This window comes from Falco rusticolus, chromosome 3 (assembly GCF_015220075.1).
Source record: "Falco rusticolus isolate bFalRus1 chromosome 3, bFalRus1.pri, whole genome shotgun sequence".
Lineage (NCBI taxonomy): Eukaryota > Metazoa > Chordata > Aves > Falconiformes > Falconidae > Falco > Falco rusticolus.
Genome location: NC_051189.1, coordinates 42,696,991 through 42,985,348, shown reverse-complemented (window position 1 = coordinate 42,985,348; position 288,358 = coordinate 42,696,991). Strand labels below are relative to the sequence as shown.

General features: G+C 39.0%; 3 protein-coding genes across 11 annotated transcripts; 1 reads left to right on the top strand and 2 right to left on the bottom strand.

The window, feature by feature from the left end:
• Positions 1 to 143,057: 143,057 nt before the first annotated feature.
• On the bottom strand, positions 143,058 to 176,789 carry ARMC1 (armadillo repeat containing 1). Of its 5 annotated transcripts, none has more exons than XM_037379524.1 (8): positions 176,079 to 176,246; positions 173,634 to 173,837; positions 169,979 to 170,044; positions 169,423 to 169,514; positions 149,538 to 149,727; positions 146,042 to 146,158; positions 145,884 to 145,958; positions 143,058 to 145,323 (listed from the first exon to the last, which is right to left on the bottom strand). In XM_037379524.1, the coding sequence occupies exons 2-8, from the start codon at positions 173,823 to 173,825 to the stop codon at positions 145,132 to 145,134; spliced, it is 924 nt and encodes a 307-aa protein (XP_037235421.1). In that variant the 5' UTR covers positions 173,826 to 173,837; positions 176,079 to 176,246; the 3' UTR covers positions 143,058 to 145,131. The 5 variants fall into 5 exon arrangements, with proteins under 5 accessions (XP_037235421.1, XP_037235424.1, XP_037235422.1 ...); XM_037379527.1 differs by lacking the exon at positions 176,079 to 176,246 and adding an exon at positions 176,634 to 176,789 and having other exon boundaries at positions 145,006 to 145,323; positions 173,634 to 173,834; XM_037379525.1 differs by having other exon boundaries at positions 145,006 to 145,323; positions 173,634 to 173,834.
• A 593-nt stretch (positions 176,790 to 177,382) lies between these two features.
• Positions 177,383 to 201,834, top strand: MTFR1 (mitochondrial fission regulator 1). Of its 3 annotated transcripts, XM_037378646.1 has the most exons (9): positions 177,554 to 177,647; positions 183,934 to 184,076; positions 186,681 to 186,787; positions 187,502 to 187,600; positions 189,499 to 189,537; positions 193,063 to 193,181; positions 195,878 to 196,119; positions 197,910 to 198,162; positions 198,344 to 199,683. In XM_037378646.1, the coding sequence occupies exons 5-9, from the start codon at positions 189,523 to 189,525 to the stop codon at positions 198,630 to 198,632; spliced, it is 918 nt and encodes a 305-aa protein (XP_037234543.1). In that variant the 5' UTR covers positions 177,554 to 177,647; positions 183,934 to 184,076; positions 186,681 to 186,787; positions 187,502 to 187,600; positions 189,499 to 189,522; the 3' UTR covers positions 198,633 to 199,683. The 3 variants fall into 3 exon arrangements, with proteins under 3 accessions (XP_037234542.1, XP_037234543.1, XP_037234541.1); XM_037378645.1 differs by lacking the exons at positions 177,554 to 177,647; positions 186,681 to 186,787; positions 189,499 to 189,537 and adding exons at positions 177,383 to 177,507; positions 200,091 to 201,834 and having other exon boundaries at positions 198,344 to 198,506; XM_037378644.1 differs by lacking the exons at positions 186,681 to 186,787; positions 189,499 to 189,537 and having other exon boundaries at positions 177,555 to 177,647.
• A 1,836-nt stretch (positions 201,835 to 203,670) lies between these two features.
• PDE7A (phosphodiesterase 7A) lies at positions 203,671 to 281,282 on the bottom strand. Of its 3 annotated transcripts, XM_037378641.1 has the most exons (13): positions 281,032 to 281,282; positions 241,289 to 241,349; positions 233,596 to 233,679; positions 219,796 to 219,947; positions 218,057 to 218,120; positions 215,631 to 215,726; positions 212,425 to 212,525; positions 210,481 to 210,612; positions 210,062 to 210,153; positions 209,211 to 209,355; positions 208,254 to 208,350; positions 207,158 to 207,238; positions 203,671 to 205,792 (listed from the first exon to the last, which is right to left on the bottom strand). In XM_037378641.1, exons 1-13 carry the CDS (start codon positions 281,167 to 281,169, stop codon positions 205,581 to 205,583), a joined length of 1,455 nt encoding a protein of 484 aa, XP_037234538.1. In that variant the 5' UTR covers positions 281,170 to 281,282; the 3' UTR covers positions 203,671 to 205,580. The 3 variants fall into 3 exon arrangements, with proteins under 3 accessions (XP_037234538.1, XP_037234540.1, XP_037234539.1); XM_037378643.1 differs by lacking the exon at positions 215,631 to 215,726; XM_037378642.1 differs by lacking the exon at positions 233,596 to 233,679.
• Positions 281,283 to 288,358: the final 7,076 nt, after the last annotated feature.

The following is a 288,358-nucleotide window of genomic DNA, read 5'->3' as shown; positions in this document are numbered from 1 at the left end:
ACAGAGGTCAAAGCAAAAGGCAGGTAGTTGCCTTTTGTCTCTCACTCAGCAAGTTCCCTGGGCACAGTAGCCCACCTAAAAAATTTTTACAAGCCAAAACCTTCTTATTGACTACTTAATCAAGCCTCAAGGGTTGGGAGGCAGTGGGGTCAAACAGTGGCTTTCATTCCTTATTTCCCTCCCTCTTATTTGTTCTTCTGCTGAAAAGCCATGTGAGGCAAAGCCAGCGTCCATTGTGTAGGCGAGAGGCAATCACTCACTTCCCTGCTGGCAGTACAGCAGTGCACATTACAGCAACCAGTCATGTGCAGATTATTACCACACATATGCATTATTATTTTTTTTTCTTTTCTTTTTTTTTTTTTTACACCGGAGTCCACATGGCACATCAAAATGGTAGAGCACTGCCTGAACAGTACCCAGTTCAATTTTTGAAAAATGCAGGCTTTGCTTTTAATACATCCAAATATGGGACCCATTTTGTTCATATAGATTTTTTTCTGTCTTTCTCTCTGTCTTTGAATCAGACTAACAGGAACGGTACCCAAGATAGACTGACTACTTTACCATGATGGTGGGCACACTGGCCTCTGCTCAAAAATGCTTCTTAGTTGTTTTCAAAAGGCCATTGTTGATATTGCCCATCTGTCCTACTGGAAGGTACAGCTGTAGTACAACAGCACCCCAACTACAGGGACTGAACCTAGCAGTGCTGGATTAATGAACATAAGCCTTCTACTGTTTGAGCAAATAGACAGTGCCCAGAGCTTCAGATCCTGTAGCTGACCCAGAAGCATTGATACATGGTGAAGACAGACTCAGGGAAGGAAGGATAACACTGGTCTTCCCATGGGTCACAATGCAACAGAGGCTACATAGGGACCTTGGTGGCATGAGTGAAAGCAGTTATCACTTCCCCGATTTGCAGCAAAGTCACACCAAGCCTCAGGTATCATATGGATTTGGGGATGAGAGAGCTTACCACTGTGTGTTCATTGGACCAAACCTCCTGGTGTTGGGAATCTGGTTTCCCTTCTGCACCTATTGAAGGAGGAGTCTCTCTGTGTCCTAGCAGAGAGCAAAAGCCCTGTTTTTGTTTCACTAAATTAGACCCCTGTACACACAGCCATGTTTTCTGCAGATAGATGTAAACAGAAGATCATTGAAAAAGTGGCAAAAAGGCAGCTTTGGTAGCATCTGCACTTCTGATAGCCCATTCAGAGAGACAAAAGCTTAGGATGATATTCAGTCTGCTGTTAAGACAGGAGATTGCATAGTAGTGGGTTGCTTACTAGTCTCATTTTCCCTACAGAACAGCCAGGTGTCCATCCTTGTTCTTTTAAATCTGAGAGCAGGTTTTGCTAACCCTCCCCATGAGGTCCTGTTAACCTACCTGCTGATTATATTGCCTTTGCAGTTTTTCTACCATTCCTACTCCAGACCCAGAAGATCATCTGGAATGATTGATCAAAGGCCCCAGATGGGGCTGTCACATGAAACCCTGTTCTCCCTCTTTCTGCTTAACCTTCACATGAGCTTGATTTTAAAAAGTCTAAATAGATGAGGGACCAGAAAGTTAACATCTCTGCAATAACAGTCATAATTAGCTGTATGAATATGCTCCTGTCTTGTTTGTAATAACCTTGCTGTTGCATTTCTGCAGTGAGTAAAAAATGTGTATTTCTTATCTATGACCTCTCTGAAACTGCCTCAGCCTTAATTTGGAGCATGCCATTTATCTGAAATTAGTTGTTTAGCCACCATTCTAGAGTTCTTATCCAGCAACCAGATGCCAGCTTTAGTAAATGCTTCAGGATCATAGGCCTGGACTCCATTTTCTGCAACAACACCCCACATAACATTTTGATTTGATTTTCCAATAAAATATTACATAACCAGATTTACAATCTAAGAACTAGTTAAATTCTTTGAAAATCAGTTAGCTGCTCTGAACAGGTCAGTTGGTCAGTTTTCTGCCCATTTAGAAGCATGTATCTACAGAGAGATACCAACTGTATCTTTTGATCATCATCTATCATGCGGCTCTTGTATGTTTCAGATTAAATTATCGTAACACGCTCTAAAGAAGACTATACACTGAAACAATCACAGAAACTGGAGCTAAGGCAGAACTGTTGCTTGCTCTTCACCAGCAGAGCTTTAGCACTGTGCCACGGCCAGCACATCCTGACCGTGGACTTGATGGTTTTGACTTCACAGCACTAAAAGATTTAAAGCATACGTCCTGGAGAGGTCTTTCCATGGCATACCTCTTGCCGTGAACAGCAGGGATTTACTTATTTATCTGTAATCTATTCTTAATTTTGAGTTTCTTTCTTGCATGGTGTTGACATAGAAGAATCTCCTCACCTTCCCATCCTGGTTTTTGACAAGATGTTGCTTGTAACATGCAGAGAGTGTTGTAATGCAAAAAGAATTGATTTGTTTTATGCTGAATTGCCACCTTTAGGGTTTCTCTTGAGTCTGTGCAGTAGGGATGCTTACATCAAATAGAAAGCTCCCCTTTTTTTTAATCTACGTAAATACTGAATCTTCAAAATATTATAAAAATACCATGAGTGACAAAAAGGCATAAAACCACCTGATGATGTTATCTTCATCAAAAATCTTGCTATCCTGTCTGCAAAATCAACAATAACCAAGGTATGCAATCTAGCTAATCTCACCAACTCCTTCTACCCTGGATAAAAATGTAAGTACAATAATGTTGATTTTGTGCTTCTAACCCGTCAAATTTTGTCGTAAACGAGTAATCTGATGTAAAAAATCATTGAACAGATACGCAGGATTTTTAACAATGGAGAAAATTATGAGCTCCACCACCCTGTCTTCTCTGATTTTTTTATTACTGCTATGCATCATTTGGATACACCCCCTGTCCCCCATGACAGCACACTCTTAACAAACATTAGTTTGGAGTAAATGTGAGATTTTCAATTGTAAGTGCTGGAAAGGAATGTAGGAGATATTTCATCACCGGTTTCATTTCATAAGCCTCTTCTGAAATGTCCTTGCTCTCCTTTATTCCCTCTTATATTTCATAACAGTACTGGAGGCTATAGTAAAAAGATTTCTTATCATTTTCCAATCATTTTTCAGTTTTGCTCAGATTGGTTCCAGTTCTTTCATGTTAACGAGATTACAGATTTTAACAGTGATTGTGACAGTGTTAGCAGCCTGTAATCTGTCAAATCCCTCAGAAGCCTGTTTTAGCTAAGATTCCTTATATAATTGTCTGGTTTACTTATTTACTTAGTTAATTATATGAATTTAGTGCCTTATTGTAACATCTCAAGAGAGAAAGCTTGCAATCAAAATATTTTTGATTATCAATGTAAATTTTAAGATCTTTGAGGTAGCCAAGCATAAAGTTATAAATCCCTTCTGAGGTAGCCAGACATGCAGGTAACTATGCTGCTGCCATTAGTGTTATAAGATGACAGTCCTTCTTTTTCTTTTTTGGAGTTGGGGTTTCCCCACAGACAACCCACAACAGGGGGCTTGGTGAGGGTCATTTTCAACTCAGCATGTATGAAGTCTGTGGAAATTTCTGCATGGGTTTCTAGATTGATATAAATGATCTGTAGCTGGAACCTCAAAGTAACATGTTCACACCCGAGTGATAGTCTCACCACTTACACTAAATGTTTTATTGTCTGCCAAGTGACTCTTTATTATTTATTTATATTAGACTACCTACCTGCACAGATAATGAAAAATGGGTGCCTGCCATAGACAGCTCACAGCCTGGCTTTCTGAAGAGACAAAACAAATGATGGAAAGAGACAAATAGTGTGGGTAAGTGAGGAAATGAAAAATAAAAATGTTTCACGATGTAAAAAATAGACTCCTCTCCCTCTGCTTAGTCATTGTCAACTGGCATTCTTCTGCTGACACTGTATTAAAAACTAATTGTAAAGATGAAATTACATGAGCATAGCATGGCAGATTTCTGGATTTAGACAGAAGCTTTTCTTCAAGCATAACAAGTGCTGATAAGAAGAGGGTAATGATGTTCTTTATTGAAATCTCTGAATTTTTTGAGGCAATATCAGCACTTTCAACTCTGGACACTGTGATTAGCCTTTCAACCCCCAATGTGCGAATTCCTTCTGATAGCTTCCAGTTAAAACCAAGGTGCTCCTGTAACCATTAATATGATCATTCTACAAATCAGTTAAGGTCAAAGCTAATTCCTTTAATTATTCCTTCATAACATTCTAGTCCAGTTTTGGTTTGCAAAAGGAACAATCAATGTGAAACGCATCAAATACAGATTTGAATACCTCATATTGCATGGGGCTGGCTTGGGCTAATTTGTGTCTATCAATCTTGCTTGCACATTATGAGTCTTCCCTCTGTCTTTTTCTCCCAACTTTGTCACTGGAAGGATATGAGAAGACTGCCATTCCCATGGGAAGATCCTTTAAAGTCAGTGCAGTGCCCGTGGATGCAGCAAGCTGCCTTAAATACCACCAATTGCAGAAGTGCTGCAGGACTGAAAAACTCTGTGCTGTTAAAAATCCCTGCTTGCTTAGTTTTTATGTTTGTGAAGGGAGTGGCACAATGGTACCCTCTGCTCATTGATCTGCAGATGTTATAAACATGCAAATTAATCATCAGTAATGTTACATGCAAACCTACATTTCACTTGGTAGCAACTAAACCAAAAAAAAGTCATTCACCAAACATGTTAAAAAGGTCTGACAAAGTCTGTAAATGAACATATGAGAGAGGTCATAGCTATCACAGCCAATACCAAGATCTCACTTCAGAACAGTGCATTGTCCTGCTAAAACACCAGGAAGGAAAAAAAAAACCAACCAACAAATCTTTAAATCCTTGCCTTTTGGGGATCTTTTTAACTAGTTTTTGTAAGACCTCAGGAAATTAGTATCAGTGGGTTGGTAGAATGAAAACTAAAATGTACAGCAATGACTGCAAGGCATAGAAAGTACACTGCAGAATTATTTGGAAGGAAAAGAATGTGCTGGTGTCATAATGCTTAAATTAGTCATTTTACAATAGCTTTTTAGTATCCTTTCCCTACCCACATTCTCTGGTCATTGCTTTACATATGAGTACTGGTATTAAGATAACACCTAAAGGAAACTAGTTATAATTAAAGTCTTTTTTGTCTATGAATTTTTTACTCATTTCATCAGAGAGTAGGGATAATGCAATGCAATTAGAAGACCATGGAGCCCCCAAAGAGGGAAAAGACATTTCAAATAATTTGTAAATAAACAAACAACTTTTGCTGTTTGCAGTATCAGCATACAGCATTTCATGTGCTGAACAAATCTAGAAAACATCAATTATTTTGAGGAAAACCCTTAGAAAAGAAGGGTGAAGTCTGTCGAATACATTTTCAACATAAACCATTCATCCATTTCTATTTAGGATTTATTTCTTAGCACCCTGGTTTAGAAGGCTACAAGCCAATACTTGGTTGTAGTCCAACTACATCCCACATCCCCCAGGCAGATGATTTTACATTATAATAAATTAATATATTTTAAAACAAAAGCCACACATGAACCCAGAAAAACCTCTGCCAAACAAGGTGCCCTTATTCCTCGGGCAGCATTTGGAGCCTGAGGCAGAAAGGTACAGGGAACACAATTTTTAAGGAATGTGCTTAAATTCAGGATTTTCTGGATTATCAGGACCTGGCACAGCCCCAAATATTTGAAAGCTGTTTCCTCGTAAAAATGGGCTCCACAGTACTGACAGCGGGAACAAAGCCTCATCTCCAGCCTGAATAACGCAGTGTCCATCTGGACCGCGGCCACGGCAGTGAGTGACGGGGGTGAGCTGGGGAGTGGGCCCAGCCTACAGGTCCCCACTTCAGTGAGCCGGTGGTAGCGCACCTCGGCAGAAGAGGCTCTGCTCGGGCCAGCCAATCTGCCTCTCTGCAGTTGTATGGGCTGCATACCATAACGCCACAAGCTGCCACGCTGTTGCCTGTGCTGCTCTTCCATGGCAGCGCATGCCTGAGCCCTGCCATGCCTCTGCTCTGCAGTTTTACCCTGACCGCGGAGGGGGAGCAGCGGGTTTGTCCTAGAAAAGGACAAAAAAATCCTCGGACCCGTTGGACCGTTTGTTACCAGCTGTAAAGACTGAAAGGAAGGAGGTAAATGCAAATTCACAGAAGCAGTTCTGTGGATTCGATAAAAGGACATTCTATTTCTACTCTGTCTTAAGACAGGCACAGTGTCTAAATTCTTAACCTGCAGGTGAATGTGACATTTCCTGATCCAACGGTGCACTGGCGACTCGCACGTATCTGCCATACAGTCACAGTGTTGCTTTCAGCGAGCACTGTTAGACTCATCGTACGTGCAATAATTGGCTTTTGTTTGAGCTACTTGGACCAGAAAAAAAAAACCAAAAACCCACAACTTCTCCTGCGCTGACCCTGGGCGCCAGCCATATTGAAGAATGAAGGGTTGTTGGCCTGCGGTGCCAACATACTCCACCTTCACGGGGAGGCCGTGCCCCTCACGCTCCAGCAATGCCAGACGGCGCTTGGATGAGGCGGGCTGGGTCTGGCAGGTGGTGGCACAGGAGGTAGTAAGTGAGAGCAGCACAGCATAACTAGCTGTAGCGTTGCAGTAGAATAATATCCTTGTGTCCTCAAAACTGTAGGAGTGTTTTTGACTTTGACTGGTTCCAATACCTAACAAATATGAGATCATGGCTTCTGGCATATAAAGGGCAACTTCATAGCCATGCTGGTAAGACTGACAGTGGTGGGAGGAGGTATCACTCACCCTATCCCAACTGGTAGTCCATTGACTTCAAACCAGCATCAACACCTCCTCTGTACATTGCCCCAAAGCGCTTTATATTCACTGGTCTACATCCGTGCAAGCCAGCAGCTCCCACAAAGGGATCCCTCATGTGGCAAATCCCCCTTTCTTTTAAACTTGGAAAAGCAGTGCGGTATGCTGTGACCTAGGTTGGATTCGCTTGCTGCTTTAACTCTTTGCAGTAAATAACTCCTTGTTCTCAAAATGTGCTCCTCCGAAGGCATACATATCTGGGGAAGCAAACAAGCAAAAATATAAATGTGAGAGCAGAGGCAGACAAGCTTACAAGTGCTGGGTCCAAACACAGCTAGTCAACTTCACTCTGCAATAAAAGTCTATGAATAATTGATTTCACTGGCTGAAATGAAGATTGGTTTTTGAAAAGCTGGGTTTGGTACCAAAAATAGTAATACTCTGGACTGAAAAACATCACAGTGAAACATTTTACCAAAATCATCCTCCAAAATGTGTACAAAAGCCCTATTTTCCAATTATGAGTATTGCAGCACCTAAGTTGTTGGGGTTTTTTGGGGGTTTTTTTTTGTTTGGTTTTTTTTTTTTTATGCCAGCAAATTCTTGTCTCTGCCAGCTAGTTTAAGGGAAAGCAAGTCTAAAACAGGGGTTTGCACTCTGGAGGATTTGTCTTTCCCATCAGTAACTGTGGCTGTGACTTACAGGTGAGAGTGCCAGAAGGTAGAATTAAGCAAATGGCTCTAAACTTCAGTGACACATATTGTTCTGTTGGATACACGCCCAAAAACAAAGGAGATTGAAAGTGTGTGCATGTGTGTGCATACGTGTGTGTGAAAAACAAACACAAATCCATATAGTCATGCTGATGTTTACATTCTGTCTGGGAGACCAATGGAAAATAGGGATTATTTGAATTCACTGCAGTTATAGGGACAAAGTAGTCATGAACTGTGTTTTATGAATTTTCCAGACCAACTTGGCCTTTCACTTAGCTAAGTGTTTGGCCAACACAGTTGTGAGATGATGAGGTACAAGCAACATGGTCAAAAACATACAGGTACAGGAACAGCACAATGAATGAGACATCCTATTTACATCAGGTAGCAGGGAAGGGCATCAGCCGATGAGGATTTTGAGGCACTTCTATGCACTCTAGCTGAAAAAAATCAGGGAACTAAAAGGTTTTCATTCTGTAATTTTGCCTCTAGAGCAAAATTATAAAAAGACATTGATTGAAAAAGCTAACCTCTGGTTGTTCTTGGTCCAAAGAATTTTCCCAGCAACAGAGTCTGGTCAAGGCAGAAGAACCACAAGTATGCCAATGGATGGTCAGCTGGGAGTTTGCCACAAAACCGATACATCACCCAGAGGAGCTTGATCTGTTAAGGTTTTATTTTGTCCTTAAAAATGCTTGCAAAACAGAGACTGGCTGCTGTTTTCATGGTTATACTGCTGATTGGTTCTGTTTCCACTTGCAAGGCTCCACTGTTATTAGCCATATTGATATATGCCTTTGAGTTTAGGTAAGCAGCTGCATGATTCTCTCCTCTCACTGTTAGTACTGGAACATTCAACAGGAAAACTTGAGGAATTGTTTTGCACTTTGAGGAAACAATAAAGGGAAGAGAAGAAGGGTAAAGTAAGTCACAGGTAAAACCAGTGAGACCCATCCATTTTAGAGAATAAGCCAAATGTGAATAGAGCAGAAAAAAAAAAAAAAGGTTAAAGCCTGCAGAAGTTAGAAAGCTAGTGTGCAGCTCTAGGCACAGGTTTCTGCATTTCTTGGACTTTACGCTTCTCCCTGTTGAATCCTTCTGCTGTTAAGTGTCATACATTATTATCAACTTCTGTGTTACCATGGAGAAAAAGAGAGACAAGGAGAGAACAAATGCCAAAAAGACAATGGTAGAGAACAATTTATTTCAGAAATAAAATCCAGTGCATTTAGAGACATCTACCTTTGAAAGTACAATGGAATCACTCAAAAAAAGGTCTTTTCTTTTAATGGAAAGTTGGCACTGAAGACTATTTTGGAAGTAATACCATGGCAGAAAGGGACTTCTGAATAAATTCCTTGTAGCTATGGAGTTACGTAATTGTGGTTTTGGTCAAACTGTGCTTCTGTTCAGGGGAAAGATGCTAAAAAGGCATACAATGGTTCTCTGGGCTTTTTGTCTTTAAGAACTCTCAACTGGCATTTTTTTTCAATTCCTCAGTAAGAAGACACTGGGTATTTGTTGTTATTTTTAAATGTAATTTCTGCAAATGTAGCCTTAGATATGAAAAAACAAGTTACATTGTTTCTGGTTTGAGTATCGCCACAAACAGCAAAAGGCCTCAAAGGCCTTCATTTACATCTGTGCAGTGCCACAAAATTCAGACAAACCAGAATGCAAGATACAAGCAAAAATCCAGTTTGCACTGATACCTGTGCTAATACTTCAGTGAGTATGAAAAGAAGAGGACTCAAAATACACTCTTCTTTTTGCTAAAATACATATGATTCTGATTCAAAGTAGGCAAAGGTTTGAAAAACAAGAAAGTTTTTATCTAGAATGAAATCAAGTGTTATGGTACAGTGAGATTACCAGGTCAGAAGTTTCTTCACTTCCCATGGCAATCATGTCTTGTCTTATCAGCATATTTACAAATCATAGAATCTCAGAATCATTTAGATTGGACAAGACCCTTAAGATCATTGAATCCAACTGTTATGCTAACACTGCCCAGTCCACCACTAAGCCATGTTCCTAAGTGACACATCCACGTGTCTTTTAAATACTTCCAGGAACTCCAGGTGACTCAACCACTTCCCTGGGCAGCCTGTTCCAATGCTTGACAACCCTTTCAGTGAAAAAATTTCTCCTAATATCCAATCTAAACCTCCCCTGGAACAACTTGAGGCCATTTGCTCTTGTCCTATCGCTTGTTACTTGGGAAAAGAGATGGACACCCACCCTGCTACAACTCCATTTCTAGCTGTAGAGAGCAGTAAGGTCCCCCCTGAACCTTCTTTCTCCAGGCTAAACACCCCCAGTTCCCTCAGCTGCTCCAGCCCCTCCACCAGCTTCGCTGCCCATCTCTGGACACGCTCCAGCCCCTCAATGTCCCTCCTGCAGTGAGGGGCCCAAACCTGAACACGGCATTCGAGGGGCGGCCTCACCAGTGCCCAGTGCAGGGGGACGGTCACTGCCCTGGTCCTGCTGGCCACACTGTTTCTGATATAAATGTTGGCAAGTACTTGTATTTGCCACAAATTCTGCACCAATAGCTTTTCTATTTAAAATATTGCATTTGGTATAATAACTATTTTATTGGGAAATAAGTACTGTACATTTGACTACAGAATTTTGCTGAGGTTGGGCTCGAGGAGTGTACATTGATTATCATGCCACACATTGGAGCTAATAGATCTGGTCTGGTATTTGTTGAAGCACTACATTCATCGGGCGATGAAGCCCCGCAATAAAGAGAAACTAATGGAAGCAATTAGGAAAGAACACCTGTCGGTGGAAGACTGCAACCTCTACATTGACCATAGCCAGAAATTGCTCCCAATTGTTATTCACAACAATGGAAGGCCTGTGGACTGTGAATACAGGCAATGATGGACTGCAATAAAATTTGCAAATGAGTTTTCACATTGTCCAATAAAATTCTATGACTTTGTCAATCTGTGTTGACACAGAACAACACATGGCTAAACAATAAAATTATATAAGAAAGGTGCTAATTGCTATTGTTGGTGAAAAGTATCTTCGCACTTCTGAAGGACCTAGGTCCAAATTGTCCATTGGTCACAAATGGACTTGAGTCTTTTGCTTTTACCCTAATCTCTGGTGGAAGTTTAGCCTTATTAGGCAGCTAAGGTCAGCTGGTGTTCTCCCTTCCACACCCAGGAACAAAATAACAAAGTTATTTGTAAGTCAGCCACAGCAGCAAAGCCGTAAGGAGAATGTCTTTCTGCACTGCATGGCTTTAGCCAACAGCTGACACAGAACTGTGGATTTTACTAGCAATATGTTTAACTTTTTTCTTGAATTGTAAACATAAACTGCCCACAAAAGGAGTAACTTTTGACTTTAAGAACTAGGGGGACTGTTAGAAAGAGATACTCAGGTAAAAGCATTTTTAGGCTTTTTTCCAGTTCTCAGCTAGACAATAAATATTTGACATGCAATTTAATTATTCAGCTTTCCCAGTGAAAATAGGGAAAGGGAGGGGAGGAGATGCAGCAACAGTATTAGACAAGGAGAGAAGAAAAAGAGATGCTAAGAGAAGTCTGTTTGCAGTGACGTCCACAGATTCAGCAGGCTGTTACGCACGTGAACCATAAAAGACCTCTCAGTATTAGATCTTTGTGTCCTTCAGATGACCATGGTATTGACAAGGGAGGGACTGGTAGGACTAGCACAAGATCTCCAGTAGAAACCTGAGAAGTCAATCAAATGTTGCTTTTGAAAAGGTTATCACCAAAATTTCACAGAAAAATATTCCTCCTAGTTTATAAATGCATGACTTTTTAAAATTATTACTCAGTAAAATGTGTATATTGCATTTATTCTGAAGAGGACAGGCAATTCATTTTCCCTTAAATATACTTCCCACCCCACCGCTGTAATGTAAATGAGACTACTTCATGCCTGCAAAAAAGCCCAACCACAATATGAAGGTTTAATCAATAGACTTAATTTAATTCACAATGATGAGCTGACTCTCTTCAGGGCCTAATTTTCTCTTCTCTAAAGAAAGCAGAACCCAATTTTTTGTTGGTGCAACCATTTACAAACAATAAGACACACATTTATATATAGAAATTGATTAATTAGAAGTCCATTAAAGAAATATAAATTATAAGAGCAATTAAAATTAAAGCAGCACTGGTTTTGCCTGAGTAGAATCTTGCACCCATAAATTCAATATGCTTTTTAGAAGCAGATAGTTACTACTAAATTTCATTCTCTCTCCTCTTTTCTTCATCTTATCTTTTTTATTATTATTTTTTTTTTATTTTGCAGGAACCAGGTACAGAAGAGATTTCTGCAGATGTGCTCACAGTCTGACATTCCACAGGCTTTACAATTGAGCAGACTACTTCTGAGACTAACTTTCACTCAAGATGTAAGAAGCATCAGAAAGAGGTATCAAGACAGTTGTCTTTTAATTATTTATTCAAAACCTAACGGTGATTTGTAGCAGAAACATGCTCCTTACTCTCAGTTCCAACCAGTTCAACCTATGCATGAAAGCTTGTATCTGTCTGATAGTTAGACAGTTTTCAAACATAGAAATACGTTTTATCATCTGAAATTGTGTGTTCAATTCCCACTCTCGTTGAACAGAAAAATAAATGGTTCCTTGAAATGAAAGTTTTCAATGATGAAGAGTTCAAACAACAGATTTACTGTAGGTTCTGTGGCATGAATAAAGAAATATGTAGGGATTTTGTAAGTGACTGTTTTCTCTGCATTAGTCTTTTCTTGTAGTGAACTATGAAAGTGAGAAGTAATTGAAGGGAAATGAACATGTTCACCTCCTTCTCCAAATGTGGAAATTCATCATGTGTTTTGCAAGATGAGTCAAGTGCACCAACAGTTGGGGATGAGTCAGCACCGCACCCATCCAATAGAGGAAGCCAGCCTTGCACAGCCCGGAGAACAGATCTTAGTGCACAGAGACAGCACAAGGGCAACAGACACAAGGTGCAACAAGAGGAATTGCAATGAGATAGCAGGAAACAAATATTCACTGTTTGGGAAGTCGGACACTGGAAGCAGTTACCCAGAGAAACTGTGGAACCTTTTCCCTTGGAGATACTCAGACTTGTCCAGACAAGCTACTTGATGCAAATAGCCTTGTGTTGATAGGGGTTTGGACCAGATAGATGGCCTTTTGAGTTAATTTCCTTCCTAAATTGCTCTGTGCCTTTTTATGCACCTACAGAGCCACCTTGTAAGTTGCTGGAAACAGGAAAGCCTTACCCTTTCACTTCAATGACGTTTCTTGAAAAAAATCAGTAGCATCACCTCTTCCTTGAGTTACTGTGGAACAAATGAAAATGGTGTTTATAATGGAACCATCTGCCTATAACCTGTGGTCATGTCCACAAAGTTTATTGTAGCTAGGAGGAAGATGAAGATGAAGCCAAGTTACTTATTGCTAACATGTGAAATAAAAAGGGGACTGAATACAAAGCAAGAAAAACATACAAACCCCTCCCCTCTTTTCCAGAGAGGAAGATCTACCATACTCCGGACACACAGCCTCATAATAAGACCACAATGAGAACACGTAAGTCATGATGAACACCTCTGGGATTCATTTTTTTATGAGATTGGTGCCTGATCGCAGATAATGGCATACCAAATGGGCTGCTTTTACGTTTGGGTTTTGTTGTTTGGGTTTTTTTCTTTTTCTATTTTCCTTTAGGGAAATTCTACTCATCAGCAAACAAATATGCAAAATAGTTGGACTGATAGAAGATAGCATGGGTGCTCTCTCTTTCTTTTGCCAATAAGCATTTAACAAAATTTTAACACTTCAATATACCTTCAAAATGCAACAGAATTATTTATGTTATAGGCAGAGGTTTTTTACCTAAGGCCGTTGATACTAATTGTTCCTCCTGGGACTGTTTCCAGCATAAGCCTTATTCTGAAACATGCTTGCCGAGCATGGATGGGGCTATTCACCTGGAGGTTGATGAATGTCCTGTAAGAACTTTGATTTGGATCTTCCTTGCTTTAAGCTAAGTTACAGCTGAACAAAAATTGATACCTTCTTTTTAGGTGCGCAGTCTGGCAGCCTTATTCACATTGAATAGTTCTTTGCTCTCAGAGTAATCTCCTCCAATGTGGCAACTTAGTTTGCTCTGCAGAAGCTGATCTGCACAGCACAAGGTGCAAGGTTAGAGCTGAGGTGGGACAGCTGGCAGGGAAGTGTGGCACAGTACAGCACTCTAAGAAATCATTTAGAGTAAAATTATTCGTGATTTGCTACATATACAGAGGTCTTCCTGTATAAAAACTTCTGTACTTATACATTCTGTATAAGAATGGCCTCACCTGGTACTCCAGAAAACAGCTAAAGCACTAAGATTTGATTTTCATCATGTTTGTCTTAGTATTTAGAAGCATATGTATTTAGCATGCTAACTGATACAGAAGTTACATTTAAACTCTTCAGTATTCAGACAAAAGTTATCAAACTTTTTTATAATTTTCTGCTAATGAAAGGGAGTGGATCAGATACAAGAAGAGACAGAAAGATGGGAAGAGGCAATATGCAGAAAATCTTAGCAAAAAGTATTTCTTAAATAGGGAAAGAGTAATTAAGCTGCGAGCCCAAAGGAATAAAGAGATCTGGTAATGTCACAGCAAAGCAGCATCAGAGATGTACACTAGGAATCAAAATCGAAGATTGTTTGGATGTTCAGTATAAAATAATGTATTCTTATGAAAGTAACAAAACTATAGTATGTGCCTGAGTATCTTGAGTTCAATATACAAATTCATACTGCAGTACCTCTTTCCATTTAAATGTCATTAGTTCCTACACCGCATTTCTGAATTTATCCTTTATGCATAAATTATCCAAGAATAATCTGAGAAGACCTTACAACGCTGATACATCCAACTAAGTTCCCAATCAGAAAGCATTTACCAGGAGCTGGATTAATCTCATCTGAGCATTATCCACATCTAAGCAGTCACTCTAGTAATTGGAGAGAATCCAGCTTTTCCAGGGTATGTTTCATCTGGTTTCTAGGACAAGAACTTTAGAATGAGATGAACCCCACTAAAATATGACTTATCCAATCTGCTTCTGTTAGGATAAGAGAATTCCCCTCCTGGAGTCATCTAGCTCTCCTCAACAACTTCAGAGGAAGTCTACACAGTTATTTGAGATGAAATGCCTGACTTTCAGGTGATTGAAGTGTCTGCATATGTTAGTAAACATCCACCAGATACTATTGCAAGAAAATTGTTGTCCTAGCAGCTGTAGCAAATCCGAGTTCTATTTCTGGAGCAAAACTCAGTATAACCTTCATACGGGGTTATTAGCATAATAAATATGTTACTTCTGAGCAAAGTAACATAAAGAGGGAAATAATTTAAATTTTGCCAGGAATCATATCCAGGTTTCAGTCCCCTAATGCGTGGAGACCTCTCCAAAACATCTCCTGTCCCAGTTGCCACCTACTGCAATGACTGGCAGGCAGCAATGGCTCCATATGGGCTTTTCATTCCTTATTGTCATTTCTGGCATATGTCACGTTAATTTTTGGCCCACCAGAAAGGTGTGGCTGTGATGGTGTACAGCAGTAGGGCAGGAAGAGATCACTTTCGTGCATGTTGAAAAGGCCCCTCATTCTGGTCACAGTCACACTGGGCATCTGTGATTGAGCAGGCTTTGTCAAAAGCCTTGGATTGACTTGCTCTGGTGTCCTATTCACTGCCTTAAAAACATAAAAGGAAATTATCAGCAGCAGCAGTTCTATTATATTCTGTATTCATCCCCATAATAGCCTGATATAAAGTTATCCAGGTTTTGAAAATTGCTCAAAAGACTTAAATTTTCTTTTGTTTAATTTAGCTGACATATTTAGTTTGACTAAGAATAACTTTTAGCATTTAGTAGAATAAAATTTACTTTTATGGAGCATGGGAAAAATTGATCCCAGGCATTGACAAACAAAGGAATGTATAGAAAATAACCATGCACACAGCAAATTCTCAGTCTGCAGTTGGCCTAGTAATAGTGAACTACCGCTGAGAAGTCAAGGTCATTTCCAGTGTGTTAATCTCAAAGCATCAGGACAGGATCATGCTTTTAGTCTGGTAAGTATAGAAAATGCACATAGTTGTGTGGGTAATTAAAACACTGGATGCCCCACTGGTCATTCCTAACTCAGTTATCAGCAAGACTCTCACTAATCATAAGTCAGGGATGAGTCTGTGCATGTGCTGTACATGTGGCTTTCTGCATATGTCTGCACATCATTTCACAGGAAACTATTTCACACTACACCAGCTTGGTGAGTAGCTGTTGTTCACACCCACCAAGAAATAAGTACATGTGAGAATAATACCTTTACAACTTTGAAATGTCCTTAGACAGACTTTTAATCTCCAGGCCATCATCCTGCTGTGAACTCTCCTCCTGACTTTTCACACTTACAGAGAACGGGAGTCAAGCAACACACCATAAGGAAATATGAAAAGACAGAAAAATTCTGGGAGGTGCAAAATTAAGTGTAAATAAAAATATGTCATCTTTTAAAAATATGTGGCTGTTTCACCCTCTATTTAAGCATAAGCAAGCATATACTGATATAAATTGGATTAGTAAATTAGATTGCAATGCTCAAAATGCAAGGTGATACTGATGCATTCTAACAATAGTCTTCAGTTCCATCTCCTTGGTGTCTGCTCCATATGTCATGGCTGGCACAAAAACACCAGTAGTTAAAACACCTGTGTTTTCACAGATTTCCTAGTACGTTAAGTTTAACCTCTGAAGGCCTTTTCATTCAGTCTGCTACTATTATTTGTATATTGAATGAAATATAGATCTCACTTTGCAAGGAAATAGTACAACAAAGTCCTTGACCTCAGGATCTTTCAGCTGAAGGCCTTGATATGTTGCTAGTATAAACCTTGATATCAAAACCAATTGATCATTTTCAGAGAAAAAATGAAAAGGAGAAAAACAAAGGCAATGCCTACTTACATGCATCCTTTTAAAGAGGGAAGATACAAAAAAGGAAGGGCAGATTATGCTGAGCAGGAAAGTTAGTATTTAATGAAAACAGACCATAACACTTGCAAATCTTGTGTCTTGATTTATCTTTTTCTGGTTTTGTTGTTTGCTTGGTGAGAAAACGGTCTACTGGTCCATGATATGGAGAAATGGTCACTGGCAGGTGAAAAGCAACAGTGTGAATTAAGGATGGATTTGAAAGAAGAGGGGCCTGATGGCTGACATAGAGGAGGCAGAAGGTTATTTCAAGGACATGGAAAGGCTCACAAAAAGGATGATGGGAGAAGTGCATGGATAGAGAAACGAAAGCACATTACTAATAGTAAACCAGGAATAGGAAGAGAGGGCAGAATCCAGCAATTCGGACATGAAGAATTCTAGTCTTGTAGAAGACAAGGATTTCAAACTAAAAGGAAGAAACCTGAAGTCATCATCAGTATTTTATGGCCTTCAGGAAACTGGGAAAAAGGGAAGGGAGATGGGGAACAGAATATTGTGTACATCAATCAAAAGTGACCAAGAGGAGAAAAAAATGGAGGCAAAGGAAGTCTTTCAGTGAGAATATTACTGAAAAGATTTAGGTAGCTAAAAAAACAGATGTAATTTCAAGGAAATAATTTGTGGGAGGTGGGTGGGTGTACATGATCGTGTCAAATTAGCTTAAAACCCAAATTTCTCTCTGTGAAGGCAGTGGTTTACAAACCTTCCTTTCTCATTCTTCTGGAAAGGAGTGTTCTTTATTCCTCAGTTTGCTACAAAGGAGCTAATCCTTGATCCTAAGACCCTTGATCCTTAATATCACTGGGATTCACAACACCTGAGGAATAACTTCATTCCCTTTAACAAGTTCACATCAGTTTTCAATCTCCATGTTTCACTTCTTTGAGTTTACTTACACGAGACAGCAGAGGGTTGAAAATACGATGACTGACCAAGGTCAGCCAGGTAGAATTTTGTTTTTCTGGGCACTACTAAATGTCCCAAATTATTCAAATTCCTCATTTCCTTTTCTTCTAAAACTGCATCATAACACAAGCTGCATCCTGAGCAAGCATGTCTCCCTAGATGTAGCAGATGTATATTACTTTCTAAACGACTCAGTTTACCCCACCTTCTGTCTTGAATGGATCTCTCCTTCCTTGTCACTGTTGTCAGTTGAATTCTCCTTGTCTGGATACCAAAGGAAGTGAACAGAACAACTCTCACACAGTGCACAGATGGGGCAGCCTATCCAGCTTAATTTTAAGGAGTCAAAATGGCAGTTGCTCTCACTGGACTTTAGATATTTGCAAAGAATGCCACCTTGTAGGACAGTTTTGGTTTACTTTAAACAATTCACACAAATTTCACTCTACAGTTGCCTGCAACAAAATGTCACCTCCCCATAAAGAATGATTAAGACAGGCAACACTGAACTTCACAAACAGGCTGTCTGACAATCTTGCTCCGTCAATACATGCTAGAGAATCATCATCCAAACAAACCAGACAAGCTGTCTCTTTTGACATCTGCTCCTGTTTCGGTACATGAATTATCCTCTTGGGTTATCCCATTTTCAGATGCTTCAGTATGGATGCCATCTCATAATTTACCTATTCCAACAATTTATCCATCTTTTCAACTGTGTGCATAAGAAAAGGAATAAATAGCATAGAAAGAATGACCGTAGAAATATCACTGACATTTTCTGGGATGAAAAGTATGTAAAATAGGAGCACAGAGGGATATGGGTTGACATGGAATTCTTACAAATTCCATTTTTGCCCCTAATAAAAAGTTTTAAGCAATCAGTACTAATAGTTTGTGAATATGCGAATCTGTAACATTATCCTGTTTATCCTAACTGCACTAACTAGTAATGAAAAGCCTCCCTCCTATTGGCATCTTTCTTTAAATAGTAAGGATTCTGATCTAGGAAAGCATCTCTCTATCCCTTTGAACAGTTCCACAGAATGGAATTTCAACCTCTTGGTGGCTTTTAGGTTCTACTGTATTATAAATAGTAATAATTGCCTTCTGTCACATCCTACTCCAATGCTAGCACTTTTGCCTGCTTTCTGAGCCTTTTAAAGGGCCATTCAGGTATTTTGTGTGCATCTGAGTACCACGATACACTTACGTTGTCTCTTAAGGAAAGCAAGCCATTTCTTCTTCACAACCATCATCATATAACAACTGGGGAAGTACTGTGATTCACATAAGCTGGGTTATTACACAAAGAGAAAGTCTTAAATGTCTTTATTAAAGTGATTGATAGACTTTCACCATGAAACAAAAACACAGAGCTGGATAAGCAGAGAATCTGATATTTGCAGAGAGCTCAGCCAAATCAATCATAATAAGATTGAGAGGAACAGAAAGATTCCACATAAAACTACACAGGCAACACTTTTGCATATTAAGAAGTAACATTTCATGGAAGAAGAGTAATAGTTTTTCTTAGGGCATGATTTGTCTCAGAAGAATGGCGAATCTGTGCATGATACAGGTGAAAAACTTTAGAGATTCCTTTCAATTATCATTTAAAAAATGCACAAAATACAAAGCAGCAGAAGTTTCTCCCTTATCTGAAAAATCCAAGATCATTGGTCCAAAGCGGGGTGGGTTCTGCAGGGCTATTTAACTCAATGGGCATTAGCTGCTTTCTGTATTCACAAAGTACCAAACCTAAGCCAATGGAGCAGAAAAGGCACCTGAAGGAGCCAGACCAGGTCTGGAGGTTACAATATATTTATTGACAGGGTCCAAAATTAAAAGCTTGTATTTTTAGCACAACACAACATGCCTCACAAAAGGCACTGACGTGTCAGTTATCCATAGTAACTGGATGACACAGCAAGCAGGGCCATTAATAAAAAGTACATTTAGACCAGTATCTAAAAGGTCCTTGACTGTTTTACAAATATTTCTGAATATGAACAGAGAAACAAAGGTAGTGGACTAGTGAGTTTCCATTTCAGCATACATTAACATTTTGCAAGGGGAAAATGTCACATATGTACAATTGCAAGCAGCAGTCCTCATTAGTAGCCTTGCCAGAAGAGTGACCCAACTGGAAAAATTTTAGAATTTTATTAAGGGTGCTTCTCATTATGCAGCAAAAATTTTTCTCTCTGCATTTAATGACATTTGGTCAGCTGATTGATAAGGTGCTGTCATTTTTCACTAAAATATCCACTCTATTTTCTTATTCTGTGGGGCATTAAATTTTGGGAAACACTGAGAGCTGCAAAAATTCTCCTTTGTGCTTTTCAAGAGGCAAACTTTGTCTTCTTTCTTATTATCCTTGAAGTAGCTCTGCGGGAGCTAGGGTACCAGCCCCACAAATGTTTTTGGCCAAACACTCTAAAATGAAATGAAGCTTCCATAGTTGGATTGAGAATGAAGAGTTCAGGAGATACTTTGCAAAGCAAATCCAATGAGAACCAATATTGGTCTATTTTTCTGTCAGGTATCCTTACAATGAAATAAAATCTATGTAGCAAAACTGCTTTCGTTTACAAACCAACTCGAATTATGACTCTTACAATCATCACAGACTTGGTGGTGAAAATGAAGTTACTACAAACATTTCTGCTTTAGTAGCTGTAAATTCCAGCAAATGTAATTAACTCAGCAGCAAAAATTTCAACTGCCCGCAAGGCGCTATGGAGAAGCAAGAACAGAAAATATATCCAATGCAGTCACTGAAACTAAGCCCCTGTGATGAAGCTTTTTGATTTATGGCAACATACTGCTTAGGATATTTTTCCTCTGATTGGAACAATCAAAGAATTTCTATACTAAAAATTCAATAATACTGTCAGATTCTAAATGTAACCAATGACCAGTTTGCTGGTGGTCTTTATTCCCTAAGAATTTATACAAATAAGATAAGATGTGATTGATTTGGCAGGTGATATAGCCAAACACTAAAGCTAAATAAATAATTGTGTAAAATACTGTCTGTTTCCCAGAAAACAAATAAATGTTTATAAACTTTATTTTCCTATTTCTAACCTTTTCCCTCCATCTCAACACATGTCAGCTTCAAAAACCTAAGATGTACCACTGCCTAGAGCTCATCTTCCAACCACTGAGAAGAGGAAAGAGAGCACTGAGCCTGGGAAGTGGAAGTGGAGAGAGCTGGCAGACAATACGGTCTCACCTGACTTCCCAAAACCCAATAATCTCCACAGCACATGAATGAAAGATTCAGCAGGCCTTGGCTGCAGAATGCAGGAAAGAAAAGGCCCTGAAGAAGGTCCTCTAGAAGTGACCAAAATTTTCTAGAAAGAGGGATTATTTAGTAATGTGGTAGGAAATGTTCCTAAGAGTAATAAAGGTTCAAGTTCACACAAACCAACATATGTTTGGAGGAATGGACCAAAGTCACAAGTGAACCTGGCTTAGTCCAAAATCAAGGATGTGAGTTCAGGTCCATCTGTATGAGTTGGTATTACCATAAGTTTTGCTGTAGTTACCAAGACATGCAATCCCTGCAAAAGTCTCAACTGGACTGTTACTGAGGAGTGCCATGATCTTCTTTATCAGTAGGAAAGGGTGACAGGGTTTCTGAGACACAGTAGCAATATAGATTATCATCTTAATTTTTAATATTATGACCCTCTCCATTTAAAATTAAATTGTTAAAATATGAAGTGGTGCATTGATTTCCCCCCCCCCCCCCCCAAAAAAAAAACAAACCAAAAACCACAAATTACTTTGTCTAATTTCTTGATTTTTTTCCCACTTTGTAGATGGGGAGATTGGGCCAAACAGAGCAATATAGCAGAGATATCACTTGTATAGAATCAAATTTCTAAAGCAAGTCACCCCTAGGCAGCAAAAGACAAGTACCAGAGGAGCAAGGGCTGGTGTAGCTGTTATACAGGATTTCTGCTTTCCTGACAGAGAATTTCCTACCCAAACCCACAGGTATGGGCCATCATGTTCCAGATAACTTCCAATATAGACCTCAGATATGTGTTTAATGGGTTCCTATAGACTCAGCCGTGCTACTGTGTAAGATAATGTCTGACTATTCTTTAACATCCACTATTTATATTGATAGCCCCTGTTGCATTCTTTTAATTACTAAGAGATCTGTATTCTTGCAGTTGCAGACCAAGACCAACTCATGGAATTAGCCTGGAACAAACCCTACAGATAAAATGCCCCTTTTATTTCATTTTTTCTCCTTCTCTACAAGGCAGATAATCAGCTGAGTATTCTTTATACTCCTTTATTATTATTTTTCCCGTGCAAGGACATAATTCCATCCAACACTAAACACGCCTTACAGCGTGAAATAGGATCACTGCCAGAGCTACATGAGATTCAGAGTTAGAATGGAAGTACTGAAGCCAAACATTTGATTTTAGCTGCCTGTGTTTTTGAAGGAGGGTGACATTATCAGGATGAGGATTCACATTAGTGAGAGACAATTTCATTAGACGTAGATAGTGCATTATTCTAGCACTGAGCAAGACTGCAACAAGGATTCCATTCTGCCCTCACAGGGAGGAATACAAATAATATGAGCTCAGATGGAGTTGTACTGGTGCACAAACTGGTATAAGATCAGAATGGAGCCAGACTTTCATCAATATCTGTGTTTTTACACCACTGAGTACAACTGTTTCTACGGGTTGTAGAAACGTATGTAGCACATAACCTGCAAATGTTCTAGTACAGAGGAGCCCATTATTTTCTGGTGTTACTTGCCTACGACCATTCCCAAAACTTCTTGACTGCCTTCCTGGTTCTGAGTACATCTAGAGGTCTTTATGTAGCACTCATTCAACCACATTTTTGAAAAGGTTATGAAAGTCAACAAGAGTTTTCCTTTTTTCTTGTAAGCCAAGGCATAGATTCTTCGACTGCTATGTGGGTTGAGAGTTTTTACCATGCAGCTATAAATGATGCAGAGCAGTCAGTTTGCATCAAAACTAGCAAATTAATTCTCTTCCACTGATAATTTTACAAATTACATCAGTCTCTTTCCAGGAGGCACTGTATATTTCCTTATTTCCAGTTGATGGTCTCTTGAAGCCAGTGTATGTGCAGTAGCTCTGGAGCATGTTCTGAACTGAATGTTTGCCCATGATTCCAGTAGCAATCTCTCACAAAACAGATTTCCTTTCTTAGACATTACAATCATGTGTAGTTGTTCTTAACTTTTTATTCGATGACAGTATTTAAAATTGAAAAACCAAAAGGTCGGGTTCAGTTGTTCATGTATCTCCAAAAAGGAAATGGGGATTATGAACAAATATATGAGCAGAGATATATATAGGCATGTATATTCTGACTTTAATCTTCTTTGAACAATACAGCCAAATATGATGCTGCTGTCCTTAGTGTAACTCAAAATCCAGCCTACAACTTACGATAAATTTTATATATTTATTTAATTGCTACTTCCCTTTTGTATCACTGAATACCTCTTTAAATTTTCATTCCCCCCAAGATAAATCTTATTTTAAAGAACTTTGTAGTCAGTCTTTACATAAAATGAAGATTTACTTATCTAGATAGGAAATTACCATTTTAACACCTTTTAATATCTTAGTATTTTTTACCTATTAAACTGCAGATTTGATATATTTACAATTTTCATTTTGATACTAACAATATGAACCGAGGAAGATGTTATTACAATGAAAAAGGGTACAGACCAATAAAAGTTGTCATTCCTTACACCAAAACTCTGCCTTAGGAATGTTTATTATCATATTCTACTGCATGTGATATGTAACATTATAATGGAAGTGTGTTGGTACTAGAGGATTAGAGTACTGTACACGGCTCTAGCAAACAAAATGAATAATTGAAATCCAGTGCTTTTATGCTTCACTGAAAAAAAACAATATTTCATGGCACATAAAGTTATTCAGCTTATTTGCATTAAGGTTGAATGATCACCACTGACCAAAACATAAGCAGTGATGGTACCTTGATGTAAGTGGCAAAGAACATTCATAAATATTCTTAGGAAGCAAGATGTACCTGCATTTAATCAGTACTTATTAAAATTTTATTCCCTATAGTTATTCAACAGGATCTGTGGTATAAAAACATAATTACAAAAATCAGATTTGAGCTCATTTGACAACAGAAGGGTTTTATGGTGACCTATCTCCAAATGTTCCTATTTGTAATTAAATGCAGCGATCAGCAGTAAGGATTTTGAAGCTGTTTTAGTAGTTCCGCTATTCTGCTTAACATGTGGCACCCGTAATAATTAAAATGATACTAACACATGCACAATTTTATGGCCCTTATGGTGCAACCCATTATGCCAAATAAGGGCCTCTGTTTTCACAGCATACTGCACATGGTCTCATTACACCCACTTTTCTTTTCCTGTCTTCACACTAACAACTGTTAAAGTGAATCAACACACGAAACGTACTATAACAGCTTAGTGTTTATGATATGTGTGCTGTTAGTCAGTGAACAGGAAAATCTAAACATTTACTGTTTATGTAAAGAATAGCGTTAGTGTTAGCGAATTGCTTGGGTCTGCTTACTTTATTATCTAGATCACAAACGTAATGATGGGTGTCAATGGCACCTATATCTTCCCTTTGCTTTGCTCTCCTGTGTAGATGACTATAAGAATTAGAGGAACTTTACATTTGCAGTTCTTGAAATGTCTGCTGCTAAGTAGTTTTCCTTTTCTTAAAGTGGGAGAAAAATATTTCTATCATAAACTCCCACCATAAAAAAATATGTCCATAAATTTTCTCCTCCACTTCAACATACTGTGCTTGGACCAGTTTGGTTATCCAAGGTGTTAGAAAGTTAAACAATTTTCCTGTGGCACCTCAGGAAATTCTACAAGAAACTGGGAATTCTAGATTAGTGCTTTTTTATAATGAATAATTTTGCTATTACACAGCTACTCAAAGACCTCCTACACTCATTTTACAGTCATCAGTTCGGAATGGCTTTCACTCTCTTGGTCTGGGATCCATTCCAAGAGAAGTCCCATAGGTGGGACACCAATGGATTGGACTAAATCTTTCCTCTGCATTTCATATTATAGCTTTGTGTGAACATTAGTTGAAAGTTCATATAAAGAGTAACAACCTGTCCTTTCATTTCCCCCCCTTTTCCCCTGTGGACTGCCACTTAATCCTAACAGTTTCAGGAATTTGCTGTGTTATCAGTGTTAAAGGGGAAACTAAAGCCCCTGAATGCGAATGGCAGAACAACTCCATTGATTTCGAAGTCATAAAGTGAAAATCATCACAAAATTACAGTGGGTGGGCTCCAGATATGATGAAAATGGAGAAATCAACCAGAAAACACTGAAGTGTGTAATATATAGGGCCCACATACACATAAAAGTGCAGCTTTTAAAAAGTACATCTGGAACCATGAGATTTCAAACAGTAGCAGCAGCACCATAATGCAGAAAAACTGAGTAAAAGCCAGAGCTGGGCTACTTTCAGCATGTCTTCATGCCCACTGGGAGTGACACTGCACAGAAAACTTGCAGTTTTTCTCCCTGAAGATTCAGGAGGAGGACACAATGGGGGGAGATGTGAGGGAGAGGACCAAGGCAAAGAATGATGGTATCTGTAATGTAAGAACTTCTCCTTGGCCTATTCTGAAACAACCTTGTTAAAAATACCCCAACAAAACAAAACAAAACAAAAAAAGCAACAAAAAAAGGACACCCAAATCACTGATATTAAAAAACACTAGGAAAAAAAAGCACCTGATAATTACCTTCTGTCTGAACTTCAGGAAAGTTGAGTTCCACGATCTCTTTTTCTTTGATTAAAATGAATGTTTGTGATCAGCATTACTATTTACTACCCCATGATCAAAAACAAATAACCCACTTTGTTTGTTTCTTACTGCAAATGAATTAAATTAGACGCCATTAGGAGCACTAGCTGTTTATATCCTTGTTTCAGCAGTGGTAGTATTTGAAGTTTCCTGCGGTAAGTTCATTACTCGTATTTTGTCCAGAATTAGTGAAGCGTGCTGAAAATTGCTAATGACAGATGTTTCTCCACTCTGTCACACTTCTTGTATCATTTGATTTGGAAAGCAACATACGGTGTTCTGCTCTATCAGTATGTCACAGACTGTCTGTAAACAGCTGGTCATAACTCAGTTCAGTGAAAACCATTACTTTCCAATGAAGTGCTGGACACCCTCCAAATTGCATTTTGGCATGGCCTGAGCTGCATAATGCACAAAGTTCTTCTGTTCTGAGGTTACCTAAGGAAGGATTTTTCTCCCCCTTCCACTTGTTTATTGTGTTCCAGGAAACAGAATATCTTTCAAAATGGTTAGATAAGGGATGAACAGCGCAGGAAATAAAAATGTTTTTTCTTCTCTCAGGAACCCATAAAAGCTGTGACTGGTGCTGTGTGTGCTAAAAGAAAAAAAATGCAACCCTACCTCACCATTTCTGTTTGTGCCTCAGGTTGAATGGGGTGTATTATCGGGGTCAGGGCACACAAGATGATGACAGATTGAAATGTCTCCTATCAAATAGTTGTGGCATTCTAACATTGCTATGACTATGGGGCTATTCCACAGCTTCTAATCACAATGAATCCTATTAAAAACATCTCCCTGCGGTTTATGCGTTGGTCAGATGCAAAGAAATCCATTTCACTTATGCATGTGAGAAGTGCAAAACACGGCAGATTTAATGCCACACACTAGGATATATGTTACAATTTGCTGTTTCTTTCTAACAAAACCACCGCCTTGGTTGTTTTAAGATTATATGTTATGTTATTAGCATATATTTAACTGAATATGTATCATACATTTCATGAATACCAGTATTCGTTTCTGTGACAAAGAAAGTCTGGAATAGATATGTTATTTATAATGTAAATACAAAGCATTTAGACAGCATGTTTTAATAACTGTATTTAACTGACAATCATTACCACTTGGGTTATATTTAAATGAAATCTTCACATAGCTGCTCTTGGTTTAGAGCATGACAGCAGGAAATGGCATCACAGCTACCTGTAATCCCTAGAGATTCTGCAATGCCTGTATATTACCAAGTGAAGAGCATCTTTCCAACTGCTATAAAAGGATGATTTTGACATTTAAATTTAGGACAATAAAACAAATATTTGCAATCAAGAATCATGAAACTCAAAGATCCCAGTGGAAAGAGATAGAGATAGATGTCAAGATATCCAACTATTCCTGCAGCCTATACCAAGGTTAGCATCAGAAAAGACTGGGAAAAAGCCAGCATTACCAAATAAAGTTGGAATTTCTAACATTTGATAAATAACATTCTGGCCTATCATCAGATACTATCAAAAGTTATACTTGAAGAGGAACCCACTGATAAAAAATGAGGTCTCACACAGAGAAATAATTTTTTCAGAGTTCTAAGCTGCTGAGAAAAAAATTGCATCTCGGTGTCTCTTTATTTCTTTGAAATGCATCAATCTGTAGGAATAATAAGCCCATTACATGACATTACATAAATTTTGAAAAATATTTTTTTTTTACATGTTGAACACTGATGAACAGATGGCTTTAGTGAGATACGGTCTTACAGAAAGTGTTCAGCTGAGTTTTGCTGAAGAGGATGCTGCTTCTTTTTTTGGTGCAGGACTTTTACTGGTTTTGGAGTATAAGCCCACTTAGAGTATCTGAAGGAATCTAAATTGAGAAAAAATAAAATCATGAAAGTCTCTAGCCCATTTTTATACCAGTACTACGTTACTTCTGCAGAGAATCCACATGAAATATTTCACAGGCCAGTATCAAAATAAGGCCCCTGCCCTTAAGAATTTATTATCTCAACAAAACAGGTAGCACAAGAAGAAAAGAGTCATATATCAACAACACAAAAAACAGAGCAGTTGAATTTTGCCATGTGTTAACACAATGATTTTGCATAAGCTACCAGCATCTGTTGATTTAAAGAAAAAGTTTTCTAGTTACTATTTAATTGGACTCAGTAAGTAGACAGGGAAATTTACATGGTCAAAATTTAAAATAAAAGAAGTCCTTTTTACTTGTCAATAAATGGGTACCTGTTGTTCATCATTACACATGCTGTCTATAACAGGATTATTCACTCCTACAGTTTTTACCTTATCAGAAAATGTCAGAGGTTTTTCATTTGGCTTGGTATCCCATCCCACACAATAGGTCAGACATATCCTTTAGCTTATGTTATAAGTTATAAGGTATAACTTATGTTATATAATGAAATCTAATTAAGTAACTTCACTTTCTTTTACAGCTATTTTCCTGTTAATTTTGTGACTGTGCCCTCTGGCCCAAGCAAACTGCTGTAACATTCGTAATCCAAAACCGTTGTAATTTGTGTTCATCTCTTCCATCAAAAATAATTAGTCATATAGTTTTCTGATGTTTTCAACAAACCTGAGTTTTGGACAAAATATTTAATTATTTTTTTCTTAACAGCAATGAGATTCTTTCACCATAGAAGTTCAGTTGTATCAAGAAAAAGGCTCAACATTCACAAAATATAAGAGGAGAAGGTGCTACAAACTCTTTCTTATGCTCAGCCCCCCATGCACACCAGTCAGAAGCACAAATTCATTCGGAAGTAAGAAGTAACACCCAGTCATAGGACTCTGACTTACTTGTGCAAATGAAATCGAAACTGAGCACGAGCACCCAACTGAAGGTCTGTCATTGCTTTACCAAACCATCCCCTAGTCTGTCCACTTAACTCCTTGGATTTCTGGAATTCTCGTACTTATTTAACCCTCTTGGAACAATCATGTTCTCCAAGGGTACTGAAGAGATATCGTTCAATGACAGAAATGCAAAAGAACCTGATAACTCAGCTGTCAAACTGTTGCCTGAGATCTCAGCAGCTCTCTCTTGCACACTACCTCCTAGCTTGACTAAAATAACCTCCAATGCTACAGTATCACTGAGTCTCCATAAGTTTTGATCTAACTAGGCTGAACACATTTAGGTAGCCAGTACTATACATTACTGGGCTGAGTTTCAAGTTCTTTGTTCACCATATGGAGGCAATCATAACAAGACACAAAAGCATGCAGAGTAAGGGGGGGGATGTCTCATATCTCCAATAAAATTTTGCCAAAGTGTGTCAATCTCAGCACAAGTTGCAAAGACACATAAAAAGGAAACATATTCATGAGTGCACCATAACAAGGCAAAGCTCGGATGATGTTGATACCAAAACAGAGGTCTTTGTTGGGTCTGTTGATCAAAGCAAGATTCTAAAACAGATTGGCTTTGTGAAAATGGAAATAACCAGTCAAAGTAAATTTCAAAATAGATACTGGAGCTAAACACATTATCATCATTCTAAGCACATGCAAAATTAAGATTGACCTCCCAGTGCTAAAAGCAAAACCTAAGTTTTCCTCATAAAATAATCACAAAAAGTAGACAGGGCGTAGAACGTATGAACTCATACTGGCACAAGATATCTGTTGAAAGATATAAGATGAAGGGAAGTGGTATAACTGTCTACAAAACAGTGTTCAAAAGCTATTCTTAAAGAATCTGATGAGGCAGTTAGCAATCTGCAAGGCTCTAAGAATATAATGTATCACAGTTGCAGAGATTTCAGTGTGCCATCAAAATGCTTGCTCTGTTAGTACTAGGAGATAGAGTCTGAACTTCAGTGAATGATAAAGTGAGAAGTTACTGGGCACATTCACACATCAATTGGCTGGGGTAGTAGTAATGTTGCCATAACAAAGCCAACAGTTAAAGATTGTCAAAATCTATAAGATTCCAACATGATTATCAAATATTATCATTAGCCAATAATGACAGCTGATACAGAGTAGACCCTGACACTCAAAAATATTGTGACTTCCAAATGCAAGCCATAAGTAGTACATGCTGAGGAAAAATCACCAAACTGAGCAACTTTCCGTACCTTCCTGACAGCTGCCTACATTGATGACTTATTTGCAGATGTGTACCAGTATTGAAGGTCACAATCTTGCAGGGGTGGATTAAGTCCTAATATTTATTGCCTTAATTTCTTGGGTTTCATGTTGTAAGCAAGCATTCATAACCCAGAATACAACAACCACATAATCTCCAATGTCCCTTGCTCCAAAAATGTAGCTAAAATTTTAACAACTCAGTAAGGGGATGCTTGCAATGTTTTCATACAGAAAAGAAATTTTTGCATTTGTCATGTCTTTGGAAATTTTGATTGTCCAAGGCAGTCAAATATTTGATCCAATGTTGTGATTCAAAACAACTTTTTGAATGCTGGACATTTGCCATTCAGCACTGTAATATGTACCAAACTGGAAAAAAAATATCTTAAAGAGGAGACACACAAAACAAAAAGTCCAAGAGCAATCAAAAAAATGACATATGTATATTAGCTCATATTTATGGAGCATGTCTAACTATGAAAGTTGAAGAAGATCTTGACCTAACCTTGCATCTATACCGGGAGAACAAACCACATGTGACAGATTCTACTCATATTATTTAATGCTCTAGGGAAAAACTCAGGTACTGTGGCACTGTGTGTGCTAAAGAACCTGAACAGACTAGAGCAGCTTTGAAAGACATTCTAATTGCTTCTATCATAATCTATAATCATAGTGGTTTTTTAAGCAGTAGAGCTCCAGCATATCTTAATCACCTTGTGAATGTGGGCATTACCAAAAAAAAACAGACAATGAACAGTACACAGTAGGCATCTGTTGCTTTACTACAGTAGAAATGTATATCCTTCTTGCACACCTTCCCCCCAGCATTTTGATGTGGGACATTATGAGGAGGTCAGATGCATGAAATTCTCAGGTAGGATTTTCTCCTGTCATTATGGTGCCTGAAACATGCAGTACTTTCCTTGTTATGAAATACCAGTGCATTTTTCCATAAATTACTTGTACATTTCATTTAAAACTGTCAAATGGTACTTGGCTGAAGAAAGGAACAGTAACTCCTTTGACAGTAACCCCTACTCAGCGCATCAGGTTTTCTCCCTTTATACCCTACATTTTTAAAGAGTAATGAAAAAATTCAATATCACTTGTGGAGGAAAACATGATGAAAATATCTGTCAAAAAAATTTTATTTTTGCCCACAAACTGAATGAGTTCTATTATTCCTCCTTACAGAGTACTGTTTCAAGGGCGACCGCATTAGACTGTTTCGTTCCCTCCTTAATTACTGTTGCATATAGTTATAAATAGCAGACAGAAGGTAAGCGGAAAATGACAAAACAAGTTTATTCTAAAGTCTAACATAAACCACTACAGGCTAAATATGTACAGGGAATTACACAAACAAGTGTTGAACTATATACACATGTTATAACAGAAGGAAAGACATTTCATGTATGCAAGGAAAATCTTCCCAAAATAACTTCAGCAAAAATGCTACTTTTCTTCATCTATACCGATGATCTAAGAGGCCTCAGCAGAAGCTTTCTCTGCAGACTAACATCTTCCTGAAGGTAGTCTTTTGGTGGCTTCCCAGGCTTTACAGGGTTTGCAGCAAACTTCTCTTCTAATCTACCATCTCACTATCTACTCACATTGTAGTAGCCCTATGGTACCCAGATACCAGTACCCAACTAAGGCTGTCTCGTCTGTAGTTATGTGGGCAATATATATGTTTGCCAAGCTGCACTGGATCCTGACTCAGAGCAACCCGTGGCACTAGCTGGTCTCTTCAGGTACCTTTCAGGCCCATGTTTCAATTATTCAATTGTCCCTTGTAGAATATTATAATTCCACTTCAGTGAGTCACAGCAATCAACCAACTTCTTGGGTTGGATTCCTGATACAAAATAAATGTTACAAGACTTGGACTATCAGATATGATGATGCATTGACTCTGCCATCCTCAGTTTCCATAGAGATGCCACATGGATGTCTCCTCAGGTTCGTTGGTCCCCAGCTAGAGCAGCATTCACATTGCAGAAAGAAAACTGTATTAAAACTGTGCCTTGTCTACACATGTAAAGCAAAGTTGGTAGGATCATTTAATATTTGCTTTCTTTTGTTCAGGAGTGGAAGATTTCACAGAGTTTTGCCTATAGTTCAAAATACTTAAAACCAATAAATAATCATAAAGTAGCAGTACTAAGGTACACCACTCAAAAGCTATCCAGGAAACCCATTGACTCATTTTACATGAATTATTAAGCTTGGGAAATGTCACCTGTAAGGCACAAAATAAAATTACAGAAGGTTGCTTGAACAAGAATCAGTTAGTGATTCTTTAGGCTTAGACAGCCTTTGCAACGATATATCTGGTTTCATTTCCTACATTTGAACCCTCTTTCCAGATGTGATTCTGCTAGATGATTGGAATAGGACCCAGGTCTAGATTAGACACATATGATACCTTGACAAAGTTTTCAGAAAAAGGACTCCAAAAGAGTTTCAGAAAAGAGCAGAGCATTTTGCAATGAGCAAGTTTGGAATATATTAATTTAAGGAAAGTTTATTTTTATAAACTGTCAGGCTTGGAGCTAGAGCTAGCTTATGCCTTAAAGCATGAGAGTTTTATCTCTCAAAAAAAGTGCTTACATGCTTTATATAACTATGATTGTTCGTATCTATAAACATGAATCATCTAAAATATTAAATTCTTACACTTACTAATATCCTGCACTTTCATAACACCCTGCACATAGATCAACTCTGAGTGATGCAGAGAAGTCCCTTATGCCACATTTAAATGCACCACATTTCAGATGTGTTGAATACCTCTTTTGCGATTATGAAGAATGGAAAATGTGAATGTTTGGTTCACCTTCTCTTAACCACTCATGACTTATGGCTATCAAACATTTTTGCTTCCATTCACCTTCCCTGAACAAACCCAGGCATCTCTTCTCTTGTCAGATAGAAGTTTGACATACATCTAATAATTTTCCTCATTTATCCCCAAACCTTATATTTTTCTCTTAGATCTTTTTTATATAAGGTTTATCCACTACCTTTGTCATAAGGTGCATCAAGTGATATATATTTGTGTGTGGTTTTACATTGTTTCCCCTTTTTTTCTATTACAGTTATTTACATGTGCCACCACTTTCGTTTGTTATAATAGTATATCAATATCACACATGAAAGAGATTTTTTCATTAATCTGTTACAATTTGAGTCTGGATATGCAAATTATAATTCTTATTATTCTTTACCATATATATGACTTCACATTTATCAACACTCAGTTCTATTAGTTTAAAATCGGTGTTTTTCATAACTCTTCTCAGATTAATCTATACTTGATTATTTGTCTATACCTCATTAATCAAAATATCATCACACTACTTACAAACCATGACACTCTCCAAATCTTGTCACAAGACTGAAAGTAGATCTGACTTAGGCATGGGATGAAGCCTAAGGGAAAAAATCAATTCATACAATAAACCCCAGCATATTAATGCCTGCCCTTGATGGTGCCACAGCTTGCCAAACAGCTTTAATTCTGACATTCAGAATTCTACTTTGCAATGTTAATAAAATCCTTTTAATCCAGGAAGATATTTTTGAATGATTCCAAGCAACTCCCCCAAAATATCTGAAGCAAATGCTACGATGTTCCTTCAAACTGGCTTCCAAATGGATCCTAAGAAGTGTTGCAGTCTCCACACCCATGTACAGACCTCCAGCTCACCAGCTGATGACGGACATGAGAACAATAAAATCTTCTCTCAAGTGCACAAACACAGGGATAGCACACTAACAGGGGACCAGGCACTTCCCTCACTAGTGCCACAGATTTTTGCTTATGGCACAAACATGGTGACAGTCAAGAACTTCACTCCAAACACGATAAGGAAACTCTAATGCAAGCTGCCTCGTTCAGTATTTTTTTAAAAATATTGATTCACCATTTGTCAACCATTAGCTGCAAATAAATATGCTCCGAAGTAGCTTTTAAAAAAATTTGGAATTTATTTTCAGAACAATAACTATTCATGGTGAAAGCAGTTATATTGTTTAATGTACATGTATTGTCTTTATTTTTATTTTATTCTCCAATACTATGTTAAAACACCTTTCCTATTTACTAGCTGGTGACTTTACTCACATCTGTGCCAGACTGCTTTTGGGTGGATATCAAAATTCAATTAATAATGCAGAAAATTAACATTGCAGATTTACAGTAGTTAAATTTCTTTCAAATATACTGGATAAAAATATCAACACTGAATTCATTTCAAAATGACTGATTTATTATAAAAAGGCTTGATTATCTGTAGTTAGAAAGTCCTTCAAGACAAGAGAAGTAACTGTTCTTAGACACTGACACCTATTTTTTAGATCATATAAAAAAGTGGTAAAACATAATATTTCCTAAAATTACTTTTATTACATTTTCAGCTCCCAAACAGCTTTTTAGCTTCCATTCAATTATTTCAGTATTGCAAAAAAACCCCTGACTGTGCTGAAGCTGAGTTAGTACAGTCTCCAAAGAAAGGTACAGCTCTCCAAACTGGGCAATTTTTTCCCCCTTTTTTTCAGACACTGAACAAATAATTTCTCCTGGTTTAGCAATCTGACTTACTTCAGAGATGTGCTGTTTAAGGTTTACTCATCGTAAGTTATTTAAATAGATTATTGGAAGTTATGTCTAAACATATGCTGTCATAGTTTCAAGTTTAATTTTTATTATGTTTACATTTACAAGGAGAAATGTATGCAAAAGACAGTCAAATTGAAGTAAAACATATATCTTAAATAAATGATTAATTTCTTCTGCTTCATAGTCAGCAGTTATGACACAGACTTGCAATCATTAGTGCATGCACCGTGATGTATGGAGAGATCTGTACCAAGACACATTTTGTAGAATGGCCTCAGTTGTATATCACCTTCCCTAATGAAAATCTAGACACTAGAAATATTCCAGTTAACACACTTAGATTAAGAGGATAATCTAGTTTACAGATCAGCTCAATTAGCTCTGTAAAAGATTAGTTATTTGTCTGGGTTTCAGTCTAAGTTCAAAGAAAATTATTAAAAACAAAGCCATCTTGCCAGTTTATTAAGAGGTCCTGGAAACTATTGCTTGAGAAATAGTTACTAATACTGCCAACTCCTAAATTTAATGATTTTATGATGTTTCGGTTCCAGGACAGAGTAGATACTTTTTCCCAAACTTGAGCATAATACGGACTTCTTAGAGATTCACTTGGATGTACAAAAGCACTCAGAAAGCAAATACCAAGACTGGAAAAGAAACTAGGACAGAAACACTGAAAAAATATCATTCACTTCAACAGTAGGTGATTTGTCCTCATTTTTTCTCTTCCAAGCCCACAATATTAAGAAGAAACAACAGAAATCAAATGTGTCCTAAGAAAGGCAATTTAAATGACAAGTAGTGAGGTGTGGCTTTTTGGAATGAAAAATTATTTATTATTTGCAATGAAGAATTGCCACATTATAAAAGTGCTATATAGAGAGTCCCCAGAACTAAAGAGTCAGATTTAGGGAGAAAAAAAAGCTTAATCTAGAAAAGTTTTTGCTACAGTTGCTCAGTACAAGGTATCCCATTGTACAGCATAGATGATTTAGCATATAAAACCATGGCCAAAGGAGAGTTGCAAAGCTGAGACATGAGCACTTCCTTCACTGCAATGGCAAGGATCAGGCGTCACCTTTTGGGCCAAGCATGTCAAAAGCAAATCACAGTCACTATCTCATGAGGCTTCTTAGTAATTGCTTAAAATAGAAATTCTAGCCACTAACAAAATGCCATGGGAGTGTAAGGCAGAGTGGTTTTGGAGACACCAAGGAATATGGTTGTAAGAAAACAAGATTTTGCTTTTCTGCTTCTTCCAAAGGTGGTTCTTCAGCAGGTGCAAAGTTCACCTCGGTACAATGCAGTGGTATTGATTTGGTGCCTAGAATCACAAGGGAAGTGCAAATGATTCTGCGGCCCAAAACCTGCCTGATGCGAAATGGGAGGGGAGAGGTTAGCAAATCAATGCAATTTATTCCCCTTTAAGAATTGCAATGGGCTGAATTTGAAATAGAAACATATCTTTCCCAACCAAATGGCCTATTAACATATCTCTTAGCAAATAACTGTCAATATCTGGCAAATAATTGGTCTACTGACCCATTATGGCAGTGAATGCTCAGCTTGTACAATCAAATACCTTTTCTGTTTGGGAATGCAGGAAAATCAGGGTGGCTTGAACAGTTTCATTCCCTCAGGTGAGATCAAAGGCAAGAAGCCCTCCCCACCATTCTTTACCACAGTACTTCCCTGCCTGGCCAAGAACCGGGTGGTGCTAACCTTACCCAGGTAAAACAAAGTGCACTTTTCTCCAAGCGTCTTGCGCTCCAGCACCCGGAGGACACATTCCACATGTTCCTGCAGGAGCTCCTGCAGCCTGGGCTGTATAACACAGAGCACACCAATGTGGAGACAGGATGCTCAGGGCTGGGTGCCTGCTCTAGCAGACCCAAACTGGCCAGCCAGAGGCCAGCCCTGTCTGGGTATGGCCTAGCTGTGTCTTTGGCGGGGATTAAGGGACTTGGTACAGAACTGCACAGACATAACCGAGCTGTTCCCCCTTGTGCACGTGGTGCCAGCGCAGGCATTTCTCTACCTTCCTGGGCTGCCCAGCCTGGCATGTTTGCTGAGGCAAAATAGGTGTACTGTAGTGTGCTGTGGTGTCATTATCCAGAAAATGATGGTGCCACTTCAGAAGCAGGGTTGATGTAGAGAAAAAAGTGGTCACTGATGTGGTCACTGGAAGGAGAGACACTCAAGGGATGCTGAATAACATTAAGCAGGAGAGACAGCAAAAGCCTAACTTTTCCTGCCCTGAAAACAAATTAGCATCATTTCTAGTGCCCCATGGAATTGTTTTCTCATGCCTTGAAATCAACATATGGCCCAGAGAGATGCTGTGCTCCCATGGTGCACATGGAGTCAAGGAGAGCCTTGGATGCTCAGCGACACTTAGCACCCAGCTCAGTGCAGTTCACATGTTGAGGTCCTGGCAAGCTGAGAAAAATCTTGAGAGAAAGCTGTGATCCCAGAATAACAAAAGCAGCATCTTCTAGGACATTTCTATACTATGGAAAAGGGAATGGCACAGATACCCCTCACCCTGCAACAAGGAAACCAGTATGACACAGAGGAGCCTATGTCCAAGAGAAATTTAATTATATTTATGCAGCTCTGCACCCAAACCATGAAGCCCTGCCTCCCAGCATGACCAGATGGCTGAGAGTAGTCTGCAACCACCAAAGCCTTTACACACACTTGTTTTAATCATGCTGATGAGATAAGTTCTCCTCAGATTTTAAAGAGCTTCAAATTTGTCTATATTTCCTGTATCTGCCACTTGTCTTTTCACAAGACTATTCCCCCATGCCCTCCAAAGGCTAAATCCCTTAAAATATGCAGATGGATTGAACTGATTCTCTGATTTTTTATTTTCAAGGAGACTGCAATCCCAGGTCACCCTGTAGCCACGGATATTCTAGGTTACTGGTGAGCACAGTTTTATGTGATAATGAAGATACCTCTGTTTGTCCAGAGACGCTCTCAAATAATGGAAATCAACACAGATCCTCATTCAATAAAATAGAAATTGTCACCATTTTGCTGTGCTTCCGCCAGAGCAACATATGGTAGCACAGCTGACAAATATAATCTTTTCCTTTTTTTTTTTTTCCATTTCACATGCACATTTCATTTTGCAGAATACTAAGACTTTACATAAATTGTCTGTTAACCCCTTGCAGTCACAGCATTTGCGGCTTGGGCTGCCTTGAGCTCTTGAATACTTGAAAGCTGGAGATAAAATGCAGTCAACAGTCAGGGAATGGTTTATGCCTTCAGCATATAGCCTACTTGCACCTTTCAGAAGGAAAATCTGCTCTTTTTTACCTTCTCCCCTATCCAATGTTTCTTTTTAAGTAGAAACAGTCTACTGTAGCTATATGAAAGCTTACTGATAAATTGATAATTATTTGCTGCTTCTTTAGGTGTTTTGCAGTGCCACAAGCAAAGTTACATATACCCAAGGACTATACACTTATGTAATTTACACTGCCTGTACCAATTTGATTGTATAAAACTGAGCTGTGTCCACTTTGCAATGCCAGTCTAAGATATTTTGTTTGTTAACCATTATGTCCACACCCTGATCAGCTTCTCCCCATTCTAGGCAGATGGTGCCTGGTGCAATAACTTTCTTGGTGCTTTGTGGCCTTTTCTGCAGTGGGATGCCTGCAAGGAATCCTGCATCTAGAGGAATCTCATGAGCTTTCCTGACTCTTTACCAGAGCTGATTGGTTTTATTCACACCAATTTTCAGCCCTTGTCCAGACATCCAGGTGATAAATTATGAAAGCTCCGCTCATGATTCTCATGGATACAAGCAAGATTCACTTGAGTTCAACAAGGAGAGGGAGGTGTCTGCTTTTTCATAGGGATTTTGGAACCCAGTAATAATACTCAGGGCAGGGGAGGGTATACAGAGGAGGTACTTGGTTGTGTCAATTAGCCTTAGCTAATTTACTCCCACTGAATCACTCTCTGGAGCATCCTTCCTCTCTCTGTTGAACATATAGACAACCCAGAGAAACTAGTCCCTAATTTCTGTATTGTACAAGGAAACTAAAGTTGAGCAAAATGAATGCCATCTGACAAGGATGGCTCCATTCAGAAACAGCAATTGTATATGGGGCACGACTTAAAGGACTCTGAAACAGGCCAGCGTGACCGTAAAGCAGAGAAGCTCACTGTAAGGTGAAGCTGCTTGTCCCAAGGAGGATTATTTACAAACAATAAAGCTTCTCATTTGTTTGGTTTAAAATCACATTGGTCCCAGTGGCAATTGGCTTTCTTGATGTATCTTTGCATACATACCCAATTCAATGTCTTGACACAGATAAGGCATAAATCATAGATCTGACCACTTCTTAAATACATTTGCCTCCAATTTGTGAGCAGAAAAGAAAAACCTGCTTTTCACAAATGTCATTTGCTTCCTGACAGTTTGCAAAAGCATACTCCAACAGTTGCTTTTAAAGACTGAGAGCACCTGCACAAGCTAAAAGGGAAGAGTGGGGGTTGAATCACAAACTTCTGACACACATGCTAAATATTCCACAATTAAAGGCTAACACCACACACCTCAAGGCTGTTAATCTGAAGTGCAACAAAGAAATATGAAGGGAAGTCTATATAGGCTAAACCCACGAGTTAAATAAGACTTAACCACTTGTCCAAATTAAGTCAATTTTACAGATTTTCCTCAAATGTTCAGTATTAGCAAGCAGCAGCAGCAGCACATAAAACTAGGTGAAGACTTTTGGGCTGACTCAGTGTGTACGTTCTTATGAAGTGTTGATACTTTGGAATACCTGAAAACCTGAGTTCTCTGTTCACTGCTTGGGTTTTCAGCTGACTGGAGGTAAGTTTTGCCTGGAGTAGGAAGGTCTCTGTCACAGTATAACAACAGCCTCACTAATGGCAATCAACATCAAAATATTAGACAATATCTGAAGGGGCTGATTTTAAGGGGGAAAAAATTGTTGCCAAAGCCTTTGATTTTCACTTGAATGAGTGTCTTGGAGCTTGCCATTTTGTTAGCTGACACATCTTGAGCATTTGCTTACTTTTCATGTTGTTCATTTCACAGACTGATACTTTCATATTATATCTAAACAAATTATCAGATCCCATCTCCATGAAAAACTTTATCATATTTTATTACATACTGTAAACAAAACCTTTGGGGGAAAGAGGCACATTATGTCTTTTACAAATCACTGCATTTTTCCAGATGTACGGTATGTTAGAAAACTGACACAAAAGATGTGAATTGAGTTAACGAGCCCTGCTATATTTCCACCAAAATGGGTTGTTGGTTCATTTGAATAACTTTGACCTTTTCTGTTTATTGCCTTTCTAAAAAAAAAACCAAAAAACAACCAAACAACAAAACCCATCCCAAAAAAACCAAAAAAATCCATAGCCAATCATTATGATGACTACAAGTCTACTCAGGAACCTTGACAGCTGAATCACCATCTCACATCAAGAGATTTAGCCTTGGGCATCTGACTGAGCTGACACACATTGGTTGGTCCTTTTTACACATTAAATGTCTTTACAGTTTTCATATTTCTTCTGTTTTTACACTTTCCAGCTCTGCTTTGTTGTAGAGGGGGAAGCTAAGATACATACTGCACAATGAACACCATTAACACCTTGCAATTCTTGGTTGTTTTTAAGATAAAACTGGACACAAGGAGGATGCTTAGATTAAAAAAAAAAAAACACCACAAAACACCTACATGTACCATATATTTGAGCAAGAATTGAATGAAAATAGCAAACTGATAAAAGCCTAGGATTACAAAATTCACCAGAGAGTTTCCTTTTTAGTCACACTGTGGGAAGGAAAAATGAGAGATAGGGAAGAAGGAAAAGCTCAAAGGACATTATGTTCCCTCATACTTTGCATTCCCAGGCTTTTGTCGCCTGGTGCTCTAGAAGAACATTATTTTTTTTCTAATGAGATGGGAAAAATACCTTTGGGACACACAGAAATATTCACACGCGGGCCTGATTCAGCAACCTGACTCACTTCACATGGGAATAGTCCCAACTGGTTTCATCTTCTAGTTATGACTTCAGTGATAGCCACTTTAGCTGGTTTACTCATGCAAACAAACATTATTCCAAGTGAGCAGAGACTGTAGACTGGAAATGTTCCCCCCTAAGCTATGGCCAAATGGAAGAGAAAATGGAGGGAGGCTGAAATGTGAGCACTGAAAGGTATTTTTCAAGGCAAAGCTCAAGGGGATTTTTGAATATAGTCAGAAATCTATTTAGAAGTCTCTTTGCATTTTAAAATCTCTGGAAGGAAAATGTAACTTTTTTTTTTAAAGTCTATCTCCTTGCCAAGATTTGTAAATCAGGAATAAGAAAAAAGAAAACATAGCAGACAGAAATGAATGAAAATCCTAATGCACCAGCTTGGTCAGTCCACGTTTCCTGACTGTAATTCTTCCCGTCCACAGCTATGTTTTTTGCAGTCAAAGCCAGAGACTACAAGCTGCAAAATGCATTGTGTTTTTTATTAACTGAATTAATTAACAAATATAAATATCAGGCATAAGGCTGGTAAATCTGTTTACCTGTGTTTATTAATTTAGACAGCAGGCAAACTACGTTCTACTTCTTGAGAGTTAATATTTTGCATTCAACTAATATGGCATGGTGCATCTTGGACTCTATTTAGTACTGAGTATGTGTGAGCCAGGCAATATATATGGACTTATTACTTTTGCTCCCACACATGGACATGTCTCACAGGAGCAGGAGGCAGAAGGCCAATTTAGATATTTCAGACTCTCAGTGTGCCATGAACTTTCCAAGCCAGGGCTGAGATCACAGGAAAATTGCTTCAGGGTGCATCTCATGAAGTCAGTGGGCTTTGTCCAAGGAACTGCTGGCTTTTCTTCTGAGCACAGGGAGAGGCAATCTGAGGAGCAGAGCTCCTATGTCTTTCTACAACTTTTTAACCAGTGGTGGTATCTTAAGTTTTCCTTAAAATGAAGAGGAGGCAAATACATGCTACTGATCTTTCCATTATCACTGGAAAAAAGCATTACAGAACTGAAAATGGAAGAGAGGAGGCAAAGAGCAAAACTATACACATAAACATTATCGCTGCATGAACGTGACAGCCTGGGATAAATGGATTCAGTCTTCCATGCTTTTCTTGTAAAATGTTGCTGATTGCTTCAAGATTGAGATCCAAAAAGTCAGAAATAGTTTTTATTTCAGAGGACAACCTGTGTTGATTTGCCCCTTCCCACTGGAAAAAAACCCAACCAATGGGGATGAGAAAGGGAAAATTTGTGAGGCTGCACCAGAGAAGTATTAGGGCTTGAGTAAAAAGTAGCAACACATCTATGCTGGAGCAGGAGGGAGAGCAGTACCTCCACCTACTCTCTCAAAATCCTGATGAGTCACATTGGTTTAAAGCCGGCAAATTTCCTCAAATTTTCTGCAAATAAAAATGGAAAACTTGGTATAAGAAAGTTTTGGATCCATATACCCTCATTTTCAGAAGTATCTTCAATTATCATTGCTGAGTACTTTGCAGATTCCTAACTCTGTGTGTCAGGGCACTGATCTCAGTGGTCTATAACACTAACTGTGACTGAATAAAAGGGTTCAGAGAGCTGGTTTGCGGTATACAACTCAAATGAGGATTTATTACATCTCTCTATATTACCATCCCATTAGCATGTTCATTGCATGCCCAGTGTCTCCCACCCATTAGCTCAAAGGACTTCACAGATCAATGTTCAACGTAATCCACCAGATGAACAAATCCTAAACAGAGCTCCTCAAAATTTTCTGACTCTTAGTATTTCAATCACACTTTTTAAAGTATTTGACATATCTGTTTTCAGTGAAAGATGTGGGTAGTAAATAAACCAAACCCTCACAAATTTTCAGAACCAAAGTTCAGCCTGTTCCAGTTTTAACTGTTCCTCTTAGATGAACAGAAAATACTTCCCTAATATAGCACTTCTCAAAACCAACAGTATATTTTGCTTGACAGCATGATCACAAAATTACAAGACATTCAGTCCAGAGCAGAGAGAAACTGTCTTATTTTTCTAGTAAATACTACTGCTATTTTCCAACTTGGTATGATTGCCAGAGAGAGCTTAGGCAAAATAAATATATATAGTGCAAAATAAGCCATACAGACAGCAGGGGAGAATTTTTCAGACACCACTGGAACCTTATTAAAATATTTAAAGTGAGAAGGCCCAAATTATCAGCCAAATCCAACTAAAGGAAATATGTGAGAATTTATCAACAGCTGTGATTGTATGTAATAACTTTCATCTGTTTCATGTATATCCAGGTTGTGCTTCTCCCCATTTATCACTACTGCAATACTAAAAAGTCAGTCAGTGCCCACGGGTGAAAGCTCTGCAAGCACAGCCACTGCCTCTTTTCTGCCTCAGCCTCAGCAGGAGAATCTTCCCTGCCTGGCACTGCAGGGACCACCACCAAGGGTAATTGAATTTCCATGCCTATTCAGCCCTGGGTCTGTGCACTGACACTGCCAGATGCCAGCTCCGCTTTGCCTCTGCAGAGTGCTCGCCACTGCAGCATCGAGGGCTGCTACCAAGGGACGACGGGGTGGCTCTCCTGCAGGTAACATATCGAGGAATAAGTGGCTTAACCAAGGTAACCAACACATTGCAGAAAAGCTCTTTGCTAGACATCACATGAACAATCATTGGCCACTATCGACTTCAGCCCAGATTAAGCCTAAAGGCTGCATTTGAGGGACTATGCATTTATTTTAGTTTCTATGAGCCATTTACTCCTTTCTGTCCCTGTGCACACGCATACTCTGTTAGATTTTCTTTTCTATTTTCGTTAACCTGCCAAAGTTAATCTAGAAATCTGAAAGAGCACCGTCATCAGGACAGTCGAGTGATTCACACTCGACACTGATGTTTAAAGTTTAGCCTGGCAAATGCATACTGTAGCTGCTAAGGAAAAACATTCAGTGCAGATTAAAAGGGACGTCTTTCTTGCCCCTTATCATTGTGGCTAAATATCCCCTTTTTGTAAAACAGTTGAGCTGTTAAGTTCTATGCTAAGGCACGTACACACTTTGGAAAGGTAATTTGAAAGCGAGTTGAGCCATGACAAATAGGGACAGCTGGCCTAATTGAATCATTTGATCTAAGACAGCTCAACTTGGTTATCCTCACTGCAGCCCACATTGATATTAGCGAGTGAATCATTAGCCATGAAATCATGTCGACTTTCCCGATGCAGCGTTCTTGACATGACAGGGAACGCAGTCTGCCTTTCATTACAGCACCAATGAGTTCTTCAGTCTGTCATGAAGGGAGAAAAAAAAAAAAGGAAAGAAAAGAAAAAAGAAATAAAAAAAGTGCCTTGAAAACTTTTAAGCTCAGCAACAGAGAGTAATTTGCTCCTACGTACATCGCAGAGCAGCTGAAGACCCTTGTGGTAGGTCTGGGTTTACCTGTTCGCCTCCGAGGAGAGCTGGCTGCCCCAGCCTTGCCCAGCCTCCCTGGTCCGCACAGCCTGCCAGGGGGGCAACAGGTCACCAGTTAGTACTGATTTCCCTAGTTCCTAGAACTTATTTCCTTTTCTTGTATTTGTGCGGATGAGATGGTCTGCAGTGTCGTATGCATTTGTACAGGCTGTTTCTAGGAGTAACTTCTTATAACTCTTTTGTATATTAATTAATAGCAGGCTAGAGCTGCATCTTTGGCATTTGGACCACAGTTTTTGGCTGTTCTAAATGTTAACTGGACTGCTCCTAATCTAACTCACGTTTCATCCATCCTAGCACAAAAATAATCACCAGAGTTATTTCCCAAATATCTCCAAGGTATTTAGGAAGAGATATCACTCTTTAAAGTCCTTCCTTGATTTGCAAACTAATGGGCTCATCCAGCTGCCATTGAATGGAATGGAAATTTTCTGTGGGAACGGAGCCAAAGCCAGATCCCAGGCTCTCTTTTAACAGGCATAGGTGGACAAAATTACCTGATGGTTTAGATCAGATTATTGGTGGCAGGACCAGACAAATATAATTTGGGCAAAACTAGGAGCCTGATGAAATTTGGATAATGTCCAATTAAGGAAGAGCGACAGAAGCAGATTTTTTTTCTTTTTTTATTTTTTGTTTTGGCAAGTCAGAGAGACATGCCAGTACTGGATGGGGACAAGATTCAGACTTTGGAAAAGAGAACTACTATATTTTTATCTTGCCAATAGTGGTCTAAATAGTATCTCTAATATATCAAGGAAACCAGAAGAAAAAAGAAATAAGCACAGGGGCAGGGGTATTTATAAATCAAACCCAAGTGATCCTAAAGACAAAGCTAAACAAATTGCAAGCCTGACAAAATACCAGAAAGTCTGATAATGGCCCCAAATTTTTTTTTTCTCTGTGGGAAGTTGTTTAATATAGGGGTTTCTTCCACTTAAAATATGAGAGATAGATAGGTGCAAAGATTTCATTTAAAAATCTGTTTCCCTGTAACAAGTAGCTATCAGTTTGGTAAGCAGGGCTCTTTCCATCCAAATGTGGAGCTACATTCTATGTCATGAAGGTTGGGAAGTGATCATTATTTACCAGAAGGGGAAAACCTTGCCAGCTTGCCTTCTGGAGAGATGGAAATATAGCAGTAGCAAATGGGTAGGAGCTAATCAACACAGAAATTAGACTTACGGAAGGGGCACAGACTTTTTTCAAAGAAATAAAATAGTGAGAAATTTTCAAGTCATTGACACCAATGTTTTTTCTCAATTTTTGCGTTTAAAGAAATCTTTTATTAGGATGGGTACTTAGGTTCAGGGCAGAATTTCTGTTGGTACAAATCACCCAATGCTTAACAAATTCATCTGATTGAGTTAGCGTCCTAACTGCTTGGTTATAATGCAGTAGTAATCCTTAATTGAGCTGTTTTGTGTGAATAACTATATAAATCATAGAGAAGGCAGCTATTTGTCTATTCTGGTGATTAGACAATCGCCTGGGATGTGGGAAACCTGTATTCAGGCCTCCCCTGTGCCTGATAAACCATGTTTACACTTGAAATACTGCTAGTATATCCCTGTGGTGTTTCAGAGTGTGTGGAGGGACGGGCGCGTTGGCCTGGGAAGCGTTCCCAGTGCTGGACCTGAATTCATAAGCCCTGTGCCATGCTGCACTGCAGCCGGCAATCCCGGACTGTGCTCGGCAAATCTCAAGCCAGCTCGGTCCAAGCAGGAATGCCAGAGCTCAGGTATTTCCATGCTGTGTGCTGCTGCCTGCGTAAAAGCAAGATGAGCTATATGGAAAGCCACTTCCAAGAGCTGTGTGTCTTAAAAGCCTTCAGAAATGGAGCTACCGCATTTCCCGTACGTAAACCATCCCATGCTTATCTATTCCTCTCATTAGAAAGATTTATTCACTCCACAGCATGAATCTCAGCTGTGTAACAGCCTGAAGACTGTTGCTATATTTCCCCTCAGTCTTTCAAATCAAGATGAAGACATCCCTTATTTTCCCAGCTACTTGGCAAAGACAGGCCTGAGGTAAGTTTGTAACTGTAAGTAATGTATTTTTTAAATAGTTTGTTGTTCTGAGGTAGACAAAAAACAGCACATACCAGCTAAGTTTGGGAAAGGGATTACTGCTTCACCTTTTGCAAGTCAGGGCTCTAGTGAGATACACTTGCCAGTTTTCTGCCATTGCTCATACTTTCTACCAGCTGATTAGTTGATGTGGTATATTTGCCAGGGTATTAGTTTGTCTGCAAGAAAGGCACAATGATTATATGTAGGTCAGCCCAAATGTGTGTCAATGAAACTTTAATAACATCATTGTCTTGTATTCAGTATATGTCAACATGCCACATAAAAGCTGGTTCTGAAAGATTTTATTAGTTCTGAAGTTTTTCATTAGCAGTGTATACGTGCATGTCTGTAAAATATGTCAGATTCTCACATTTCCTAGGGAGAGGAAAATAAATATATTTCAGAAATTCCTAGAACGGTCTCAGATGTCTTCTTTAAAACATCAGGAAAGTGACAGTCGCTCTCCTGAGCTCTCCCAGAGCAACCTATGCACAAGCCTTTTACATTTGGAAAGTAGATTTCCTGCCTCTCTGAAACACAGAGCAAGACTATTTTTTCACTTTGGACTGTTCAGATAGTAGTAGGCCTAAAATCCATCAAAAAACCCCATGACTATTTCCCACTCTGAGCTGCAGTACAGTTTTTCAGTGCACAAACTGCAAGGAAAAACATTTCTCTGGCAACCCTTTCAGACTGACTGCTGAAGGAACTGGAATTTGGGTTAGTAAATGGTGAATGAGATGCCTAGCCTGCATGGATCATGTCACTGTCATCCACATAAAAGCTTTTGTGGGTGCATGAACACACATGCGCACCTTTGTAACACAGACATTTGTGCCAACTCCAAGCATTCCAGCCTCAGTCATAAGACAGGCTAAAAATTACTAAATTTTATGTATATCTCAATATTTATTCGACTATGTTAAGGAAAAGTGCTGAACCTTCAGGTGAATGAAATGAGCTAATTGCCATTGACCTTTTTGCAGATGTTGTCTTTGGAGAGCAACTCCATAAATCCAGCTCAGACAGCTAAGCTCCTGTTGATTTTTCATGAGTATGGAAGTGGAAAATAGACAAGGATAGAGTAGGTTATTCCCTTCATGCATAATTTGCACAACTTTACTGTTGTATTTCATTGTTGTGTTTCATATTTCTAATGCTTGATAAGATTCAATTTTTTTCTTGTTTTCCACCTAAAAAAATCTTGAAAATAGCAGGCATTAGTTTTCTGCCCCTTTCCGTCCTGCTTTTGTACCAACTTTCTGATCTTTTTAAAAGCTAATCAGAGTGTCTCAACAAATACAATTTTCATAATGTTTCTTAAAAAAATATATACAGCTTCACTTCCTTGATACTAACAATCAGACATAAAACTCAGTCAATTTTAGGGATCTTCTTTAAAAACCTTTCAGAATTACAGAGATAACATTGGCCCTGATTTCTTCATCTGTCCAATTTCCTCTAACCTAAAGATGCAAGGTTTATCTAGTACTTAAGAAAAGTGAATGTTCGCTGTCTTGGAAGAGTCTGATTTAGTAGCTTGTTTCAGTGCGAACCACAGTAATGTAATGCTTTTATTCACTGATGAATTTGAGCAGTACAGCGTTAATCACTCTCACTACCGTATGTCATCTGAATAATCAACAAACCCCAATGATACATGTTCCTAGATTCTGTAGAGTGCCATTTATCACCAGCGCAGAGCCTGTTTATTCTTGACATGTCTTATTTGTGCAGAATAAGCAGGGAATTTACTGCATAAATAATTCTAGGTGGGTATCATTTAAATCAAAATACAAGGGGTTTGAACCTATTCAGAACCACATATGTCTGAAAGATGTAGAAAAGGTGGGAAAGTAGAACTTCAGCAGTAGTCATAAGAATACATTTAATTTATTTATAACTTTCAAGAATGGGCTCGTGAACTCTTTAGGATGGATCCTACTGCTCATGTCATCAGATTTCTTATGTTGACAGACTCAGGAAAGTAATTCAGGGAAGTCTGTTCACACAACCAGCCTCAGTTTTATGGGGTTCTTTTGTGATGTCATTCGCATATCATTATCTGAATATATAAAGATGCTTTTATCCTTTGCAGTTTTGAGTTGGTGGCAGGCCAGTAAAACAGGTGCCAAATGACAGGATGGGGACTAAGGTGCCAGTGATGCTGCTCCCTACTTCTCACACTGCCTGATGCACGAGGCTGAAGATGCAGATGTACAGTCCCTGAGCCTGGGACCGCTCCACCCTCCAACACAGACCACAGCAGACGCAGGATCTCACATGCTGTATGTATGTTGTTTCTTAATCTCCTACTGGAGTTAGGTTCCAGACAGCACTTGCAGAAGCAGTGAAAATCCAGTTCCAAGCTTCTGCCTCCTAAGGACTTAAAATTGCATTTTGAGAAGAAATAATCCAAGTGGTAACAGTATCTGTCTGAATACTGAAAAACAGAAAGAAAGGGTTATGAAGCTTTGGCAAAATGGCACAAATCAGGTAAATTTAGCCAGTTTCACATACAAGACCGAAACCAACCTGTCTGGCAACAGGGAGTATTTAACATGCAAAGGTAACCCATAAGGCACAAAATGGCAAAAGATGGCCAAATATTGAAATAACACATCTGCATCACCAAAACATCTCATAAGTGATCTGACTCAGGCACTGCTATGTATGAGACAAATTAGATATTCGGTAATCCCTCAGGGACAGTCTAGCAGCTGTAACTCTCACGCTTCTATACGTCAAGTGTTTTCTGAGGTGAAAGCTTATTCAAAATCTCAGCCTTACTATGTCTGAATCATGCTGTAAACCTAATGAGGTTACTTGCAGTTACTGAAAAGGGAGAACTAAGGGAACATGGCCAACCTATGAAAGGACAGCATGGTACTTCATAGTTTGACTGGAAAAGTCCTTCAAATGGTCTTGAAGACATCTTTCTACAAGCTCCGCAGCCCAGCCTGGGACAAAGTAGTTCATCCTGCCACAGATAAACAACTTTATTTAGAAATTTGAGGGCTATTAAACAAGGTGAATTTCCCCAATGAATCAGCACAAATTTATTAATCCAGGTGTTACTCTAATTGTGATTCATTGGGGATAAGAACTCTGTTCAATGGTCCTCAAACTTACACTTCCATTTAGTGCTGTGCTGCAAACAGAACTGGGAGCTGCAAGCTGGCTTAAAATCCTACATATTTCCTTATATATTGCCGTTATTTGTATTTAACTGTGTTAGCAATTCTGGTTTTATTTTTCTAGTTATAAAGATATTGTTCACAGTCAGGTTTGCCCCTCTAGTCTGTTGTACCTGCAGTACTAACAATTTTCCAATCCTAAACCAACACTTAGAAGGAGGAAAATCACTACCCTATCACAAAACAGGACTGGGACACACCTCAGTCAGTTAGTGCAGACTTTACTGTCACAGACAGACACTTTACAAACTAATCCCACTTAAAAAACATGTTTTCTTTTTCTTCCATTGCAGTGGAAGACTGTTTAAAAACCTCACCCCTGCTCTAAGTATCTTGCCTAAGTTTCCAGCTACATGTTTTGCTATGCTGTTGACCCATTAGTATCTTTATCTTTACCCTTTTAACAGTCTTTTTTTCCCCCTTACACTTCTCTGCCATACCAAAGGAGATAGATCAAGTGGTCACTTCTATCAAAACCTTGAAATGCTTTAGTAATGAACCTGCACAGACACAGCCCACAGACACCATACAGTAGGACCAGAGATCACAGAACATGGTTGCTCAGTGTGACATTGCTGCATATCTGTGTGGTGCCAAAATGACTCAAAGTCTTATTTTCCACATCCCTGAAGTCATGCATGTATAAGCAGCAATGATGTTCAAGGAAAAAGTGGATGGATCTATCCCTGCATATGCATACAGAGATTGAAATGGGATTAAAAATAGCAGGGCACATGATGTGCATGGCAATTCTGCTCCATTGGCATCACCTGTAAAGTGCTGCACATAGCTACAGAACCATGGAAATGTCAAGCTGTCACCCAGCAGGACACAAGCATTTACCTAATGGGTTGCAGGTATCTGTCTACTGAATAAACACATACAGTCATGATAGCAGCCTTCCTGTTGCCCGCCATCCATTTACTCCCTAAGCACTGTGTATCTATGGGTTTAATTTTGTTTGCTGAAAACATTAAACAGGGAAACATCTGTATCTGGAACAAGTATAAGGTAAAGAGAGACAAAGCTTTAACACTAGTGTGTTAAGGATAAGGGACCATCTAATCTTTTAAACTGCTTCTCACTCTACTCGAATCTGTTCAGCATAGCTGTAACTTGCTGCTGGGCGTTGAGACTACACTTGCAGATGTAGAGGTTTTGGCTTTCCAGTCGCATTTCCCCTGGCTTGGCTGTTTATTTCGGTATTATATCTGTCACTCTCAATGATTCCTCCATATTGCTTAAATGAGCTGTGTAGGAAATTTATTCAGTGTAGAGATATACCTACAAAGGTTCAACTCTACAAACAAGGCAAGGAAAGGTAGTGCTCTCTGGTGAAATAACCACATGACACTACAAGGAAGACATTCCCATACTGATGCACTGAACTCAATGTGCAGTAAGGGACTTCCAGCTCTCTGCAGTTTCAAGCAGGTTAACATTTTCAGAAGTTAGTTTCCTTTGTGTTTGCTTTAAAGTTGCTATCCCTTGAATACATAACAAATACAATGCGAATATAGTGATCTCTATTATTTCATTCCTGCAAACTTCCCCAAAGATATCACCCCTCACCTTATCTCTTCAATTTACAAGAAAAAAAATGTTTGGCATGAATTATCAGATTAAGAGTTGCAGACTTTTAAAATTTATTATAAATAATATTTAATGGAATTCATTTTGGTACCATAAAAAAAGTAAAAACCATGCAACTGTTTCTTTCCTTTAACAACACCCAAGATCACAAATCATTAGGATTCTCTTGAATACAGTGGGGCTTCACATCTTTTCAGAAGCCAAAGTCTAATCCATTATATTTTGCTGTGGTGACTGTAGAGTGACTGGAAGTGTTCAAAGCATCCAGGCTAGTATGAGAAACAAAACTTTCATGAAAACTGTCCACAGCCTTCCACAAACAAACACAGAAGTGGAGCCAGGCACCCACTGCTAGCTCTGAACTTTGTCCAGCTGTAGGATGCCTGCCCATCCGTTCCAGCCATGTATGGATGAAACAAGAAAAGGGAAGGTTGGGAAAAAATTGGAAAGGAAGCTGCAAGGTGTCACAGGAGATTTGTGTTTGCACAGACACTGGTAACTGCTCGCCCAAAGTGCCTCTGTGGTGGCTACTGCTGGCCCTCAGCTGGCCACATCCCCTCTTTGCCAGGAGATTGGTGGCCTCAGGCTCCAGCTGATAACAACTTACTCTGCATCATCTCTTATGGTTAGCCAAAAGCCAGGCCAGGTCAGAAGGCCTCTCTTACCTCTTGGAAGAGTTTGGATTTTTGGAAGGACTTAGCAGCACCAGTCCAGATTTGTGAAATCCAAAGCACTGTACAGAAGTCCAGTTCACAGTCTTAGCCTCACTGAGTCCACCAGATAATAGTAGCAGTAGTAGTAATAATAATGATGACAACAGCAACGATAATAATAATAATAATAATAATAATAATAATAATAATAATAATAATAATAATAATAATAATAATAATAATTCATCTTGTAGTTTGATACCTGGTTCCCCAAAGCCTAGAAAGTGGAAGATGTTTTCAGAGCAGCTTCCATATTCATATGTAAGCCAGAGGGCCTCAATCAAGGAAGAGAGAAATGGGGAAAGTCTCTGACAACTGAAAGTAAAATGAGATATATGATTTATTTATACTGTAAGGTTACCTTTTTCATTAATTTGCTTTCATGTAAATCCCTATTACAGATTTTTTTTAAAATTGGCAATTTCTGCAGTTTGTATTTTTTTTTTGTACCTGCTAAGTAAATTTATAGGACTTACTTTGAGACTTTTAATTGAATCCTTTTATGAAGTTCCGAAAGAGTTTTTGAGGCTGGAACAGCCCACAAAGGGAGTCAGTCATATGTACATAGCATACTGCAAGTTTGTGTGTAAGTGGAAGTCTAAATGAAATTTCTTTATACAATATTAACTAGTAAAGAAATTCATTCAGCTGCTTCCACTTTCCATCACAAAAAAATGCTCCCAAAACCTTAGAGGCAAAAAATGTCACCTGCTTATGCCATTCTTTTAAAGTGTAACTATTAGAAATTAAGGAAAAACCCCTACTTTTCCTGGTCACATTCCCTGTAATCTTCTGAATCACATGTGAGTGAAAGCATTCACTTTCATTTTGAACACAAGCCAAAAGCTGTAGCTAGACTCTAGTCACACATTCCTGCAAAATTTTAGAAATCTTTCCCTTTTCTCAGTCACATAGTTCATGCCTTTAGAAAGTCACACTAGTTCAGCAACACTTCAGGTCAGTACTAAGGATTAATGTGAGATCAACAGCAGAATGGAAAAACCTCCTTTCCCATTGGCTTAAAGAAAAAAAAAAGAAAGTGGAAGAAACTGTTTTGAACATTTTTCACCACAGCTAAGGTGAAAGGTTTGATGCCACCATGATTGCTACATTACTAATGATTCACCATAACAGACAATTTTTTTGTTGTGCTACTTCAAGCTAAAAAACTTTTCATTTCCTAATCAAACTTACTATCACTGCAGGATCTGAACATCAATAACGCTATTCAAATCTCAGCCAAATGAGGTTTTACATCCTAAAACTTGAGAGCTTCATTAAATGTTAATTTAATGTGTTTGGGGGGAGGGGGCAGATTAATTTTAGATTAATTTGCATATAGGTATTTTTGCAGCTCAAGCAGTATCTTTCCCTTCTGTCAGTTCCATCATCTGATGGACGGTGGAAAGAAGAAAATGTATAGAGAAGATGTACAGTGATAAAATAAGTTGAGGAAGATTTAATTACAGACTATTATTACATATTTTGCCCTGGCAAGCATGAGAAGGTAGGAGAGTAACATAAATTTGCTAATGATTGGAGTGATAGAAGATACTGGAACATCTTAGATAAGTAAAGTGGGTAGTTTGAAAAGGCAGAGAAAGGTACCTGACTATTATTAATGCTACTGTGCTTGCTGCTAAAGTTTAAAAATAGTTTGACAACATAGTATGCTTTATGTACATCAAATGAATTGAAGATTTCTACTAGCATAGTTAAAAATACATAAGAAATTTCAGAAAGTGGGTTTATGGGTGCCTGAGGAAAATCACCACAGATGAGTATGGGAATTCTGAACTGTTGTGAAAATTGCTAGCACTTGCAAAATACTAGCTGAAAGAAAACAGAAAAATATTCTTGCTGCTCCCAGCATAATCGTTTATTTATTAGGGATATGCCATTTTTGTTTAGAACCTTTTCATATGTTTCCAATAGAGTATGTCTATAGGGAGAAGTTAGAATGAAGCAAGTTAGGGCTAAATATATAATATAGCAAGGTTCAGATCCAGAATCTTACTAATTATTTGTTTTGGGGGCCTGTAAATCTGATGTCCATACTGTGGTTTGGATTTCCATTGGTAGCGGTAAAAATTCAAACTCAGTTATTGGGAGGTTATTTCTGCATCACATGCCTCTTTGCATGTTCGTACAATGCAACCTATTGTATTTTCACTAGGTATTTAATAGCGGGTCTTCTAGCACTCACTAGCCATTTCATGTCCCTACAACAGATAAATAGACACGTTACTGTTATATGTCACAGAAGATACCTAACCGGCAAAGAACTATAAATTTAATGCTACGCTATGCCCATTGCAGATGGCAAGGATGACCACCACTCTCTCCTGAGCCTCCAGCACCGTCTAGGTGTGACTGTGATCCTCCGTGCTTGGGTGTCACCATTCAGTTCTTCTCCATCATCATCAGACCAAGGCGTGAAGGAGAGCAGCAGTGGTAGTCCAGAGAGCCACATCATCACTTCCCTGTCAGGATACTTCTAGTATGGTCCCTAGGGCATGGAAAGGAGCTCTCTCAAGAAGAGGCAGACAATATGATTTGCCCCCTAAGAAGAAGAGCCAACCATGTGTGATAAGGCCAATGGCTTCAATCACTGACTGCCAAGAAAAACATTGTTTTGATTGGGGGCCACGAGAGAAGCATAAAGCAAAAATCATTAAATAGCTAGAGCGGGGCGGTAGCTACTACAAAACAATCTGCTAAAAATGGCAATTCACAATAAATCATTCTTATCATTGTACCCTAAATGCTATCTCATCATAGCTCACAAAATAAAACATTGTCAATCTGAGTAATATTAAAACAAACACTGAAATCATACCACAATATTGACAAAATGTAAGATAATCAACAAACTATTAGAATGGGCCTGTTGACTCAAGCAAATGGAATGTAGTAGAACAGCTGTTCACTTTATCCTGCCCATAAAGGAAAACCTTGGTGACTCACTGAGGGCTTTATGAATTAAGGGCTTCTTTTTTCCTCTTCCTGGTATACATAGAATTCTTCAGGCCTGTCTCAAGTGTCCAGCTTGCACCTATCTTAAGTCTGCTTGCCATAGTGAGCACTTTTAAGCACTCACCACCTTCAACAAGGAACTAAGAAACCCACAAATTATTTTCAAAATTGTTAACAGTGAATTAAGTGATTTAGCTTCTACCAATGGGTAGGAAAGAACCTAAGAGCTTTTGGGAGCCTTTTCAGCTTCTGCATCAAAATGTAAAGAAGCCCAATGGGAGCAGAAATGAGACTTTGTTGACTGATGCCAGAAAATATTCTTATTTGAGTTTTCAGGAAGATAGTATGGTAATAAGTGTGACTTAGGGGAAGCTACAGCCCAAAGAGTCAATTCTTGATCATTGCAATAATCTCAATCATAATTTTTCCCTGTACAGGAACTTAAAATAATAGAGACATTGTAGAGCAAAACAGATGCTTAGGGGCATTTCCTAGGGACTATAGACTTTCTGGATTTTTTTAACATTGAGTCACAGCATGGTTCAAAGAAATTTATTTCCCCAAGGACCTACACTTTCTAGAAAAAGAATAATGCTGTTTTTATCATTGGTTTCACTACTAAAATGTCATTTAGTATGCTGTGTGCGAAAGCACTCAAATAATCTCTAAGACATTGCATAGCAAAATAGAATATATCTAAATTGCTCCATCATTGCAATTATAAAAAACTACTCAAGGTTGGAAAGTTAAACTAGAGGAATACATTTGCATAAGCATGACAGCATTCATTTTTGATGGCTGGTACAGAGTAGCACAGTGATCAAGACCAGAAAAACACAAGGACCTAGCCCTACCTTCTGAGACCACTGCTTTGAGATGTAGCCCAGCAACTCTCATGAGGAGCTGTGAAGTTGAACCTAACATTTTAAATATTAAGGGGTTTGGGAGAAAGTAAGAGACAGAAAAAAGAAAAAAACTTCATAAACGGAGAAAATTCTGCCAGTATAGGAGGGACCCAAAAAATCCTGGGGGATTGGGTGGGGGGACAGGACACCCAAACAAAAATTAAAAGCAAAATATTTTTGTAAATTCTTTTTATAACATACATAAGATTTTTAAATGCCACTGTTCAACATGTGCCCACAGTGCGCTGACGTCTGTTAGCTCACACACTAAGCTGGTGTAAAATTCAGGTGGGACTCTTCATCGGTTGGGAGCAGCCGGCTAAGTTATGGAAGATCTTCAGAGCTACACCTCTCCGGCCACGGCCGGGATCTCTCTGCTGCCATGAGCAGCTCAGACTTGCTAGTCTGAGCCAACAAAACCTATTTCTCTAGAAAACAGAAGGTCATTTCCAACAGGTAATTTTCAAGAGCTGGGGAGGCCGAGCAGGGGTCCCCCACCGCCATCACCAAAGCCGAAGCTGGGTGGGCGGTTGGCACACAGCCAGCAGCTGGCCAGGAGCATCCGCCTGGCAGTTGCTAAGAGACAGCACATGCCAATGTGGCTTGAGCAGGAGCCAGCCTGAACGGCGGGGATGCGGGAGGGAATGGCTCACACCCAGAATACCGACTCCTGGTGTCTTCTTCCTGAGCTCCCACCGGCTCCTCAACGTGGTGGGAGTTGGTTTTGGTTGGGGAGGCCTCTGCGTGAGTGGCAGTGGCTTCGCCAGTTCTCCCTGATCCTGCTTTGTACCGTTTATTGGTAATAGCAATGTGTTAATTGTAGGAGACTCGCTTGCAGACTGTGAATCCAGCAGGAAGGAACACATCGCGGTACAAAACATTTCCCTCGCACTAACATGTGCCCACCCACCTATTTTGCTCCCGTTTGAATTACTTTCCATTTGTCTCTACCTCAATATTGCCGCTCATCCTTTGTGTTCACTGAGGAACCAGAGCTGTTCTGACAGCTGAATGGGTCTTCCAGATGAAAGCATCACTTTCAGCTCCCCACAAGCTCTCCGATGCAAGAGCACTGGGAAACGGTCAGGCAGCTCTGAAAATCTTCATGAAACTCAAGAACTCCTTGAAGTTTAGTTTCAAGGATGGTCCCCAAAGACAAACCAGAAATATTTTATTTCAGAAGTCTCAGGCATGCCAACATGAAGAAGTCCACTTCTCCACTCTGTTCAGCATCCACACAAGCCACAATCACAGAATAAGCATTAACATCCTTCTCTTACAAAGACCTTTCCAGCTGCTGCAGCTAGAGGTTTTAGCCAAGAGTGTTTCTAAATATTTAAATTCAGAGTCAGATTTCTGCCCTGGGCTGGAAGACAAGAGTCTTCCTTCATGAAATATGGTTTCATGAGCAGTGAAGCCCCATTTAGAAGCAGTGATGGCCTGTACAAGGCTGATGAAAAACAGGATTAAAAAGTAGGGTAAAAGCAGAATTAAAGTGTGACACAAAACCAATATTTTTTTCCCTTGAATGGTTGCTCTGTTTTCTGAGCACACTCTTTCTACTCAGAGGCTACCAGCAGTACTGCCTCTGCAGCATGAGTCACACACACCCCACTATGCAGAGACCCAGCCAGGTCTTAGAAGTTAGAGAGGAAAGAAAGGTCTCCTCCTATCTTGGATTCAACAAAAGCACAGCAAAATTTCACATCTTCCCACTTTCCATAGAGAACAATATTAGCAGTCACCTGCATTGCTCACTGAGGAAACTAAGTTTCAGCAGTCAGAACTCAGATGCGATTGCCCTCTAAATGTTGACCTTTATTGTTGCCAATATACTGAATTTCTTGCTTTCATCTTTTGTCAGGTCTCTTCTACACAGTACTGGAATCACCCCAGAAGAATACAGGTGAGACTTTATAGTAGTGGTCATGTTCAATTACATCAGTCTGTCTGTCAAAAGTCAGCAAACGAAATCTCTAAGCATTCAACTTCCTACCTAAACTAATAAAAACAAATATGTGCATAGTGCCTTCTGCAAAATACCTATTTGGAAGACAAATTTTAACAGTGGAAAAGGAGATAAATAAAGTGAAAAAAGAATTTTAAAATTGCTGCCTACTATTCAATACATAGTTTACTGCTGATCAAAATAACATCTTTAGGATATTTCCCCATCATTATTTAATTTTCTGCAACAACTATTTTCTTCTAAGATGTAATGTGCCCTAATGAGGCACACAAAACTTAACATACAGAGTCTTAAACCAAAACTAATGGACATTCCATTAACAACCTCTGTTAATATATCTATATAATCACACATCATTCATATGAGACTACCCAAAATAAGGCTTCCTAGGAAGCTAATCTTTCACTCACATACCTAATAAGTTTTTAGATTGTTTAAAAGCCTGCAAGATGTAAGTTGTAAGAGCTTTAACAGGCATTTTTGCCAGTTGAAAAAAATACCTTTTGAGGGTGGCATACTATCTCATATAATCAAATCTTAAAAGTGTAAACTAGATGTCCAGACCTGCAATCGTTTATCATAGCAGTCCCGCTGAGATAAATGAAACATTATAGTGGCAACGAGACAACAGAATGGGCTGTCCATAACCTATGAATTCTTGCCCTGAAAATACATTATTTTCCAACTTTACCCAGACATAATCCTTAATTCATCCTTGGTTTGGCAACTTCCTCCAGTGAGGAGAGTTACAGACAAAATGACAGTGCAATAAGGACACAATGGCAGTCTTATTTCTGAATTCACTGTTTTTTGTCAGTTTTTGTTACAATATTAAAATTAGTTAAATATGGGGGTAGTTTTCCTATGAAGCAGACAGGCTATTGATGCTGTGTGACATGGGTGACTGGGGGAGATTTTGCATGTCACAATATATTTGTGCTTTGACTGTTCTACCTATGGATAGATCTGTTTTTAAAAGCTTCAGTTTATACTATGTTCCTGCAGGCCATTTCTTTGAGTTGATGAAGCAAATAATGGTTTTTTGTTTTGTTTTAACACAGCTTTTAAGGGGTTGTCAGAGAAAGGCTGATGAGGGGTTAAGAATTTCTTTTTGAAGTTGTACAGAATTACCAACTAATGAGTTGATTTCTTTGATGGGTCTTTTATAGTTGGCTGCAGCTGGACAAGAATCAACCACAAAGGGATCTTGATTTTGTTCATCGTTAATTCCAACTCAACAGATGAAGTCTGGCTATCATTCTCACCTTCACAGTTTGCCTTTGTATTATGTGAAGCTCATGTACTCAATTAACAATCTGATTAGCAAGTTCTTGCGTTCTTCAAGTAGCTTTCTTCATTACTGCCAACATATCAGGTTCTTCATGCAGGATTATAAAACTACAATGCTTTTTTGGCAATGACATAATTTATAATGCTAGTATTTGAGACACTGAAGGACACAAGCCAGCACAGGAAGTTAGCAATGAACTTCAGAAAGATATTAAGAATCACAAAGATATGGAGAGAGTTATTTCATTAGAAGCTACAGTGGAATTAACCCCTTTTTCCTCCTTTGTATAGAAGCTGGGTGTAATGAGGAGGTTTTCAGTTTTGCCACTTTTGTTCAAATTACCAAAATCTTACAGAATTAAAACAGAATAAGAAAGGTCTGGTTTAGCAAAAGGCCCAGGTGTTCTGGACTGGTGCAAGTTTAAATCCTGCTGCAGACTGGAAACTGGTATTGACAGCTGCTTCACAACAAATAGATGCCACAAACTTCTTGGTTCCTTTGCTCCAGTCTGAAGCCTGGAGCCAGTGTTCCAGGAAGTCAGACCACACGAGGACAATGCAGCAATGGTTGAACTTGACATGGTTTAGAGTTTTGCTTCAGATTTACTTGTTTTTTTAAAAAAATAAAAGTAGATACCAGAATATCAAATAACGTATGGTTGGTGATTGAAAATGATATCAGACTTGTGCCTGAAGAAGGTACGCTTGGTTTTAGTCAGATTTAACATGCATGAAAATATCCTGTTTCGTTTTATAACTGTATCTCACCCTAGACAAAAGCAGAAGCTAATACACAAAAGATGATTACGTTTTTAAACAAGTTAACCTATTACAAACACACAAACAACAACAAAAAAAGAGACAGACAAAAGCATGGGGGTGAAATCCATTGCATTTACAACTTTATAATGATGTTAGTGTGTATTTTTTCTATATTGTATCTAGCAGGTACAAACTGAACCATTCCATCTTTTTCCCCAGTTATCTGAAGGGGAAAGTTTTGTGTCCACTTAAGCCTCTAAATATTCAGAAGCTCCTCTTTATTAGATCACTTCTATAAAACAATACAGAAGCACAAAGCTTTACCCTATTCCCTTTGTAACGCCACACCATGTTCCCAAAACACATTATGAGACACCCCTGCCACCATAGTGTCTCAAAGTTTAAATTCACAAAATTTTGAATTCAGCACGGTGAAAGCAGTCTCTTCCCTCACACCGTCCTGTGGAATAGGCCATTGAGATATGACGCTAGACTGGACCCTGCATGCTTCAGAGGATGCTGTATTCCTTGGAGAAACATGAAATGACAAGTCTTTCTAGAAATATAAAGGTGAAAAGAAATCACAGTTTTTCAAGGAAACACTAGCACTTTTATTACTGCTTCTAAAGGTTTATATAATGCTTTACACTTGAATAGCACTCTACTCAGTGATCCCAAAATCCTTTTTAGTAGTGTATTTCACTTTGTGACAGCCCAACGAGATAGGCAAATAACACCATCTCCTTTATATAAATTGGTCAGTGAGTCTGAGAAAGTTAAGCACCTAATTCAAAGCCCATTAAGGCAAATGAAAAGGCTCCCAGCAGGCTTTTGGTTAGTTGCTAATGAGACGTCTCAGGTCATACAAAAAATTTGTGACAAAGAGCAGAACTCAAGTGTCCTTATTTCAATTCATGTGTCTTAGGTAGACATCGTCCCCCTTCCATATAAAAAAGATTTTTCAAAGGGCACATTTGTGCCTGTCATCCTCATAGAGGAGTGTCAAACCTGTAAGGTGATATTACGTGGATTAAAGAAATAGCTACACAGCAGAAGGTCCCAGGTGGGCACAGAGAGGGCTCGCAGTGAACAGCTATCTGAATCACGGTTCCAGGAAATTAAGGCTATATTTCAGACCAAAGTGACCCAAGTGTGTGCTGACCATTTTTGTAAGTACAGGAAATCTTCACCAACTGAAGCATGGAGAAATAAGAGGAGGAATAACAGGAGAAATAATAACCTGATGGGAGGGGGCAAAGAAGAAGTGGCCAGACACTTGTGAGAGATTTCTAGCGAGAAGGCAAGAGGTGATGAACACAAACTGAAGTGCAATAAATTCTGTTTAAACACAAGAAAAAACCTTTTTTACTGTAAGGGTGGTCAAATAGTGGCACAGGTTGCCATAGAGGCTCTGGAATCTCCATCCTTGGAGATATTCAAAACCCAGCTGGACACAGTGCTGAACAACTTGCTCTGGCTGACACTTGTGCAGGGTGGTTGGACTAGATGGCCTCAATAACTATTCTTATGCTCGAAGAATTCAGTGGTACATAAGACAGAAGCCTCCTGGCCTGCTCAGAAAAGCCTTGCAATCAGTTTACAACCACAAGTATTTATAAAGAAGGCGCTTCCTCCTCTGCTGACCTCTGAGGTCCCCATCCACCTCGTGTTGCCCCTCCAGGTCTCATACTACCACCCCTGACACTGCAGTGACTGCTGGGGAGCAGGGAGCATGCAGAGGTGCTGCAGTGCTGTAGTTTAGAGATGCTGTAGTTTACAGATCCACCATACCCACAGTGAAGAATGTATTGCTCATATCCAGCTACAGTGAAATAACTCTTTACTCAACCATTTTTCATAACATTCAAAATGGACAGCTCTTTTTGAAGTAATCATTTAAGAGGCAGGTAAGGAAATGGGGGGGGGGGGGGCAGGGGGGGCAGGGGATGGGAACGTGATGCACCTCTTATATTTAATATGTAAAATACACTTTAACTGGAAATGTTTGTCTTTCTCTTTACAAATTCTGAAAGACCTGCTCTTTGATGGATTTTATCTTCCTGCATATATTACTTCTCAGGTTGCATATTTCAGAAAAACTTTCCTAGTAGCATGCATTCCTTTTACTGTTAAACTTTAAAGCCCTTTCTAAGCCCTCCCAGGGGACCTAGGCAGACTCAGACTTTCTTTTCAAAACTTGTCTAATTCTTTCTGTTTGAGTGGCACCATCAGCTCACTCCTTTGGGGTTACAAATGTCTTTCATGAAACTGGGGAGCTTCTGTAGTGGAAAAGCAGTTATTGGTCACTATAACGACTCCTGAATTTTATATCACCCTGTACATTATGAAGTATATCTGACACACATACACACATGGATTAATTTCCTACTTCTCTATTAATCTTTTGTACCAAACACAAGGGCTACTGGCTTTCTGAGATACACAAAAGGGCTTGAGATACTTGACCTGATCAGAGGACAGCAACAGTAATAGCAGTTCTGGGATTTCATGCTGTGTGTCTATGCCCCTCTTGTGAAGCTTAAGTCCTTTTGTTAGATGTATCCTTATCCTTTACTTCCTGAATCAAACATTTGTTCAGTAGAAGCAGAACCTCTCTTTTTCTGCAGTATCTAATCAAAGTTTAATTTCATCAGCGTATAGCTTGACAAAAGCGGTCTTTATCTATGAATGAGCATATCCAACATAATATTGGGAAAAAAACCCACATCGATGCTGTATTTTATTTATGGAGAGACTTATGAAGATATACGTGTAAAGAATAAACTCCTCAGAAAAGAACTAACTCTCCTGGCACTGTGTCTCTTCAGCTATTAGATATATTCTTAAGCTAAGGAGAAATAACTTTACTAAGAATATAAGTAATTTATATACTTACATCTATTTAAAGTTAACTAAATCCAAACTACAAAAGCCAGCTTTTTGAAAGTCATGCCATCACCCCTCATACACATTTTAGTCACCACAATCCCATACTGAGTGCAAAAGGTAGAGTTAAGCAACACATTTCCCTGAAATGGCAATGAAGTGCAGCCAAAATAGAGATAATTATTTTAATTAATGGTAATGATTTTAACGGTTGAACATTTTAACTAATTAATTATGATTGATTGCTTGTTACTAATCAGGAATGTGATTCAAAGTTCTAATTGAAAACCTGAGAGCAATGGGCACTAAAATATGATATACTTCTGCTGAGAGAACAGACATTTATTTTTGATATGAAACACTTCGAACTAAAATTCATTTTGACATTTAAGATGGCCAGAAAATAACATACATCTCCTTCACAGGAAGCTTTTCACCCACAGACACAGGAATCTGAAAATATCCAGATAACTAACTTGAAAGAAAACGGGGTGCTCTTTTTGGTGTTGTTTAAAATCTGCTTAACACTCCTGTGCTACGTTCCCTGTCAACATGGTGTCATGCTGTCATACTTTAGTACACGGGGGAGAAGCTAACTGCACACTATTTATTCAGGAAATGAACTCACTGAAGTAGCGTTATAGATCTGAAGCTGTTCTAAGGATCTCAGCGAGGCATTTATTGATTTAAATAGCCCCACGATCTTTTCCTGTGGATACAAATCTCTCACCATCAAGCTACTCCTGGCATCTGCAACCGTGGGCTGAGGAGCACACTGGTAGACCAGTAATTTTCCTACCAGCAAATCTCCCATTGTATCTGTACACCTGGAGGCACAGGTGGTGCTGTGATGGGGTGCTGTTCTCTGGAGCCATAGGGATGCACCCTGAGGACCGGGGTCTATGGCCTGCACCCACCAGTGGCCAGGACTCTGGGGCAGCTGTAGGGTTTACCAACCACCGTCTGTCCCATCGCTGCTAACCAGAAGGATGGGCTGCTCCTGGAACAGCTGCTGGACCACTGCACATGGCAGCAGGGTATATTGAGGAAAACTAGCCCTGGTGCCAGGCTTCCCCAACCTTGCCAGGGGTGGCTGGGCAGCTGCGGCATGGCCAAGCCATCCGTACTGCAGGCTGGGCACCACTGCAAGGGTGGTTGCAGGAGGACGGAGAGCCCTCCATCTAAATGTCTAGACTGCAAGGAGAGGAAATTAAGTGCCACAGGAGACAGTTTGGCATTGTCCTTTCATTGGGGGTAAAGGTAGGTGACCTCTAAAAGGGGCAGCCTTTTAGAGGCTGAAGAGACACAGCTTATACACTTAACCTGGCCTCATTTTCTCTTTCCCTTCTCCCAGCTTTGCATCAGACCTAGACATCCCGTGGCAGGGGGGCAAGTCCATTCAGCAAGGTGATCTAGCATTTAACTTATATTTTGGGGAAAAGGGAGACAAAAACCCCTAGGAGCAGCAGCCCATAGTCAATGACTTCGGTGGAACAGCCAAATGCTGGTACAGAGAGCGATTCTCAAGAGGCAACAGCCCCAGCAACAAGTCACATTGGGCAGTGAGCAAGAAACGTTGCAGAATGGGAAGGTCTGAAGCAGCCCCCTTTCCAGGAGAGTGGGCATCAAATGCCAGGCTGAAAGCAGATCCTCTTTCAAAAATAGAGTCAATAATCTTTCCCTGCTACTGGTGCATCCCTGCAACAGAAGTCTTAACTAAAGAAAGAAAAAAAAAAAATAGGAACAAGGCTGACTTAGGAAGAAAGGGGTAAAGCAAGATTTGTAGTGACACCAAAATGTTTATAGAAGAACCATGAAGCTGTTTCACAGTTTCGATAGAGGATTTTCTCCCTTGTTAGCTGTTTTTAACAAAGGAGAATCCCCAAAGTATCGTTTGGCAACTACTATAAATAAATGTTGCAAACATAATATTGCTTTCTTCTTCCAAAAAATTATTAATTTTCACAATAAATGTATGGGTTAGAGACATGTAGAGCTGCATTATGAGAATGGGACAATTTAAACACAGTCCTGATAACTGCCGGTACCAGTGACACCGCCCGGGGTAGGCAGTGTTCGGTCTGAACTGGTGGTGGTTGTAGCGTGGTAAGATCCAGCCCCACACCGAGCAGGCAGTGCCACAGGACTGCATGGCAACTGCTTGCAAGCATGCAAGCAACTGGAGTAAGCACCAGGCAGACAATGGAAACGTGAGGACTCTGGCCATCTCCATTGTGTAGCTCAGCCCTGGTTCTGGGGCTCCAAGATCTTTTTTTCTGGCTCAGAGCCATAAGGATGCCTGCCTCCCAGTTTAGAAAAACCACTGTAGTGATTTACCCTGGGAGCATGATTTTAAGATTGTTTTGTAAATGAATGTTGTTTTAAACTAAACTGTTATTTTTATCATAGACCTTTAGTGTGTGTTGTGGGGATCAAAGTGGAGCAATTTGCCCAAATTTCTAGATATTTACATTCATTAGGCACCTCTATGCAGAGCCTGATAATCCTTGGGCACTTACATCTAATCCCATATACACAACCAAAAAAAAGCACATCACCAAGTGACTCATGATTCAGGCTTAAGCAGTCATCCCACCTGAGCTCCACCTAAATCTTCCCAAAGCGCAAATGTGGTCAGACCTATGTTTAATTATGACAGTAATTACTCCTGAGTTTAGCAGCTTGGCTGGTTTTGAAGTGGGAGCACAGTGTCCCACAGGCAGCGCAGCACTGTGGGCATGGAGCACCTGCTGCACGTGTGAGCAGCAGCTCAGGAACTGATTCATGAGTGGACCAGACATCCCTGATTTAGCCATGGCAATTCCCATTGAAGGAATGCAGGCAGAGACAGAATCACTCACCTTAATTTCCCATCATAGATGTACCAGTGACCCAAATTCAGACCTTAGAGAGAATAGATTCCATCACTGGGCACTACATGTTTACCTGCTGTGTTAAACCATTGAGTTAATCTTGGAACAAAAGAAAAAGAAGAAAAGGTAGACAGCTTTGCTGATCTGAAGAAGTCTAGAAGGGGGTCAGTCTCAAAGATAAACCTTCCACCTACCTCTCTTCACATCACAGGCAGCAAGAATTTAGCCACTCAGTCATGCAAGTAGCTTTAATGATATTAACACACTTCTTGCTTAATTATTTGCACCATGGTAGAGGTATGGTTTCCTTTCCATAGCACTCCTATCGCATCACTTCATTGGTAGACCTGAATAACAAACATTAATACATGATAGAATGCTTGTAATTTTACCTTCTGGAAAAGACAATCCAAAACAGATTCTTTCCTGGCTTTATCCCACTCTACTTCCAAGCAGCAAGCTGGGGGAAGTGCAGCTTCAGGGTTGCTAGTCCAAAAAGAGGGACTGCAGACCGAAAACTGAGAGTGCAGTGTGGAAAGGACTGTGCCCTTAGGTTTAGTATTTGTATGTTGAGCTATTTATCTGGGGGGAGGGGGGGAATCATATTTACTGATTGCAAAAATAAGGCCCAAAGCTGCAACCCTATGTGTTTTGCTCCTTTGAAGGACTGCTGTACCATATTAGCAGTCATCAGAGGAAACCATGCCTAGAAACTTCTCTGAAAAGCTGCAGCACTTCAAGAAAGATCAGAAAGAAATGTCACCAGGCAATACTCCCTCTTGCCCCTTTAGCATAATGGCTCAGGAGAGGGAGATTACAACAGGTTTTCATCATGAATATCTTGTGTTTGAGCAAGGAGCTATTTCCTGACAGCTTTGATTCCAAATTTCAACATTATGTCACTTGCTGAAGTATCAGACACATCATTAACCAGCTCTAGCAGGTTTTGTTATGATATGATGAGTCAATATCTGCCTAGAAAATTTCACCCATTTTTCTCTCACACACATTTTGAACAAGCTCTATCCTGGAAATGTCTGCCTTTCTGAACGACATTTCATCTGAATCATAAAATACCCTTTGATGCCTCAGTATTTACACAGCACTTGCACATGCTCGTGCCTTATTCTCCGACATTTCCATGGAGTAGTTCAACACAAGATTCAAGGTGCTTTCTAGATTTAGCTTTAATTGCCCTCTCTTAGGCAGCTAAACACTATCCCCCACCCCCAGTCCTGAAAAAGGGAGAGAGCTGTGATATTTCACTGGCTTCTGCTGGACAGCCCTGGGGTCAGCCCCCCCGATGCATGGCAGGTTCAGACCACTCTCACCAGGCTGCTGCTCCTGGCCACACCTTCCTCATTGCACAGTCTGTGCGCTACCCCAAATTAAAGGAGGGTCACAAGTTTTGCAAAAAGTGCCATCTCATGGCGGACTTGCAGGATGATTCAGATAATCTAGCAATCGATATATATTGCTCTGTACAGTGCTTTGCAAGACTAGGACCTAGGAGAGGTGTGGTTTTTTAACTCAGATGTTTTAAGTATGAAAGGGGCTATCTGAAGTCAAGGACTACTCGTGCTAGAAAAAGATACATCAATGTAGCATTAACTCTCCCTAACCTTTGCATCCAGGGCAGGACTGCACAGATGTCTAAAATGTGGTGGAGGGAAGAGAGGAATTAGACCTTTCCCACGTTACTCTCCTGCAGGGTAAAGAAGCTAAGTCTACCTCGTTTTCCCTTTGAGCTAAAACACCATTGCTAAAGTACAAATTGGAGCATTTACTTAGATAGGAAGGTGAACAGAAAATTATTTATCATGTGGGGTCTGCTAATAAGTACTTAGTAATTTCTTTGTGTTATAGAAAATCTGTTTAAATGAAGGAACAGTAAATTTGCCTTCTTTAAAAACAGCAGAGAGGCAGAACAGACAACACCCTCAACTTACTTCAGCCGAGGGAAAGAGGGGAAATGACTAAATTATAGCCAAGATTTGGAAGTTATGGTGCAACATTTGAGGAGTGCAAGCTCATTACAAAACAGCTGCTTCTGAACTGCAGCAGCACACCTGGAAAACATAGATGACTGACAACAGAGACACGCATGTGAGAAATCAGGAGCTGCTATTGTACCATGCACATCACAAAACCAAAAACAGAAGATAGTTTCCCATTCACATCTGACTGATCTCTGACCTCAAAAAAAAAACCAACCACCTCACATGGAGAGAGGAACTTAAGTCCCCTTCGACTGCCCATAGTTGTCAGAATACAGCTTCAGCCAGGCTTTCTTATAGAACTCTGCTTGATCTGGAAGCAGGAAGGCCATCCAAAACCAGGCATACTAAAACATATTTTCCACACTAGATATATGTGTTCATGTAGTGCATCTTTTCTATTTCTTTAAAACTACTGCACGAAACATTTTCATCAAAATGTGTTTGTCTATTTAAATGCTTTGGAATATGCTTCAAGCAATATATTTGGGTTTGGGAAGCTGTCAGCCCAATTTTATTTTCAGCAGGTTATGACTATTTGGAAGACTGCTTCCCCCCTTCAGAGAGGGTTTGGGGAAGGAAAGCCTGTGAGGATCTTCCTCTGGGAATCTCTTACACGACATCTCCTAGACCACCATAGCAGGGGTATGTGCAGACATAATGTCATGGGTTATGCTCAGAGAGCAGGGTCAGTCTGGACCATTAGTATTGAGCTTTAATGCTAAATACTTTTGCATAAGAACATATATATTTTTAAATGAAACTGCCTGAAATCTGAATTGATGTGAATTTAGCTTCAGGCTTTCCCTGCTATTTCCTGTGCTGTTTCTGAACAACTCAGTTACTTATAAAATGCACCCTGAAAAAAGCATTTCTTAGCTGGTAGGCTGAAATGTCAGTGCAACAAGCCAGGACTTGGGCAAATATTTTTCAAGGTGTTTACACAGGTTTTCCTGTCTCTAAATAAAACTGTTTTTCACTAGCCCTGTATCCTCTGTATTTATGAACTTGTTTGCCCTTCCTTCAAAAATACCAATCAGAAAAATAGTCAGAGGTAGTGAAGACACAAAGCTAGTTTTAAGTTGAAACATCAGCTTTACCAGTATCAGCTGCTCTCCTGAAAGCTGTTCTCAGCATCTCAGCACTTAGGGGAACAGTAAGCATGAAGTCAGAGGTACAATGAAGGCTCTAGTTCAAAAATCATTCCTGCTAGGTTACATCTACATCTGCTATGTCTGTTAATCATTAATTAATATATCTAGAAATAGTCACCTCAATTAATATTATTCACAGAGAGAAATATAATTGCATAAACTTTTTTTTTTAAGTTGTCATTCAACCTATCAAGATGTTATAGAAGAATAAAAAAATAGATCAAGATTCAAACTGGTGTCCTTTCTCTCTTTCACGGCTGCTTTGAAATGTGCTTGTTCAACACAGCAGCAGCCCACACCTCAGTTTTCTACTGAAAACTGCCATGGAAAGGAGTGTCAGACTGCAAAACCCTGGGAGGAAAGGTGGAATTGAGACAGAGAAAAATCTTCTCTGCATTCACTTGAGCATCAAATAGACACAAATTCCTCAGACAGAAACATGAAGCGTTGTTATTTCAGTGAATGACTGTCTACTGAAACAGAAAACAACAACTGCTTGTTGGTAGCCTCAACAGAAACACGGAGTATTAAGCAGGATGAAGCTGCCTTTCAGCCTTACTGGTGACTCGTCAGTGGGAAAACTGAGGCACAAGGCAGGTTTTGCTGTCAGTGCCCATGCCAGGAGAAAAAGCATTTCCAGGGCTGTTCACCTGACTCCTTCCAACACAACATTGAATATTTCCATCCCTCTTGCAGCTCCTTGCCCTTCCAGGAGTGGAAGTTGTTCCAGCTGGTACCCAAATTGTCACCGGTTAACTGAACCGGGATCCCAAAGGTGCAATGGTACAAATCCATGACTGTCAAAAGAAAGCCATTTCCATTTTGTGAAGCCTGAACTGTGAACTTATTCCAATTACTTTGGGGTTTTGTTTTGTTTTCATTGCAGAATAAAACAATATTGAGAGCCTTCTTAATTTCTGTATAATTTGGAAAATCATCTAGATCAGCCAAATCAGTGATAACTGTATTATTAACTCAGTAGGATGCCACTGGCTTAGATAACCTCCTCTAAAATATTCCTGTAAGAAGGAGAGGAAAGCAGTGCAAAGAAGGTGAGTTGGAAGGAGAGAGAACTTACTGTGAAGAATGCAGAAGTCTCTTTGGCTGTTTAATAGATAAGAATGAATGCTGCTGTTTAACTAGATCCAGCCACTGAAATATCTAATTAAAACTGATGTGCTTATTTAGTTTCCAATTCATCACAGGTGGGCCCACATTAATGTGAAAATGAAAGTAAATTACCAGCATTTGGCAATCTCACTGAATGTCATTCACATTATTAGCTCAAATCTCAGAATGCATTTTAAAATATGGTTCATAGGTAACAATGTGCCTGAGAACAAGTGAAATCTTGAATTGCTGCCTCACTATTTTACCCGCATGTGTGAATTCAAACTTTACTGGGGGGCCTGCTGATTAACACATGTGATGTTCGGTACATAAGTGCCTTTAGGCAGAACGTTCTGGGGGAGCTTCACCCACTTTCCTACCACTAATTTCACTTGGGAATGGTTGTTTATATTGGCCCCACTCCTACCTGCCCCCCTTCAGCTAGAAGCTCATAATAACTTCAAATCATTTAATTGTAAACAGATTTCAGGCTCACACTCATATCACAGAGACCCTGTGTGTTTCAGCTGCAGTGTATTCAGCTTTATAAATGCACAACAGAAAGGGACAAACAGATGTGAAAATCAAGTGCCTTCCAAAAACATTTGAATTATTTTGTAAACATATTTATAGATTTTATCTGTTACACATGTCTTGAGCTGGTTGGAAAAAGAAAACTAAAATACATTTGAGTTTGACTTAGAAAATCTAAGCAAATCTTCACAAATCAGGATGCATTTAAGCTACAGGTTTTTATGAACGGATTATTTACCCAATGCTCAAAGGGGGACTGGATATTATTGTCAAGAAATACACATCCCTTCAAATCCAGTTTGCAGGATTCTACTGAACAGACCCAATTCTCCACCTCAAGTTTTGTTTTGATCAATGTAACCATCTCATAAAATGAAGTACTGTACTTAACCCACTTGCTCAGTGTGGTCTGTCAATGAACACAATGATGCCAGGCTTTGGATCAAATTTCTCAAGTTCAGACAATTATTTTCTTTTACACTTAATCACAGTATGGTCCGGAATATTTTTTGTAGCATAGAACTGTAACACATGGTTGCTATAGTGAAAAGAGTAATTTTTGTTTCAAGACTTCAAGATAATTTTTCCTCTCTGCTGCTTTCAAAAACAATGCTTTTTATTTTAAAAAAATAACTGTCAAAATATTTTTACTGGATTTTTAAAAATCTTAAAATTATTTTTCTGTTTTAATAGTGTTCCCCACTACCCTTTTGCCACTAAAAAAGGAAAACAGAATGAGAAATGAAGAAATTTTTCAAATCTTTTCTAACTGAAAAAAGCCCATGAAATACATCTGCTTTTTTTTTTTTTTTTTTTTTTTTTTTTTTTTTTATTTCATATTCTGTTTCTTAAACACATTGTTGTCTCAAGAGGGGTCTTGAAATTAAAAAAAAAAAAAAAAAAAGAACTTTTCCCCATAAAAATTATTTAAGAGAATTTTTCAAATCTGGAGTGGCACATATATTTATTTTTATATATGTACACACACACATACACACAAAAAATGCAGACAAATATCTTCACTAATTACACGTGAACTGCAGCCTGTGGTTTTTACTGGAGAAAGCTGTTCTTCCCTTGGCCAAACAGATATGCCAAGGCACTGAAGCCCCATGCAAGCACCATTTTAAACGTAGTCTCCCATTATCAACCACAACAAAACATTCCAAAAAACAGTATTGAAAAGCCAAGCAGGGTACCAAATATCATCTTTAGAAGAGAGGGAAAGTGAAGAAAGGGTGGAAGATGAGCAAGAGCACCCAAAAGGAGAGAAAGGGGAGGGGAGAGAAGGAAAAGGGCTAAGGATAAAAATAGTGTGCCAAAGAGAAATCAAGATAGGCAGAAATCTAGTTTAAGGAAAGAAAGAGAAAAAAAAATCAAACAAGGGTGCTAAATCACCTAAATAGTCTGAAAAAACCACAACAGCTACATGACATTAAAAGCAAAGAAAAGGAGGAAAGACACAGTGCAAGCAGGTTGCTTGTCATGGGGATGTGGTCGACCACCCCGTCATATTCAGACAACCTAAAACTGATCACAAGGTGAGGGGCTGCCCACCGAGCCTCTCAGAGCGTGGGGGTGAGAACATCCTCCAGCCCCAGTGGGAAGCGTGGGCAGGGTGCTGCCAGCCCTTTGGCAGGGTGAGGAGCAGCTGGAGATCACGTTTTCTGCCTCCACCCCATGGCAGAGTGTCCTTTTGAAGACTCATTTGCAGTACCTGTAGGGAGAGGAGGTGTAAGGCTGAGAAACTGGTAGGAAATAATAGGAAAGAAGTGCTGCAGTTTGATGAGGGTAATAACCTTTCTAACTGGTGTCCTATCACATTAGGTTCCCCATGAAATTATTTAAAACAGCAGGGAATCAAACATCCCCACATTATTAACCTCTAGCTTGTGCTTATTGAAGAAAATCAGGCAGATATTTTATGGGTCCTGCGCAGCCAGTGAACCCAGCTGGCTTCCCAGGCGATGCCACACAGTGCGGTGGGATCCATGGGACTGGGCCCCCCTGCTGATGAAGGACAACCCTCCCGCTGTGCCCCAGCTCCAGCGGGCTGGGCACCGTCCCCAGGCTGCCCAGTGGCTGCTGCCACTCTCCGCTCCCTCTCCTTTTCTGCCCAGCTGCCCAGGGCTCAAGGCTTCCCCATCCGCCCTGGGAAGGCCGCTACGTGCAACTGAGAGAGGATGGTGCGTACGTCTCGCATCGCAACACAGCGCCTGGGTAACACCAGAACTGGCTCTGAGCCCCCGGCACTAAGGTGGCTGCTGCACTGCTAACACAGCTTTTGATAAAGTATTTGAGTATTTTTATAGAGTTTTTATAGGAAATCCAGTCTAGATTTGCTAAACATTGCAGAAGAAATATTTTTAAAGCCAAATGAAGACCTTTTTGTGAAAAAAAGCAAAAGCTTCTAGCCAGAAATTGGCCAAGCTGGGAAACATAAGCATTGCATCATCTTTCTTATATCACTTGCACATTTTCTAATGTACAACAAAACATCATACAGAAGAAAAACAAGTAGCCACATTCAAAAGCAGTCATTAGATAAGTTCATGAATTTACATCAGCTAAAGATAAGAACAGAATTTTCTGAATGATCTGCTCTTCCTACCTATTCACAGGTTGTGTTGGGAAACAATTTAGCACATATTTTAACTGTGATCATCCCTCAGAGTTGTTTGGCTAGGGATCCACTGCGATATTTTGGTTTAAACATTCTATTTTACCTAAATTCTTCATGGGGAATATAGTTTTTTTGTTGTCAACAAGTATCTGCTTTACTCCCAGCAAAACCTGTACAAATGTCTATTTTTCAAATGCCTATGCTTACTGAGTAAACCCGTACTCTCATAAAATACTAAGGAATTTAGGACAACACAAAGTCATTTTAATGCTATTTTGAAATATTTAAACCTTTGGAGGGCAGGTTCAGATTTTTAAGGGTTTATTTTTGACGTATGTGAAGATATACATACATAAATTATTGGTACCACTGAATTACAGTGCTGGAAATACAGCGAAGGACCTTGGCGGCACCACAGGCAACAGCTGCTTGTGAAGAGCCTGCCTTCCCAAACACCCAGAGGAAGGCGGGGAGTGCTGAAGTGTTGGCTGAATACTCAAGAACATTGCAAAGAATAAACCTCACCAAAAAACAAAATGTGAGGAACTAATTTCTGTTTCCAATGCCCCTTGGGCAACACTGCAAGAAGGACCTGGCTGTACATTTTACACCTCTGCTATGTGCTCATACATAGATGCTTCTTTAAAAAAACAAACAAAAAAGCCTTATTACTTTCTCAGTGTCTCTGAATAACATTGGCATCTCATAGAAAAGAAGTAATTCCTGCGTACAGCACCACATAATCACCTAGCTGCATGGTAGGAGGCTTTTGCCATCTTCTGAAGTATCACTTATTAGCCCTGGTGGGACTGCAACTGGCAAAACAACAGGATGATTCAGTACGATCAACCGGCTGGTTCAAAGGAGCTGGGGAGAGATGAGCAGGCATCTTCTGGTAGCAAATGCAGTTCAGCATTTGAATGAGAAGGGCAGGAGAGTTTTACGGTGTCGTCGGGTCATTTCTGAGAGATGCGTTATTGACAGTCCACGCCACCTTCATGCAAAGACGTGCCTATCAAGAGCAAGAACCACCGCTGCGTCTGGGGCTGTGCGCACACACAGTAATAAAGACGGATTCCTCCACTGAGAGTTTACAAGCTAGGTTTATGACCAGACGACATACAGATGTAATACACAAACGCAGAGGAAGAGAGGAAAGGAGATAACAGTAAAATGAGCATGCATTTTTCATAATGGGCAGTAATTTCATGGCTTAATTTAATCAATGGTCTAACTAAGTGCAGTACCTTGCTTGTCTCCTGTACTTTATAAGTTTTAAGGCCTCATTAACATAGGATGTGTGTGGAATATTTTACAGAGACTTATTCCATTTTAAGTAGTGGCCCCAACAAAAAGTAAATATTTACCAACCAACATTACAAAAGGCAGGTGAGATGTTGTGCAATAATTTACATAAGAATGGTGAAGGGCTGCTGGATTTTGGACTCTGCTATGTGGGAAGTGCAAGCCAAGGCTTTTAAGGGCATTCACAGCATTGTATTGTCTGAATCCTGCTTACCGCTGTGTTACATTTGGAAAGGGCTCTGGAATCCACTAGCAAAAGAAGAGGTTTCAGCACCGAAATTATTAGGTGTTGCCATAATAAAATCATTTCCATGGAGAAGAGGAAAGAGCTACACCAGTTTAGATGGCGAAGGTAAGCTCTGGTCCTGAGGACAGAGTCTGAGCTGGGGGAGAGGGGAATAGGGCTCAGAGTGTGTCACTGGTGTCCCTAGAAAAACAGGTTGTGTATGACTTGTTAATAAGGTATTGACATGAATATATGTAGAAGGTGAGGGGCAATGGTCTTTTACCTTTGTCTGCTGTCACTATTCCTGTTTTTGCCTTCCACGTAAAGATTACCTCCCGTCATCAGATGATGTAGTCTCAGGAAACCTGCACAGGTTTGGCCAAGAAACTGCCTATTGGTATATATGACCACATACCTTTAATTTCACTTCAGAGGATCACATCATGCAGGAGGCAATTTTTAGTAGCTATCCTGATAGGCCCATAAGACCCTTAAATATCAGAGGAGGAAAAATCATCCTCCTACCTGTATAGAGACCAAAATACACGGTGGTGCTGCCAGAATCAATTTGGGTATAACTCAAATTAATCTTGCAGGTTTGAGTTTTAAAGAAATTGAAGCAAATTCAAATCTAGTGCCAGCTGAACAAGGTAGCAGAGTTAAAGGAGAAACTAATTTGGCCCAATTATTTTAATGCGAATTTACCACTCTTGAAAGACACTGTATTAATGCCCTTTATTTATCCAAAGGGGTACAACGTGAGTGTCAGTGGTGTTCCTCAACAACACAATTTAGTCTATTTCTGGGGAGAGGCTCCAGGGAAAAGGTTTGCATCCTGTTTTTCATGGCCATTGGCATCTCTGGGCTTCCTGGACTTGCCAGCAGAGCTATCGTAATTTGTATCAGCATTTCTCTCACACTGGGGACTTAGGCTTATAGAAATGAAATGAGATTGACTGTTTTGTAAGAGGTGCTGAGACATGGCTAGATGATAAAGACTTTCACTTGCAAGAGCTCACAAGATCTTAGAGCTAAACTAAATCACAAGCACATTGGAGGCACATTTCTCCGTAGGCTCCCGCCTTCAGCTGCATGCATGACTCTACCCTCTTCACCTTCCATTAGTGAGAGCCACAATATAGTGGTAAATTTCTGAAGGATATCCTGAACTTCTAGAAGCTTCACAGTTTGAACCAGGGCTACCCTTCAATAAGACTGGTTGGTCTTTCAACTGTTTAATAATGGCTGGTCCTTTAACAACGTGAACAATGAAGTTTTAATAGGTACCACTGTACAGCAGAAATTTCATCTCTGATTACATTCCATCAGTCTTCAGCACAACTTTTGTAGAAACCCATTGATTTCATTAGAGTTATTTTTTAGGAGATATCTCTTTAAGGGAATGTGCAAGAGTAATTAACATACACTTTGTCACAGACAAGTCTATACAGTTGACACTGCGTGTGCTTGATGTTTACACCCATGATATAGTGCAACAGAAAAATGTACATGTGTTTGGCTTAGTGCTAATGCAACCAAGATCAGGCAGACAAATCAAAAGCTAGAAGCAGTAAGCCAAACACCCTGGCCTGATGTTTGCATATGAAGTCTGGCAAATTTTTTTGCACTTCAGGCAGAGGGGGAAAAACTTCCCTGTGCCAGGTGAGACTTCCAGCCACTCAGCTTTTGACCATGGGGAACGATTCTCCTTCACTTAAAGCTCAAACCTTTTGTTTGGATGGGAAGTTCTGGTTTAAACCATTTTACTCAGCATTCAGCTCCAGCAGTGATGAGATTCCTCCAATTAAAAGCTGAAACAAACCATTTTTCTTTATATTTTCAAAGTTTCAGAAAGAGCAAAAAGACTAAAGAAACACAGAAGTGTTCGTCTTCCACTAACTTTTGTGATGTTCATCATAGCTATCCAGAGGATTAAGTATCTTGTAAATTTTAAAAATTCCTACAAATTGAAAACATGAGTTAGGATATAACCCTTCATGCTTATTATGAAAATAAAGTACTCAGTCTGAGATTATTACAACTTTGGCAGAGAATTCCAGACTCTAGAACTTCTAGAGAATCCTATATAGCCTAAGTCTGTGCTCTCACTCCAGTTATATACCACTGCCTTCACAGAGCAGATCCACAAGTATCTAAACTGGTATTTTGGCCCTATTCAGCATCCATGGTGTCCCGCCACTGATGAGCTGCAATTATTATTACACAGCTTTAATAATACTCACTGGCTAGTTCAATAGGCTTAAGACCACACTGTTTAGCTATAGAATTTTAACTAATTTTTAATCAAACTTTAAATTTCACGCCCTCCTTTTCAAACAGAAGGATGTTTTGTATGATTATGTACCTGGTGGGGTAGACATAGCAGAATGGCACACATGCAATGTTTGGCTTTCTTCAGCTACACATTTCCTCCTCCTTTTAGCATTAATCATTCACCACTGTAGAGTTAAGCCCAGCATAACGTATTTTCAATTAACACAAACAAAAATGCATCATCGATAGCATCATCATTAACAATCTGCAATTACTGCCTAGTTACAGCGCTTGTTCTAGCTTTGGGGTAGCATGCATCCCCACACTGATGACGGTGATGATTACAATAGCAAAGGTCAGGCTTGCAGCCTCTCCAAAGCCAGTCATCCAGACGATTACCATCATTGACAGTTTTTGCCAGAAGCACGCTTATTGAAAGCAATGTGAATGCCACAAGGACTGTGTATAAAAATAGAGGAAAATTGTCTGCAGTCTTCCCTCATCTCCTGGTTGCCAATTGTAATTAGATCTTCAGGCTGCTTTGTAATCAGCCATCAATTCCACAGTATAAAGACCTCTGCAGCAGAATATGCACTCTATGTCTTTATCAACAGAGTCCTCCAGTCATTCAAATGGCTTACATCGTAAATATCTTTTCCATATAACTTATGACATCCAGAAAAAAGGAAAATGAGTATACTAGAGCTTCTAGCAGAAACTGGAAAAGAATATTGATTGCAATTACTGTGCAACTTCCCGATGCAACCTTATACTAGCAGAGGTACTGAAACATTGTCAAAAAAAATCTTCATTTATACATATAAAGTTCCACCTCCTTTTACATTTTACAGTACATAGGATTATTTCCCCTCATACAACATGCTTAATCTTCTGAGTATCATTGATTTAATTTTCTTAATATCTGTGTTTCTGTGTTTTGAGGAGCCCAGACTCAATTTGGTTCCACTGGTATAAGCAAAAATATACAAATGACCTCTAAGATCGTATTTACCTTACATGTTAAACAATGTTTCTGCATTATTTTCTCTCAGACAATAAAGGTTTCTCATATCTATTTCACTGTTGTTTCAGTAATTTGCATTATAGTTGTATTGATTTCTAAATAGATACGCTCAGAATCCATTTTCACTATATTTAGTTGTCACACACACACAGAAGAGTGTTCACCCGATTGAGCTAAAATCTATCCTTTTTGTATTCATTACCCTTAAAGGAATCTATGTCAACAGAGTGTCTCATTTACACCAGTTCTTGGGTTTCATCATAAAGAATATTGAATAAACACTTAAAGTATTGAAAATTTGCTCAGATAAAGTCCCTCTCAGTCACTCATCTTGTAAAATGTATTTAATATGGCAGAAATCTCTCTCAGCTATTTCTGTTTTACTAAACAATGCCAGAAATTACAGTAAGCCATTACTCTTCTGTCTCTGAAAGTACTGCTCCACACGTCTCTTTGGAGGAACTTCATGTGAGAGGTGCAAGAGCAATCACTATTGCAACTTACAAAGTTGTAGACAACAAGCCCAATCTTCCAAGGTGAGTTTCAACTGCTCTATAGCTAAAGAGGATTTTCACCAGTAGAAGGCTTCAGGGTGCAGAGGAAAATTGCGTCAGGTGGACCTGGTTGTTGGAGCTATCTTTTCTGATACCCATCTACGTGGGTAAAGTCAGAGGATCTCCATAGTAAGGACAATCCTGGTCAGCCTAGACATAAAGCCCACTACAATTTTGAAAGCTGTTTCTTTCCTAAATAGGAGTAATAATTTCTGAGTTGTAGAAATTCCATCCTTACTTAAAAAAGCATTGTCAAGAAAGCACCAGCGCTATATTCCCTTGATTTCACCCAGTCTCCCCAGATGAAGATATCCCAAGTGAAGAGATGAGGGCAGAAGTTAAAAATAAGACATTTAAATAATGTTTCATGAACCTTGGAAAATGTCATGCTGAGCTCCTCAGGTGGAAATTCAGTTTCTGTGCATTCCAATCTTCTTTCAATATGCCCATCTGACTCTCCAGATTCATTAACTGAGCAGCCACATTTTCTAGCAGGTTTCCTACAGTGATTGAAGTTTGCAACACATCTATTTCTGCATATAGCAATTCCAACACTTCTCAAAATGATCCCTTGAAGTCCAGACTTGTGGCAGATTGTCTTTCCAGCAGGACAGCACAAGATGGGCTCTGGTATGCGTCTTGAGATGTAGTGGTAATGCACATTGAAATAAATTAACTATTTATACAGTGCATTTCATCTCAGAATTATATGAGCTAACTACCTCACAAACCATGCATAAAAGTATCAGCCTCCAGAGTCAGACAAGGGAATTTATGCCTGATAAAGATATTTAGGTCAGGATCTAAGGTACTGAAAACACACCAGGAAACCTGATGAATTTGGGTGGTTCTGCTTGTAACAATGATGCTATTCAGGTGACTAAATGTTGTGTAAACAAGTTTCCAGGATCAGAAATGAATGGTTCAATTTAGGCGGTGAAATGCCTAAAATACACATCAGCCAGAATGGCCTTTACACCACACTAGAATGTCCTGGTTTTGTTTGTTAAGAACCAACAGTTCTAAACAACGTGCATTTCAATGGTCATAGAATTAGTTAGAAAAAGAAAAGTTCTCAAAGTTCTCCTAACTCATTTCATTCCCTCTATCAGTCTTACTGTCTGCTATGACAATATAACTAGAAATTGTATAGCACCACGTCAAGTGAAAATATTCTAATGATTTTGTTATATTGTGACAACTACAAGCCCCACTTAGTGGCTAACGGACATAATTTTGTTTGGGTTCTCCACCTCCCTACTCTCACGCTTACCAGCTAACCTTAGGTTGTGATCAGACTTGTTACCTGTGTGACTCCAGCCAGCTGAACCCAAGTGGCCTTCAGAGAATTTGAATTTCTTTTTAGTTCTTGTGTTTCTGATATAAAAAGACCAAAGCAAAGCAGGCTATGATACAGACTTAATGCTGAGCAGCACAAGTGATGCCAGGAGTTGTGCTCTCACAGAACTTCCTCTAAAGTAACCATCCAGTTCCACTTCTTCCTTGTCTCTTTTTGTCAGGTTTAATCATAAAGTCATACAATCATAGAATACTTCAGGTTGGAAAAGACCTTTAAGATCATTGAGTTCAACTGTTAGCTGTGCACTGCCAAGTCCACCACTAAGCCATGTTCCTAAGTGCCACATCTACACGTCTTTTAAATACTTCCAGGAACTCCAGGTGACTCAACCACTTCCCTGGGCAGCCTGTTCCAATGCTTGACAACCCTTTCAGTGAAAAAATTTCTCCAAATATCCAATCTAAACCTCCCCGGGAACAACTTGAGGCCATTTGCTCTTGTCCTATCACTTGTTACTGAGGAAAAGAGACGGACACCCACCCTGCTACAACTCCATTTCTAGCTGTAGAGAGTGGTAAGGTCCCCCCTGAACCTTCTTTCTCCAGACTAAACCACCCCAGTTCCCTCAGCTGCTCCTCATAAGCCTTGTGCTCCAGCCCCTCCACCAGCTTCGCTGCCCGTCTCTGGACACGCTCCAGCCCCTCAGTGTCCCTCCTGCAGTGAGGGGCCCAAACCTGAACACGGCATTCGAGGGGCGGCCTCACCAGTGCCCAGTGCAGGGGGACGGTCACTGCCCTGGTCCTGCTGGCCACACGGTTTCTGACACAAGCCAGGGGGCTGTTGGCCTTCCTGGCCACCTGGGCACACTGCTGGCTCACGTTCAGCCGGCTGTCGACCAGCACCCCCAGGTCCTTTTCCTCTGGGCAGCTTCCCAGCCGCTCTGCCCCAGCCTGTAGCGCTGCGTGGGGTTGGTGTGACCCAAGTGCAGGACCCGGCACTGAGCCTTGTTGAGCCTCACACACTTGGCCTCGGCCCATCAGTCCAGCCTGTCCAGATCCCTCTGCAGAGCCTCCTGCCTTCAAGCAGATCAACATTCCTGCCCAGCTTGGTGTCATCTGCAAACTGACTGAGGGTGCACTCAAACCCTTTGATTTAATTTCATTCACCACCACTCTTTGGGCATGGCCATCCAGCCAGTTTTTTACCCAGTGTAGAGTACACCTGTCCAAGCCATGAGCAGCAAGTTCCTCCAGGAGAATGGTATCAAAGTTCCTCCAGGGAAATGGTATCAAAGGCTTTGCTGAAGTCTATGTAGACACCATCCACAGCCTTTCCCTCACCCACTAATCTTGTCATAGAGGGAGATCCAGTTAGGCAAGTTCATGAATTAAGGCTATCGCCAGCACTGCAGTCCCTAAAACTTGGTGCCAACTTTATCAACTCTTTTTTTATGGGAAATGACATTATAGCAGCAGCTTCTATATCTCTGGTAAGCTCCACATATTGTACAGACAGCTCCGAAGTTGCCTTTAGATCTGTCATATGGTGCAAACAGCTGCCAATGAGCCATGTGAACTGCTTTGACCTCCTGCATGCCATTTTCCTCTGGCTTCCCTTTGACTTTGAGCATGTGGCTTCTTTTACCCAGCTCACAGGATTGCAATGCAGAGGTTCTTTCCCATTTGAAGAGATCAGTGATTTTTTCTTGGAGAATACAAATATAAATCAATAGTTTCTCATCTTGACATAAGGGAAATGTTTATTTTTAAATGAACTCTTTTCACCCTGGAGACTAGTAGAAAGCAGCCAGAAGAGGCTCCATTAGAGCTGCACAGGGGATTTTACAACTCTGCTTCACTTATCCCCATTTCACAATGTCAAAACACGTAAAAACAAAGGATTTCATTCCACTTACAAAAGACATTTCAGTAAGTGTGCAACTTCAGAAGGAGTTTAATTACATGGTGTATTCACAGGTAACAAGGTGCTAGCATTCGTACACATAAAAGCTACCTGAGCAAGCTTTCAGAAGGATTTTTCCTCCAACACAGGGAAATTAAGGCTCGTATCTATCACATTTATTTAAGGTCAAGAACTACACGTAGAATGAGCACGCAGGACCCTGGGATGAATGAACTGGCAGCAGAATAAATGCAGAATGTGTCCCATGAACTGCCCATTCCCATTGTCCTGGACAGCATGGTGTTGGTTTTTAGATATCTATATTTAGATTCATGTTATCTATTTGATATTTGACTGATTTAGCTAGGGAGTAAAATCATCTTTATGCAACGTGCCTCAAGACCAAGCGGTCTGTTAAGCAGAAATTTCATCAGATGCCTCTGTCCTTTAAAATCCTCTTGTAGAGAAAGAGGCAGCGTGTAACCATGGGAATATAGCAGAGAGCTGTTCTGGGGAGAGTTACTGAGCCGTGGTCCCGGGTACAGCTGAAATCGGGAGCAATGGATCTCTGTGTGGGCACTTGGCGTCAGTACAAGGCAGATACCACACGCCCCAGCTCTGCCCCACCTTCTGCTGTGGGGGAAAATGCCCTAAGGTTTCACTGCCAGCGTGCTCAAGCGACATATCCTCAGCTCAGGGCATTACTGAGGACGATATTGTAGTGAATGCAGCTCTGGAACCTGAATTTTGCTACAGTAACCTGCACGGCTTGCCAAAATCCAGCAAGTCTTATGCAGGCCTGAGCTGTGTAAGACCAAAGGCAAAATTCGTTTTCTTGTGTTTAGACTTAACAAAGTTACATTTCATTTCACATTCCTTATTTGTACAGCAAAGCAGCAGATTGATATTTCAAAACCTTTTCCAAATGTTTATTTTAAGCAGTGATACAGGAACTCTGTATTTTTACATATGGTTGGTGATGCTGTTTGCAAGTTACCAGTCTTTTAATCAAAAGACTTTTAATCAAAGATTTTAAAAGGTTTATGTATCTTTGAAAGTTTCATACATATTTAAATGCAGCTTGATGAGCAACAAAGTTTTAATCAAACAGGTGTCCAGGGATGGAGGCACATCTCCCTGAGATAGCTTGGGGCTACCCCTGGGTAGCAAGTCGTGGAGTGTCTGAGAAGTACAGGTAGGTGAGAGTAGGTGTGCTGACAACACACCTCCTTTAATGCCATGTCTGTAAAGAATAAAAAAACAACGAAACAGGAAGCAAGAACAGGTTTTGTTGATTATAAAGGATGTAAAGATAATTCTACAGATACAGTTTATTATATATTACACATATTACATAAATTATATAAAGATTGTATATCCTTAATATTACATAATTCTTTTGTACTCTGTTATAGAAATCTTTATACATACACGTTCCCTGATTCTTTGTTTTGCTATTGCTACCTTCTGGTGATTGTATTTGGTTATATTACCTCATTTGAGATAACTATTTATACCTCTGCTGTTAGAAACAACAGAGAACGATGCAAACAATGCAGGGAAATAATCTAAGCATGGGGGTCTAAGAAACAGCATCCTTATTCATGTTGTTACTGCTCTTCATTTTGGGGCACATATAGAACGTACATGCAGTAGATAGTCTTAGATACTTTATTCTTATTAACTAAACATCATAGATTTACATGCATACACATTACACAGCTAGAGAGACAGGAACAGGTACTAAATATTCACAGACAGATAGGAATATTTAATTATTTAAGCGGCTTTGAAGCTTTGGAATCAATGTATACATATACACACACATACCCATTCATACATGCTTTAAAGTACAAGGTGGTATTAAGATTATATATCGTACAACCCCAAGTAATGTTCACAAGGATTATTTTCTAAGTGACAGTTAAAAATAAGTGTATGTCTGTTGTATTCAAAAAACAGAATTTAGACTCTTTAACTGGTTAAAATATAAATACACCAAAAATAAAGATGAGCAACAGATTTAACACCGAAAGAATTTGAGAAAACTTAACTTCACAAAATTAAAACATATAAAAGTAGATCTAATTATTTAAAAGTTTCTCAATGTATATAAAAATCTGAACTATTAATAAATATATCTGATAAATAATGATGATAGTCTCCATATTTCTTTGTTTAATTCTCAGTTTTCTTGCAAGATCTTCTTGAAGTTTGGTTGTAATGGATCATTACGTCCATAATGTGCTCAATGTTGGAGTGAATTTTGAACAGTTTTTAGGCTGCATACTGTTTTCTTCCAGATAATTTACTGGATTAAAATTAGCAGTGTGAAAAGCTGTAGAGAAATCTAAATGCCTGCCAAATCAAAGAAATAATCACATTTTTATGAATATTTAATATCATAGTCATGGCAAATAAGGCAAGTAATTAGTACTTACCATAAATTTGCAAAGTATTATTTTATGTAAATGTTACATTCTACTAGTTTGATATGAATTATTCATTGTATTACCAGACGCTGACACAAACCAGCAAACACTGAAATCTATGTGTTATTAGTTTACTTACCTTTAATGATATTGTTTAGAGAGTATTTTTGTGAGATTACTATTTTTTTCCCAAATGGGATGGAAACAAGAAGAAAGTCATTTAAAGTCACCTACTGCACATTCCAAAATTGGAGAAACTCAAGATGCAAATATACAAAATGCAAGTTCTTTCATGTGTACAGATGAAGAGCTCTCAGCTATGCCTCCGATTGCAAAGACCGCACAGGCAATTACTATTAATGAAGTATGGTAAAAGCTGTTTATAAAAATAATGGATGTGGGAGAAAAAATGAACAACATCTTTAAAGACAACTCCCATAACCCCTCACAGTCAAAAGGCAGAGTCCTTGGGTCAGGGAATGAAATGATTAAATGAGAATCTAGACTTGACCATGACAGACAATATCCAAATAGCACTTCAGGACAAAATGGCTCCTGTAGCTTATCCATGGATGTTGGGTTGCCACCTGTCTTTCAAGGCTTGACTACTAATATTTATTGATTCTTACAAAAAAATCAGTTCCTTTTTCTGATTTGCAATTGGCATCTACCGATGACTGAAAACATTAATTCTTATCACACTTTCATTGCTACAATATATTAAATGGCCAAAGTCACTTTCAACACTTACCCTACCTTAAATGTAACCTCATTCTCCTTTTGGTATCAGTAAGATCTTTCACCTCATTGTAACTGGCAAACTTTCAGGTTTTCCAATATTCCTCATTCAGAGGCACGATTATAGAGAGTGACTCAACACTAATTCCTAGAAAACACCCCTCTGCAATACCTTATGATGTGAAAAATAACCATTTACTTTCCTCACCTCCCTTTCACCTACCAAACTATTTTTATCAAATATTTCATGAGCAGCATCTGACTTTTTGATCATATAAAATGAACCTTCTCTAAACAGTAAATCTTTGCCTTAACAAATTACATCCACTGCTTTATACTTGTCAGCTTGCTCTGTAACAAATGCAAAAAAATTAAAATCTGCTTACGCTGTGCATCCTCTCCTTTGTTAAATTCATGTAATTTTCTGCAGACAATTTTGACCTATTCTAATATTCATCTATACTAGTACAAATCAACTTCATTGTTCAAGAACTTTCAGCCTAGCTGGTTTTCGAGCCAAATCCTCACAAAAAAAAATAAAATAAAATAAATATGTTCTCCTATTTCATACCTAATAAAAAACATACTTTGGTCCTTTGGATCATAGTTCAACTTAGAGCCACCACAAATTGGGATCTACCAAGGGATATTATAACTTTCAATGTCTATCTCACTATTCAGCTGTCATGTAGTGTCTTAGGACAATAGGGTTCACAGTACACCGGCAAAGAGCCAATGTTCTGTTTCTACTTTTTTTCAAATATGATTAAAGCAACAAAGAGTTTTCATGTCCTAACAGAACTCTGAATGGTGAAAACATGGATGACCTATGGACAGTAAAGAGCAGTATTACCAAATTTGGACAGATGGTAGTAGATCTTTGGAACAGCTGGAGTAACTGCTTTACCCCGTGGTAAGTAAACCAGGTTCAGATTACAGGCTGGTAAAGGTAGTTCCTTCTGAGCCATTGCCATCTCTGAATCAGCAATTTGCAAGCATGAACAACATTGGTCGACATTTAATTTGTTTGGTTTAAATACAGTTTTCCTCATCAAACTTCAACTTCATGTTATTCATGCTTTTCACTGATCATTTCCATAATATTGTACTTGGAGTTTTGTACAGCAAAGCCAAGCTTTAGCCTTGCATGTTGTCATTACAATGTAGGTGTGATTTTGAATCATGTCATGCTAAGGCACACACCCACCAGAACGTCTCTGCAGCTTCTACTGCATTCTATAACATGAAAAACATCCTAATTCCAGAGAACTTAAATACAAGGATTTTAGCTAGAGGAGAAGGGCAGGGTTTACAATGACTATCAGATGTGGTTTCATAAAATGAAATATTTCAAAGTACAGGGAAAAACATGGAACAGCAAATTCGGGAACTGTGCTGTTAGACTAGCTCCTCACTGTGAGTTTGTGTTTACATGCTGTACTTGGGAAAGTGCATCAAGGAACTGGCAGCCAAGGATCAAGTATTAGAAGCAGTTTTACAAACCACAGCTCAGTATCCTCCATTTTAAACAAAAGCTTGCCAGCTGGCAAGTGGGAGAGAATGAAAATTCTTGTCCTTGTAGGTGGTTTGGACTGTACACTAACAAACCTTCAGACCTCACCCTAACAAAACTCATCAGTCTTTGGGGGTTACAAGTTTTTCTTTGAAATCACCCTTGTGTAACCATGCTTCAAATTTATTTCCACCTCCAAGTAAGCAAGTTATCAAGGTCTGTAGAAAAGCAGAAAGGAACAAATGTAATGATCAAAAGATCATGCTGAAGAAATCCTTCAAACCCTGATTCCCTCACCCTTTAGTCTGGGCTCTCCTTCCTTCCTGTACCCCATTCTGGCCTCCTCTCCCCTGATCATAATGATAAGCAACATGAGCAAAGCATTCAAAGCAAAATACTATTTGCACATTTAAAGTGATGGTAAAGAAGATACAAGAACACAGCACAATGGACAGCAAAAATGTGGTTCACATAAATGTTTGTTTTTAGCTTTAATATTTTAAACAAACATTTCCTTCCACTTAGACTGATCCTAATCTGCCATCTCCACCTGGTGTTTTTCAAACCAGATGGAAATGTAAATTATTTAAAATCATGAAATTCCATTAGCAGTTGGGCTTAAGTGCTTAAAAAAAAAAAAAAAAAAAGAAAAAGAGGAATGAAGAGAACTTTTCAGGGTTCCAGAAGGCGACTGCGCCACCACTTGTGTATGGCTGTAACCACAGAGTAGGGTCCAGGAGCACTCCGCTCCATGTGTCCTGGCTGAGCTCTGAGCACTGGTGAAGAAGCGCTAGATCCAAGGAGTGGCTGAGATTTGTACTGCTGCAATGCCTGCAGCTCACTCATTCCCACAGCAGAAAGAGTGTGACCCCAGGAAAGCCTGCAAAGCATAAATCCATTTCACCTCCCAAACTGCTTCAAGCAATGCTAACTACTTTGTTTCTGTTCAATGGAGTGAAAGGATTTTCCCAAAACTTTTTTTTTTTTCCTAAGGTACAATTGATGCCCATGATGATGTCCACTCCTTCCTGTTTGTAGCATAAAAGCCTGGGAGCAAATGCCGTATGAAGAAGATTGTTGCACGAACAAATACAGCAGAAAACTGAAAAGGACCATGAAGAAGCAAATATGAACTAACCTCATCATTCTATACGAAGGGCTTTTGCCATGAAAATTAATAACAGAAATGACATTCTGGGGCACTGCACTTTTCATCTCTCAACTTTGTTGAGGCCTTGTACAAGAGACGATAAGCAAGCAGCCAGTACTGATGTTTTATCAGGCTACTCAGAGCTCTCAGGTGCATCACAAGAGAGGAGCCTGAAGCCACTAGCATCAACAGGCTAAGGCACAAGATGCTCCCATCTTCCTTCCTCCAAGTGGGCATTCTGCCAACCTCCATCTGAAATAAAGCTGAGACAATTTCACCACTGGCTGGAGGACTCTCTTCTTGCATCTTCAGTACCATTTGTGTGAGTTGGGACTCTGACTGATCACTGTCTGCTTGGACTCTCTAAAGCTATTTGTATTACTTAAAGTACAAGAACGTTAAACTCAATAATGGTATGGCTATAATCTATTCACACTAAATGGTCTTCCATATAGACATACCATTTACGAAATCCAAACCAGACATAACCATTCTGCCTCCATTATTGATCCCCAGTTATTAACAAGCATGTTATCATGTATTATTGTTTGTTTGAGTATAATCACTGTGGAAAAATTACTATCAAACCTTGGTTGTGTAACATAGTTTTGCTGATTTCATGCCAAGAGGAAAAGTGTCATATGAAAAACTAAAATTTAAGATCGCTGAGGAGACTTGTATGCAAAACCAATGGAATAAACATAGATAGTCTATATCAGGAAAGCAAACTGCGGTTCAGTTCTTGGTCAGCTGTCACTATAGGGTGTCGACTATTGTTTGAGACCCCCAGAAAACTCTAAAACACATGTAAGGGGCATGCGCAACACTTAACATGCACACTGCTTGTTCTTGGAAGATGAATGACTATGTATGACTCTCCCAAGAAATGCATAAACATATGTATGGTCTATATAACTTAGCCAAAATGTAACATATGGTATACACGTTAGGCTGAGCTCTCCCCCATGCATCCAGCACTGCCATAAAGGAATGCCTGCTTCATAATGCTACTTTGGTGTTAAGAAGTTTTCTTTATTCCTGATTTCAGTGACAAGCATACTGTTCTTACCCAATTATTAACCTCCCAACTGCTGCTAGATGGTAACCACACCTCCACCTTTAATCCACAGTTTCACTGAGCAAAGCAGAGTGAGTGGGTTTAAGTTTCATAGATCAAATTCACCAAAGGGGACTTAGGCACTGTAACACTATCCTGTCTGTCCTATTACGAATGCAGAATGCTATAAGAGATGGCTATGTCACCCTTGCAAAGCATGAGAAGAGTTTGGTACTTCTGAAGGAAATCCACAAGTACCAGCATAATGAATGCTAATGGCGTTCTTACACCCTAGATCCATTGGAGCACTGACCTAGTGCAAGTGTCCCCCTGAGCTTGCACATGTCCCTCCACTGGCTGGGTCGGAGGAGATGTGAATCCAGGTCTAGTCTAACAGAAAATTACTATATAAGGAATTTTGAATATCTTACGCCGTATGATCAGAGAATACAGCAAATAGTTAAGTGTATTGGAGATATATGGGTGGCAAGTGAGCAAGGACCTGGAGTCCCAAGTTTGGTTGTAGGTTCTGTGGTGGAAGGCCGTGCCAGCCTCTGTGAGCGTGGCTTTCTGTTTGCACGTTGCCTAGCCTGGTATGAGTCCTACCTGCTGCAAGTTTGTACACTTTGTGAAACTCAGAATCTGTGATTAATACTGGTCATATTTACTATGGAAACAGCACCTAAGTCACATTTTAAATGGTTAGTTTTGCACTATAACTAATGATCATTTTAGATTTTTCTTGCTTTGTTCCTTCACACCAACATTGCTGTAAATCTTTCCATGCCTTTGGTGCTGGGGCCAACATAATAGAAAAACTGCCCTATGAAATCTTGTACCTTCCTCTTACCCCTAAAATATTGGCATAATGACTAAAGATAAAACACCTGTGAGTCACAAATGTGACCCTCTACAGTGCACTATCTACCTACAATTCCTGGTATTTCATACCGTTGGAAAAACAAACTCTGTTCATGGGGGAAAACCTTACCAAATGTTGTAGCACTAAAAGCACCCAGCAGCGGCAATGTAAGCAACAATCCCAATTTCAGTATCTCCAAGTGAATTTCAGTGTTCTGGGCAGCTGCTTCATGGAAGGGAGAAAGCTGGTTGCTTCACACAGCTCTGCTCTGGTCTTCTCTCTCATTACATCATTTAAATGCTAGACATGTTCTTGTCATGGCTTTTTGTCTCCCTGATTCCAAAGAAAGAAACAGGGTCTTCTGATCAGGATGGAGAAGCAAAGAGAAAAAAACATTCCTGTAGCAAAGGGAAACCTGTCAAATCACATTTTTAAAGAAACAGTGTTTTAGGGTATACCTATACTGTATTTGTTGCAGTTTGGGCAGAGAGAACTGTATTCACTTAAGGGTCCTGGGGACATGATAGCTCCTGTGGCACAGAAATCAGTGGGACTAAATGCCCCGATCTTTGCTGAGTTCCTCAGAAAGGCTTTACAGCCTGCACAGAGATGTCTCTTTTATGCCACTGGGAACATCCAGGCAAGCTAGTTTAAATCTAGCTAGGATATAGCTGCGTGCACTGCAGTCAGCTCAGCTGCAGAGTAGCTGCAGTGTAGTGTCCCCTCCCATGCAAAATAAGTGACTCTATGCTGTTAATTTTTCATAAGCTTGCATACCCCACAGGTAGTCCAAAATTATCCTGCGTCACAGTCAACAGCCATCTGCACCACAGTGAATGGCACTCAGCATGATACAGGTCCCAGCTGGGAGCAAGTCTTCCTCTCAATATCATCTGAGATGCTCCCTCTTCCCTTAACAAAACCCCGAGGAGCCATCAAAAATATTCTGAAATTTCCATAGCTTTATATCCAAGTAAAGCTTCTTTTGTGCTCACTGTGCAGAACAGCTTGCAGCATCTGGGGTTACATCGCTTTTGGGGGTAGGAGCCTCCAGAAGTGCAGCCACTTTTGGCTACAGCCCACAGGGGCAAACTCTGCTGTGGTTCCTCAGTACTGCAGGACCAGTACTGAGAGAGACTCTTCCAAAGGTAAAAGGAAAAAGGAGGTCCAGCTGGGGTCCTACCTTCCATCTGTGCCATCTTGGACTCAGAGCTGCAGAAAAGGAAAGATTCTCTCTATTGCTTTAAGGAGATGAGAATAAGATAGGGATTCTCCTCCACCTCAGAGGGCAGTTCAGGTTGGACTTCCTTCTTAAAGCAGGCTCAGCTACAAGATCGGTGATGTTACTCAAAGCTTTATCCTGACAGATCCTGTAAACATCCAAGTGAGCTGATAGCACACCCTCTCTGTGCACCCTCTTCCACTCTTTCACTGTTTTCACGGTGAAACAGCTTCTCCTTGTATTCACTGGGACACAACTTTTCTTCTTTCAGTTTTTGTCCGTTGTCTCTTGTCCTTCCACCACCACTATAAAAGCCTGGCTCCATCTTCTTGATAACCTCCTTACTGGTTCTGGCACACTTTTGTTAGGTCCACCTGCAGCCATCTCCTCTCAAGGCTGACTAAGCCCAGATTCCTCACCCTCTCTTCAAGTGCTTCAGCCCCTGACTATCTCAATGGCCCTGTCACCATTTAACCCTAGCCAGCAACTAAGTACCATGCAGCCACTTGCTTGCTTCCCCACCTCCCACCCTCAGTAGGATGGGGAGGAGAATCAGAAGAAGGTAAAACCCGTGGGTTGTGATAAGTACAGTTTAATAATTGAAATCAAGTAATAATAATAACAAAAATAATTATAATCATCATAATGGAGAGGAGAGGGAGAAAGAGGAATAAAACCCAAGGGGGAAAAAACCCAAAACCAGAACAACACAAAAAACCAAGTGATGCACAACACAGTTGCTCACCACCTGCTGACCAATGCCCAGCCAGTCCCCGAGCAGCAACCAGCGGCTCCCAGCCAGCTCCCCTCAGTTTATGATGTTCTCTGGTGTGGAATATTCTTTTGGCTAGTTTGGGTCAGCTGTCATGGCTGTGCTCCCTCCTGGCTTCTTGTGCACTTGCTTACTAGCAGAGAATTATGAACTTGAAAAGCCCTTGATTTAGAGTAAGCACTTCTTAACAACAACTAAAACATTGGTGTGTTATCAACATTATTCTCATGCTAAATCCAAAACATACCCTGTACTAACTACTAAAAAAAAAAATAACTCTACCACAGCTGAAACCAGGACAAGACCTCTGCTGGATTTGCTCTGGTTATTGATGTGTTACTTGTACTGGGGAGTCCAAAATTGGACGCACCAATGAAGCCACAAGGAAGGCCAAATGGAGCTGACGCAGGGAGACATTCCAAGAACTTTCTACAGTTTTGAAAAAGGCATTTCCCCACCATTTTTCAGGTTTCAATATGAAATAATAAGTGATTTCCCCCTCAGGACGTAATAAGTTATCCTTTTCTGGCTGTCACAAAGACCAATGGCATGCACACACCTAACACATCACAAATGCAAAATGAAGCACAATGATCCAGCCCTCCGCAGCGTGGCCCAGGCATGGCCAGTTAGGAACCTGCACTCAGCAAGTCCCACCAGTCAGCTGACGGGTAAAGCCCATTAACCTCCAAGCTGCTCAGTTTTGTTTATCTGACCAATGAATGTAAATTAATTTCAATTTTGTCTCCCTGCCATCTTTTACCCTTTTCTGCATTGCCTTTCAATTCTCTATTCGCCGCAGTTGGCCAAAACTTTTCTTCACCCTTTGTCTCCCATCTTCCCTCCTGAAACTCTGGAGTTTCTCTGGTAATTCCCACGGTAATTATCATCATCCCCTTACCCCAACACCCACCTTGGAAATAAGCCATCTCAGAGATAGTCTTGGTGGATTGATCAGGGATGACTAGCCACTTTAATTTTGACCAGCAGCTGGAGTTAGGGGGCTCCAGTCTTGATTTGCTGATGGGCACCTCCATAAGAAACACAATTATTCATAATAATAACAAGAGATCACAAACTAAGTGTATGTATTTTTAAGACAGGTTCAGGACAAGGACACAAAGGATGGGGCTCATACTGAGATTAAGGCACCTGAATTTAGGTGTTTATAAGTGCACCACTGACCTAAACCCCCAATACAAAAAATGGAGATGTAGTTAAGATCATGAGCTGCCCACCTACAGCTGGTCCGCTCCATAACCCTGCAGGCTCCACTGACTGTAATGGCATCTGAGACATAAAACTTATATGTATACACCTGCATTTATGTGTTCTAATCTCAAATCAAATCCTACCTGAAGGATTCAAAAACTGCTCTATATAACTTACAGACTTCATTCGCTACTACCGACAGAGGAAAGAAGGACCAATGTTAAGTACTTACACCAGGGTTTGTGCCAGCTCAGGGTCTCCCAGCAGGTTGCTCTGAATACCAAACCTTGCTGCCTTCAGATGCTAAATGCAGCAGCTCAGCTCCATGTAAAAATACTTTTCACAGCTCCCACATGCTTTGCATTTTGCCATAGGGCAACCGAGGCACAGGGATGCAAGACCCTCCAGAGCCCCTCAGCAAGCCAGTCTGCCTGCTCCTGAGGGCACACAGACCCCACCTGGGGGGTCAGCCCACACCTGGAGCAGCGAGCAGGAGACCCCTTCCACCGACAGGCGCAAGGATAAGTTGGTCAACAAAAGGAGGCAGAAGAGAGCTCCTGTGTGAAAGCGTCTGGCTGATGCAGTTAGCTGGGGCACTAGACTGAGGGGGAAAGGATGGATCTCCTCCAGCAGTCAGTGTGTCATCTTTTTTTTTTTGTTTGTTTTCTTCTTTGTTTGGAACCCAGACAATTCAGGTCCAGATGAGACCAAGTTCAGAGCCAGTGGACTGCAGCAGTTTCCAGTTAAACAGAAACTGTTCAAAGTTAATAAACAAGTCTCTGCAAATGGGAAGAAAGAGATTAATGCTTTAAAGCTGCATTAAGAGAGGAAACAGAAAAGAAATAATTCTGTCTGCCACGAGCTTCACTTTAACTAACTGAAGCCTATTTGAAAAGAGATGCTGTGGGTCTCCAGTCAGAGGTGGAAGGGGCGGGAAGGTTACATGGGGAGAAGAAGAAATCACTTTATTTCTATCACGATGCAGTAAGATATAAATACAATCAAAAGGGGTTAATCTAATCCTTTTGTGAAGCACTGAGTCAGAGAACAAGACAAAAACAAATCTGTGATCTGGAACTTCCTGAGCACCCACTCAGGGTGGATTAATGAGGAGTACACGGCTGTGAAATTACGTGCCCTCTGAGTCAGGAAAATGGTCCTAGTGGTGCATGACCTTGAAATGAGGGGAAGCAAACTTCACCTGATCCACAATTATAAAGACCTAAAAGGAGGGGGACTAAGGAGGAGGGAGAGCACATTAGGAGACGGGAAAATGTTTCTGAATATGAAACCAACAAAACACTAAACAAACCCAAGGCTTGAAAGACGAATTAAATGTAGCATAAAAAAAATCCAGAGGCTTTAAAGGATACTGGCATTAGCGTTTGAGCCTTAGAAGGAAAGCTTGTCCTCTTTATTTACATGAAGTGGATATTTTGTTGCTGTTGTTATGGACTTAGCGATGTTTGTCTGCCTTCAATTTTCTCTTTGCAATGAAAAATTGTTGTGAGATGATTTCTAGTCTTAGCTGCTTTACATGACAGTATTATCAAGGATTCATCAAGAGGCCATCTGTCGAATTTATGAAAAAAAATGCAAAACCAAAACAGATGAAAAGGAAAGAGCAAGACAGAGACTGGTCCAGGGGACGATAGATGTGGCAGCATGTGCCTCAGTGTGAAAATTACAACATTTAAATACTGTAGAATAAATTACTGTGCCGAAAAATTAGTGATGCTCTCCCACTTCAGATTCTCCCCTTATGACGAGAACATAATGAAATAGATCACAGACCAAATCATTTTTTCCTGTGGCTATTATTATATTCTAATGAAAAATTAAAATGGGGTAAAGACATAAAACCTGTAAGGGAATCAAATAAGCTAAGCTACTGAGTCATTTCCTAGGTACCCCCAAAATGTACAGCTGATGTGGACACAATAAATTCATATATTTTTATGTATGTAATCAACTGATGTCCCCATTTTTCATACCTTCTTGCATCTTTATAGCTGGTATGTGTAGACTCACATACATGCCTGTGACATAGGAAAGATAATGGAAGGGGAAAAAAAAAAAAAGATTTGTCCTTATTACAAGCTGATTGAATTGCATATCAAAGTAGAGTCAAATATAAATATCTACTCCCAATAAATATATATTGTATATAAATATATATACATTTCACTATCTACTGTTTTCTAACTAGGTTGATACCTATGTTTACATACTCTCTGAGAAATAAATCTGAATCAAACTTGTGCTTATTGAAATGAAGTAGTTTGGATTTAATTGGAAGCTAAGAGATGAAATCCAGCTTATACTGTATTTTAAAATGGAAATCCTACAAAGTCCAGGCCTTTCCTAGCCTGTTTCTTTATCTGGCCTACATCAGGAATGCACTTGAACTTCTGTAAAAATTTGTGATAAGGTAACAGGGAAAATATCCAATTGATTGTTGCACAAATTTGAAAATTTTCAACAGCCTTTCCTCAAAAGCAATTAGCCTTTCTCTTTTACTGGTGGTAATTAAAGTTATGGAAAGCTAGCGACCAGGCTATCCCTATGAAAGTGCAAAAAATCAGAGTATGACATGCCACATATTTTTTTAAATAACTGTATTACATCATGAAAAATTGAGTTCTTTGTGTCCTGATACCTAACAGGAAGAAAAACTAAGAGAAAGAAAGGTTGATATTGCTTTTATACCATTATTAGAAAGATGTTCACAATATTTAACTTCGACTACCTCCACCAAACCTCCCACAAAAGTAAATGGCCTACCAATGATGACTTTCTGCAGCTGAGTGAAACTGCCCCTGAGCTTCATGAAAGACCTTCCTAAACTATTCTGCTTGACATGTCAGATAACCAGACTCTGCTATTTTCCACCATTTTCAATTTTTAAACTAACAATTAAAGAAAGGCTTCATCTGGCAGTCTGTCACACAGTCTTCAAGCACATAGTCCTCTGGTTTAGATTATGAGCATACTTACTGCTTGGAGAAGGCAACATCCCAAAATCTTCAGATGACTTGAAAACAAACCAAAATAACCACTAATTTTAACTTAATTGAATTGGGATGATCATCTTGATGCATCAGTAATTAAATGACAGCAAACATCATAAAAGCAAACTGTGCACATATCTTAATGGTACAGAGCAAAGCAAAACTACTTACAAGGTCTAAACTCTATGTCCTTCCAAAACTACAAAAGGGTTTATGGCTGAAGACCATTATATCATTTACTGTAGTCTAGGGAGAGTGCATTGGAGAGAATATCTAGGTTTAGTTCTGAAAATATATGCTTACTTATTTGACTTTACTCATGAGAGTAAGCCCACAAATTTCTGTCATACTTGACCCAACTGTGAGGGCAAGAATATACAAATCCCTCGGAAAGATGTGCCATAAAATTTACATTCTGGAAACTTTTTTTAATACAATTATGCAAATATTACTATAACGCTATTATGCTTTAAGGATCAATTCTTTAATTATATAAGCATCAATATTCACTTGAAAACTATGATGCAATTATAAGCAAAAGAAGAGGTAGTTGTGCTTGGGGGGGTTAATGAAATGAAAGTCGTCTGTGAAGTATTTTCTTTTGAATCTACTAAAATATCTGAATATTAAATGAAGTCAGGAGAATGATTCTCAGACAAAAATAATATACAAGTCTGCAGGACTTGGCTTCTGATTTAAAATAAGACTGGTACGTGAATAGAAGATCTGGTACCCTTTATGTAGAAGGAGCCATCATGTAAATGCAGTGAATACATAACTTCTCAGTGATAAGTAATCTTGCTTATGAAAATTTACAGAGAATAAACCCACAGCAACCAAGTATACTCTATGACCAAGGATTTAGATAACAATTGTACCACAGTAAACGGAAAACAAAAAACCTTATTGACAGTGATTTCTGATCCTCACTTCGCTGCACTTCTAGGAGCAGTTCAGAAGCAAAAAATGACATCTACAAACTATCACTGTCCTTTGTGATTGGTTTTTAAGTATCCAGCTGCCTTGTTTAGAGAGCTGGCCATTTCTTCTTCTTTGCATCTTCGTGAATGCCAGAAAACAAAATTAAAGCCTCTGCCCGAATCTATGCGAGGACCAGCTCACACTGAAATAGCGCAAGACTCCTTTGAGTTTCAAGGGAGTGGGATTTTTCACACAGGTGCAGAACTCTGCACTGAACACATGTCCAGCCTGATTCCTGCTATTGGTGGGTCACCTAAATGCTTTACCTATGCCAAACCATTATCGCTGTACTCAGCAATAACAAACATTGTCATACAAGCATTCAATGTCTGATTTCATCAGGAGCAATGAATTCTTTGTAACCCCAATTAATTTACTGGGTTCAGAGGCAGTTGTTTCACTGGCAGCAGATTTACCATGGGAGATGGCTCTGTTTGAGCCTTCAACCCCATATTTGAGAAATCAAGAGCCCAACTGCCACTCTTCACCTGTCCTGAATTGCTGGGGCCCCGAGAGAGGAATTATGCCGGGGCAGATCTGGGAGACACGCAAACACATTCCATTAAATTAGTTACTCAAGTGTGTAACACTGCTGCACACAGGAGTCAATTACCCGGATAGCCTGGCTCTGCCCCACTCCCTATAACCATATGACTGAAGATCCATTGTATAATAATAGCCTGCAATAAGGTGTCAAGAAAGGACATTAGGGGTCTCTGAAGCAATGAGCATTAACTGGGTGCAATATTTTCCTAGGTCCATTTTATTGGGATAATCCTTGAACTATTCAAATACATGAACTCCCATATGAAACGGATATCTCCCCATCTGCACAGACTTGGGTACTGGCAAATAGTCTGGAAATACATGGGAAGCTGCATTATTTTAAATAACTGTTCCATAAAATAAATAGTAAGCACACAGCTCAGCATTTCAAGAGCCGTAAAATAAATCGTCATCAAAAAAGCTTATTTTATGAACCCATAAATCTCCTGAAAATAAACGTTTTCTTCATCTTCCTGTGTTTTAATAAAAATTTCCTTTTTATACTCACTCAATTACAATATCACTATCAGTTCAAATTACAGGTCAAAGATATGGGGCTTAATGTATGTACAGCCAGTTCTCTTCTCCTAATAACCTGTCATTCCCAGGATTTGAATGTCAGAACAGAGCCTGCCACGGTAATGCTACCCGGCAGCACAGTGATGAAAACTTTGGACAAATCATGAAGAACATTCCAGATCCAAATCATCAGAAGGTTACTGGGGAGAGCCTTTCATCCCGCTCTGACCCCTTGATCTGACAAGTGACACCTACAAAATGAACAGCTCTCCAGCTTAAATTGTTTAACTGTAGCCTGATCAGTTTTATTATCTTGCTAATCCGGATATCAGCCGTTTCATCAGAATGGAAGATATGCATATCATGAATTATTTTGACACCAAGACCTTTTAATTTTTGCCAGCAATATTTCACTACACCAATCAGGGCCTGCAGTCAGTGATGCTGCTCGCCTCCTGGGATGTCAGAGGACAGTGCACTCCTGACAGCACCAAATCATCTGGGAGCTGTAACGAGCTATTGCTGCAATTATTATTATCTCTTGTAGTCATGCATTTCATTACAGTGCAGGCAGACAGAGGTTTCAGTTTCGGGCCAGTCTTATTTAGGAATCTCTGCCATTTTATGGGCTGTAGGGCTCTGTAGTGTAATTTCTTTTCTCCTCAGTAGACAAGGATAGGTGAATTTCTAATAAAAACAAAACACTAGCTAGGTACTGTAGAAAGAGGGAGCACAATACAGTACATTAACCAGCAGTGAAACAGCTTAAATGGCCCACTTGTAGTTTATGAAAGCAGTGGTTAATCAGCAATATGGTTTGCTGCAGAGGGAAATAAAGAACAGTTTATCTTTAAATACATATATTTTATCTCTTTCCAAACTACCCACTGCTGAACTTTTTAGTAGGCTACCTCTAAGTCCTGAAGGAACAAGTCTATTGTTTATGGTGAATTTAAACTAAAATAGTTAAGAAAAGACAGAGAAAAATGTCTGCTTTGATTGTTTAAACAGCTTAGGGGCCATTATTGCAAAGCATAAGTATGCAAACAAAAGTGTTGGAGAGAAAGGGGAGAGGAGCACTCTCAGCTAACAATTGATTAAAATGATAAGCATTTTACCTGTGGAAATTCACAGGTAGAACACAATACAAGCCCCTCCTGGAGAAAGCACCAACATTCACCATTTTACCTCTTTCCCGTATCTGAGGTTAAATGGTGGCCCAGAAGAGGCTGTCCTGCCAGCCACGTGCTGAATGTCCTTTGGAAGGTATTGCCATCTTTCACAAGCATTATAAAGGAAAATGCAAAAGCAATGGTTTGCAAAATACCCAACATTCCCTCCCCCTGTTCTCCATCCCTCCTTGACATTCACTTTTACTATGACCAGTGTCCATGTGCTTACACATACATTGTATCACACTTTCATCCTTAGCCTTCTTTTACTACACACAATTGATCTCAAGGCCTTTTCCACTCTCCTCAGGATGTCCTTTCTCCTTTTGTTCCTTTTCTCCTTTTCAGACCTGCTTTCCTTTTCCTCCTCATCTAAGCTACAAATGACTCAATTCCATAATAGAAAAAGAAACACCAGCAAAAACAGGGATAGAATGCAGCAGTTTCAATTCTCCCATGTTTTTAGCAATGCTATGTAATAATACAGTGAATAAAAAACAAATAGGAGAATTTCTACCAAGTGAGGAGGGAAAAGCCAAGCATCTGACTATCTGTGTATGCATAATAAAACATAGGAAAGTCAACCACACAACCAGAGTCTAAAATTAAGGTAGTCTTGATATAACAACAAATTGCTGTTATATGTATTTACAAAAAGCATTCGAGGAGAGTAATTTAAATGCAAACAATGAAAGAATCACTTCACACCACCTTTCCCCATGAAAACTACATGACGTTTTCTTCTGTGATCAGATGTTTAATTATGCACTTTCTGTAGTCAGCAATTCCCTCCACATGTATAGCTTTTTGATAGCAAGAGAGACAAAGTTCTGAATATTAAACTTAGAGTAACATATTCTGCCTCATCACTTGTGTAAAGACAGCTGATATTGCCTGAGAGTTTGGCACCAGAGGCCAAGCACCATATTTTCCACCACCCACACACAAACCCTTTCAATACAATCACTAACAACTTGACTGTGAAATTTCCAGACATTGATGGCTAGCAAAGACTAATACTAATGCTCCTGTGATGGACTCCCATCATGAAAAAGCAGTTCTTCAGCTTTTTGATCCCATCTGTGTGATGCAAAGAGAGCAGGGAAGACTTTGCCTCAGCGAAGACAGGATAGTGTGTCCAAAAGGGAGTAGAGCAGCACACCAGGGTCTGTAGTGTTGTGTTTATTTACAGATGTCATTCAGTTTTACAGAACTCCCTTGTTAGTTAAGGGTTGCTGATCCTGCAGACTCTTACACATCTGAGCAGTTCCATCAAAGTCACTGGGACGTGCATGAATTAAGATTCCTCTTTTAAGTAAGGCTTAGCAGGATCAAGGCTGGTCCTTAAGGCTGTTGAAATCTTTGATTGAGATTGACTTGAAGGAGAAATTAAATCCACTCAGAACTAAACACACAGGAAGATACTTTTTCATGTATCATGAACTGTTTCAGTCTCTCTTTGGTTAGTAAGACAGCCATTCAAACCTCCAAGGGACTGACTGCCCATCAGTGCTTGTGGTATGCAACAACAGAGTAAGAGAGCTGGATCACATCCCCACACTGGTTAATGCTAGTTAACACAGAACAACATCAGCTTAAGGCACTGACATGGACACTGCAAATTGTCTTATTGCCTGAGGATCATGGTTCCCTCTGCTCTGAACGGGCTGGCACACAGGTGTCTTGGGGCTAAAGTCTCAAAGTTGTGGGTCAATATCAGTAACCACTGGCTAGGAGCTTAAAATGGCAAGTACCATCCCCCTCTTTCCCTCTTTGATTACAATTTCCATTGTAGACTTCAGAAAACACCTTGTTAAAGTCACTGCACTTTGCAGGCCCTTTAACACATGAGCTTTACATTGACTATGGCTATCACAAGGGACAGGTGAAGACATCTGGCACAAAACCAAAGCAAGACAGCTCAGCCAAATGGATCTAAAAGCATCCCAAAACCAGGCTGGAATTTTCTGGATATTTGAAGCTTTTTCTGATGGAAGGTGTCATTTGCAGGAGGAAAACCCTTGCAAGGTCCTTCACAGCTAACTGCTCCACAAGCCCTCTGGGGTCAGTGAAGACAACGGGAGCCCAAGTGACACCATTCTGGAGTGGTTCTGCTGAGGATCACAAGACATGCCTGGTGTATGGGCTGTGTCATGCTATATCTTGCATGTAAACTCTACATTTTGCTCCATTGGCACTAAGGGCTGAGGCCAGGAGTGTCCTGGATGTGCCAGGCACCTCCTGTTTGGGATAGGTGGGAATGCACAAAATTTACTTAAAATTACTGAAAATTTTTAATGTAAAAGAAAAAAAATTGCAGAAAAATTACTAATAAATTAGAAAAGTTTAAAAGGGGACCCAAGCACCTGAGCTTCACCATCCTACAACCTACCACTGTCTTCAGTACTCATTATTTTATTTTGTAACCATTTTTATTCTCTTTGGGACAAATGTTTGTTTTCCTAAGTTGAATCCCTTTTGAAGAAATCCCTTTTGAAACTTAGCTGAAAACTACTATCAACTCTTTATTATGGATTTATCTAGACAGAGTTGAAGAAAAATCCTGTTAGCTCTTGAAAAGCTATAATTCTTGCATGTGTGTCAGTAAGGTATTGAAAATGCAATATAGTAAGAGAACAAACACTGAAGTTGCCATTCTTCAGGTCAGTGAGAAGCTCTTCAAATGCATTCATGACAAACACATAGAGTTACAATTTCATAGGGTACCTTATTTAAGATACATTTGAATTCTACATTACTGTGGTTTAAAAATTTATAAGACTATATGTAATTATAATGTCAATGCAATTATGATGTCAAAACCACTTGTAATTCTAGTGTCTTTTGGTGTGTAAGTGGTAGTTTTGTGTTTTACAGAATAGAAGAGTACCTGACTATGAGGAAGTTACACAACAGATTATACTCAGTTAATTAGATCCTTGTCATTTCCAGACAATCAGACCCAGAGTTTTCAGAATCATCTTGGGCCAAATTAAGCAACATCCACCAAAGCGGAACAATATCGTTAACTGATCTGACCCAGATCAGATTCTTTCCATTTTCCAGGGCTTTCAGCATATATTAGCATGCTGTTTAGTTTGAGCTAAGCCCTTTTTGCTACAGTCTAAAGAACGTTCTAGTTTATAACATCAGAATTATATTATTTTTAATGGCAATACAACAGATTTGAACTAAAATAGAGTACTTCATTTACATTAGCACGTGTACAGACTTAGCCTTTTCTTTTTTAAGAAATCAAGCATGACAGATTCTTTGCAATACTTCTTAAAATAGGGAACATGACTTCCATCTGAATCCTGATTATTAGCTGCAGTGTAATGTTGCAGGCACCAAATACGGTGCGTCAGCATTTACCTTCTCAGCTTACAGGTGCATTCAGTTGTCTAAGTGATCTCACAATAATTAAGCTGAAAAACTGAAGGAATTTGTAAAAATCTGGCTCTCAGCAACCTGTCAAAAGCCATATCCTTAAATTCAGAGTAGGAATTTAGAAATTCATGCTCTCATCATGTTCGAGCTTAAGCCATTAATTCATTCCTCGCTGTAACTCATGTAAAGTATTTTTCCTTCCCTCTTTGCCCTCCTCTGATGTATTGTATCTTTTATTCTTACCAAGCTACAAAGTTAAAGATGCAGAGTGTACAGCAGTAAGAACACTTTTTACTTGTACACTGGTAACCTCATGTCCATGTAGGGAATGCAATGCAACCTGCTTAAATTCCAACTGCTCTACCTTTGGTGAATTTAATACAGAGACTGTAAAATATTCTGCAGTTTGTACCACATACAAATAGAGAAAGATTTGGTAGCTAGGGTATTACCCAGACACAAGCACTCCTTGTAAAAGCAGAAGCAGAAATCTGCAAGTCCAGAATGACCTGACAAAGGTTGGACCAAAGTTTTCAAATGCAGCGACTGGCAGCAGGTTCCCAAGCCCACATTAGTCCTACAGCTTTCATCCAAAAAAGGGGGTTAAGCCCTGTGCAGAGGAGCCTTACAGCATTTCGGTAGGCACCTGCTGTCACTGCAGAGAAGGAGCCAAGCATTGCCAAAAATGGTCTTGCTGGATCCATGTTGTGCCAAGGTGTGGCTGGAGGGAATGGAGCAGCTCCGCTGGCCATGCCAGGAAGGAGACTGCTCCCAGCATCCAGGGAAGGGCTGCAGGCTTTGGGAAGTCATTCAGCCCCCGAAGCTGGTTGCTCTGGAGCAAATCTTCAGGGGTATAATCTTCGACATTTAAAGCAAGACTCAGAAATAATGACCAGACTCATATTTGGACCTGATATTTGCACAAAAATGGTTTGACTTAAAACCACTAAATGCCTGTATTTCCCATTAACACCAAAAGGTATAGTGGCTTTTTATGGAAGAGGTAGATCTGGAATGTAAAATTAGGCAGAATATTTGAAAACTTTGGCCTATAAACTTTGTGCGTAGTGCCAGTCTAAACTCATCTCCTAAATATTTAAAATCTTGTTTCTTTTTTATTGGACATAATTTTGTGATTAGGAAAAAGAAGAATGGAAATAAAACTCTTAATTTTGCTCATAGGATTCATTCAGATGACTCCATGAGATCACAGTTAGATACATAAATTAAATTAAACTACACAAATAAGTGTTCTTAGGCTTGGAATGAAAGTTAGGAAAGGACAAGTGAACATTTTTTCCCCTTCTGTGTGAGTCATTTATAATCATTCTTCCTTGTATACCCAGCACAACTGTTCATGCTAAAGTTTAAGGGAATTAAGAAAAAGGATGTATAGCACTCTGCTGTATTTACAGTGACTCACTTAATTTTAAATATTATATGTAAAATTTTACAAGACCATCTTGAAAGCATACTAGATACCCAAATCAGTGGAGGGAGTCCACCATTCTCATTTATCAGTAGAGCTAAGGGAAGGGTCCTAGGCTGTAAGTCAGCATAGGGTGATGACATAGGTGACTTTCCCCAGAAAACCCACACTTGGCTGGAAGTTTGACAAGTTTAAAATCAACCCCTGTGCTGGTGTTTATGTGCTGCAGAGAGCTAGACATGTTCCAACAATGCCTGTGAGTCATCTTCAGAATATTTGCTTCTAATATACTGGGTGTATTCACACTTTTCTTTTAAACCTGAGGCAATGGTACACCTACTTCGGTTGTCTGCACGTTGTTAAGCCACCACATAAGGCACAGAGGCTTGAAAGAGGGCTTGTTCAGTAGTCACTGTCTACTTCATTGCGAGCTTTAGGTTTGCTTTTGCCTTCCTCATTCACCCAAAATAGTTCTTATTTCCAAGTCAGTCTGAATTAACTCATACATTGCTATGCAGACACATTCATAATTTTGTTTTACCCTGAACAATATATTTCTTGTTAATTATTAAAAACCCTTAGGCTGGTATAAATCAGTAGTTCAGATTTGCTTTTGTCATTTTATAGTAAGTAACCCTCTGAATTACTTGTAAAGGAACTGCCAAAAAAAGGAGAGAAAATCTCTTCAATTAAATCAAAATCCATTTATAACATATATTGGCATCCTAGGTAAAGACCTTTTAAATTTTTGTAAAACCACACAATCAGTTTGAAGCAACATTGAGAGGTAATGTAATTCAACCTAAATCTTAATGAAAACAGTTTTAATAATGTATTTTACTCTCTAAGCAGGTGGGGAACTAGAGAACTCACAATTGATTACAATATGCAGAGGATGGGCTGTTACTTGTAGAGGTGTTGTAACTCGGTGGTGTGTTCAGATGTGTGTTCATACCCAGGCATACTTCATTCAGGAAGAGATAAAGGCACTTTTAATCACAGCCCTCATATTGAAAGCTAAGCATGTACTTGCCTTTGCAGAACTGTGGCCGAAATTACTTCACAAGGCAAAAGATGAGGCAGGTCACTCATTTCTCCAGTGAATATTTATGTGTTCCCGGGCTAGGTAGGCAAAACAATAATCAGATGTCAAACTATAATCAATCATAGTTTGCTTTATTTGCAATCATTCTGCCATGGCAGGCTTGCAGTTTTTTCTTTGTTATTTGTGGGTTTAGAGAGCAAAATTAAAATGTGAAACCCTATCAACATGTGAACTTGGCACTCTCTGACATATGGGGCATGCCCTTCATCCAACACAATCTTTGGTTAACAGCTGTGAGGAATTTTACCAGGCTAAACAGCTTTTTACTCTAACCCAGGGGAACTGGCATGTGTTAGCACAGCTACAGAAGGTCTCTCCAGTCCCTAAATGCAAAAACATATTGAGGACTGCAAAGAAAAAGTTACAAGGGGGACAGAGTTCAAATAAAATTTGTTCTCTGGTTTGTGGCAAGATCTATCTATGCTCACACGTTCAAGTCAGGCTCATTTGCCACAGGTTTGCTTTTGCAAACATTCAGTATGAAGACCTCCCATTGAAGCCAGCGGGAGCACTGGCACACCGAAAAGCCATTCCGCTGCAAGCTGGAGACAATTTGCCCCAGCTGAGGGTTCAATTCAAAGAACTTACAAGATGAAGCCTGAGTGCTGTGTTCCATTATAAGCAAAATGAGAGGCAGTGTCACTTTTGTTTTATTTTTCTTTGGGGATTCTTGCCAGTGCAATGTCCATAAAACCCATCCTGGCATGTAACAATCTACAGGCATGGCAAGGCCTGGATATGGTAAACCAAAAAGGTCTACCAAGACAGAATTTTGTTGTGGCCACTGTTTGAAGGTAGTCCTAAGAGCAGCATACAGTGAAATTTTCCCACTTGGAGTAGCAATGGAAAGACAACAGCATGTGAACTGGCGGCCATATCTGGGACTGCCATATTTCTGCTCCTGATTCTTCTATAATACAGGTACAAGAAAGATGATGCATACAGGTCATATCCAACCAGCTATGCAAATATAGGCATACCAGTATATCCCAGCACTTGAAGCTCACTATGCCTTTAGAATTCAACAGTGGATGCCCAGCCACCCTCTGGAGCACACACAGTCTGGTCAGGCCCCATACCTTTAGCAGGCATCAGCCAAGCCAAAATCAACTAAGCAAAGAGCAAAGAGCTATTTTCCTACCAAGCAGGTGAAAAAAGAAAAGATGCTCAATGAAAACTGGATACATAGCAGCAATGTCCATATAGTCAAGAATCCAGACCATTTCATCTCAGCCTGACTGCAGGACAATATTCAGGCTGGTGTAGCCTGTAAAAAGCCCATCTACCACTTCAAACAACCCCCATGCTGCATGAGAAAGTGCCATGACCACTCATGTGCCACAGCCCAGGAGACAGAGAAAGAGTTGGTTTTGGTTTTTTTTCCTCGTCAACGTGAAGGGTTTGTTTCATTATTCAGGCCTTGACTGAGTTCCTCTGCCTCTTGCCAAGTTAAACTTCCATTACCACAATAATTCTAGGTGCTGCTAAAGGCATTTTGTGAAGCATGAGGAAAGCCAATTGACATGGAAAAGGAAAATTCACAGGCCATGTTTTCTCCTGTGGAAATTATGTAAAATTGTTGCTGCTGTGTTACACAAATAATTTTGATGCATTAACTTGTCTTTTGCTTGTCTTTACCTCAATCTCACCCAAATACTAGAGTTTTTTACATGCCCTTTTTGGTTCTTTGTTGATTGCTTTCCAGAGAGCAACAATTCATAGAGGCATCCTAGAGAGAAAGTTTCCTTCACATCACTCCAAATGCTGATATGCAACAGCAGTTATTCAGCCATACAATTATTTATTTTAAAAAGAGCAATATCTTTTCAAGCCAACTAGCATTTCTCCAAAGGAATTGACAATACTAGCTCCAGTCAGGTTCTGCTGTGCCTTGTGCCATGGCACGACCTGAAGCTCTGCAGTACAGCAGGGCTGCTGCCACGTGAAGGTAAATCCTTCGTGCCACTGTGCCATGCCCTGCTGAACTACTTTTGCTTGTCAACATCATCTTCATGTGCCTCTCGACCCAGCCCATCCTGCTTGAAAGTCATATGCTCCTGTGGTGACAACTTCATCTTTCACTGTCTTTCCCCATCACAGGTACAAAAAGCATTACTGCCAGAAAACAGCAACATTTAACATTTCTAAAGCATTTTGTTGTGCCTTATCTTTTCCTTTGTTAAATTGCTCACCCACACTGACTGTATCATTAGTTTCTAACAATTCAAGGCATTCCTGTTTTCAGTTTTCTCTGAAACAACATGTAAGCCTTTGACAGTCACTTATACTCTTCTGTATTTTAGTAAACCTAAATATAGATCAGAATGTGACTCCAAAACCTTGAATCAACAGAAACTTCATAAATTTTACACTGTTTCCACCTACCCATTGGGGTGACAATAACAAGAACTATTAGTTTTTTACAGTGTAAAATTATACAACATTTATAATTCATATATATTTTATAAATATATAAAGGCTTCAGCAATTTGCTTCACTGCAAAGTGCTGAAATACATGCCCACTAAATTGTGGCCAAATCTGAATATGGCTATGAATAAGTCCCTCAGAAATTTTAAAAAAAAAAAGCTAAAAAGAACAAACACTGATGTTAAAATATTTTAATTATTTACATCTCTGTTGTTTCGGTGTATCTTAGGTATAATTTTAAAAATGAAGCCATATTTTATCTTGATTCCTAACAAATACAGCATTTTTATTTTGCTATGGACTTCACATCCTTATCTGTCTTGCTAATAGATATTTTCCTGTTTAGAGAAAATGAGGACAATTCTATTTTATTTAGAGACCAATAATAATTCTGAGTGTTCATCCTCACTGTTCTGGAAGAACAATGAAACAGCACTTACATGAAGGATTTACTGGTGTGCATGCCAGGACAAAAACAGATGGACAAAACAAGTTTAGACAAGTGAATCTGAAAAATTGGATGACCTTTATCTCACAAAGTTACAGAAATTCAGAAAAAGCCAAAAGTTATGTTGTTTCCTTCAGTGGAGAAATTTCAGTATCTGTGCTTGAGCCAATCACTTTAAACTGGGTGATCTAAGTTAGTAGCTAGCCCTTACCGCCAACACATGTCATTCCTAAAGCACAAATATCTCAAATGCCTTTAAAAAAACCACCACCCTCCTCAAAAAACAGCATTGTCTTACCTAAGGATAAGATCAGGCCTAATAAAGGAGATGTGTGGTTTGGTTGTTTGGGTTTTTTTGCATTGCATGGGTGGACTCATAGCCAAGATCAAGTGACTGGCAGTGACAATGTCAAGTTATAGGCAACAGCTCCTGGCTGAGAGAGCTCCAGGGTGACGATAAGGCAGAAATACAGCAAGCAGACAAAACAGGAGGATTGGTAGGCTGCTAAAGAGTTAAGGAGGAAAGAGCAAATCATACCTTTGTTAGCAACAAAGCACAAGGTTTGGGTCACTAGTTTTAAGGCATACAAAAGGAAATTACAGAAAAGAACTCTCCCATTGATGTTTTGAAGACAGCAAAGCTTGCTTTTTGCTGGAGACGTAAGAATTGAAGCAGTAAAGGCAGAGAGCAAAGATACGGTAAGGCCGCTGCAAAAGTAAGTTTTGTAGCTATGCACATGTATTTCAGATTTGGAAGGGGTTCCCATGGTATTCAAACTCTGTAAAGTCTATTGAATACAAATGCTGAATCCATAAAATTCCCAAGTGGATTCTTCACACGCATTTGAGAGCAACACTGCAAACTGACACTGTCAAGAAGAGCTGATTAACTTCCTTTCAGCTTTAAACACAACATGTTCTAAGAAGCCAGAGATTGAAACTAGGCAAAAGGAAAATGAAAACCTACACAGAAAAATCACCCGCCCGACACAGATTCACCACCAAGCAAACAGAAGACCTTTCAAAAAAATGGAACGGGAAAATTTGGGTCTCAGTTAATTCAACAATCAAGCCCCCCCCAGAATGGCTAGGTATGTGGTAGATTTGCAAGTAGGTACACACACTTGCTTTCTTTTCATCTACCTGTTATTAAAGAAGTGGATATAATATTGACACAATACACTAGAGTGGTCTGCCTCAAAGAAGCACCATATTTTCTAAGGTTTCCTGTGAAGCTTGCTGCCCCTCACTGCACTAATCACACCAGGAGCTTCTGTTCAAACACAGCGAGGCGCAAAGACAGGCTCATGTGAATAGGTAGGTCCTTTCTCCAGCATACAGCTCCAGCATACACTTCTCACACATATATAAACTTGCATGACAGAAGTGGTAGCCCTCATGAGAACGTCAGATGATTTAGTGGAGAGGGACAGCCTTGCCCTGTCATTTTTAAATCAGTGCTTACAACTCTACTGTGAGAATATGGGTTGGTTGTTCTGTGTGGTTTTGTGCAAATTCTATAAGTTTCTAGAAAATTCATTCAGCACCATGATTTTTCTAAAAAAAAGAACTTGATGAGAACATGAGGACATTCACCCTTCCCTTTGTTGCCTGTCCAGTCACTTTCTTCCCTACAGTCCTGCCACAGAGGACTTGCAAAGCCTTGCAGAGCATGTACCTACATGCCTGCTTGAAATGGTTGGTATTTGAAAACAGACACTGTTGTGGCAGAATCTCATTTTTAAGACACCCCTCTGTCTGGATTCCTGGTAGTCATGACTTTGTTCTTGACTTATTCCATGTATGTCCTGAGGCCCAGGTTAGGCCCCATTAACTTTAATAGGACTCTGCCCTTGCCCAGGAGATACAGGATCAGGCCCCAGGTACAATCACATCTCTGCAGCTGCAACAGAACCGAGCACTTTTGCTTTCAAGCAAAATAACTATTCTGCAATCATTTTCCTGACTGCTTGAGTTGCGAACCAGGAGAGATGCTGAGGCAGACCGCATGATACTATGAACTTAAGAATATTTCTTTTGGCAGGGAATAAAATTCTGTTTCTCATCTCTCAGCAGTATCGGCTTTTGTTTCTCAGAGCTGTTCAAAGATCCAAAAAGACAGAGTCATCCTGTTCTGCCTTTTGCAAAATAAGCTGCTGTAATCAGAATGAAAACGCTCTGCAAAGATCCAGCTTTTTATTCTCAGCAATTCTGTTTTATCTTTTTTATCTTTTTTCTTCCTTTTTTTTTCTTTTAAAGCACAAAATGGTTTAATTCTGTCTAACAAGCAATTAATATGTTCTTCCAAACAAATCAGAACTGGAGAACCAAATTAACACCCTTCAAGAGTGATATATCAGCGCCTGATTTCACAGAATGCTTTACGACCCTTCCACCTAATCTAATGGATGGATTTTAAACATGAGAAAGCCTTAACATGGCTTGAATTGGAACACTTGGGCTCCTTATAAGTGCGTATCACCAATTACAGTGAGCTTTTATTAAACCAAGTAGTCACCTATGTGTTTCAAAAGCAAGAAAACCTTTTAAAAAATAGCTACCATTAAACATCACATTCACTGTTATTTTTATTGAGCCTTACCCAGCAAGGGAATATTTACCATTTCAGTACTGCATACATATCAAGATTATTTGTAAATCTAAAATCAACTAAATATTAAACATGTAGCACTATCTAGTTAGAACTAGATATATCAGCTGCTGATTTTTTCCACTTGTCTTTCACTTCCTTCAGCTCATAAACAGATTTAACAAAAAAAGAACCATGGAATCAAAACAACATATTCATGGGGAGGTATGTTCATTTAAGCAACAGGCTGTTCCAATGTAGCTTTTAATAAGATAGATGAAATTGAGTAAGTGATAATTTAACCAATGACAAAAATGTTTTTTCATACATTGCAATGATGCCAAGCTTTGAATTCTAACAAATCCTCTGTTTTTTCTCATAAAACCCTAGATCTTAGAGTCAGTTAATTAGGCAGTAATTAAATCTTTCATTTGGGGGGACTGTGCAAAAAGGTACAATTCTAGGTGTTGCACTTACAAAAGGTTGATATGAAAAAACACCTTAGAAAACAGCAAAGAAAAAAGAACACAGTGTGCTAGGTTCAAAATTACACAGCTTTTGTGTTGTACAGTGGGCAAAACTTGTTACACACATATTTAAAGTATCCATGTCAAGATGTAGCTGCTGGCGGTCCAGGTGGCACCATTGCAGCAGCACCTGCAAAGAAGATGGGGCAGACAGAGGATACCACTTGTGCTACTGAGCTTCCCATGGACTAATATCCAGAGCAATATCCAGCATCAGGGTGTGTAGTCCCCACGAGAGTGGTCAAGTGGTGCAGAGTTAAATATCCTAAATAAATGGGTAACAGCAGGGTAAACTCCTAATGGTGCCTCCCTTGCACAGGGTGACGTTGTTCTGAAGAAGTGCCTCTGAAAGTGAGACTAAATCAGCCTGCATGCCGGTACAGCATGCAGGGTTAGCACAGGGTGAGGGTTAAGGTTAGGGTTAGGGTTAAGTACTGCTAAACCTGGCAAAAGAGGTTTCTGCCAATTATTTTTTATTAAGGGATTTGGACTGCAGCTTGTGATTCATTTTACGCATAGTAGAGAAAGAGTTGGCCTACGTATGAAAATTCACACTGGTGCAGCTGTGTTAGTTTGGGGTGTGATATTTTGCTGACAGTTTTACCTTTAAAAGACCTAAAGTAGATCTGGTTAAATCTGTACCCAGATATGTTATACTCGCTGAAGGTGGGCTTTTTTTCTGATTTTCAGCTAGAATAAACAGGCTAAACTCTATAGCTATGGCACCTTACAGCAGGCCGCCTATTTATTTGTTCTTATCAAAATAATACAGATTACATGTAAGTCTAGGCATATTCCAAAGTTCCCAAAAAAAAGAGATGATCATTAAGAGACCCTTTGCATCAGTCATCTCTTTACAGAATCACAGAACCGCTGAGGCTGGAAGGGATCTCTAGAGGTCATCTGGTCCAACCCCCCTGCTTAAGCAGGACCACCCAGAGCCGGTTGCCCAGGACCATGTCCAGGTGGCTTTTGAATACCTCCAAGGATGGAGAGACCACAGCCTTCCTGGCCAACCTGTGCCAGTGCTCGGTCACCATCACAGTGAAAAAGTGTTTCCTGATGTTTACAGGGAACCTTTACAGGAAGAATAATCTTGTTGGGTACAGGTATTGAATAACATGTACCGATATACCTAAATTTTAGAGAAGTTAACTGATAGGTATACGTAACATCCTGTGATACTAAAAACAAGTCCATAACTTTGTTCTGAAAATGGTATTATGGTAGTGGTCTCCATATTTACACTTCCTGGCGATGGATATTTTTGACTGAGTAGTGGGATTCACCATTTTTAATTAAAATATAAGGAGGCATGAAATAGACCCCCTCCTTAGATATCAGGAAACTCAGTCTTGTCAGAAACACACAACCAAAAATGAGCTTCATTTATAATGCAAGCTACAAGTTTATTACTCACATTAGTTGTAGAGGGGGAAGATCATAATGCAATACAAATGTTTCAAGAGTCAAGATTTACATGGGGAAAAAATTACTTTGTTAGCCAGCTATGGCTTGCTTTATTAGCATCATTTAGTTCTAAGTAGACTGAGAAATGGAAAAAGAATTGTTTTTCATTTTTAACATTTCCCTCCCCCATTAATACTCCTCATCAATTGCAGTAATAAATCTCAGCTGGACACACTGAGATTTCAAGTCGTAGGGTTTGGAGGGGGAGGCTGGTTTTTGCACCTTTTCCATACACCACTTCCTCCAACAGAACTAGTTTGGCTACCACACATCAGGCTCTTGGCAAAGGTTCTGACCTCAACATTTTAAGCACTGTTTTCTTAATATAATGTTGACATATGGCTATTATGCTCTTAATCTAGTTATTTTGTGTCTGCTGTGTTGTTGCTATCTCATCTTCTGAATTTTCTTCAAGCAATTACTGTCAGAGGCATTTAATTTCTTCTGCTACATATTAACCAGTTGCCAACATCCCTCTCTTTTCAGTGTGGAAAGGCTGGTTATGAGGCCAAAGCAATATTATTGCAAGGTGTCCTAGGTATATTTGTATACCTGCAAGGCCATCTAAAAATATTCTGGTCACACACCAAAGAATGGTAGAGAAGCTTTGGAGAGAATAAATCTGTTCCTTTGGCCTCCACATGTCACAAAGCCAGAAAAAAACCCCACGCTACGTTGCTTTCATCTCTAATCTGTTGAATTGTTGCCTGTGGTTAATTACACTGCATCGTGGAAGGTGCCACAATCAGGCAGTAAGATTAAGCCAGTTGAAAGTGATGTGAGGAAACAGATGGAAAATAACTCAGGTAACCATATAAAGCAAGTACAAAAGCTCTAGCCATAAGTAGGCAAAACACCGTATTTAACTGTTTTATGCTGTGCAAAAAGCAAACATCCCTGCAACAAACAACAGCACAAAGTAACACACATTGTTTGCTACCATGTGTTGACAAACATTTTGACCTTGACCAAGCAAGAAACTGAGAAATGCAATAGCTGGTAGGCACAGATTTAAGACAGGGACAGGGGAGGGGATGTTCTTCACATTAACTCTTGCTGATTCACAAGACACTCCACATACTGTCCTGTGATGCTGCCCAACATCCATCAAGGCTGTATGCACCCTGACCAGCCTGTAGTATTTATTGTAGCTTATGGCTTCTGTTCAGTTCTTGTGTCTTTTTTCAATGTCCCTGAACCCTGAACTATGAAAAATCTGCCAACAGAGTATGAGGTCAGAAAGCATTTATTCTAGCAGGCTTCACAGGGCTAACTGAATGATCCTCTAAGGAGCTTCTCTCTTTGCATTAGCTGCAAATAATTTGCATCATAGGCATCTAGGTTGGGCAATGTAAGCACCTGCTCATGATCTTTGTGTTACTATGCTTTGTCCACATTCCTGGTGCACAATGCAACTTCATTTTTCTGTATCTCTACTTACAAAGTGAGGATGACAAGACCTACTTCACCAGCTGCAAGTATTCCAGCATGTCATCAGGTGATCAGCTCTCCCTTTACAGGCATGACTGGTGATCATAATGTTTGCTTTAATGAAACAAATTGCAGATCTCAAGAAAATCAGCAACTAAATTTGTTCCAGTAGCTCATTTTGAATGCAGGTTAAGTCCTATGTTTTCAAATTGTACCCCACAAATACTAAAATAAGCATTTCTTGGGGGCTGGAAAATAAACCCTGAAAAAACATATCCTTGATTGGTCAGGGAAGCAAGAGTAGATATTTGAAGAGAAAGAACAAAAGATATGTGATGCTTTCCTATACTTCACGGTTTGTCACATTTTGCACTGAAATTCAACCAGCCATGAAGCCATAGGATAGCATGTACTATTTACAAAAAACTAAATATAACCGTTGGTTTTATCACAAATTCCCATACTTTTCTTTAATGATTTCTAAAGGCATTTCATCATAGGAGCATGGGTTGCATAAATGCCAGTTAGATAGACATGACAGGGGTATTGGTAATATCATAAAAGCAGCAGTTACGCTTTACTTGAGCACTTAGATTAAATGGTATTTGTGGCAGCTAATCAGACAACTGGTTAGCAATTTAGAAACTAGTTTATTCATAAAATTAAATGTAGCATCAAAAACAATGTGGCAATATGACTAAGCTGTGATCATATAGGTTGAAGCATATTGGACAAGAGACCCATTTGCAAAGTCCATGAGAATTCAGCTGCACTGCAATATTCTGTCAGCCGTCATCATTATCTTGTACAGGTACCTAGTGGACAAAATAACAATCTGAACTACAGAGAACCTGTTAAAATTCACAGTTCAGTGAAATGCTGATTACAGCAGCAACCCTCTTTTCTTATCACTGTCACTCCCACCCTTTTGTTCTCCTCCACTTCGCTTTTCTCCTTGGAACGGCAGACGGTGGTAAAATGGTGTGGGTAACATGTGGTATATTAGTCTTATTAGCACTCGTTTACAACGAGGCACATAGCTGCACTCTTCCTGAACCCATGCTGCTTGGCATCCCTACTGCTAGGACACATACTTTCCCTGCTCCACACGGGAACGCTTGTGCAAGGGATCAGGACCCTTTCTTTTGTCAAGGGCTGCCTTCTCCTTGTCTGCCCCAGGAAGGGGGAGCTGCTTTTGCTGTCTTTGTGCAAATACCTCCTTGTTTAAATCAAATTACAAGCTTACATTCCAGCCAATTTCTTTATACTCAGAAACCAAGTTTGAATGTAAAAGATAATACAATATTTACCATAAACGTTAGTCTGTTCCATGACTGTAATTTTTATCTCCTAATTGAAATACTTATTTTCCTTGCCTCGGTGAGCTATTTTAAGGAACAGTTGAATAAGATTGTGTTGGAAGACACATACAGAACCGCTCAATGCAGAGATTTTTTTTTTCCAGGGCAGCAAAATATACCACTTTCAAAATGAGCTTACAATTAATCACCTGACAGTTACCTAAATCGTTAAAACTGGCTTTTCCCCCTGCTTCCATAGCCAAGTGATTATGAAGGAAGAAGTCATGAAAAGTTATCTAAAAAGCACCTATATATCACAGCTGGATATAATCCTTGAGTGAGGCCCAATACAAGCTACAGAAATGTTTGCACATCTAAAGCATCCTTCACAGCCCCATGATGTCACTGTTGTTTGCAGAATAGGTCTCATTTTTGAGGGACATTATAACATTTCTTAACCCTTAGCAAACATTTTTACTTCAAGATGTAAAGAATTATCTTTTATTTTCCTTGTTTATATTAAAATAGGAAGCTACGGGAAAAAAATAATTCAGACAACAGACCAGTTACTGAATGGATTACTCAATGTGGTCCCCAAAAGCTGGTTCACAAAATCTCTGGCTCATTGGTCAGGGAAATGGGAAGTCTGTACAGTGCCTGATCTATTATTCTGAGCTGCTAAATTTTTCTTCTTACCTCTCCAGCCCTGAATCCGTGAAGCACACTGATGGATTTTGGCTAGCACAATCAATGTGATTAAAAAGATGGCCTGAGACAGTGGAAGTCACCTGTGAGACAACAGAGACATGACAGCAAGGGTCAGCAGGAGGAGCTGTTTGGGGGCTTGGATGGAGTTGCTCCTCCATCATGCAGCAGAGTGAAAAATCAGGTGTCTGCTTTAGGACAAGGGAAACATTAAGAAAGGTTAAAAAAAAAAGGGGGGGGGGAGGGGAATGCAGCTGATGGGTGTCCTTCTTCCTTTTGCTTTCCTGTCCCCCTCACCCCCAACAGGGAGATAAATGGGAAGACTTGGTGTTGTCAGTGAATCAGGGCACAGCCTCCATCAGCATCTAGAATGCAATTTGAAATCATGATGCCATCTTCCAGGTAATACATATAAAAGTTTCTGTGGGAGACAAAGCACCTGAAGCTGGATCACATCATCAGTTTTGTACTGATGAGACATTGGATGGGTTTTCTATTACATATCTAAAGAGTGAACATCTGTCTTACCAGAAAGCTTATTCAGGCTCAGCCAAAAGCTTTCAAATTCAGGGATACATGTCATAATTTGAGACTAGTGAACTGGAGATATTCTGGGAGAAGAAACATGCCAGCAGGGAATATTTTAACACAGCTGAGATTGGTCTAACATGGAAAGGACACTCGCAGAAAAACCCAGAGTCTTGGGGGTTTCTATTCCTCTTTAATTCTGAGTTAATTTTTAGTTTGTTTGTTTGCTTTTGTTCTTTGTAATTCTGGTCTGGTCTGCCAATTACCCGCAATACCTAACAGGAGATAAAGCCACTCTCCAAAAAAAAAGATTTATCTAACACTAAACAATATAACCACAAGTTTTAAAAGCATTAGCTCTAAAATAAATTTAAAGCATGTGGTGGTTTTAATTTTTTTACTGACGTAACAGGAAGATTCTCCCAAGCTAAGCCAGGCCTGCCTGAGACTTAGTAAGCCTCCAGAAAACATCTGTTTGAGGCCAGCAAAGAGAGAAAACTTGAGGGGACTCTTTCTATAAGGTACATGGGGAAAGGCAGACTTTGAACATTCATGCTCTGGCTTGCCTTCTGAAGGCAGTGACCAACAACCAACCTACACACCTTTCCAGAACACCTAAAGTTGGCTGGGGTAAATATCGCCCAACATAGCCATAAAATAACACCTTTCTGGGCTCACAGTACGCTATAAATCAACCAGCTGTAAGTCAAACAGCTATCAGAAATTCCTTAGAAGACTTTCAGAAGACAATCCACTTCAGACACTTCAGTATCCAGGTATAAAACATTAGGATCCAGCCTGGAAATTTCTTCACAGAACCAGCACCATCAATTTTCAAGTAACCATTTGCACAAATAAATGTTTTGCAGACTCACAACTTTATTTCATAAGTATCTTTTATACAAATGACATCATAAAGCCTTTTATGGAATTAAATAACGCTGTACACTGTCTTGTATCTGATATAAATTACAGAAAACAGTGTCATAAAGATATACATGGTGAATAAATTAAACCATTCAGTAATAAGGCAAATGACTGAGGGAAAGAAAAATAAGAGATATAGGCAAAGGAGAAAAGGTATATTTTAAGATGAGGTTTGAAAAGAGAGAGAGTCAATGAGGCAAAGAGATATATTCGTGTAGTGGGACTGCATACCAAGGAAAACTTTCAGATGTTCTGATATCCACACAAACCAACCATGGACAAGTTTGACTAGACACATGGTACATGGAGGCTGTCACATCTTCCTACACAAACAGCAATTTTCACACCTCACAAATTAATTAAAGGGAGAAGTCTAGTGCTTGACTGGTCTATAGCTTGTTATGTCTCTAGTTTTTCAGTTCATTGCCCTATAAAAGGCACTTATGCTAGCACAAATCCAGCAAGACACTAGGAGAATAGCTTCGACCCATAAACCAGAGACATACATGGTGTTTCCTGAGGGAAGAAGGAACATTTGTGAAGGTCCCCCAAACCCTTCTGCTGTTATGCGCAGAGCTTAAGTCACTATATTTTGGCCTTTGGCAATCCAAGGTGCTAAAGAGGTGGAGAAGATTATTACAGTCACAGTAGTATAGTCACAGCAGAAACCCCAATCAAGCACCACTGGGTTTGGTTTTCACTTCTGCTAAAACTCATGGGACATATTCACACATATTTAGGTATCCTGTGCCGTTAAGTTAAATGGAACTTAAATACCTAAGTACCTCTATAAACACAAGCTTTATGCTTGGCCTTCAGGAAGTCATTGAGAGTTTGTGTACCTCAGATCTTTCCCTATAAAGTTGGGATGTTAGCACTTGGTAACAATAAATGAAGCTAGCGAAAGGTCCCTGTAATAACACACACAGCACTAGAGCCATATCTGCCTAACACTTTCTGTGTCACATCAATCGAGACAAATAACCCTATGCTACAAATGCAGAGAGTTGTCAGAATTTTAGGACTTACTGCCACTACAGGCAGAGCAAGATGCTGTCAGACCCAGAAAGAGATTTTGAAAGTTCCTTTAGAGTTTATAGGAACTTGCTTATACATCAGTCCCATCAAAGCTGATGGAGCAAAGCTGGATCCAGCAAGCCCACAGGAGGGCAAGTACGTATGAGTCCTTTCATCAGATGCCCACAGGAAGGCAAGTACATATGAGTCCTTTCATCAGATGCAGAGATACCTGGTCTACAGCTTTATACATAGGCCCTCTTCCCATTGTCAGACTGGCCTTTTTCTCTTAAGGGGAGATGGATCCACTATATAAAAAGACTCACTGCACCATCTAAGTCTTCACTCCAGGTCCTCCTGCCCCCATTCCCACATGCACCTTCTCCTAGTCATGATGCTCATCAGTGTCCCAGCCTTGCTGCCCCTGCCATCTCTGCCAAGGAGCTTCCCAACCCATATGGGTCATCTAAATATGTTTCTTTTTTCCCCAAGAATTCTTATAATCTGAAGTTTTCCCTCATGACAGACAGCTCAGGTGTGACCTAGGTGTAATGTGCACTTCATGTGTATTCATGTCATCCATTCAAATTTAAATCTCCTTGAAGGCCTAAGATAAAGGATATTCACACACAAAAATGTGGCGCATGTGTGTGCATATGTGACAGTAACAACTTCCATATTTTCCTTTGAAAGCAACAAGCCCTGGGGAGAAGGCATTTACTTTAAAATCACTTATTAACTGTGGATGGTACAGGTTTGTCACTGAAAAGGGTAGTTAAAATGTTTCCCACTTTTCGCTCTTGCACTTCATTAATATTTTGCATCTGTGTGGTCAGACAGAGCCATCATTTGACTTCCCAAGACAATATTTTTTCCAAAAGTCTTACTTCATCACTCTGACTTTTCAAATAAGCTGGTGGTTTTTTCCACAAATATTACACACATATACTCACACATGCACACTCGGTGCATCTGAAAAACTGGTGAGAGGAGTACGAGACACTCAGAGCCACTGACGTCTCACCTGGGGCAGGAGTCATTCCCACTCCCTCCCTTTCTGGGAGTAGAGAGCAGAGGAGAGTGTGCGGGGAGGAAATGGCATCCTTGAAATTTGCAACCAGGAACACTGTAAGCTGTGTAGATACCTCTCCGGTCTGTACGGAGAAGCATCTGCTTCCCTCTGACCCTCACATTCCAGGCCAGCTGCAGCGGCAGCTTTCCCAGTGGACCACGGCCCACAACCGCTACTATCAACATTTCAGCTGACATACATCTCTGGCAGGAACTAGTATTTCAACTCCACAGTCCAGTAATGATTTTCAGTTTTCACAGTTCTCATGTATGGTAACTACAGTGAATGGCATGACATGACAACAAAACAAAGGTTTGGACAATAAGTAATTATTTTTTTCTTGGGTTTCCCTGTTCCTTAGCTGGTTGTCCTACCACTGAAGTTTAAATTAAATTAAATTCACTGAAGTGAATTAAACCAATTCCTCCAATGTATCAGTTATCTTCTAGAACTGAAATTGCTTTTTTGGTTTTACTTTGAAGAAATTGTCCCCCCATCTTCTCCCCTTCCTTTTAGAGGTACTGCGCTGCAATCAAATATTCAGCATATGTTTGATTTAAACTAGGAAACCCTCAAAACAGTCACCTTGCTAAGCTGCTTCTAAACATCATGCTAACTTTCAAAGCTCTACAGAGACAACTGCTGATAACTGATCAATATTTCTGGTCTGGAAAATAATGTGCTCTATCCTGCTAGAAAGAAACAAGAGAAAAATTAGTGCCTTTTTTTGTCTGAAGACAATAGGAAAACACAATCTTACAGGACTATCTGTAGAATAGGAACTGGGTGTTTACATTCTCTGATTTGGCAAAGAATTTTCACGTTTCCCAAGACTAGTCACACTGTCTTGTATTTTCCATGGTGGTATCTTATTCTACATCCTCAGACACCATAAGCTTGGTGTCCAGATGCACTGAGCACTTCCAGATTCATACTGAAAGTACAGCCAAATTGTGCTTCCCTGACAACTGGTTGTGAGAAGACTCAAGTAGATCAAGGAATAGAAGAGCCACACATGAAAGTCCACCACTGCTTTTGAAAATTTCGCTATTAATGACCCTTCCTCTGAGTTTTCCCTTCTAGAGAAAAAATGCTGTACCTGCTCAACACACCAGGGCATTACGAAGCTGAAATAAAATCATAGAAATAAGACTCTTAGAAGAAGCTGCCTCAGAGGAATGATTACTTAGCAAATTCCTCCTAGGAAAGGGAAGGGGCACGTGTTACGTCTTATTGAGCCTGACTGCTGAAGTGAGACCCTAAAGATTGTATGGTACACGGAAAGGTTAGATATTTGCAAAATAGACACATTCTTAATATGCACTTTAAGTCACATGCACACTCACTAATTCTTCATTAGCCTGCTGATTCCTATGCATGAAAGGACAAAGACTACAGATTTTCCCATGTAGCCTGGGAGCCATGAGGTCAGCTTTACTGAATGAATTTATCAATAGAGTTAGAGTTTCAATTTATCTAATATGCTTTACCTAATAAGGCAGTTCCTGTCATAATTGCTGTTGTAGGGATAGGAGGTTAATCTTTTAAGTGACGGCACTGAACTCACCTGCTGAGACATGATCTGGAGCTCTCCAATAAAACATTTATGGCTTCATGCCTCCTCTGTTGCACTTAAATCTATGTTAACAGTTTCAAAAAGCTAAAAAGCCAGGCCTATGCTCTACAGTGATCAATAGCACCGCAGTTAGATATCAACGCATTCAGCTCAGTGGGATAAATGTTCAGTCTTTGGTAGCTTTAGTAGTGGGTGGAAATGGCAGATGGAATTTAAGTCTTTTGTTCAAAGGTTTTGTTCTCCTCCTGCTTTAGTGCAAAGCATTTCCCTGTGATATTTTGCCTTCTTTCCAAGAGACTTGAAACACCAATCATTTTGCTTTGTTCCCCTTGGGGGGGGAGGGGGGGGGGGAAGGTAAAAATAAAAGGCAAAAAATAGTGAAGGAAAACACTTACTTCATAAAGATAGGCCATTAACAAAAAGCTTAGATCAACAGAAACAAGACCCAGCATGTCTGGACAACATCTTTTCAAACCTGAAAGCATACAATTAAATGAAACACAATTTGTAATAAATGACCTTTGAAAGTGTACCATTTAATCAAATAAAATTTGTGATAAATGATCAGAGAGAGGAAACCCCATTTTCTGGCATTAAACTACAATTGTCTTGTAAGAACTTCAAATATAGTCACATTTCCAATGGCTGTTTTTTAGCCCTGGACTCAGTACCACACTCACAATGAGGAATTGGGGAAAAAAAGCGAATAAACCACATTGCAACAAATGTAACTCATAAGGGTTGTGAAGTATAAACACTAGCAATTGGGGTGAAAGAAGAGAGTGAAGAGAGCAAGATCTCCTGGTTTCCCCTCAGCTGTACTTTCTTCCTTAGTCTAGAATTTTCTGCAGTTAAACTGTTTTGGAAAAAAGCATAGAGTGTAACCCACAATATAACACTCTGGAATTGTTTCCTCTAATCAGAGTTTGAGCATTCCCTGTGCCCAGATTATTCACATACAGTCCTCAATGAAGGCTATGGGCTTGTTAACTCAGAGTAGAACTTGACCTCAGAACTTTGAAAAGCACAGAGTTACCTGAAAGTTTCCTGGCTCTTCACTAAGCATTGCCCTAGTCCATGTGGGGCCACATCCACATCTGTAAAATTCTCCTTCTTCCCTTTGTACTTTTAACATGCTACAGAATACTGGTACAAAGTAATTTTGGGAGCAGTAGCATTTTGATCTCTAAATCTAAAGCTCATATGACCTTAAACCAAAAGAGAGCAAGAACTGGAGTCTCTTGTGGTATTTCTGATGATTGTTTACTGAAAGTCTTGAATCAGTTTTGTTCTAGGACAAAATCTGATCCAGGAGATCACAGGAGAAATCATTTATTGTGGTAACGTACTTACAAAGAACTTGCAAGCTAATATCAATATATTTTACTTTCCAAGAATACGATTTTTATACAGTGAACTCTATTAGTTTCATTGGCAGCTGGTGTTACTAGTTACTATGCATGTACAGGGAATGATTGGAGAGGCAGCAGGAGTGTTGCGAGTAATGTGGGGACAATTCTTTGTTTTGCAAAATGGATTGCTGTCTGCTTACCAGAATTCAGATCTGAAAAATCCTTCAAGCTATTTAGGTACTTGTCGCATTGCTAAGTCTTCCATCTGAGCAGCTCAAAGACTTTCTGTGTCTATGAGCTTTGCTGAGGAGTACCCACACACCACTCATATTTACTGAGCACAGCGTAAGGAGAGAGGAAAGGAAAGGAAAGGAAAGGAAAGGAAAGGAAAGGAAAGGAAAGGAAAGGAAAGGAAAGGAAAGGAAAGGAAAGGAAAGGAAAGGAAAGGAAAGGAAAGGAAAGGAAAGGAAAGGAAAGGAAAGGAAAGGAAAGGAAAGGAAAGGAAAGGAAAGGAAAGGAAAGGAAAGGAAAGGAAAGGAAAGGAAAGGAAAGGAAAGGAAAGGAAAGGAAAGGAAAGGAAAGGAAGGAAAGGAAAGGAAAGGAAAGGAAAGGAAAGGAAAGGAAAGGAAAGGAAAGGAAAGGAAAGGAAAGGAAAGGAAAGGAAAGGAAAGGAAAGGAAAGGAAAGGAAAGGAAAGGAAAGGAAAGGAAAGGAAAGGAAGGAAAGGAAAGGAAAGGAAAGGAAAGGAAAGGAAAGGAAAGGAAAGGAAAGGAAAGGAAAGGAAAGGAAAGGAAAGGAAAGGAAAGGAAAGGAAAGGAAAGGAAAGGAAAGGAAAGGAAAGGAAAGGAAAGGAAAGGAAAAAAGGGCCACATATTCACCCCTTCCCAACTGATGTGAGCCTGAAAAGATTGCATGGGATAATTGAAAGATTTAGAAAACAAAGAGCTGGAAGTAACTGATAACAATGGCAGAACTTAACAGGATGATTCTGCCATGCAATAAATGTTGAGTAGCTCTTATTAACTAGTTACACCATGCTATTAAATGCCAGGGGACATAGGCTGCTTTAATCTGTTGATGACAGAGTTAAGAAGGACTATGGATGAAAAGTTGTTAGGTGAAGAATAGTATTCTAGCGTGAATCACCATGGCCCCAAAACTGTTTTCCTTCTGAGAGCTAAGAAGCTTCTCTTCCACAATGGACATGTTGCTAGTATAAGTCAAGCACAGAATATGATTTATTGGTATCCTATTTATCACCATCATCTGATGTTAAATGTTGCACTTTCAAATTGCTTTTTACAAAAATTAGGTGGTTCGCAAAGATAAGATGGACATAATGTTAAACTTGTGGTCCAATCAGGATAGAGATACAGGTCCAGGTCTGTTAGATTTAAATGACAAAAAAAGAACATATGCTAACTCAAGAATTTCTTAGTTAGATCTTTCAATCAGACTGCTGTCAAGGATCTTCTTATTTAATTACACCTTTCTGGGGGAACCGCATCACCACCACTCACAAAATTGTGGGCAGTTCCCTTCTAAAAGTGTAATACATCAATACAACCTTCTTCAGCACTATGACCAGTAAATCTTTTATTGAAACATTAAAGTCTATCTAGCCTTGATCTCAGTACAGCAAGTCTTCCCGTACAATCATGAAGAGGAAGTGTTTAAATCCCTGAATAATGCCAGAAAAACTGTAAAGTAATAATTTCTTACATTCGAGCTTCTCTCAGTTTCACCTGTGAGAGAAAGGAGCTCTGTTACTACCACTTCCAAAGCCTGGGCCCTTTGCTGTCAAAGTTAGGTAGAAATTTAAGTACTTTTTGTAGGCATGGAAGCGACACCATCAGTAGTGAATTTTCCTTGATTAACCATTCTTTATTTTTTTTCAGACTCTCCAGGTTATTCCCAGAATGGAGTTCATTTGCAATGTCTTTCACCACTTCTCCATGATGATGAAATTTCTTTACAACACCTTATAATGTTTTTGGTGCAATTTAAGTAAGTTTTTGACCTCTTGATACCTGCAATCTCAGCAAATACCAGCCTGTCAATGAGGAATCAATAGACTGCCACCAGTCCACCCATAGGTTTATGCTAAAGATGATTCAGAAGAAGAAATGCAAGAAATTCAGCAGCTGAAGGTTAAAGTCTAATTACCAGTGGCAAGGACAAATACAGTCCTAGGGAATAATCTCCACAAAAGTTGAAATATCTCTTACGAGGCCTTTTTTAAGCCACATTCAGAATAATTTGGTGTACTTCCTGAAGACAGATAATCAGGTATAGTATAGGAAACAAGCAAGGTTTACCAAGAGAACAAAGATTTCAGCAGTGTAATATATTTTGTGGACTGCAGCATACAGAAAGCTGATTAAGATAAAAGCATCATTATTTCAATCCTTAAAAGGAAGCCTTTTTGTCTCATCAAGATATTTTACTATGAACAAAATGGAACTTGAAAAATTCTTGAAAAATCCTACTGAAAAAAGGCACACAAGGGTTAGAATAATTTGGAAGCTGAAGCATAAGTAGAGCCATACTGAATATGAAGATGAGACACATTTAGTTTAAACCTCAGAAAGGGATTTTCTCAAAGGGGGATGAAACATAATGTTTGCTATATGCAAAACATAAAGATTGCCTCACCATGCTTTTAGATATAGCATATGAACATATCTGCTAAAAGTCAAAAGTGAAAGACTCTAGGAAGCTGCCAGACCTAGGGAAAATGAATATTCTGCAAATATATTTATTTTACATGTAAAGCAAAGCAAAGAAAAATGTTGTTAAATATTTACTCATCACCCAGTAGCTTATTAATCTTTGTCACAGCAAATACAGCTGACTGTGGAGTGTGGGCAGAGATGGTCCTTACCAATAAAATACCATGACTGAGACTCATAAGTAACCAAAAGCCGTGGCAGGAACAGTGACTCAGTTGCATAAAGAGCAGCTGCACAGGCAAACCTGGCTGCAAGGATCCACAGTTGCTGCATCCTCTTGCGTTTCCCTCTCCCCGCCTCCCATGATTTCCTTAATCTGGCCTCCAGAGTTATCTTGCACTACCAGATATTCCATAATTATTACTCCAGCACCACTGAAGTCCATGTCTCCGTGCACTATATTCTGGCCGCCTATTACAGGCACTTAATATTAAGGGTTGCTGCACCTGAAAACCAAATGCCTGGTGCCAATCTGATGTTTCAGGCTGCCTATGTAAGAGCAAAGGTTCAGCAGATGGTCCATGGGGATCTTGATTCAGCATATCAAGTTACTTTCTCCCATTGGTCCTCTAGGTTTCCTAAATGCCGAACATGGAGCTGCCTACCTCCAACTGGTAGGAAACAATGGTTCTTTGCTGGTCTGCACCAAAGCTCAGTTTTGGTTTCCCAACACTACCTGCTCAGAGAGGACTCAGCAGTCTAAGTATTCTTCTAACAGATGCAGCAGTGACAGTGATAACCTGCCTTTGCATGACATGGTAGCAGGTTCCCAAATCCAGGAATTAAAAATTTTAAAGATTTAAAATTTGAACTGTACTTCAGGATGAGGGGAATCAACCCTACAGCTCCCATTTCCCTGGGAGCACCCCACTGCACAGGTTACACACCAGAAAGAGATGTTCCCTGTCTTTGTTGAAAATGTGCCTTCTTGTCCTGCTACATGCTTAGGTGCAAAACTTATAGCACCAGAGTACAAACAGGGAACCTGCCTGCACCATCTAGAAGAAGGGGAAGAGGTCTAGCTCATGGTTTCTATCACTCAGAGGTCCTCATGAACTCAAAAGAAAAATATAAAGCCTTCTGGAGCAGGAAACAGATTACCTTGAAAGAGTCTCCTCCTCACTGGTAGCGTAGAGGAGGCTCTTTGATTAGCTCTTGATCAAAAAAACATTTAACGCAGCACTTATTGAAAAGACCACAAAATAGTTAACAGATAGCTCCATTGGAAAATGTGCTAAGAGTTGTGGTGGGCTCTGGCAATGAAATCAGGGCTGGCTGTTTTCCCTGGGGACACACTGGCCTTCAAGTGTGAGTTATTTAGTGAACGCCCAAAGGTCTATGTTATGCAAGAAGGCAGATTAGATGGTCATAAGTCCCTTCTGGTCTTAAGCAATTAATCTTTGATGTGATGTCAGAAGGTTGGTTCATCACAGCCAAGGAAAGCAATTTCCTTGCTGATAAATGAAAAAGTAAATCAATTTTTACTCCAAGATGAGGATGGTATTTCGCCAGTCCCTGGGGGCTGTTTCCCTATTCAGGCTCTGAGCAACTGAGCAAGGGACTGCTGCACCAAACAGCAGGTGGTCTTGCCAGGACCTAGATTTAAGCTCCCTGTTCCCAGCAAAATCATAGCCACAAAAGGTGAATTCTGGCCTCTGAAGACACTGGTAAGTTTAGGTGGGGTCTTGGCTTTCAAAGGAGTACAGGATGCTCAGTGATATGTAGCTATCAATGATGGAAATAGGGGAGGAAAAATGGGCTGATATTTACATTGCAGGATCACCAGCTGGGACAACTGCCCATATGATAAACAGCAGCAGCACAATGTTGCCAACTGATCTTGACCACACCACTTCTATCTACATGTTCCCCACTAATTTAGTTCTTCAAGACATGATTGGACACTGACAGCTTTCAGGAAGTTTTACTACAAGAATTGTGCAGATATTGAGTAACTGATTCTCAAATGCCTGTGTGACACTGAGGGCAATGCCCTTCTTACCTCCAGTTCACCAGGGAGGGAAGTGAAATGTGAGAGGACATGCCCAAGGGCCAAACCCCAAGTAACCAAAAGAGAAGGGTTTGAAAGCAGAATAACCCAGCTCCCAGTCCCATATTTCTATCACCCAGTTTCATGGTCCTTCAGAAGTCACTCTTCCATTTTCAAAACTAATACAAATTAAACCTCTATTTAAAGTTAAATAGACATTTACATAGCACTATTTTCTCTTCCTTGTACTGGGATCTTATGAAAACAGTGAGAAAATAACTGTGGTCAGAGCCTGCTCCTTTTCTGACCAAGGAATGGCTGTAATTCAAGATGGCAGAAGGAAGAAAACCCACAAAATTAGTTATACATCATCATCCACAAGGAATGAAAATAATACAGTGCCTACCATTACAAACGTAATGAAACCACTGCCAAGAGGACTTCTCTACAGAAAATGCAAATGTAGTTTTCACTAATGCAGATGTCGAAATAATATAATTAATGATTTTTTTTAATTTCTCATTGATTACATTCAAGTATATAACAGAGAAATTAGTGTACATGTTCCTAAAGGACCGATACAGAGGAACAGCTCAGAAATAATTTGCAATGGGGCGAGTGTCTTTATTTTGTATTTGAGGCATCTTCCCAGTCAATGAGCCTCTGTGGAAGATTAATGTCGTTTGAACTTTTATTGTGGAATATCATTTGTGCACTGTCACACTTCACACAAATGGTGCTTCAGTCACAGTTCGGTAACACTCCAGCATATTATTTCCAAGGCATTTGAGAGTTTAGAGAATTATTGAAGGGCAAACTGTACTCATTTGGTAATAAGGCAGAGTGCAGTTGCAGTCTCCATATGATTTCAACAAATGGAATCAACATTCATTTCACTGAACGTAGCAAAATAGTTGTGATAATAACCCCAGCGAAATATTCCACTAGAGAAAAGAGATGGAATATAGTGTTATAATGTTTTATATTATCTATACCAAGGATTCTAGAAGAAATACAGAACTGGGTAGGGAAAAAAAATTCCTAATGATCTCTGAAAAAAACATACTCATTTGCAAATCAAAAGTGTTATTTCTTCCAGTCTTTACACTTTGATTTTAAGAATGTGTTGCAGAAGAAAGAATTAAATCAACTTAGATTCACATCTTATTTTTACCAATGATAGCAGCTTTAAGGCAGTCTAGATGTTTCAGTTTGGCATTACTGTTTGTGCAAATACGTGTTACACTGATCCCGAAAGTAAACACTTACCGAAGCCATGATTTGTTAGCACTGCCTTCACATGTTATAGCCAATTAGTCAATAATTAGTCAAATAATTAAAAATATAATTATGCAACGATGGTGCCTTTTTTAAATTAAGGACTCATTCACAAACCGATTCCTCTTTCTGATTATATGTTTCTTTGCTGCTATGGTTTAAGCATATAAGCCTTGGTTGCTTTTTCTCTCCTTTTGAATTAAACCAGGATTCTGTGTAATAAATGGACAAGTGCTCGTTAATCTGCTGTCACCAGCAAAGACACAAATATGCAGCTAAATACTTACGCAGTTCCCACCAGATACAAATATATCTGTAAGAACCATCACTGATGTGTTGGAGACCTCTAGAGCTGTAGCTCTTCTCATGAAACTATTTCCTGATACTACCGATTATTAGGGCTACAGTTCAGGTGTACAATATAAAACTTTAATAATGTAAAAAAACCCAAAAACAGAACAAAAAAACAACAAACCACAACTGAGACATCCCTTGCAGAATTATCAAAATATCTCCTATATACAATTGTAAAGTGTAACAGCCCAGCAACCACTGTGTTTCTAGTATCTTTAGACACTTGAAGAAGAGGGACACCATCTCTTAGAAGGGTCCTGATGCCATGCAGGGGACATGGGACCGCTGTTAGAGAAAGAGAGAGGTGTCAGTGCTATGTATTGGCACCCAGAAAAGTGACTTCTTCCACATAAGACAAAACATCACAGCCATAAGACAACCAAAATCAGAGGGGCTTTAACCACCCGTTAGCTGGCTCCCATGTATCTGTACCAAGGCTATCAGATTTCCAGCTTGGAAGGTCTGCATGGACGGACTAAGATAGCTTGCAGTGAAGCAAGGCACATACTTCACCTCGCCCCTCTGAGCTAAATCTATGCTATTAATGTAGAAACAGAAATGTATTAGATCAATGCTCTCCAATGACTGTGTTCACCCTCTTATTAGCTACCTTTTGTAGTCATGTTAATGAAACACTAATATTCTGAGAATATTAGTGAGAATATTAATATTCTGAGGCACAGAGTTAGCAAAAGGAGTAGCAATTGCATGGTGTGATCCCATGCTTCGTTGCAGCCACCTCTTTCATGTGCATACCTTGGGGGTGAATTTTTGGATGGCTGTGAAGAGACTTTATTTCCGTGCAATTTCATCAAGTAAGATATGGTCACACAACCAAACCAAATGCAGGCCTGTTCATTATTGACCAAATACAGAAGGAGAAAAGGACCTCCTAAATACTGTCAACTGTAGATGGAAATGGAAACTAAAAGCAGAAGAACGTTTACAATTTGAGCAAAAGTCATGCCAATCATCTCATCTCTTTAAAAAATGCAAAATGCTATTATTTTACCAGGTGCAAGCCATTCCTGTCAAAAACTCACAAAAGTCACCTTACATTTTTTAAGGGTGCTCAAAATCACCCCTGTGGGCCAAGCCAACCTGAATTAAAGCTCAGTGAGAAATGTATCCTAATGTTGGAGGGTTAAATACTGAAGATGTTAGCCTTCCAGACCAGTTAGGTGAGCAGGATTCTTGCCTGAACAAGAACTGAGTAAAGAGATCAAGGCTTTTAACTACAGTTAGGAAGACAAGCATGCAATTCCATACACACATAATTTGAAACTTCTAAACTAAATGCATCCAATACTCTATCAGAATGATTCATTTTGTTATACGGATGTTTTTCCAAGAAAGCTCTCAACCATAATCGGTACCAAGATGTGGGTTTGGCAGGTGTATAGAAAACTTCAATTTTTGTCTCTTAATATGTGGTACTAGGGATGGGAAACATTTTTGCCTTCATACAGGACCCAGATGGTAAACTGTGAAAGCTTAATTTCAAGAGCATTCAGGCTGACAGCTCTACAAGCAGCGAGCTGAATTTAACTTATGTGATTATGACACATACACAGGACTCTTCAACCAAGTGGTCCTATGCTCTACCTATTAGAGGCATGCCTATGAGATCTGTGTGCTGCATGAAAGCCCTTAATGTGCAGATTGGGTCTGGATTACTACACTAGAAACCACATGCACACAGCGTACTTCCACGGGCTACCTTGTCAACCAGGACATTAATTCTATTTCCACTTTTGCAAGGAGTACTGAAGGGTTTCTACAATCTTATAGGCAGGATCACTTTTACTCTGTACCTTACCTAAAGGGCTTCACTCGTGTGTTAACGCCTTACTCAACTTCATGCTGGCACACCACCTACTGACAGCCCAGTATTGCTTTCTGCATCAAGTGTTCCTTCAAATTCTGTCCCTATGTGAGCCCTTGAGCTCTGATCCCGAGATATCTGGCTGTGCACAGCCAGCACAGCAGCATTTGTCAGGACTCTGAAAAGAGAAGGAATTGAGAAAAAGGGTCTTCAGCATCCTGCTGGTATATTGATAAAAGATAGTAAGCTCACCTTTTAAGCATATCAAGCCAGGCAGTGAAAAGCAAATTGTCTCCCAGACGAATGAGAAGCAAGCCATATGAAAATGAATGAGAAGCTTATCAGTAAATGGTTAATGAAATTCTAGTATTCTGACAATTTATTTCATCCAGGCACAAAGTTAGCAAGAGGAGTAATAATTGTATAGTGCTATCCCATCCTCCACTTCAAGCTCCTCCTTGTCTCCCAGGTGCCGAGGTCGCTTCTAGTTTCTTTCAATTCCGCACTATTTTAAGGTGTTTGTGTGTTTTAGTGGTTGCAGATTTGCAAGCAGATTGTGGTGCACAGAATAGAAAGGCATTAAAGCACCATCTTTTTTCCCTTTCTGACTTTTTTTTATATACCACTGCAGCACAACTCACTAAGATTGAACTTGCCATCCCTATTTTCGACAATGTTTAATGTTCTTTCCCATGTATTTACTTGGATGTTCCATAGGTAGCACCCTCGAACCTCACAGGGTACTCTAACTAAGAGGAAACCATGGCAAAATAATCAGTCCTGCTTGTGAAATTAAGAGTGTCTCAAGAGAACTGCCTATGACTAATGACTCCTATTTCTCTAAGTTACAATTGCCTGTATACTAAGTTAACCAAACCTTCCTGAACATAATAATGCTGGGATTTGACAGATATGCCACCTCATCCTGTCATCTTTGGCATCGTTTTGAGGTACCCTGATCCACTGACTTCGCCATCTTCAGCAACCCAGTGGCAGCTGCTTGTCTCTAGTGTCAACTGGAAAGAGGAACTTTAAGGCTGGACTGATCCAGTTGGAGGGGATTTGAGGAGGAAACAAAAAAAAAAGTTGTAGACTAACCTTAATAAGTTCTCAGATGCAAGTCTGAAGAATTTATACGGATTCTGCATAGCTGTACAAGTATGTGTGCATTTTGTTATCTATGGTCTTAGTGGGCACACTGCTGTGAGGGGCTTTGTCCTTCTCCTACGATTTCTGTGTTTGGCATGCGCGCATCAGTTCACATGGCACAGGATCCACCAAGCCATCCAGTTCGCACTGCAGCTGCATCCAGTCCTGAACAGTGTTGTTAACCTCCACATCCAGGAGGAAAAGATGATGCCTTCCTTTGCCTGGGTCGGAGCTGAAGCACGGAAGGTTTGATGACTTTCCCCAACTCACACAGGTACAGCAGGGAACAGAGCCCTGGCATCACCAACCAAAAATCACTGCTCACAACAACGAGCTTTTCTACCTGGAGAGAGAAGAAGCAGTAAGAGTTAATCCTAAGGTAGTACCACAAAGACCATCAGCAAACCACCCAAGTTTCTATTGCACAGAATGCATTTAAAACTTCGGGTTTAAGTGTTGCTGATAAAATTTCATTAAATTGAACCATAACACTAATGAGGATCCAGCAGATGTTGAATTTGTGATATTTTATAGTGCTGCTTGATTTGGGGAAAGAATCCAGTTTTGCTAAAATATTAATGAAAAAATGCTCATTTTGCGTCTGGATTCACTAAATGCCTGTGCTGAATAGTTTGTTCCTGTTTTCAGTTCCCACTGTTGCTTCTTCATCTTCCTATTAAGACACCAATATGCACAAACGGGGAACAGTCTTTGTGCATTGAACTGTTAGTTGTATACTGTGAAGAGGACAACATAGAGGCTGATCTGAACATATTTTTTTGTCTACCAGTGTACCCTGGAAACCTGTCCATTTGAAGCCTCATTGAATCTGGATGCCTTCAATTTCCTTTTGATTATGTCCATACAATATGAACATAAGTTACAGAAGACTTTCCAAGTCTTGAGCTCCAGACCACAAATATTTTGAACAAAATACCCAGGAGTGTATTTCTTTGTGGAAAGCATCTTGAAGGTTTTGATATAATGACTATGTTTGACTTAATAAAAAAACCCTCAAGTATTGCACTATGAAACTCAACCTACGTCACTGGATTGCAACCATCTAGACTTGCCGTGAGTCCCTGCCACCTGGGACATTTCTAAAGGCTGAGACGGACTTCTCTTTTCTGCCTGACTGCTGGGAGAAGATCTCTTTTCTGTCCCCACAAGAGAAACCTCAATGTCTGTCATATCCATAACATGCAATCCTTTGCCTGTTTTTTCTGAATCACTCTGCTATACATGCCTCTCTGCTGTTATACATCTGTTGTGGCACAAGCTCATATCCCACTGTCATTCTCTGAGTCAGTATTTGTACTTCTGTCTCATATTGTGATGAAAACATCTCTAGTGGCACTACACTTTAATTGGTATCAAAATATTTCGCAGCATAGTCAGTAACACCCACAACTTTCATTTATCGCTTCTCTCTCCATGGAGTATTTGTACCATCATCCACTTTCATACGGCAATATTCTATCCCTACTTTTTATTTCAGTGATGGGACTCCTAGTTTTCAGCAGTCCATTCTAGTAATATGTGTCAGATGCTTTCCAGAGAAGTGTCTAGAGACCCGAGAAGGGAATTTAATCCCACTGCAAGCATCAGTAGACTTTACACCAACATTTCCAATTGCACTTACAACCAGGGTCAGCAAGCCCAACACAAGACCAAGCAGGACCACAAGACAAAGGCATTCCTAAAATTACTGTACACTGGTCTTCTTCAGCAGCAGCTCTGCCCACACAGCAAGATGACTTCTGCTGGAAAAAGTCCCATGAGGGAAATAACATTAACCACGATCACATGCCCTGTGTACTACATGCTGCTAGAATATTAAAGAATTCACTGCTGTAGCAGCTTGATGAAATTTAACTTTTATATATATTACATAGGCTATGGCTGTTGAACACGCACAGGGGGCCAGGGAGAAGTCTATAAACAAATTGTAGTCTACTCAGGAAAGTCCAGGTAACAAGAAGAGTTCTTTGAACTAACACCTATAGCATTTCTCTCTCTCACACACACATGCACACACATCCACACAGTCAACAGATCTTCCAGTAAATCGTTATAAATAGGGCCTACAACAGGAAAAAGTATTTGTTTCCACTTGCTGTCTTTTGGAATAAAATGCATACAGGGCACTGCGAAAAAGATCAGTGCATCTCTTCTAGGTTCTAAATCGAAATATCTTTTTGGACTTCTTTTACGTTGATTGTCTCAATAACAGTGGGGTTAGTTCCCTCTAATTTCACAGTTCCTCTGTTTTCCAGAGGCTAAGCTCAATGAGTGGAAGGGCAGCACTTTCTAAAGAAGCAACTTGGATCTCACACTTAGGCTGTATTAGCCTGGGACTAACTTTACTTATACGAGCATAATTAAAGGGTGCAGGCCCTTACCCAGACCTCTCCTTTGCCACACTCGCCCTACCACTGGTCCACAGACCAGCCCCACAGCCACAGGAGCCGGGAGGCACTGGGGGTGCTGGCACCATCCTGTCAGGAGAATCGGCTCTCCCTGGGAAGGCTCAGGAACCAGGCTGCCCTCCCTGCTCCCAGTGCTGCATGAGGCACAGCGCAGCCCAAAATAAGAATAGACACACACAGACCAAACCTCAGCTGCTTTCAGGATACTTTTTTGTGCCTCTCACTAATTCCTCATTTACGGGGATGTTCTTCCAACATGCATTGCCATGAAAAACAGCAGAATAGGTGAAGAAGAGAGGCATTACTCACATTCCTGGATTTTAAAGGCAACTAGCAGCAAGGAGAATTGGGGCGCGTTGGGTGAAAACCTGTTGCAACAGACTTAGCGTGCAGTGCGGGTCTGGGAGCAGACCCCCACCTCGGGCAACACTGGGGGCCTGCGCGCAATTGCTGCTCTGGAGGTGGGAGCAAAAGCAATGTCCCTTGCTCTGAAACCAAAGTGCGACCTAGAAGGGGGCACTTTGCAAAAAGCCTGGGCTAAATCCTGATTTCAATTATACCAAGATCCCCTGCATTCAGGATAAAATATGATTAAGTCAGCCTGTGCATTGCTGTCAGGTAGGTCAGATTGGGACTTCTGTCACTCAAGCAGGTGATAAATAGAGCACAAATGTGCAGGTATTTACACACAAACACACAACCCCCGCTATCAATCCCATTTCATGGGTCACTAAGACTGTCTGTAGCATTTATGAATAAATGGATCGCAAAATAAAAACAGTGATCTTTAGTTAGAGGCAAAAAACTCACTTCTATAGGAAGTTTTTCTTAAAAAAAGAAAAGAAAAGAAAAGAAAAGAAAAGAAAAGAAAAGAAAAGAAAAGAAAAGAAAAGAAAAGAAAAGAAAAGAAAAGAAAAGAAAAGAAAAGAAAAGAAAAGAAAAAAGAAAAAAAAGGGTAAACTAACAGTGAGACCCATGTGAGAACAAAGGAAGTATCATACTCCGGCTCTGACAACCACACAAAACTGAGCTGAAAAGTGAAATAATGCATTTAAAAAAAGAAAGAAAGAAAGAAAAAATAGGAGCTGAAGATGGGGGGTGCTCTCTCGCCTTGTGTCCCCCCCGTCCCCGTCCCCCCCCACACACAGCCGGGAAGGCGTCCCGGGGCTCCGGCGGCAGCACCCGCGGCGGGCGGGCTCCCGCTCCCGCCTCCCGCCGCCCGCCGCCAACGGCACGTCCATGCTGCCATCTAGCGCGCCCGCCCCGCCGCACACGCCGCCGCCGCCGCCCGCGCCCCCCGCCCGCCCGGCCGGGCCCAGCGCCCCCCGCCGCCGCGCCCCGGCTGCGGGGCCTCCTGCCCGCGCCTGGGCACAGTGACCGCGGGAGCACGTTCCGTAGGGGTCGGTTAGCGCTCCTGCGCGCTTCATTTGCAGAGGGATTTTCAATAGAACGGTGAAACTGCGCCTTGAAGCAGGCGCGGCAGTGCTGCCCGTTGCTGAGGCCTGGGCCTACAGTCCCGCCGTCGGTACAGGACCCAGCAAACAGCCGTGGGGACGGGCGCAGGCCATGGCGGCCAAAGGGCACAGACCTGAGGTGCGGTAGAAGTGGAGCTTCCTCTTGTACAGCAGGAGATCTGCGTGGCCGGCCAGTCAATTAAAAGTATTTTAAAATAAGGCCAAAAAGACACATTAGGACTCCGAAGACTGAATTAGAAACTTGGCGTGAAATCACATCAGGGAAAGGTGGTGTTACGTCTGGTTATGAGGGAAATTTGCCCAGAGAGGCTGTGGAGTCTCCTCCTCTGGAGACATCCAAAACCTGCCTGGCCGTGGTCCTGTGCGACCTGCTCCAGGAGAACCTGCTTTAGCAGGGGGTTGGGCTAAATGATCTCCAGAGATCCCTTCCAACCCTGACCATTCAGCGAGTCTGTGATCCCATGAAATGAGCCAGTCCCACCTCCCTTTGCTCCTTCACACAGGCGGTGGAAGCACGGTGAGTGAAACAGAGACGGAGCCCCACACCGAGCCAGCACTGCGGGTCAGGGGCCTGGCAGAGGAGGAAAGCACCCTCACCCCACCACAGCCAGGGTGGGAGTCTCGCCTTTTCAAAATCAGAACTACAGAATTAGTCCGTAAAAAAGTGCCTTCTTAGAAACTTCATTTAAACAGTCATAAACCACTGAGTAGCAGCTTGGGGAACAAGGCCAGATCAGCAAGTACCAAAAATGTCTGGATTGGTAGTAACACAAGGCAAGAGTCCTTTCTGTCGGTGCTGGTGGGTTGCACTAGCAGCCACCTGGGTCCCTAGCAGGGAGAGATATCGATACTTTCAAAAAAAAACCACAGGAAAAAGGAGATTCCCAATATCCCCTCGTTTTAGCTTATACAAGAATCATCCAGGAGGGGGGGTGATACAGCCTCTCTTCATAATCTTCACATCTCAGAAACAACTTTTTGTAATTTCATATGATGTGTGGGGTAAGATTTGCTACCAGACCCCTTCACATCCAGCCTTTACATTGTGCTGCTCAGCCAACTATCTCCGACTTGAAACAAGCACTTCACGAAACCCCAAAAGAGCAGAGAAACTCTCGCCCTTTTATCCTGCTTTGCCTAGTTGAAAAGTGAGATGCAGAGTTACAGTGAGCAAAGCAAGCCAAAAAAAAAAAAAACCAACCCCCAAAAAACCAAACCCACAACCCCGAGGACCTTGAATGTTTTACAAAACCACCAAGCCAGGGAAACGGGAAAAGGCAGCATGAAACAGCAGAATGATCACCAGAATAAAACAGGGGCCAGAGAGGAAACAAGTGAGTTAGCAAAGAAAGAAGGGTGGAAAGCTGTTTTAATCTTTTTACAGGGCTTGGGTTTTGGTTTTTTGCTTTGTTTTTCTGATGCTTGCTTTTGCAAAGCCCTAATTTGTAAGGAAGCAATTCGACAATATCGCAATTTTCATTCAAAAAACAAACATTTCTAATCCTCACAGCTGTGGAGATGATGCAAAAAAGCTTGGGACTGCACTCCAGAATACCCAAATGGCTGGAGAAAACGAGCAAGAAACCAAATGATTGGGTTTAAATCCTCTGTGGATCTAAGTCCAGTTCATGGTGGGACTTTGTTAACTACAGTTTCCTATTTACTACTGCCAGGACTGAACAAATGGAAGAGTACAATGATGACAACAACACAAGTATTATCATTAAAAGCACAAGAGAAGAATAAAGTGCACACTGGAAGAAGCACGTTTCCCCAAAAGAAAATGCCTACTTACTTGCCTGAGCATCTCACACTGTGCTGATAGGTGCTGAAGCAAGATGAGAAGTCTAGACGTACAGTCTTAGATTTATTTTGCTCTGTGAAGGGGTCTGTTAATTTTAAATGTCTGGAGTTAAGGTCCCAAAGACTGAGTAGCTCAGGTCCAGAAACCAAAACCAGTTTCCCTGCCTTAGTGCTGATGAAGCCGGTGTTTTACAGGATGGCCCAGCCACAAGCACTGCGCAATTTTGGTGAATGTCCAGTCTGCTGAACAGCTCTCCCCTTGGCAGGGGAGGGATTTAATTCTCAGTTTTTCATTTTGACATCTCACACAGCAACTTAGAACTTTGTGTAAACTTTATATTCTTTTGTGACACTCGGGTATAGAGAGCGAAGGCCCCTGGTTATGCTGGGATTCAGTTATGTTGTAGGACAGTCCTAGCTATACTGCACTCTACTACAAGATAAAGAAGAGGGAAAACTCCTGGACAGAAGCCAGTAGTGGTCATTTCTGAAGAAAAGCTGGTGCAAGGAGCAATCACTAATGACCAAATGGTTTCTTCAGTATTGTAACTCTTTCCCTTGCCAGATTTAAGGGCCAGCCCCAGAAAGGCATGAGGGAAATACGTTCTTGCCAAGGTAACAAACTAATATTAGAAAAGACTACTCATGAGACACCAATTGCTTTGGGATATTACTGTGGCACTACAAACTGCTACTAACAATAAATATATAGCTTATAAGAGTTGAGTCTTAGAAAAGGGAGACTATATTACCCATTGACAAAGCCATTTTTGAAAGATTTATTTCTATTGAAAAACGTTTCTCACTAATAGCAGTGGAAGATGTTGATCAGCTCACAGACTTCTTTAAAATCAGCTTAAGGACAACATTGCAATCACAACAGCATTATGTGGGGGCATTTTTGTCAGCATTGACAATTTTTATCCTGTACAAATGGTGGTGTTTAACAAAGACATATGTTTACACAGATGGAGGAGGGAGGTTGTAGTAATCGTGTGATTGAAAGTAAATTGGATTGGTTGAGTTGCTGATGCCAGCTGCCGTTTCAGTCTAGGAGTAGGTGGGTACTCAAGATGGGCTGTAGTCACCAGGACCAGATATTGAAAGTTTGCTGGGTACCTGTTGTCATCCATTTAGGTGATCCCAAAACCATCACTCAGTGGCTGAGAGCTGGCTTGGGGCTCAGGGTTCAGTGGGGCACTTTGAGTTTGGGTGTTCTCATTCAGAAGGAAGGAAAGAAAATATTCAGTGGTGGCATTTAAGCACACATCTTTTTAGAGGCTGGCACACAGCACATAGGTGAAGGCCAAACTTCAGTATCCTTACCTTTCTCCAAATGGAGAATTTGTTTAAAGACTGCCCTCTGTCTCTTGCCCTGTGGTGGCTGACTATCCAACAAGCCAAACACAAAGACAACTGTAGCATTGTTTAGCCAGAATAGTATAGCATTGAACTTGCACAAGAAACACAGTTCTTGGAACACTAACACTTTGGCTGGTCAAAGAGGGGCTTCTAAAGACAAAAACTGATTTTCAGGGTTTGGGTCTTTATAAGCTCTCGTTACTGGAATATTAAAAGTAGTCTAGAGCTAGTGGAAACGCCACCTGTGGGCCCACCTTTTTTCACTTCATGCTATTCTCACATAAGCACTCCTCCCCACATCTCAGTTTACAGGCACTGCTGCAGTCTGGTGGTGACAGTGTCAGGACAAGGAGCAGAAAAGGACTACGTGTAGCTGGGCTACATTCAAGCTTTCACTTCGTTTTGTAGCATTAGGTTCTTTTCTTCTCATCCTCCTGCTCCAATTAATTTAAATAATGCAGGGAACTTCTACACATTAAGGGTCTTCACAAGTAATGGTCAGGTCTAGCTCTTACTGTAGTTTACCAGATTTCAATCCACTCTACAGAGAGATCAGCATCATGCTTCCTTATGTATTACCATGTATATTATGAACAGTGTCTCAATAAAGCTTTTTTTTTTTTTAATTTAGATACATTACAATTTTTTAAAGTTCTAAAGTTATTTTTCGTGGTTTCCCCTAATAACTACCATTTCCTTTTCATAATTTATAGACCCCTGATTGAATTGTGCCTGACTATTTAGCTATAGCACTAGTTACACCTGCATCAGGGTTCATTATACTGAGGGTGGTATGCGTATAGTATATGGAAGGCTGAAGGAAAAAGAAAAGAGAGTACAACATGACATTCTTAACTTATCTTGCCAGACACACAAATATAAACTGCAAACATAATATTAAAGATGTGGTGACTTTTGAGACATCCCAGGTGAAGAACTAGCCATCACCAGCTTTCATTTACAGTGTCCTAGCTTTGAAATAGGGAACATGCACCTCTGATAATATAACTGCAAAGTTATGTTTGAAGAAGCTGTTTTCACAGTGAAGGCTTATATACAAAAGCACTTTTTTTTTTCTTAGAACAAAGTTTTGCAGGATAGCACAGAGCATTTTCATTGTTGAAACTACTACAGTGAAAAAGATTTCAAAACCAGTTGTTATTTATCTTTGCTTATTCTGTTGAAGGGTCCAGATATAACTTCATTTAAATAGCAAGAATAGCCTTGGAGCACATGTAATTTACTGTTACAAACAGCAATGCATTTTATACACCAGAACATCTACACATATGGAGAAACAAAACCAGCTACACTGACTATAATAATAAGATTGCTTCAGCAGCCTAAATGACAGAGTTAATGCTCAACTATGTTAAATGGCCGCTATTTCCCTATTATAGTGGGTGATATATCTTCATTGTTTCAGTAATGTAGCCAACAATTGAGAGCTAAGTAGTAGCCACTCTTCACCTTCAGTAAGCTTTACAGGTATTTTATATGCAAAGAAATAGACTCCTTAAAATATGCCATTTACTACATCCCACTGAATTACAGTGTATAAACAATAATGGCTATTTGCTAAAACATTACAGCACGTATTTGTTGTAGCAAAGGAGGTAAAGCCATGAAAACCAAGGGCAACATACAAGCTTTTAGTTTTATATCAAGATAATGAATGTGAATAGCTTTGTCAATATTAAACATGGGACTTCCATATTAACAATATAGGGCTTTATAATCAAAAATCTATTATGGTAGTTTAAGTTTTTATTCAGAAAAAAATTAATCTTGCAATAATACAAATTAAACCATCACCTTTAGACAGTTTCATGTAACGTTAAATTAGTGCTGTTCCTCTAGCCAGGAGGAGCAGCCTTTTGCAAATGGAAACCGTTTCTCTGGGAACCAGCTTCCAGCTTCCCTCCCCTGCCTCCCTCCCTCCATCTCTCTCCCTCCTTCCCCCCTACTCCCCTCCCCGCATTCCCCCCCCCTCCCCCGCCCCCCCCCCCAAAAAAAAAAAAAAGGGTGTCCCCATGCTGGATCTTTTGCATGCCCTTCAAAGTTTAATACAAACCAATCAAGGTGGATTCTTCCCCAATGAAGCGTGGCCAAAAGGCCACATGACAAACAGGACACCTTGTTCTATCATTTTCGACCTGCATGATCAGGGAAGGAGGGGAGTTTAACCAAAACACACTCTTGAAAAGTAATTAAAAAGAAACATCATGTTTGTATCAGCTATATGATGGTGTGTACATGGGGAATCTGTAAGAGATCAGACATTCTTACAGAAGCTTTAGGGATTGAAGAACACTAATGACATCGATTGCTAGAAAGGGTGTAAACACCACCGTCCGGTTGGATGCTTTAACCTGCATGAAGACAGCAGATGCCTTGGGCACGTTGTCATGCAGGTGGCACTGCTGAAGTAAATCATGTTACGCAAAGCTTTTGAAATATACCATAACATATGCAAAGATAGCTAAATATTTTTGGGGAAACTAACTAGAAAGAGTATTTGTCACCAAAAGTTCTTCCCTACCCAGAACTTCAACAAATCAGTAAGGACTATTTTGAGAAGAAAATTGGCTTTCAACCATGCCTGGCTCGCAATGCGATCTTGTGTATAACTCAGTAAGGAAAGTTGCTTATGACAGGTTTGACTTTTCTACTCTAGGCCAGTCATTCAGACAGTACAAAGGCCTCAAAATGGAAGGCATTTCAGCTTATTTTTGTAACAAAGCATGAACTAAGAATCAGACACAGCTCACAAAATTTCATACTTCCCAGGATTCCTGAGCAATTTGGGTAAACAGATGCAGTTCTGCAGTCCGTAAAGTAAGGCTAGTAGAAAAACACCTTTGTAAAGACCTTGTGTTACAGATGTTCTTGTTTCTGTGGGATGTTAGGTGTGAACAGCGTGCCAGCTGCTCCCTGCCAGCTCACCATGGGCTCATATGATAGTTTGCCCTCCCCTTGCATCAGCAAACATCCAGAGGGGCAGTTCCTATGTAGAAGCTGACACGGCAATTCCCTGCACGGGTAGGTTAGCATGCCTGCATCCCTGAAGGACCTCAACGAGAAGAAGTATGAAACAGCAAGGCATTATTTCAAACTAGCAGTACTCCCTTATTCTCAGTACTTACATTTAACTTGGTGCTCCGACAGGAAATGAAAGCATCAGTCTTGCCATATGGTGGTTTTATGGTATCCTTTTTTTATACCTGCTACTTAAGAGACCCTTTTCATGCCAATCAGACATATTGCCGTACACTGCTGGCATAGAAGTGCTTTTTACATACGTTTGGTTTCATTTGTGATTTCATCCAGCTCCTTGGAAATGGTCAGATCACTGCAAGCACTGCTGGCTAACCATCCTGAACTGCAGGCACTGGGCAAGTATTAAACACTGCTGGAAATTATGTAGCTACCAGGTTCTGTGCAGTCTTCATGCCATGAAGAGAGAGAACTGCCGGGAACTTGATCCAGATAGCAGCCTTCAGATGCTAACACAACAAACAACTTCTACCATGACAACTGGCACAAAAATGTGGTAAGTGTGCATCTCCTCTGAGATGTTTTTGTATCTCCAGACAACTTCAACTGCTTTAATGGATTTTAATTTATTCCACAAGGGAAGCTCTAACTCTCTCAGTCACTAATGAGCCTAGTGCAACATGCACATAAATGAACAGCAACATGAAGAAATTTTAAAATAATGTAAATTCTGATGTGGCACATGCATCAGCTTACAGAGGTAGACCTCACTCTCCATGTTTTAACCAATATACATGCAAAGTACTGCAAATTTAAACCAGCTTTTTCAACCCTAATCAAAACCCGCATGTAAAGCAGGCTAAACAAGCAGAGCATTGCCTGCTCCACATAAACTACAATAGGAAAATTTCTTTAACAGCTTTATATTAAGCTTTAGAGCAGGAATCTTAACAGCCAGTCTCACCCCTGAGGCTAATTAGATGCCATAACTCATAGAAGAAGTCTCCAGTGACCCCACCACTCATCTCCTTTTACCAAATAATATGCCATCAACTTTTTCCCTGAAGAAACACAGTCAGAAACTGAGATGAGTTGAGAGGTTATTCTCTTCTCTACATTCATCTATTTTCAATCCTTTATTTTAACAAATAGATTGATTCACATTTTAGGAACTCAGAATAATCAGATACAGATGAAGAAACAGGAAAGACTATGGTTCAGCCTTCTGCAAAATGAATACAGTAAGGAATGCTGCTGCTAATTTTCATTAGGTGCATTTTTAAATTCCACTAGTTGACAGCTGGAGTGTTGTTCACAAGCAAAAAGGAGCACCCACGTTTTATTTACATTGCAGGCAGTTACAGGAGTACTTCTCACCTGCCAGTTTGCATCTGCCTAGGTATTCAATGTTTTCTTCCAAATTAGCCCCACACAGTACTCTTCCTCGTCAGCTTGCAGGGCCTATGGCAAAAGTCAGCAACATCAGCTATTTTTGTACAGAATAAGCCATAGGTGGTTGTGGAGTGGGAAAGCTAGAGTATATTCTATTTCACAATACTGCAGAATGCTTACAGTGCTTTGACAGCTGTTCACAGAGGCACAGTTATAAGCCTCAATTTTGCCTCTACCCACCCCATCAGCATTTACTCCTACTATGAGGAAACATGGTAGTGATTACTCTATTATGGTATACACAGCTATAACCCTAGGAGAATTCAGGAGCTTAAACCATGATGTAGCGGTGGCTTCCTTGGCCATCGAGTACTCTGCAACTACTGCAATGCAATACCAGTGTTCCGTCTCCCAGTTCAGCTTCTTTTTGGATGCCTCTAATTTTACAGTAATTTTTTTATGGTCATCTTTGGCCAGAGTAGAAGGGCTTTCTCATCCTTAATCTGACCTCTGAAAAAGTACAGGCATAAAGTCAATGAATGACCGCATTGTGGGGCTGGGTTTTTTTTCCAAAAGGTTTCTCCAGCAATGTTGATTCTTCTTAATTTCCTTAATGAAATATGACCTACATATTTATTTAAAAAAAAAAGCCAACGTCCAAAATACCTCCCCAAGAATGAATTTGAGATTACATCTTCAAGTAGCTTCTACTTACCTACTTTTCACAAAAAAATTGTTTAAAATGCAAGCATGCTCTAAACATACGCAAAAGCCCCATTGTGATATGCAAAGATCTCGCTATGCCTAGACATTTGCATTCCTCTGTTAAAATGAGATGAATGAAAATAAAGATGAAAACGATATAAATCTAATACCAGAAAAAGGCACCAGCCTTTGTTTAGACATTTAAAAAGGCAACAGTCATATTTTGTTTAGTTATATTATCCTTTATTATTTTACAATATATTTCAAAAACTTTTACAGGTGCCTTAAACTGTTCTACAAGAGCTGCAATACTGTCATAAAAGCACACCTACAGACCAAATGCACAAACAAACTGTAATACCTATTGGTACTGAACCATTAATATCCAAAGGGTGTAGTCTTTTAGTAAATAGATGTGCAGTAATGCAAATGCAAACAGATGTTTATGCAGAAAAATAAAACTCTGCATTCATGGCTATAGAACAGAGGACTTTTCAAACACATTTGGTACTGTAACATTCTAGACAGCAGTATGAGTAGTATTACATATTTAAAGCAATACATGCCTTGAAAAGCCTGTATTTTCAATCTGTGCGTGTAAACCTGGATGAAAAATAAACTAGATATATTAAAAAACATGAGATATCTAGTCTGCCAACAAGCTTTTGTTTCTTTTTTACCCTAGAATGACAATTAACGGGTGGGTGAACTCTGACCTGCATTATTATTTTACATTACCATTTCCTCAGCATTTCTGTAGTATTATGACAGCCTGTGAATTTTGTTTTTCATTCCTTCCTTCTGCACAGGCACAGGGGAATAACTTCGATGCATTAATATTTTTTTTCTGAGTCTCCAAGTGGTAAATATAATTAATAGTATAGCAAATACATTACCACAAAAAAGCATTGTATAATGAGGTTTATAACATTATTTAAAAGTTGTCAGCTGTATTTCTCTGGTGCAACAAAGCAGTGGCACTGCAGTTTTCAAGCACTGTGTATTGAATCCTTTCGGGCACACAGTGTTTAGTAACAGTTCAGATATATATTATTCTCTACCTACAGAAGTTTTGCTTATATTATCACTTCCGGTCACAGAAATTACCAAGACATCTTTAAACCTAGACTGTCTGTTAAGTAACAAGGTAAAGCCAATTGTCTGCATATGTTTTTAAGCCTATCCAAGCTGATGTACTTTCATGGAAGCCTCATGAAAGACATTAGGATGGAACAGTAATTATGTATCAGATTTGTTAGGTAAAAAAATGAAAAGGTTTAAAGCCAAAATTTATGAGTGTGGCACTGTGGCAAAAGAGGCATTCAGTTCTGCTTTATTCTTCAAGTTTAAAGTTTCAGTTACCATTAAATATTTACTAACAGTGAACACCATTTCTTAACCAAATACAGCCTACAACCCTCTATTCTCTGCAGACAGAGCTGCACTGGGTCATCCCTACATTAGACCACAAATTTTTTTTTGCTAGTCTTCCCAGCTAGCCTAAACAGCAGTCAGTGGTATTTGTTAGTTTTATATATATATATATATATATATCTCAGTCAGTCACACCCATCATTACAAATATGTTCTACTTTACTTACTGTACAATGTATGTATATGTATTTGTGTTTATTCAATCCCTTATTTCTTAACCTCAAGCACTCCAATGGTTAAGGGCAGGCTGGAAAAAATTCAATATACATAAAAGGGTTATAAATTTCAAGTCTGTAGTGATAGCAAAAAGGGAACATCATTGTGCTCACACTGTGAACATGGTTGGCAAAAATAAAGGCAAAAAAAAAAAAGAGGCAGACTATTTTTTTCTGGAGTCAAAATCTAGAAAATTAAACAAAATAACATTAGTCCAAAGGGATGCAGAAATAAAAAGGGTATTTCATTTAATGCAGAACTAGAGCTGTTAAGAATTTTCTTTCGCAGAGGCCCTGAGACTTGAGTTAAATGGATTCTCCCCATCACGTGTTTCATGTGAAGCCAAACTTAAAGCTCTATACGCATAAACATTTGGTATATAACAGTGGACCCATTTTTAAAAAGTGAAGCAATAGAATCTAAATGAAAAACAAATTAAAGAGCAATTTGATTGGAGGCCTCTGGTTTTTGACCCCTGCCCTATCAGGCTAAATGTCCAATAAAATGTAAAATGCAGCATACATTTGCTTAATCTAAAATTTTTGTGATGATTTATTGCAAATTGCACTTGGCAGTTCACCACACCAATGGAAAACTGGCCCCCCTGTTGGTTCATTCACACAGTCTTTTAACACCAAATACAAGTCACCAGTAGAAAGATCTTGATAGAAAGTTTGCTGCTGTGCTGAGCCAGCTTGCTGCACCTTCTGGGTGCGACCCAACACGAGACACTGCTTTGTCCTGTTCCTTAGTAGGGCTTTCATCTTCTGGTAAATATTCAGGTAGATCTGTATTCTGCTCTACTTCTACTGGAGTATCTTGGAATGGAACTAGCATCTGATAAAACACAACAGATTAAAATTACATCAACTGTTGTAACTCAAAAGAATGATACATATATATATATATATATATTGAGGATGACAGACATGCATGTTGTGAGACTCCTTCCCTATTCCCCTATACATCAAGAATATAAATGGAACCTACTATATATCTGGAATCTACTATGATTAGGATATAAATAAAAAAAGCTTTGGCTTAACATGCAAGAAAAAAAAAATCAATAAAGACAGCCCTTTTACTGTAGTTGCAAAATAAAAACAGTGCAGCAACTGCAGCCAAAAAAACCCCAAAGGTTCTCTGTGATCCTTTTCATATCATTAAGGAGAGAAATATTTACAGTATTTTTGTCCTTCTTCCAAACACTTAAGTTTTGTAAAACTGTTCTACGGATACATGCCCTGACATCGGATACTCTTCATTCTCCTTCTACTGTATGTGTAGCACACTCACTTGAAAAATTTTGCCTGGCATCAGATGTCATGGGCACAGAGGTGCTGGTATTAAAGATAGAGCTGAGCTAGAACAACTGGTATTTTAAAAACATATCCTACCTCCTCGCCACTTTCACTTTTCACAACTTGCTGTGCCTTCATAACTTTGGTTGATGCTATTGCCGTTGCCAATGCCTACAAGTACACAGAAAAAAGCCAAGAGCTTAGTGTGACAGAAAGCAATAACATGAGGATCTGGAGGCTTGTCAAGCACTTACCTCTGCTTTTAAGTCTGAGCGAATTCGGACCACACACCTTTGAACAGCCATTTGAAAGGTAAAACTAATAACACCTTTAATTTTCAACAAGGCTTCTTCACAAAGATTCCTTCGAGACTGGAAAAGAAACAAACACCCCACAACTAAAGTACTTTCATAACACACCATGTGAAAATGCTCACAATTAATTGTTAAGGAATTCCTGTATGTCTGAGGGCAGGTTGTTACTCAACCACATTTTTGCAGAAGAAAATTGAGACTTACATTTTAGTGCACAAATATTAGGCTCTCTTGCCACAAAAAAAAAAAAAAAAAGAGAAAAATTGCTTACACTTTAGAAGTCAAAGAAGGATGGAATCAACTGTAAATAATTAGAGAAAAGTGCTGAAAAGCAAAGAATGTTTTTTTCTGCCGTATGATCAGCTAAACAGTCCCCTCTGGTTAAGTTCTGATTGACTGAAGTGCTCATTGATGAATAGTTAGTGTTTAAGTTGGTATTTATCAGACACCTTGCCTCCATACTGACTGAATGCATCAAAGCAGCTGTTGTATCTTTCAGCTGCTTCATCTGTGGCAGCTCACAGACATCACTGCACAGCACAATTCTTATTTCAAAGGGAAAATATTTGGTTGATAACCCACAGAATGTTATGCTTAAAGCAAGTGACATTGCCTGCTGTGCTGTAACATTACATTGACCTGTACTAGTTGCATCTGCTCTACATTATCTCAGAATTTTCTGTCATTTATTTTTCCTTTTAATATTTGCACAGATTAGTTGTAACAAAACAGATTAAAATATACTTGGAGAGACTGCTAGCAGAAAAGGGGAAAAAAGAGGAGATGCACTGTACCAGAAATAAACTGACAGCCTTACACAGGTTCAAAATAATGATGTATTTAACTTTTACTGCAAGTTTCTGCAAGGTTTTAAATAATAAGTTATTTCAAAGCATGTTACATTAGCTCTCAAATAATTGGTGGTCAGTATTTGGGATAGTTTCATGCACAACAAGTAAATAAAATTATTTTAATCTCTGAAAGAACTATGCAAATCAGGGGCGTTTTTTGGCAGTTTAGCATATATATTGAACTAATTTGTGTAAGTTTATGTATTTAAATAATGTTTTTGAGACTTTGAAAAATAACTTTATACCACTCATTCACAGCTTATTAGCCTAAACAAATATTTTATTCTTACATGGGTGTATAGCAATTCTGTGACAGAATTTGGCTTTTTACTCTGAGATCCCAGGTTAAATCACAGGCATATCAGTTTAATTCAAAATGAACGTTCAGTGATTAGATACCTGACAAATCACTTCTTAAAAGAAAAAGGTCCATACAGACCTTACCAAGGCCCATATAGACTCCCCAAACATCTGGAAGCTTGGCAGCACCGGTCTTGCTGCACAAATGTCCTTTACAAAGTATGTTTAACTATGGCAGTTAGGCACAAACCTCAATACACAGCTAGACATCTTTCTGCATGGTACTCCTGAAGCGTGGGCACAGGGTAGGACAGGTACAGTGTAGGACAGGTGAAGTTTAGATTATTTTCTTGCACATCAAACCCTGATCACCATACCCTAGACAAGTACTGCTAAAATGTATAGACTAGAAAACTTACTGAGGGGGGTGCCACAGACTCCTGAAATACTGCTTCATTCTTTCCTTTTTTTGTAAGCTTATAAGTAATTTTGATAATTAGATCTTAAAATAAAAACATCCAACCCCACACTAAACCACAAACGACCTTTCCCTCCTTGAAATAATCAGTATCTAATACTTGAGGTTTTAAAATCCACAGGCATTTGTAGGATTTGCAATCATTCCTAGCAGCAGCTTCTTGTTCCAAATCTAGAAGATAAAACACAGGTAAACTTAAAATACAGTGTTTATAACCCTGCGTTTACCTACTATGTTTTTTAACACTCATATGTGCCACTTTATAATCTTTGCTAGTTAAGTTGGGAATAGCGTTGAATGAAACTATGCTGTTTTTATTGTTCTCATCCTTCATTATCCTTCCAGTGCTAACTTACCGCGACGCTTAAAACAGCATTACAGGTATGTTTAACTGCTGGGTGAGCACCTGGAGTATCACTAACATTTCTTTAATCATCTGATGATGTACATAGAGCAATGTACACTAGCCATCTTCAGCCAGCGAACAGTCAGATTTTTCTTTTCTTTAACAGTGAGCTAGAAAAACATGCTGGTGCGCTCTAGGCAACTACAGGAGCCTGCAGTTTTGCTCTCTGGAGCTAAGCTTTTTCGGGATACCTTTGCCTCAGCTTTTAAGAGAGAAACTCCACAAATCTTGCTAAGTTACATTTGTTGAAAAACACAAATAAACACTTCTAAGATAGAATTAGACCATAGCCAGCATATCTAAACTCACAAAACATAGGTGGACGAAATTTCTTGCTTGGAGATACCTGTGAACAAACAAATCAACTAGAAGCTTGAAAACAAACCAAAGCAAACTTAACAGGAGACAACCAATAGGACTGAATTAAAAAAACCCCTTCAGAGCACAAAAGCCAATGGTGTTGACAAAGCACTGCCTTTTAGACATAGCAAGTGCTGGAAGGACAGAACTGTAAAAAATATTTACTTTGTATAAAGTGAGCTAGAGCAGCATGTTATTTCTAAAGGAATTAACTATGGTCTTATGAAAACAGTACGATGGGTATGCTGTTGGTAAACTGGGCCTGTGGACACGCTTACTTGGCAAAATATAAAGCAACAAAGCAAAGGATCAGGTCTGATCATTTAAAATGGGTACAAAACTGAAGATACAGAGTCCGGAGGGCACTTGTGGATAACATGCTTAAATAGTCTACATGCTGTTTGGCAGCCGTAAAAAGGCAAACATGGCCCTGGGGTGTTATCTACAGGGGTATGGTAGATAAATCCGTAGAAGTTATTCTGACATTACATAAAGACTCAGTGAGACCTCATTAACTCAAATGCCATTCTGGTCACTACAGTAGAAAAGATCTCACAGACAATGAAAAGATGTAGCAAAACCAGCTCAAAGAAAATGCAGCATTTCTAAATTAAGAGTAAGGGGGAAAAAAACCACCAAAACCAAAACCCAGTGTCTGAAATCTCCGTAACTAAAAGGAAACTTATTTTTTGTTTAACACACTGATACACTCACAAGATACCCTTAAGCAAAGCCGCTAAAGGTACCTTATTTATCCCCTTCTTTCTTGAAAAAGAAAATTAGGAAAGGCGAAAACAGAATAGTTTTTTAGAGTAATTAAAAAGCCATCAAGGAACTTACCTTAAAACATCTTCTTTAGATCTTCTGAGTAAGCTTGATTTATGCAAGATTTTATTACAGATCTTGCGATTCAAAATATAATTCATGGAAATTGCTGACAACTGATGATGCCACACAAGCAGCCTGAATACATTGTTTTTGTGGCAAAATACATCTCAGTATGGCATGCCTTATTTACATAAATGCTGAAGGTTTCCTTACCGAATCATCAAGGCCATCTATATGCAAAACCACTGTCTTGGCACGCTTATTTGTGCTGCCGAGGAAAAACTGTGCTTTCCGTCGACGATAATTCATCTCATTCACATTGTCTGTGTCTGACATGTTAGAAGACTGAAGGATATCATAGACTTCAGAAGCTAAAAGTTTAGTCTCTCCTGGTGTAGTGGTCCTTCAAGAAAAAAGGGATTAAGATTTGTAAATATTTCTTTTTACATTAGTACTCTGAACAGTTGCTCATTATGTCCTTGAAACTGGAATACTCCACGTGCTACAGAAATACAATTATACAGTCAACAAATAGCAAAGATTTTAAAAGAGGAGAAATTAGGCACAGCTATTTCCTTTCCAATACTCCAATTTTTAAGTCTGTAAATTCTAATATAATTGTAAACAAGTCTGTGTTCTCAAACAACCTGAATATAGTTTACATCAGTTTGACAACTACAAACCAAATGTTAGCAGATGCTTAGTGCACCAGTTACTTTGTCCATGTTGAGGTTTGGTTTTTTTACCAAAAGATCTCCAACTGCCTTGTGAGTTTAATTTCCCACTTTCCTTTTTACATAATAAAAATAACCTCTCTGTTCAACTGCAATCTTTCCAAATGTTTTCTTCTCTGAAGCTACTGAGCACAAACAGCTGAGCAGAATCCCAGTTCTTGAGGAATCCGAAGGTTATTTCTGATTAGACTAAAATTTATGGTACAAACTATATGTTAGCATTTTTTTAGACAGAAAAAATGTAGATAATTGAACATATATTAATTTCTTATGATTAAAGGTAATTTTAGTAAGGTACTAACATAAATCTGTTGTCTAAATTCAGGCATTTTAATTATGCCAGTGATTTAAAGCTATGTGCGGAAACAAAATTATTACTACATCAACTTGTAATTAATCTTAAAATGATGAATGACAGCTTTGCTGCTTTGTTTAGCAAACACGAAGTAACAAGTACCTTTAGACTTCTTTTTTCTTCCATTTGACTTCTTTAATTACCAGACATTAAACACATTTTCCATCCTACCATACAGACAAATAACACTGAAGCAAGAATGTTAGGAGTTCTCAGCTTGTGGAGGTCCCAGCTAGCTTCCCCCCTGCCCCTTCTCTGCACCTGGTTTTGAACCACACTCATTTGGAGAGGAAAACATGAGTTCTGGTGATCATTCAGTACACTGACAGCATTCAACAACAAAAAAAAAAGGTAATAAGCAAACCACCAAGACATAAAATAGTAAAGCATTTCAGCATACGTTCAATTTTAAATACATGCTTACATTCTACTTTCCTACAGTGAAAAAAAGAATATGTTAATTCACAGAAACAAGTGCTGGGAACTCACAAAGATTTCAACTTCAAGCTTCCACAATTTGTTAAAGTAATAGAACAAATGATAAAGCCATGCAAGCTGATGTCTTGAGGTAGTAATAAATTAGCTTGTGCAAAAGTGACAACTTATCAAGATACTATGAAATTTACCTGACCATTAGTTTTAGCAAATTCTTTCAACAAAAATGACAAAATCCCTGGCCATTTCAACAGATTTACAATAGCAGACTTATTTTTTCGTAAGTTTAAATGCAGTTAACTAAGCACACTACTGAAAATATCATTATCCCACCTACAGCACCCACTATGCTGTTGGTAAGAGGGTTTTTTTGAATAAAATTTTACTACTGCATTCTAGAGTTAAAAAAAATTCAGCAAGACAAATACAAAATAAAATATACTTAATATTAGCCATAATACATAAATGCATATATACATACACAAAAGAAAGATAAAGTTATCAATATGTCTAAATATATAAAATATACAAGTACCTAAGAGCAAAAAAAAAAATCAACAGTCACTTTCATACAAGTTTTGTGCTCACAACATTATAGTTGGCATAGATCTTGGAAAAATAATGAACCGAGATTAACTGTATTACTGAAACAACCTGTTGACTTGCAAACACAAATTTAAATCTCCTCTTATTCAATACAAGCATTCTAAGATATTCCCAAAACAAGTCTATACAAGTAAACGTTATGCATATGCATACACACACTCTTAAACTACTCTGATAATTTCCTGTATTTTTCCAAATAGAGGATTATTACTATCTACCACTAAGTTACAGATGGTAACTCTAGTTACCCCTTTCACATTTAAAAAAACCACAAAAGCCCAAACACAAGTCTTTAATCTTATATAAAGAGAATCTGTTGCAAAATAAGCAACTGACTGTGAATAAGCAGCAGCATGAAACTCAGACACTACACTACAAAGGCAAGAACAGTAGATGTCACATACGAATACCAGGTCGCAAAGCAATCCCCTAATAAAGGTATAAGCCAGTTTTTATTCTGCAGAAATGCAGTACTACACTTTCAGCAACTCAGTTAAAACAAAACTGCACAAAATTCCATACAGAAATTATTCTACAATTTCTAGTGCACTGGTAAAATGAGTGAATACAAGTTTTGCATCAATCTTATTTTTTAATGAAAGTGATTTATACAACAGCTACAAAAAGAATAGAAACCTTAGTATTTTAATATCAGGCTAAATCTAAGGAAGAATTTAGTGTTGGTTTTTTTTTTTTTTTATAATGAGGGTGGTGAAACACTGACAGGTGGCAGATGCCCCATCCCTGGAAACACTGAAGGTCAGGTTGGACAGGGCTCTGAGCAGCCTCATCTAGTTGAAGATGCCCCTGCTTATTGCAGAGGGGTTGGACTAGATGCCCTTTAAAGGTCCCTTCCAACCCAGACTATTCCAAGATTCTATGATCTTTAAGGAAAATAACACCTGTCTAGAAGTAAGTATAATAAACCCTCTCTATTGTAAAACCAAGGTGATGTTCAATGCTGACTGTTTCTTTATACACTGTATTAGTAACAAGAAAACGAATACAATGAAACTACACATAAAATGAAAACAGAACAGTGGAAGTGTGGGTTTTTTTAAAAAATAAGGATAACACGCAGGCTCTGGTTTTGTGGCCCGAAATGAGAAAAAAAATGCAACTTTAAGAGGGTTCTGATGACACTGGCACAGGCCTTCCCAGCACCTGCACGTCAGCAGTTTGATACCGCTGCTCACAACTCTCTGACCCAGTCTCCTGCCACCACCACAGCAGTGGTGGCTCTTGCTCACCTGCCACCCCAATCACTCTAGTATAGCACTTCATTCACCATCGAAGGTGCAGGTACATACTATAAAGTCACTGTGCAGTTAGAGATTGATTGAGAATAATCAATCACTGGAACAACCTCCCCAGAGATGTGACAGTCCCCATCACTGAAGGTTTTCAAGATGCGATTGGACAGGCTGCTAGATAGTCTCATCTAGTCCCCCTTTCCCAGAAAAGGTCAAACCAGATGATCTTTCGAGGTCCATTCCAACCTGGGCTGTTTTAATATTCCATGACTAGTGTTCTGCCACCCTGCTAGGGAAACTGTAGTCTCCAGTTAGAGCAGAGTAACAGTTGGTAAGAGTCGGTAACACTCTCTTTCAGAGGCGGTAACATCTCACATTACTTCAGCCTGCCAGAAACTCAGATCTTTATCTTTCACTGTTGTTTTGAATTCCTGTCATCCCAGAATGGTCAGTATTGGAAGGGACCTCTGGAGATCATCTAGTCCAACCCCCTGCTAAAGCAGGTTCACCCAGAGCAGGTTGCACAGAGCTGTGTCCAGGTGGGTTTTGACTGCCTCCAGAGGACAAGACTCCACAAACTCTCTGGGCAGCCTGTGCAGTGCTCTGTCACCCTCAAAGGAAGGACGTTCTTCCTCATTCAGACAGAACTACCTGTGCTGCATTTTGTGCCCATTGCCCCTTGTCCTGTTGCTTGGCACTACTGAAAAGTCTTGGCCCCATCATCTTGACACATGCCTTTAAGATATTTGTAGACATTGATAAGACCCCCTCTCAGTCTTCTTTCCTCCAGGCTAAACAGGGCCAGGTCTTTCAGCCCTTCCTCATAAGGGAGACATTCCAGTCTCTTAATCTCATAGCCCTCCACTGGACCTTCTCCAGTAGTTCTCTGTCTCTCTTGAACTGGGGAGCCAAGTTCAACTTAAACTGCTGCCAGTCCTTCCATTATGTTCACCCAAAGCTGACTGTATAACATGACCACAGAATCCAACATATTATGTATCTGTCAGAAGAGCATAAAAGAAATAGCTGTCTTTCTTCACAACTAAAAATAACTTTGTGAACACGGTCCAAGTGCTGCAGAGGTTTTATTAGCACAAGACATTTTTTAAAGTTTTAGCTAAGCTTAAAGGACACAAAAATTACTGGCTACAGCTCCAAAGGTGTATGGGATGTGGGTTGAGTACACATGCTTGAAAAGAATGCGTAAGCAGCATATAGCATTATGGCTGTACAACCACCATGTGACAAGTATACATGCCGCATTGTAAATGATAATAGAAGGGCCCCAACAATCTTCCTAGCATAGCTGTATCTGATGTAAAAATAACATAGAAAGTTATGTTTCTTCCTTTAGAAAAAGCACAAAGTCTGAGAAAGACTAATACAGTGGATTTTCCCCTTTTGGAGAAAGACAAGACAAATACATTTGTAAATATATATATAGGGGTTTTTATATATATGTGTATGTTTGTGCAAAAGACCAACTTATCCTTTTTAGAGCTGTAATATTTTATGTATAGATTTTAAAATAAACGTGTACATTACATACACACTTCTGTATCAGAGGAAACATGCAATCATAACTCTGCTTAAAGTACAGCAGACCCTGTGTACAAGCAGAGAAACTATTACATGCATCTCCTCAGTGGCATACATTGTGCTCTAAAGACACATTAGCCCAACAGATAACATACTATAACAGCACTTCACTAGTATTAATTTTTGTTTCAGTAAGTTTATAACCTAGAGTCAGAAGGTCTTCAAATTAAAGAGGGTATCTTTCTTTACCAAAGATTAAATTACATCCTAGATTCTATCAAAAGGAAATTTGTGTCATTTAATTCCAAAAGTCTCACTTCTACATTGATGCTACTTTTGACTGTACTTGTTCCATTTGCCCACTACCCACAATAAGACAACAAAATTACCCATTAATGAAATTTCAATGCTCTTGTTAATCTTTGAACGATCACCTCAGCCCCTGGGAAGGTGATGGAAGAAATTTGGAAACCATTTCCTCCAGACAATTAAGGACAAGAAGGTGACCAGGAAGAGTGAGCATGGATTCACAAAGAGAAAGTCATGCCTGGCCACCCTGATAGCTCTCTACAATGAAATGGCTGGCTTCATAGATTAGGTGAGAGCAGTGGATTTCTCGTGACATTGTCTCCTATACAATTCTCGTAGAGAAGCTGATGGAGTATGGACTGTGTGAACAGATAGCAAGGTAGACTGAAAACCAGCTAGATGGCCAGGCCCAAAAGGTGGTGATCAGGGCTGTGAAATCTAGCTGGAGTCCAGTATTTAGTGGTGTACCCCATGGGTCAATACCAGGTCCAATTCTGTTCAATATCTTCATGAACCATCTGGATGATGGGGCAGAGTGGACCCTCAGCAAGTCTGCAGATAACACAAAACCGAGAGGAGCAGCTGATACACCAGAGGGTTGTGCTGCCACCCAGGGGGACGTGGAAGTGCAACGCCTTGCCCCTGGGGAGGAACCAGCACCGGCTGGGGGCTGACCAGCTGGAAAGCAGCTTGGCTGAAAAGGCCCTGGGGGTCCTGGCAGACTCGAAGTTCAACATTAGCCAGCAACATACCCTTGCAGCCAAGGTGGTGAATGGCATCCTGGGTCGCATTAGGAGAAGGGCTGCCAGCAGGTGAGGGAGGTGATCCTGCTCCTCTGCTCAGCACTGGTGAGGCCACACCTCGAGTGCTGTGTCCAGCTCCGGGCTCCCCAGTACACAAGAGAGATGGGCATACTGGAGAGAGTCCAATAAAGGGTCAGGAAGATAATTAAAGGGCTGATGAGGAAAGGCTGAGAGAGCTGGGACTGTTCAGCCTGCAGGTGAGAAGGCTCAGATCTTATCAATGTATATAACTACCGGAAGGGAGGGCGCAAAGACAGAGCCAGGATCTTTTCAGTAGTGCCCAGTGACAGGACAAGAGGCAATGCCACAAATCAAAACACAAGAGGTTCCCTGTGAACATCAGGGAACACTTCTTCACTGTGAGGGTGACTGAGCACTGGCATCACTTGCCCACTGGAGTTGTAGAGTCTCTATCCTTGAAGATATTCAAAAGCCACATGGTCCTGGGAAACTGGCTCTGGGTGGTCCTGCTTGAGCAGGGGAGTTGGACCAGATGACCTCCAGAGGTCCTTTCCAACCTCAACCATTCTGTGAGTCTGTGAATATATATTACAAATTGAGAGGTTGTTAAGCAAATTCAAACAGCAATGTACATGGAGCAGATCCATTTTTACCTACTTATGGATATCTATTTTTTCAGGTTAAGAGTATTTTAGAAGTTAGGCTTTTGTGTAAGTAAAGCAAAAATATTATCCCCAACTACTTTCCTTACATACTGTTTTCCCTAAGAGTTTTGCATGACAGCTTAACTAACTAATGCTTCTGATAATTAGACTAAAATATAAGCAGCTGTGTAATTTTATTTTGATTTCAGAAATTTCCTGCTCCCATATTTAGACTTATGGTTCACTGCTTAGTCCTAAATTGTTTTATATTATGACATTATGAACTAAAGGCAAGGCTAGATGGAAAAGGAGAGGCTTTGTTCTCAAAGTCATTAAACTATTTGCTAACTGGTATTTCAAATGTTTTCACCTTGGCTTATAGCATGCTCTTACCAGCCACAGTGATCAAGGGAAAGTTATTGAGCTTATTATACCTTGTAATAACAATTTAGAAACTTCTAATACAAAACTTAAAATTCCAATAATTTACTAGATACATGGAGAAAAGCTACAGCTCATTCCCTGCACAAGGCTGAGAAACCTCTGTGAGAAGAGGGCAACCAGAGGTAGACTCTTTCTATCATAGAACAGCCCACTCCCTGAAACTGTTAAGATCTAAGCAAGGAAAATGATATACAGGAACAGCGCATTTGCAATACACCACTTATACACATGTAATAGGCAATTTCACGTACAGAGTGTCTGTACTATATATATATATTCAGTATGCATGGCCCCATAAGGGAGGGGGCATGGTATACAGCCTTACAATCAATGGAGAAAGGCTGTGGTGCAGCCCATCAGAAAAGGCGGACATGATGCATTGTATGGCTCATCATTATGCTCTTGCTCATGAGTACTGGAAAACCAACACACAGAAAAATTAGACTAAAAGCAAGTCTATAAAGGCAAAGAAAGCTAGTAGTGGTGAAGGGAAGATCAACTCAATCCACAAAACTAAGGAAATAGATCTCAACCTTTTAAAGCCAGTTCAGGTAACATTTCCCATACTTACATCTCAAGGAATTTACATACTAATGGAAAAACAGTACCCGAAAGCACAGATCTTTTTAAAAAAATCCACCACACAATTAAAATCTAACAAATATGAAGAGTTTGAAGAATAAAAAATGTCTTAAGTACCCAAGTTAAGGCTCATACTTGGCAAGACCTCAGCTGAATACCATACTAAATCTACTCATGAATGAAAAGTAAAACCAACTCTAGATTTAACTTAGTCTTACCACAGAAAAATCCCAAGCCAGTCAGTGAATGTAACAAAGGACTGGATGCATAATTTTTTCTTTAAAATGCCCGTTTGAGAGACTCCATTTCTAGAATGACCCAAGTACCTTTCCAACAAGTTTGAAAAAAACTTATGATCACATTAGAAGTAGACATTTTCACTTGATCCCAATCCTTTTCATACATGCAAGTACTGCTCCTATAAGGCAAACCTAGTATTTTTCCCTAGGATCCTAAGTAGTGACATTTTCAACCATCATTTTATTTCCATAATGAACCTCATTCACTGCAATAAATGTAGTATCCTGTATGACACAAAAAGCACAAGTAAGAGTTTAATGGATTGGCATGAATTCTATCTAAATACATTGTTAGGTAAATGCAGCTGTATTAGAAACCTTAAAGCATATACTTGGTAGAGATTTATCGTCTGATTTAATTACAGTTATAGAGTGGCTAACAAATTGATATTCCCATCAACTACACCTTAAGACCACTGATGTATTTGTTTCCAGGTGACCAATCTCTTTCAGAGCCCATTCTTTCTATATTTAAAAACAGAAATCATCTCTAGCAACTAACTAAAGGGAGCAGCAAGCTGCAAAGAATTGCTACATTCTGTAAGGGGCAGGAGGGGGTTGTGGGGAAAGCACTAATCCTTGATTCTAGAAATGAGACACAGTGATTGACATGGTTTTGATGAAAACTTTGAGCATGAATGACAAGCCTAAAGAAAGAGCATGGTATTAGAGAAAAAGCAATCTGTTTCAAGACAGTTATCTGATCTGGCTGTTTTTCTGGCTGTTTTGCTCCAGTGCTAGGGCAAGATTCTTTCTTATCTCTAAGAATGCTGCTCTTTCTTTGAGCTTTTAGTGCATCCCATGATACAGTGGGATCACAAGCATATAGCTGCTCTCCTGATGCATCCCAGGCAACATGCAAGTAATTTGAAAACAACTTGGAAAGGAGCATTACTTGAGCACATACTTGCTCACAGTCCCCGTCAGTGCTATTACTACGCTACCCACTACAGTACACCTCAGCTCCCTCTAGCCCCAAAACACCTAGAAGAGACCAGGTAACTTTATACAGCAGCTGACAAAAAGGATTACCACCTGCTTTCTTAAAAGAAAGAAGTCAAAATCCTCTAGAATATAGACAGCAGGATCCTTATGCTGGCCAACAACAACATATCAAGCATAGTAGTGGGTTAACAATAGGAAAAAAAAAATCATAGGCATAGAACAGGAAAAACAATAGAACCTGTAGGACTGGGCAAGTTCAAAGTGGCACAATGAGCTGCAGTGCTATGAATCTCCAATCAAAAACCAAGCAGCTGGACTGCCCAATGAATCTACGTGCAGCCGCAGTGCTGTTGTGCTATGTGACTGCACTCCGATGATATCAACCCTGTGCTGACCACATATTACTTTTATTTACTTCTAGGTTGTTGTACCATGGAAACAAGACAAGGTCAGACAGACTTTCCTGCAATGCTTTCTAGACCTCCAAGATGCCTGCCACTTGGCAAATCTTCCAGACTCTGCTCACACCACTAGCTATGACAATTCGACCAGGAGACACCAAACCAAGAAAAGGTTGGAACAGGACAGGGAAACCTGATGTCTTGAAGTTGATTTTGTACTAAACAAAAGACAACTCACTGAAATTAGGAGTCAGGATTGGATTACCCAGTGCCACTTCCACGTCAATTTAAGACATATGCCTACTGACCCTGAAAATTTAGAGAAACCCTATGTAAATGTTGTGATGTTCTGAAGACTCCTGAAAAATAAAAAAAAGGCTAAATATTAAGTTGTAAATCTGAGTAAAATCACAGTACTATCCCATATCAACTGCTCTAAAATCAGTGACTGTGATACAATCTTAAACATTTAGCAAACTGAGTAATTATCCATGCTTAGAACATTTCCCTGATTCATTCTATTGTCCTCTGGTCACAAGAGGAGAACGAACTTTCAAGAATGGGATAACAGATTTGAACATGTGCCATATGTTTAAGCCAGCTATTCATCCAATTTTGTTTAACTCTTGCTATTTACATGCTAAATGGAAGATCAACGTTTGATCTTCCACAGCTTGGTATCTACCATATGGACATATTCACCATCTTAAAAAAGGAAGAAATCAAGTTTTGTTACTCAACTAAACTCAAAAGGCTTTAGAGTAGTGTTTGCTAGACAGGAGTCTGCACAACAGACACAAACTCCAAGTTGAATTTCACAGTAGCTATTTCCAACATCTTGCCTGCTAATGAACAGTAATCATTTCATGGGTTTATATGGCAGAAATCATGTTTATTATATGGCTTCAAGAAAATGCATCAGGTTTTAAAAAAATAATAATAATCTTAAGGGTAAGAACTGACTCTGATCCTTTCCAGTGGAAGACAGCAAATATTGGCATAAAAAAGCCAATCCTTCCTGGCAATAATGCCGTAGCAACCAGGTAGAAGTATCAGTAGTGCTGGAATTAGGCTCTGTACTACAGCATTTTAGGACCATCTTGAAAGAAGCCAAATATCACTTCTTGTATTATCAGCATGCTAACAGCATTAAGTAAATCATATAGTAATATATGATGATAGTAAATTATCTGGAAAATCCTTTTAAGGCTTAAAACCCCCACTGTTTATTTTGATTTTGAGAAACGGGCTTTATCTAGTTATTTCCCCGAAATTACTAGAGAAAGAAAAAAAGCTTGCAAACTTAGAGATAAAGGCTTCCCTAAACAAAACCTGTGTGAATAACAGGAATTAAACTACAGCACCAACCTGTTCCAGGGCAAAAAATAATGCAGGTTTAGTCTATGCAGGCATATCTGTGTATAAGCTTTGTATCTGACTCATTTGCTAATATAGTCAATACTAATCTATTCAGCAGATACTTGAAGTAGTAACTTTGAAAGCAACAACTATTGAAACATCTTATTTTGATATCTTGAACTACTTATTTGTTGGCAAAGGATTTTTTTTTAAAGCAAGCCAGTATTAGCAGCTTCACTGCTAGCCAAATGGACAGCGATCAAGCAAAATAGGTTGAAGCATCCGCCAAGGTTTAAAAAAAAAAACCTTTTGTGCAAACTTGATGATATACTGTGTAGTTACAGAATGCACTAACAATTTTAATTTGTTCCCAGTTATTACATAGGACTTCCTACCTGCAAAAATCAATGGAAATCTTGCAGAAAGTTACTTAGCATGTACTGCAAAACAATGAAGTATAAAAAGCCATTCCTGAATAGAAATACATCTAATTTAGAATAACATATTCACTTTGTATTAGTTGTTCCAGATAAAATCCACTTTCTTCTAAAACAACACCTCCATTCAGAAACTGCTAATGAAGACTGCTTAATCATTAATATTTTTTTGAGGCATCTCCCCCTGTGGCACTTATTGCCTGTAATACCCACAAGAAACAACACTTATGGTTTAATAGAAAAAAATCTGCCATTTTTTTGAGGTCAAAAAAAACCAGCAACAAGCATCACCTGCGCACAAGCGCACTGTAACTCAGAAGTAGACATACGATACTGGCAAGGCAAGATGAGGAACCTCACAGCACTAAGTATCCATCTACTACCATAAATGGCTCCAGCCCACAATACTGTCAATCTGCACCTGCACTAAGTATTAAATACTTCACAACTCGCTACTTTGATTTCAAAGCATCTTAAACCTTCTCTGCGCTTTATTTCAGTAAGCTGTCTGCAAAAGTCAGCATATCGAAGAACCTACATCAGCACTTTTTCTTGTAAACTCAATAGTAACTGGTAAAGGTCACTCTATTCCCAAAATGCTTCCGACACCAGCTGACAACAAGGCTTATTGAGTGTTAAAAGCACCCTGTGTTGCCATTACTATTCTTGACTCTTCTGCCAATCCACTTAAACCTCTTCCCTCCCACCTCAGCACTGAACCCCACTATAGAAACAGAAGACACATGTCAAGTCGGTCTTGAGGCACTGAGTTCAGCATGATGGTATTTTTTTCTCTACCACAGTCAGCAATTAGTTAAACATCAATTCAGATTCTGTTCCTTTTAGCATATCAGAACATTGTGCCACGCTCTAAACCATTTCATTTTTTATAATCAATGCTTCTCAGAGTTCCATACTTCTTTAAATATAAAATCTGCAGGAAAAAACAGGAAGTAAAAACACATTAAGCTTATACTGCTTTCTAAAATACCTAACTCCCTGCTCCAGCCAATTTCTAAATGAAGAAGAATGTGACTAAGACATAGAGCACACAGAAGGTTCTCTTAGATACGTATTTTTATTAAAGTTCCTTTATACTTCACACAGTTCCTGCCCCGGGTATTTCAAAGTTCTTTTTTCATTCTATAATACTCTTCACAACATTTCTTGCCTACAGTGAGAAGCTGCTAATTCATTTTCTAACTTCCCAACTGATTTCTTCACATTTAAATACAAAGCACTTAGCCATTATGATTGTGCCCCTGTCTCTGCCAGAAAAAGCAACACCAGAATAATGCTTATTCACTCAGTAACAGGTACTGAAAATACTTTTCCATGTTTAGGAACCTATGATTTGGTAACACAGCTTTTCAGATATTGTTATAAGTCACCATTGTAGAACTCAGGCACTTCAATGGTTAGTTAACAGGGCATTAAACTTGCTTAAGAATATGATGACAAGTAGTGCTAGTCATTGTAAACCAGCTGAAGGCCATGATTTTGCAGAACTTACAGGTAGTCTGTAGATCTTACATTACATAAATGACCAACCAAAACCACTGTGTTAATGGTTACTAACAAATAGTGAGATAACAATGTAATAGTTAAGTTGGAATTCACTAAAACCCGAGAAAACAAAACATTTAAATCTAAGGAAAGGGACAGAGAAACTGTTGAAATGCAAGTATTGTAACATCAGAGCTGTACCAAGCAAGCTGTGCATTAGCTGCAAGTCCTATGCAGAAGCCAGTAACACAAGTAGCTGGTCCGCTGTTTCACTGATGCATTGAACTAGTATACTAAAAGCTACTATATTGAACTAGTATTGTATTGAACTGGTATGCTAAGAAGTCTATGGATATATAGTATCTGAATTAAATTGAGACAGACATTAGATAATGAGAAGCCACACAACCAACAGTCCTGATGCAGATGCCAGATACCAAGTGGAACGTCGTAAGGTAAAAGTAGTAGCTTGGAGAGCAAAAAGTGAAACCAAACTGTATTCCTGAGCACAGTCAAAAACATTGTAATAGGAATTACACACAGATGACAGAACGAAAAAAATAACAGAAACACACAAAAGCCAAATCTAGAGGTTGACAACCACCTAAACTGCTGAGTACAGAATCAGTACTGATTGCGTAGAGCTCACTAAGCAAGTAAGTTGCATGCAAGAAGAAACAATGACTTTGTAATACCTCTGACTACAGAAAGGTCCCAAGATAAAAAACCCACAACCACCACCACAGAACATCAGAAGTACACTGAAAGAACATCAAGTACATCTTGTAGGGCACAGGGCAGAACTTCCATTTGGTCACACTTTCGTATTTTTCTCAGTGACCAATTCTACACTCATAAAACCAATAAGCCCAGCCTAAATTGCATCACTCACAATAAAGTTATATGACTACTAATTTCTATTTATCCCTGCAAAACATAAAACCACAGTAATATTTCAACATGTAAAATACTAGTTACATTTGAATTGTCAGCAGTCAGGTCTTGGACTGTTCTTACAAATGACATCCATCTTTCCAAGCCTTTAAACCTTATTTTCTTATCTTACAAAAGCCCTAAGATCCTCCCAGAAAGCCCATTATCATGATCAAAGTCCAGGTTAACACCAATACTGTAAAACTAGTATTTTACATGATCAATACTTTGTGTTTTATTTATTGTTACCATTTGTCCCTCTGCCTCATCTCTGTGTTGAGATCATGATTTCCTATATCCTCCATAATGCTAAATATACTACTGGAGTACTGAAAAACAAAAACATTTTCAAAAACAATCACTGAACTGTGAGAAAGTCTGAACTCTGGTTAGTTTGCCACAACCCAACAGCAAAAAGAGTAACAACTTTTACCGGGTATATGCCTTACTGACCTAGGTAGCCCACACCATTGAACCCACCCTGTCCCCTATCCCTCCATTCCTTCTGATATATATGATCTCCTCCAAATACCTGGAAGCTGTAAAACAGACAAAAGGAGCATTCAGCCACTTGGAACAAATAACGTGGTATATTTAAACAGAACATACTGGCGTTTCCTACATTTCCTAATATTTCATTGGGAGGTTTTTGGGCAGAGGATGCTTTTTCAAAAATAACTTCAAAAACCCCCTGTTTCTGAAACTTAAGATTAACAAAATATACAATAAAAACACTGCTTAAAGAAACCAGGGGTGGGGGAGGGGGATATTAAGCCCTTTTGTTTAACAAGGCTGAATAAAGCAGCCTGCAGACTTCCTGCTGTGACCATCTATTATTAACAAGCCCATTGCTTCAGCACTGAATAGACTGGAGCCCCACAGCCCAAAGAGACATGCCAGGAACCAGCAGTGTAATTTTCTAGAAGCACTTACCTTCTAATAGACAAAATGTAACAAATGGGTAAAACAAGGAGGCTTGGGAAAATAACAGGAAAGGAAAGGCCAGGAAACTTAACATCGAACAGACAGAGAGATGTGTTTATTACTCTTGTTCCAGGCGATACGCTGCAATTTACGAATAATTTCTAACACCAAAACTTTTGGAACCTCCTGCTCGCAGGAATATTTAAGACATAGGATAACCATGCTTTTTGTCAAAAACACAGCTTCTCAGTAGAGAAATACAAGTATGGTAGAGTACAAAAATAATCGTGCAACAGAATCATGCTTCCTATTACCCAACCTCAGCTATTTCTCAATTCTGATGCGTAAAAAAATGCCACATACCAAGGATTACTAAAATAACATTACTAAGCAATTGGGGTATAGAAAAATAAAATCTCTACAGTCTGTAAAAAGCTACTTCCTTCTCTTTTGCAGATCAGAATTTTAAGTATCCCAATCAATAGCATGAATGTATAAATGCAGTAGATGTGAAAAATATACAGAATTTTTTTAGGTGTGACTTCTCAAAGTATTACCTGTAAGACAGTTATGATATGGCAACATCCCCTTCATCATCAGATAGCCCTTTAAATATGTAGTTAGCTTTCTTGCTAATACATGGCCTTTGCCCTGTCTTCCTTCAACCACTCCTCCTTTCTCACAAAGGAGAAAAAGAAGTCCATAACAAAAATGGTAAAAGTAGATGCTACATCCCTATGATTTCAGGAAATACTACCTGAAATACTTGGCTTTTTTTTTGTCAGACATCATAAATTTAAACTTTGCTGTTTCAATGAATAATTAAATTTTCAAAAAGTATAGGTAATTAAGACTACCAAAAATTAAAATTGAGTAAGAAGTCAGCAATTATAGACTGCATGTATTTTACCAGATCTGCAAGGGACTCTAATTAAACACATATTAATTGCCCTAATCTTCTTAGGCAAGTAATAAATTGGAAGAGCTGATTAATGCACTGGATTTAGTTCAGCTTGTTAAATCTGACACCCTGGCAAAGGAAGACTATCTTGAAAAGCTCTTTTAGCTAAGTAATTGGAATTTTACTCTCAGTAATTTGCCGTTCCATAATAAGAGCTATTCAGTATATTGACTCTTCATCAGGTTTTTTTTTTTAAATACATGTTAGTTATATTTAAACAGTACCATTATGCTGCTCATAAAGATTATGAAAAATTATGAACTTTGACCTTTACTGTCCATCAAAAGTCACTTTCACTCTGAACACAAATTAGTATATTTCCTTGTAGGCTATAAATCCTAATTAATTTTAATTCTAGAAGCTGCTATTAACATTTTATAAAGTCCATACGGACACATTAAGTCCTCCATGTAATTCATAAAGCCAGCAACTAAACCAGTTTTCAGTATTAAATAACTGCTGATGGCTGCCAGAATACAATGAAACACCATTCTCACAACAGGCCTCAATTTCTCCTCTCCTTTTTACCTATTTACACAAACACATCTACACATATGCTTACAGGTACTCAGTCACCTGGCAAAGGAGTGAGACATTTTTGTGATAGCAATAAAGCAGTATCAAGCATTTTAAAAAAAAAAGTTGGGAAACCTGCAGGTAGAGATTTTAACTGATTTCTCTCCAACACAGTTACTACTCCTAGCTTATAACACGGAAAGATGCATCAAGCTTCACTTAAAAATAAGCAGATGTGAATTAACAAAAAAGAAACCTCCCCTGCTAAGGAAAAAACCAGCAAGTATAGAATAGGGCAAAAGAAACTTTTACATTTGAATAATGTTTTGAAGTATTCCATGCAATTTGAACAGCTTCTTGTATGTCCTAGAAAACGTGGAAATGTACAAAGCCTTTCACATGAAGTATCTCAGAAAGTCATACATGTTCCAAATCAAGTTCAGTCTGAAAAAAAATCCTAAATATATAAATATCTCACCGCCTTCAAATCTTTATTCTGTACTCCTCAGAACTGACATTTCAAATTTCTGCTCTAGAGGCTACAGGCTCTAGTCTCTACATCTAAAATCTGTTACTCTTCTGTTAACAAAAACTAGTGTTTATACATCTTGAAAAAAATCACTGTCACTGTGAACCTAAAACCTATCCTTTGTTCCTTAGGTGAAACGTAGCAACAACTAAGGACTCATCCAAACATTCATTTAAAGCAGCAAAATTATTTTCATAAATGACCATAATGCTGCTTATAAGCAAACAGCAAAAAGGTGACTAGATAATACTAGGGGACTGGTAAGTCATGAAATGAGACATGAAGGTACCTCAAAGAGCTACAGTTAAACTTGAATGTCTCTCAAATATTTCCTACTCATTTTCCATGATGCAGTACAAAGTATAATTTACTGCTTATCACTGGATAAGCAGGTGGCACTCAATTTCAACTCTCATCCTCAGTAGTCTTATGAAGGAAACAGTACTTTACCTTCATGATAAGTGTAAACAAGTACTATATTCTTCTTCCATTGGTTGCGTATTACTTGCAACAAAAAAGTTTTGGCTTGGGTCTGAGGCTCCCATGTACTATTAGAAGAAGTCCTAAGTAGCAAATCAACTCCAACTATTTTCCAGTTGATGGCATCGACCATTTAAAGATCAGTTAAGACTAGTTAGCTGTAGGCAGGTCACAACAAGAAATCCCACACCTGAACTTGAGGTGTCTATTAGAGACCTTCAGGTCTTATAAAGAGACACTCACATGATGAGAAAAGCCCTCAAATTTCAGGATTTACATAACTGAAAGCAAAAGAGAATTGAATTCTAAACAAACTCTTGACTTCCTAAGCAGAATGTCAGCTCAGTGCAGATGGACATCAAGTCTGAAATGACATTCAGTTTGAGACTTGCGTGTACACGAGCTCCATTTCATTGCTTGAAAAGACGTAACACAGCTTTACCAGTGGCAGAATACAGCTTGTCATAATTCAGTACTGAACAGGGAAAGCCGCTGAATGTTATTTGGTTAAGTGAGAAGTCAAGGAAAGTAAACAATGAGAGTTACAAAATCCTTGATGAAAGGCAAAGATTCAGAACACAACATGTGCTGAACCTGTCAAAAGCAAAAAGCCAGTGACTAAAAGTTTGGTCCAGAAGATGATGGGTTCTGTCCTACTTGAAAGAACCGTGCAATAACTGGAAAACCAGAACATGGACAGAACGTCATATCTCTTTGTATGATTTGCTTGCATTTTTATAAACACATCACCAAAAAAAAATCTTAACCCCAAATTAAATTGATATAAATAAGTAACCAAAAGAGATTAGATGAGCTAGATACACAGAATCTAGAAAGTGAACTGGAACACACAGCATGAAGTCATTAAGACCAAAGCATTTATTACTGTGTTTATTAATGGTTAGTTTCAGTTTAGAAGACTACAGTATCTTCTGGTAAGCTGAAGTCACATTAAAAGCTAGAATCTGCATTTTGTAAAGCAAATCTGAAGGTGGAGACCTTGTTTTCTCTCCTACAGACCTTCTAACAAAAAAAAAATACGATCCCAAAACCCTGGGGTTTTTTGTGAGAAACTTTTCCACCATCTTTCTTTATATTTCTGCAGGCAATACAAAACTTAGCTTCAGCATTTCCTGTCAACATTAAAGCCTAAAATCCTGACAAGTGCATGACAAAGTCTTGTGTCTGAAGATGCTATGTATTTAAATTTTCATGATATCACACTTTCCAAATGTTACAAGCATACAAATCAAATGCATGTTCTTACTCTTGCCAAAGAGCTTTCTAGAAAAAAAGAACACCTACAAGATTTCCAGTTCTTACTGACTGCTCTCTCCTTTTCTGCACATTTCTGAACTTCACATTCTTTTGGTCCTTGAAACTGAGGAGTAGAAAAAATGTTGTCGAAGAGATTTCCATAACATTCTTTAAACAAAAGTTTTAATTATGACTGTTTCCAGAGTAATATTTGTAAGCTGCAGAGACTGATAATGAACTATGATTCCCCTTTCAACAACTTAAGGATGTCTCTATGCTCTAAATAGACACATAATCTATACTAAAAGTAAGCCCTCCAGAAATACATGCTTCTGTTATTACCTAAATATTTCAGTTCCTACTGCTATTATAAAAGTACCAATCAAAGGCTTCTGTCTATTTTACTTTAATTATGCTTGTCCTTAAAAAAGGTGTATACTGTAAGACTTAATTCCATCTTTTCCCCATACATCCTATTAAAAACACCTATCATTTCAAAAAATTCTAATTACATTATTCAAAAAAATTGTGAATTATTATCTTCTGCATTCTAGTAATTTGGCTCAGCATCCAAATTAAGACATTTGTTTTAAATCCTTGTGTTTTGGGTAACTGCTGAATAATAAGATGATATTTGGGCATAATGCTAAATTTCATGTCAATACATAATGTTGCTAGTTTCAGCTTTAGAATTAATGTTTCTATATAACTGTAGAATTCAGTTTCAGAATTAATGAAGTACTTCAAGGAACACAGTTTTAATCTTTCTTAGATCACACAACATGTAGGATTGTGAACAGACCAGAATTTCCTCTCCAGTTCTTCAGGTTCACACCTTTAGATAAGCAGTGTCAGAAAGAGATATAACAAAGAAAGAAAGGAGGGGCTATGAGATAAAGGAACTACCAAAGCCTAGCCTTGTTTTTTTCTAAAAAAAACTTGTAACTTATACCACAAGTGATACATTAGAGATTCAACTAACATTATCAAAGATTCAAAAGCTTTCCATTTGAATCTTTAATATACAATTTTGCTTGTGTTTCATCCTTTTCTAAATATTTGTTTCAACCATTCATCTAAGATACATGCAGCAATATGACTTTTCGCCTCCCTCACAGTCTCTCACATCTGAAAAGTCCAGTTAACTAGAGCACTATCAAACTGTGTGTAAAATCACCACTTTTTGATAATGTGATGGCAAATTAATTTTTGCTATAGAAGACTAATCTTTGAAGGAGGTTAGGGTTGGGTTTTTTTGCTAATGATTCATCTTAGCTCATCATACTTTCTATTAATGATTAATCATATAAGATTATATATTATATTCTATATATTTTCTATTAATATTAATCATATAATTTCTATTGATAAGCACACGTGCATCTTCTTCAGGGTGCATACACCCACACAGCTTCCAGCATTCAAGACTCAACTGTCAGCAATCTTAACGAAATCCAACAGTCACAAATTTTAAGAGGCATAACCCAGCTGACATGGTCTACAAAGAAATTAGACCACTAGGAACCTCACTAACTTCAAGTCCACCTGCAAAATATTTCCTCCACACAGAACTGCAGATACATACCTTCAAAAATACATCAAAACACACTACATATAAATTTCCCTTCCTGAAGGTGGGATTCAAAGAATAAATGTGGCAGATGCCAACCAATTTCATTAAATGCACTAGTACAAGGCAACCTTAAACAACGAGAACAATTGTAAAAGAAGCTAAAGGGAAGAGACAGTATTAATTATTAGTTAGGCAAATTACTTTCAAATGAAGATTTCTTGTAGACTACAGTCTATATAAACAGTCAGGGTTTTACTTTGCATCAGAATGTTATGTTTACACTGCTTTTGGATACAACCCATCATAAACTTACTTTTGTATTACATTCTGTAGGCTGAGCATCATACCCAATTCACTTTTCATCTTTTCTCTGTTGGCACGGCACTCTGCCAAATAGCGAAGAGCCTAAAAGAAAAGAGCACAGCAAATCAGCAGTAAGTCCACTACATTATCATTCATTTTTATTAGTGTACATCTGCAAAATATTCACAGTGTGAGTTCTAGTAAGAACATAAAGACTATTATCACCTACTGTGAACATTAAAAAATTGTTTTATTCTTATAAATGCACAGAAAGCATAGCATATCTAATCTATGAGAAAAAGTTGAGAGACTGGGTTTGACCAGCTAAGCAAGTCTAAGGGACAATCTAACAGCTGTTTACAACTACTCAAAAAGCCTTTACAAAGATTAAGCCAAACTTTCCTCTACAGCAGCAGGCAATGTAACCAGAGGGAGCAGCCACAAAATTATAGCTTGGGAAGTTCAAATCAGGTATTATGCAAGTTTTTTCACTCTGAAGGTAGTTCAACACTAGAACAGATGACCTAGTGGGACTGCACAATCAATGAGACAAAGCTACAACTGACCTGATTCAGTGCTGGTGATAGTCCCAATTCAAGCAGGAAGCTGAAGTGAATGACTTCCAGAAGTCCCTTCCAACAAACATTTAAGTGATCTGAGATCGAAAGTAATTTTTACATGCTATGCTTCTAGTTCCACCAATTCTATGGGCTCCCCCAGCACGAGAAAACTTACCACCACCAAGTTTCTACTGTCTGCAGAAAGAGGTCTACCACATTTATAAGCTTCTGAAGACCAACTGCAATATTCATCACTCCATGCAGGAATAAGGACACAAGCAGTGGAAAGCTGCTTAGGTTATTGTTGCCTAAACTGGGAATTTACACTTACTTGTTGCCAAAGGTTTTCCTTATTTGACCTTCAAGGTAGACTCTTTGTATGGCTTAACAATGCTGACCCCAGTCAGCAACTGTGCATTTGCACAATCACCCTAACATAATATTCTTAAATAATACAGTTAAACTGTCAGTCCTGCTTTTCATGACACATCTCTCTACTGTTAGACCTGACAAAGTTTTCTTAGAAGGAACCTCCAAAGGGGTACTGTGCTGCGTCATGCTCTAATCAATGTCTTACTGATGTAGGTACAAGAACTGCACTTGCAAAATTCTGCAATACATAAATACAATAGTTTATAAAATAGGGTTTGTGATAGCAAGGTTTAGAAGTGTTTACAATTCTTCGTTCTTTAAATACAGTCATATAATAGCTATGCTGCTCAATAGCTCCTTTAAAAATAATATGCTCCTTAATTCCTTCAGAGACAGAGAATTTATTAATTATCTGAGGGTTTTTTTTCTACATCATCTTCAGCACATTTGGTAAAATTCAAGACCATTTTATTGCCTTTTGAGAAAGTCCAGCTGCTGTCTGACATAAGAACTCTAAATGTAATTTTTGCTATTTCCTGATGTGGATCAGTAGTAATAATTGCTATTTATATAGGCTGTATATACATTTATTTTCTCACTTCTTGGCTATGGAAAAATACCTGAATGATAGCTCTGAATTACTAACTTTCATTAGTTAGGTGGAAAAAGTTTCTGATCTGTTCAGACAATTTAGTAAGGTTATAACATTGTTGGATGAAGAAAAACATGTTCTTTCAACAGCTAATTATTTGAGTCAAAATGTAGGCAGTCTCTTTCCATCTGTTACATACTCTACACACAAATGTGACCTCCATTAAAACAAAACCAAAGACAAAGTTATCAGAACAACTTAAGTGACCCGACTTTTCAGGTCTTAGTCCACCTGCAAAGGTCTACACTTTCTAAGAAGTACAATCATTTATGCTTATTAAATCACAGACTATTGAAGGCATAAGGAAGATTAGTATTACGGATTTTGGTTCAGCCTGTGTTCAGCAAAACACCTATGTTAGCTTTAAGGTCACACTGTAATTTCATGATAATCAATAGGACTATCTCCATATATATAAAAATACACTGTTGTCAATATTATTAACAAAAGACACCTTTGATGTTTTATAAGTGAAATGTTCATACAGTTTCTTAACGTGAGAGTTTTTTTTATTTTAGTCCAAACTTACGATGAAAAAAGTAGTATTGCCTGGGTTATTTCTGATTTTTTTTTTATTTAAAATATTAAAAAATTTTCAGCATTTGAAGGGTACCATAAAGAATTCCTGGAATCAAAACTAAAAGAAAATTATAGAAAAACATACCACTTCTTGATCAGATAGAAGAAATTACTCAGCTGAAACTGTATATGGGGAAGAAAACATCCTCCATGAAAGATTCTAAAACATATTTTTAAAAGTTACATAGGGAACTATTGTGATGCATACAGATTATTTCCACTTTCAGCTATGGGAATCGCAGAACACAATAAGAGATTTAAAGTCAATGCTGTTCATCCTTCTATTATGTACAAACTTAATGGAAAATCATTGCATTTAATGATTCCCATTTAAATGGAAGCACCTTTTTGACCAATGGGATGGCTAGAAAAACAAAACAAGATGACCTTCCAGTATGGAAAAATACCAAAAGTGAAGACTAAAAAGTTATCAGCAAAGATATTAAAAGCTACAGAACCTAAGAGGTTTCAGAACTCATGAACACAGTGTCTGAGTAGCAGAACAAAAACACGTTTTCACAGTAAACAGACCTATTTGTGACTGCAGCCAGGATCCTGGAATATAGCATGGTCTCTAAATCCTGATTCTTAATCCACTCTAACTGCAGGTTATCACTAAATAGAACACAACTGTCTCCCATTCCCAGCCAACAAGATGCCCTTACACAACACAGCTTGAATAATATCTGAGGCTGTGGAACCACACTGCAAACTGGATTAGCCCTCATCATTCTGACAAAGTCAGTCCTTTTAACACAGTTAATTTTTGTAAAGATCACAGACCGATCACTGAATCTTGTGCAGGCAGTGAGAATACACAGCCGAAATGAGCAAAGAAAGGAAAATGAGTGAGACATCTAAACAAGATCCTTTTTTAAGAACGCAAGCTAAGGAAACTGCACTGGGAAGAAAACCAATGCAACATATTCTTAAGAACCATAAACTCAACTCAAAGTTCTTCCAGTGAAGAACATTATAGTCTAGCAAATGCTATGGCAAAGCTAACCTAAAAACCAATTAGCAGGACACAGGTCTCCTGAATTATGGGACCTCATTCCTTGAACCCAGAAGAGCATCAGACACACCAAAGTAATTCCAAGAAGTCCACTAATATCCACTATGAAAGTTAAACAAAAGAAAAATACATAATTATGGTATAGACAGGTCTTAATGGTATAGAGTATAACACGTGTGAAAGCCAGAGCTCTTTGTTCTTTAGTTTCACATTGTTCATAATTCAATAATGACAGGAAAATGGAAAAAACACCATCACATAAATTTCAGTAACTTAAAATCTTAGAGGAACTGAATTAGACTTAAAACAAAAATTTGTCTTTTGTTTGTCCTGCTTCTAAACAAGAAACATGCATTTTTTTAGTATTTAGATTCGGCATGAGAAGCACAGACTTGAGGATTTATGATTTAGAACAAGAAGAAACGGACAAACGCTGGAACAAGTTGTATTAGATACTAATAGATTTGGGGTTGGTTTTGGGGGTGTGTGGTTTGTTTTTTTTAAATACCATGAGGGCAGTCAAATGCTGGAACACAGTGCCAAAGAGGTTACGGAATCTCCATCCTTCAAGGTGCTCACAGATCAAGCAGATACAACCCTGAGCCATCACCTCAGCATGCTTAATTTGAGCATGGGACTGGACTACGTCACCTCTGGAGGTTGTTTCTAACCTTAATAATCCTAAAGGGGTTTTATTTTCGTTTTACAATATGAATGTGGAATCACTGTGTATATTTACCATGCTACATGACTTCATCTTAAGAAAGGGATTTAAGGGTGCTTAGCTCCCTCCACACAAAAAGTGACATAGCTGTATTAGGGGAAAAATGCAAAGTAAATTAATCTATTTCAAAAAACCAAAATTCCCCTGGAATAATCTGTCCTTGTTAAACAACTTCTGAAATACGTGGTTTTTTTAAAAAAGTATAACGAGTATCAATGTAACATAAAACCAGGTTTTGTTACATGTTTACTTGTTTAAAGACACATTAGCAAACTTACAAAATGTCCCACTGACATACAAATTTATCTCCAGCACTTACTAGTAAAGCTGAATGAACAACTGGAGGGTTGGGATGGTCCAAAAACAGAATAAGACCTGGCAGGCATCCTTGATCCTGAACAATGGCCCGTCTGTTCAATGGGTCAGCTGCTAGATCTCTGAGTTGGTTAACTACAGATAATGCGTCAGGCTCCTCACTCATAGTAGAATTCATTTTTTCTGCAGCATGCATACAAAGTACCTGCTGAAAAAAAATTTAAATCATTATTACTAATACTTATTTTTAATTGATAATAAATGGGGTAAGACAAAAGCACAAAGACACTGATCTGTTATAGCCACATAAGTATAAAAAACCAAGGACTAGGATTCACAGAATGTGGATCAAATTGATAAGGATGTGGATCTTGAAATTTGTAAACTGGAAATCTAAAATTCCTATTCAGAGAACAGGTAGGTTGGGTTAATGATATTTTTATTTGTTCCCTATAGATAATTTCAGACCGGTCAGCCTTTACAGGAGTGTATTTGTGTTGGGTTTTTACATTACTGACAAAATATTTCTGAGAAATCCATAGTTTTCTCACAAGGCACTAGAATTCTATAAACATTCTTCTGTATAAACATGTGTAAAATCAAAATACACATTTTCTGAGTACCTTTAGCAATAATCAGATTTGACACAAAAATGAACCAGAAAAGCCAGCGTAAGACTAACACTGCATCAAACACAGGGAACATGAAGTTTTAATCTGGACCTGTATGTCAAATAACTAGTGTAAGGCCATACTCATTTACTCATTCAAAGGCAAAAAGGGTTTTAGAGGCTGGGTTTTTGTTGGTGTGTTTGTGGGTTGTTTTTGGGGGGTTTGGGGGGTTTTGTTTTGTTTTTGGTTTTGGGGTTTTTTTTCACTAGCACCCTTCAGCAAAAAGAAAGCAGGTCACGCCTTGTTCAAGCCAAAGTCCAAGGCACCAGATCACTTTCAAAGGAGACACGTGTTAGCTTCAAAGTATCAGATTCCAGAGTTGTTTAACAAGGAATAACTACTTAATAGCCACAAAAAGCATACCTTTACTCAGAAAAAATACTACATCTTGGTAAAAAAACCTGGTTTCCTTCAAAAGGCTGATTATGTGCCTCTGAAACCATGAAATACTAACTGTGGTCCTGGCCCAGTTACCAACTCATGCAAGTAACTTTTCTTAAGGCACCAAAGTGTGAGCAAACACATAGTTAATTTGTGTTCCCTCACTTTTCCTCTGCATAAAAATAAAACAAATTAAATCCATAAGCTGTCACAGTCTTTCAACATCATTTCCCAAAACTATTCCACAAACATATTGTTTCCTTACTGAAGGCAAGCCTTTCAGCAACACAAAATAATCATATTCATCAAAAACAACAAACCACAAACACACATTTTGGCTGTGATAATTTCTCACATTTTCACATAGAATAAAATGCTGTTAATCTCCAAGTCACTGGTCCTTCCTTCAAGACAGAGCGCTAATGTTAAAAGTACATGCCAATGATTAGTCTCCAGGCTATTTTTCTTGACTATCACAAGCCAAAAGAGATCAACTGGGAAATAGAGCAGCTCAACCAATGAAAAATAATTTATATTTCCAAAACAGACAACTCTGGATAGGAAAAAAAAACGTAACTAACTTAATACTGCTTAACAGAGAAGTTAAATACTTTTCATAGGTGACAAAGGAACTTATTCAAAACTTAAAAATCAAGGCAGTTATAGAGTTGATGTTAACCAAAGTCTCTGACTTCCAGTTCTGCAACCTGAGCACCTGATCATTCCTACAACTCTCTCCATCCTGACATTTTGCCTTTTTTCTTTTAAGATCCCAAAAAAGCACTAAGCCAAATTTTACTCCCCTCCTACCCCACAAGGCCACTCATGTCCTCCCCAGACCCTTCTCATTCTCTCCTCAGCCACAACTGAATCCTTACCTTCTCTGTCACCTACACCAACCAATTTTATGCAAACTAGGACCTTAGGCAGCCTTTAACGTAAAAAACAATTAAGCTGTTTAAAAAGTTTTACGAAGTTATCTAGAATTTGGGGGCCTAGCAGAGAAGTTAGCCAAGTACCGACTCCTTTCTCCTCCCTGTAGCTTTGAGATCACATTACGGCATCTCCCTGCTTCGGTCTCCCGTTCCACTCTACGCCCTCACCGGGGAGGCCCAGGAGGGGCACGGCCACAGCTTCACACCTCCGCTGTCACATTAAGCGTTCCCTAAGCGGCGGAGCTCACAACCCGGCTGCGACAAGGCCCCGGGGCTCAGTTCCTGGGCCCATCGCCCGACGGAGGCACAACCCTCCAGCGTCCGGGTGACGTGAGCTCCGGGATGCGGTTAGGGAGGGCAGGAGGGACCCCAGACGGCCTCGCCGCCCCCCTCTCACAGCCATCCCCCGCTTCCCCAGTTCCCGCCCCCCAGCGCGGCCTGTTCCCCTCCCCGGCACCGTACCGCCGCAAAAGACGTCCCCAGCCGAGCAGCTCAGCCCCGCGTCCCCATCGCCCGCGGGGGCGGCACGGCCTGCGGAGGGCAGCGGGAGGAGACCGGCAGCCGGGCCCGCCGCACACGCACCACCCGCCAGGGCCCGCTCTGACCCCGGCACCGTCCACCACCCCGCAACCCGATTGGCGGGGGCCGCCCGCGCTTCTCCGCCACTCGCAGCGCGCTTTGTTCCTGCCGAGGTACGATTGGCTGCCGGCGGCCGCCCCGCTGTGCACGCCGGGAGCTGCAGTTCGGGCCGGGCCGCAGGACCGCTACTGGGAGGGAGCGGCGGAGGGAACGTGGCCCCTTAGTCCTATTTATTTATAGTAACTTTTTTTCCCCGCCCCATAGATGGCCACCACCAGAACTTACTGCTCAAGTGAAGCGTATTGTAAAACAATATAGTGCTAAATACGCCTAATTCCGCATGGAGACCCAGCGCCTACGCCCGTTTTGAACCCCCACGCGGGTAGTCCCCGCCCCACGACGCCCAGACAATTAACATTTCTTTTAGCATAAGCACACCTTAACCCTATCTGAAGCTTTGGGTTCCTCCCCGCCCCAAGCGGCAAAGGCTTTCTCGTTTTCGCATTCCTCTGCTCCACTCACGGCAGTTGGTCTTTGAAACGTTCGAGTACAGCTTCCAGGAAAGTTTTTAAAATCTGAAATGCCGCCTCAATAATCCTTAAACCTAAATGCAGCACGGGGGAACTTCTGCGGTGCCCTTCGCCCCGGCACCGTCCCCCGGCTGTCCGGGCGTCCCCCGGCCGGCCCCACAGAACCGCCTCTCGCCTCGTGGGCGCGCCGCCACTCGCTGCCCTTCCTTGCCCGTTTGCGCGGGACACAGCCGGTGCTACCCACAGAGACAACGGCGGCACCGCCGCCGTACCCCCGCGCCCCAGTGCGCCATTAGTCGGCAGCAGCCACCTGCCAGAGCCGTTAGCCACCGCCGGGGCTGCGGAGGAACGCTAGGAAAAGCCCTCCCTTCCCCGGCCGGACCCCAAGCACGTCCGACACCGTCAACTCCCCCACGCCACCGGATCGATAACGCCCCGGTAGCCCCGCTATCCGCGGTGCCGCGCTGGGAGACCCCGCCCCCTTCCACCGACCAACGACCGGCAGCTCCGCCTACTGGAGAGGCCCCACTTTATTGGAGACGCCATGTCACGTGATCCGGTGGAGGGGTGGGGCGGTTTCACCTAGCTCCTCTGGGCCCAGTGGCTGCCGGGTAGGTCACCGCGCCGTAGCTGTACCGAGGGCACTCGAGGTCCTGCCTCCACGAGCGCGGCTGCTATTGGTCGGGGTGGCGCCTGGGAGGCCGCGGGTTGGCTGCTGGGGAGGGAGTCGCGAGCCACGGCGGAAGAAGCGGGTCAGAGAGCGCGGCCGTGGCGGACGGCGGGTGAGGCGCGGGTGGTGAGGCGGCTGGCGCTTCTTCCCTGAGGCGGCCCCTTCCCTGAGGCGGCCCCTTGCCCCTTGCCTGGGGTGGCCCTTGGGTCTCCACTTCCTCCTGGGCAACGCCTCTCCTCGCCTTGGTCCTGGGTGACGGGTGGTGCGTGAGGGGGAGCGCGACCCGGACCCGGAGGCTGCTGCGCTTAGCGCGGCTCTCCCCGTTTGCTGCAGGCCGCTGCCGCCGCTGGGCTGGGCGGGGCTCGCTCCGCTCCTGCGGCTCAGCTCTGGCCCCTCAGACCGGGAACCCTGTGCCTGGGTGGCGGGGTGGGGTGGGTTGCGGGGGGTGTCCTGCTGTGAGGGGCCGTAGGGGTGCTGCTCGGCTGTAAGTGTGTAGCCGAGGGCCGACCCGGGGCAGGGCAGGTAGCGGCCTTGCGAAGGTGTTGGGCTCGGAGCTGTCGTTTCTGCAGGCAAGCTCACCGAAACTGAAACCCTCGTAGGTTGCTGTGATGGGTTGGAATGACAGGTCACGGGAAATCACGTAAATAAAAGATGAACTTTGAAGGAAGTTTTTTTAGGAGGCTTTAAAATACAGAGGCATATAGAGGGAAAAGGAGGCTAATCTTAAGGGGTTTGCTTGCCATCAAAAGTGGTTCCAAAGAATGTTTATCAATATGATGATAGGCACTTTATACATATACATATAAATATAAATATTTTCTGTAAACTTTTGATGCTTACTTTGTGTACCCTTAGTGATACTGCTGCAGTGCTCAGGTTCTTCTGCAATTGTTATAAATAAGTAACTTGCTAGATACTTGGGTTTATTTTCCTTTGTAAGCTGTCAAAATTCCAAATACTGAGTGTGAGTACGGTTTGAATGCTGATATCAACTGTAGTGCATTGATCTCTGGCTGATAGTGTCAGCAAGACTTTGTTAACTTTTACATGCTGTCCTCAAGACAGCTGTAGTCCTGTAGCTCTTGTGAAGGCAGGACTTACAAAGACTAAATGAAAAGGAAGTAATTGTCTTCTAATACCCACCGTGGTTTACCTAGGTGATAAAGAAAAAAGAAGGGAGCTGAGTTTTCTGCACATCACTTCTAAAATCTCCAGTTAATTGTTGCTGAATCAAAATGATTTTTTTTCATAGAGGTTGCTAGCTGAAATAAGATCAGTATGTGTAGAAACTCAACATTGTTAGAAAGAGGGATTTGGGGAGGGGAGGAATCAAACGTTTTAAATGTTTTTTAGACAGATACACCCTTTTGTTAATAAAATTTGCGTGCTCTTGTTTCTCAAAGATACAGCTGAAGTACTGGCATTCATAGCAATGACTAGGATGGTCTATGTGTCTGGCAGGAAAGCACAGGTATATGGTTATGTCTGTATAGTATAATACTGTATGGGTTAGAGATGCTGAAAGATTTCACTTACCTCTCCATTGTTATCATAGTGCACCATGTAGGTATAATCTCTTCTGAGCAAAGGCTTTTGATTAAACTAGTCTTGAAACTTGGATGTTTTGTTCTCTGTCCTTAGTTGGCAAGATGTGGTAGCATGGGTAAGATGTGATGAATACAGTTTTGCACTTTGAGGTATATATGATTTGGCTATACTTTTAAGAAAGCTTTAGCAGCTTGTATCACAAGTGTGTGTTATTTTCAATTCTTGCTTTAGATTTCATGCTGATACTAGTTTAGATAAGCCCTTGATTGTCTCTGTAGCGTTCACTGACTTTTATCTCTCTTTGCGTGTCTTTCCAAACAGGTGTTTCTGATAGTAGGGTACTTCATTATTTGTGGCTTCCAAGCCAAAAAATAGACCTCTGTATTTGGCTGTGTGATCTTTGCCAAGTACTTATGTTACTTGTAACTTGTCTATGTTGATTTGGGAGGGGGTCTGGTTCTTTATCAGAAGATTCTTCTTGCCTGTTTGGCTTGCTTTTGCTGTGATAATTTTTTTTTTTTGCTTTGTCTTTCTTTATTACTTTTTTAATATGATTCCTTATGGATGTAATTTCATGAGATGAGCTTGAGTCATGTGTCTGTCTCTTTAAAGACTGTGAAGATACGCATGCCCTGTTTTCCTGCTAAAATAAGGAGGAACCTGCTTTTTTTGCATGTGGTTTTTGATGTGGTTGGTATTCCTTTGAAACCATGCTGCTTTGAAAATTCTATACTCTATGTTATACATAACCTTTTGATTTAGAGACTAGACCTTTCATTTTTCAGATTTCATGCATTTGTTTATGCTTTGTTAAGACTGATCTGCTGCATCAAGCCCATTAAGTCATTCTCTTATTTTTGTGTAGATCTTACATGAATGCAGGAAACTTCCTTCACTAAGAAAAATATGAATATCATATTTCTTTTTAAGAGCGAAAACTCATAATTTGAAAGGGACTTGGACAAATACAACATTGGAAAATACATATAGAAGAATTTCAATTCAAAAGCAGTTCTATCTGATTTTTCTTTCTTCTCAACTTTCATGTGTAGGACTCGCTAGAAAGTCTGGCAGAGGGCTCCATTTTGTGTTTACCTAGTATTATGCCTTACATCTACAGCCTCCAAAGCCCTTATATTTATTTAATTAACAGTTTGTAATTTACAAGTGGTATTATCTCTCAGCTTTGTAGACTGATACTTGATATGACAACATTGAATGAAACCTGCAAGAGTGGTTAGGAAAGTAGAGTCAAAAGAGAGTTCAGGGAGGCTAAAGTAAGAATCCTGATACTCAGAAATATAGACCTCCTCACTTCTGAACCAAGGAATTCCTGCATATTTCCATATCAGAAAGAAAGTTCTTCAGCATTGCTAATTTCTGTTTAAGTAGAGTTTTATAATTGAAGAACCTATGAAATTCCAACTCCCATGTGCTTTATGCAGTGAAATTTTGCAGTAATTCTTTGTGTTACTACTCTTCTAACCTCTTTTGGTAATCTTGCCTATGACTACTGCTTATTGTTGTAAGAGTTTTGCTTAAGAACAGCAAAAGGACCATATTTTGTAGCAATATTACTATCACTCAGGGCATTGTATTGTAGTAACTGAGTTGTGGAAATTTTAGGGTAGTTTACTACTATTTTTAGTTTAGGTAGCATAAAGAAGGTAGAGAATAAATAAAATAACCATCAACATTTTAAAGGATGTATTCTAGCTTAATAAAAACAATAAACATGTAACTCCTGCATCTGAAATTGGCATGTATACAGAGCCTTACAGAAGAATTTGCTAATGTTTTCATTCTTGCTGTCCAGCAGTTTCTTTTGGAATGAACCCTTTCTGTTCTTGGCACATAAAATAATTGTGAAATAACTGAGATTAATGAAGAAGGGTATAGTGCAATATAGTCTGGAAGAGGTGGGCATGAAGTTTGCCTGGGGATAATTCTGGAGAACTAATAGATCTCATAAAAATACCAAGCTGTTATACTTCGAAGCATTTTCCTTTCAGATCTCCTTTTAGATAACAAATTAACTGGAATCTCTTAAAACTTGGTAGTTTTCCTTCGTGCCAGGAACTAAGGAAACTAATCCAGGAACTGGTTGGTACTCTGTACTCTTAGAGATTGACTTCGGTCACTTTCTTTGGCAAAAGCAGAGAACAAGTAATTGACAAGAGCAAGGAGTTGATGGACCCCAGTCTTAGGTACTTTAAGCATTTAGACTACAGAAGAAACAAGTGATTTATAATATGAACTATATTCATATAGATCTTTTTTCCTGAAGTAGTTGTTTTGTTAAATGAATGCTTTTTGATGTCAAGTCATCTAAGTCTTGGAACCTGGAATTATAAAAGGTCACCTAAATGTTTTAGGACAGGGTAAGTATTTTGGACTATTCCTGATGCTTTGTGTCATCACACTCCTTTCATTCCTGGGTCACTGAACAAGTTTCTAAAAGTAATCACTAATCTTTCAGAAATTGCTTTGGCTAATTTCAGAGATGTTCAAGGTGAATTTCATTTGACACTGTTATCCTGGATGTTTATAACTTTTCAGTTATCTGTAACCTGTTCTAACATCTGTCTCTCTCTTTTCTACCATATTCAAGTGAAAACAGAGAATATACTGACTATCTGTATCACTGGTTGAATTCTTTTGTCTTCAGTTACATTGTGCCTGTTATCTCTTGTCTCCTGCTTACTCCTGATACATGTGTAGGATTTTTTTCTTACGCCTGTAAGCTGGAACCAGTTTTGTACCTTAGCCTTTTTTAACTTAACTACTTCATATTCACACTATTCCATCATCCTAATATTATGCTAATTTTTTCCTGCATCTACTTTTGGGCCTTTACCTGGTTATCTCGTCAGTTTTTGTCTCATTCTTTTACCTCCTTGCCTCTCAGTTTCTTGAGCTCATGGAAACTTTTCAGGCCAGCTCGAATTCCCTTAGAAGAAGTTCTAACACTCTTCACTTCTGTCCAGGTTGTCTCTGTTTAATTAAAGACTCTGTCCTCCTTGTTGATCAGAAACAAAGTAATACCTTTTCTTCATTTCCTGAAAAAAAGTGACTGACTGCATCTGGGGATTTTTAAACTAATGACCTGGCTATCTACTGAAAGAGCAATGTATCAGGATGTAGTCATCACTTTATAGTCCTATCATATGTCTTTTCCTGCCAGCCCTGTCCTTGCAGTAGCTCAGCAATACAGTCTTTACCCTTTTTTCTCTGTCATTCGAATGTCTAGACATGGCTTTCAGTTTTCTTCTCTTTGATTTCTACACTACATGTTCAACAAGTCTGAACTTTGGAATGAGGCGGAGTGTATCACATGTATTGCACTTTTGGAACAGGTTTCCCCTTTTAAAGGAGCATTCTTATCTCTTTTATGTCACTGATAGTCTACAGTGCCAGATATGATGCCAGATCTAATATGGGGCACATAGAAAGACTTGTATTCTTCCTGTTTTAAAAATACAGCAGGTGCAATGTGATCAAAGATCCGTACAGTCCATAGAGTAGCTTGCCTACGGGAAGGGTAACAGATGCCTAAAGGAAGAATAGATCATGTAGATAGCAATGATTCCTTGACAGGCTTTTCCATCTTTCCATAAAGAAGTCTATGGCATATTTATTGTGTATGACTGTACCTTATATTCATGGCTATCTGATAGATAGCTCATTATTCTTCCCTATTGTTTTTCTTATAATAGTTGGAGTTTCCATTCTAATCTCTTGGTGATTGTTTCAATTTTTTATTATTATTTTTAATTACTTTTTTAATCTTACATTTCTATTAGTCCTCCTTTAGGTGATAGATTAGTACTTTCTTCCTGGTTTATTCAGAAACAAAAGTAAGTCCTGTTAGGAAATGTCTTTTACTTTCTGTGGGCATGAGAAACTAGTATCAACTTTTTTTAAGTCTGTCTTAAAAAAACCCACAACTGTAGAGCTGCACTGTTCCTGCCAAGTTTCCACTAAAAGCAGGTTATTACTAAGGAACTGTAAACTTGAAAAAAACATTTGTAATAGAAACGGTGATGGTTTAACTGTAATGCTTGTGGGCACTTCTGAACAGCTTAGCTTTTCCATTGCCTGACGAGTACCTCCTTGCTGCTACATTGTTTTAGTCATCACTGTATGTACATATATAGTGGCTTCAGCAGCACTGTTGTTCATACTACAAATACGTTGCTCAGGGTGGTTCAACAGTGTGTTGTTTATATCCTGATAAACAAAACAAACAAACCTAAATCTATGGCTTCCCTTTTGGTTTTGGTGGCATATGTATCTCGGTGGCATCCAAGTTATGACTGCTGTAGAACACAGTTGAAGAGCTACACTATTTTCACTGGAGGAGCAATAAAACCATCTTGATTTAAGTAAATGGTAGTACATAGACACAATTTGAAATCTGGCCAATTTTATAAATCACTTGAATATTTTCAGGTCCCACATCACTACTTATTGTCATTTTCTTGCATTAGTCATTTTTCCTTTCCTCAGTTGTGGGAAAAAGGAGGGAACAACAAAGCTGTCGGAGAATGTGAATGAATAGAGGTGATCAGCTTTCTCTAGTTTGTTCCTGCATGGAAATGAGTTTTAGGTAGGAGTATGGCCCTTTAATCTTAGTGCTAGTCTCCAGCTGCAGGCATTCCATAGGGTTCAGTGCTCACTTAGAGTTGTTGAACACCATCACATGTCTTAAGTTCCAGTGAGCAATCATTTCCCCAGCTTTTTAATTGTTAACTTTGCAACAGCTTTGGTGTCTTGAAAATGACACTACTAAAAAAACATTGACACCTGTATGTAAGAAAATTCCTTCTGAATGCTTGTGCTTTGCAGTACTAGCAATTGTTGACACCTAACGTGTCTTGGTTTTGTAACTGTTTCTAAAGGTTGGGGCTTTTTCAGGACTGCTTGCAGCAGTTTACTTCTATATATGTTTGACAACATGCATTTAAAATTCTTATGTTTCTCTTTTCAGAAGTACTATGGAACCTCTGCAGTCTTGTAGGTTTGGAAGGATTAAATCCAAGTTTGGAAAGGCTTTTTCCATTCCAAATGATTTGCTGGCTTAAGCGCTTAATTAGGATGGCTTTTGAACAAGTTGGATTAAACATGGAATCAGTAAGTGTTTCAAACTTGTTTGATGTTTTCAGAAGATCGGGTGTAGAAACCACTTTGTCTATTTTAGCTTGTGCTTAGCTATTCCATGAGAACACTTTAAGTATACGCAACCTGCGTATGATTCTGTGATGCTGAAAAAGTAGAAGCTTACTACTTGGGCTACTTGGACACTGGCGTATTGAGTAATATATGTGTTAAAAATACCATGCGGTTCCTTCTAGCTCTAATAAAAAACTGTTTACTTTGTAAACACCGTTTTTCATGTTGAACTTCTATGTGTTTTTTGAAGCTGAAGGAAAACTTTCAACTCTTTTTTTAACAGTGATATTAATTCTTAAATAGTCTTACTGCTTTGCTCTCACCTTGGAGATATGAAAAGCCCCCTGAAACTGAGAAGATTATGATAATTGTGCTATATTTACCTCTCCTGAAAGTGTTACAGTGTTACAGAAAGCAAGATGGCTGTATTCTTTACTGGGGAAACAGAAGAATGTGCATGCATAGCTCTCCTCTTGGAGGAAAGTGTATACAGAGTTTTCTTTGAATGCTTAGAAGAGAGTGAGATCTGCTACGTATTGACTCCTTTGTCACTGAGACCTTTAGGAAGCTATTTTGGGTACAAGTATTGATCTCAATGCAGTAATCCCTATGAACTGTCAAAATATTTTAATGTTTTAACAATGGAGAAATCCTTAACAGCTGTGTGTGGTACTTAGAAGGGCAGTTCTTACCCTGCGTTGTTGTGGTAGAACCTTTTATAAATCATGGGAATCTATGGAAAGCAACATGTTTATATGTTGTGAATTAAAATTAGCAATAAGAATCTGTATTTTAGGATTTTATTCAAACTTTGATCTGAGATTTCATGCAGTATAACTTTAAAATTCAGAGTATGAGAATATGCTGGACTACCATGGGTGTTGCTGTGGTCATTGTCAGCAACATCTTCCAACCTAAATGAATGGGGGAAACAAGTTTTTAATCTGTTTACCTCCATTCTTTACTTGTATCAAGCTTGTGATAATGCAGTTACATTTAAAATGTCAGCTGTTTTGGACAAGAGCTGAACACTGATGCAATAAGAGGGTATGACTAAGTAGTATTCTGCAGACTTGCTCTGCCAGTGCGTCAAGTCAACAAGAACTTGGTAGAGCAGTACTGAGACTTACTAGCTCAGCTGAGCAGTATGCTGACTTCATTTGCCTACCTTGTGACACAGCTTGCATGCAGTTTTCTGAAAATATTGTCCCGGCATATCTTGAATTACCAAAACTGAGTCATTAAAGTTTTGGTGCACCAAACCACTGTTGTTGAACAACCCCGAGGGCATTTGAGCACCAAATATTTTTGAGGATCTGGATGCTAGTCAACATCTTGTCTGTGGTCAATCTCTAAACAAGTTTTGCCACTTGTTTATAATATGCTGCACTTATGTTGGTAATACAGCATCTAGTCTAGGCTCTTTTGCTGTTGTGGAAGTAATTCCATAATTAACTAAGCCTTCTCTTGGCTAGTAGTATTTTTTTCCAATGCAGCATCACTTTGAGGCTATTGCCAACAGTGCTGCTTCTAACATCAGAATCTGGTGTGTAATAGTGATGCTGTGTTACTGCAATACTGTTTGATCAGTAGCCTTCAAGAAAAAGTCACTGACTACCTGCTATTTGCTCAGGCATATAGACAAACATTAACATGGTAGGCACAAATGTGAGGTGTTTGTTTGAGGCATCAAAAATGCAGAATCAATAGGGTACTCTATTGAAAAAAATTGTGTCCAAACTTAGCAGCATATTAAACAAGAGAAAGTATGTTTCATGGAATGGAAAAAATGGGTCCGAGTGGATTAATGACAAAGTCACAACTCTGATGCCAGGATCTAGCATAGCATACATGCTAGATATTTTGTCATACACATTTATTTTGTCAAAATTTATACATTCCAGTAAAGCCAGAGGGAGGAAAGATACTTAGAAACAGGCAATGTGTTTGTGTAACGTTTCTGAGAGAACATAATCTGGGGATTCATACCATGGAGCATAAATTTTTGGTTTTAATGGAACCTTCAAAATCTAAGAGTAGTGACCTTTGCGTAGTATATCAAAATGTTATTCAGCTTTGTGTTGTGAAACTCCCACAGCTGCACTACACTAATCACACGGGCAATATTGCCATGCCAGATGAGGGTTGTTCCGGTATTAATAACCTGGATTTTATCTAAGTTTTCCTTGTTGGGCAACCTTCAAACAGGATGTTGAGTTTTCTTGAAGCTATGAGCCTTTAAAAACTAAGGTCTGAGTAGTAAATTTATATCTACAGCCATAAGTAAACACTAGCAAAGTTTTTGAAATTACCATGGAGTGTTCTAGTTGTTTACTAACTACATACTCTGAGTTAGTCTTCCCATTATGCTTTTTCTTCTTTGTGCTGTTTTTGTTGCCTTTTCCTATGCTGAAATCTTTCTTGCTTTCTGGGGGGTGGGGGGATGGTTTGTTTTGTTTTTTTTCTTCTGTCTCATTTTGCAGTATTCTTTAATACTCATTTGCAGTATTCTTTAATAGGATTAAAGTCTCGTTTTATTTCATACAACTATGGTAAATATTACAGTAAACATTCCCATCGTTAAGTACAACAAAAGAAAGCACATTCAAATCCCTGTTGAAACAACGTAGAAGAAACCTGAATTGCAGTAGAAACAATTTTTATGAAGCCAGGTGTGTTGAGGTGCTGTGGGTGGTTTTCTCTAGGTGAATGTATATGTTTATTTTTAGGACAAAGTTTCATTTTTACATATTTATTTGCCCCCTTTTCTTTGCTCTTTAATTTTACAGTTATATTTTTATGCTTTTGCTAGCTTATAGTTATTTTTATTAAGATTTTTAGATACTGTTCCAGAGTTAGAAGAGCTCTTAATTAGAAAAAAGATACTTCAGGAGATGTAAAATTACATAACTTCATGGATTTTTCATTATTGAGTGGCTTTTCTTGAAGCCCATTAAAAAGAGGTGCCTGACCCTATGCAGATTCTTTATTGTCTTAAAAATGGACAAATTATGCTTTTGAAGATGCTTCCAACTCTTGAATCCTTCTGTGTTACCTGATCTACTGCTTTGAATTTAAATTTAATACAAAGGCTGTCTTGAACTTAAACGGCCTTAGCTAAATTGTAATGACAGAACCAAATTTTGTGCCAGTTTGGGTATAGTATGTAAGGAGTTCACTGATAGAAATTTCATGTATGTAGATTCTATTCTAGCATGAAAGGAATAACTTTATTTATATTTATATATCAATTTAAATATATATATTTGTAGATAAATATAAATATATTTAGCACAAGCATAGTATGGAAGGATAAGGGAAAACTATTCCAATACGATATAAAAATCAGTTACCTAACAGCCGGCTTCTTTTTCATTCCCATCTAGGTGCTTTGGTCCAGCAAGCCTTATGGTTCATCTCGGAGTATTGTAAGAAAAATTGGTACTAACCTCTCTCTCATACAGTGTCCAAGAGTTCAGTTTCAGGTAGGTGTTCTCAACAGTTTAGAATATGTATTTCACTATACTAATAAAGGGATTTGCTCTTGCATCAAGAGATTTTAATCAAATATGCAGTTCATTTAAATAAATGACCATAGAGGGTTTGTAAAAGCAGAATATGATAAACCAGGCGTGTAGGAGAATTAGCTTACTTCAGTTCTTCCCACTTGCAGTTCACGTTTTTTCCACATATGGATTCTTCAGCTTCTGTACTGCCTGAAGCCTGAATCCATGTTGCTGTAACACATATAATGAAACCTGAAAAAAAATTTTCCCTAAGGAACTTAAGAAACTCTAAAATGAGGCAATACAGTATTAAAAAGTTATTCTTGTAAAAAAAAATACATTCATAAAAGTGAAGAGTTTGAAACTTATTTCTATGAACAGTATTTACAAGCTAGGCTTACAGTGTTACTTAAAAATATTTGGGAAAATAAATAAACTTTATCAGAAAGTAAAAAGTTAGTAACAAGATAACATGAGTACCTTGTTTGCTTTTGGTTTAAATACAAGGCTAACGCTGTGTGGTGATAGGGGAACATCAGTTCTGTGCAGCTTTCTGACTTCTTTGCTTTTAACTTCAACTGCATATAGTGGGACGGTAAAGAGTGAGGGTAAAAGCTTAAGGAGGAGAAAACCCCTGTTCTTTCTAACAAGTCTTTCAGGAACAGATGGGAAAGTGGAAGCTGTTACACATAATCTCTGTGTGTGTTAGGGATAGGGGGTGGGTGTAGAATTGGAAAAATCTAGTGTTTGAAACTCGAGCTGAGAGAGGAACGTTTCTTGGGCTGAGCAAGGGTGGGGAACATAAAGATGAATGGTGGGAATCATCACCCACACTAAGACAAGGTAATTTCCACATAGCTAATTTTTCCACTGTTTAAATTAATTTCTTTGTTTTACATGAAATGTATGAACAATATGTAGACTTGAAATTACGGTAGCAAAATCACATAGTTCAGATTACTATAAGAAGCCTTTTTGGTGTGATAGTAAAAGTCATCCTGACATTATGCCTCTCTTTAAATAATTACATTGAGAAACGAGAGGTGCAACCATCTCCCACTACTAGTGGCTTGGTGAAACTTAAAAAATAAGTATATACATTGTGGGGGTAGGGATTTGTGCAGGTAAGAAGGGCAACAAAATGACACACTGGATTTAAACTTCTCAGTATATGATCAATAGTAGCTATGGCAGCAATAAGGCTCCGTGTGCCTCAGGTTTGAATGGAAGTGAAGTCCTCCCATAACGTGTCTGATTTTCTGTACTGTAAAGGCCATACAAGGGAAGATGATGCTTATTTGCAGATAGTTAGCCAAATACTACCTTCTCTTAATATGGAACATAAAACAAGACATTTCTGTTTTGCGTTCTTGTAAAGAGCTGTAAGATACATCTGGGGAGTCTGTTACTGGGTATTTTTGGTGTTGAAATAAAAATATGTGTATGTCTTCGTCTGAATTCTGTGTTACAATAAATAAAATATTTATCTTTTTTCCTCTTAAAGAGATGTTCAGTCAGTTTTGTGTAGATTTTATGCACATTGAGTATAAACATTCCTCTTCTATTAGATGAAAGGAAAGGATCCTAAAAATAGAAGTACAATTGTCGGTTGACGGAATTAGAAATACAAATTTCAAAATACGAACCTTGAAACACATTAACTATTGAAACAAATTAACATTTATATGGTTTATGCAGGCTTTAAACACATATATAAACTGCTGAACATGTAGAAGTGTGATGCTAACATCTGTTTTTTATGTCTTTATCTCAGCACTAAGATTCTATAGTGAAGTTCAATACTGGTCTCGATCGTTTTTATGCTGTTGCAACTGACGCTTTCCTATAGCTGTCTCTTCCTCTTTCTTTCTTGCCAGCTTTAGCTATATTATGAAAGGACCATGCACAACCTTGCTGTAAGTCATTTTATTTAAAAACCAAAGCAAATCTTATTTGCCTCATCTGAGGATGCATGTATATAATCAGTGTTTCTGACTTTATCTAAGAGCAATAAACTTTCCACAGATCTTCATTTTCCTTATTATACATAGATAAGAGATACTGAAAAAAAATCTCTGTTATGTTCATTCTCTTCTAGCATGCTTTATTTCAGCTAGTGTGGAAAAAAAGAGTAGTAGCTTAACATTTTGATTTTTGAGGTCTACTGACTGTTGTAGTATCTATCTCTATGGATCTCGCCATAGTCAACATCTAAATTAATTGGTAAATGCTGTTTATTCAACAAGTGATGGCAGAGCTTACCTTTATATACTGTATATGGCATGAACAAATGAAAATAGTTCATACAGTTCTTTTGTATGTCATATTTTTTAGGTTTATCTGTAGTTTTTCGGAGAAAATAAAGTTAAACTTACCAATATAGCCTAGGTAGATTCAACCTAACCTACAATACTGTCTCTCAAGATAGTATCCTCCGGCTAGAGCATCTCTGTTCTGTTCCTGTGCTTCTCCTATTTGTCTGATGGAAACCTGGCAACTCAAAAGAAGTCTTCTAAGGAATTGGTGTGCATGTAGGAAACATCAGAATTTACTGGGCTAATTGGAAAAATCATAGCAAGTTTTCTTACTTGAAGAAGTATTTCCAAATGTTTAATATCTAACTGTATTAGTAATTTGAAATGAGTTTTTATTCTATCCTTAAATGTATATATAAAGGAATGTTTGCTCTACTTTGTATTTCCTGGAGTCAACAAAAAGTAGAGATCCTGCTTTGATGTCCTGTTAAGCAGTGTTTCTCTAGTGTAGTGGTTATTATGTTTGCCTGACATATGAAAGGTCCCCAGTTTGAAACCAGGCAGAAACACGGGGCAAGACTGACTCTTTGGGTGTTGAACTTATTTATGGGTCCTTTCCAACTCGAGATACGATTCTATGGCATCAGCCAAAATTGTACTGTATGTGTAGTCTTTTCTTCAGAAATTCATGGATTAATGGGTCTGAAACCCATAGGTGTGCATGTGTGTGTTTGCAAAACAGAGGCACACTAAAATAGGCCAAAAAGCCTCTGACGCAAGAAGTGGGGGAAGCAACTACATAGTTTCCAGAGAAGGAAAAGCGGGCTGCTTTCACTGCCATCCAGTAGAACTGGGCCTCTGTTTTCAGCTCTCTGTTCTCCATGTAGGTGCTGGCAGAGCAGTTATCCAAGTTTTCTTTAGCTGAAATTGACTGGAGGAATAGGGTAATCACAGAGTTGTTTAAGCATCAGTCTACAGACAGGCAAAGATTTTAAGAGTTTGATGTTGGCTTTTAACCTTTAAATTAAAGTAAAAAACTAGCATTAACTTGAAATTCAAAATCTGCTGCTGTGGAAGGCTTTGTTGTTTTTAGGGATAGAGAAAAGAAACATCTGTATATGGGGTAACAAAAAGATTCTGTTTACATATAAATACTAATAGAAAAGGAAGAAGAAACTTGCATCACAATATAACAGAAGGCTTGCTACTAAGTATTGGATTGGAACTTACTTGTCTCATAATGCAGGAAACCTGGCAGTGGTAAATGCATTCCTTACTGTTGATTTATAAATTAATTTTTTTTATGCAGTTATGTGTAGTGCCTTTATTTAAATATGGCTTCAGTTTTTCATGGTAATAGTTCCTCATGTGGCCATTACCGTCAGGAAAATCTGTATCATCTATAAGAAGTAGCTAATGTACTACAGATTTTTAAAATTGCCATTAGTATTAATACAGATGCTGTGGTCATGAAGATGACATTTTATTTTAAAAAAGAAAAAATCCAAGGAAACCTCAAACAATGGAAATCCTAACATGCAATAGAGTATTCTCTAGACTGTTTTAAAGAGAGGCAGAATGTGATGGTATTAGCCACAACTGTTAATGTGATAAACATATTACCATCTGTGCTGATGCTACCTGGAAAAAACCCTGTTGTTTCCAAATTATCTGATGGTGCCAATACACACTCCTGGGAGCTGTGATAAAGGCTTGCATACAAGTTGCAAGAGTGTGAGGTGAAGATGACTAATCTCAATTTCCAAAGCTGTTTGTAACAACTCCTGGGGAAAAAACAACGCCACACCCACAACTCTGGACTGGTGTATCAAAGGCTACAACTAAAATATTTGTGGCTGTTCTTCAGAAATGGTTTCACCTCATCCAGACTGCAGTCCTACTGTGATAGGTCTGCTGCAAATTCAGATTAATGATAACATTTCACAGTTGCTACTACCTAACAGTTTCCTCTGACAGAGGTGAGTTGCCTTGAAAATTGACAGAAGGGCTAACGGGCTGGATCCCGGCTGTCTTCACAAACTGTTATATACTACCACCGTGCTTGTCAGTATCTTGGCCACTACCAGCAGCAGGCAGCACTTAAACAGCTGCAGTGGCTCGTGCAAGTTTGGCCTGTGGATTGTACATAATACAAGCAAAAGAGGTGGCATAGTTGCACTGGAGATAAGTAACTCAAGGTGACAGACTGAGCAGAAGAAATTACCGGAAGATGTTTCAGTAGCTTTTATCTGCTAAAATACTGAGCCCAGGCTGACACCGAGTCCAGTGTCTTGAGTACACATGCTCTTGTCTAACCTGGAGAAGCGCCCAGTATTTCAAAGCAGGTCTGAAACCATTTTGTATAGTTGTGGCTATGGAGCATGTATTGATGGTCCAAACAGTTTTTCAAATCTCCATTCAGGTCAATTAACTGTAAATCAAAGACGCGTTCCAGCCTCTGGAGCTCTGCTCACCTTTGGCTTCAAACAGCTATGAAGCTAATGGCAGAACCATGCTGGAAAACGGTCAACTTGTTTGGCATGCTGTAAATAAGATTGTTAGCAAATGGTGTGTTCTGTTATGACTGCATCCTACCTCTCACTCTAAGTCTTTGTGAATAGTGAACTAGTGGAAATGGCTTTTTGTCATATTTTTTTTTTCCCTGTGTGTAATGTGCACACGTTTATTCTTGTACAGAAATTCTGGCAGGGTAGGGGAAGAGAAACACACTTCAACAGAATTTCACCTTCAAAATAATACTAAATCAGAGCAAAAGACTTAAGAAGTAGTAGTAGCCTTAATGTCTTTTTTTAACTATTGGTCATGCATATAATTTAAAAACATATTATTTGAGTTAATATAGCAAAGTGCTTGAGAATGTTGATGTTTGTTTTTCTTTAAGGTAACGATTTGCATTGGCATTCACTAGTGTCATGTGATAGTATATGTAATTAGCTGTGAACCTCTGTAAAGTGTTCAGCTGACTAGATTGAATAGTTTGAAGTCAGTGAAATTGTTCTGGACTAAGTCCAGGACAGAAATAAGTGTGCTGCACCTACAGATGCGTTTCATGCATGTATGTGTTAGTAGTTACATGTAACCTCACTAAAAGTGTTGGATAAAATAACTGTGGCTTGAGCTGGGAATAGTGATGCTAAAACCTTTAATCTTGTCTTTAAAATTTAGCTTACTTCTCATGCCACAGAAGGAAACCATCCTAATCAACTTAGAGAAGATGCAGTGGCGTCCTTTGCAGACGTGGGATGGGTTGCTCAAGAAGAAGGTGAAGTCTCTACAAGGCTCAGGTATGCTCCTCAAGTCTCTTTGAACTTCTGAACTGAGAGGAAGAAACCTAGCCTCTTTCCAGTGAGAATCTACTGTGGATTGCTGTTAATGGAGAGCACTTGAATGCTGGGGGAAGAGAGAGGGAAGAGTGACAGAAAAGGTAGGATCTTGAAGTAGTAGGTGTTAGACTAACAAGATTTTGGATGAAAGGCAGGTTTGAGAACATATACAGGGAAGACTGGTTTATTTGCTTATTTATTGCAAAGAATTGTATGTGGCAGTTTCAGGCAACCTTGTCCCCACAGAAATGTCTGCTGTGGTATGGAACAATCGATAACATTGATTCTCCAGTTCTCCTGAGATTTTCATTAATATGGGGTGGTGTACTGTACAGCTTCCTAATTAGCAGCAATGGTCATTCTGACAATCCAATAATTGGCATGCCTGCTAAAGACAGTTAAAAACTTAGGGGTTATATTTGGTCTTTAATCTTCATAACAAAAACTGGCAGGGAAGCCTGTGAACAACTCTGTCCAGAATGATGGGATTGATACTGTTGTGTTGGACCAAGAGTACTGCACAGCACTGTAACTGCATGAAACAGGTTGGCTGAAGTAATGAAGTTCTCTACTCCAACTTACCCAAATTGCTGCTCAAACTAGCCAGAAACAAAGGTACGGTTCTGTAGTGCAGAGGAAGTTTTTCTTCTAAACAAACTGATCTTCCAGAGAAAGGCACAGATTGTTGGCTTCAGAGATTACTGGAGGATACTGTTCTTAATTTGAAAGCACAAAATAGGTTAGTAATGACCTAGATACCCTCCAACATGACTTGCCACAGTGAAGCTTTGCATAACAAACATTCTGGCACTGCCACGTTAATTTCACAAACTCAGAGGGGAGTCACAGAAATCAGTGCTCGTTGGGAAAACACTATTGGTAAAGTCTGTTTGATGTGAAGGAAATTAGCCGGCCAATACTACTTTTGTTTGCACAGAAACATTTTGTTTAAGGATTGAACTGTAAAGCTATTATGTTTAATGAAGATGACAGAGAGAGTAGCTCTTTGTTGCTTCAAAGAACCTGTTACGAAAGATGTAGGACTTACATATTTGCTGAGAAGACTGCATGTGAAGGGGGGAAGGGGGACAGATGGATGTGGGATGGGACTAAAATAATCCTGCAGATACATGGTGACCTTAAGGCAAACAGCTTATAGTGGAGCATGGTAAGTGAATTACTTAGCAAATATGAGTATTTTGATGTGCACTGGTTTATTACACTGTGCATGGTATTATGTAGTTGAGCTAGTGTGCATTAGGTGTTTTCCAGACATTGGAAATTCTCTGTTTCGACAAGATCACAGAGGTGTTACTGTTAAATGTATATTCACTGTATAATTCAGTAAACAGTCTTGCATAGTTTTTTCTGCGAATGCAGTTTTATAGAGGAAGCAACAAAATGACAAGCCGTTTCACCCTTACCCCTAGTCAGAGCCTTAGGGGTCTGTCTAGAGCAGTAGGGCGGTCACACCAGACAGCTCAGGCATATTTTTCCAAAATGTTAGATTCCAATCAAGGCATTTCCTTAAAACATCATTACTACTCTCAGCAGAAAATACTCTTTGTTGTTTAGCTATTCTGTTCCTTTAAAGAGTTTCTAGAAGGCAGGTTTTAAAGAGTGAAGTGACCACTGGTGCCTTCCACCTTACTTATTTAGGGAGAGCAGGGAGATGGCTGCCATAGGAGGTATCCTGTTCTTTTCTCAGCTGTAGTTGCTCTCTATTTCTACCTAGATAACAATACCTGAATTTTAACATCCTTGATAATAGTAAATTCTGCTTGATCAAATTTCTGCAAGTTGTGCTGATGTGTTCTGTCAGTGTCATGGGAGACTCACATGTGTATCTGGTCCTGGATTGAGGTGGTCAATATCGGGCTTGTTTTAGCCTTAAATCTTGGCTCTTGCTCTGAGTCTAGTACAACTGCAGATCTGACGTGGTGCACATCCAGAGTACTTAACCCATGCATCCAGAGCGATGGGGCTCTTAAGCTGTATTAGTCTGGAGCCACTCTACACATTTTGAGGAGTTGTACCACTAGCCACAGTTCTTGCTCTCATGTTTGAATAAATAATGGAATCCTGATGTGCCTGAGAAGTTTTGGGATTGAAGTTAAGGAAGATCGAGGAGCTAAGTATGTGGTCATACATTGCAGTTATAATGTTTGTGATAATCTGTTGTCATTTATACTTATCTGTATTCTACTTATAGAATAATGAAATAGTTTGGGGTTGGAAGGGACCTTTAAAAGTCATTTAGTCCAACCCCCCCTGCAATGAGCAGGGACATCTTCAACTAGATCAGGTTGCTTAGGTACTAAATAAACAGATAAATTCCAACAAAAAATACAGTAGGTGTGAGGCAGACAAATAGATTGGGAGTGAGAGGGACTGTATTCCCTTTTTCTCCTGAAATCAAGGATTCCAGAAAAAGCTGGCTAGGGGAAGAGAAAAAATACAGCTAGTGATGCAAACGGAAAGGATATGAAGCTCTTACTTACTTCAAGCTATATAATGTCTTGGTGGAAGTGATTTGTGTAAAGACAATTTTGAAGTCAGGCCTTTAACTTGTATGCCTGGTTTGTACGTAATGTTGCTTTAGTTTTACCTATTACAAAGCCTTTAGAAAAAGGAATATTATGATATTTTTGTTACAGGTCAGAAGTTTGGTCAAAAACAGCCCAGCCTTTTTCAGGTGAACTACATCATTCTGGAAAGTCCCCGTGCAGACAGAAGCTGTTACCAAACCCATTGGTAGAAGAACCAGTGTCCAGGAGCACAGTGACTGCAAATGAAGAAGCTCTGCAGAAGATCAGCGCTCTCGAAAATGAACTAGCCACTTTAAGAGCACAAATAGCCAAAATTGTCATCTTGCAAGAACAACAGAACCTGACAGCAGGTATTAAACTTGCTTTACTTTTAGCAAAAATTAGTTAATGAATTTGTCCCTTCTATAATTAATAATATTCTAAATTGTTTTTGTGAGATACTGCAATGCTGAACTTCTCCATATTGTTTTGGTCAGTTTGATAGACAGACGTAGCATACTAACCAAGGGATACATCATAGGTCTTGAAGACGAGAGACCTGCCAGATTTTCTGTATTTTCTAGTATTCCAGAAGTTTGTCACGTTTGTGTGGAAATCTGCCAGAATTCTGAATCTAAGGATGCGTAAAGAAAGTATTAAACAGCTTTCACATCAAAGCTCATGATAAACATGATGGCTTAAACCAACTAGAAGAATGGAACTTAATTACTAACACTTAAGTCCTCCCATCTAGTAGTGAAATAGACTCTGATATCATGAAGTAATCATACAAGATGCTGATTACGCTTTTGGAATATGTATCATACATCTCAACGTTTATGAAATAAATAACCAGAAGGGAGAGTAACTGCTTACTGGAATCATCTCTGGGATCAGACACATTGTCCAGATGGAACCAAAAGTGGTGCGCTGTTTCTGGTGGTAAACGGAATAATTCTTCTTTTTCTGACTTTCTTCTTTCCATCACCTTTGACTGCCTTCCAGTTCTAAGTCTACCATCTCCAAAGATTAGTGGGAGATGTCTCTTGTTGACTGCTGATGACAACCATTGTTATTCACCCTTTCCCAAGGTCACTTAGCAAGTACAGTTTTGCCTATGTTTACATATAAAACCATATCCTGATCTTCAGATGATTTTCTTTAGTTTTTGTCTGTGAACTGACAGCAGTTACTTTATTTCCTTAACTGTTTGTGTTCAAAAACTATTAAATAGATCACATGGTTTCTTTCCTGAATTATAATTCTTCTGTGAGTTTTGTGAAGTCACTAATAACTTTGTTTTTCATCATTTTCCCTTTACCTTTATTTATTAGGAAAATTAATTTGGTGTTTGATTTTATCATCTTTACCTCCCTCTTCTGGTAGAATATGGTAATGACACTGCGCGTACGCCTGCATGTACACAGGCTCCTATATATTACCTATAGATATATGTTTACACACTTTATACTCTAAGCCTCAAAACTCTGGTTTTGATCTGGTTCTGGTGGTTTCTTTAAAGGTGCATTTGAGCAGGGGTTTCTTTATTTGTCAAGTTATTGCTGCTATTATAACATCGGTTTTTACCTAAAAGAGTACAAGGAACTTGAAATCAAGATTATTGTGAGAATATCTGTCTTCAGACAGATGAATTAGCAGGCCTAAAAATCCGTAACGCCAGAGAGCTGGAATAAGCTTCAATTTAAGCAGTATTTGAGTGCTGAAATTTACACTTAAAAATCTTGTATGGAAATTTCTTATTTGTGATAAATAGGAAGAAACACTGTTCACATGGCATATTGTATGTGACTTCCAGCTCAGTACCTGCCTCTCAGAAGAAAGTGAAATACTGGTAACATTAGGAAGAGAATATAACTGAAAGACATCATGACATCTGTCCCGTTGCAGTAAAGATGTGAATGCACCTAGAATATGAACTGGAAATTTAAAGAACACTTCTCACTCTTTGAGAAGGACTTTTATGTGGCTTTTCAGTTGAGTCTACGTAGGCGGTTTAGGAATGAAGAAGTTAATGGGATAATGTAAAGTAGGCAGAGGGGAGGAAATTGAAGCTGTTTTAGTCATATTCTTACCTGACCATTTGTGAGCTATAAGGCGAATTTACAAGTAAACTGATGTGTAATGCATGTTTTATTTGTAGTTGGGTCAAGTCCAGTTGCTTCAGCTGCTGCCCCTATTGCACCACCGCCGCCACCACCACCTCCTCTGCCACCCCTCCCTCCCCCGGGCCTACAACAGAGTATGTCTGCAATTGAGCTCATTAAAGAAAGGAAAAACAAAAAAATGAACTCTGGCCAGAATCTGACAGAAAATGGGCCAAAGAAGTCTGAAATACCAAACATGCTAGAAATCCTCAAAGACATGAACAGTGTGAAACTACGCTCGGTGAAAAGGTAATAAATATAAATAAATATCAGTGTATTAACATTTGCATTAATGATTTGTTTTTATGGCTCAGAACTATTTTAGGGTGAGATGGATGCTGACGCAACACCTGACAAACAATGCAAAATCATTCACAACTTCCAAAGCTCTGTTTTGGACTATGTTAATGCTTCTCATTTTGTTTTCTAGATCATCAGAAGGTACAAAAGCTAAAGTGGCTGACCCTACAGATCCTGCAACATTAATAGCAGAAGCGCTCAAAAAGAAATTTGCTTATCGATACCGAGATGATAGCCAAAGTGAAACAGAAAAAGTGATTCCAAAGACTGAAACAAAGACTGAGGTGGTGCTGGTGAGTATTGTAATTGTGGACACATGCTCAGCCTACGTAATAGTTGCCATGAAAGCCAACGTGTGTCTTTCTGCCAGCATATGCAGATACCTGCAAGTTAGCATCCCTGTCCACCAAACCCTATGATATGCTATGATTTGTGGGTATCATATGTTTTTAGTATCGAGTCTTACGATTGTGTGCTCTTTTGGCCCCAGGTTTAAAAAGCCCTGTCGTGTATTTTCTAAAGAAAAAATCTTTTCTGTTGCCATGAGCATGCAGTATTTTCTAAACTCAGTTCTTAAGGGCTCACAGCAGAATAAAATCTGAACTGAGTTTCCTGTTATTACCAACATTAACCATTCAGATAGTGCACGTGAAATTTTGAAGCAAGATCCTGAAACGCATCAGCCATTCTTATGAATGCAAAAAGCAAACTGTTCAGAATGCCTGCTGGATCTTGGTATAGGGAGTTTCTTCTAATAATTGAAAATGCTAAGTAAATAAAAGCAGTTTCTTTATAGTGAAATTAGGAGATTGTATTTAAGATCTATGTCATGGTACAATTTAATGGCTTCTAGTTTATTTCAGATTTATTTGAAACTGAAGTAAAGGGCGGGTTTAAGTAGTGAATGTTCAAGATGCAGAAGCTTCTAGCAATATACACTTAAAAAGCGGTAGTTTAGATCAGTCCTTGAATCCTTGTGCTGTAGAACCAGAGATGAAGAGTAAAGTTACTTTTTCCTTTGTGCATTTGGAAAAATGCGCATAAAACTCCGAAAGCTGGCTCCACTCTGAATTAAGTTCTGAGGAAAATAAGCTTCCCAAGCCACAAGTCTCAGGACTTCTGAGTAGTACTTCCGCTTATTAATGTTGACTCACTTGCCTTCTGGTTTAAGTTTTTAAGGTATATTCCTGTAACATTCAGGCTGTTCTTCATAACTAAAAGGCTAGATACTCCCCAAGAATCAGCCACTTCTTTGCAAGTATTGCTGGGGCTTCACGGGAAAGAACATGAGCTGGCAATGTTTTATTCACACATAGGTTTTCCGTGACTTTCCAATTTTAAAATTTACAGTCCATCTTTTGAGATTAAAGATCATCAAGTCCTCAAAAAGCTAAGAAAATTGAAGGTTTGGATTTGTTGAATGCTAGAATGTTGATTAATAAACATTATCAGATGTGTATCGATATGTAACTTTTTTGCTAGATCAGTCCTTGTATGATACCCTTGTATGATACAGTTTTTAAAAGGACTTGCACAAAAATGCAGGAAAAGGTTAAACTGCTGTTAGAGCAACTGGTTGTCAGCCTCTGAAGGTAACTGCATCTATCTTACTTTGCTGAGGCAGAGTGAACTATCTCTAGTCAGAGCTGCTCCAGCAGGTGGTTACCTGCCTCATCTGAGCAATTTCAGCCGATTGCTGACACAACTTTCCCTTCACTTTGTGGCTATGAAGTGGGTAAATCCACACGCAGAGAGGCGGGTTGATAAAGGAATTCATCTCCGCCCAAGTTCTAGTTTTACTTACAACTCGGACGGATACTAGTTCAACCAGGTTTCTGTTGAAAGCAATCTGAACATGTTTCTGGTTTCCTTCTCAGTTCGGACCGCACATGCTGAAGTCGACAGGAAAAATGAAGACTTTAATTGAAAAATCTTAATACATTAAGATCACTATGTGAAAGATCTAAGCTGTTTTGTCTGAAATTTTTTATATTGCAGATAGCACTAGTGCCGAGTGGTCTCTTACAACACAGGAAAAAAAAACTAATGTGAAATGTACAATTGGGACACTAAATATGTGATTTATCAAGGGCAGTAAATTTGACCGTTATACTCAGGTATTAATTCTGTATTCAAACCTGGCTTTCTACTCAGACTTACGTGGTGGTCTTAATTTAACACTAAGTTATATGTACACAACATCCTTTGTGCATAACTGATCCCTTAAAAATTTATGTACATGTTAATAATGATAGTGATACACCTTTAAGTTAATATCAGTTATTTGAGCTCTAACTATGACTTGCACTACAGTTTATAGTTTGATACTGAACTTTTCATGTGAAAGTCTTTCTTTTAAACTTAACGAATTTTTAGCCCAAAGAAAACCTGAATGCATTCTGCTTCCTCCTGAAAGAAAGTTGAAAACTTAAATCTGCTGCAAAGGTCACCTGGTATGAGATATTTTTAGTAGTAGCACATTTTTGTGGGGAGTTGGTTGTTTGGTTTTTATGTGTTCTGGTTTCTTTTGGGGTTTTTTTTGTTTAAATGAGCTCGCAAGGGTAAGAGAGGAAAATCTACTTGTATCATCTTGTGACTAATGTAAAGAGTGCGTGACAAGTGAGTAAATCATGCTGTGGGAGCCTCTGAATAGGTAGTCCAGTGACTTTGAGATAACCAGTAGATAGCAGCAGAGTCAAATAATTAATGTCAGTGTACGTGTTAACTAGCGTAGAAGCGATGCAGATAAGAAAAAAAAGGTATAAAGTACTGTGAGTGCAAATTGCCAAAAGTATATTGATCATCAGCTGTGCTAAGAGATGTTCACGGATACCTTTTTATCCCCAGTTGTCTTGGGTCCCTGGGTAGGTTTCTAGCAGCTGCGGACTGCACAAGCCCTCGTGGCCCTGTTTGCAGGGAACAGATAGTCATGAGCTGTTCCACAGAACCCGTTTGCCGGGGAGGCCCTTCCGGGGACTTCCCAGAGCAGCCATTTGCTGCCAGACCTGCACATCTTTGTCTGTTCATTCATCAGCCACCTGACTGAGCTGATGTCTCCAGCCATAGTTGTATAAAAGGCTCAAGTTAAAAATAATTCAGGTTTAGGCATCAGAAAGCTACACCCTGGCTGCACACTTGAATGAAGCCAAGGTTTGCTCCGACTGTAGATGAGGGTGGAAAAAGCCGAGTCCGGCTATGTCAGTGTTCTAAGCTGACCGGCTGCTTAGCCTCCAGCGAGACCCGGAACAAGTACAAGTGCCTCTTGGAGCTTCTGTTTTCTAGGAAAAGAAAAAGGCAGCACTTCTTAAATAAAGATAGCTAAATGGCTCCGACAAGGTTACCGAAGATGACCGAAGCTTTGCTGCTTGTGACTGGAACATAGAGCGTACAACCGAGGAGGATGTTTTCTGGTGGGAAACTTGAAAGGGTGTTGATATGTACACAATGTAACTTCATGCCAAAATGCTCTGCTATCAGCTAGCCTTACTGATAGGCTATTAAATCTTTGGCGGGTTTTTTAAATGCCTTTAAAACACCTTTTTGAAAGTTTATTTTGGTTTCAAGTTTTATATTTAATGCTTTATTGCCACTATATAAAATTAAAGGCTGTTTAAAAATAAACATTGTGTATGTGATCTGTGGTACTCTACGTGATAGCAGCCGCAATAAAGTATGGTTTACATTCTGTTATAGTGACTATAAATCAGCGGAGTGACAACTTGCATCTCCTTCAGGACTGGAGCATTTACCTTGCTGTGCAGCAGAAGTAACAGTAGAATTAGTCATAGAACAGCACAGCGCTGTTAATTCAGTTACATTTGGGTAAAAAAAAAACATCAGGAACCAGGGAGAAGTTTATGCCTCACCACAAATGTAACAGGAAGGTAGTTGGACAGCCTCTCTGTCCCCTGGTGCTCTGGGGTCCCTTGATAGGCCCTTGGTGTGGCACAACCACCACTACCCACCCCCACTCCCCAAAGGCCACAGCTTCAGAACAGCTGGCCCAAAAAACCCTCTGCTGTTTCTCTTTCAGAGACAAAGCCTCTGTTGAAAGTGTTTCAGCTTACGTTGTGTCAGGAGTTCAAATGAAGTAACTCGGTGCAATTGTATCATTAACTCGTAAACTTGAGAGGGTCGCTTGACCTATTAAACTAGGCTCAAGCATGAGAAAACCCCACACCAAACATGGTCCGTTTGAACTGCGTATGTGAGGTGCAGACATCCATCACCCCAGAAATATAAAAACATGTGGCAAAGCTTATTAGTGATGTAAAGTGATAGCAAAAGAAATGTCATCTGCGCAAGGAAATGGAATCACAAAGCTGCCGTCTACTAATTCTATTTCATACTTTTCTGTACCTTCATTTGTATCTGTCTGCTTGAAGTCTGTCACCCACACAGTGCTACCAACCATGGAAAACCACCTCAGGCAGAAGTACTCAAACTACGGACACGGACGTGCACTGGGCAGAGACCTGGGGCCTGCTTGTATCTGTCCATGTGTGCAAGCGAGTAGTGCAGCCCGCTGGGACCAGATCTGTAGATTTAAAAAAAACGATGGCGAGGACCTGGCCTCCATCCTGTAACACATTTCTGGACTCACACAGGCTGGCTGGCAGCAGCTGTAGCACATCAGGCACGCTGCTGGCGTACCTGTGCTCCCAGCTCTCACATGAAACTTCTAAGCTGTAGGAATGCTGAAGTTCAGTGTAGATTTGCAGAAGGCTAGCATGTGCAAGAAGAGGCTTAGTCTTTTCTAAATCCAGTCTAGCAGGGAAAGACAGAAGCCCGTTTCCAGGAAGGGTGGCTTAAAACAAAACTACTAGTGTTTTACTCTAGCGCTTTGATGAGCTGTACTGGTTCCTATCAGAGCAGATGACATCAAGATTGCAGCATGTTAAAGCATCACAGGTTGCTTATAAATATTAATTGGAATATTGCTATTTACATGTTTTTAAATTCATTAATTTTCATTTTCATTAAAATTACCTATTCAAATATGCTAATAGCCTGTAACAAGTAGCAGAATTTATATTGCTGTTGAGGCCCTAGCTTTAACCAAGTCACATTTTTAAAAAAATGTGAGTCACAGAAGACATGAGGAGATACTGGTTTTAGTGATTGTTTTGAAAATAGCTGCAGGCTTGGCATATGTTTTATTCAAAAATTGGGATGAATCAGTACTTTTCCACACTTAACCCTACAAACCTGTACAGGCCGTAAGGAAGCTTAGCTGCAGTTCTGTAGCGAGGTACAGCCGTTACCTCTGTGTTCTGACAGCTCCAACCACCACTGGCGCTGGCAAGTATCACCCTTGTGGAGACAACCTGTTGGAATAAGGCTTTTTTGTTACTGCAAATTATAACCAAGGCTCCTTACCCCATCTGATCCTTCTCTGTTGAAGTCAGACAACGGCAAGAACTTGCACTGACAGCAAAGGAAGGAAGTTCACGCACGTTCAAAAAAATGGTTTAATTATAAATTTATTTCTCTAAACATGGCCACTCTGAGATTAATGATACTACTCCAGGGAACATGAAAGAATAGTAAACAATTTTTAGAAGGGAAACAATTGGGGAAGTCGGGATTTGTTTTTCAAAACAGTAAAAGGCCAAGCTCCGAGAGGCAATAAATCTTGGCATACGAGGACTAGTATTTTCAAATCCAGAAGTTGGCTTAGTTTTACAGTGGAAGCTGACTGCAGCCTTAGCTACCTTCCCATAATGCTGGACTCAGTCATAACTTAAATGTACAGGAGCATGATGTGAAAAGATTTTTTTTTTATTAATTAAAAGTTAACAGCAACAGGCACATATTAAAATGAATATGGCAAAGCCTTTACAAATGGCTTTACGCTGAAGCTCTCTCCCAAAAATGGCTGTTGCAACAAACTGTAAACAGAATTAATAAACAGTCTTTTACAATAATAACAGGGAAATACAAATGAACTAAAAGAAAGCACCAGTTTCTCAAACTAGATTACAGTTGTGCTTACTGTACTTAAAACAATGTAAAACAAATTACAAAAATGGAATGTTTTAAGTTTAAAATTAGTCCTTTAATTTTGTCCTAAAAAACATTTTCTCCTTTTCCCATCAAATACCCATCAGTGGGTAATGTTTCAGTAGAGGGAGGAATACGTAAACAATGCACTTTTTTATTATTATTATTTTTCAAATCAAAAACAAATTTGGTCACTTAGCTTTGTGCATAGTTTAAGGCATCTGTAGCAATTTGTTACAGTTTCCTCCCCAGTGTGGCTGTTCATGAAATTGTCACATTCTAAAAGAATAAATTAAAAAAAAAAAGTTGCCGTTCAAACCCTTCCCTGTACCCTCCCGCCCTCCCCTATCCCAAACATACTCACACACCCACACATACACACACGCTGCAGCGAAAGGGGCATTTGTACCCTTGTTCTGAAGGACACGCTTCCCATCCCACTTTATTTCAGATTGGCAAATACCCTGAGCTGATTATGGTGTTTAGACATTCCACCTTTTTCTTGCATGTGCAGTTCAAGTGTACAATAGTGAAAACAACATGCGATGTTTCCACTGCAGAATCGCAATGCAGTTCGGACACTTCCCCCCCACCCCCACCCCTTCCCTTCCCAAATTCGGAAGTGTTTTCCGCCATTAAAAAATTGCATTCCCATATAGCACTGGAGTAAAGCTTGGCTGTGCTCTATGATGAATGCTCAGTTCCCAGTGCACAAACAAAATTATGGCAAATGGGAGGCTTTTCTGGCATCCAAAGAAACAAGAGCTGCGGTCTCAGATTTGATCTTTTTCTTTTAAAAAAGCAAAAAACCAAGTTAGTGGTTCCTTCACAGCCATGCGCAAAGGTTAAGTCTAGAACCAATAGTTTCAGAGTACATTTGTAAACATCAAGTCTTGCCAGAGGCAGCAGAGGATGGGCACTTCACATTTCCGTATTAAAACAGGGACTGAGTGGAAGGTATGCTTTGAACACATTTATGCAAGTCTTGCTGAATTCCGAGGAAGTGGAACAATCCATCTCAAGTCTTAGATTTGAAGACTGTATTCCAAATTCCACCAAAAAACCAAAGCCATGTGGCACGGTGAAGCTTTCGTACTGTTCCTCCAAGGCTCAGTCACTGCTGTGCTTTGCATATTCAAGGTTCCGAACGAAAACCAACTGAGGCGTATGCATATTGCTCTATGTTCAGATCTTGCAGTTAAAAAAAATTCTGGTTCAAATGGTCTGTGTCAAAGGAAAACTTGGAAATAAATAATGCTGGCATCATTTTACCATTTTACCAAAACCTTGGGCTGGCAAGTATCTCCTTTAATCCAACCATGCAGATACCAAGAGAAGAGGCAGTTTTGTCATGAAGATTGAGGTCAGGACAGTCGAGGTTCCTGAGGTAATATGTCTGAGTCCATTTCCTCAAAAGCGGGGTCAACGTCGTCACCACTGCCAGACTGTTCCCTCTGCACCCCCTTCCAGCTAGCCTTGTTCAGTCCCAGGTGGCCAAGCATTGTCTGTGACAGCCTGGTGTTTGAAAACCGGGCCCATTCCCCAAACAGAGGTTCCACTAAGTAGGTCATAAAACCTTCAAAAAAAGGCAAACAAACATCCAGGTGAAAAAAAAAAATAAACCAAATGGACGGACACCCACCCCACCCCACACCCCCCGATACTCCGATATTTTAAATAAAATTCAGTAGCAAAAGATAAACTGCATCAGACTACTCTTCTCCAACATGCACTTAAACATTCATTTCAGTATTTAGGGCATCTTTACAAAATAATCTCTCAAAATGCAAAAGATTTTACTAGTCACTCAAAAGAACAGCATTATATTGGATAACAAATTAACCTGTCTTTCACAACGATGACCAAATAAAGGAAAATACTGGAGAACATGGGGTGGGGGGAGAATCTAAACATCAGCAACTAATTACTTTAGAAAACCTACATTTCTAAAAGAAAGATTTCATGACAAAATATCCCACAGACAGTCTGAACTATACTACAGGAGGGGAATAAAAGGAAGGTATTCTTTTCACGATATTAAGTTGACTAAGAATACTTAAAAATGTAAGTGATAGAAATTTTTAAACAAAAAGGCCACAAAACATCAGCACACAAACATTTATATACGTATTTGTGTGTATGTGCAAGTGCACTTATTTATAGTGTCTATTTCCATGAACCAAAAAGTCAATTTAATTCTGTCAATTACAGAAATGTATGATTTTCTAACATTCTAAATTAAACGGTGCATCTGATTTAACAGATCAGGTTTTGTCTCTTAATTTAAAGCACCAGTTCGTACTGTGCTTGTGGTTAAATGTATCCTTTACTGTGTTTTTAACTGAGCCCCACTCAATCTACATAAGCAACTTTATTAAAAATAACTATAAAAAGTAACTTTACTATTTAAAATCCAATCCAGTTAGGATTAAAATCCAACAAGAACAACAATAAAAAAGGCCATTCACCATTCCCCATCAAATCTCTGCCCACTACCCTTCTTACGGCTGCATTTAAAAGGAACGCTAACATTCCAGAAAGCTTAACCCAGAGAGCTGGAGCCCTGTTGTGGCAACCTCGCTGCAAAAGGCACCCGAGATTGCACTGGCAAGGGCAATGAACATGCCTCCTCCCGAAGTGGCCACTTCAGGTGAGGAAAGTTCTGGGCAGCAGCACAAAAAGTCAGGAGCTGCTTCCCATGCTGTACCTGCTCTGTGAGGAAACAGAAGGGCTTCGGTCGCCAGGACTGCCAGTGCAGCACCTTTCATGAACACTGAAACTCCTCAAATTCAAGGGAGGACTGTTACCAAGCACATTGAAAAAAAACGCTGCCACACATACACACAGAGCAGGTACAAGCTCTAGGAAATGTATCTAAAAGGTAGTGTTTTCAAATTGCATCCTGAAAGAAATCTACTACAATAAATTGAAATGCAGTTACCAATCTGAATGTTGGCAATAGTTTCCGTCTGTCGGTCACAAAGCGGACTCACACCCAAGTGATACTTCTTTTCAATATCTCCTACAGAAATAAAAGTATATTACAACTGTTAAGTCATCAAGTCCAGACCCAAATGGAGCGACCAAATACCAAGACTGGCAAGCTGTGGAAGCTGGTTAACAAGGACAGTATCCTGCAGTTGGTTGAATGCGTTTACTTCTCTCCCCCATCTCCCAAAAAACCCAAGTAGGTCTCTCAGTGAGACTAACAGTACTTTGTATTTTTCATCAAAAAATAATGAAAGAAAAAACATAAAATCACAGGTTTCCTGAGCGACTAACATACTTCCTTGCAAAACCTCCTAGGCTGCCATAGAACGACAAATTAAAATCCCCGCCCTTAGCAATATGGAAGTGAACAGCTTCGCCTTCAGCAATTTCTCACCAAAGCCAATTTGTTGTTCTGCTTCCCTCTCACCTTTATCTAAGAGTAAGCTTCACATGACTATCACCAAATAAAGCAGTCTGTTCCCCATTTATCATATCCACACACAAATTAGCAAGTCTCAAGTCAGCTAAACTAGCCTTAAGAAACGAGAAGCATACTTTATTATTAAAACAATAGCAATGGAGAAAATTCACTCCATTTGTCAATTAAAAGCTTTATTAACTGCTTACGTAAGCAGCCTTAACTATGTGGTAATTAAAAATCTCCTCCCTAGCTCTTACCTGCTTACCAACAGGCCTCACGGCTAAAGTTTAAAAACTACAGATACATGATGAATATGTTTCATAATTTATTGAAACCACTAGGTAAATTTAAAGTGAGCATATTTATTCATCTGAGGCACCTTTCAGGCTGATGGATCTATTGCACCAGCCATTCCAGGTTCAGATTCTAAGATTCTTTATTGGGTTTTCGTAACATCTACCTTTTGCAAGTACATCCCATGAAAGTAAAAAATTTCGCATACTGTACTGTAAATCTCTATTAGCCCTAAATATAAATCCCTTTATTCGCCAGAAGCTATGACTCATGGTTGCTCTCTCCACAGTAAATACATTATGGACCAACAGATAGGTCTACCCGTACTTGCCTTGATGGAAGAACTCCTCTGTTACTTTTTCACTCCACTGCTTACTCAGTTCCCACGTCCGACATGGATTACAAATATCAGCACACTTCAAAGCCATCTAGTAAGTTAACACACAGTGTTAGATCACCTCTCCCTCCAACAGAAGCATCTGCGATTATTTATTTCCTGACAGCAGATTATTTTAAGTTTTGTGAATAACAAACCTACCTACTATTTGTGCTTCTCTCTAAAGTCACGTTCTGTAATCGTTTTTAAAAAATGCCCAGGGAACTATCAGATCTCATGATCATCTCTGAATAATATGGAAATTCAGTGAAGTCAAAGTATTTCAGTATATTAATAATATAAAAATATTCAGTATATTCACTAGTACAGGAGACAACAATAAATACAGAAAAAGAAACATCAAAGTAAACAGCATTTTCCATTTCTGGCTCTGAAGGTCACGTTTTTAGTAATGGTTTGCATTCTGGTCTCATCTGTCCACTTTCTTCTATTGTCCACAATATGAACCTAATAATAGGGATTTCTATAAACCTAAAGAGATTCTCAAGGCTTTTGTTTTGAAAGCTTGCTAAACCTCTCCCTAGCACAGCTGCAAACTGATTCACAACAGTATGCTTTCCCAAAATATGTTCTGACAAAGCATTTCACAGTTCTGAGACTGCACTGGAGTCATCAGAAGAACTAAGCCTTGTCTTGGAAACACATCTCTCCTTGCTGTAGCAGCTCTAAGTTATCAGACTTACCAAAACACGACATCACTCGGGAGAAGTGCTGAGAGCGGGGGATATTGAAGTAGAGGGAACAAACTTGTAATGAAACAAAATGACTAAAAATTATTTCTACTTCACTTTGAAAGGAGGAGATAGCCTGGCAGAAGTAGTATTTAGCATTTTAAGTAAACTACTTTTAACACTAAAATGATGTTTTAAAAAATATTACCAAAAAGATCACCTGTAAAATGAAGTGACGATGGTTTGCATTCTCCAGACATAGGTCTCCTCTATCCAAATGGGATCGAAACATGGACAGATACTCATTTTGCTGACTGATGTCTGTGGCAAGAATGAGATCACCTATCTGGCTTTCCATCAGCTGCCTGAAATCAGTGATACCACACATTCAAAGAGCATAACAATTAAGAACAACAGCCTTCACTAGAATTACGTCTTTTTATCACATTCATTCTTACACAAAAACAAGCTTTATAATCAGTGTTTTAACTGCACTGTTTCTTTTATTCGTTTTCCCTCTCTGAAAAATTCCTACAATATCCATAGAAATACCAGGATGTTTCATTGGCAGCTTTCAGGAAGACTAATAATTTTTCTTCTGTGCTGTTTTTTCCCCCATTTAAAAATGCACAAACTAATTGTTTAAAGCTTATTTCTTGTTAAAGGAGGTGAAAAGGGTCTGTTTCAAACTACAGTTGTGATGGCAGAATGGGAAAAGGCTGCCAAGTTTAATCTGAACGGGTGCTTGACTAGACGAATACACTTCTGCAGTGTGCTCACAGTAAATGTTATGTTCCGAATATCACATTGCACCATGAACTGCTCTACTCCAATAGCACAGTAACCAGGAACTCTTAAAATAGACAGTAATCTACATTTTGTATTCAGAACTGCCATGCAATAATTTAGTTTGTTTTGCAAGGCTGCCTTACTTAAGTAACAGTTTGCAAACATCTCATACTAATATATAAAAATAGTTTAGATATATTCTATGTATAGAATACACATATTCTGTGATTCTATACCTAGAATATAAATATTCTATGATACTATGATTTTGTGTGAACATACCTGTTTTCTAATGACATATGTGCAAATAAACCAGACTCTCTCAGCAATCCCACTGCTGATCTCCAGTGATGGTTCTCTAATACTGAGGTATTCTGTGAATGGAAAGGGTATTACAGGTATCAATTACTTTTTCTTAAACTGAATAGCTACATACTAAGAGCGGTACCAGACAGTTTTGATGTGTTTTGGGAATGGTGTTTTCCTTTCTTCTTTACTATTTTTTTTTTCCAAGGAGGTTAAAACTCACAAGTCCTGAATACTTTGTTAGTTTGCACAGGTTTTTTATCCCAGTGACAGGGAAGCAATGTCTGGATTGACACCCACCACTAACTAAACACATCACAATTTATACTCCTTTTCTGTACTCCTCAGGCATTCCCCAAACCTGGTTTTCACAAACAAACCAATTTTGTCCTTACCTTATACAAAGTTGCTAAGTAATGATTTGTTTTAATTAGGAAAGGTTGGTTAACGCCTGGGTGATCCAAATCATGTGTGGCAGCTGCTATTAAACTGAGCAGAACGTCCCATGGAGTTAAAGATTTGGAAAGCTGTAAGATAGTAACAACAAATGTAATTCTGTAAGCAATACAAGTATGCCCTCAGAAAAGGGCACAGATAACTATTAAAAAAGACAAAAAAGTGACAACAGCCAATAGAAACTCAGAGAAAATTTTAGTAACATAAAACTAATATTCCTCTGACTTCTCACAGTATTTCCCCCTCAAAAGCTACAAAATTTCAACAATGGTTTAAGCACTATTCTTACTTAATGGGAAGGTTCAGTCCTAAAAAATGCTGGCACACAAAACGCTCCTTTCTGGCTACTATTCCTAACCAGATCCTGTAAAAGCAGCAAATTCTTAAAATTAGCTCTCCATCTCATTTACCAAGCTTATCTGTATGTGTCAATTGTGCTTTAAATACTGACTACATTTTAAAAAACATAAAAACCTTTCATCTTAACAGGAAGAAAGCAATGCTCTGGAACACTTTAGAACTGTTCAGAATGGATTTCTACTCTTAGGCAAAATTGTATTTCAAAGTTGACCAGGAAAAGAACCAAATCTGCCAAAAAGAAATATTTTCAAGTATGTGCATGTAGATTAACTCATCATGAAACTGTATGGACTTATTTTCACTGCTCATAGCTGCTACTACTTTTGGTTGGAGGTCTGTGAGTTAAATTCAGTAATACAGTCTAGCTTGCGCTAAAACAGAGAGGACAGTTCTGCCCACAAATGCAGCAAACACCCTGCAAGGACAGAAGTTCGTATTTCCTGTTGCATTTGCCACATATCATGCCTCGCATGTTTATAAAGCACTTTGGTGCAACAGAACCAGTAGCTGTATACGTTACTAAAAATACGTCGTCTATACTTGTATCCGAAGCATTACAAAACTTCCATCACCGGTATTAAATATAAAATGCTCATAGCTTCCAAACTGCATGCATAAAAAAGCTCATCGTGTACAGCTCCGATTTGGCTCACTGCATCAACAATTGATCAGAGAGCAGCACTGAGAAACCGTGTGGGAAGAGCGGGCAAAGAACCTCTGAAAAACACCCATGGAGCCAGATCTTCTTTGTTGTTACCTCAGAAGCAGAATAAAGAGCTATTCTTTCCACGGGAATACCAGATGGGTGATAATCTGCATCAAGGCAGATAACTTGTCTCACCTAGCTAGAGAGGACTACAGTTCTCAATTTAATACAGAAGGACAGGATGTAGCCCTGAAATTGTCTAAGACATCACTTACAGCAGACTGCCAGCAGTCCAAGTAGTAAAAAACACTCAACTAGCTCAACTCCTTAAGGTCTGTCACACTGCCCTTTTTAAGAAAGGCCAAAGACAATTCCTGATGTCTTGCTATAAGGTGCCTCTAGCAGAAGCACACCATTCATTAACATCAGATGAGCAAAGCAAGCGTAACAGCAGTTTCTGGGGGGGGGGGGAAACCACCAAACAAAACTACCCTACCCCAAGCAACACACACACAGGTTTGTTATTGTCGGCTCTGACTCAGGCTGCAATTCTATGTAAATGTCTCTGGGCACAGCACTATGTTAAACAGCTGCAATCTTAATTCCCTATTCTGGTTCAACACGAAATCACACAGACAATGCCAGCTCGGAAGGGGAAAAAAGAAAAGCATAGTGCCAAGTGTGAACCCACAGCCTCAGCAACATGGGGAATCACTGCCTGACTTTTTGTGTTCAAGAGTGGGTTTTGCTGGGTTTTTAGGTTTGTTTGCTTTTAATTAAGAGTGCGTGTATGTGCATACACATATATTTATATATGTGCACACACACAAATACATGTATTTCTGCATGTGATGTAAAAGTGAGATCGCTCCCTTACCTTGGGCTCTTTTAAGTAACAGTGCATGGCCTGAGTCACATCAGCAGCATGAACTGCATTATGGTAAGGGTTTTGACTGTGATAATCTTCTTGAACCATAACTGCAGGAAAATAACAAATACCCAAAATCAAATAAAACAGCAAGGTTTCAAGTACCATTTTATATGCCCTTTTTAGGCACAGAAATATGCAATATCACAAGTTACATACGCGTAAAAGTGTCAAAGTCAATAAATTGTCAGCTGAACGACGACACAGATATAAAAGATTTTTATATGAAGAAACAGTATTTTCTAAAGAAAATCAACTACACGTAAAATCATCTCAGAGCAAAAATTAAACAACTTGAAATCAATATATAATCTGAGATACTTTGACTTTGAGAACTTCCCCGGAAAGGCTTCCTTGGTTAATTTAGCCTGCCTGAATGTTGAGGCAACCTGGAATACAAAATGAAGATAATACTATTTACCAAAGCATCAGGATGACCTTCATATCATGCCTCGAAAACAGACAGGATTAGGTATTGCTTTCCTGCCACATGAAGTGCTTTCCTTTCCCCTTCAGGAGAGTGGTCATGGAAAGCCACCTCTACATAGTTTAGGGATCTTCTCATACTTGTACTCAGGCAAATGTAAGCCTATACGCAATTTCGAAAAGAATCTCATTTAGATGATGGTCTGACTAACCACTCCTAGATTTAATTTTCCCTATTTAACTTCTTCCTTGCTCTCCTCCATCTTCCTGGTTGTCTAAACATTATAGGTAGAATACTTTAAAGGGCATCAACATTAGCTCAAGTATGTAGAGTGAAAGAACTATAATGTTAAAAAAGATGTAGGGGGAGAAGATCTGAAGCACAGCAATCAAACTATATTCTAAAGTTTTGCCTGACATGACACATCAGCTCTTTCAAGCAAACCTCAAAAGAGCATTTTCCTGGCTGACTACAGTCTGTCAATCCCATTCAAACAACTATACTCACAACCTCTTTTTCTACTCAGTTTACAATCCAGTACCCTCCACCAGGCAACTGTGACTGTAATGCTACAGCATAACTGCCATGGCATTTGTGAAGAGCTGTGGTGCATGAAAAGTTAAAATACTGTAACCATCATGGAATCTAAATAGTTCTCAATGCACAGCTGACATCTCATGTGGAAAATAATGAAAATAAGCATCTTTGGGCTCTATGAACCTGCAGTAGAACTCCCTTTCACCTATTCCTCACATCCAGTGCATGAACGAGGATTTCCTTGGCTTACTCAATTTTTTTGTGGCTTCGTAGGCTGGTCCAGCTACCTGAAGTCTGGAATTTTCTTGATTTATTTATTTTAATAAAGCAGACCCAGGAAATATTTTGATCACTCTGCCAGAACCAGAATGGAACAACCATCCCATGTTTCCAGGAACGCACTGTTTAGTATTTTCTCTCTCCCTGTTCAGGTCTGGAATAAGGAATTGAAAACACACAGTAGGAAGAGACAGATCTCCAAGTAACCTTTAGAAATCACAGGAAGACTCTGTATGTGTATAAACAAACATTATATATATATATACACACACACACATATGTGAGATTTTATATATATATATACACACACACAAAAAAAAATAAATGGCTAAAATGAGATTTCTCTCCTTAAAAATATTCCAGTAAGTTCTCAAAAAAGTGAATTTTGTGTGGCACTATGGACCACTTGAGCTTTCCTAGTTTTCTGGAATTTGATCTTCAGATTACTTTGGATTAGGGTATAAGAGGTAGCAAAAGAAAAGAATTAATTTGGTTTATGCTAAGAAGCTGTATTTGGAAGAAAGGTTCCTTGATTGGACAGACGGGCTAGGACAGAGCTAAGAAATGTTCTTCTCACTGCTAGTAAGGCATTAATGAAAAGGGAAAGGGTGGTGAATTGCAAAGCCAAAATAAAATTTTGCCTTCTTCCAGGTCTAATCTAACTTTAGTGACTTATGTCTTTGAGTAGCCACATGTAGTTAAGAGTACCATTATCTTTTGATAATTGATTAACTAATTCAGTCATTCGTAACTGGTCTTTCATTCATTTCAAGTACTGCCATGTGCTAAATCTCAACTAACCAGGAAATAAGCATGAAGGGAAAGACAAAACACTCAGTTACAGCTTGAGTAGCCAAAGACCAGATTTCTGTAATTATTTGCTTCACATTCCAATGCATCAGGTATCACCAAGGTCAGCCAATCTACCTCTTTGAAACTGGAAAGAATTGAGACCACTTTAAAACAACACGAAATGCAAGACAGAACTGAATTTTTTTAAAGCTGAAGGAGAACTAAATGATGAAAACAAAAACATTCCTCTATTTGAAAGGGGAGAAAGGCCTTCCAAATGCGATTTCTCCTGTTAAATGGCAAGCTTTGTAACCACAAAATTGTTTCCTCTGAAACTGTGACAGCCTGGTAACAGGGACTAGAAACTTGTTGCTCCTGCTCAGTTAAAAAAAAAAAAAAAAAAAGCTTCCCAGTCCACAAAATTAAAGGTTCTGTCACACAAGAACCAAAGGAAGGAAATCTCACACCAGCATCTGTGCCTACAGTACAGGGATGCAGAAAGACAGCTCTTTCAGCTGTTAAGTGTAAGTACCATTTGGTTTGAATATTATGCATCATATTTACAGCTCTTTCTGTTGAAGCATTCCAGTGCCATGGGCCCAAACATTCAAGCAAAATTGCTGTGCACTCTGTCTATACGTCCACAGTACAGTGCTTATTTGTAGGAGAGTTTGAGCAAGCAAGGGATAGCATCAAATTGACACCATTAAATATGGTCAAGCTGGCATGTTCAACACAGGAAACTATATCATGAACTTCAGAAATTAAGAATAAAACAGAACTGAAAATCAAAACAAAGAAAAGAGCTGTCTAGCCTTTCCCAATAAAAATGTCATGCAGTCTCACATATATTCCCGATTATTTAGATTTAATAAATACAATACATCATCTGCTACAAAAATACTAAACTTGTTAATACTTGCTTGGATTTAACATGGAGATTTCCATATTCATAGAAACTTTGAGAGATTTTTTCAATCAGTATAATTTAAATCACTGCACAATCTTGACTGCATCAGTACTCTTCAAACCTTATTGCTAAACTCTAACCAGCACTTCAGTTAAGGTATAAAAATGCGGATAAACAGCAATATTCATCATAATAAAAAGCTGTATTTACCCAAAAATCTACGAAGTTTCATCGTATCTAACTGGAAGTGTTCAATTAGTCCATGAAGATTAAACAGATGAAAGGTTAAGCTGACTAGACTGTTTCCTAAAAATAAGATGAAAATACTAATTCATTGGAAGCCATAAAATCAGTGACACTTTCATAAGAAATCTATTATTTCAAACAAATTGGTCACAAAAATAATACAAGCAAATTTCACTACACCAATTTATGATAAATATTTAAATCTTACTGCACGACAAGATTCATTAGCTATCTCCGCTAGTAATCACCAGTGGTTTTGCATAATTATAATGCATTCACCAATTGTCCACTGTCAACTGATAGGAGGAAAATGTTACTGAACATTAAAAAAGGAACAGGTTTCACAACATGCAAACCTGTTACAATGGCATTCAATTTTATAAATATCATGGTGGAACATATCACAGACAGACATACAGCTTAAAACCAAACACAAAAATAATCAGGTGAAGAAAAAAGCTAACCAACACTATCAATTAGCATACATTGTATGTATGCTCTCATTTTCATGTATTTTGCTAAACTACTCCTTATTTCACCCAGAACGCAAAGAAAAAGCTTGAAGTTTTTCTAGAAAATGTATACTGTTACAAGCTTACAATATACTTCACCTACTTATAGCTATAATATTATAATCTCTTGCAGTGGTAAAACAACTAAGAGGCAGAAATACTCTGCAAATGTTTACTTGAAACAGCTTGCCTGTTACTTGCTCTGCAAACAATAGGTACTGGCAGATAACTTTCCATACACTGACTGACAATCTTCATTTAGCAGGAATTAAAGAACCTAGCACAGACAGAAACTGAAGTACAAAAGGACAAAAATTTCTGCTAAATCTAGCTTATTACTAGGGTTAACGTATTTACATGTGCATGCCACTTCCTCACAATAAGATACACAATTCTTTGAACAACATTTACTGAGTAATTTGTTTCTTACAGGCTTGTCCAGGGCAGCTCATCAAGCAGAGTATTTTATGTACAGCATTTTCCCCTTACAAATTTCCAAGAGCTAAACTGCCTGTTCAAAATGTCCTCCCAAAATGACTAAATACCAGCAAATCAGCTGGTATAGGAAGGCTACCACAATAGAAGCTGTTCTGGTATTATCTAAAATTTATTTGAAAAAAGCATATTTAAGAGGTAGATAAGGCCTCTTATAAAAAGATTATTTCAGATTACTCCAATCTGATAAACTAATCCAAAATAAACTGTGCTTACAAAGAAGTTAACTTTGCACACATAGTTTTTTCTCAATTCAGTTATCTAATCCAAAGTTTATAATTAGCTATATAAATGTTCTCTTTTTAAAAATCCTCATTGTTTTCATTTTTTCTATCCATTTTCTCTATTAAATCAAACTCTGAGGATACTACTTTTACACTAGATTAAGCCAAGCGTCTCTTCAACAAAACAGGAGAAAATTATCTTTTGACATCACATTTTCCTTTCTGAACTTCATTTCTCTTTCTGCCAACTTTAAACACTCCAACTGCATCTCTGCTACCAACTCCATTTGACTGATGTAAAACCTGCAAGTGCTGCCCTCTGTTCACTTTCCACACTGGCACAAATGTCACCATGATGCTGGACTGACTCACCTCCTCTTTCCATTCTATTCAAAACTCAGCTTCCATTCCTGTGATTATAATATGAAACTTCACTCTGCCCACTGCAGCAGCCCTCCCTCCTCCTTTCCAGCACATTTACACATCTTTTTTCTAACTGCCTGTCCCTAACTTAAACTATACTTTTTTTTTTTAATCAACTACTTATGTAGTTACCTGTTTGTAATGGGTGCACAAAACTAACCACAGTATTCCCTTCCTTTTTGTGTTTTGTAGAAGCTATGCATATGGCAGCTTCTGTCTGCTCAACTTCTAACTCTCTAGGTATTCTATTCTATGTCGTAATTATAATGCGTTCATACCAACATGCCTTCTTATTGCACTATGAAGTAACAGAACTGTTTTATCTAATATTAAATTTATCAGAAAAATACTTGTTCAACATAAATGACCATTTAGACACAACATAAATTACCAGCACTCCATAATTTAAAAAAAAAAAAAAAAAAAAAGACTGTTAGCAAAATTATTTGGTAATTTCTATCCAATTACTTCTTCAAATTACTGAGAGAGAATAGCAACCTACAAAGTACAAGAATGGCCTCTTCTACAAATCAATTATTATTATCAGTACTGACAGTAATGGCATTTTAACAGAGTGATCAGGCAAACTAGAACTTCGATTAAAGACTATTAAATCAAAAGTACTACCTGAGGAAACTTGTGCTTTTTAGTGAACAAGCAATCACATACCGCAACATAAATGCAATAGTTAAGTTATGCAAAGAGATCAAACACAAAATATCAAAAGTAAACTCACCATTTGTCAGTCTATCAAAAAGAAAAATATCAAAATTCCAGTTTCCAACCTTCTCCAGCATACACTGAAAGGAAACACAAAAGCTGTCAATTTTTTCTCAGTATGCGCCTATTTTCCTGTAGCCCAGAGGACTATTTAAGATTTCAGAGACAGATGAAAGTCTTAGGATTCCTACATACAAAAATAGTATTAAAAGAATAATTAAACTGATAACTGAAAACTTTAATACATGTTACAAATTAAAAAACTGGAAAAAATGATAAGTGCCTTGACAGAACTGGTTGCAGATTTTCCTTTCATCCTTTAGTCAATTTCTTAAAAGAACTAAGACATAATTTAAAACAATTAGGTTAAAACCAGAAACAGTATGACAGAATGACTCTGTATTCAGACTTCTTCCACTTTTAACTTTTGCAATGAGCTAGTAAATTAATCTCTGTGTAGTCTTTCATCTTGTTTTCTCTCTTTCCCCTGTTGTTTATAGGAGAAATAGTATCTAGATGCTTTACTAGACATATGAGCTTTTTTTAAGAAACTTTTGACTTTCTACCTGAATTTGCACTTCTTCACAGCTGCTCCACGTGAACTGTTCTTCCAGCAACAGGGATAAACAAGAACAGCAAACAGCACTGGAGGCCTCAACAGAGTTCAGCAGTCACAATCTTTGCCTCCCCTACCACTATCACAAAGACCTGTCCAGCACATTTTACAGCAAATACTTGCCTTCTCCTATTCTCATTAGGTTGGTAGAGCTGTTTTGTGATCCAATTACATATTCTAGCTTTTCTTTACCAGCCACTAAAACTCCACTACCAGAACAAACAAGAGCATTAAGAAGGTCTTTTTACTATTAAATTACATGTACATTTTTAAAATCCATCCTCCAGGTTATCAGATTCTTCCTACAGCGCAGCCTGACCATATTCAGCATGGACACAATCATTGTATTACAAGTGTATTCCTCTTCTGCATCAAGATAACAAACAAAAAGCACTACATGCAATCAGTGAGACAACAGCGCCTTTGGGATCTTGAATAACCTAAATAATCTTTGTCTGCTCACTCCCCTCTTCAGCACCATGCACCCTCCGTCCCCAGTACACTAGCCTTTCATCCAACTAACTGTTCCCTTAGAACTGCCCATCATTCCAGCACTTGCTCTCCCTGCTTTACTGCAGCACAGGCGTATTATAGCTATCGCCCTTTTCTCTTCTAGGATTGCCTACCAGAGAAAAAGTTGGTTTGGTATAATAATATTCTGATAAATCCATTTACTGCATATTATTGAGTTTTCAGTTGGTAGGTACTCACTCTTCCACATTTTCAGTAGTGAGGTTAGACTAAAAATGAAAAGAAATGAAGCAGGGGTTGTGGTGTGTAGACCCAGTTGTCCAAATTGTTCCATTACATTTCTTAGATACATTTTCCTTTCCTTGTTATCTTCAGTTATGAAAGTGCATCTTGTATTCATTAGTTATTAAAGAACCTACACCAGCCACATAAGCTCTAAAAATCATTCCAGTAAACTTGTGGGTAGTAAAGGAGTCTGTTAGAAACCATGTAATTTTGGCTGAACTTATTAAGACAAATACATATATGTACACACAGGGAAAAACACATACATATATATAAAGAATATGTGCTTAAAATTTGTATTTGTTTGCACTTTTAACATGAGATAGTTATATATTAGCAAACGTTTTTTAAAAACATACTTAAACAAAAATCAAGCAACCAACCTTTGCTTGTCCATTATAATCATCATCTAAAATGTTTGAAGAATTTGGAACAGTGATACCACGGAAAAACCGGGAAGATCTCAGGTATCGCTGGAAACTAAGCAACCTTCTCACATTTCTCGCAGACACAGACACCTCGATTTCAGAATTTGCTACAAAAAACAAGAAAATAAACACTCTCTCTAAAAAACCTTTACCGAAAAGAAAACTGTTCAAGAAAGTCTGGTACAACAAGGGCAACGCAATTTTTTTGCGTATCAAATGTTACTCTTAATAAAAATATGGGTTTTTTTGGAGAAAGTAAAGAGACATGGCTTAGAAAAGAAAGTTTTCCTTGTAAGTACCCTGTAAAGAAAAACAAATATTTAAATCACAGCTGAGACTTATCTTTTTAAGGAACTCTGTTATTGAAAGGACAAAAATATTATGGAAATTGTGTAAACACACACACAGTACTGCAAACAATTTCTTTTTGGAAAACTGCTCTCATGTGCACACATCAAATCCATGTCCCTAGCAAATCACATAAGATATGTACGCCAGCAAGAGAATATTAATAATTGTGTGTTGATACAGCAATTACAAGTAGGTTTTGAGTACACAAGTAGCCTTTACATATACTTTAAAGCTCAGAAATTCTCCTAACTTTACTGGCAAAGTTTTGAAACAAGTGATTTTGGTGCTTTTGCAGATAATTATGCTCAGAGCCTCTCCTGTGCCAAACAAGCACCACGTTTATTTTCACAGCATATGTAATTCCCTTTCCCAGTACAGTGCAAACAATACAGAAAATAGATTTAATCTGTTTTCAAAGATTAATCCAAATACTTTTGCTTTACTCTTCTTAGGTTACCTGGTTTATTCAAATGACTGATGCTAGCTTATATTCAATTCCACTTGATATGATTAAAGTGTCTTAGAAACCTAAAGATCAAACTATACATAGCTACAGTTTCTTTGCAACGGGCCTGGTAATTCAATTCTGAAATATATAAAGCCAAACTTAGCCTTTAGGTTCTTTTCAGCAGTTTTATATAACCAATGAACAGTCAAAAATCTTCATATTCCCTTATTATGCCCAAAATTACTTCAGTTTAAAAAAAAAAGAGAAAAAGAAAGAAAGATAAGTAAGCAAGTCAATGCAAACATGCTCTTCTCCAAAAACATAGATCCTCAAAACCAACATGAGTCCAACTCTGTAGTATAGACCTTATGTCCTCCCAAGAACAAGGCACACTAGAAACTGGTGAAGTAAGTTCTTAAAGTCAGTCTAAAATACTGTACAGGGGAAGGTGTGGCCTTAACAACCTCAGTTAAAAACCTCAGTGACTTCTAGTGAAAGCAGTTATCTACGTAAGATAAATCTTTGTCCATATAAACTCTTCTCCCTGCAGAAGTTTCAACGTATTTTCTGTTCTAAAGTAACTTGTTAATATATAATTTCCAATCTACATTAATGAAACTCCTCTGAACAGAATTGACAAATGCACGAACATACAGTATCTAATCAAATGCAGCAGCATTTCACATCAACAGTCTGCGCTAACAGACGTTAAATTGACAAAACCTGAACGTTCTTTTGGACATGCCTGAAATACTCCATCAAGACACTGAAGTTCCCATCAAAGGTCTAACACAGACAACTTCACATGAAAAATCCTTCTTCAAGCCATCACAATGAAGGCCAAGGGCACTTCCTCTGAAGACACTGGTACCCATGTGCCCCAGTTACGCAAGCAGTTGTACTACATATGATAAAGGCTGCTTATAAAGCAACATTCACATGTACAGCAGGCAAATAAATAGATTCTGTCATACTGCACTACTCTACCAATATTTCTAACCACATTAACATGGGGTTACAGTCCGAGTACTGCCAGCCTGTGGAACAGAGAAGCGGGACGCCACAAAGCTACTCCAGGGCATGGGCTTCAGCTAAGTTTTCCCCCCTCCCCAATCTTCATTTAGTTCCTTAAACCCCAAATTTCAGAACAGAAGTCATCAGGTTGGAAATAATAAAATGTCCACGGTCACATACAAAATCCAGGAACTCCACTAAATCTCAATGAAACGAAACATTAAGTAGGAGAAACCAGCACTCTTCTGGAAGTACAGATAATTTTCTTGATCGTAAGTACTCTTTTACAGATCTATAGTTAACAAAAACCTACTTTTTTGCTGTCACAGATGCCACCCATTAATCTTTGACAGAACAGTATCACATAGGTAATACAAGGAAAACAAGTTTCTGTCAGCAAAAGGCACTACAGAACAGCTATGCAATAATTCAGCAGCATAGGCCTGCGTTCCACCTATATTTGCGTTCATAAGTCATTTGCGGGGGGGTGGTGCATATATTTTTGCTTCAGTATTTTTTTCTGATGATAATGTGGGTACAGAGGCAAATGAATTACTCAGTTTTCTGTGAAGCTGAACAGTCATTACTCTTTGCAATATGCTATTGAGACATTAATCTTAAAAATATTTTTAAATTCTCTATAAATTATCATCCATTTGTATAGTTCATAAACTGCTACTCTTACACATCAATCCTACTTTTTCTCCCTCATTTAAAAAGAAAGAAGAAAAAAAAAGAAAAGATCACTGATCCAGCTCACGTAATTCAAACAAACAACAAAACCCACTTCATTTCAGCCTTCTTTGTAGCAATGCTGCTATTACAGAATCACACAACAGCTGAGGCAGGGAAGGATCTCTGGAGGTCATGTGGTCCAACTCCTCTACTCAGGCAGGGCCATCTAGACCACACGGCCCAGGACCATGTCCAGGTGATTTCTGAATACCTCCAGGGACGGAGACTCCACAACTCCACTGGGCAACTGATGCCACCGCTCAGTCACCCTCACAGTGAAAAAGTGTTCCCTGATGTTCACGGGGAACAACCTGTGTTTCAGTTTGTGCCGGTCGCCTCTGGTCCTGCACTGGAGACTGGCTCCATCCTCTTCGTTCCCTCCCTTCAGGAATTTACACATATAGATAAGATCTGAGCCTTCTTACCTGCTGGCTGAACAGTCCCAGCTCTCTCAGCCTTTCCTCATCAGCCCTTTAATTATCTTCCTGACCCTTTATTGGACTCTCTCCAGTATGCCCATCTCTCTTGTGTACTGGGGAGCCCGGAGCTGGACACAGCACTCGAGGTGTGGCCTCACCAGTGCTGAGCAGAGGAGCAGGATCACCTCCCTCACCTGCTGGCAGCCCTTCTCCTAATGCGACCCAGGATGCCATTCACCACCTTGGCTGCAAGGGTATGTTGCTGGCTAATGTTGAACTTCGCGTCTGCCAGGACCCCCAGGGCCTTTTCAGCCAAGCTGCTTTCCAGCTGGTCAGCCCCCAGCCGGTGCTGGTTCCTCCCCAGGGGCAGGGCATTGCACTTCCCCTTGAACTACCATTTATTGCACCTGTATAGCCCAGGTTAGGTAATAACAGCTTGACCAAATGTCTTATCATTTGGATCTGCAATGGTAAGAATCACTTCCAAATGAGAAAAGAGATCTGGAGCCCTACCAGCCCTCTACAGTTCCAGAACACCTAATTCAGGGGGACTCCAGCAACCCAAAAAGTAAATTGTTCTCTCTCTTTAACAGCTAAAGATTTGCTACAGGACAATTCAGAATAGGTGAGTCAGATGTGGAGGTTTGACAGGTAATTAATTTAAAAGGGAGGCTAAAAAAAGAAAATTGCTAGCTTTCGGCAGCAGGGGAGGGGGGGAGCGGGGGACGACACCAAAAAGATAGGTTCTTCAGCTTCAGGAGCACTGATAGCACCCATGCTTGCAGTTTACTTTTCCCCACAGATAAATTATTATGAAGGATACAAAAATAAACTGCTTTATGGTTCTGGCAGACAAGCAAAGACAAGTTCATGGGAAGGACTGGTAAACTGAAAGACATAGTTGTGCAATGGAAACCTGGTTTCTCCCTCGTGGAACAAGAGGAAAACTCATTCCCTTTATAATGCATGATTAATATGAGAATGTCAGCCTACCCTCTTCTGTCATGAGTCACAAAATGAGATACTAATTTCAGACACCCTACCAAAGTAAGGTTCAATAACGTACTTATGATGGAAAGAACAAGGTGAAGAGCAAAAAGAACATCACATTTGCTCAAGAAAAAGCATGCTGCAAAACCATTCCTCCTCCCAGCCCAGATGTCCTTCATTTGATTTGGAGCTTTCAGTGTCCTAAATGCTGTTCTAATAACCAACAGTGACCATTTGCTCTTAAGTGATAAGGACAGTTTAAGGACAAATTAGAATGAGAAAATAAATGTATGTGTCATTTACAGCCTTGAGAACTGAAACAGAACGAAAGCAAAATCAGTATGCTGGGCATGTTAAGAAGGAATCTACAGCATTCAGAAGTACCTTCGATGCAAGGAACCAGAAGACTCAAATTATAGACCTTTGTGCCTAATCAACAGCAGCTCTATGACATTCTTCTTCCCTTCTTAACTCTTCATGCCCTACTTTAACTTCAAATATCACCCAAGATATTTATTACTTCCAAGTTATTTTTTCATTAAAATGATCATATTCTTGTTTCTAAGCATCTTATGTGAGATGCTGGTATAATAAAAAATGCCTTTCTCTAAAAGAAAAAAGGAATAATTCTGTTTAGTAACATCAGTTATTTTGCTAGTGTTATGCACATACACCAAGAAAATAAAGCAAGTTGCCTTCATGCAACAGATTTCATCTGTATTCCAAGACACTTAATCTCTCTTCCCACTCCCAATCTTGTGTTGTACTTCATGAAAATCTAAAAAAAATAATTTATCATATTTCACAGTGATATTAAATATTTTTCTCATACTGAAATAAAACCACAAAGTAAGTACAGAAGAGACCAGTGACAATCACTTACAAAATCATAATATACTGATGTATTTATTCACAGAATTTTTGCATCTTCCATACAGTAAGGACAGGCAACAAAAGGAAGAATGACAACTTAATTATGGTTTGGTTTATTTTTTTATTAATAGAAACTTTATATCCTAGCAAAATGCTTCAACTTTATTTTAATGCAAAAGACGACGACTCACACCCTCTGATGGAGTCCTGGTCGAAACAAGGCTATCCAGCATAGGAGCTATACCTCCATTTCTTCCCTGCTGCGGGCCCAGAAGGTAAACAGGAAATCATCATGATAAAAATAATTGAATTTTACTATTACTAATAGAAAGAGCTTAACTAAGGATCTCAGGTATCACTGCCACTAACAAAAAGGAATTTTAAAAAAATATTTGAGAGGATGGATCTTTCTTATGTTTGAACATGAAAGCTGAAATGTAAGGTGTGTAGGGCCACCAGACGAGTTTTTTTCCTAAAAAAATCATGGAAACCTCTTATTTCTTGGAATTTATCTCTCACAATTCTTCCATATTAAACCCAACTACACATTAATAATTTTTACGTAACAGATACTATCACCAAACCTGACAATATCTGAAGTTTTTCACTACCTGTAAATAAGTTTGAAAGAAAATTCAATTTCACAAGCCAATTATAATTGTATTTCTAAGGCCTGCCAGAACACAAATGATTTTCTATTTGTGAGTAATTGTTAAGTATTGTCTAGGATTTCACACCACTAGAGGGACCCATAAGCATTCCAATGTCACATCTATTCCCATTAAACCATTAAGAAACTGATTAGATCCATGTAGATTTAAAAAAAAAAAATGTTTAAGTCCTGTTATTTAGCTTCCCAAACTTCCCACTCATGATTTGCATTCTAAAGTACTTTTAAGACATTTATATACATAAAGCTATCTATAAAGCTATGATTTCATTTGGAAGATATAAATTTAGCAAGGATTTTAAAATTACATATGAAGACTACTGGTGTCTAAATCACCTCATTATACTTCCTGGCTTCTTTAGAACCATTCTGAAGCCCTGTGTAGCATCACTGTAAGACACTCTAGCCTGCCTTTTGCTTAAAAGAAAGAAAAAAAAAATCAAGCCAGACTGTTTTTAATGTATCATATACATGTATTTACATAGACATTCATAATTTTTTTTCCAAATAATGATCACCAGAAAATATTATGTGGATTAAGGATCAGTTAAACATGGCTTTGAAAGCGTCTTCTGACTGACTGGAATCAGAAAAAATTGTTAAGTTTCAAGGAACTCTGGTAGAACCATAGAATCATTTAGGTTGGAAAAGACCTTTAAGGTCATTGAGTCCAACCGTATCACAGCTCTCAAGAAAAACTCCAGTATTCAGCAGATCCTCTCTGATGGAGGGAGGGCAGCTGCTAGGCATCACTAGCACCAAAGATAACTCCTGAAGGATCTTACAGACTGAAATACTGCCTTAGCGAAGCATAGGGCCACAGAACAGTAGAATAATTCAGTTTGAAAGGGACAGAAGAGAGTTCTAAAAGTCCTTTGATCCAATTCTCTGCTCAAAGCAGAGCTAACTTGAGAGAAATTACTTAAAGTGCAGGAATTACGCTACTTCAGCATGAATTAAATGCAAGTTCTCCAGTTGCACTAAGCCATTACACAGCAGCAAAAGTACACAGAAAACACTGTGAAAAGGTGCCTAAAGGAAAACCCTTGAATTTTGGCTCTTCTTCTGTAAACATCTCAGGAAGGATATAAAATTAAGTAAATTGAACAATGTCATTCCTGTGCTGGACTGCATAACATTCTGCAGTTATTTTAGGACTACGAAGCAGTATATACAAGGTATATTCCTTCCCTACCGGTTCCCTGAATCATAACCCCAGCCATCCTGTGCTTGTGCACTTATATAATCAGAATATGCATATATCCTTTAGAAAAATGGGTTACACTGTGTTAATTAATTTGCTGATGCTCCTGAAGAACGACTATACAATACATGATGGTTCAGCTCTCTTCCCAAAAGAAAGATAATATATTCCAAAACATCACCAAATCCTTTTCTTGAAGTCTTCCAAGAAAACACCATTCTGGTGTTCTAGAAATCTTCAGTTCTAAAAAAGAACCATTAAGTAATCTATTTTGGCTATTTTTCACCCCCAGAAATGAAAGAATTCAGAAGTAACACATTATGGTTGACAGAAAAAGAATATCACTTAAGAGTCTCTTATGACTTAACATCACTTATGACTATTAGGACAAAAGTCAAACTGGGACCAGAGATGAAAACAAAAGAATTCTCACATACTTTATCCTACAATGTGGCTGTGTCTAAGGTCAAACTTACCTCAGCAATAGAGTGAGTTGTACCAGTGCAAGGCTCCAGAGCACACACGCTGTTTTACAGAGATTTGAAAAGAAGAAATTGTAGGTAAAACAACAATCTAAGACAGCAAAAGGGGGGGGGGGGGCGGATAAGAAAGAAAAAAAAAAAAGAAAATCTGTCCTATATTCTCAGTTGGAAGCTCTTACCCTGAAATCTTCCTTAACCAAAGTCACTTCAAGCTCACTTTTCACTTCAAGTTTATAATCACTGTTTTCTTTTGGCCAAAGCTGTACGTCCTAAAGGACATTTTCTGTGACTTCCCCTTGTGTGACTGCATACTCCACACTCAAAGTCAAAATTTCTCTCGCATTGAGGGAAACTATTTACTTGAATAACCTGGATTGTGAATAACTAGGTCACAATTTCAGAATGCATCCTTCACAGAGAGGCAGCTTTTAGAGAAATCTCTGGAGTACAAGCTTTTCACTCTTCAGTGCTGGTATTTTCACAGGGAAACAAATACTTCATTCAACCTATGACCACACAGAAATCTTCTTGCATGACTTCATTGTGAAACTCACCCTTCTTCACAATAGACTGTTGAACAAGACAATTACTCTTAACCAGATTCAGCTAGGTAATTCCTCATTTTCTTGAAACAAAAAAGGGCATTCAGCTTCATCTGGACTATGCTCATTTTATTGCAACCTCTAGATAGCATTGTTAAAAGTGTGATCAGGTGCTTTTACACAAAGATTTCCAAAACTGTTTAAGGCAATCAATGTGGATTTGAACTCTTCTCTCTTCTTTGACTTCTGGCCTCTTACCCAAGGGAAGTCTAAATTCACTGTCCAAAGTAAACTTTTTCCAATGATTTGTGAGCAAAAAAATGGAAAGTTCAAAACAACATTGTTAATAGTAGATGCTGATATCTTTGCCACATCTCAAAATTAGCATTTACATGTTCTGTGAACTGCAATTTCCACATAAACAGTCTGAATGTTTACCAAAGAAACTCTGGAACTTACTTACCTGTTTGCACTCTTAAAAGAAGAGAATTAGGTTTATCCATCACCTATAAAAGTCACTTGAACTCTTCTTTTATTTCCTTTCCCTACTAAAAAGCCTCCATATACAACTAAGGAAAAGAACCATCTAAGTCTCAATGAAGTTTTGAAGTTCCCATCACATCATCTTCTCTCCTATGTGAAGCACTTTAGTGTATGCAAGCATCATTTTGATTCAAAATTGAGTCATTACTAAATGTTTACAGAAACATACAAAATAACTCAAAAAGCCCTTTCTTCTAAGATATCTTAACTCAGACATGACATATTTCAGTTATCTATGAAACACAAAATAGAGCCACGCATGTTGGCAAGATCACCATCTCTCCACAGAAGCATGCTCAGACTAACACAAGAGACTCCCAAAAACCTTTTAACAAGATCTTATCTATTCTGGTGCAGATACAACAGGAAAAGCAAGAAGAAAGAATGTTTCCCCTCCACAAAACTGAAGTATTTGGTTTTTATCAGGTTCTTCCAGACTACATGCAATAACTGTTTCCTAAAAAGGAAGTTTGAAAGCATTAATTTAAGCTGTATCTGCATAAGACACTTCCCAGTATTTTTGCAGTTACCTTAATTATTCATTTCAGCTTCACTTAATTCACTTCGGCTTCACTTCCTCACTATAATATACTATACACATCACCGAGCACATTCACCAACTTCTTATATTTTCTTCTTTTTTTTAACCAGGTGAAACAGTGATTGGGTTACATTATATATTATTTTGTTTGAGCATGCCAGAAAACCCTCACAAACATAATAAAAGTTTAAGTGTATACGTGTGTTTATATATACACACATACAGACACATGCATATAAAAAACAATAGACATTAACTACTTCTCAATAGCAAGAAAACAAAACTAAAAATTTTATTATTGCTTTGCTATTTTGGAGAAAGGGAGTATTTTTATATTGTCATTTACCAATTCTTCTACCAAGGATTTTGTTTTGCATTAGTTTTTATCAACGTGTTCTGCCAACACTGCAGACTGAATTACTATCCATGTCTTCAGTAATGTAAAAAAAATTAAAAAGTAATGACACTAACTGTAGTCTATTTGTAAACCAGCAACAAGAGTAGTTACAACCACTGCGATCACTTTTTCAATAACTTCCCTGAAAACCAAACAGTACATGCTGGATTGTCAGACAGTAAACTGCCGAACTCCTTCCTTGTTACCCAAGGAGCAAAAAGTAGATCCCATGCTCTTTATTCAATTCAGTGAAATAATTTTTTTTTTTACCATGCAACTATGAATTACGTACATCCACTGAACAAAACCAAACCATTATATTTAAGATAAGAAGTTACTTCTGAGGAAGAAAGCTTTGCAGCTGCTCTCTCCTCTCCAGAAATGGTAGCTTTGAGCTGCTAATTTGAGTTTATGCCCATAGTCCCACACGGACATAACCAACAGACCATAGTAACAGGAAAACTACTAATGGATTTGTACATTGGTCCCAATATTAACCAATTACCAACCAACATGAAGAACACAATCTCGACTTTCCCCATGCATCAGGAAGCAGTCTTGTCAAAACAAAAATTTATTGAGCTACTTCTCCTGGCTAGTTCCTGCAATCAGCTATAAAAATGTGACTTCTGGAATAACAGAAGGAAAATACCCCAAACTTAGTTTGATCGTCAGTCAAATCTTGCATTTAGTAATCCTCAGATATGACTCTTATACCACGTTCTCTAGCAACAACAGTAAATTTTTCCAACCATCATTTTAAGATCAATTTTCCTAGGAAGAAGTTACCACTGAGAATACTTCTAGACAATTTAGAAACTTGAATATTCACGTGCCAATTACAGAACTCTGGAATGAAGATGCAAACACTGAGCTTAAAAACCTTAACAAGAAACAGAAGTGGTCTTAAGAACCAAATACTAATAAACTTGACTTTGGTAACACTAGTTGAAGTTGTAAGTAATAATAGCATTATAAAACAGAAGTGATTATTAAAAAAACAAAACCCAACAACAAAAAAACTGTAGCCTCCTGAAGATACAGTAATGCATTTAAAATTCAGTACTCTTCAAACCTACCCATAAAATACTGGGTAGAGAGCCTATTAATAAAATATTGTAAAAGAGCAGCAGTCAGCAAATTATTAGCTGGACTTCCTGAAAGATATTCAACTTCTTCACAAAACATTGTTGAAAAAAAAAAAAGAAAATAATGCTAAACAACAGAAGTTAGCAAAGCAAAATACAAAATGGCATGAATACTTCAACACTATGAATGATAGCCCATTGTACTGGGTTTGCATGGCCAGGTTTTGATAGCTGAGGGGCTACAGAGGGTGGCTTCTGTGAGAGGCTGCTAGAAGCTTCCACTACGTCTGACAGAGCCAATGCCAGCCGGCTCCAAGATGGACCCACTGCTGGCCAAGCCCAAGCCCATCAGCAATGGTGGTAGCACCTCTGGGACAACTTATTTAAGGCAGCGGGGGGGAGGGGGGGCGAAGGAAACAGCAATTGCAGCTGGAGAGAGGAGCAAGAATGTGTGAGAGCAACAACACCGCAGACACCAAGGTCAGTGAAGAAAGAAGCAGAGGAGATCCTCTGCTCTGGGGCCTGGAGCTTCCCCGGCAGCCCATGGTGAAGCCCGTGGTGAAGCCCCTGGCGAGGCAGGCTGTGCCCCTCAGCCCGTGGAGGGCCGTGGTGGAGCAGATCCCCACCTGCAGCCCACGGGGACCCCAGGCCGGGGCAGGGCGATGCCCCGAGGAGGCTGTGCCCCACGGGCAGCCGGCGCTGGAGCAGCTCCTGGCAGGGCCTGTGGCCCCGTGCAGAGGAGCCCAGGCGGGAGCAGGTTTGCTGGGCCCACGCTGGAGCCGGCTGTGCCCATGGGGGGGACACAACTGGGGCAGCGTGTGAAGAGCTGCAGCCCACAGGAAGGATTCACATGGAAGAAGTTCAGGGAGGACTGTCTCCTGGGGGAGGGATGCCATGCTGGAGCCGGGGGAGAGTGTGAGGAGTCCTCCCCCTGGGGAAGAAAGAGCCGCAGAGACAATGTTCGATAAACTGACCACAACCCCCATTTTCCATCCCCCATCCCTGCTTGGGGGGAGGAAGTAGTGAAAATCAAGAGTGAAGTTGTGCCTGGGAAAAAGAGAGGGGTGGGGGGAAGGTGTTTTAGGATTTTTTTTCTATTTTTTTATTACCCTACTCTGATTTAATAAATTATTTTTTCCCCAAGACCAGTACGTTTTGCCCGTGACTGTAATTGCAGAGTGATCTGCCTATGCTTATCTCAACCCACAAGCCTTTCATTGCATTCTCTCTCCCCTGTCCAGCTGAGGGGAGCAATAGAGTTTTGGTGGGCACCTGACATCCAGCCAGGGTCAACCCACCACACCACTAAGTCATCTGCAAAACAGTTAAGCAATGATCACTGCAAAACATTTAGAACCACAGAGTAAAGTTAGTGGATAGCAGGAGAAAGTTACAGTGAAACTTTACAAACACCATGAAGGACACATATTCATGCATTACTGATGCTCAGTGTGTAGCTGTGGTGCAGAAAAAAGAGCCAACATTCAGATGTTTAGTCTGCTTCAGCTGCAGAAAATACCCTTTTTAGTCTCGTTTTTGCACCAAGCAAAGAAGAACCGGCTGGCTCCTCTCACATGCTGTCTTCCACTCGTATGGGTGAATATTTTTCAGCCATGTAGCTCTACTTGAAAAGTCCTTCTAGAGGTACCAGGGGAGGGCAGGGAAAATATCCTAAAAATGAGGTCAAACCTGATGCCCACAACTTCTCTCTACCCACAGTCTGACAGGAAGATACTAAAAAGTCTTTTGCTTAAAACAATTAAGGAAACACTGATCAAGACTCAATTAGCATTGCAGAGCAAAAGAAAAACATTTTACTGATTTTTAAAAAAATAAATCTGTAAATTAATGGATGATCTAGTGAGAGATGCAGCTGAATTCCTTACTGACTTTGAAAGAGTCAAAGAGCAACGCTGCAGCAGGCCACAATCCTGAAGTGGAAAAAAATCTGACTATAATATGGCAACTCTGAAAACTGCCACAGCAGCTGACTCAAGAGGGAAGTTAGAGCCAAAGAATTTTTTTTTGGCCTCCTAGCAACATTCTTTTCTGTCATCAGACACCACAGTTGATGTTGCTAAAAGTTGGTGCCTGCGCCTGAACAAGTAGTGGCAAGAATAAAGGGTGTGAAACTCCTTTTCCCGATTAGTCCAGATCTGCCTGATGCACAATCAGGATGGAAAGGAACAGCATGATGAATACCACAGAAAATACAGTTAATTTGACAATAGCCGTAACACCGTGTTGATGGCCTTTTAACAGGTAGCTCTTTTTAATACTTCTGTTAATATCTTCCTGTTATCAGCATGAAATGCCACATACATACAAACAAAAAGACACAGTTATGTAATTCATCAATCATATGCTGCTTCTAAAGGATTATTACACTCAACAGAATTATCAGTACTTGAAATCGAATTCTTACCATCTTTATTGAAAAGAATTAATATAGCATACTCTTCAAACTTTGTTTTCTCACCTATGATACAAACTTTTGAATGAAACTAAGAGTTTAATAGTTTTAAATTTAAGTAGCGATCTACTTTTAAAAGCAATAACTTCAGTTAAGATCAGAATTAGACCAGTTTCTGCCACTCATTTTTATTAATAAGGTAATTACAACAACCACACTTGTTACCATGAAATAAGCTTTTCTAAATCTCTCCATTGCATTCAGAATACTTGGAATTGTGCCGATACAATGTTGGTATAGATACTTTATGACACTTAATACACTAATACTATTGGCATAATTTAATTAAGACTTAAATCCCCTGCACTCTTGCTGCATATTGGTTTGATGGTTATTGAAGTTTTTATATTACAACAACTACTGACATTTAGTAACAACAATATAGATGTAGAGAAAAAAAAGTGAAATTGTTCGAAAAATATTCCTGTAACATTTCTCAGAAAAGTTTCCTAAAACATGTAATCAAAAAAATTAGTTTGCCATTTTCTTATAACACTTTATTCTTTATTTAAGATTTGTCTATGTGTAAAAATTTTAAGTTCTAGCTACATTTTGAGTAGATGTAATGTTAATTGATTATTATGAGGTCAAAAATATTGACATATACTGTAATTCTCTTCAAACATCACCCTGCACCAGGCTCTTTTGCTGCTTTATAAAAGCAGTAAAGTATTCTTTCTCAACTCTTTGTGTCTGCCAGCCAAGAACTCAGCGCACACATCAGTAGCTGTACATAAGATAGTCTTCATTACCATAGGGATTCAGGTCCAAATTCAATACTCAAACTATGTTTTTAAAAACAAAAATTTAGCAGTGAAGTTTTTACTCTTCTGTTTTTGGTAATGAAGTACCATGAAAGATTTTCTTAAGTAGTATATAAAATGGTCTTGCTACGTAAGCCGCTAATTTTATTTTTAGAGGTTCAGTAGTTAAAACTATTGGAAGCCTTTGTTTATTTGTTAATTATCTGCTTTTAAATACTTACAGTGAAAAATACGGAAATCAATGTATGGATGAGAACCTCTTCTCTCTGTTTCAAATCCTGCCCGACTTCTTACTCGCACATCTCCTAGAAACAGGGTCAAGAGTGAAATAAAAGTGTGGAAGAGTGGCAGAGATAAAATGCAAATGAACATAGCCTGGAGGGGTAAAGATTCATGTACTTAATGGAGGAGGATTATTCAAACAATAGGCCTACTTCAATGCTTTTTGTTTTAAAGGTGAAATTCAAAACAAAGTTTGAAGACTTGTTAAACATGCAATTGCATGCTTTCTTGTCAAAATCTCTCCTGCCTAAGCATACGTTGCCAGAAGCATGTGATAAGCATTCAGATGAAATTAGGAACAGCTTGCTACACCAGTATGGTAAAAATGCACCTTAATGTGACAGGAAACAAGAACATTAAAAGTTGATTTGTTCTTCAGTAACACACATAAAACGATAACATTTTGTATAATACAAAAAAGATTCAACTTCTAGAAATGGTAGCTTTTAGCAAATAAGCTTGTTACAATATGGGTTTAATATTACATAATAGAATATTTTCCCACTAGCATTTACTTACTTGTGCTCAGCTGTTTGAATATTACACAAGAGCCTATTAAAATACCAAAACTCAGTATTAAAATTTTATCAAACTGGTTTGTACTGCAATTAGCTTCAACCTGAATCTTTTAGCATGCTAGTTGATTTATACTTATGCATTTTACCAACTGAAAGCTGATCAGTATTCCTTCATTAGGTATTTGTATTCATTTAAGTAGCTCTCTGACTAAAAGCTTTCACTTAAAATCCTTTAGCACTTACAAATTTAGGCAAACCTTTGAGGATCAAATGCAATAGTGTTTGCCTCCCCAAATACTAACAAAAAAGTGAAATGTAAGATGCGAAAATGTTCTGGTTTCTAATTATGGAAATCTTTCAAATGTAGTATACTCCTCTCCTCAAACACAATGATTTTCATATGAATCAAAACTAAGTATTTAGCACAAGGAACCAAGACTGATTTTATAACAAAGTAATAATATAGCTATTTAATTTCCAGCAACTTATATATTGAGAGTGTTTTTTCCTTTTCCCTTCCAACCTGCTAATTAGTAATGCTGAAGCAGGCAGCTTGTCAGAAAGTAGCTAAAGATACTGACTAAAACTTCAGTAATACACTTTTAATACACAAAAGGTATCTTTCTAGAGATACTTATCTAAAAACACTCTTATATCTGTAGTGACACACTTCACCTGTATGTTATCTTCTGAGACATGCTTGTAACACCACAAAAAAACAAGGCGGCCCAGGGCTCCCCAAATAATGAGTCTAGTATTTTCTATCAGTAAAAACATACCAAAATACATGTGGTTATTACTCCTTTTGAGTTTTTCAAACTGAAAATGTTAAGAGAGATGCAAGGGAAAGTAACCCAATTACTACCTGTAAATAACATTTTTCAGACCACTGACAATATATTACTTATAAAGTGTTCAAGCATTCATCTAAGCAGAGTGCAAGAGGCTTGTCTTGTTCCAGGCAATACAGAGGCAGCAAATTGTAGAACTCTTCTGTTAGGCACAAGCAACTGGTGAATTTATTTATAAAATAAATTAATAAAAAGAAAAAAATGGAGGAAATTTTGGAAAGGAGGAGGTGAATGCATTAGTAGCTGTGTATGAAAATACCAGTTTACACCAAGGAAAATGCAGCTTTCATTACCTTTCACTCATCTTTAACTGGGAAATCAGCCATAGCTACTACAGCTGTGTGAATGAGTTCACCAGCTGAATTAAAAGAAAAATAAGAGGTTCAGCTTTTTTGTTTGTTTTGGTTTTTTTTACAGAAGAGGTGATATACTTTTGTGAATTATATTTAGTTTTCAAGGCAGTCTTAACTTTCAAAATTTACCAAACGTAACATGAATTAGAAATAGTTTCAGTAAGCATACAACTAAGTTTTGGTCAACAATTTACTTGCTCAAAGTGTCAAGAACATAAAAAGTTCACAGAAGAATACCTGAAGACTAACGTGGAATTCTGCACATAACAAAACAAGAAGGTTCATAGGATAAATGATATCCAGAAAATTTCTCTGTGCTTTGGGTTTTTTTATTACTAGTGCCTAGTCTAACAGCATAGATAAAAGTAAAAGCATCCTTGTTACCCCTGAAATGCCCGCAATGTTGTGAATGTTAAGTAGGAAAATGAGAAAAACTGTGTACAAGTGAAATACAGAAGTGCAACTAACTACTTTGCTTTTAACAGGAATTATCAACATGTCTTATCTACAGGAATAATTAGCCAAAGGAAGAAGCAATATACTAAAAATACACATGACAAACTATTAAAAAGGCAATTATAATAAGATAAAGGTAAAATGAGGGTATTTACTTGTATACATATGAAACAAGAAATCCCCCACACGGAAAGCAAAATATTTTCATTAAATAGTTAAAGAAATTTCTCCTTGATCTTCTAGAAGCAGAGGATATTTTGTTAAGAATCAAGATCTCTACAATGAATGATTTATTTTTTTTAGAATACGTTTGGATTTATTCTGGAAAAAGATACCACTTCTACAAGACTGGAATTTGTTGCAGTAAACAAAGCAGAAATTCCTATTTGGCCAAAACAAAGGCAGAAGAGCTGTCTACATTATTATTCTACAGAACTACTGCAATTTTCAAGATTTCAGACAATAGATGTGCTTGGGAAAAAAGTGGAATTCAAAGATGCCACGCATCCATCTAAAGTTTCTATGTATATAGAAGCATAAAAAGAAATAGCATCAAACTGGCTGCACATTAGCACATTAGGAAATGATGTGCTATTAGCATAGTGAAACTAATCCCTACTGCGTATGTATAGTTAGTCCCAAAACATCCAGAAATACTGGACCATCATTATACATTCACTGTTCAGTTAATCTGACCTGCAAAGATCAATAGAATCCAAATGCACCCACTTCATTGTGCTAGCACACAACATAATATTCACATAATTTTGCTTGGGAAATCTTCCACGAGGTTTTTGTAACCCTAAGACTCTGAAATGATACAAATTTAATTTTAAAGAGAAGACATGTTTATCATCATAGGCAACTTAAAAAAATGCACAAGACACTTCAAATTTAAGATTACTTCTATCAGACAGAAGGACACTGTTACATAATTCCTTCAAACAGCAACAGACGTCCAAACTCAGAGCCAATCATCATTATGGCAGCTGAAAGATAACAAAAATTCAACACCTAAAGCAAAATAATTTATTAAGTTTTAATTTATGCAGGCCTTAAAAAAAATACTGAAGTGGTTACAAAATGTTTTGAAACCACCATATCACACCATTTGCTTATAGGTAAATTTCCTTAGGAGAGGCAGAAGTGGTAGCAAGCGGATGTTTTTTATCTTAAGTGTCTCTTCTTTACCCACTTTAGACAGCCTGAAAAGAACTCCTCTGTTTCCTTAGGGGAATACATTCAAGTCCAGCATCTTAATGACAGTGGGCTTCCAGGAACAATTTTTTTTCCTCTTTGAGAGTTTCTGTGAATCCAAAGAATGAAGAGAGATATAACAAACATGAAGGTTTCCTTTCAAAATCTGATTTTATGCACGAGCATGAAAAACATCTGTTGGCTGAGTATTTAACTAATTTTTTTTCCAGAATACTTCTATGTCAGCAGGATTGCTTGTATTTTTAAAAGCCATGCAGGCAGAAACTCAACCGAAGACCGAATGAACAGTGGAAGAAGGAATGCAAGAGGGAGATTTGCAGCTACAACCAAAAACCGAGAAGGAATCAGGGCTGTAACAAAACTTACCTTGAGACATACCGTTTTGTTCCTACCCCTCTCAGATTCCTGCTCACACCCGCAAGGACAGCTCCAGTACTTACGAGGCAGCTGAAATGCCATAGCTGACATCCCTGTGTGTTAGGGTTACACCGCACATACTTTATGCTACCCTAGTACTCCAGTGTGGCACAGTAACAATGCAGCAGCTGCTTGGTGAGCTGCAGCCTTCTGGAGCAAGGGCAGAAATCTCAGAGATCACGGAGGACAGCTGGGAGCAGGAATTATGGCAGCCACCTCAAGGGAAACCACCCAAGTCAAAGCCATGAAGCTGTGAAGAGCAGGATTTCCAGAAAGAATTACTAGCTTCACAAATTAAAGTTCTATTAAATTTGTTTGAGAAATAGATGACAGGTCAGCTGAATATGCTGAAATTAAAGCAAAAGGAATACAACCTAATAACCACTACCTAAAAAGAGTGTGGCACCTGCATTACACTAGCTTGCCTTCACTGTTTCCTATTTGAAGTGATCAAGACCTTTAAAGAAAGGTAAAATGCTCCAGTTTTAGTTAAGAGCTGCATGCTCCCCAACACAAGCAGTCAGTGTCCCGTGTCCCCCCAGCCTCTTTCTACCCCATGCACAGCATCAAAACTTTCAGGCAATATAAAACAACAAGAAAAAGAAACCAGAAAAGCAAACAGAAATCAAGAAAGTATCAAGATTATGCAAAAGCACTTACAAGAAATTCTGAGAATTCCTCATAGCTGCAGAGAGAAGTGGCTGACAGAGGCGATACATCAGCCCTTCCAAGGTCTTAAAAGAAAAATTCTACAATGCTGCATCTGTATCTATATTTTAACATAGTAAATAAGCCACTGCCGAGTGGCTTAGTGTATATTTTGGGAATGGGGTATGACAGATGAGTCATTACAGTCAACACTGTTTGTTTATATCAACACTGATGAAGACAGTTAAGAGTTAGGTGTTTATTCTGTGTGCTCCTAAAATTTGATTTTTTTAATTGAACCTGGAAACACTGCCATAACACAGGAATCTCTATTTATTTTATGCAAACAAGTTTCCATTGGATTCCCATTGGAACAGCCTGAAAAGGTTAAAGGAAACAACTCCACAACCAGCACAGCTAAACAGAGGGAGGTGTCCTAGACACTCTTAGCTTTACATTTTTGGGTCTTCTAAAATAAACACCTTACCAAGTTACATTTTATTAGTAGATATAGTCTGTTTGGAACAATAACCAACGAAGTAAAAGGGAAAACCTCTCATGACTGTGCTTAACTTCCCATTAAGTTACACCTGAGAATTCCTTACAGCTTACTCTGCTGAAGTGTACCAAGAAAAACAAAAAAACAAACCCCTCACAATACTGTATGGGAAATGCAATACTTCACATTTATTTCAAAAAATTCTATTGAATATATTCATTATTGAATCTACTCTGATATGAATGTTTCTACACACTGATGCATCCAACTGTTCAGCTTTCAGGCTGGTCTTTTTTACAGTCCATTTACAAATACAACAGTAATAAGTCTATAAATAGTTGCTACCTTGTACAGTATAGCATACATAATATTCAGGAAAACAAAGTGATCACCAGCAACTGTGAAACTAATATAAATTTAACACACTGATTCAAACATCCAATGAGCAATTCTTTGTTTGCTTGCTGGTACCCTCCTCCCCCCAACCAAAGTTAAAGAGGTCAATCCTTTAAAAGCCTTACTACCTCTGAATAGAAAACATCACTGAACAGCAACAAATGCCAGCAAGAGTTACACTATTCATAACAAGCACCAATCAGGTAGTCAAATAATTAATTCCAATGAGAGAACAAGTGAAAATTTAATTTATCTAACATCACATCCTGAATATATTCCAATTCTGCCTATGAGAATAGTCAAAGAAAGATTTCAAACTAAAATAGGTTTTCCCCCTCAGTTCACGTGTCTATACCAAGAACTACAGGAAGTCATGCTTTGCTTTCCTCTAGATTTACATGAACATTATCACAAATCCTTTGCAGAAATGACGGGCCTAACCATTTCATGTTACAGTTACACTTCTGAAGTAGCAAAAGAAATCAGACTATCCGCCCCAGAAATTAAGAATTATTTTTTTACAAGGTAAGCTTCTATCACTAGCAGATTAATTTTAAAAAGATGAAACACAGGCGTATAACTTAAAAGTACCTCTAAATCAAATGTATCAGTGCACTTTTAAAATAAGTTAATACATATTTCCCCATTGTGGAATTAAAAGCACTCAATTTGTAGGACTTTGAGGTAGAAAAAAAAAGTATCTCTTCAATTACAAGACAAAATAAATGTAGTTTAAAAAGTATTACAAAAATTAAGAAAAGGAAACTACCCCAGGCCTGAATTTACTTTCTTATGACTAGAGCAGAAAAATCACATTTTGAATAATTCTAGTGCTCATCCTGCAAAAAGGATGATTAAAAATGAGAGTTATTTTATGTTTTGGAAGTGAAATAAACCTGTTTACAACAACAAAAACCCTAGCAATTTTTTCTATAAACATTTAGAAGCCAGCAACTTCTGCTCCCCTCCTAACAAATCTCCAAAGTAATTACATTCTCTTATCAAAAATCCTTCAGTAGACAGTCAGTGCTATAGTATTAACAGCTTCACAAACCTAAAAAAAAAAATCAAAATAACTGAAAAACAAAAAGGCAAAGATGCTAAATCAAAATTGGATTTATACACATATGCACACGTACGCCTACATGTGTACGTTATGACTGAATTCATATATACACGCATGCGTACAGATGCATATAGTTTACAAATGTAAATTCATAGACAACACAGTTATGCATTTCTGGGGACTAACACGTACAGTATACAACTAAATTGAAGAGACTCAGGGCAAAAAAGACATTTTGGCTGACTTAGTTGGAGCTGGTTAAGTATTTATAATCATTACCTGTTGATGTTCATTGAGCCATGCAAGACATCATGCAAGCATTCATAGTCCATTTCAACATAAAATCATAGCTCAAGATGGCTTAAATTAAGTGTCATAACTTTGCAGTGAAACAGACTTAAGAGTGTATATACACAGTCCCCATGCCATCTGCACCACCAGCAGCCTCCAGACGAGGTGCAGGAAGTACTGAATCCAGCAGCTAGATCTGCACAAGCCTTGTACCTTTCTCCTCTCAACAACTGACCTCAAGTCCTTCCATGCACTATCACTGAGGGTCTCCCCTGGATGCCTGCCCCTCCCAATACCGTGAAATACAAATTTCACTTCTGCTCTACCCTTTTTCTAGTTGCTACTCTGGAAACATTCTTCAGTAAGTTGACTGAACTACTAGCCCTGCCAGGCACCCTTTCCCTTCTCAAGTCATCTTCTAGGGTAAAAGAAGTATTGGTTAAAATCATATCATTCTTTTTAGAATACCTTGAGCATTTCATAGCCTCAGTACTGAGGTTTTTAAAAGCGTGTGATATCTCTCACACAAATGTACTCTAAGCAACGATTTTAAGCAGAAGGATACCATGCAGAGGTGATAAATTCCAACACAGAAATAAAGATCAATCATGAGTCATTTGGAAAACTTAGCTTCTACCAAACACATTAGGTTAATTATAAGAACTTTTTATTTTTAACATAGGAGTAAAACAACCAAAACAATGCTTAACTCAAGAAAAAAAAGAGAAAAAGAGGCAAACAACCAAAAAAACCAAGTCAACACAAAAGAACACAAATTATTCTAAAGAATGTAACCAGAATATTAATCCAGGAGAAAGGGAATAACTTCGAGAATTCAGCATTTAAACATTAAAAAAGTAATTATTTTATATTATTCACAAACATTAGAACTTCACAATATAGAAACTGGTATGCTTACCTAGCATACGAATGTACAATGCAGTCTGATCAGAGCTGTCATAGGAAATTGCTCCACGTCTCTGAAAAAAAAACAAAACAAAACAACAACCAAAATATACCTTGGTGTTTATGCAAGTTACAACTGAGTAATTTTTAATTCTAAATGAAAATAAAGTATCAATTGTCCACTTCCAATTTAACTCAAAATTAATTTTGGACATTTGAGCAAATATATATATATATAGCGTGTTCATTTTAGGAAGGGACAAAAGAAGGACAGGAATTGGTAGTTAGGAGATTATGAAAAACAGGTCTAGAGCATGGAAAAAACAATTGCCCCTAAATTTCTTTCCAGATGCTCCTCAATAATTCATCACAATAAAAGACACAGAACAAGATCAAGCTGACAAAACCACGCTCCTTAGCCTTCTAGATTTACTTGCATCTATGGGGTATTTCCATCTTTCAAAGCCAAAAGTGGTTTTAAAAGAAGTAAAAGAACTCAAATGACACCATTACTGCAGTCCTAGGAATTCAACCTATATTCTGCAAAGGCAGGACTCTGCTGTCTCATGCTACTTGCATTCCACCCAGTACTTTCTGTAGGCAAATCAAGGTACCACTGAAGCAGGATGTAACACAAAGGTATTTTAAAGAAAACAAGCAAGTGGTATTTCACATTTGATGATAGAAGCCTGAAAGAGTCATCACACCATCTATGCATGACAGTGAGATACACCCATACAGGCTGTATTTCTTAGCTACACAAAATACGCATGTTCCACACACACTCAGCTAATGCGATAGTTATAATCCAGGAAGTCTCGCACAAGTGTGGTGAACTGGTCCTTTAACAGCTAAAAACTGGAGGAATGTTGTCAGACACAACGCTGGCATCACAGTCTTAAAAGCTTGGCACAACCTAGCACCCAGCCTCACGCCTTGCCTTTACTGTACTTTCAACATCTGCCACTTCCTAGGGCCTTCACTAATGCTATTTTTTAACCCTAGGATCAGAGAATCACCCTCACAATCAGACTTCAACTTGACAGTTCACAACACTTGTTTTTTTAAAGAAACAAGATTTCTTGTGTGCATTAAAAACTCCGAAGACCTTTCCTTATCCACCACGCTTATTTACGATGAGGACAGTGAAGTCCTCAGTGTCACAAAGGGTTATCACATCCCTTTGAGAGCTTCAGATAAAAGCCAACCTGAAGGTGAACATAGTCACCCATTTTTTACCCTCTGCGTAGCAGGAGCAACACTACACCAGGGACACACAACAAAAATGTGCAAGTTCAAAAGATGGGAAACCAAACCATGTTAGGAAATGGGACATAAACACAGATGTTGGCTATTGAAAAGAAGGAATTCTAGAAGAAAAGAGATAAATTACTTGGAAGGGTAAAAAAGTAAAATTGCTTCTACGCATCTATCTACACAACAAATTGAATGTATGCAAAAAGACTAAAGATTAATAACCTCCATCAGCATGATTTGTACAACTGATGTGCGAAGACTCCAAAACCAGAAGTTACACTGAATTGTTTTAATATTTTTCATGTTAAAACAAAAAAGAAAACCTTACACTTGAAGTCTGAGAAGTTTTTCTGAAGGTAAGCTTAATATTTAACTACAGAAATGACCAAAGACCTAGCTTCAAATGGGGTCCGATTACAGTAGCTGTTGTAAAGACTACAAGTTCCGAGCTCCCTGTACAGCACTTCTATGTTATCTTGGCTTTTGTTCTGTATTTCCTTGGAAGATCATAAACCATGTAAATAAACCTTTCCTCAAAATATGTTCGTACAGTATTTCTCTCAGCAATACGCCTGTCCTGATGGGAAAGGCAGCAATACAACTCATCAGCCAGAAAGCGATGTTGATTTCCCAGTAATATTTTCAAATTTCTTCATATAACCTACCTTTGAATTTCAGCAAGTCTCAGCTGAATGTATTTTCAGTAGCTTGGAACATTTCATATCACTGGCTAGGCAAAATCAGTGATGTAATTTAGTGCTAACTTGCAATTTGCACCTGTCTATCACAGATTTCTGGACATGTCCAGTACAGTTCTGTAACCTAATACAGGAGAAAGCCAAGCACACATGCAGCTAGAAGAACCATGCCCAACTGGAGCATTAGTCTCCGAGAAGGAAAACAATATGTAAAAATTTACTGAAAAATAAATCCTTTTGATATGTTGATTCTAAAATATTACTTGGGTCTCTAAAATCTAAAATATTCTTTACTAGATAAAGCAGTATGTTCATGTACGATATGAAACAGAAAGCACATTTTTAAAAACATTAACTGGTTGCTTATACAAGTAAGTGATTTCGTTCTGCAAGGACTCTGGAAGATCTCACAGGTATCTCTGAACAAGTAAATCTTTTAAAACTGCCATTCAAAATTTGGTTTCCTAAAGAAAGAGAGACAATTTGTTGTGTAAACCTTACTAATACTTCACTAGGAGGAAGACAGTTTCAGCTAATTTTGCTAAAAGGGTAGAGGTCTTAAAGATACTTCATTCCTTGAAATTTGTTAAATAAAACAGGTAAGAGGAAGACACTTCTTTGCAAGCTCCACCAAGGGACAGATACAGGCTAGGTGATGAGCGGTCAGACCTCATACCTTTAGACCAGGCAAATAAGTGAGATATAGATAGTTAGGAGCCCTGTAGTGGACAGAGACAGGAGGGAGCTAATGGTACAGAGGTTTTTAGCAACATGTGATAGGTAGGTAAATTAAATAATAATAATATGCTCATCCAGCCACAGATTGCTTTGTGTCAGCTTATGTTGCAAATGGGTAACAGACTGTGTACCACAGGTTGAGGTATATCACCTATTTTTCCACTCCAAATAATACTGTCAGAGTACTTGTTATACAACCCCCTACACTATTCCAGAAAAATGCAAGGAAAAAAGCAACAACAACAACAACAACAAAAAAAGAAGTAATCTCATCTACCCTGCATGTAGCTCTTTAAGATACTCTGCCCAGGTTCCACTTTTTAAATACAGCAAACAAAGACCAGATCTAATGCATGGGCTTCTACTGAAATGTGAACTGTCACGTGCAGCAAATTTGCAAGTAGAAAGGCAAATGGGTCTTGAACTAAAGTTTCTGTAAAGCACTCAACAGTTCAAACAATTTAATCACCAGGATTCTACCCTTGTTGACCACCAAGAACACCTCCTCCCTCATTGCTAATCGGAGGCCCACTCTCTTTAGCCTATGCTAAGACATCAAGACTATACCCACACTAAAAATTTACCTTAATTACACAGTTCAGATGACTGTAGCATACACTGTATCAGCCTACAGAAACATTGGCTAAAATCTTCACAGACAGAGCCTGACTTCCGGCACTTCAAAATATCATGTTATTGTTAATATTTTTAACTCATTTAGCATAAAATTTTATTTCTAGATCTCTGCCACCTCTTTGGTTCACCTGAAGCTTTGTATCTGTTAATAACCACGAAGCACTGAACAGATAAAATAGAGCATTTAATAACCAGAAGCCAAAGAACTCCTTGACCCTCTGTACAAGTCTCAAACAAACAAGCATCGTTCCAACAGAACTACTAGTGCTCAAACCAAAGACAATCCTGATGTCTTTAGGCAGGTTACCTTTTTAAGCACAAGGACAGCTTGGTCCAGTGGGAATGTCTGCTGGACTCCAAGTAATTCAACAAATTCCACAAATTATCAAGTGATGTTCTCAACTGCTCCACTCCTTTACAGACATGATCACAGCCATTTGAACTGGGTGGGCTGTTTTGCTTCAGCAGTGAAGACAGATGTTAAAAAGGTAACTGAGAAGGATTCTGCCCTGCCCCCCCCACTGGATTTCAACTTTGAAAACCTCACCTTAAATTTCAGTTTCATATTAGTATCATTTACTCTTCCAATGGGCAATAAAGAAAAGCTTCCACTTCTCCTCTCGTCACATCTTTGTAGAGTTAATGGAAGAAGTTCAAAGTAAAGTGAAAGATCCATTAATCCTTCAAGAACACCACCACCACAAGAACTCCCTAAAATCAGGTGAAGGGAGTATCTACCAGAAAATAGATTTAAATCAGATCTTTCTGAAAATCTTTTCACAAGAGTACAGGAAGTTAAAAGCCATGCCATGAGAATGACACGCCAAAACAGCACAGACACATCTTCAAAGGGAAACTGCTTCAGTGATGCTGGGGAGTACAGCATACACATGTACACTTGGAAACACAGCACCTGCTGCTGTTTGTGCCAAACAAATGTTTCCATTGATGTATCAGTTTTATCACAAGGACTTCCCAATCCTATTCAGAGCAGAGCACCAGCATTAGCGTTGGGCACTTCATTGTGGGGAGTGCCAGCTAGCCAGCTTTCTGACTGTCAAGAGAAACAACTGCTGGTCTCATTCTGTAACAACAGAAAGAAACCGGTAGAACTGTTGGCCTTCCAAATTCGGTACCTCCCATGAGAAATAACTATCTATGCTTTCTGATGGAGTACACAGCCTTCATTTTGCAAATCAGCTGTTTATTTAAGCAGCTGGGAAATAAAAGCCAGAGGACAGCAACACAGATGGCCAGGTATTTTTACCTACTTGGTGTTCCTGCCCAAGTTACTTGCCCAACAATCAGAGGACTATTTTCAGAAAGAGAAATTGAGAACAAGTTTGGAGAAGTTGTTATATCATGGCAAGTGCAATTTACTGGTTATGCCTGCCTCAAATACACACACTTGGAAACTAAGATTCTAAGACAGTTTAACAACTAGAACGACAAACTAATTAGACTGGATTATTGATTTCAAAAGAGAGACTATCACGTATCATAATTCTTAGAATTATTTCAAGTAATTAAATAAAAATCCATGCTAATATAAGATTTTCAGTTTTCCACAAGGCATCACTAAGTTTTTAACTACTAAAGCACTGGAAAATGTTCTTTTGAAGCACTTAAACTGTCACTGAACTCTGGCAAGCCACTGCAAAATGGTCCTACTACTATTTTCTAAACATTTCACTGGACTTCAAAGTAGTATTTTGAAAGTTTATCAAACCATTGATAAGAAAATGTAATTTCAGGAAGGCAATACTAATTAGCAATAACACACACACCCCCTTCAAATACCCGCACTTAGTATTTTCTTCCATATTAGCTGTTTCACATGATCATCTCCCAAGACAGCAATCATTTATAAACTTGGACGCTGTTTGAATGACAGTTATCGATGTTAGCAATACATACATCTAACAAGCATCTGTAAGGTATTTTCTCTTATACATCTCAGATGTATATCAAGTGGCAACATAAGATTTACTTAAAAACTTCAAGATTTAACAAAAATATACAAAAGCTTGAAAATTGATCAGAAAAGAAAGTATAGTAAAAAAAACATAAATGATTGACTTCAGCAAAGAGAAATACACAGGGGTATTGCCTTTAGAAACTAAATCAGATGGCAGAGAACACAAAACCAATAGAAAAATAGGATAATTGGATGTACACACAAAAAGTAATTCTTCAAAAGTAACAACCATTACCACATTTAAAAAGACAACCATAAATAGCAAGAGGTTTTTATGCTTAACCATGTTCCAGCTACCTGGAATTCCTATTTCTCCCACCTTAACAGAATCTTTGACCAAGCTGAATTACAGACTTAAGCAGGCTTTTCATGTCAAATTTCAGAAAATCAGCAATTCAACAGTTATCTGTAAAATGTGGATGATGTACTAAGCCGGCACACTGGCCATACAACTTTGGTATTTAGGATCTCCCTTGAATCACAAACAAACATCCATTCCAGGGTATCCTGGTCTTTTTCTTGACATGACAAAAGTTATCACAAGTGCTAGCAACTACACTGACCATTTTTGTTTTTATTAATTTAGAACTGTGTTACTGACAATAACCAAACAGTACAGGCATGAATACCTGATGAAGCTTGTTTTCACAAGTTCAGATTCATATGTGTTAATACGTAAATTAGTAAGTAATTAATTAATAACATACAAAAATGTTAAAACTGTTTATTAATAAGAAATATCTATCTATAGATAAAGGCATGAACTCTGATTTCCCCCTCTCCCCCAATTCCCCCTCGTTCTCTCCAATGATTCTGGCCCTCCTTTACAATCCTAAACTTATTTATTCCTCCTTTTGATATTAATTCCAGGTTAGGCAGTGAGCCATAGTGAGAAGAGCCTGGTCTCATCTCCAGCCACCAATCCCACCCATATTTACTACTACAATAAACATTATGGGGATATTACATTCTTTAGAATGAGAGCACAGGAACTCCTAATTTTGTCTAACATTAGCATACATTTCCAAAACACAGGCATCTATAATGGAAAGGTTACACAGCAAGTGAAGTAGCCAGTATTTCACCTAAGCAAACAAAACTGGTATTTCCACTCCCTTAACCCTGAAATCAACAATACAAAAAGGATATACTGTCCAGGAAGCAAAATACGCTAATTTGTATTATTTTCACTATGTTTAAAATTGTTTTTCCTTATTTTCACAAAGCCTTTAAAGCACTACAAAATTGAAGACCTGTTAGTAAAGGAGGCAAGTAAGCCCCTGCCATTCAGAAGCCATTTCAGATTACTTTTCCCGTCTCCTAACTGGCACTGCTACAAACACAGTCTTCCCACTTCAAGGCAGACAAAAGTCGAAAGCTATGAAATCATGTATGAACACTTAACAAACACAATCTTAAACGATGAATGATGTGTTTCCAAAACAGATTAGATTTTAAAAAGAAAAATAAGTACTCATGAAGTTCTTAATAACTTGTTTTCTCCCAGGCTACTTATAAACCCAGTTAGTCAAAACAGAATAAGATGGCCTACCTTAGCAGTAATCCATTTGATAAGGATCAGAGCTAAACACCAGATCAATGCAATTCCCATTGGATCACCCCGAAGACCTGAAGCATAATCTCCTCCCCGATCCCCGCCAGTGCTGAAAGCTGTGTGAGGAGGGTTTAACAGCCTGAGAAGTAGCGCGCAGTGGTAAGGCACAAGGCAGGCAGGCAGGGGCTGCCTGCACTGCCAACAGCTGCGCCAAGGCTGCAGTCACCTGACAGCCCCAGCAATTTGCTCCGCGTGAGCAACACTGCCCTGTACGCCTTGCTGCCAACTACATACTCAACGAGAAAGTTTTACAACTAGAGGACACAGCAAGCAGTAAAATCTTACCAAACCCTACAGACACACTAAAGAAAATGAAAAACCACGATTACGTGCTTTTATAACACATACTGTAATACAGCAAAGCATGCCGCTCTACAGGATCAAACTCCAGCACCCAAACCACCTGAGCTAATTCAAGATACTGCCTTGCCTTTAAATGCTATGAAGAGGTGGTTTCCAGCGGATTTCACCACAGCTGATATTCACAAATTCCTTTTATCTCTGCCACCTGGAGAACTGCTATGAACTAACTTCAAAATCGTGTATCAAGGTTGCTTTTATAGCAACATACTATAAATAATGCTAATGTAAGAAAAATAACACACTGAATACATGCAATTGCTGAAATCAATCATGGCTCTCTGATCTCTTCTTTTGTCCAGTAAATACTAAGCCATCCTTCATGCTACCTTTCTAGCCACACACACTCATGCCTGAACTGGCATGTTGCTTCGGTTTATTGCTCCAGGGTTGAACTTGCCTACAATCCCCCTCGAACCGCCTCCGGCACTTTTCAGAGTTGGAAAGCAGACTAACTTCCTCTAAGAGCACTGATTATGCAGCCAATCTTATATACTTGGTGCAGCTTTGAGATTCATTTTAAATTTTGTCATTTTAAGCTGACAAAGATGTTTCATTTCAGAAATACAAAGGAATCTCAAATAGTTTGTAAAGCAAGTAGCTACAGAGGGGGGGAAAGGAACAGAGTGTGGGATATGGATGAGTTTTCAAAGCATGAAATTTAATAATTGAAAACTATATGAAGATTCTGCTCTTCCTGTAATTATTATAAGATCATATTGCAAATTCCAGTATGTGCTCAAAATACAAAAGTTCGCACAGATTACCGAAGGAGTAACTTTAGCACTGAGAAATTAATTTCCTCCTATCTACAACAAAAGGGGACGCATACCACAGTGGATGTTTACTGAATAAAGACGACTAACTGGGACAGGGCTTTTTTTATAATAGGGCCCTTTTTATATTGATTCCCAATATCTGTGTTGGCTTTTAAGCTATAATCATGGTCTCTGCACCAGCTGCAGGTTGCTACATCACCATTCCATTCCAAACACTTACCTCCTGCTCTCTCCCCTCCCCAGGCCCCTGAAAACCAATCAGATCAAAAACAGAGGCAGGAACATTCAGAATAGACCTTTTGGTACCTCACTTAATGAATACAGCGCTTATCTAAAGGTCTGTCAAGTTCCACCCGAAATACAAACTGTCACACAGTCAGACCTAAAAACATTACCGTCTCCAAACACTTGACAAGGTTAAGACATCCTGACAATTAGTCATCACCAGTCTGATACTACTTTAAAAACAAACCAACCCACAATAAATGGCATTAGGCTATATGTGCATTAACAGTTTGGCACAACTGGAGCAGATGAACACACAGCTGCTGCTTCTAAGGTCTTTACACCTATTCTCTATAAAGCCCAGGAGGGTTTTTTTGGAGGCTGTACTTACTCAAACTTCCTGAAACAGACCCTACCACAGGAGGTTCAAAGCTGCCAAAAATGACTGATAACTAGTCAAACCTCTACAACCCTATCAAGGATTAGAGTACATTTGGTGAGTGCAAGGGGTAGAGTGGCTTAGTTTCTTTTGAAAGGAGTCTAGTTAGCACATACCGAAACCACTCTGGAAAACAAACAAATGGGCATGATAAACTGGGACAACGAGGTGATTTGCTTCAAGACTGAAGTCTCCTCCACATAAAACTAACACAAATAGCCTTATGCTCTTTGAAAGGTCAAGCGTTTCTCTGTCACCATTATTTTCAATCCTTGATCAGTCTTCTCTGTTTTCCTGTCTCAAAACACATAAAGTGTGTGGATGGTCTTAGCTCAAGTGCATGGAGCAAGTCTTTCTTCCACCCACCGATATCAGAAACACATTATCTTAGAAAACACAGGAATACAAAGTAATCACCCTTTCCTCTTTTGTCTTCCAATACTAAGTGGTTTCATTAATTAGCCACCCCTCTTCCTCAAAGTTTTCCTTAGAACTATTGTCTCATACATAATTTAATACCAGAACACAGGAATAAAAATATTTGCCCATCTGTTAAGCACTACTACAGCATTATTTGTTTTAACTATGGCTTGGAAATGGAAGGACTGTTTCAGATACAGGATTCTGAATTTGGAGACAGAGGAAGACCAAAAAGCACACTAGTTTGTATGATAGTGTAAGAAATCAACAAAGAAACTAAGCTGCTTCTTTTGCAGAAAGTACTGCTTTGAATAACCCCATTAACAATTTTAAGGTAAAGGTGAAGTGTTGTTTTATAAGCATATGAAAGAAATCATTCAAGGTCATAAACCCTCCAATACAAGACTCCATAAAAATGAGTAGTACTAAATTTGCTGTGTGATAACATACCACCTATTATACTACCTAAGTTCTGGAAGTGCAGTCAGTGGGCCTTGGGCTGTGGTCATTACCACCCATTTCAGCTTCATCTTAACGTGAAGGAACACAGCAAAAAGAACAGCTATCATACACTGCATTTTTTGTCTTTAGAAATTATGGAAGTTCCTCAGGTTGTTTTTCTTCCCTGGTTTTTAGCAGAATCTTTTTCAGTTTTTCTCAAATTCATTTTCTCAATGCTGCAGAGATATTATGTTTGATAAGGCAAGTTTTCCAGTATTTAACACTCATACACGCAAGTCATAGCATACAAGTCATCATCTTAGTTCCTCTGTTACCATCAGCTCAAGTGTACAAGTGCAATTGCTGTCTCTATTTCCAAAGAAACAAATATCCCAATGACTTCAACGTAAACTTAGTGATATGCAGCATTGTAGATGCATCTAAGCAGTCAAAGGCATGTTCTGCTACAATTTTTGTATTTGCCGAGTCAACCTTTCTGTGTAGCTAATAAGACAAGAACTCATTATCAATACAGCAGAAAGTACCTGGGGTCTTGCAACAGTTATTACAAAGATTCCACTATGGAATTTGCTAATGATACCAGTTTGCTTTCATTGTGAAACTGGCATCACATGGGACCAGCTCCTACTGATTCAAAGTAGCTCTCCATTAATATGCCATGACGATTTGCAAGGTTTCAATTACTTCCATATACACTCCTAGAGATCTGCAAGGCTCCACACGGAAACCCATTATTTCCTGTTAGCATATACTCTGTTATTTGCAGTACCAACTACAGGATTCTAGTTCTACTTGTATATTTCTCAATACCCATCTGTTCCAATCCTCCTTTTTTTTTTTTTTAAATAAATTTCAGCAGCCCTGAATAATGACTCAGTGTTGCTTACAGACCTCAGTAACTACTACATGTACAGAAGTGTCTTAAAAAGCTCCACCCACCCCCCAACAAGAATTTAAACACCACCTACAGGAAATCCAAAGCTGAAGCAACAGCACCGTATTTCACAGACATTATGATGCTCCTGTTCAAATGCAGCCAGACTTCACAAATCTCCATCACCACATGAGTTTTTATACAGATGTTTGAGGCCTGTTGCTAATCACTCCTACTTGCCAGAATGACCCGATTTCACATGCATGCACTTGCACACCTGGCCCAGAAATGAGATATCCATGGAGTCTTCTTTGCCCCTTCAAACAACCCCCTTCCAGAACAGGCACAGAACAGTGGCTTGTGGCACGCTGATTTCTAGGATATGCTCCTGACTGACATATTACTTGTTACGGACCATTCAGGAACTTAACCATATTTATATTAACTACATATAAAGACGGCAGAGGAATAAGCGTATCATTTACCAATTCGTCAGCACATAGTAAAGCAAAAAAAGCCCAAAAAATAAACACCAAAAAAAGCAGTAAGCAAACATGAAAAGTTAGACAGCAAAATTCACCTTCCTTAGCACACAAATAAACATTACTACCTAACTCATTGCAACTAAACTCAAAAGGCTGGCTGTTCTAAAACTAAGGGCTCAGAACTCCAGAACATGAACTTCCAAAGCCAAGGACTGCTATAAATCCAGAAGGCAGAATTTAACAATTTCCTTATAAGACCACTTTTAATTATTAGAAATCTTCCATTTCAGTCTTCAATAAGACAGAAAAAGAACAAACCTTGCTTCGAAAAGAAAAGGATCCAATCTCAATGAATGAAAGGAAGCCAATAGTCTATATTTCCATACCACCACTCATTCACCAGCTACACTAATGCAGCAATAGAAAACTATCAGGATCATCCTATATGCACTGCATTTCCAAAAGGGGTAAGAGGCATTCTATATTTTATAAACAAATCACATAAATCTTTGCCAAAGCAAGCACATTACTAAATGTAGCATTTTCCCGATGACTGTTTTTAACCTTTCATCTCATTTGCTCAACATCATGTTTATGCAGGTTAATAGAAATGGCCATGTAACACCGAAAAAGTGATTTGGCAAAAAAGCATTTATCTTAGTTGGGGAGGTGGATAAGAAGGCATTTTTAATTTCCTTGCACAAATTAAGCATCTAGAAATAGATTACTGCTTTCTAAAATGCTTCTTTTGCAATACAAATTAAAATACTCTCAGTGCCTCTGTCATATCCTGAGCTTTAGTTAATCTGGTGATTTGTTTTACCTAACATAGTAAATTTCAGAGTTTCTACAAAGAACATGCCATTATACACTTAAAGGATCTATACTGGATCATTTGTCAGTGTGCCAGTTTGCACCAGATAAAACTTGTTCTTATGAAAATGTATCTAGCCAAAGAAGAAGTTCTACAACGCAGTATTTTGTCTCAGTTTTTTCCAGACACCCATTTTCTGAGACTGCTTACTTACTATTGCATTTTAGGGCTTTGTTTAAATCCACAGAACATAGATTTCTGCTTCTCTCCAGAGAAGAGATGTTGGCAAGAAGCTATACTCCACTTCTACCAAATCCTCTTTAAAGAAAGAAAAAAAACATTAAAAAGCGAGGATGGCAGTCTACAAACACATATTTGTCATTTGTTATTTAGGAAATATTTATTTTTCAACTTTCAGTCAGAGTGAAGCTTATTACCTTTGACGGAGAACCATTTTAACATGGTTGTACATGTTTCAACCAGGGCTGGTCTACATCAGCCTCTGTCTGTCCACACCTATTTGCAGATACTGCCATCTGCTCATTCACAATAGGTCTGTAGCACAGCAAGAAAGTGGACCAGCTTTAGATTCATCATGAATGCCTTCATCCATGATTTTGAAGAGTTAAAAAGTGGTACCATTGTTATAAGACAGAGCACCATCAGGGCCTCAGACTGCAATCCATTCAGTAAAGATAAACTGTTCTGAAGGTGAGATGCAAGAAGTTGAGGTTTACAAGTTACTGTATTTCACTTATTAAACACACTTTCAACAAAGATTGAATGGTATACTGGAAGCAAATAAAGAGTAATTTCAATTCCCACATACTTCACATGTTGCAAGTAACCTGGCTATGTAAGTAAGAACAGATGAACAGTAACGTGTGACAAGAAAAGCTACCAATGTTTTAGACTTCGTAATAAAACATTGATGTTCTATTTCTAAAGCATACCCTTTGAACAGTAAACGACTGTCTTACGATTAACTGGAAACCTAAGTAAAAACCATTGAGGTTCAATCTCACAGAAAGACATGACAAAACTGTCAGCTAATCACCATATCCAGAAAAGGAAGTTACAGGAATTTGTCACAGTAGTTGCATCTTCTAATTCTCCATAAATTATCTACAGAAGATATAAAGGATGCAAGAAGTTTGTCCTCTAAATTCAAGGCTTACGCTTTTTTCCTTGGAGAGAAGCTTCTCCAGTAACTTTCATTCTTATACGAACATAATAGCTCACCTTCGCAGCTTCACAGCTCCTAGAAGCTTGTGTGGGGAAAGGGGAGCACAGGAATCAATCGGGGCCTCCCCAGACAGCAGCTGTATATATGAATTTTCAGATGTGCCTGTCTAGCTCATGAATCCAAAGACAAGAGCAACGCAGTGCAATGAATGAAGGCTAAAAAGCATGGGGGCAGGGTACAATGTGAGCTGTTCCTTTTCACTTGCTCCCTGGCTTATCTCTATTCAGACATGAAAATGGATCAGAAATTACTAGATTGAATAAATAAATAAACTAAGAGTTTCTGTTTGGCTCCTAAGTGATGGGTAATCCCCCATAAATATAATGGCTCACCTCCCTCTAAGCCTAAAAAACATACGACTGCCTGGTTCTTGACTAGCAAGTCTTCCCTACTCCAGCACTGCTAAAGATACATTTAACCCCTTCTTAAAGAGTAGTTTACACAAAATTTAAAAATTTACATCTATTGAGACTCCCCAGGCAACACAGCTTCCATTTATTATAAGCAGGTATTTATGCAAGGATTTTAGATGTAATTGTCAAATTCTATTTAAAAAAAAAATAATTAAGAGTTCCCACAGAAAAAACACATTTCAGCATTTCCCTAGGCACACAGGCATATGCTGAAGCACCAAAAATATGCTCAACATTAAAAAGGCAGTAATAAAATCATCTTTGTTTCTGGCTCCTTGCTAGCCATCACATGAAAATACTATGTTGTCAAAAAAGGTTAAATTTCAAGGGAAGAGCCAGAAGTTTCACGTTAATAAATTAAGCAGAGATGGCAACAGAACATCTGAAATAAATCAAACCTAGCTTTTGTTTTCCTACTCTGTGATCACTTCCACTAAACTAACTGAAGCATCTGCTGTCAAATCCAGAAATCAATATAGCATTTTATTGATAATATATTGGCATTACAAATGTGAATAATTAACTTAAATAGTCATCACAGAGTTTATAATGGTTAAAGAGATTCAAACAAAGATCACATTGGCTGTGCATTTCACAGAAAAGCAAAGCACAAAACTAAGCAGCAACACAGCATCTGAAATACAAAAAAAGGTTGAGAGAAGTTACATTGGCCAACTACACTCAACTTCTTTCCCCTAAATAATCTAATGTTTCAAGCTTCACCACCACCACCACCTAAAAAAACAAACAAAAAAACCCACCCACAAACAAACATTATCAGACCTACACTTTCTGCTACAACATTCTTTCCAGAGAAGATTCATCTGGACACTAATCTGCAGTAAAGACTTATTTCAGAACTTGCTTATGCACCATACACAAAAATGCTTGTAGTCTCCCATGCGTTTTCACAAGAACTAATTAAACCTATACCCATTAAGGTTAAGCTGACCAATTTCAACTGAACTGGTTAAGCAGACCAATGTCAGCTGAACTACTTAAACTTGGAAAGGCTCTAATGAGATGGCAAACTGAAAACCCTGGCCTTCCAAATGCCACCATTCAATACGTGCCATTGCAACACCTTCCCTCACTTTCCAGGTGTATAACTATCAGCTTTCCACCTTTTATTGAGCTACCAATACAACCCTGTCTTACGCACTTTCAAATTCTCCTTCTCTGACCTGTAGCAGATGCAAATTCCTTATAGCTAATGCTTTAAAAACTTACTACTGAAGTTTAACAGAATTATTTTCATGCAAAATTGGTATTTTAGACACACATTTTTAAAACATGCAGTTATTGCCTTCCATTAATATTCTCTTAGCACATGGGTGCCAGCAAACGATGCATCCAAAAACTTTTCATCAAAAACCTAATTTATTTTTTTCAGCATCTCTCTCACTATAAAGCTGACCCAGTAACAGAGAGAGCTTTTCAGCAGCGTTGTGGCTTATGCCTGCAGGTGTTAAACTGAAAAAGCGAGCAGTGTTTGACACTGAAAAGGTTCAGCCTTCTATTACAGAGATATCAGCAATGGGTTTTTTCTTGGATACAAAGAAAGAGGTTGTTAGTTTTGTTTGTTGGGGTTTTTTTAAATACATCAGTACTAAGGAAGAGGTAGCTGACAAAGGAAAAGAATTACAAGCTCAAAACAAGTATAAAAAGATTCCCAGGCAAAAAATTCTATATGACTGCAATATCCTGTTAGGGGGAGTCTGGGAAGAAGGTATGGAAACAGGCATACAAAGAAAGTGTTCTATTAATGCATTAATACATTTTTTTTATACACTTCACAGCTGACACATTGACATAAAAAAAGGTGGAAAGCTAGCAGAAAAAAGTTTAGGGACTTTAACTGCAACTAATATCTTTCTACAGCCTTCTCAAGAATACAATTTCCCAGTAGAGACTTCTCATCATTCAACCTGAGTGCGCATTTTATCACATTTATAACATTCCGAGGCCTCCAACAATTAAAAACCCCTTTCAAGTAATTTTTCTTAGAGGGATTTCACAGCAGCATATCTCAAATTTAGTTACTTCAAAAATGGAATACAAGATGCTATTTTCATTGTCAAGCCTTAACATTAAACAGAAATTGAATTTAAGAATCTAGCATAAAGAAGTTGTATCAATAGGATTTAAAAGGTTTACATTTGTAAAATTAAGTTCTGTTTCCAGTTAACCTGCAGAGATGCTGAAAAAAGCCACACAATTATTACATTGTTTCTTAAAGAAGCAAGAATTGTAGCAGTACCAACAAGAATGTTTATCTCTGAAGCTCCTTGCCACCCACTGGACACCTGTCAGTCTTGGCACTGGCCTTTATGTGCCCATGTAAAGAAGATTTTGCATGGCATAGCCCTCTCTTGACCAAATTAGGCTAACCTCATCTGCATTGACATCAGTGCCTACAATTTTGGAATCTCATCGACAGAAATAGCTTTATCACAGGGCCCAGCATACAAATTAAGCATCTGTATAGGGCATGCTGAACTTGTGGAAGTGATGAAAAGCTGTAGTGGAAAAATCTTAGCATACACTTTGAAGCTCTATCTAATTAAGGCAACAGTTAGCTACTTCGGGTGAATTAATTATTTGAAATCTTGAGTTTAGTCCGTTTGCAGTATTCTCTACACACAAGCTAGCGTTAAAACCTTTCATTTTAACGAGAACCCTGAACAGTAGTAGTTCAGCTTAGTATATTTGAAATAATTTAGTATTTCGGGTATCTAGAAATCATACAAATTTTTATTACCAGATCCCAGTTTTGTCTTCAAATTCAGTGTTACTAATCATCCCATTGTTCTGTGAGAAGCAATTCTGGCTTGCTACAGGATTATTTCCAGTACTAAATTTGTGCTGTCTGTGCACAGCAAACTAAGAATACCAAGAGACAATTAATTTCATTAAAGTTATATGACTGAGGCAGTAAGAGAAAAGTCTAATATATTGGATCATCATTTCCTTATGAATGTAGTGATCTAATTTTATAGAGGGACTTTTGGAAAGAAGCAGAATGACAAAACAATTAAGCTACAAAAGCAACCTCTGAAACACATTTGGAAATGAGGGAAGAGAAAGAGGAATAACTTGCATGACTGTAGCATAATTCCAGGTTCCTCATCACACTGTCAGAGCTGGGAGTTTACAGATCAAAAGGCGTACAGCACTGCTTGCCCCATTCTCCAGGGAAAGGAGGATCTGCTGTCAGTTACTTCTCCCAATAAGATGGAAGACAGACGTGAGCCTCAATATAATTAAAGCCTTTCTCACCTTATAAAGGAATTTTAAGACTTATGGAAATATAGACTAGCACATAGAACTAAAGATCAGAACAAAAGAATAACAGAAAACACTAAAAACATTCTTTGCTTTAAAATAAGTTACTGAATATGGATGGCATTGCTCCTGAAGGGAACAGTACTGGAAGCGCTGAGCCTATGCCCAAAGACTTAGCTAGAATAAATAGAAAGAAATGCAACCCAGCCTGTAGTTCAAGATCCCTGTTTTTTGGGGGGAGTGATAGGAGAAGCCAACCTGCGACATATGCAGCGCAGCCTTGCTTCCCATGCTATAAATCAGTCTACCCCCCAACACAATTACCAATTTTTTCTTTATTGTTTCCTACACAAAATTACAAATTGCCCTCGTACTTCTAACCATAATATTCCACATGTAATTGAACAACTCACTTTCATCATACTGTCCTCTCTTTTGTATCATAGCCCACCAAATAATAGTGTAGAACAGGAAAAGAAAGGTAGCACATACTGTGGCTGACCCATCAGCCTGGTCAAGGTCTTCTTGCATGCCATGCCAGAGGACTTCTGGACATCACTGGTGAAAAGCTTAATTCTTGGTCTTTCATTTACTTTCCAAGTTATGAAGAGCAAAAACTTCTCAAATCCTGAAAACAGACTGGTTTTCAACACAACTTTAATTCTGCTTTGAGAGGTATGAGTATTTCTATCGAGTAATTTCTATTTCTTTCAAGAAAGTTTCAGACATGTTCCTCTAGACAAGTGATAAGAGACATTTTGGAAAATATCCTGCACTGAAAGATATTCATAGTAATAAATTGTTAGCCAACAGTAAGCTGTTTATAGCCCATACTTATGATGTCCTTAATTTTAATCTCACCACAAAAAATTACAAAAAAAAAAAAAGAGTGAATGGGATGCATCTTAACTGAACTCTCTTACAGCATGTACTTTTTGGTTTTTTAATAGACCAGGAGTAAGATTCCATGCTGTTTTTTCACAGAGTTCCCAAGTCAATTTATGCACACAGGTTGTTGCTCCCATAATTAAGCCATAATTCTTTACTTGCAAAGAAAAGGGAAAGGTCTGAAATGGCAATAGGCTTCATGTATTGTCAAGTACTCAAACTCCAAAGGCAGAATTAATTTTCTCAGCGGCTTCTCTAAAGCACTCATCAAAAATACCAGGGCACTTCACAAGTACCCATCTTCAAAACCTCAGCCCAGCACAAAGAGATCAGAGCCCGAACACCAGTTTTTCTGGGCACCCAATTTAACGCTGCTAGAATTGTATTATTCTGGAGTTTTTTAACCACATACAGACCTCATGTAAGCATAGCTCCCTGGCCTGAGCTTTTTCCTATGTTGGGAGTGGGTGGAGGAGAGGAAGAGGGCAGGAAAGACAAATCAGGCTGCAAGATCTCACATCAAGCACTTAAGTGAGAAGCATACAGTCATGATCTAGGAAAAGCTTGATTTACGTGTCTGCACTAATAAGCAATTACAAGATGGAAGCATGAGAAAAATCTTTTTCTCCAGAATGGCATTTAACTGCCTTATATAAGTACACACAATCCTCCATTATTCTTAGACAAAAAAACACAAGGAATGGTTATAACACTTCTCATAACACAAGCAAGTACATTTTGTGCAATAGAGGCGGCAGAGATTTCCTGGAAAATATTAACAAAATTAAAACCTCACAATGGATCAATGTAAGGATGTTAACATGGAATGCACAGGCAATCCAAATGTGTATTTTCTAAATGCTGTGCTTGTCTATAGAATTACATCCATAAGGGAAGAACATTGTTGTGTCACAGTTTTTTTGTCTTCTTTAAAAAAAAAAAAAAAACAAAAAAAAAAACCCAAAAAAACCAAACCCACACAAATAAAAACACAACAAACCAAAAAAAAAAAAAAGAAAGCAAACCAACCAAACTATGAAATTCTAGCAGGTCAGAACATACTTTACCCACATAACTTCCTAAAGAAGTTAAAACCTTTAGATTCAACTCAGAGGCCCCTTCTGCTATTTTAAGAAATAAATTACTTGCATAGCTCATCACTTTTAACAGTACAAAACAAATTACAAATCTACTTTAAAAATTAAAAAATTGAAAGTGTATCCCAAGCAACGGAGCATTAAATCTTTAGAGATATACAAATACACTCAGCATAAAAGCTGTATTTGGAAACAAATGCACAAATATAAAGCAATCATTCTTAAACAGCAAGTACCAACTTTTTACAGAAAGCAGTACAATGCAAAAAATAGTTATGTACTTTTTATCCTTCTAGATCTAAGCTACTTACACTTTTCCCTGAAGAACTGAACTTTCTACACTGTTTTGGCTGCTTCTACTACCTACAAACCCAAAAGTTCAATAAAAATTTTTAAACCCCCTGGGTTTAGGACTTGTCCAAAGTTGCTTCCTCAGGCAGGTTAGTTGAGCACACAATGCCTACTAGAGTTGTAAGTGGTATAGTAGTCAGGGCTAGGTGTGGACAGGGTGTTTGCCATAAAGCAATCTGTCCTTAGTGATAAGAATAAATTTTCAAACACACAGTTCAAGTCAAAATGCCTTTGAAACTGAAAATTTCATGTTGTAGAAAGCTTTGAACAGGTTAGCCACAAGAGCACAGCAGAGTGCTCAAGAGCCTCCTAAGAATCTTTGCAATAATTACAATGAGACTAAACATTGCTATAATTAAGTTTCCGTGTTTAATAAAAATAATTGTTTAATGTTTTAAACTGCTCTGTACCTGTGGATGTTATCTGAAAAACCGACGCCTCTCATCATCAGGTTATGGCTTGTGTTTAGTGGTACAAGACTACTATCACAAGTACTTCAAGGATCACCTAGAACCAAAGATTGCTATGCTTTCTGTTACAGTTTGCATGTGTGGCATACAACATCCAGAGCTGGCACTGACTTGAACCTCAATGTATTGACATTGTTAGATCTTTGTATTCCCTAATTTAGCAAAAGAGGTTTGAATACAACAACACTTGACATTCAAGGAATAGGGAGAAGTACAACTAAAGCTGAACTCCTTTCCTGGCTCCAGCCTCCCACATATCCATGGACATACAATACAGGAGGTTCACTACCCTTCAGATACACACCTTTCAGCCTTCTATCAAGGTATGGCTTGCCCTAAGGCAATATATATTATTCCACTTCTTCCTGATCCCATACGTGTCGTGAAGAAGTGGGATAAGCTCATACAAATACAGGCTCCTGAAATAAGACACTGGAGTCAAAAACTTAAATGTTTTGCAAGATGGCATCTATTATTATACGTTGGACTAGAACACAGAAAGACAGCTTTGAAATCAGAACTTTAACTTCTTCAAGGCTTAGAAAGGTAAGTCTCTTGTTGCATTGAAAAAAAACCATTTATGTTTAAAAAACAGTACACAGCTGTGAAGCACTCAGGATAAATCTGTTTGCATCAAAACAGTACATCTTCATGTTAATACTATAGCATTTTCCTTTTTTGTAGAAAAGGAATAGACACTTCTAGAAGCTAAAAAATTTCTTTGAACGCAAAATTATAAAGGTCACAAAAATACCCCCTCCCAAAACCAGCTGAAGGGACAATAAGCTATTTTCCACTGGCAGATAAGATTAGCTGGATATTCTCGTAATATTTTCACAGAAATCATTTCATATAAAATGGAATTCCATATGCAACAATAAGCAAGTAGCTTATCAGCCCTCAACCCCTTCCTCTCTCTAAGTCAGATCACAAACCCCTCAAAAGGGGAATTTAACTTTTATTCTATACCCAAATAAAATAAAAAAAGGTAAAATAAGGTAAAATATACTTTTTTTTTTTTTACTTTACTTATTTTACCTTAATTTTCATCCTGACAAACTCACCTGACTGATTACTTTGGCATTTCCCTTCCCCCCCCCCCCCCCCCCCCACAACTTTTATGGTTGATTTCTGTGCAACAGTGAGATTCTTCTTTTAAAATTGAAAGGGTGGTGATTTCTATAACTGCCAGTATTTTTGTTATTTCAAGTATACAGAAGGGTTAAAATGTAAGAAACCCAATGAACAACTGAATTGAAAGCCCCCGTTGCACTTCAGATGAGACTAAAAATAGGTGAGAAAGTTCAACATCAGAGCAGTTTATCATACTTGCCTGCACTTAAGACAGAAAAAAAAAAATGGGAGGCGGGAAAGGTCTGAACAAATTTTTAAGATAGAAATAAAAATGTTCAAGGAACCATATTTGGGGTTGATTTTTTCCACTCACGTTACACCATCATTTCACAGAGGTTTGGTTACTCAGTTTCAACTTCAATAGGTTTCACTTCCTATCTTTTTCTTGCACTAGCCAAAGTACAACCAACCCACAAATTTCTGAAGCCCAAGGAGCAGGACCCATTCAGCAGTGCTACTTAGTTACTCTTACCTTTTAGCTTCCCTGCTGCAAGTGAAACTGGTTTTAAGAAGGTCTGGAAACTGTTCGGGAAACCAGACAGTAAGTTCATTAACCAAAAGTTTAAAAGATGGGAGGCTGGGGAAACCCGCCTCAGGCTTGGAAGGAGGCATAAAAGCTCTCCTGAAATAAGATAAGCAAACATTTTACAAGTCAGAAAAGTAATACAACTCTTTGCAGGAGCTGGGAGAAAAGAAGTGACTGAATTCACGAATCCATAAATGTACACAGTAAGTGTACCCTAAGAAAAGAGAAGACAACATCCACGGGTTTTTCTTTAACTGCCACTCGTGACAACTAACTGCAGGTAGGAGCTGAGCCTCACCACCACCAAATTAATCCAGAAGAAACCTGCGCTCCACTTCTGCTTCACAGTTCACACAGAGAGGGAACTAAAAGAGAGGCCAGGTATATTCTTGCCTCTCTCAACAAACAGCAAGTAGACTGTTTTTCCCCCCATTGCCTTACAGTTTCCATTTTGGACTGCATATGCAATAGCACATCTATGAACTACACCTGTTTGGATAAAGTAACCTATCCAATTCCCCTAATGCCAGATACCTGGAAATCCTTCAGAGAGCAACTTGGTATCACACATAGCATATCAGCACTTTCTGAGCACTGAGATCGTTTGGTATGATGAAGTCTAGAACAGACACAGTAAGGTTATGAATATGGGAACAGCCTACACATATGCACTAAATTTGTGCATGTCAAAGCATGCTACGCATGTGCAGAAGGCTCCTCAGATTCCTAACCACTTTCTCCAATAGAGAATACTAGGTGACTCATTTCCTTGATGCGTACATGCATCATTTTGCTGCAGGTAAGAGACCTTTTCTTTTTGAACTGCAGGTGTCAAACTCCATCAGACCAAATCAGCATCATAGCAGTGGTATCCCTTGAAATGATAACAGTGCTGCTAATAATTACTTGGCATATCTGATACCAATCCACACTCCTGAAACAAATTATTTTGAGAGGGAGAGGAAGACAATCTGGCTTTCTAGAATAACATTTTTCATTTCTGTACCTATGGTCAAAACTGACAAGGCAAGCTACCAAAAAGTATACAGCACCAAAAGCATCAAAACATCATCAGATCAGGAAAGAAAAGAAATTAGTAACTAGAAACAATGCACAATGTCAACCATTACAGACTCCTATCTTAAGCTTTACAAATAGCCAAAAACTGTAATACACCTAAAATGGCCTAACAATTCTGTAATTATCATCAATGAAGTAACAAGCCTATTATACCTGTTGATATAAAAGGCTAATTCACTTCCTATAAAGACAGTTTAATCTTTAACAGCATTGATAAAACCATCTTCACTACAGTGATAAAACTATATTTACTCCTTTGATACAGATGCCTTCTAAATCTACAAACCCTCCTCAGGTATGCCATGAATATTTTTTTTCCTTGTACCCCTATCCCGACTCCAGAGAGTATCAACAGCCTGCAACTTAATGTGTCTGTCACAATGAAGGTCTCTAGGATATCAAGGATGCCAGATTCTGGATCTGTGTGATGATTACTTTATATTAGCTTCTTTATTGTGCTGGTAGAACAGCCTGTCTGTTGATGGAACTAAAACCATTAATCTACACAAGAAGTTTTTCATAACAGTACAGAAGAAATGTACTCAGCATTAGCTGGTGAGGCTCTTTCCATCCCCCAGCCATCCCCAAAAGAGCAGATCCTCAAACTCTTAAAAATTCTCTATCAAGAGACTGCTTTCAGGAACAGCACCAACCCACCACGCCAAAATACTATCAGAACAATATACTTGTTTATAATATAACAGCCAAGATAAAAATCTATTTTAGAAAGCACAGAACACGTGAAAACATAATAATCACCCACCAATTTTATGATGCAACATCTATCAATGTCTATAATTTTAGAGACAGTAAATAAGACTTTCAATTTCACTTTTTCCACCAAGAGAAAAACACTAACCAAAGTTAATTGTTACAGAAATACTGAGAAATGGATCCAAAACGTTGAAGAGTTACTGAAAACATGAAATCCTTAAATGGAAGCTGAAAACCGAGGGGCAGAATAAAAAAAAAAAGCCTCCACTAATAAGAACAAAAGCCTGGGAACAAAAAATTTGTGTATTCCAATAGCTGTAATTATGATGCTTTGCCTATTGTACTTGAATGAAAAAACAGGATAGAAAAAAAATATTTGCAGTGATGCACAAAGCATTTTTCTAATCAGATTGTTTAAGTCAATACTCTCTGCAAATAATAATTAATGTATCGTACTTGTGTAACAGTTATGTGAACTTGGAAGCACTGAGAGAGTAAAAAAATATTCAAGTTGCAACTAGAGTTATTTGCATTTGTCAGTACAGATACAGCTTCTGGAGTGCCGCTCAGCAAGCTTTCAATGCCCAGCCATGCCTATATTCCAGGTAACACCAAGGCAGCTAGTATTGCCCATAAAATCAGTTACTTTGCTTTTGCAAACAAAAAACACAGACCCATCAAAAAAATGCCTAGCAGTTCACCTCAGAAGAAAATGACATATATTTTTCACTTCATCTGCATACCCTGAAACCTGTTTGCAGAAAAAGACCCAATACTGAAAACATTCTGTAGGTCTCACCTTCCAGAAGGGAACTTAATCACCAGCTTCTTCAGCTGTCATTCTTTCTGTTTAGTTTCTTATAACCACACTTTCCTTGCCAATATGTAAGGTACCACAAGTTAAGTAACTGACATCATTTCCAAAGACAAATCACCTAGATGGCTGGACAAAGCTGATTTAAGAAGATAAGAGTACAGCCATACCAACTTCATTTGAATGCGTGGGAAGAACTGACGTTGGTGCCAACACATTTGTGTAATGTGGTCCCGGCAGATGTTCAAATGCTTTGAGTTGTCAGCTGGCTTTGGAGATACATATCACAAAGCAGACTGGCAATTTAAAGAACCCTCCAGGTGGTGTTATGTGGATTTTAACATGGCAAGACACCTTGAGAAACATGCTGGGATATCCACCTTATAGAACAGAAAGTTTTAAAAACCTCAATGACACATTCCACCATGGGCTAATTAGAATTAATTTGTGCCCCATGGCCTCAAAAGCTGCTCTTAGAATACTTAAAACTCCTTAATCATCCTCAAGAAGGCATCCTTTTGCCATAATATGGTCTTTGATTGCAGGACAATTTAAAGTAGCAAATGTGAAAATTCTTAATTCCAAATCTTGCCCATCCACACATAACATTTTTAAATGACTATTTCTTGTTAAAGTGCGTGCCTGCATATGTGTGCCTGACCGAATGAATGCATGATCTAGTCTGTCCCTTTACTGGCAACCAAAAGCAGCAGAGGGCTACACTTGGGCCACCTTTTGTACCCTTACAAGGAATCAAAGGACAAGCCAAAAGCATGCATAGTTCTTAAATACCACTATATAGAACTCCTATCTCAAATATTTGAAAAATCTACACAAGAACACCACCACCCCCCATATTTTTTTTCCTTTTAAATTACAGGTTCTGCTATGCTTTTTACCTACTTTTCCTGCTAGTTTTACACATTCAAACAGCTTTTTTCTCCTTCACACTACTGTTGAAATATTTCACCTCTGTGTATTTAGCATCAAAAAGCACAGCTCACACTCCTCCTAAACACTACATATTTGCTTGATAACTTCTAGTTAAAGTTGTGAGGTTAAAAAAAAAAGTACTCCATTTTGTGAGTATGAAGGACCAAACTGGAGTTTTCACATAGTATGATAAAGTCAGCATTACCAAGCACAGCTCTTACGCGTCCATCCACTGGTTACCTTCATTAAAACATTGCTTGAGAACTTAAAAAACAAGCAGCTTGGCAGTCCTTCAGTCTTCCCTTAGCACAATGCCTGTTAAAAACAGTCCAACAGAGTAATTTGATACTTTCACGTACTCAGGAAAGTGAAAATTCATGAAAGATAAATGCAGTTCCTTTAGCAGGCCAACAGCATTTTAACATCCATGGAATATTAAGATATTTTATTTTAAAGCCCACCAACCAAAGATTCTTTCTCCAGTCTGAAGAGGTATAAGTCATCATGTTGCTCTCTGTAGCAAAAAAACATGCCAAGTAATTGGAATAATCCAGTGCTCAGAATAACTGCTGCTGGAGGCTTAAATAAGTGTTGGAGACCTAACATAAAGTTATTATGAAAGACATGCTCTTGCCTCACAGTAATTTTTCACAAGTAAGCATAAATGCGTTAATTTCATTTAGTGAAAAAGGAATATACTACTACCAGAGTATACCGCGTTAAAAAGTGGAAGCAACACCGAAGAGTCTAGCTCTAATGCCTGCTACAGTATCGGCACCAGTAATTCTGTATTGCTTACGGGTCCTGAGCCCCAGCTTGCATCATCAGACCCCAGCATATTTACCTATGTGTTCACTCTCAACTCTCTTCTATCTCAAACAGCAGTTTGAAGGATTACAGACTGACCAGACCCTTTTCCCTAAGCATGAGTCCCTCTTCCTCTCAAAAGTATAGGAGCAGAACTGCCATATTTTATGGTAGACAGAAGAGCCTGTAATACTTGGAAGGGGCAATTATGAAGGAGGAAAGATTTCAAAACCAGCTAAGTGAAGGGATACACTTCCGATCATCTGCATAGCTGAGACAGGACCACAGATGGCAGAGGAGATGGACACTTCAGCAGTGCCTTTCAACCAGATCACACAGGACACAAGAGGTCACTGCTGTTAAGGACTTTGTCGTCTGTGTCCTATCTCACCTACAGTCCTTGTACAATTCTTCAAGCCCTAGAGCGAAGGATTAACAGTAATTTGATTCCGATTTTATTGTAACATTATTTTTCATAGCAGTACTGAGGAAGATTTAAAATGCAGACAACTCTTGCACATTTCAGCCAAGTAACTAGCTAGAACACACACATTAGCTCAAAACTGCAAACTGGAAAGAAAAAATTATTTAAGTAGGGTATAACTTACATAATATTTAGACCTGCACACTACAAAACTAAAGAACATAATGACTTCACTAAATACTACAACATTTCATCTGCCTTGAGAACTGCAAATCTCCTATCTTTGTTGAACCCAAACATTACACTGTGAATGTACCAATGAATTTTCACTAATCCTGAACTAGAAAATGTAGTACCATGGACTGATAAAACAGTAAAAACCTGCAGGATGCCTGGGATTGAATATATATAAAAAAAAAAGGTATTAAAAAAAAAAGTGCTGCAATGATAGGACATTAATTCCTTTGCCCGCATATAAGATTTTTTTGCCAGGTCAGTTTGTTCATAATATGAAACCTGACTTTGAATCATTTTGGTTCATTATGGGTCTAATTAACCCACATTAGTAGCTTCCTTGTTAGTCCTCTGGGTATCGTTGCTCTGGCGCTTTTACTGAACACTTTCCAATCACTAAATTATGGACTAAGGACAAAAGCACATTTCACATTCCCCCTTTATAAACTATTTCAGGCCCATACTTTCTACTGGTTGACTTCGGTGTTCAGAAGACTCACAGAATTCAGAGGAAGAGTAGGGTTTCAGAAAAAAACCTACAGAAACTAGAAACTGTAACCATACTGTCCACCTGAACACTCAGCAGAATCAGGCTCATTTCCAAAACCAAGATACTCTCTCTTTCCCTGTTTCCATCCTTTTTCAAGTTAAGTCATTCCATCTGTAACTAACAACTACCTCTCTCCCTCAATTACTGAGCACTTTAACAACTATGCTCTAAAAGACACTGTCACTCCATAGTAGGAGCAAAAGTTCTTACACCTAGTATTGCATCCTGCACCCAAAGTCAGCCCACAACCCAGAAGCAGGGCTGCTGAAACTGCTGGTGAATTACATGCTAGGCACACCTCAAATGCAGCCCCTTTATCCCAGTTGCGTGCAGACATCAGTCCTGGCTCTGCTGGAATCATGAGGTAAAGCAGCAGCACAGGGGGCCCAAACTCGGAGCACAGATAATTATATCATCTATGAGACAATACCACTGACCAGATGGATGTGAAGCAGTTCACATCCTTGTGAGGCCCCAAGAGAGGCTTAAAAGACCACTGCAACAAAAGAGCAAGAGCTGTTTCACTGCTCTAGCAGTGCTAAAGCCCACTATATGGTTTCAACAAGGGTAAGAAAATTGATACAGAGACACTGAAGCAGCAATTGAGAAGCAAGCTCAACGCTGGCAACGGTAACTCAGCAACTATTGCCTCACTGGAGGCCTCTCTGTATTGTGTAGGCGCTGCCATACTCTCTGCAGCGTGATCTTTTTTTCATCCCCTGCAGAGACTCAGTGGCACAGCCCATAGCCAGCAAAGAGCATTGCTTATGGGAAGCAGGGATGAAGTTATACACAACCACATAACACCACACACAAGCCTAGGTATCTATGGAAGCCCCGTAAGTCCACAGCTTTCTCCTCCTGACCAGAGCTACTTCCCTCTTTTTCCCAAAGCAATGAAATCAGTGGAATTCATAAAAAGCAGAGGTCTGCTTAAAACTGTATTATATATTACTATAATAAATAATACATGTTTTTGCAACAGATCCATTTCCTTTATTTACCAAACTTGTTTTCATTGGCACTTTTGGAGTAAAGTGAAGTACTGGGCCTGATAAAGACACCTGAAAACTTCAACAGGGTTTTGAGAGGCTGTAGCTGGGTCCAGGCCACCATGTAGGAACATGACGAAAGCAATGCCACAAACCAGGCAGTAGAGGTGAGAAAATACAACTTATGAAACAGATGGGGATCAATGTGTGAATGCAACAAAACCATACTGCTTTCAAAACAATCTCACAAAATGCAAAGGTAATATTCTGCCATCAAGCACTCCACACAAATTGTCTGATCTTCACCTTCACACAAGGGGCACAAACCCCAGAAGGCACTGATGGTACAACTTTTGTACGCTGCCTTTAGTCAGTCCTCATTCTTTGCACTCACAATTATTACAAAGGAAACTTCAGACAAGACCTTCACACAGCAGCATCTACAGCAAACATGAAGAGCTACTAAGAAAGGATTCCCATGCACACCACTTTTTCCATCCTCAAGTTTTACTTCATCTGCAGAACAATCATCTGCTACAGATCAATTCTCTTCTCACAAATGCCAGCACACGTAAAACGGAAGCCAATATATTTCTTGCCACAACTTCTTCTCTTCTATCATGACCCAGCAAATGCATCAGCAGTACAGCTATCTAATCTCCTATATGATGACAGTTCCCAGGAACATCCTCATGGTGCTGCACTGGGTAGGCTGGCATACGGCATCCAAACTCCCTCAAGGCACTTCTCCTAGGACAGAGGTTGGGTTCCATACAGGCCCCAAACAAACCCACCCACAAATACCTCCACAAAACTGGATGTACTTCAGGCTGCGATTCAAAATAATTCTGCCAATCAACATAATCAGCATACTGTGTGCTCTACTAAATTCAGCAGAAACGGATGGCTGAACAACTGTGCACACATGTACTCAGTCAATCCAATTTGTTTGACTTGGCAACTCAGTAACATAGAGAAAGCTATTACGGTATGACTGTCCTTGGCCTAAGACACGCTTCAGGGCAGGCTCTACAGAGTTTGAAGGAGATATCTAACAACTAGAAAATCTGGAGAAGGGAGAGAAAGAAAAAAAAAATTACTGAAAAGAACAATCCCAGCAGTTACCTAACATCACCCTGAACCACTTACAAGTATAAAACTAACATGTCTGTCTATTGTTCACTCTCACCAAGTGCTTCTAAAACCTTACTGTAAATGATAAAGGCAAGTATAAACTTTTTGATTAGAAAGATCAAGTGAAAGCAACAGATATTCCAGAAATTGATATAATTTAGTTATGATTTGCCCTGTGACTTGCCAGACACAGGACAACATAGTATCAAGTAGTACAAGGAATACTGGGGTTTTTTTTCCTCTTTTCTGAACATATGCAACACCCCCATACCCTTATTCAGTTGCCACATTTTCATATGTATCTATGTATTTTCATATATATACACATACATACACACACGAGCCTTTGAAGTATTCTAAGCAGTTCTCCAAAGACAAGACAGGATGGATCCTCATATTCTTGACACATTTCATTTGTAAACTGTAACAACCATAGCTATTTTTCAGTAAAAAAATGCAGAAAGACAACACACTTTCAGTTTCACACGAAAATAACCTTTCATTTGTACCTTATTTCTAAATGTACTATTCATATACATAAGAAAAACAAAAACTATTTCTATTTTCAAGTATATTAATCCAAATTTCTAAACAGATGTTTTATGGTTAGAAAAAGAGGAAGAAAGATTCTTTTGACTTGATGTACTTTATACAGCATTTTACAAGGACTGTTGTAAACCTTTGAAAAAATGTTTTTTTCACCAAGTTAAACCTATTCAATATCTGAAAAATACAGAAGCATGAACTCATCTAATTAAGATGAAATTAGAAATTTTGAAGTTATATGAATACTAATATATAGAAGACATGGGGTGCACGATACTTTTTCAAGAACACTAAATAGCAGAACACAGTGCATTTGAATAACACCAGGGAATTATTCAGCCCACTCTTGTTTGGGGAGAAAGCGAAACAATTCCACACAGTTGTCAGCTGCTCTGGACATTCCTCCAACTGCAATGGAAACAACTTGAGTCAGTGTTGTCACACATTGTGCTGCCTCTGACTGCACGTCCCTGCGCCTTCCCTTGCACCAACGCTCCTCAGATCCTGCAAGAACACCAGGGAAATCCAAATCAGCAGAAAATTACTGCTACAAAAAAGGAATGGGCTTTCTGCTGCTGTAGCTTGGTAAACTAGCTTTCTGCAGGGTCAGAGGAGTGCAAATGTCAGCATAAGAGGAGAAGTAAACATATGCAGCTAAAAGCAATTACTGTGCAAGCAATACAGCTTACATTTAACACCAAAAGCACCTTGGAACTATGACTGCAAATGTTAAATAAAATTCTTATCTGACAAAGAATAATTTCTGTTTAAAATAATACTAGTAATAAAAACTATGGCTCCAGCCAACAATAATCATCAACCACCACGCCTCACCAAGCACAGCATCATGAAGTGTCAAACAAGGTAGCATTAAAGAAACTGCCCTCCTGTTTTTCATGACACATTAAACCCCAAAACCATTGTACTTAACTTTAACAATCTCAGCTTGAGGAGTGTCAGAAACAAAAGCCTTCTGTAACATGTATTATTACATTAAGAAATGAGCTTAAGATGTATTCTTTAATTTATCAATCTTTGCCTCCTCCCACCCCAACCAGACCCTCTGCCACATTCATCCTGAGAATTTGACCTCCTAGTTCCCAAATCAGTGTCAAAATAATCAGATTTTTCAGTATATAGCCTCTTCCCTATAGTGTCATATGAATACAACAGTATTAAGAATAAAGAAAAAAAAAAAGTCTTAAACTTCATTAGTCATAATAGTCTTTCCTACTTAGTCAACCAATCATGAATAATAACTTCTTGTCTAATCCCATCAAATCATCTTTCCTAAAAAGCTCGTGAAAATGGATTAGCCTTTCAGTGCACAGCAGATTATTTCACTTAGGACCTACTGTATCTAAAGGTGGTAGGTGAAGAATTTTAACCAAGGGCCTTTTATTAAGACACAAAGCATCCCTTCGGGCCTCAACTTAAGCTGGAGGTCACTGGCAAAAATAATGCCGTAATAGCACATGAAAAAGAAAAACTCCAAGGTAACCATAGCTTTAACCACTCAACACTTCCAGGGAAATCAAGCCTTTCTCCTCCTTACAGGAGCCTAAAACTCAATACAGATCACAGAGTACAAGTCCAACACATCCCATGCAAGCAAAACTTAAGGAATTTAGTACCTGCAATTTGCTATGTTTAACATCTAGTCTTCATTTATGGTAGGCTGCAAAATTATCACAATAATCCAAGCAACAAAGATATAAACAAAGTGATTACATTCAGAAGAGAACCAGTATCCTTTTTGAAAGAAGGGAAAAAAACTGGGGGGACAGGCCATAAAGTCCTACCATCTCCTCTGTCAATTTGTGGGCTAAATACTAGATATTTTATCTGGACAAAGATGTAATCAGTCCAAATGAAAACAAGCTAGGAAGAGCTTATTAAACATTGTTTAAGTCCAGTGAAAAGTGCAGAAATTCCTATTATCACCATGCTAAAGGAAATGGAGCTCAGACTTTACAACAGAAGAAATTACAGAATGGAACTCCATAAAGTTATTCTCTAGATCTCTCATAATAAGCAAGAACATCAAAGAAAACTCCCTGCCTTTACTTCCATTCATAGACATTTTTTATTTAACAGTTTCACACCACATTTGCAACTGTAAAAGAAACTGTATGGATTTCTCTTTGCCCAACAACAGGAAGAGCTCAATTATTGCAGCTGCTGAAATCTAAAATTCCACAGATAATCAAGGAAATTTAAGTACTCCAGACTTTACTGACAAGACCCCCACCACCACACATACGCATTCAGAAGATTACTCTTGCACAGGAACTTTAATGAAAAGTTTAAGAAAATGGAAGTGTGAGTTTATGTCTGACTAAATATGAAACCTCCACAGCACACTGTCAACTGCAATATCAATATACTGCATGTTTTAGCTACAAACATAAAGCAAGAACTAACACAGGGCAGTATCGCTCCTGCCATGACAGCTACCGCCCCTCCACTACCAGACTATACTATTAAAAAATAGAGTATTTTTTGTAAAAGCATTAACTTTTTCTCATCTAGATGTATAACCGAGTCCCTCAAGAAATCACTTGCTTGTCAGCATCTCAATACCGTATGTACCTCATTTTCTAATACAACGAAGAACCACCACATCAGACAGAGACTGCACACAAAGATGCTGTACCTTTCCTGTTCCAAGGCTGATCAGCATACTGAAGTCTCAAGCTTCCCATTATAATCTTTTCCCTCAGTCCTGGAATAGGTTCCTGTACCTTTTCCTTTTGATTTTTTTTTTCCCCCTTTGGGATAGAATTGACCTCTTGCCCTAAAGTGGGCAACAGGCTGTATTTTGCATGTATTAAATATCCAGTTTTACTCATCAGAGTAGCCTCCAGCTAGGTCTGCTATGAGGGAGGATTAAATAAATAAAAAAAAAATCACTGGTAGAGGAAACTGCCACTTTCTCTCCACATACCTCATCTGGCAGCAAGGAGTGGGACAAATAATAAAAACTTCCGCTAATACAGAACTATCTTCATTATTCTCCTTGAAGCATACTCTTTCTTATGCTCAGGCAGGCAGAGAAGGAAGGCCTGCTGCAAATTTTGGCTCCTTAATGTTTTCAGCTAGGAGTAGAGAAAAGAATTTGCTTTCTACCTTGCAATGAAAAGCAGACTCCAGGAATCTCTTTAATTATAATTACTGTGGGAGTGTGGTCAGGAAGATAATAAATCAGATTGCTGTATCACAGGTGTACAAAGCGAGGGGAAGTGGGAGGAAAACAGGAGTTAGACTGCTGTAATAGAAATAAAAAATTCTCAGGGTATGGAAGGGAGGAGGGCAGGGAAGGTAAGATAACAGCCACAAACTTATTTTTGACCCAGAAGAAAACAAAATATTTGGCTACAAATTCCTTACAATACACCTAGGACGCAAACATACAAATAAACAGTTTCCCAGCTAATCCTTACGTCCAGCTTTCCAGAACTGCATTTTTTACAATAAAATATTTTGTCTTTGGCAGGCTGCCTTGCTGGATTACATGGACTGCTTATTTACACTGCAGTTACTTGTTAGTGACATAATCAGAACAAACAGAGGAAAACTTCGCATCTAATGAAACACAAACTCTTCCAAGTTTTCCTATGAGGACTTCTGTGCATAAGACTGAACTGGAATTTGAGAGATCTAGGTTCAATTCCTGGTCCCAGACACATGCTTCCTGTAAGATCCTACATGCGTGTGCCTGCACACACCAAACATTTGTATTTGCTTATGCAAAAGAATTTTCTCAAGTAGAATTGAACATTTCATTTAGCTGTGAATGCACAAAGGACTATTTGCACTAAATGTATTAATCAGTATGATTTCCAAGATTAAGATTAAACCTCAAGTTTTTAGCATGGCCATCCTCAGTCCTTCACTTACAAGGAAAGGACATTCTAACTAACAGAACACACTACATTCTTTTAATCATATCACAAGATACATTAATTTGTGTCTTAGACACCCAACTGTACAAATTCACATGTTGAAAGTACTGATGCATGTTAAAGATTTTCACAATAAAGGACAACTTAGTTACTTGAATTTCACACTTGGGGGGAGAGGAGGGGGGCAATAATCTAATTTGAGCTGCCAGGTTACTCATTATTTCCATGTAGATTCAGTGCATTTAAGAAAGGCAAATACAACAGGTTTAGTCCAATCCAAAAGGTATTCCTTATACATGAGCCATAACCTGGCAGGACCTGAAAATACAGTCATGAATTCAAGATCCTCTATGATAGAAAATGACCGAGTACTTTCAGACACCTACAATTTTAGCAGAAAACCAGTGGAAATTTGTAGATACTGAGTGATGAGGGAAACACAAGAAAACAATAAGCCAATGGTCACTGACATGACTGCAAACTGTTCTAACAAATCATTCTATTACCAGGGCTTTTGTCCCCCGTAGGCTTTGCAGAAAATAAAAGAACTGAAGAAAGAAGGATTCAAGTGCAGATGTCCTCAAAGTTATTTTCCACATGCCAAAACAGTAGAAGAACAGAAATATAATAAAAATCATGTAATTTTCTGACACTTTAATTCATAATTCAGCATATTACCATATTGACTCAGAATTAACCCAATTTGATACTGCTGCTTTTCTCAAGCAAACTAAAAACACCCAGACATACTTAGCAAATACAAGGGTTTTTTTAAAGAAAAGCTGCGGAAACAGACATTCCATACAGAATGCTTCTAATTCCAACCAACAACCTGTATTTGTGTTACATTACTACATAGTTCATTTAGAATATTGAATATTCATATACTAATGCCAAGTTCTTGTAAAATTGTTTTACAGTTAAAATTCACGATTTCACAGCTTAAGGGGCACATAGCTACAATCTCTCTTTTCAAACAAACTTCTCTTTAAAGACAGCATCAGAAAATTGAGATTCATACAAAGCACAAAACACACTATTACACAATCTGGACAACAAAGAATTGACTTCTGGTGATTTAAGACAATTTAATTAATGGGGACTTTAAAGAATTATTCTGCTTAGATATTACATAGGCAACTATAGGCCATGAAATAAGCTGCTATGACCTTTTGCAGAATGAAAGTACCAATGTTGCATTACACTACAGCATATGAAAAGTTAATTGGTCATAAAACTCAAGAGAGCATTTTAAAAATGAACTGCCACAAAAAATTACATAGTGCATGAAATGCCCATCAGAACTTGTCCATGCTATGCATAGCCGGAGTCAGTCTCTGCCTCTCATATTAATAGATGCAATCTCAGCAACCAGACACAATAAATACAAGACGAAGGGTATGGCAAGCATAGCAGCAACACACAGAATTAATTCGAGTCTAGGAATCACAGCATGAAAATTATTTCATTATTTTAACTTGTTAATTATTCATGCAGCAAAGATACAGGAAACAGAAGGAGAAAGGTAATAAAAGACCATGCAACTGAGAAATGCTGATTAGAAAGGTACAGAAGAGTTGTGCAAAACAGCAGATGAGCAAGAAAGGAGTTTAAGGTAACGTTCCACAATCAATAGCAGGCCCATCCTAAGGCATTCCTTCTGTCTCCCTGCTGCTCGTTACTCCTGGTCTTCTAGCATGGTGGCATACTGCTTCCTCCTTACTAACAGGCACAATCATTTGTGAAACTGTACTATGAGTCAGCCAGGGCTGAAAAATAACCTGACTGGAAAAAAAAAGTTGACACAACTATGAAGAAAATGCAGGAGCAAAAATGAGCAGCTGCAAGGGAAAAACAGGTCATGCCAACACTTCTCCCAGCAAAAAGGTGCAACTGTGGGATTAAAGACGAATGCCTATGTTCAGATCATAAAAATATACCTCCCAACTATGTCTTGTAACTTACAATGTTACATGAAGAGCAAAACATGTTTGGATCACATCAGGTGACAAAAACTGAAAAAAAAAGAGGAGTTGCACAGCAAAGGGTGGCCAAAACACCTGGCTCACATTCAGAATACATTTTTTAGAGGAAGCATGTACCTTTCACTGAAGAATCCACCAGTGCAGTATACTACCAGCTGCTCTTAGTGACTTTTTCCCCACTACATCATCGTTAAGTCAAATCTAGGATTCCGTGTGCACAATCTAGTCCACTGCTCAGGTATATATCACACACAGAGTCACAAAGCATGATGCTATATTGCTTAAATGCATGAAATGGAGATGCAGTAGAGGGATCATGAACTAGGTAATCAAATACCAGGTAGCAGTACATGGTACTACCTGGTACACAGTAATACTTGGTACTTCAGTTAGAGACTTAGTACCTACATTTCTCAGATTCAAATGGAGTCTTCTGTTATCTGTTCCATTCCCTCTTCATGCAATTTCATCCCTAGAAGATAACTTCCTTTACCACCACCAAAGTCAAACATTTAAGGACAGAATGGCCAAAACTACATCTTTACTTCTATTCAGACACAGCTACTAGGTATCACTGATGCCATTTTTGGAGGCACTGAAGAGAGCGTAGAACCAGTTACAAGGTAGACTGATAGAAATGAGTCAAAAATAGCAGGTTAGGCCAAAGCTTTCTTACTTGTTTGTGGTATGTGTGTCAACTGAACTTGGGGGGGGGGGGGGGGGGGTAAAGGCAGAGGGTGCAACACAGGACACAGTCTAAAAGTGCTCACAGCCACTTTTGTAAAGTGGTTTTCATTATAAACCCTTATTCATTAAAAATAATCGGACTAAAAATTTTCATATAAAGCACAATTTTAGAAACACTTTTTTACTTCTATTAACAACAGGAGTTAAAAACCAAATAAGGCAAAGTATCCCAAAATTTTCTTCTGAAAGCCCAGCTTTAATTTTAAAAATGTCATTTTGTAACATTTGGAACGAACACCCTGAACTTATGATCCAAGGTACTACTTAACATCCACTTGATCTCACAGCGAACTTATCCCATGAGTGTGAAATGTCCTACTTGCTTCAACAGTTACCCATTCAAGTGCCCTTAAAAACAGCTTTTCACACTAGCATTTAAAATTATTTCATGTTGAAAGACAATTATTAACCCAAACAATTCTATAAACCCATACAATAGCACCTTTTCGCTTGACTGGACTTGAACAATAAATATCACAAATAACCTCTAGGTAACCAATGTCACTTTTACTATTTTTTGTTGTTAATACTTTGAAATTCAAGACAACTACAAAGAAATAATTCATACATAAAAAGAAAATTTCAAAGAGAAAAGAAATAAGCTTTTCTCTACATTTACTGGGGATGGTAAAAGGTGTACAACACCACAAGGAAGATCTAAACTCAGTACTAGGAAAGAACTCTCCTATGGCAGGAACAGTTAAGCACTAAGCCAAGAACTGTTGTCTAGTGACATTGCATAATTTCTATTATTTGAGGCTTTTATGGGTTTCAAAAGCTTAGCAGTACCATCCTTTCCTTTAAATCAGTTCTGCCAAAACTTCAATAAGCCTATTTTATTCAATGAGATGGCAGGCAGCTGCCCAGTTTCCTGCTTGTGTTAGTTTTCTGCTGTTTTGGTTAACTGAATCAGCAAACACCTGACAAGCATCAGAGATGGCATAAAGGAAGTAGTAGTAACACATGCCCAATGTCAGGACTTTAACCTTCAGCAATAATGAGTTATGTCAGCTCACCACATCTCATAAGACTGTATCTTAAAAAACAGATTAAGTAAACAGATTAGACAAACATCTGCTAATAATACTGTAAGTACAATTTATCCTTCCTGAGGCTGAGAGGAATAGACCAGAATTCTTTAGACGATTTCCAGCACCACTCTATTCAAGCTTTAAAAAGCAACACATAGCCCATTTTGAATCCATTTAGTGAAACTTTAAGTGAAATTTCAGTTTGATGATTTGTTAATACATTAAAAGAGATCGATATTTGCCCATTTAGCATTGTCACAATTAAATGCTATGTTTAATGTAGCATGCCTTTGTCTCAAATCAAAAATGTCTTATGCCTCATCATTTCACTTTCAATCTATAAGTGGTAATTCAATTTGCAAGGCCTTACATTTTTTAAGGAAATCTGCCAAATGTGTATTAACTGTAAAATGCTGGCTGTACATACCAGCTTCTTGAGTCTGCTGATACACATGTCCAGTTTTACTCCTATTGCTCAAAGCTAGCCTGAGCAGAAGACTGAAAATGACAGACTGGTAAGGGTGCAGACTTTGCACAGCAATGGAACTGGAATACTAGGGAGTCTTACAGGAGACCTGCAAGGTGAAGTTAAGTTCAGAAGTTACGCAGAATCATTAATCTCACTGGTGATGCTTCCTAGTCCATCATTTACACTGGCTTGTGATTACATGTCTGGTAAACATTCACAACCTGTTTGCAAGAGACTTTACCTTTTTTTTTCCTCCTTTCCCTAAAGACAGCAAAGCATAGCTGTACTCTAATCAGCTGGCTGATATTAGCGAAGACTTCCTCACTTAAATATCCTAATTCCCTTTTATTAATGCATAAACTTACTTCTCTGCTTTACTCAAACAAAATACTTGGCCAAGCATACATATAGTTTTCATTTTCTTACAAGTTCTTGAAGAACCTCTCCCTGTGATCTACTAATATACCTGCAGCAAATGGTCAGAAAACAAGGAATTCATTGAGAACCTTGAAAGTTGGAAAAAAATACTTAAATGTCAACACCATATTTAATTTGATAAGCTTATATACACTTCATGCATCACCTGCTGTGGTGACCACGCAGAAAAGAATAAATAAAATACATCACCTTGACCATTTCGTCTATTTCTTTTCCCAGAAGACTGTTTCAAACAAGAGACACTCTTACTTGCACAGGACAAAACGTGCCACGTTAGGTTGGACTTTCAAGAAGCCTTATATATATGGAAAATTCACCATCACTAAGTACAACTCAGATCAAGCAGTACAAATGGAAAACATCCTAATCTAGCTGCTACACAGAAAACTAATTTCTCATAAAAATAAAGTTTTTGTCAATTAGTACATTCTTATTTGGGGAAGGGAGGGTTGTCAACATATGTTCATCTTCATTTGCTTACTAATAATTATTTCCATATGCATTCAAACTCCTGGTCATTAGCACAGTATTTTGCTGATTCTTCCTTCCTAAATATACACATGCCTAACGCTCACACAGAGACACACAGCTTCACTGCTACCAAACCAGGGGCAAAGCCAAAAGAGACTGGTAACTCTGTATTTTCTATACATGCATAAATGAAACAGAGCAAGTCATGAAAAAGCAGAATAACTTAGTAAGACACCCCAAGAACATAAATAACAAGAAATGACCATTACTCCTGTAAAGAGCAAACACAACATCTTCTGTAAAGGACAACATACATCAGAGCACTGAAACAGACCTTTCAATCTAAAGGCTATAGGAAATACCTAGAAGCCAAAACCAGCTGACTTTCCACCAAAACACATGCTTTCCACCATAATTCCAAATTTTCTCCAGAGACTTCAGCCAGAATAGAATTTTATCACAGTTTGCTGGGAAATCATGCTAATGCATATTCAGAAATTTAGGGCAGCGTTCACCCCTCCCTTTCTGTCCTGATATTTATAACGACCCTTTTTGTAACATTTCCAACACGATCTGAGGAAACAAAATCCAGCATAGTTCATCTTGTGACTGATGTAATGTGGGCAGGGAACAATACCGTGGAAATGAAAAAGCCAAGGATCTTTGTCTCTTTCTAGATGGATTGCCAAGTCTTAATAGTTGGAGGGAGAAATGGCTTAGCATCCCAAATAAAACACTGCAGTGCATGTTCATTATTACAGTAAAGTCACTGCAGCTTTTGGCAACCCCGCAGGAAACTTAGACCCTTCAAAGAAAGCCAAAGCTAAAAAGCTAGAAAACAGCCCCAGTTTAAAAATTACAGAAGAAACAAATAGTTGACTGGCTCTGGAAATAAACCCCAAGGAGTCCAGCGCTCGCATTGCAACCAATGCCAAAAAGATAACCTCGACAACAACTAGCCATAAACCTATAAAACGCTGCATTTTCTCGTCATCGCCACCGGTATGTGGTAGCGGGCAGGGAAGGCACGACCGGCGGCTCCGCCGGGGAGGCAGGCAGGCCGCTCGCCCCTGCCACCGCAGCCCCCCGGCCGCCCGCGGGGACAGCCCCACCGCCCCGCGCCGCCACACCAGCTCCCCGCCGCCACCGAAGCAGGCCCTGGCGCCCGGCAGCGGCACGGCGCGGTCTGGCCGGGGCCGCCCGCCCAGGCGGGGACCCGCGGGACGCCGAGCCGGCGCAGACCCCCCAGCCGCGGAAAGGCGGGAGCCGGAGGGCCCGGTGGCCATGCCTACCTGCGAGAGCTGCCGGGGGTTGGGGCAGCCGAAGAGCGCGGAGCTGGAGCTGAAGCTGATGGCCCCTCTGCGGCTGAGGACGTGCTGCGGCACCGGCCTGTCCAGCGGCAGCACCGGTAGCTGGTAACATACTTCCATCGAAGAAGCCTCCGTGCGCCGACCCGCCGCAGGGCAGCGGCCTCGCCCGCCGCCGCACCTGCCCGCGCAGGGCTCGCCGCAGCGGGGCGGCGGGGGGAAGCCCGCGGCAAAAGCCCCGCGGGGCCCGGCGCCTCCTCACCGCCCCCGCACCCCCCGGGGGGTCGGGCCGGGCCGCGCCGGGCCCCGGACCTTTGTCCTCCGCCGCCAAAGCCTGGCGGGAACCGCCGCCGGGAGCGAGGGGGAGGCGGCGAAGCGGGACGCCTCTGTCAGCGCCCGAGGCGGCGAGTCCCGGCCCGGAGCCCGGGGCCGTCACCGCTCCCTCGGCCTCGCTGCCGCCGGCGTGAGCCGCTGTCAGCCCCGCTGCCAGGCGCCGCGCATGGAGGCGAGGCCGGCCAGGGGGGGCCGCTTTGGGTGAGACACACGCCGCGCTCGCCCCTATTGTCCGGCACGGCCGGGAGGAGGAGGAGGAGGCGCCGCTGCCGCACGGCCCTACTCCGCCGGGGGGAAGGGGCAGGGCCCTCAGCGAGGGGACCCAGGGGGGAGGAGGAGGAGGAGGAGGGGGAGGAGGAGGGAGAGGGAGACGAGGAGGAGGAGGAGGGAGGGAGGAAGCCTTCGCCCCGCCCGCCCCCACTCGGAACAGCCCCGAGCGCACTGGCCCAGGAGGAGGCACAAGCCCGACGGACTCTGCGTGGGTCGTGCGAGTGGCGACACGCAGAGCGTCATCACGTAACTACCCACTCTCCCCTGCCGCCCGCCCGCCCGTGCGCAGCAGCAGGGTGGCTCGGCGGCGCCAGCGGGCCCCGCGCGCCGCGGCGGGCGCATGCGCGGTCCTTTTCGCGCCTTCGGTGACGGGCGAGGCCGGGGCTGAAGCCGGCGGGGGGACGGGCGGGCTGGGTTGCGCCGCGCCACGCCCCGGGCCGGCCGCGCTGACCGCGCCGGGGCCGGAGGTGCAGCCGCCTCGCTGCCTCCCTGCGCCTGCCTGCCTGCCCGCCCGCCTGCCTGCCTGCCCCCGGCTGCCGGCGGGCTGAGCACGTGCCGTGCCCGGCGCTGCTCGGGCGAGGCCTGCGGGGACCGTGGCCGTGGCCGGAGCCTCTTGGCGGAGAAGGCGGTCGTGGGGGGATTGGCTCGGTGCCCTCGTTCTCTGCCAGCCCTCGGTTCCCCCCCGCCCCCAGGGCCGAGGGAGCCTTGCTGAGGGCGCTGCGGGTTTCCCCGAGCGGGAGCTGCCTCTGCCGGGCGGTATGGCCAGCCTCGAACGCCCGGCTACTGGAAAATCAAGCACAGAAAGACAGTTTCGTTTAAAATGCTTTATCTGTCGAAAGAAATACACAGAGGAGTTTGCTTTTGAATTATTGCTGTTCATTTAAGAGTGTGGAGGGGTGAGTTTATGCAAGATGCAGAAGCAAAACCGTGCAATTTTTCTTAAGTTAAAAACCAGGGTTCCTGGAAAACCACACAATTTGGGAATTGGACGTCAAATAATTCATGAGATTATCTGGTCCATAGCTATGTGCATCACATTAGCTGGGACACTCAGAACTAAACTTTGTTTTTTAGGACTAAGCCTCCCTTTGTCTCTTCCTGCAGCTGCTTTTTTTCCATCCTTTCATATTTTTTATTTCTCTGTCACACAAAAAATCCTAAATATAGCATGATAGGTAAGGGAACATTTCTGTTCTTTGAATAATATATGAAGTACCTGTACCCACTTAAAAATCAGATTTTGCAAAATGATTCATATGCTTTAATTTTGCATAATACATTGTTCTTTTAAGTGCTTGCTTACTGGCAGAAAGGTTTAGATTTCACATGATAACGGTTATTTATAGGTAATGACACAGCTTTGGAGGAACCCATTTGGAAAGAATAGGTGGTTTGTATGGAGGATTTTCATCTGAACTAGTTGTTGAAGCAAGAAGTTTTATACATGTGAACTGATGGCCATTTTACTCTGAGCTCTGAAGTGAAATGAACCTCATTCTTCTGCAGAACTGCAGTCCCACATTGTCTCATGGATAGCCACAAGGATATCTGTACACATGAGAGAGGACGTTGGATCAACTGCCTCATCCTAAAGGCTTTCTTCAGCTTTTTTTCTCCCATTTCTTGAAATAAAAATGTCACAAGCATTCACAATATGATTTTATAATGTTTGCATGAAATAATTCAAAATATAATAAGCAAATAATAATTCAAAGTAAAATAACGTACTCAGCCTTTTATTTTTTCCAGCAACTAAGGTATGTCAGGTTTTCTTCCACATTCTTTGACAGTTTACTTATATTTGGCCTGCTTACATTAAGTCAACAGTGCATTTAAGTTACTGATAGAACTCCACCAGTTTCACTGGAGGCAGGATTTCCCTCCCTCATTCATTTTTCAAAATTACTTTTGGTTCTTTCATACTAATACAGGATTAGTTTTCTGTACTCGGGTAAGATGGATTTTTACTCTAGTCAATCTAAAATTCATTATATGAACAACAGATCATGTTTTGTGGGGGGAAAAAAAGAATACTTTCACTGAACATACATAGTATACATTTCAATCCTACAAGGTCAAACTATAAATAAAGATTATCAATAATAGGTTTCATGGTTTCTATCAGCTTGATGTACTTTACATCTGACTGGTTGAAACTAATTATTTAAGGTCTTATTAGCATTTGGTGTGAGCCAGTATATTCTTAAAATAATGTAATCAGCATTTTCCCTCGCTAATAATCAAGTTATCTTTGATCTTTAATTAATGTTTATGTAACATTTTTAAGGAATCTGAAATACATTATTACAAAGTAAGCATATATTTTCCAGGCAGTGACTGATTCCATAGGTGTTCTGCTTTCAGGACACAAATTACTACTTTTAGTAAATACAGAAGTTATTAAAATTAGCCAAGTGATGATTTCTTGTACAAGTTTATAAGGAAGAATCCTACCTCAGAATGACAGACAAAGCCTTAGAGTTACAGCATAAGTGACATATTTTCAGCCTAAATAATGTTTCAGCCTAAATAACGTTTGTTACAAAAAGAATACACATGCCATGGCCGTTCTGTCTGCTCTCTTGTCTTTCTGCAAGTTATCATACAGTCATCATAGAATCACAGAATGGTTTGGGTTGGAATATGACCTTGAAGATCATCTAGTTCCAAACCTCCTGCCATGGGCCGGGATGCCTTCCACCAGACTGGGTTGCTCAAAGCCCCATCCAACCTGGCCTTGAACACCTCCAGGGATGGTGCATCCACAGCTTCTCTGGGCAACCTGTTCCAGTGTCTCACCACCCTCATAGTGAAGGATTTCTTCCCAATAGCTAATCTAAAAATACCCTCTCTCAGTTTAACGCCATTAGCCCTTGTTCTATCACTACGTGCCCTTGTAAGGCCTGTAGGCCCCTTTAGGCACTGGAAGGCTGCTATAAAGTCTCCCTGGAGCCTTCTCTTCAGGCTGAACAACCCCAACTCTCTCAGCCTGTCTTCACAGGAGAGGACCTTATAGTACAGGAAAGAGGATTCTATTTATTTTAATTTTATTTTTGTTTAGAGTTTTTTCAGAAGTACAGCAGCACCAAAGTGTTCATCTAGAGCATTTTGTTTGAATTGTTTTCCTTGTGAACCATGGAGTTTTTTGAGCACCACATTGCTGCACTTCTTAAATGCATTATATGACATCATGAGGTGCCATAGGTCATCCATGTAAGCCCTGTGGCTTCTTTATCATGGCAGATACAGAACAGATTACACATCAGAATGTATTCCAATTTAGGGAGCATTAATAAAGTTTCAATGATTCTTTTCCCATTTACACTTAATGTCTTTTACACATCATTATTTTCAGGGTGTTGTCTACCAAGAAAGAAGCGTTACTGATGGCCAGATTTATTACGAAGAGGGGAATTCAAGTGAAACAGGGGAGATGGAAGATCAAAAAGTCGGAGTTAGTTTACTTTCCTGGTTACTGTGAAAAGAGGATGAAATCGCATGAGTACTCCAGCAAAACATTCTGCTGGGCTCACCAAACGGCACGGAGTGCCACTCTGGGGCACAGCCAGCAGAACTGAACAGTCTGAACAGAAAGGGATGCTTTTCCCATGTTCTTGTACAAAATGGAAAATAAGGATCCTCAAAGGCGTAACATACTTGTACTTTGAAAACACTCTGAGAACACAGAAAATATTTATTTGTACAGGTACACAATCAAGGCAAGCACAAGAGAGATTTTAGCTTCTTACCTGGAGAAGTTACATGGTATAAAAGGCAGGGTTATTTCTATAGAAAGGAAAAAGGTCTTTTCATTTCTTACATCCTCAGTAGCTGCGTTTTTAAACATTGTTCTCTGGCACACGATCAGATAAATCCTTTTTTTCCATCCAGAGTTTCTGTCTGACTACTATATATTTCCACAGGACTTCTAGTCATCTGACAGAGTGGTTGAAGCGTAGTCCTGTCCCCATTTGGTGTGTCCCTTCCCTCTGCCTTGCCCTGGATCTGTGTTGGACTTGTTTGAATTTTTGTGGTAATATGACAGTCTTGACTTGCCATCCCCTGCACCCCCAGATCATTTTCTGCAGAACTTTAAGCCATCCTCTCAGTATGTTTGTCTTTGCTGAGTGGGATAATTTGCATTTGCCTTTACCCAAATGCATTGTGATTTCCTCAATCCATTTTTTTCAGTCAGTCAAGACTGAATACTAGTCCTGTTCTTCAATATACTTGCAGTCTTTTCTGGCTCTTTGTCATCTGTAAATTTCATAAGCATGCTCTGAAAAATAGTCAGGTCAACAGTGAAAATTCTATGAATGAGAGAGTCCAAGATCTTGAAGAGACCGGAAGAATGGAATTTGGTATATCCTGTCAACCGTTGCTAACTCCTCTGGTAATGGTTTCCAATAATTTTTGCACCCATATTGCAGTAGCTTTATCTACTCTATGTCCCAAGTTCATCATTCTGACTTTAGAGGTTTAACCTAGAGAGTAGTTGCCTAAGGCTAATTTCATAGTCAATAATTAAGGGAAAGACAGCAGGGCATTCAAGTAGTTCCCTGAAGTAGCCTTTCTCTTCACTGAAAAGAGGGAACACAGCACAGCCTTTGTCATAATTTAGATGTTTCAGTTTGTGTCTGTGAAGTCGATCAGGTGAAGTGGGATACGTGATTTTGTTTATGGTAGTATTGGGGTGGACCACGTAGAAGGGCAGCGTCGGTGAAGAGGAGCTGTCATGTGTACCATGTTCCCATTAGCTGCAGGTTTTGTCACTCTGCTGGAGAGGCAGATTAAGTTCGTTTGACTTGCCTGGGCAGACTGCTTGTTTGCTTTTGCTTCAATTTCTGGTGTTTTGAATATCATATTGAAAACTATTTAGAATATTTTCAATATTTGTAATGACTTCAATTTCACTAAACTGACATTGGCTAATGGACACATACCAATTCTGTGCCAAAACCAGCAAGCTGGAACAGAAGTTTTTAACTTTTCAAGAGTGCTCCCAGAGGATTTCAGTTTTTCTTTGCTTCCAGCCCTAAGAATCCCCCTCCATGCTTAATTTAAGACTAGCGTTTTACTGACAAGTTATAGCCTCCAGGAACAGGGACTGACTGTGGAAACAGGCTACCAAAAGTCAGTTCTGCACCCAGCTGCAGACTATCAAAGTTGTAATATTGGTTCAAACACAGGTTTTTCTGACTCCACTGAAGATATTACAGGGAAAAAACAGCATGAAAAGGTGAATCTTTTCACACTGTTATTTTTTCTTAAATGCATGTCTAGAAAACTTGTTACAGTGCACACAGCTTAAATGGTCTCAGCCATTGAAGTTCTGGATTTCTCAGTGAGTACAGTTGTCTGGACAAAAATCCTCATACTACAGTAGCATTAAAGAGACTAAGGGCATTGGTGTCAGCATAAGCCTGTACAGAAAGCTTATCTTTGTGCCATTTTTACAAGCCTAATAACAGCTGATGAGGAGAATATTTTTAATATCAGAGTGGGAGGATATGAGAACCCCAGGTGCAGTTTCAGAGGTGCAGCTTACAAGTTTAATGGTGTTATTAGAAGCTGAAAATTCACAGCTTTTTATCTTGGTAATGGAAGTGGGTTTGGACCCCTATGAACAGATGTTACACACATTTGCCAGCTGAATCATTTTTGAATGTACCGTTCAACTTACAGAACCTGGTAGCCTCCATGATAAGCTGTAGATCATCAATCACCCATTCTGCCTTTAGAAAATGTAGTGGTTTATTTTGGCTTGGTTTTGTAACGTTTTTTTAATGTTTTATGTGTTGCCCCAATACCTCATTAAAATTGCACATCCTTTCTAGATTTCTTTAAATGAAGGTGTAATTTTCAGCACAGTCTTAACCAGGATATTTTAAAGCAATTTTGACTTGTATTTTTTTTAAAAAATAAGCCGTCCATAATTAGAGCCTGAGAGTTAGGTTTGAATTTGGAAGTTGTATTTAGGTTCAAAAGTTTGCTGGTGTCCCACCTGATTCTTTATTAGTCTATTGGCATATGGTAAGGGTGTCTTGTAATATTAAAACTGAGAATATCAAATAGTGCTAGAAACGGAATAATGAGCTAAAGTTCCTGAAGCAACAGTGTCTTATTAATCTCGCTGTGTTGTGTTGCCAGAAAATAAAGGAAAGCAGTTTGTTGTTTAAAGGTCAAAAATGAGATCTTATTAACACTAGAATTTTTCAGACAAAGACCATTTTAATTTATTTCTGGTTATATTAAAGATGAGTGCATTGCCTTGTCACAGAAGCTTATTTGTATGAGAATGCAGAATAGTTGCATTTTTATATATGCTAAAATTAGTGGAAAGTTTCTAAAACCAAAAAGGACACATCAACAACAGTCTCCCTTTGGTGGATGAAGAAAATCAGAAATGCAAACTTGAGCGACTTGCAGCATTTGCGCGTCTGATAATCTGGATGACTACATGCAGGAGCCTGGCAGTCTTTCTCTTACACCTACCTTCCTCTTGCACGCTGGCTTTTTAACTATTCAATCTTATTTTTATTGAACTGCCATTTTTTCTGCAATTATTCCCTCACAGAAATACTTATTTTGAAATAAATATTAACTACAATTAGAATTAACACTTATATTCAGAGGATCACATTAGTAGTAAAAAATGTATACTAATTAGTATTCAAATTAAATTACTCCATTATAGTCCAAGTAGTTA

Bases quoted from the DNA above. Each gene is read 5' to 3' on its own strand.
- ARMC1 (XM_037379527.1), bottom strand. From the start codon at position 173,825: ATGCATGCTGCAGAAAAAATGAATTCTACTATGAGTGAGGAGCCTGAC. The intron at 170,045-173,633 runs GTAAGTGCTGGA...GTTTGTTGGAAG, and splicing joins TTGTTCATTCAGCTTTACTA to GGACTTCTGGAAGTCATTCA. The intron at 149,728-169,422 runs GTAAGTTTATGA...TTTTTCTTGAAG, and splicing joins CTACAGAATGTAATACAAAA to GACCACTACACCAGGAGAGA.
- MTFR1 (XM_037378644.1), top strand. From the start codon at position 184,011: ATGATTTGCTGGCTTAAGCGCTTAATTAGGATGGCTTTTGAACAAGTT. The intron at 196,120-197,909 runs GTATTAAACTTG...TTTTATTTGTAG, and splicing joins ACAACAGAACCTGACAGCAG to TTGGGTCAAGTCCAGTTGCT. The intron at 198,163-198,343 runs GTAATAAATATA...TTTGTTTTCTAG, and splicing joins AAACTACGCTCGGTGAAAAG to ATCATCAGAAGGTACAAAAG.
- PDE7A (XM_037378641.1), bottom strand. From the start codon at position 281,169: ATGGAAGTATGTTACCAGCTACCGGTGCTGCCGCTGGACAGGCCGGTG. The intron at 233,680-241,288 runs GTAAGCATACCA...CCCTGTTTCTAG, and splicing joins ATTGTACATTCGTATGCTAG to GAGATGTGCGAGTAAGAAGT. The intron at 208,351-209,210 runs GTGATCTTTTTG...TTAACTTACTAG, and splicing joins ATCGTCACTTCATTTTACAG to ATGGCTTTGAAGTGTGCTGA.